Source organism: Oncorhynchus mykiss, chromosome 14 (assembly GCF_057628025.1).
Source record: "Oncorhynchus mykiss isolate SJ-2025 chromosome 14, ASM5762802v1, whole genome shotgun sequence".
Classification (NCBI taxonomy): domain Eukaryota; kingdom Metazoa; phylum Chordata; class Actinopteri; order Salmoniformes; family Salmonidae; genus Oncorhynchus; species Oncorhynchus mykiss.
Window position 1 is genome coordinate 18,550,810 of NC_143035.1, and position 288,358 is coordinate 18,839,167.

Here is a 288,358-nt window from a genome sequence, read left to right on the forward strand (position 1 = left end):
GCCTTGGTTAGGGTGGTCACCAAGAACCCAAGGGTCATTTTGACAGATCTCCAGAGATCCTCTGTGGAGATGGGATAACCTTACAGAAGTACAACCATCTCTGCAGCACTCCACCAATCAGGCACTTTATGGTAGAGTGGCCAAACAGAAGTCACTCCTCAGTAAAAGGCACATGACCACCCCCTTGGAGTTTTCCAAAAGGCACCTAAAAGACTCTCATACCATGAGAAACAAGATTCTCTGGTCTGATGAAACACAGATGGAACTTTTTGGCCTGGATGCCAAGCATTACGTCTGGAGGAAACCTGTCTCCATTCTTACAGCGAAGCTTGGTGGTGGCATCATCACCTTCCAACAGGGCAACAACCCTAAGCACACAGCCAAGACAACGCAGGAGTGGCCTCGGGACAATTCTCTGAATGTCCTTGTGTGGCCCAGTAGAGCCTGGACTCGAACCCAATCGAACATCTCTGGAAAGACTTGAAAATAGTTGAGCAGCGATGCTCCACATCCAAAATGACAGAGCTTGAGAGGATCTGCAAAGCCTGTAGTGTCTTTAATGAGTCGGACGAGAAGGATTTATTCCAGACACCCGAACGGGCCCTCATCCCCGTCATTCGCAGGAGAAAGAGATGGAGATTTTGCGGAAGGAGATCAGGGTGCCTTGTGAGGTTCCGGCGACGAGTGGCTAATATGTCTTTTCCACCGGTACTATTGGCCAAAGTACAATCGCTGGATAATAAAGTGGATGAACTAAAAGCACGTATATCCTACCAACAGGACATTCATACTGTGATATCTTAAGTTTTACCAAGGTGTGGCTGAACGACGACATGAATAACATAGAGCTGGCAGGTTGTACACTGTATCGACAAGATAGAACAGCAGCCTGGTAAGACAAAGGGTAGCGGTCTATGTATATTTGTAAACAACAGCGGGTGCACAACATCTAAGGAATTCTAGAGGTTTTGTTCACTTGAGGTAGAGAATCTCATGATAAACTGTAGACCACACTATCTACCAAGAGAGTTTTCATCTATATTCTTCGTAGCTGTCTATTTACCACCACAAACCGATGCTGGCACTAAGACCGCACTCAATGAACTGTATACGGCCATAAGCAGGAAAACAGGAAACCGCTCATCCAGAAGCGGCGCTCCTAGTGGCCAGGGACTTTAATGTAGGGAATCTTAAATCCTTTTTACTTTATTTCTATCAGCATGTTAAATGTGCAACCAGAGGGAAAAAACTCTAGACCACCTTTACTCCACACAGAGAAGCATACAAAGCTCTCCCTCGCCCTCCATTTGGCAAATCTGACCATAATTCTATCCTTCTGATCGTGCTTACAAGCAAAAATGTAAGCAGGAAGCACCAATGACTTGGTGGTCAGCACCAAAAAAGTGGTCAGATGAAGCAGATGCTAAGCTACAGGACTGTTTTTCTAGCACAGACTGGAATAAGTTCTGGAATTCTTCCGATGGCATTGAGGAGTAGACCACATCAGTCACTGGCTTCATCAATAAGTGCATTGATGACGTCGTCCCCACAGTGACTGTACATACATACCCCAATCAGAAGCCATGGATTACAGGCAACATCCGCACAGAGCTAAAGGGTAGAGCTGCCCCTTTCAAGGAGCGGAACTCTAACCCGGATGTTTATAAGAAATCCTGCTATGTCCTCCGACGAACCATCAAACAGGCAAAGCGTCAATACAGGACTAAGACCGAATCCTACTACGCCGGCTCTGATGCTCGTCGGATGTGGCAGGGCTTGCAAACTATTACAGACTACAAAGGAAAGCACAGCCGAGAGCTTCCCAGTGACACTAGCCTACCAGACGAGCTAAATAACTTCTATGCTCGCTTCGAGGCAAGTCATACTGAAACATGCATGGGAGCATCAGCTGTTCCGGACGGTTGTGTGATCACGCTCTCCGCAGCCGATGTGAGTAAGACCTTTAAACAGGTCAACATTCACAAGGCCGCAGGGCCAGACAGATTACCAGGACGTGTAATCTGAGCATGCTCTGACCAACTGGCAAGTGTCTTCACTGACATATTCAACCTTTCCCTGTCTGAGTCTGTAATACCAACATGTTTCAAGCAGAGCACCATAGTCCCTGAGCCCAAGAACACTAAGGTAACCTGCCTAAATGACTATCAACCTGTAACACTCACGTCTGTAGCCATGAAGTGCTTTGAAAGGCTGGTCATGGCTCATATCAACACCATTATCACAGAAACCCTAGACCACTCCAATTTGCATACCACCCCAACAGATTCACAGATGATGCAATCTCTATTGCACTCCACACTGCCCTTTTACACCTGGACAAAAGGAACACCTATGTAAGATTGCTATTCATTGACTACAGCTCAGTGTTCAACGCCATACTGCCCTCAAAGCTCATCAATAAGCTAAGGACCCTGGGACTAAACACCTCCCTCTGCAACTGGATCCTGGACTTCCTGAAGGGCCGACCACAAGAATAGTAATGGTAGGTAACAACACATCCACCACATCCTCAAAAAAGGTACTACAGCTGCACCATCGAGAGCTGGTTGCATCACTGCCTGGTATGGCAACTGCTCGGCCTCTGACTGCAAGGCACTACAGACTCTGTACCAGGTGGTGTCAGAGGAAGGCCTTAAAATTGTCAAAGACTCCATTTACCCTAGTCATAGACTGTTCTCCCTGCTACCCCCCCTTTTACGCTGCTGCTACTCTCTGTTATTATCTATGCAGTCACTTGGGGGGGGGGGGGGGGGGGGTATTTTTCTTAACTGCATTGTTGCTTAAGGGCTTGTAAGTAAGTATTTCACTGTAACCTGTTGTATTCGGTGTGACAAATTACATTTGATTTGATTTGATACCCAAGAAGACTCGAGGCTGTAATTGCTACCAAAGGTGAATCAACAAAGTACTGAGTAAAGGGTCTGAATACTTATGTAAATGTGATATATATATATATATTTTTATATATATATACATTTGCAAAAATGTTTTTTTTTTAAACTGTTTTTGCTTTGTCATTATTGAGTATTGTGTGTAGATTGATAAGGGGGAAAAACTATTTAATACATTTTAGAATAAGTAACAAAATGTGGAAGAAGTCAAGGGGTCTGTATAGCGTATATCCAGCTATGAAATGTGTCCTACAGTCTTTAGTAAGGGAGGAAATGTCACATTCCTAGAGTTAATGACTTACTGTTGAGAAGAACATATTTGTTGTTGTCTTGGCTGAAATTTTCATACTCGTTGTGCGCCCAAATGATTTTGCTGCGGGCCTCGACAGATTGCTTATCTAGAAAGTGGGGCGGTGAATGCCTGCAAAAGTGGAAGTGGTGAATAATGGTTGGAGAACAATGCACATACATTCACTCAACATGCCTGCTTTGGTGCTATCACTTTCCCATTGGAAATGTGCACAGAGCGCAGGTAAAATGATTCTGACTGACTGGAAATAAAATACATTCAATAAAGTATGGGTTACCACATGTGGGGCCTACCATTGGTTTTGATATCTGTTGGTGACTCTGTCCTCAAGGCCGGAGCGGAATTCAGCTCTCTATAGGAACAACATGGTCCAAGTCACTTCAAAACTTCTATGTTATAACAGTTAAATGGATGGCTGAATAAAAATGTCACAATTGAAGTGGCTTTGTCTTAATACCCATGTAATGCTGTCATCAGAATGAGTGTATGTATATGTAAGAATAGGGTCATGAGCCGTGACAACTTTGGGAATTGTGACTATTGTCTGAGTATTGTCTTCTTACAACACTCTGTGCATTGTGACATGGGACAATTGTCACATCATTTGTTGAGAATCATATGATTGCAGTTTTGCCTTATGACAACATTTTGACTATTGTGACAGGTGAGCATTTTGACATCATGACTACATTATTCTCTTATGACAACATAATGACCATTGTGACAGGTGAGCATTATGACATCATTATTATAGTATTGTTTTATGACAACATTGTAACGGGATTCGTCCTCCTCTGACGAGGAGTATGAGAGATAGGACCAATATACAGCGTGGTAAATGTCCATTTAAATAATAATACTGAACACTACAAAAATACAAAACAACAACGTGAAATGAACAAACGAAAATCTAAACAGTCCCGTGTGGTACAAACACAGACACAGGAAACATTCACCCACCACTCAAAAATGAAACCAGGCTACCTAAATATGGTTCTCAATCAGGGACAACGATAAACAGCTGCCTCTGATTGAGAACCATACCAGGCAAAACACAGAAAACCCAAAACATAGAAAAAGGAACATAGACAACACACCCAACTCATGCCCTGACCATACTAAAACAAAGACATAATAAAATAACTAAGGTCAGAACGTGACAAACATTCTTACCATTGTGGCAGGTCAAATCAATAATGTTACCATGAACCATTTAAACATGCTGAATGACTTTTCATACAATACTGATATAAGTCTAGATAAGACAAGCTTACATTAGCAAATGTTGCATTCGCTTTATGTCATACCACAATAAAATATATGATGCGGCTAATCTACTAAATGTTCATCAAGGTCGCCTAACTCCCTCCTTTATTAATAATCTAATTAACATCCAGCTCACAGGCTTCATTTTGGCTCCACCTTAATTTGCATATTGCTGAGCGGAGTCCTTCTGTTCAGCTGCTGGTGATATTGCATGCCCCATCCCACCCCTCCAATGTAGCACTGTTTGGGGGGTAGGGTGCAGGGAGTAGGCCGACACAGGTCATTCAAATTGCTTGTACCCATAGGTGACAAAGGGCCAACCCCAATCTAGCGGGGAAAGTCGATCAATCTTGCACTGTAGTCTCCAATTCCATCTGGACCTTGTTAGAATCAACATAGTGAAATGTGAGAACCATTCATACATAGTGAACAACACAGAGCCCTAATCTAAAGTAATACCCTTTAGAGGGCATTTGCCAATGAAAGGGCTGTGTCAAGTATCTGTTATCCACTCACCCCCACAGTTCCTTTTCCTGACCCATCTACATGTCATTGAAATCACAAAATACCAATAAGCATATCATGAAACATCCCCAATGTATAATTTAAAAATAAGCCTAATTGTAATTGCACCATGAATAAAATGGAACATACTGTAGGTTACACACCATAGCCTACGTAGCTAATAAGAAGTGATTGTTGTAACCTACTTATATAAAATTCTACATTAAACCCAATAATTACATGACACATACCGATATTAACCAGACTTTGACCATAGGCTTTTGGGGGCCTTCCTTGTACCATTGTGCTTATCTCCATTGGAACTTTTAATTTCATACTAGATAGCCTACTAGCAGCCAAATACACAGTTACCGCAGGACGCCCGCGGTCGATATGTGAGCCCAGTGTGCGCTGGTGATGAGGTCAGTGGGCTGTTGCCATGCGACACATGGTTGTCACCATGCTTTCAGGACAACTGGGAACTCTTCTTTTTACTGTTTATTCATTATACAAAAATATCAACAATTTACATCCCTACATCAAACTGTCTATGTCTAAAATAACAAAACACAGGTATAAACAAGAAAATACTAAATACAGTATATACCAAAAAATGTTAAATAAATATACAGTGCCTTGCGAAAGTATTCGGCCCCCTTGAACTTTGCGACCTTTTGCCACATTTCAGGCTTCAAACATAAAGATATAAAACTGTATTTTTTTGTGAAGAACCAACAACAAGTGGGACACAATCATGAAGTGGAACGACATTTATTGGATATTTCAAACTTTTTTAACAAATCAAAAACTGAAAAATTGGGCGTGCAAAATTATTCAGCCCCTTTACTTTCAGTGCAGCAAACTCTCTCCAGAAGTTCAGTGAGGATCTCTGAATGATCCAATGTTGACCTAAATTACTAATGATGATAAATACAATCCACCTGTGTGTAATCAAGTCTCCGTATAAATGCACCTGCACTGTGATAGTTTTAGAGGTCCGTCAAAAGCGCAGAGAGCATCATGAAGAACAAGGAACACACCAGGCAGGTCCGAGATACTGTTGTGAAGAAGTTTAAAGCCGGATTTGGATACAAAACGATTTCCCAAGCTTTAAACATCCCATGGAGCACTGTGCAAGCGATAATATTGAAATGGAAGGAGTATCATACCACTGCAAATCTACCAAGACCTGGCCGTCCCTCTAAACTTTCAGCTCATACAAGGAGAAGACTGATCAGAGATGCAGCCAAGAGGCCTATGATCACTCTGGATGAACTGCAGATATCTACAGCTGAGGTGGGAGACTCTGTCCATAGGACAACAATCAGTCGTATATTGCACAAATCTGGCCTTTATGGAAGAGTGGCAAGAAGAAAGCCATTTCTTAAAGATATCCATAAAAAGTGTTGTTTAAAGTTTGCCACAAGCCACCTGGGAGACACACCAAACATGTGGAAGAAGGTGCTCTGGTCAGATGAAACCAAAATTGAACTTTTTGGCAACAATGCAAAACGTTATGTTTGGCGTAAAAGCAACACAGCTGAACACACCATCCCCACTGTCAAACATGGTCGTGGCAGCATCATGGTTTGGGCCTGCTTTTCTTCCGCAGGGACAGGAAAGATGGTTAAAATTGATGGGAAGATGGATGGAGCCAAATACAGGACCATTCTGGAAGAAAACCTGATGGAGTCTGCAAAAGACCTGAGACTGGGACGGAGATTTGTCTTCCAACAAGACAATGATCCAAAACATAAAGCAAAATCTACAATGGAATGGTTCAAAAATAAACATATCCAGGTGTTAGAATGGCCAAGTCAAAGTCCAGACCTGAATCCAATCGAGAATCTGTGGAAAGAACTGAAAACTGCTGTTCACAAATGCTCTCCATCCAACCTCACTGAGCTCGAGCTGTTTTGCAAGGAGGAATGGGAAAAATCAGGGTTGAGTTCCGGTGACCGTGCTGGCCACTCCATTATGGACAGAATGCCAGCTGACTGCTTCTTCCCTAAATAGTTATATAGTTTGGAGCTGTGCTTTGGGTCATTGTCCTGTTTTAGGAGGAAATTGGCTCCAAATAAGCACTGTCCACAGAGTATGGCATGGTGTTGCAAAATGGAGTGATAGCCTTCCTTCTTCAAGAACCCTTTTACCCTATTGAAATCTCCCCCTTTACCACCATCAAATTACCCCCAGACCATCACATTGCCTCCAGCATGCTTGACAGATGGCGTCAAGCACTTCTTCAGCATCTTTTTTTTTAAAATCTGCGCCTCACGAATGTTCTTCTTTGTGATCCGAACACCTCAGACTTAGATTAGTCTGTCCATAAAACTTTTTTCCAATCTTCTTCTGTCCAGTGTCTGTGTTCTTTTGCCCATCTTAATCTTTTCATTGGCCAGTCTGAGATATGGATTTTTCTTTAAAACTCTGACTAGAAAGCGAGTATCCCTGAGTCGCCTCTTCACTGTTGACGTTGAGACTGGTGTTTTGCGGGTACTTTAATGAAGCTGCCAGTTGAGGACTTGTGAAGCGTCTGTTTCTCAAACTAGACACTCTAATGTACTTGTCTTCTTGCTCAGTTGTGCGCTGGGGCCTCCCACTCCTCTTTCTATTCTGGTTAGAGCCAGTTTGCGCTGTTCTGTGAAGGAAGTTGTAAGAGATCTTCTTCTTTGCAATTTCTCGCATGGAATAGCCTTCATTTCTCAGAACAAGAATAGATGATGTGTTTCAGAAGAAAGTTCTTTGTTTCTGGCCATTTTGAGCCTGTAATCGAACCCACAAATGCTGATGCTCCAGATACTCAACTTGTCTAAAGAAGGCCAGTTTTATTGTTTCTGTAATCAGAGCAACAGTTTTCAGCTGTGCTAACATAATTGCAAAAGGGTTTTCTAATGACCAATTAGCATTTTAAAATGATAAACCTGGATTAGCTAACACAACGTGCCATTGGACCACAGGAGTGATGGTTGCTGATAATGGGCCTTTGTACTCCTATGTAAATATTCCCTAAAAGAATCTGCCGTTTCCAGTTACAATAGTCATTGACAACATTAACAAATGTCTACACTGTATTTCTGATCAATTTGATGTTATTTTAATAGACAAAAAAATAGCTCTTCTTTCAAAAATCAAGACATTTCTAAGTGACCCCAAACTTTTGAACTGTAGTGTATACAGTAAATAACATAAAACACACATACACATACATATATATATATATATATATATATATATATATATATATATATATATATATATATATATATATAGATATAGATATAGATATAGATATAGATATATAGATATAGATATAAAATGACAATTCTAGTGCAATCGTATTCAAAAAATGGCATTATAATGATTCACTATGGACAATGTCTTTACAAGAGGATTAAATTCAATCAAAAATATTTGTAATTTTAGTGTAGAAATCTGGATTTTTTTTCTGTAAAGTATTTGGCAACAAGAATAAAAATGTTCACAATCATTTCAATTGTCTTATCATTGCAATAGTAACATATATCATTCATGTCAAAAACATGAGTTATGTTAAAAAAAGTAAGTAAGTATTCTGCAAGGTTTTTCCAAAAATATCTCACGGATTTACGTTCATAGAACAACTGAGTCAGATTTTCACCCCCATTTTCACAGAAAATGCAGATATCATCAATATCAACAAATTTGGACAACATGGAATTACATGGATTTATCTTATGTAGAATCTGTGTGCACATCCTTACATTTGTTGGGTATACAATATTTGTAAGGCATTAACTAAGCTTTTTTCGAGACAATGTCAGTAATAAGCATGTTCCAGAAAATGTTTGAACTGGGCGTGAGTTGGTTCCATGAACGGAAAATTTGTCTTATTTGTTATAACAAGATTTTGCAAGTAAGCCCACTCTAACGACACAGGGCAAGACCCAGATGCAGACACAGGAGGCAGATGGTTCGAGTCTTGACCTGTCTTCTTTTTTTAGTGCTAGTGCTAGTAAGTTTGTGCTTTCAAGTGCTATTAAGATATAGGAAACACGGAAATGTACGACTTGCTAACTGGTTGTAGTTCACAGGAGGTTGGTGGCACCTGTATTGAGGAGGACAGACTCGTGGTAATGGCTAGGGCGGAATGAGTGCAATGGTATCAAATACATCATACACATGGTTTCCAGGTGTTAGATGCCGTACCATTAGCTCCGTTCCGGACATTATTATGAGCCTCCCAAACCTCAGCAGCCTCCTGTAGTATTGTAGTTATACACCTGTTGTGTTCAACCAGTTAGCAATTCATACATTTCCGAGTTTCCTAGTTCCGACTAGCACATGATCGCGACATTAAACACACTGAAGTTGGAAAACTGAGATTTCCCAGTTGTTTTGAACTTCTTCAATTTTACAAAATGTAAATGTACCATTGGCCACAGATTTTTCTTGAATAGAAGAGCTTGAACAGCACTGAAGCATACAAATATAACACGTGGTTAGAATAAGGAAATATAATATCATTAAATGGAATTGAATATAACTTTTTCCCCATTTCCTACTTCTACACTTGATATTTTCCTCCATATATCAAAGCAGAATTAAATTCCAGTCAAATAGAGTTTCAAGTTGTCAATAAATAGGGAAAAAAATCAGATATTTTCACATCGTTAAGGTCCATAACAATTCATTGTTCCCAAGTGTGCATAAGTATTTAGTAGTTTTATTCCAGGTTCTGTCATTGGATGGCGACAAAGGATAGCTTTGTAGGCCACAATGCATTGTCCCCCGGCTCTATTTTTGTAAATGGACTCGCCCATGAGCTTTCCCTTGTGTCAGTCACCATGGCGGCATACAGCAGAAAGCTGTGGCCTCATCGTCACTTTTAAACCTATCATAATGTTTTTTTTAAAGGTTGCCCTTCTACATGTATAGGTTTATTATGTAAAACAAATGGACAACCGGTTACTGTCAGGATAGATTTCCACTTTTTTCTTTGAAGGCGGATACATGATATTGTGGCAAACGCAAAAATGCTGAAGATCAGTGGATTGGCTTTTAGTGTCGGTTTAGATAAAGGAACCGTTTTACCATAATACAAATTGTGCAGCAACAGATCTACTGTGTTGGAATCTGGATTCTTCGATCCGCGCCTTGATAGCAAGTTTGTTTGGACCGGTGGCAGCCTTCTGGTATCGGTTTGGGGACATAATAAACCCCGAGGCTCACATTGTGGCCTGGCGGGGGGGACTAATTATCAATTCTTAGCACACTAGAGTTTTCTTAGTGGATAACAAAGTGGGAACAAAGATTGTGGCTTGGTCTGTGCATACCCAGACCGCGAACATTAAATTGTCAACAAGATAAGCAATTTAATTGTTTTTAACGCGTCTTCAAAACAATGGCGTCTTATGTGGATAACAGTTTTCGTCAAGCTGTGATGATGAATCCGGCGGAAAGAACGCAACAGGTCAGTATAATTATTTTATTAGCCTTCAGTGATGCTAATCTGAAAATGTTGTAATTTGTGAAACCTCTGCTACTGTCAGTGTTCTATAATTTCCCACTACCACCCCTTCGCTAAATTGTTACATTCTTTGTTTCTGCGTTACTGTTGCCATGCGGCTACAGTGTTACGTATCCTGACTACATCCCGGTAAAGCTCTATCATTGGGAGATAATCTCCAGCTACTTTACATAACAGGATTTGATAGTAACCCAGCCACTTATGTCATGAACATATTCAGACTTCAGAGCGCATCAGAGTTTACGTTTCCTGTATTTACCAAACGACAATGTAAACCGGCTATATTGTTTCCCAGACAGTGAAATAGGCTACGAATTTGCTCAATTTGTATTTAAACAGCATACAAAACATAAACCTACGCTAATGCTATTGCCCTGAACCAATTCCAAACAAACCTTAAATGTGTGTCATTAGGCATATTGAGCTTGAATGGAAATGTTTTGATTAATAGACACTGTTTCAACTGTACACTTTAGGCCTCTCCTAGAAGTGACTTAAATAATCAGGACTCCTTATCTGTAGCCGCTTGAATTGGCTGCATGGGACAGTTGGCAATAACCAAGTTCAGTGGACTATATCGGTTAAATTTTCACATGCTATTGTTTATTGCAAGGGTAGTCATTTCCAGTACATTTCAACCATCAGGCAATTGGCCCTGGCGCCCTGCGGTTTGTTCACAGCAAGAGATACGCACAACGATGGCCCAGAAAATCGATAGACCACTTAAAATAGTGGGCGAGGCGATAGTGACACTGCCACATGCTGATGTATCTGACATTGAGGAAACAATTACGTCTGTCACGTGTTGTCATTGCTGTCTCGTTAACCGTGTGCTAGTAGGTCTACACATTTCATTATGTTTCATAGTGGAGCGTACCATTCTAGTCATCTGTGCATGTACTAAATTAGTACAACATAATAATAAATGAATATGGCATCATGCCTGTCGCTCTCATCTCCATAGCTCTTCAGGAAACAATGAGCCTTGTAGAGTTAAAAAACAAAACCATTTTATAACCATGTCACACTACACCTACTGGTGTGTCAATGTCTCTGTTTACGTTATCCGTCAACCAAGCCACCATATTCTGTCCACATACTGTTCATAATGTCTTGATCCCATTACATACAGTGAATTCGGGAAGTATTCAGACCCCTTTACTTTTTCCACGTTTTGTTACATTACATCCTTATTCTGAAATTGATTAAATAAAATACATTACTCAGTCTACACACTAACCCATAATTACAAAGCACAAAACAGGGTTTTTGAAATGTTTACAAATTTATTACAAATAAAAAAAACAGATACCTTATTTATAGAATCCCTGACCTGACAAGGTACAAATCTGTCATCCTGCTCCTGAGCAAGGCAGTTAACCAACAGTTCCCTTGCGGAGATACATTTCAGTTTACTGCATTGTTGTACAGCTGTCGAGGTATCCCCCTTTCTCCTTTAAATAAGTATTCAGACTTTTTGCTATGAGACTTGAAATTGGGTGCATCCTGTTTCCATTGATCATCCTTGATGTTTTTACAACTTGATTTTAGTCCGCCTGTGGTAAATTCAATTGATTGCACATAATTTGGAAAGGCACACACCTGTCTATATAAGGTCCCACAGTTGTCAGTGCATGTCAAAACAAAGCCAAGCCATGTGGTTGAAGGAATGATCCGTAGAGCTCCGAGATGGTATTGGGTCTAGTTACAGATCTGGGGAAGGGTACCAAAAAACTGCCTGCAGCATTGAAGGTCCCGAAGAACAGTGGCCTCCATCATTCTTTAATGGAAGAAGTTTGGAACCACTAAGCCTCTTCCAAGAGCTGCCCACCCGGCCAAAACTGAGCAATCGAGGGAGAAGGGCCTTGGTCAGGGAGGTGACCAAGCACCCAATGGTAACTCCGACAGACTGGGAGACTAGTCAGGATCTAGGGAAAAAATGAACGGAGCAAGGTACAGAGATCCTTGATGAAAATCTACTCCAGAGGGCTGAGCACCTCAGACTGGGTTGAAGGTTCACCTTCCAACAGGCACGACCCTAAGCACACAGCCAAGACAATGCAGGAATGTCTTCGGGACAAGTCTCTGAAGGTCCTTGAGTGGCCCAGCCAGAGCCCGGACTTGAAGCCGATCAAACATCTCTGGAGAGACCTGAAAATAGCTGTGCAGCAATGCTCCCCATCCAACTAGATACATTTGAAAAACTGTTTTTGCTTTGTCATTATGGGGTATTGTGTGTGTGTGTGTATATTGAGGGGGGGAAACTATTTAATACATTTCAGAATAAGGCTGTAACGTAACAACATTTGGGAAAAGTCAAGGGGTCTGAAGACTTTCCGAATGCACTATATATACAGTACCAGTCAAGTTGACACACCTACTCATTCAAGGGTTTTTGTTTTATTTTTTAAAGATTGATTTAAATTGTAGAATAATAGTGAAGACATCAAAACTATGAAATATGGAATCATGTTGTAAGCCAAAAAGTGTTAAACAAATATATATATTTTATATTTCAGATTCTTCAAAGTAGCCACCCTTTGCCTTGATGACAGCTTTGCACACTCTTGGCATTTTCTCAACCATCTTCATGAGGTAGTCACTTGGAATGCATTTCAAATAACAGGTGTGCCTTTAGTTAATTTGTGGATCCCCCCTATTTGGTTAAAGACCAAGTCCATATTATGGCAAGAACAGCTCAAATAAGCAAAGAGAAATGACAGTCCATCATTACTTTAGGATATGAAGGTCAGTCAATCAGCAACATTTCATGAACTTTGAAAGTTTCTACAAGTGCAGTTGCAATAACCATCATGCGCTACTATGAAATTGGCTCTCATAAGGATCGCCACAGGTAAGGAAGACCCAGAGTTGCCTCTGCTGCAGAGGAGAAGTTCATTCGAGTTACCAGCCTCGGAAATTGCATCCCAAATAAATGCTTCACAGAGTTCAAGTAACAGACACATCTCAACATCAACTGTTCAGAGGAGACTGTGAATCAGGCCTTCATGGTCGAATTGCTGCATAGAAACCACTACTAAAGGACACCAATAAGAAGAGACTTGCTTGAGCCAATAAACACGATAGCAATGGACATTAGACCAGTGGAAATCTGTCCTTTGGTCTGAGTCCAAATTTGATATTTTTGATTCCAACTGCTGTTTTTGTGAAATGTAGAGTAGGTGAAGGGATGATCTCTGCATGTGTAGTTCTCACCGTGAAGCATTGAGGAGGTGTGCTTTGCTGGTGGCACTGTTGGAGTTATTTAGAAATCAAGGCACACTTAACCAGCGTGGTTACCACAGCATGGGACTATCATTTGTTTTTAAACAGGACAATGACCCACAATCTCCAGGCTGTGGAAGGGCTATTTTATCAAGAAGGAAAGTGATGGAGGGCTGCATCAGATGACGTGGCCTCCACAATCACCCAACCTCAACCCAATTGAGATGGTTTGGGATGAGTTGGACCGCGGAGTGAAGGAAAAGCTGCCAACAAGTGCTCAGCATATGTGGGAACTCCTTCAAGACTGTTGGGAATGCATTCCAGGTGAAGCTGGTTGAGAGAATGCCAAGAGTGTGCAAAGCTGTCAAGGCAAAGGATGGCTACTTTGTAGAATCTCCAATGTAAAATATATTTTGATTTGTTTAACACTTATTTTGGCTACTACATGATTCCATATGTGTTATTTCATAGTTCTGATGTCTTCACTATTCTACAATTTAGAAAATAGTAAAAATAAAGAAACTCTTTAATGAGTGGGTGTTCTTAAACTTTTGACTGGTACTGTATACATTTCTTCATTCCATTATTTTACTGTTAGATTTGTGTGTATTGTTAGATAGGAACACAAGTATTTCGCTACACCCGCAATAACATCTGCTAAATATGTGTATGTGACCGATAAAATTTGATTTGTGCATCTGTCATAGATATGCTTGTTATTTCCTAAGCACTGTGCTGTTTTCTTGACTTCACAATGGAAGCCTCATAATCTAGTAATTCCATAGCATTAACTGTGAACTCTGTTATCCCACTATGCACGTGCAGATCCAAATTTTGCAAGACCGTATTTGTAAGCATTAAAGGCAAGCTGGCTAGAAATAAAAATAGACATTGACGCTGATATGAGGGAACAAGTATTTGAAAAATGTGGACTGACCACCGTCCCCACAAGTTCTCCTTGAAAGATGTCCAGAACTTTTTCACATTTTTAACTAGGCACGTCTTTGCACTTTTGTTTCGGAATTTTAACTTGTCACTCATTTAAATATTCAGCTGGTAGTGGTCCCCCTTACGCAACTGACAGCATTAGTCTTATTGGAGATGGCATTCCCTCTTGGTATTAGCCTAGGTTTCAAAGATGTGTAATCATTAACACCTGGTTCTGACTGGTGGAGAGGAATAATAATAATAATAATGATAATAATAAAAAAATAAAAGTTTAATTGATACACACCTTATTAGGCTTCCCACACAGCCATATTTCCAATGTAACAGCGCTTGTTTATGGAAAACAGAGGACAGAGTGGACTACCTGTGGTAATTCACTTTTTGCGTCTCCTAAAATCTGTGTAAACGGAAGACAGATGCCACAATCGTGTTGTCAGTGAAAAGTACTGTCTGCTGCAACTGTTAAAACAGTGCACAGTGTGTGTTTTAGCATTTATTACATTATTTTGGTGTGATATGAAAGTAGAGGGATTTCTGTTTCTAGAACTGTACTGCAATTTTGCATTTACATTTTAGTCATTTAGCAGATGATCTTTTCCAGAGCAACTTACAGTTGGTGCATCTTAAGATATCGAGGTGGGACAACCACATATCAGTCATAGTAAGTAATAAATGTTCTCAAACTAGCTGTCAGCAAAGTCGGGGCTCGTAAGGGGGGGAGGAGTCAAATGCAAGTGTTAGTTCACGAAATGCAATTGAGAATCGTTTGACGTTTTGATGGATTATTTCACTGTTTTAGCTTCCAGAGCCAATTCACCCTATAAACAGAACATGTAAGGTTCTTGGGCTAAGGAGTAACATTAGGCTTATTTTAGTCCAAGTTTGGGTTAGGTGGTAGCCTACTGATGTCATGTTGACTGATTGTCTCATAGAACAAAACATATATAAGATATCCTAAGTCTGTGTTAACCTCAGACTTTATCCCATAATTCTATTCTTTCCCCATTTTCCTTTCGTCCATAGGACTGGCTGAATGAATCAGAGGTAACTCATCTGTGTTTTTTAGGACTACAAGCTGGCGAGCTCTATAGAAAAGTAGCCTGGTTAATTTAAGTGGAAAAAATTACCTGGCTGAAAATGAGTCTCTAATCGGCTGTACAGCCGGCGCTAGTGTCTAAGACGCAGCAGCCATCCAAGAAGGGACAATGGGTCAGACTTGTCAGCTCCTTGTAATTCTTTAGGCAGGTGCAAAAAGGCTAAGGCCATGAACAGTCACACACAGTCATCAAGACCTCTAGCTGCCAGTGAATCACACAGCTCAAATGTCAGGCCTACCTCAGAGCTCAGACAGTGTCCTTGTGTGCTGAGTTTAGCATGGGATTAGCATAGTAGTCAAACAGGGGCTAGTAATATCTAAGTGAAAAGGCAGTGAGTTGAAGGTGAAGACAGGAGGTCTAGAGAGACAGACATAGCTTGTTTCTCTCTCTAGTCAGGATGCTTTTTGAACCGAGCCAGCAGGACTGAAGGGCTGATGGCAAGACTGACTCAGATGAGAAGACATTTTTGATGTGACTGCTTTCATCCTGCTTGTTTGTCGTTTCTGGTCTGTGACATTTGCCCTATTTTGGTCACCCAGTCAGAACAGAAGCATGCGAAACAGGCTTGATTGAGAAATAAAATGGACTGCGAAGAACTTTGTCTTATGCTTTTGCAAGCAGGAACCTTCTAGTTTGCCCATATAAAATGTGCTAAAAATAGGTGAAATGCTTCAAACTCCCAGTCCATAAGCACAAAAGCAACTTTCTTTGGCCTCTCTTCATGCCGCTAACCCTGTGGAACTTAAGTGATGTCACATGTTATTCTTGTATTGAAAGTGGAGGCCGAGCTCTGGCTTAACTGTTTACACACATGGCGATTACAGTTACGTATTCATCACATTATTAATACAGAAGCTACGTATTTCAAGGGAAAAAGGGAAGAAAAGCACAAAATGAACGATGCCTACACTCGCACACTATTTAGGCAAAGCCCTTGAGTAGCTGGTTTTGGGGTTTTGTTTTCTTATCCAGTATTGGCTGTATTTCAGCTCATAATGACATTTGAGATAATGGGGGGGATGGAACAATTCATTATTATTGACCGGTTGCATTGAGCCACAGTACATTAGAAATATTGATGTAGTGTACCAGAGTTGTAGTTAGTCAATGATTGCTGTTTAAATTGGTGAAATCTGTGACCTAGTGGGCAGTCCTTCGTTTCCTGTAGCAGACTGTAGCAATGGAGGACAGGGAAAAAAATACAGTTGAATTCCTCAGATTGCCTGGTTTGAATTGTGTGCCTGCATTTGAATTCCAGGCCACTGGAGCACCTCATTGGAATACCAGGACCTTGTGTACCACAGTGCTAGTGTTTGTCTGTTTAGTAAGCAAACCTAATAATGAGAAGGCCAATGAGATCTGCCTATCCTCTATATTCAAATCCGCTACAGAGACTGTACAAAAACAAAATGGTCACAAGCCGTTGCACTTTGGCGCACAATTTAACCACACTGGACGGTCTGCTGAAATCGTCACTACCTTGCTCACTAGTGTATGTACCTTTCTGATAACAGGTTTCTGTATATTTCCATCTCTGCATTGCAATCTGTTGGAAGTTAATTGTTTCTACTCTGTTCATAACAAAGGTAAGATCACAATCCATTGGTCTCATTTTAAGGCGGGAAAATCCAATGTGGTGAATTATGAAATATCTAGGCTACCTCCACAGTAGGCTAAATCTAAAGAATACATATCTCTTACTAATACACCTGCTCTCTGTGTTTCATAGATATCTTTCAGATACAGTAGTGTTTTTGGAGAAGGGAAAGTACAAATCAAACAGGAATATTCAACAACCTTCATACAATGGACTAAAAGCTGACCATCCAGTGGTCCCTCTCTGTACATATTTTATCTTGTGTTCTAATGCTATGCTCTGACTACGCTATGGGTAATGCCCCTCCACACAGTAGCTGCTTTGAAGTGTTGCTAGGCTACTTGCTCCCTTCTATCACATTGCAAAACATGTTCCTGTGATCTGCTTCCATAGATTGTACACTTTGATCTTTCGCCATACTCGGTGCAGTACAAAGACGTAGCCCGTTTCTCTGTGTTCTCACGCCGCTTGGAGGGAAAATGGCTTTCCTCGCACTGCATGTTTCCTCAAGGTGCATTGCTCTCTCGCACTATATCTGTCGGAATATAGACGGATCGGGACATTTCTTTGACGGTCATACGTTTTTGTCGGATGAATCGCCCTCATCTCATGGCAAAGGCATGTTTCAGTTCCTTATGTCTCATGACATACAGTGGGGCAAAAAAGTATTTAGTCAGCCACCAATTGTGCAAGTTCTCCCACTTAAAAAGATGAGAGAGGCCTGTCATTTTCATCATAGGTACACTTCAACTATGACAGACAAAATTAGAAAAAAAAATCCAGAAAATCACATTGTAGGATTTTTTAAATGAATTTATTTGCACATTATGGTGGAAAATAAGTATTTGGTCAATAACAAAAGTTTATCTCAATACTTTGTTATATACCCTTTGTTGGCAATGACAGAGGTCAAATGTTTTCTGTAAGTCTTCACAAGGTTTTCCCACACTGTTGCTGGTATTTTGGCCCATTCCTTCATGCAGATCTCCTCTAGAGCAGTGATGTTTTGGGGCTGTTGCTGGGCAACATGGACTTTCAACTCCCTCCAAAGATTTTCTATGGGGTTGAGATCTGGAGACTGGCTAGGCCACTCCAGGACCTTGAAATGCTTCTTCCTTCGTTGCCCGGGCGGTGTGTTTGGGATCATTGTCATGCTGAAAGACCCAGTCACGTTTTATCTTCAATGCCCTTGCTGATGGAAGGAGGTTTTCACTCAAAATCTCACGATACATGGCCCCATTCATTCTTTCCTTTACACGGATCAGTCGTCCTGGTCCCTTTGCAGAAAAACAGCCCCAAAGCATGATGTTTCCACCCCCATGCTTCACAGTAGGTATGGTGTTCTTTGGATGCAACTCAGCATTCTTTTTCCTCCAAACACGACGAGTTTTTACCAAAAAGTTATATTTTGGTTTCATCTGACCATATGACATTCTCCCAATCTTCTTCTCGATCATCCAAATGCTCTCTAGCAAACTTCAGACGGGCCTGGGCATGTACTGGCTTAAGCAGGGGGACAAGTCTGGCACTGCAGGATTTGAGTCCCTAGCGGCATGGTGTGTTACTGATGGTAGGCATTGTTACTTTGGTCCCAGCTCTCTGCAGGTCATTCACTAGGTTCCCCGTGTGGTTCTGGGATTTTTGCTCACTGTTCTTGTGACCCCACGGGGTGAGATCTTGCGTGGAGCCCCAGATCGAGGGAGATTATCAGTGGTCTTGTATGTCTTCCATTTCCTAATAATTTCTCCCACAGTTGATTTCTTCAAACCAAGCTGCTTACCTATTGCAACCTCATGATGGGTTTATTGCATATCTGAGTATCAGTAGCCTAATCCAATTGATGTTACATTGAGCTGGGTGAATGGAATATGAATGACAGTCATTCAATATGATGTAATAGAAATAAGGTGAGCCATGAAACAAATACAATCGCCACTGGTGTGTACCCTTTGTACAACGCCAAGGATTTTTATATTTTTTGACTGTTGCGCTATGCTATTCAGTGGTTGCTTATGACATCTCCCCCGTAGCCGGGAGGGGTAGTTCTAAGAGGTTATTAAATACCAACGTATATTTTCAACTGGTTGGATTACCGAAATATGGTTCTCCTCTCTATGTTTAACAAAGGCTTTTCAAGAGTCCTTCAGTAGAGTCAAGAGAGGAAAGGGAGAAAGGTATTTATGGGGGCTCATAAACCTTACCCACAGGCCAACGTCATGACACAAGTATAAACACCATGGGACCACGCAGCCGTCATACCGCTCAGGAAGGAGACGCGTTATCTCCTAGATATGAACGTACTTTGGTGCGAAAAGTGCAAATCAATCCCAGAACAACAGCAAAGGACCTTGTGAAGATGCTGCAGGAAACAGGTACAAAAGTATCTATATCCACAGTAAAACAAGTCCTATATCGACACAACCTGAAAGGCCGCCCGGCAAGGAAGAAGCCACTGCTCCAAAACGGCCATAACAAAGCCGAACTACGGTTTGCAACTGCACCACATGGGGACAAAGCTCGTACTTTTTAGAGAAATGTCCTCTGGTCTGATGAAACAAAAATAGAACTGTTTGGCCATATTGACCATCGATATGTTTGGAGGAAAAGGGGGGGGGGGGGGGGGCGCTTGCAAGCCGAAAAACACATCCCCAACCGTGAAGCACGGGGGTGGCAGCATCATGCTGTGGTGGTGCATTGTTTCAGGAGGGACTGGTGCAGTTCACAAAATAGATGGCATCACGAGGTAGGGAAATTATGTGGATATAATGAAGCAACATCTCAAGACATCAGTCAGGAAATTAAAGCGTGGTCGTAAATGGGTCTTCCAAATGGACAATGACCCCAAGCATACTTCTAAAGTTGTGGCAAAATGACTTCAGGACGGGAAAGTCAAGGTATTGGAGTTGCCATCACAAAGCCCTGTCCTCAATCCCATAGAAAGTTGGTGGGCAGAACTGAAAAAGAGTGTGCGAGCAAGGAGGCCTTACAAACCTCAGTCACACCAGCTCTGTCAGGAGGAACGGGCCAAAATTCACCCATCGTATTGTGGGAAGCTTCTGGAAGGCTACCCGTAACGTTTCACCCAAGTTAAACAATTTAAAGGCAATGCTACCAAATACTAATTGAGTGTATGTAAACTTCTGACCCACTGGGAATGTGATGAAAGAAATAATAGCTGAAATAAATAATTCTCTCTACTATTATTATGGCATTTCACATTCTTAAAATAAAGTGGTGATCTTAACTGACCTAAGACAGGGAATTTTTACTAGGGTTAAATGTCAGGAGTATTTCACTATCTGGCTACGGTCTATGTAAGCTTCCGACTTCAGCTGTACGTCGGGGTAAAGTGTCTATGCATAATTAATAAACTGAGTTGCAGCAGTGTGAAAAAAGGGGGTCAATGTAGTGTTATGACTTGGGGCTAGAAGCTGTTAAGGAGCCTTTTGTACCTAGACTTGCCTCTCCGGTACCGCTTGCCGTGCGGATGCAGAGAGGTCATTCTTTGTCTTGGGTGGCTGGAAGTCTTTTACAATTTTTTTTGCCTTCCTCTGACACCGCCTAGTATATAGGTACTGGACTGTAGGAAGCGTGTCCCCAGTGATATGGTGGGCCGTATGCACTTCCCTCCCCATACCAATATCTTTTCATTCCCCTGAAGGGAAATAGGTGTTTTCGTGCCATCTTCACAACTGTCTTGGGGTGCCAAATTCAAAACACAAATCCCATAATTTAAAATTCCTCAAACATACAAGTATTATACACCATTTTAAAGATAAACTTCTTGTTAATCCAGCCACAGTGTCTGATTTCAAAAGCGCTTCACGGCGGAAGCACGCCGTGTGATTATGTTAGTCAGTGCCCAGCCACAGAATACCATACAGCCATTTTACAAAGGAGGAGAGGTGTCACAATAGACAGAAATAGCATTAAAATGATCTTCACCGGATGGCACTCCCAGTACTCCATGTTAGACAATAAATGTGTGTTCGATCAAGTTCATCTTTATGTCCAAAAACCTCATTTGAAATTGGTACGTTATGTTCAGAAATGCATTGTCTCAAACAAACATCCGGTGAAAGTGCAGAGCCACATCAAATTACAGAAATACTCATCATAAACATTGATGAAAGATACAAGTGTTAAACACACAATTAAAGAAACTTCTCCTTAATGCAACCGCGGTGTCAGATTTCAAAGAAGTTTTACGGTAAAAGCACACCATGCAATTATGTTAGGTCAGCGCCTAGCCACAACCATACAGCCATTTTCCAACCAAGGAGAGGTGTCACAACTCAGAAATAGCATTATAAATATTCACTTACCTTTGATCTTCATCGGAATGCACTCCCAGGAATCCCAGTTCCACAATAAATGTTTGTTTTTGTTCGATAAAGTCCATAATGTATGTCCAAATACCTCCTTTTTGTTTGCTCGTCAAGTTCACAAATGCAAATTCACAAGGTGCGGGCACTTAGTTCAGACACACAGTCAAAACAGTTCCATTAAAGTTTGTTTAAACATGTTAAACAATGTATATAATCAATCTTTAGAATGCTTTTATCATAAATCTTCAATAATGTTTCAACCGGACAATTCCTTTGTCTTTAGAAATGAAAAGGAATGGAGCTCGCTCTCACGGCCGCACGCCTGACTTAGCTCATGGCATTCTGCCAGACCCCTGATTCAAACAGCTCTTATTCGCCCCCCCTTTCTAGTTGAAGCCTGAAACAACGTTCTGAAGACTGTTGACATCTAGTGGAAGCATTAAAGTGCAATATGACCCCATAGACACTGTATATTGGATAGGCAATCACTTGAAAAACTACAAACCTCAGATTTCCCACTTCCTGGTTGGATTTTTTCTCAGGTTTTTGCCTGCCGTATGAGTTCTGTAATACTCACAGACATCATTCAAACAGTTTTAGAAACTTCAGTGTTTTTGATCCAAATCTACTAATTCTATGCATATTCTAGCTTTTTGGCCTGAGTAGCAGGCAGTTTACTTTGTGCACCTTATTCATCCAAGCTACTCAATACTGCCCCCCCAGTCCCAAAGAAGTTAAATATCTCTTTGCTTCTCAATTTTTTGGGAAAATTTGTTCAAGTCTGTACTATTGTCTTTCGTCAACTACTCACCACATTTTATGCACTGCAGTGCTAGCTAGCTAGCTGTAGCTTATGCTTTCAAAACTAGATTCATTCTCTGATGCTTTGATTAGGTGGAGAACATGTCAGTTCATGCTGGAAGAGCTCTAGGTTGGAGGACGTCATAATGACTAAGTCTATGGAAGGGGGTGAGGGCCACGAGCCTCCTAGGTTTTGTACTGTAATCACCATGGTGCTACCCTACAGAGTGCTGTTGAGGCTACTGTAGGGTTTGGCGACATGGCCTAAAATCCATATTTTATTTTAAACTTCTGGGTTATTCACAATACATATCTTGATTTTAAAAATGTGTGTTTCTCTGATTTAGGCATTCTACAATTTTAACGGTCAATAACACTTTCAAACAATCAGCAAAATCGAATGAATTCAGGGTTTGAAATTATACCTGGGTTAACTATAAGCCTTCCACAACCATAAGACCAACTAATAATTGTATTATTTCATCAAAATATGTTTTTGCAATCACTGATCCGGCTTTAAAGTCTATGAAAATGCCATTTAAAATAAATATATAACCAGAACCATGCATTCCCTAATAATGACTAACTTGTTGTAGCAGGCATTAAGCTATAAAAAATTAACACCGGTCTCATTTAACAATCTCTCAAGCACAAGCCCATGTGCTAGTGAGTAGCCAGCTAATCTTTATTTCAAGTTTAGCCAACTTGGATCTGTTTGCTAGCTAACAAGACAGAACAGTTTAAGACAGTTTCTGTTATGGACAGAAGAGCTAGCTGAACAGCATGCTAGCCAATCCACTTTGTTGAGATGTTTATTTCTCAGCATGAGAACCAGTTTCCAATTCCTTATATAATTGTTTTATGCTTATTGCATGTTTTATAAAATACTTTTTTTTTAAAATAAAAGACTGGACAGCTAGTTTAACAGTCTTTGGCTAAAATGCTGTGCACAACAAACTGAGCATTCATTTTCGTTCGTTGATACTCTCGTTTTAGTAATGTCTGCTGAGTACAATTACAGTAGTTGAGACACAAAATGAGTATCGTTAGAAAGGTTAACTTCTCTATTACAGTAAAATAATGTGTTTCAGTGTCCAAATGACCAATTTTGTTGAACCTACAGAAAGGAAGATATGACCTCAACTTTGTTTGAGTGGCAGGGACTTGGTGTGTTGAGTATAAACCATAAAGTAAGAGGTGAAGCAAGAGGTTTCACCCTCGCTAAAATCTGTACAAAATAAGCCATGTGTGATTCTGTGGGCTTTAAAAAAAAAAACTAAACTTGTCACCTACCTTCCCTCCTTTGGGACGACTCCCCCCATTGTTAGGGCAGAGACATGCGCATCGTCATTATATACAGATCTCTGGTGTAATTGGGAAGGTGCACATTGCACAGGATTGAAGGAGACTAGACCAAAAATACATGAGAACAAGCGGTCATTAACATTCATAAAAACAAAAAACATGATTTTTTGAGAAACAGGCCTTTGGAATATTATGTAAAATGTTTTATTTGAATTACACTGAACAAAAATATAAAAGTAATATGTAACAATTTCTAAGATTTTACTGAGTGACAGTTCATATAAGGAAGTCAATTTAAATAGACTAAGTACGCCCTAATCTATGGATTTCACATGACTGGGAATACAGATACAGGTGAAGTCGAAAGTTTACATACCTTATCCAAATGCATTTTTTCACAATTCCTGACATTTAATCATAGTAAAAATTCCCTGTCTTATGTCAGTTATGATCACCATTTTATTTTAAGAATGTGAAATGTGGAGTAATAGTAGAGTCTTTTATTTCTTTATTCACATTCCCAGTGGGTCAGAAGTTTACATGCACTCAATTAGTATTTGGTAGCATTACCTTTACATTGTTTAACTTGGGTCAAATGGGTAGCCTTCCACATTCTTCCGTTGCTCGCCTCCTTGCTCGCACACGCTTTATCAGTTCTGCCCACACATTTTCTATGGGATTGAGGGCAGGGCACTCCAATACCTTGACTTTCTTGTCCTTAAGCCATTTTGCCACAACTTTAGAAGTATGCTTGGGGTCATTGCCAATTTGGAAGACCCATTTGCGACCAAGCTTTAACTTCCTGACTGATGTCTTGAGATGTTGCTTCAATATATCCACATAATTTTCCTCCCTCATGATGCCATCTATTCTGTGAACTGCACCAGTCCCTTCTGCAGCAAAGCACCCCCACAACATGATGCTGCCGCCCCCGTGCTTCATGGTTGGGATGGTGTTCTTCGGCTTGCAAGCCTCCCCCTTTTTCCTCCAAACAAAACGATGGTCATTATGGCCAAATAGTTCTATTTTTGTTTCATCAGACTAGAGGACATTTCTCCAAAAAGTGCAATCTTTGTCCCCGTGTGCAGTTGCACACCGTAGTCTGGCTTTTTTATGGAGGTTTTGGAGCAGTGGCTTCTTCCTTGCTGTGCGTCCTTTCAGGTTTTCGATTTATAGGACTAGTTTTACTGTGGACATAGATACTTTCGTGCCTGTTTCCTCCAGCATCTCCACAAGGTCCTTTGCTGTTGTTCTGGGATTGATTTGCACTTTTCGCACCAAAGTACTTTCATCTCTAGGAGACAGAACGCATCTCCTTCCTGAGTGGTATGTCGCCTGCGTGGTCCCATGGTGTTTATACTTGCGTACTATTGTTTGTACCTTCAGGCGTTTGGAATTTGCTCCCAAGGATGAACCAGACTTGTGGAGGTCTACAATTTGTTTTCTGATGTCTTGGCTGATGACTTGATTTTCTCATGATTTCAAGCAAGTAGGCACTGAGTTTGAAGGTAGGCCTTGAAATATATCCACAGATATACCTCCAATAGGCTAATTGACATAATTTGAGTCAATCAGAAGCTTCTAAAGCAATGACATAATTTTTGGAATTTTCCAAGCTGTTTAAAGGCACAGACAACTTAGTCTATGTAAACTTCTGACCCACTGGAATTGATACAGTGAGATTATCATCTGTAAACAATTGTTGGAAAAATTACTTGTCATGCACGAAGTAGATGTCCTAACCGATTTGCCAAAACTATAGTTTGTTAACAATACATTTTTTGGTGTGGTTGAAAAATCTGTTTTAATGACTCCAACCTAAGTGTATGTAAACTTCTGACTTCAACTGTACCTTAAGAACAAGGTTTGGGATCAGAAAACCAGTCATTGTCTCGTGTGACCACCATTTGCTTCATGCATCGAGACACATCTCCTTCGCATAGTTGACCAAGCTGTTGATTGTGGCCTGTAGAATGTGGGTCCAACTCCTCTTCAATGGCTGTGCGAAGTTACTGGTTATTGGCGGGTACTGGAACATAATGTTGTACACATCAACCCAGAGCATCCCAAACATGCTCAATGTGTGGCATGTCTGAGTGTATGCAGGCCATGGACATTTTAAGCTTGCAGGAATTGTGTACCAATCTTTGCGTCATTGGGCCATGCATTATCCTGCTGAAACATAAGGTGATGGGGGCAGATGAATGGTACGATATGCCACACTTGTCAGGTGGATGGATTTTTGTGGCAAAGGTGAAATGCTCACTAACAGGGATGTAAATACATTTGTGCCCAAAATTGGAGAAATACGCCTTTTGCGCTTATGTAACATTTCTGGGATCTTATTTCAGATGATGAAACATGGGATCAACACTTTACATGTTGCATTTCTATTTTTGTACAGTGTAATTCAATATATTGTCAAAAAGTGTGTTTTAATCAGTTATTTGGTGATGGGACTATATTTAGTGTAGTTTTATCTAAAAAGATAAAGTCCTCCCCTTCCTCCACTGGTAGAAAGAACAAATCATCCTCTTGCCAGACACACAATATATATGTTTATGCTATTTTATTACACAGCTCACACTGTGCTTGGCATTAAATCTAATGCAGAACGGTATGGCGCCTGAGAAACAAAACCACCAGAATTGCTTATGAGTAAAAATTGCCTTTTGGCCTCGATTCCTACTGCACAGTGTAATCCTTCCTGTTCTTGAACTGGCCAGACATGAAGTGGACAAAATGGTGAACTGATTAGGAGTCTGTTAATCCTACAGTGCTGTAGTCCACTATACAGACTTAATGCTTGTTACAAAGGTCTTAGTGGGCTGTGTGTCTGCCACAACAGGGGTCATCGTCTGGGCACACGTGTAATTGTATTGGCCAGTTTTTGTCTTGACTTCTGCCCTTTGTGGCCAACCAAGGTCACCTTGGCCATTTGCCACTTTCCAGTTGTTGCAATACCAGAAACCTTTGCCAGATGCCCACCCATCACTTATTGGCTCATGATTTAGATAAGTTACTCTAGCGCTGGTGACAGGATACATGCTGACGGTATCTCCTCTCACTCTCAAATGCCTTTTAGTATCTTTGAATGATCAATGTCAAAACAAACACTGGGACAAAATCCTTGCTCATCCTTCATCTCTCTGCCTACTTGCTTAAAGATTTCAATTTGTGTTCTGTTTATGCTAAACTAGGGCATAGATTGGTAGCCCCACTATCTTATAATAGTCTGCTTTCCCTTACTTTATATAATCAATTCTGCTTTCCCACTTTATTATAGAATGTAAGGGAAAGCTCATCAGTTTTTGCATCAAGAGTCACTCTTCCCAGACAATGTAAAGGGCTTTGAGACCTAGTCTAAATGAATTAATCTATCTTGTCTATCCATATGTTAACATGGGCAAAGTGCTGTAGCTGCTGTGCTGGGGATGCTGTTACTGCTTGACATGTGAACAGAGAGAGCTGATTCATAGCCCTTTATGACAAAAGTTATCCCTTTAGAAGAAGATCCAATATGGCGTAGCAGTCGGACGTGTATTTTGTCCCCGTGTATATATAGTTTTCTTCGTATATATTTGAATCTCTCTTTCCATCTACAGACTGAATATACTCTCCTACAACCCGCCTCACCCAATGTGGTACGGATTTGCTATTTTTATACTTTAGAACCGGAACCCCCATCAGCGCTAGCCATCTAACTAGCTACTAGCTAGTAGTCAGTTAGCCACTGCTAGCGGTCCTCCCTACTCTTCTACATTTGCACACACTGTACATAGATTTTTCTATTGTGTTATTGACTGTATGTTTTGTTTATCCCATGTGTAACTCTGTTGTTTTTGTCCCACTGCTTTGCTTTATCTTGGCCAGGTCGCAGTTGTAAATGAGAACTTGTTCTCAACTGGCCAACCTGGTTAAATAAAGGTGAAATAAAAATGACATAAGCAAGAACAGCTGTCTTTATTCATGGAGGCCATTGTCAAACAAAACATCTCAAAGCGTGGCCAACGGGTAATTGTGACTGGCTTGAGTCTCATGCAGGAAAAATCAACAAGGTTTTGACATTTTATTGAATTAAACAACTGGATAATGAAAATATATGCCTACATCGCTTATTGTTGTTGGAGTTATGCTCCTTTGCAAAATGTAAAACTATGAAGTCCACTTCTGAGTAATCTGCCTTTTAACATTTTGTTTTTAAATTGTCTTCAAATTGCCTACCCTTGTTATTTAGACTCCAATTGCAGTAACTAAGCACAACATTGTTATTTTATGAGCAATGACAAATCCTGACTTGTTCCTGCGGTCCTGATGATTTCATGTGCCCTGCACAGTAGATTGGAATTGTGGGTTTCAAATAGGTGCAGTGTGTCCCTCTATCTGTGTAATTGGTCCCTGAGGGATTGTCTGACCTGTGGCTGGTCACGTATCCAAGACCCTGCCCCTCTTCTGCCTATCAAAGAAAAATGTCCGTTGCTCGCCAGCTTGATCCTAATCCAATTCTGCCTTAAATGTCCGAGAGGTTTTTTTCCTCCCCTTTCCCTCTTTTGGGAAAAAGGGTCATTATCTCTGGTAGAGCCTTGCCTCGACTGGACTTCCGGCTAGATCATTTCTAAACGGCTCAAGCCTCGGCTACCAGACTGGCAACCTCAAGATTAGCCTGCCACTCTTTCCTCACACTGTGCACCATTGTCTTTACAAGCCAGCTTCTTACAACATTTACTTCTGAGATTGACTTGCTTGAAGGCTTGGCAGTATGCTATTGCTCATTTCTGACCTGTTGCCTGTATCTGTTAGATAATGTGCCATATTCTTGTAATGACGACATCTCCATGTCAAAATGTTTGATTTTGAGTGCCTCTGACATCACTTAAAGATTCCCTCCCATTGTACTTTTAGTTCAAAGGTGAGGAAGCATATGTGATGCACTGTAAATTGCATGATGTATTACAAGGCATAATTTTTTCCAGTGACATATATTGTGATAGACCTAGTTCTGGCTAATTGACTGGCTTGACCTCAAACTGCCATCCATCGCCAGGTTTCTCCCAAATGGCCTGGAATCTCCTTTGCATTTAAACTGTTCCTGCTGAGAACAAATGCTTTGCATAACTCATCTTGTAATCATTAATATTCATATTGCCTATGTGGTACATACATTGTTGATGCCATTTGGCCTAACAGCTAAGAATGTTGTCTTGCATAATACCATATTAGTGGTGCTTTTTCCTGGAAGATGTTTTGTGCTCTACTTCAGAATAACATTGAATGTTTCTTTTATTTAACGAGACCTGTTGCTGTCTCCCTGCCTTAAGGGCAATGTGTACTACAGAGTTGAACAGCAGCTGCTCTAATATTATGCCCTCTGCTGTAGGGCTGTGCACTATACTGTCTTGTACAATATACTGGTATTGATACACGGACCGGTTTGGGTTTTTACTTTACCTTGTGTAACTGTATTTCCAATGTTTGGTTTGTTAAATGTGATAGGCCACTCCTCTGTGTGTAACATCTGTTTTTATACTTCATAGTTTACTCTGCTACTTGAGTCTCTGCCTCTTTCCGGACACACCAAGCCCTTCCCACAATCACTCAAGAAGTGCAGTTGTTGCTTGACCATGAGACCACTTGCCGTTCATTCTTCAGTCTGCATGGTCAATGCAGCAGATGCAACAAGATGTTGATGACAACGATGCTGCTATCCACTTTGCTTCTTAATATAGGGGGTGTTCACTCACTGCTCTAGAATGTAGAGAAAAACAGGGACATTCTAAAGGGTGCTATGAAATGATCAAAACTTAGGGCAAAAACTGTCATTATAAATTGCATACGATTAATAATGACATTGTTCTCTACAGTAGTATAACCTTAATATACTTGTAATTTATTGTGTTGATGAAATAGGAAAGTGATTTTACTGTGACCATTACTAGTTTAGACTGCCACTCTTGGTTTTCTCTCTTCCATATTTAGTATTGGGAGTTGGTACTGTTTTTCCTCGTCTATTCAGCTCCCTGATGGTCTGGAGGTAGAAGCTATTAGCCTCTGTTAGTTTCAGCCATGATGCTCCTGTATTGGCCTTGTCCGAGTGATGGAAGCAGGGAGAACAGGCCATGGCTCGGGTGGATAAGGTCCCTGCTGATCTTCTTGGCCTTAGTGCGACACCTGGTGTTGAAGGTGTCCTGGAGGCCAGGCACTGTGCACTTAATGGTGCGTTCGACTGTAGAGCCTTGCGGTCTGCGTTGGAGTTGTCGTCCCAGGCTGTGATGCTACCCGATGGTATGCAATCTGGTGCTCGTGTAGAACACTGAGGGCCCTCTGAGACGGGCCAATTTTCTTTTGAGTCTCAAGGTTAGGGTCGTTGTCGTGTCTTTACCACAGTGTCCATGTGTTTTGAAGATTTCAGCTCCTCTGAGAAGTACGCCGAGGAACTTGACATTTTTGATAGTCCCCATGGTGGCCGCATAAAGGATGTGGGCGTGTCCAGCCTGGTTCATCCTGAAGTCCACAATCAGCTCCTTTTTTGTTTTGCTGACATTGGAGAGGGTCCTCACTGTGAGAGGGTCCAATTAAGATCTTTCAGAGCATTTTTGGTGCCTGCGTGTATGCAGCCATGGTGATAATCCCTGAAATCTCTCGAAGGTAAAAAGGGTGACATTTGATGACCAAGTATTCCAAGTCGGTAGAGCAGAAGTTCTCAAGGTCCTGTACATTTCCCCTGTCGCGCCCTCTTTCTATACGCTCAATGAACTGTAAAACCTGCTGGTTGGGTATAATTCATTTGGATGTCTCAAGAAAACCCAGTCTCAGAAAAACAGAGTGTTGCAGAATCTGATGTCCCTCTGGAAGGAGATTCTCGCTCTGATTTTATTTATTCACTGATTTAAGTTTCTACGTTTATTCACTGATTGAACATTGGCGAGTAGTATGCTCTGTAATAGAGGAAAATTATAGAAACACTAGAAAAGTAGAAACCTGCAATCTATTGTAGGAGCTCGAGGCGAGGCGCCATCCGTCGGTGTCATCTTAGCATGTTTATAGGAGCAATTAGGGTTAAGTGCCTTGCTCAAGGGGACATCGGCAGATTTTTTTCCCCTCGCCTAGTTGTCTTGGTGATTTGAACCTGCAATCTTTCGGTTATTGGCCTAATGCTCTTAACCGCTAGGTTACCTGCCCACTATTATATTACTATAGAATTGGAATCATGGATATAGAATGATTATTCTAACAGTTTACCCATGTGTTTTGATCTAAATCGCAAGTCAAATCGCAATTGCAATATTTGGTTAAAAATAAGGCTTCTATTTTATTTATTTTTCCCATATCAGTGTTGCCAAATATTTTTTATGGAAAGTAGCTGTTGGTTGCTCCATTTGTCGCATGCACATTAAATCATTTTTTTGTTATGCTTACATGCTGACAAGACTGGGCGTGTGCCAATGTGAGCATGTTGATTTTCTCCATCCATAGCAGACGTGATCAGGACACGCAGGTTGAGATATCAAAACAAACTCTGAGCCACCTATATAATAATTTGGGAACACGACGAAACTAAATGTATTTATTTATGCATTGCCCATTTTTGTATTTTTTACAAATAAATTCACTTCACTAGCTGCAGCGGGGAGAGGACAGAGGCTAGAGCAGAGATGGTCGGAGAGAGGTAGGTGGGAGAAGGGGCCAAGTGATCGGTGCGCACACGGCAGGTGGCGCAGGCGGAACCTCGAGGGGGCAGAACAACTCTGCACACAAGCAGGGAAGTCGCTGGGGCAACCTTAAAAAGTAGCTGAATTTGTCGCAATACTCTTATACCAATAAAAGTCGCTGCGGCGGTCTGAACTCGCTAAATCTACTTGGCAACACTGAATATCATGCAGCCCTACCTGGCAGTGTGGGAATGATCTCGAATGAGTGCAGCAAATGCACACATTGCTAAAAATAGAAATGTTACTTGAGGTTTGATTGATCAGTGTAAAACAGTTGCCACCATCCTTTTTCTTAGTCAATATCACTTTCTGAGTCAAAGCCGAGATCTACTGCTCAGATTTTTAAACATGACTTAAAATGTAAACCAATGCAACATTAACCAATAGAAACAGCAGCTCTTTGCTGGTCGTTGAGTCTCTCTCTAGTCATGGTTTGGAAATCTCACAGTATCAACTTTGCAGTGCGTTCCAGGCTTCTTTTTGCAGTCTATGGCTCGAGGAAACAGCTCAGACCACCATCTCTGCACATTCTGATTGTCCAGCGGTAGGCCTATAGATGCACTTGATTTGCTCTCTGGGCCGAGTAGGCAGAGTTCTTCTTTCAGACACTTTAAATGGTTCAAAATTGGAACACTTTGACTTCCCAGCACTAGGGCTGCGGAGTCAAGTGCACCTACTGCCAGCGGCACAAAAAAAAATAAATAGGAACACATTTTACAGAAATGTTTGGTGATCAACTAGGAATGCCTTGGAGATCAACCAGTTGGTGACCACTAGTGTAAAACAATAAGAATGGAGAAAGCCCCATTTGAAATCACTTAGAATTTTCCACCCTAGGGTCGTGCACTACTCTTTTGTTTTATTTATTTATATAAAATATGTACCCCTTTTTCTCCATTTTGTGATATCCAATTTGTTGTTAGTCTTGGCCCATCGCTGCAACTCCCGTACGGACTCGGGAGAGGCAATGGTCGAGACCCATGCGACCTCCTAAACACGACCGTGCCAAGCCGCACTGCTTCTTGACACACTGCTCTCTTAACCCGGAATCCAGACGCACCAATGTGTCGGAGGAACCATCATACAACTGGCGACCATGTCAGCATGCATGTGCCAGGCCTGCCACAGAAGTCGCTAGAGCACCATGGGTCAAGGACTTCCCGGCCAGCCAAACCCTCCCCTATCCCGGACACCCCCGTGGCAATTGTGCGTCGCCTCATGGGTATCCTGGTTGTGTCCGACAGCCCGGGATTGGACCCGGATCGGTAGTGACGCCTCAAGCACTGCAGTGCCTTAGACCGCTGTGCCACTCAGGAGTCTCCATGAAGCGAATTTAGAACACGTTGCTAGAAGAGCACTTAAAAGGAAGAGTATTCTAAGCATGTAGTCAAACAAACATTTTTATTCATTAAGGAATAAATTGTAGTTTAATCCCTCATTGGTATGAAAACATTGCTGAAATCTGAAATCATACATTCATCCTCTCCCAGCTCATGTTCCATATTTCTTGTGCACTGCAATTTCCTATTTTATGATCCACATCCAATGTGAATTTGTGGACATTTTTGTAAATGTCCTCTTCAGATGCCTGTATGATTCTCAAATATGACCAAAGAGGGGGTTTAATAATAAAGGAGACTAGAGGTAGGATATACTTATTATGCAATCGCCTTTTTTTGCAAATGTATTAAAAACAAATACTTTATTTACATAAGGATTCAGACCCTTCGCTATAAGACTTGAAATTGAGCTCCGGTGCATCCTGTTTCTATTGATCATCCTTGATGTTTCTACAACTTGATTGGAGTCCACCTGTAGTAAAGTCAATTGATTGGACATGATTTGGAAAGGCACACACCTGTCTATATAAGGTCCCACAGTTGACAGTGCATGTCAGAGCAAAAACCAAGCCGTGAGATCGAAGGAATTGTCCGTAAATCTCAGAGACAGGATTGTGTCGAGGCACAGATCTGGGGAAGGGTACCAAAACATTTCTGCAGCATTGAAGGTCCCCAAGAACACAACTGAGCAATCAGGGGAGAAGGGTTTCGGTCAGTGACCAAGAACCCGATGGGCACTCTGACACAGCTCTATAGTTCCTCAATGGAGATGGTTATACTTCTGGAAGGTTCTCCCATCTCTACAGCACTCCACCAATCAGGCCTTTATGGTAGAGTGGCCAGATGTAAGCCACTCCTCAGTAAAAGGCACATGACAACCCGCTTGGAGTTTTCCAAACGGCACCTAAAGAATCTCAGACCATGAGAAACAAGATTCTCTGGTCTGATAAAACCAAGATTGAACTCTTTGGCCTGAATGCCAAGCATCACGTCTGGAGGAAACCTGGCACCATCCCTACTGTGAAGCATGGTGTTGGCAGCCTCATGCTCTGGGTTTTTTCTTTCAGCGACAGAGACTTGGAGACTAGTCAGGATCGAGGGAAAGATGAATGGAGCAAAGTACAGAGATCCTTGATGAAGAACTGCTCCAGAACGCTCAGGACCTCTGAGCCCTAATGGAAGTTCACCTTCCATTAGGGCAATGACCCTAAGCACATAATCAAGACAATGCTGGAGTGGCTTCGGGACAGGACTCTGAATGTCCTTGAGTGGCCCAGCCAGAGCCCGGACTTGAACTGGATCGAACATCTCTGGAGAGACCTGAAAATAGCTGTGTAGTGACACTCCCCATCCAACCTGACAGAGCATGAGAGGATCAGTAAAGAATGGGAGAAACTCCCCAAATACAAGCATGCCAAGCTTGTAGCGTCATACCCAAGATTTGAGGCCGTAATCACTGCCAAAGGTGCTTCAACAAAGTACTGAGTATAGGATCTGAGTACTTATGTAAATGTGATATTTCCTTTTTTTATATTTAATACATTTGCACAAATTTCAAAAATCAGTATTTGCTTTGTCACTATGGGTTATTGTATGTGCATTGATGGGGGGGGCAAATTAATCAATTTTAGAATAATGCTGTGGAAAAAGTCAAGGGGTTTGAATACTTTTGGAATACACTAATTTGAAAAGGAGGTTGCTGAGCTTTGGTGTTGTGGTATTTAGCTGGCGTTCCCTCAGCTCTTGAACTGTGCTGCAATCTGTTTCCAGATTTGGAGGTTGTTTTTGGTGTGCCTAATCTGGACTGCCAGGCTTCCTCCTGTCACATTAGGTACCATTGTGTAGACCTATTTCTGGCCTAATCCCCTATATGTAATGAACTTAATTAACCTAAGCTTGTTTTCATCAGGTCATTTGCATGTTGCCCAGGTCAGGCACAGACTCGTGGTGGTGAGTCTAGTGAATTAGTAATTACATGGGCGTGACCCAATTTGCAAACAAGGAGAGGGGTGGGGGACTACCCATTTGTGTACTTTGTCATGTTCCTTTAAGTGCGACATGATACAAAGGGACAATTCTGTGGCATCAGTTGGTGGTTAGTGGTAGTTCTGGGGGCTTTACTTAGTATTAGTATGCTGAAGCAGCAGTTGGTGGTTAGTGGTAGTCCTGGGGGATTTACTTAGTATTAGTATGCTGAAGCAGCAGTTGGTGGTTAGTGGTAGTCCTGGGGGCTTTACTTAGTATTAGTATGCTGAAGCAGCAGTTAGTGGTAGTCCTGGGGGCTTTAGTTAGTATTAGTATGCTGAAGCAGCAGTTGGTGGTTAGTGGTAGTTCTGGGGGCTTTACTTAGTATTAGTATGCTGAAGCAGCAGTTAGTGGTAGTCCTGGGGGCTTTACTTAGTATTAGTATGCTGAAGCAGCAGTTGGTGGTTAGTGGTAGTTCTGGGGGCTTTACTTAGTATTAGTATGCTGAAGCAGCAGTTGGTGGTTAGTGGTAGTTCTGGGGGCTTTACTTAGTATTAGTATGCTGAAGCAGCAGTTAGTGGTAGTCCTGGGGGCTTTAGTTAGTATTAGTATGCTGAAGCAGCAGTTGGTGGTTAGTGGTAGTCCTGGGGGCTTTACTTAGTATTAGTATGCTGAAGCAGCAGTTGGTGGTTAGTGGTAGTCCTGGGGGCTTTACTTAGTATTAGTATGCTGAAGCAGCAGATGGTGCGTTAGTGGTAGTCCTGGGGGCTTTACTTAGTATTAGTATGCTGAAGCAGCAGATGGTGCGTTAGTGGTAGTCCTGGGGGCTTTAGTTAGTATTAGTATGCTGAAGCAGCAGTTGGTGGTTAGTGGTAGTCCTGGGGGCTTTAGTTAGTATTAGTATGCTGAAGCAGCAGATGGTACGTTAGTGGTAGTCCGGGGGGCTTTACTTAGTATTAGTATGCTGAAGCAGCAGTTGGTGGTTAGTGGTAGTCCGGGGGGCTTTACTTAGTATTAGTATGCTGAAGCAGCAGATGGTGCGTTAGTGGTAGTCCGGGGGGCTTTACTTAGTATTAGTATGCTGAAGCAGCAGATGGTGCGTTAGTGGTAGTCCGGGGGGCTTTACTTAGTATTAGTATGCTGAAGCAGCAGTTGGTGGTTAGTGGTAGTCCTGGGGGCTTTACTTAGTATTAGTATGCTGAAGCAGCAGTTGGTGGTTAGTGGTAGTCCGGGGGGCTTTACTTAGTATTAGTATGCTGAAGCAGCAGTTAGTGGTAGTCCTGGGGGCTTTACTTAGTATTAGTATGCTGAAGCAGCAGTTGGTGGTTAGTGGTAGTTCTGGGGGCTTTACTTAGTATTAGTATGCTGAAGCAGCAGTTGGTGGTTAGTGGTAGTCCGGGGGGCTTTACTTAGTATTAGTATGCTGAAGCAGCAGTTGGTGGTTAGTGGTAGTCCGGGGGGCTTTACTTAGTATTAGTATGCTGAAGCAGCAGTTGGTGGTTAGTGGTAGTCCTGGGGGCTTTACTTAGTATTAGTATGCTGAAGCAGCAGATGGTGGTTAGTGGTAGTCCGGGGGGCTTTACTTAGTATTAGTATGCTGAAGCAGCAGATGGTGCGTTAGTGGTAGTCCTGGGGGCTTTACTTAGTATTAGTATGCTGAAGCAGCAGATGGTGGTTAGTGGTAGTCCTGGAGGCTTTACTTAGTATTAGTATGCTGAAGCAGCAGTTAGTGGTAGTCCTGGGGGCTTTACTTAGTATTAGTATGCTGAAGCAGCAGATGGTGGTTAGTGGTAGTCCTGGAGGCTTTACTTAGTATTAGTATGCTGAAGCAGCAGTTAGTGGTAGTCCTGGGGGCTTTACTTAGTATTAGTATGCTGAAGCAGCAGATGGTGGTTAGTGGTAGTCCTGGAGGCTTTACTTAGTATTAGTATGCTGAAGCAGCAGATGGTGCGTTAGTGGTAGTCCTGGGGGCTTTACTTAGTATTAGTATGCTGAAGCAGCAGTTGGTGGTTAGTGGTAGTCCGGGGGGCTTTACTTAGTATTAGTATGCTGAAGCAGCAGATGGTGGTTAGTGGTAGTCCTGGAGGCTTTGTCTGTCCCATTGGGTAACTAATGACTTGTTTGAAGTGTGCACTAATCCAGTATTTGTTTGCCTTCACTGAACAGCTCAAGTTATCATGTGATCTGTTAGACATTTGTTTAATTGCTTTATTGTACATTTGTTGGATTTACATCAGTGTCTCACCTTGTATTGTTTTCATGCTGGTGCACATGGGTAGCCTATTACCAAGGCCCTGTTTTGGTAGAGGGTATGTCAGCTGTGTTTTGTCTATACCTTACCGAAGGTTAATTAAAGCGCTATAAGTCACAACTTGCTGACGTGTGGCACAATGTTCACATTCCCTGCTTGTCAAAAGCCATCAAGATCAGTGTAGTAAGTAGCTTGTTGCCACACTGGGAGTAACTGTTTTACCCAACTACAAGTTTTTGTCACATGCACAAGTACAGTGAAATTCCTTTCATCAATAACAATGTAATACTAAAAATAACAAGGTGGAACAGAAACTAAAAGAACATGATAAAGTAATTAAACTTACTTTATACAGGGTCAGTTCCAGTACATATTTACAATGTGCAGGAATACTGGACATGTACAGTACCAGTCAAAAGTTTGGACACCTACTCATTCAAGAGGTTTTTCTTTATTTTTACTGTTTTCTACATTGTAGAATAATAGTGAAGAGATCAAAACTATGAAACAACACATGGAATCATGTAGTAACCAAATAAGTGTTAAATCAAAATATGTTTAATATTTGAGATTCTTGCCTTGATGACAGCTTTGCACACTCTTGGCATTCTCTCAACCAGTTTCATGAGGAATGCTTTTCCAACAGTCTTGAAGGAGTTTCCACATATGCTGAGGACTTGTTGGCTACTTTTCCTTCACTCTGTGGTCCACCTCATCACAAACATCTCAATTGGGTTGAGGTTGGGTGATTGTGGAGGCCAGATCATCTAATGCAGCACTCTCCTTCTTAGTCAAATAGCTTTTGCACAGCCTGGTGACGTGTTTTGGGTCATTGTCCTGTTGAAAAACAAATGATAGTCCCACTAAGCTCAAACCAGATGGGATGGCGTATCGCTGCAGAATGCTGTTGATATCCATGCTGGTTGTGTGCCTTGGATTCTAAATAAATCACTGACCGTGTCACCAGCAAAGCACCATCACACCACAACCTCCATGCTTCACGGTGGGAATCGCACATGCGGAGATCATCCGTTCACCTACTCTGCGTCTCACAAAGACACTGCTGTTGGAACTAAATATTTACTCATCAGACCAAAGGACAAATTTCCACCAGTCTGGTGTCCATTGCTCGTGTTTCTTGGCCCAAGCAAGTCTCTTCTTATTGTTGTCCTTTCGTAGTGGTTTCTTTTCAGCAATTCGACCATGAATGCCTGATTCATGCAGTCTCCTCTGAACAGTTGATATTGAAATGTGTCTGTTAATTGAACTATGTGAAGCATTTATTTGGGATGCAATCTGATATGCAGTTAATTGCCCATTTTTAAGGCTGGTAACTCTAATGAACTTATCCTCTGCAGCAGAGGTAACTCTGGGTCTTCCTTTCCTGTGGCGGTCCTCGTGAGCCATTTTCATCTAAGCCGCTTGATGGTTTTTGTGACTGCACTTGAAGAAACTATAAAAGTTCTTGACATTTTCCAGATTGACTGACCTTTGTCTTAAAGTAATGGGCTGTGTTTGCTTATTTTATCTGTTCTTGCCCAAATATGACCTTGGTCTTTTACCAAATAGGGTTATCTTCTGTATACTACCCCTAACTTGCCACAACACAACTGATTGGCTCAAACGTATTAAGAAGGAAAGAAATTCCACAAATTAACCTCTAACAAGGCACACCTGTTAACTTCTCTAGGGTAGGGGGCACTATTTTCATCTCTGCATGAAAAGTTTGCCCAAAGTAAACTGCCGGCTACTCAGGCCCAGAAGCTAGGATATGCATATAGGATAGAAAACACTCAAGGTTCCAAAACTGTTAAAATAATGCCTGTGAGCATAACAGAACTGTTTTGGCAGGCGAAATCCTGAGAAAGTAGGATTTTGTAAATATTTTTTTTTGTTTTCTATTCAATGCCATTACAGTATCCATTTGACTTAAGACTTAAATTGCAGTTCCTATGCCTTCCACTAGGAAGGATTACTGAAAACTCGTGAACAAAACAGAGATTTCTGGATATAAAGAGTTTATTTTGAACAAAACAAACATTTTATTGAATAAACGAATGTCTTCTGAGTGTAACCATATGAAGATCATCAAAGTTAAGTGATTCATTTTATCTCTATTTCTGACTTTTGTAACTCTTCTACTTGTCTGGTTACTGCTTGTAATGATTTGTCTGCTGGGCGACGTTCTCAAATAATCGCATGGTATGCTTTCGCCGTAAAGCCTTTTTGAAATCTGACACTGTGGTTGGATTCACAAGAAGTTCATCTTTAAACCTATGTATAACACTTGTATGTTTTCAGAATTTTTATAATCAGTATTTCTGTTTTTGAATTTGGCGCTCTGCAATTTCACTGGATGTTGGTCAGGTGGGACGCTACCATCCCACGTACCCTAGAGACGTTAATTGAAATGCATTCTAGGTGACTTCCTCATGAAGATGGTTGAGAGGATGCCAAGAGTGTGCAAATCTGTCATCAAGGCAAAGGGTGGCTACTTTGAAGAATCTGAAATCTCAAATACATCTTTATTTGTTTATTTTTTTGATTACTACATGATTCCAAATGTGTTATTTCATAGTTTTATTTATTTATTGTTTAATTATAGCCTAGGCCTACTCAACTTGTAACGCCTAGCCTCGTTGGAAAAACCTTTGAGTCAAGTCGGCCTACATTTGCAGCAACATCCACTGAAATGGATGCATCTCCATTCCACACCAACAGAATACCCCAATATCCAGGGGTCTTTATTTTCCAAATCCTTTAAGCTTTGAGAACTACCCTCGAATTGAAAAATCCACTTTTTTATTTTTGTAACATGATTAGGTTAGGTGAGTATTGCCCTGAAGAAGCCTACACTTGTGACTTGGGGCCCGCCAGATAACAATAGTGAAATCAGTCCTCTGTTTCTTCTGTTAAACAACATCCTCAGGATATAGCTTGAAATATCACCGTCTGTAGTTGGCAGTTACTTTTAGACTTGGTGAGGCGCTAGGTCCTTGGGTGGGATCCTAAGGCAACTTTGTATACAGGAAGTGCAGGAACATTTGAAAGGCTATCTGATAAACACTGATTTCCTATTTCCAAGAGCAAGGCTTTTTTTCTGACCATTAATACTGTTGATTTGTAGTAATCTACATACTAAGTAATTGCACTAAATAACAGATGCCCTCATGTTATATGTCTTAATTCATTGTGGCACAAGAATGGACCATTACCCTGCCAGGACGTCACACTGACACATAGTCTAGTAGACCTAGTATTAAATGTCTCTTGGTCATGGGAGCTCCTGTATCCATGTCAACCAAATGACACTCACACTTTAACCAAATACACCATTAGCATACAATGAGTAAAAATGTTTTTAACCCCCTAGAGTCAATGTCCATGCCCCCGCATAAATCTAATTAGCATAATAAAAACATCGGCATAACAATCTGTTTAAGCTAGAGATGTTTTTTTTGCTTTGGATGCATCTCAATCCACTGCATCCGCCAATATCACACTTTCGCATCTGCGGTGAAAGAGCTAGAGTGGTGTTTGTCAGACCACGAGACATCCTGAAAATCGGTCTTCTCACGAAACTGTGTGTAGTGTCCGAACGGTTTGGCCTACAAACTATTACGACCACTATGTTCGATGTACTAAATCTGTTATTCAATGCGTTTGTATGGGCTGAATCAGTAATTCCCCAAAACATGTTTTATCAAATGTTTTAGGTACTTAACTTTAAGGGGTCTTTTAAAAATTCAAAATCAAATAGCTAAATGATCCTTGGTATGACCTTACAGCAATTCCATATAGCTTAGTAGAACCCCTCCCCCGACTAAGACGGGGCTTAGAGACTGGGTTAAAGACAGAAGTGCCATTGTCTCTTAATACTGACGGTAAATAGGTGACAATTATACCTTCAGAGGTGAAACAGACTGGAGACTGGTGAGAGATTCATCTCCATTATCACTGGAACGTTGAAGCAATGTTGGTGACTCACAGCTCCATTACTGGTGAAACGTTCAAGGAACGTTGACTCTGTCATCTGGTTACTAACAAAGACGTTTCGCCTCTGGCCTGCTCCCAGATGACTGGGGACATGTTGTCCCTGCACAAATAACCCCCAGATATCAAGGCCCCTCTTGAATCACACTAAACACATGGCTCGTGACGAGGGGAAGTAACCTTGACTCGGAAGATAGACCCATTGAAATGCCCCTATGTACTGCTAGAGAGCTACAAATGCATTTATTCAGTGTTGGTGTTCAGGATTTGCTGTGTGTGTGGCTTGTGGGAGTGGTTTAGGAGAGGTGTGTGTGTGTGGCGTTATTTGCGAGGGTGACTCATGTGTGCATTCCTTCTCTAAAGAATAGAAATGCCCAGTTGTGAGCAGTCGATACTGCATATCATAAAGGATATCTCGATTTACAAGTCCTTCTAAACCCCCCCGTCATTGAAAATCCATCAAGATGAGAGCGGAGCTCACCTCTCATCAATCTAAAGATGTCACCATTTGCCACCTTAGATTTACTACCCCCCATAATTCCATGCTCACCTGGTGAGGGGGGAGAATTTACACCATTGGAGCCCAAAATATTCCCCCCTAATGAAAGCCATGCTCATGGCAAAGCCGTTTTGACTGGTTGTTCCCTAGTAACCGGGGCACGATATCATCATAATCCATGGCTGGAATTACCTTTCAGAGAATGCTGAGGGGAGAAATTGTAAGGAGATTGATTATTGGTTTCCATAAATACCTAAGTGTAGGCCTGAAAATATGCACTGGCGGATATGTTGAGGATTAATGGCCACAGGAGCAGAGAGAAGGGCTGATTTTAAAGCAGCACTGTATCGAAGCCCATTAGAGCCAGACCTGACTTGCTATTATCATCCCAACTACTTATGATTCATGACCGTGCCCCCCAGCCCTGCCATGCTTGTATATTTAATTAGACAGAAAAACAATACAATACATTTTGGCATATTTTTTTCCCATACAGCAAATCATTTGTTTGGTCAAATTCACAGTTAATATAATTCTACCCATTTTGCTTCATTTTGGGGTGGATTGTCATAAATTGCACTTTATAGGATGTTCTGTAACTTTGATTACCCCGCACCTCTTTTGAAGGCTTTGTTTGGGCGGGATGGAGCGTATTTCATTTTGCCCGACAGTTGGCTTTGTTCCTGGCTGGGACCTGCTACAACTTGGTTGAATGACAGTGCTGAATTATCCTTTTGTTGAGTGTTCAGAGTCCACGGTTAAATCCATACGGGGCCATTGTGGTTCGGTTAGAGGGTTGGAGTCGAGGGGCAATGGTGGTTGCATTTATGAAGCATGATAAGAGGTTGTGGACAAAGTCATGGTTGGTTATACGGTTAACAGTATCTGGTCAGAAGTTGTGGCTAGAAGCTGTGAAATTGCTAAGAAGAGTCATGGTGATTGTTTGAATGCGAGTCAGATTGCTGTTAGTCCAGGTGATTGTGGTCAGAATAGTTGAACTTGGAGGGTGTGTGGTGAGGTCATTGGGGTTTGGTCAACACTTATCCTTGTGTAGCACCATTTTTTACCTGTAATGTTTGAATAGCCTGCTGTGGTTAGTTAAGCGGAAACTCTTTTTGTTCTAGTTTCAATGTTTTGATTGGCTAATTCATGGCTAACTTTGATGTATTGCCATGTCTAACCATGCTTGCATTATTGTGATCTATAGTTACTCACAACTCACGCCCTGCTCAAAGCATAAAATGCAGTGCTAATTAGATGACTGTTGAGATCCTGTATCGATGTCGCTTGATTCATGTTGTGTGGATAACGTTAAAATAACACCAGACTGAAGGCCTGCGGGCAAATTAATGCTCATTTAGCGTAGACCGTTTGGTTCTTTTGCACCCAGAGGCATAGCAGGGTTACAATGTCGTGTCCTCACAATGCATAATCTGATATTCAGTGCCGCGTCCACATGTTGCATTACTCAACATGGATACACTTTTCGCTGGTATTATACCAAATTGCTTGCGCCATTTTTCTTATCCCAATGAAAAGCTGTTTCAGAAGTGATTTATTTCCTTCAGGATTTTCAATTTTCCCTCAAACATCCCCGAACATTCTTACCAGCCCCCCCCCCCCCCCATCCCCCACACTCCCTGTCCCCATAATTCCGCTATCTATACATAGTCTTAGGCGTAACATTGCCGTTTCCCCACATTCCCCCAAAATAACATTGTTAAAAGTTTGCTCACAAACGAGATTGTCGCTGCCATCTTGATTACCGCTCTGAGGATTCAACCTGAGGAAAGGTAAACATCCTCATGAATTATGCATACATCTATTTACCACGTCAATTATTCAGAAGATATCAGTTGCTTGGTTTTTGCCAGGGGGTTGTAGTTTGTGGAGAAAAAAACACTACAATAACAGTGGCTGAATTTAGCTCCCTTAACAAGAAAAGAATTGCACATTTTATGAGTTTTGTCAGTACCTTGTGATATTGTACATGGAATTGTCTTGACTGTTTTCAATAAGAATAATTCAGTAATAGTAGTTCTTACAAAAATAACTAGCCTACTTATGCAGAATATTACTCTATGCTGACGACAACCTTTGCAAATATGCAACTAACCCCAATAGAATGTTTATGTAATGTGCCAATTTCCCCACCATGGAGCCAAAGGAGTGATTCTACAGAAAGTTATACCAGCACAGGCAGAAATCCGGCCTCATCCCCTAGTTGCCTACCTGAGGGTCTGACAGGTTAACAGTGAAGCCATCTTATCAGATTCTTACACATTAACAAGTGATTAGCCGTGTTGATAACTGAAGCTCCTCTGGTTACTTTACCTCAGACACGTTTCAAGCCAGCAGCTTATTGCTGTTATCTTGTTATGAGCTCATGTTTAAGATTGTGATAAATGAGTTCAGTCTCATTTAGGTAGTATTGACTACAGCCAGGTATTACTACTGTAGCTGGAATACTGTAGGTTATAAGTTTGCCTTAGAAACGGGCCCCATTTATTGTTCACTCACTTGGGTTTGGAAATAACGATCTGTAACGAAGCACAGTGAGGGTACTATTTCATAGTTTTGACGCCGCACCCCCTCACCCTGCTCATAACCAACAATAATGACTCTAATAAGGACCTCCGCACGTGACGTGGCCTGAAGGCTCCTGCCTCAACAGCCGTGCTCACCGAACCGCCCTACAGTCAATATGCATATTCATAAGGTCAGTGCTTCCAAATGTCTATTTTTTTGGTACTTAATTTTTAAAATATATTTTCAATATATATTTTTAAACTTCTCTGGTTTTCCATGCTCTGATGAATGAATGCAGTGTAATGGTGAAATGTAACAGTCCTGAGCCTTTTTTGAAGCTTACATTGAATGTTAGCAGTGTGTTAGTGACCACTGCACTAGCTATCATGCTAATGTTCATCAATATTAGCAGTGCGTTAGCATTAGCATAATATCTAGTGCGGTTGTCATCAGACTGTACGATTGTTTATCCCATGCGTAACTCTGTTTTTGTTGCACTGCTTTGCTTTCTTGGCCCGGTCGCAGTTGTAGATGAGAACTTGTTCTCAACTGGCCTACCTGGTTAAATAACCTCTCTGGGATCATTCAGGACGCTAGCGTCCCACCTCGTCAACAGCCAGTGAAAGTGCAGGGCGCAAAATTCAAAACAACAAATCTCATAATTAAAATTCCTCAACTATACAAGTATTTTACACTATTTTAAAGATACACTTCCCGATTTCAAAAAGGCTTTTCGGCGAAAAGGTCAGCAACTAGTCACAGAAAGCATTCAGCCATTTTCCAACCAAAGAGAGGTGTCACAAAAAGCAGAAATATAGATAAAATAAATTACTAACCTTTGACGATCTTCATCAGGTGACACTCCCAGGACTTAATGTTACACAATACATGTATGTTTTGTTCGATCAAGTTCATATTTATATCCAATGTTCAGAAATGCCTCCAAAACATCCAGAGAAATTGCAGAGAGCCACATCAAATAACAGAAATACTCATCATAAACTTTGATGAAAGATGCATGTTTTACATAGAATTAAAGAAACTTGTTCTTAATGCAACATTTCAAAAAAGCGTTACGGTAAAAGCACAATATTCATTAATCTGAGATCAGCATTCAGCCACAAAAGGAAGCCATACAGTTACCTGCCAAGTTGTGGAGTCAACAAAAGCCATAAATAGCATTATAAATCTTCACTTACCTTTGCTGATCTTCGTCGGAATGCACTCCCAGGTCTCCCACTTCCACAAGAAATGTTTTTGTTCGATTACATCCATATGTATGTCCAAATGCCAACGTTTTGTTCGCGTTTAGTTCACTATTCCAAAGGCACAATGCGCGAGCGCAAAATCCAGACAAAGTCGAGTTCCATTACAGTTTGTAGAAACATGTCAAACGATGTTTACAATCAATCCTTAGGGTCTTTTTATAATGTTCAATAATATTCCAACCGGACAATAGCGTATTCATTAGAGGAAAAAGAAGGAACGGCGCTCCCGCTTGACCGCGCAGTAAACAACTGATTGGCCTCAGCCTAGTCCACTTGTTGAAACAGCTCTTATTCGACCCCCTTCCACAGAAGCCTCAAACAATGTTCTAAAGACTGACATCTGCTGGAAGCCTTGGGAAGTGCAATTTGGCCCCATAGACACAGCATATTGGATAGGCAATCACTTAAATGAAACTACAAACCTCAGATTTCCCACTTCCTGGTTGGTTTTGTTATATGAGTTCTGTTATACTCACATACAGTGCCTTGCGAAAGTATTTGGCCCCCTTGAACTTTGCGACCTTTTGCCACATTTCAGGCTTCAAACATAAAGATACAGTTTTATATTTATAAATAATTTTGCACGCCCAATTTTTCAGTTTTTGATTTGTTAAAAAAGTTTGAAATATCCAATAAATGTTGTTCCACTTCATGATTGTGTCCCACTTGTTGTTGATTCTTCACAAAAAAATACAGTTTTATATCTTTAAGTTTGAAGCCTGAAATATGGCAAAAGGTCGCAAAGTTCAAGGGGGCCGAATACTTTCGCAAGGCACTGTACATCATTCAAACAGTTTTAGAAACTTCAGAGTGTTTTCTATCCAATACTACTAATAATATGCCTATATTAGCATCTGGGACAGAGTAGCAGGCAGTTTACTCTGGGCACCTTATTCGTCCAAGCTACTCAATACTGCCCCCCTGTCACCAAGAAGTTAAATAAAGGTGATATTAAAAAAATAAAAATAAAAAGTCTAGGCCTGTACACCCTATTGATCCCATGTATTGTCATCTTATAAATTAATACATTGAAGATTCCTACTTGTAAGTTGCAATTTAGAACGCAGGGACAATTCTGATTTTAAGAAATATGGTAGTCCAAAGAGTGCATAACACCAACTGCTCATTTTAGCCTAGCATGCATCCTATTTGCATGCTGAAGGAATCTCACTGTGCTGTTGTTCTTAGTCTTTATCCTGGCAGCTCAAGTGGAGGGCGCTAAGCTCATTCACATGGCTCCTAGATTCCTGCTACTAGCTACTTAGCTTTGTGTAATGTGTGTTGGTGCCAGCCTTAGCTAATAATTTCAAGGTAGCACCAGGGGGAAACAAGTGTTGCCCCACACCAACATTCCTACCATAGTGTAGTGCACATGGAGATTTGAAAACAAGATTGCTGGCCTTCTCTTTGTCAGGAGTCAGGACAGCCACTGATACTGTGTTGCGCCCAGCTTCTCTGTGACCTTGCCCTCCTACAAAGGTTCCACCTGCTGTCTGGTTGCACTGGGCAATTGATAAAAATATCCCTCAGTCCCCACACTCTTTGTCAATAGATATTCAAGGATAGCAGTCAATGTCCTCTCACTCACAGGAATACACACAAGAACATACCACTGCACATATTATTGATGTTACTTCCACAATGATACACACTTTGCACAAGCATTATGCACCCGCCTGCCTGCCTGAGGTGTACGTGTCTCCTACAACATTTTGGATAAACTGTTGTCCTTGCTATTTTGAATGGGCTGGGGGCCTCATGAGTCCTGCTTGGCACACTGACACCGATGGGGGCTGGGACATGTTTGTGCTGAACTGACAGTATAAACCTACTATGTGCCATTTTCACATACTTGACAGTAGACAACACTGATCTGGTGACCTTCACCACTGTCTGTGTCTCTGTCCTCTGCCTCTCTATACACTCATACCCTCCTTCCAGTCAGCTGCCTTACTAAATACTTGAGGTTGACCGATTAATCAGAATGGCCGATTAATTAGGGCCGATTTCAAGTTTTCATAACAATCGGAAATCTGTATTTTTGGACACCAATTTTGACGATTTTTAAAAAATTCATTTTTAAATTTTTTAAAATCTTTATTTAACTAGGCAAGTCAGTTAAGAACACATTCTTATTTTCAATGATGGCCTAGGAACGGTGGGTTAACTGCCTTGTTCAGGGACAGAACGACAGATTTTCAACTTGTCAGCTCGGGGGATACAATCTTGCAACCTTACAGTTAACTAGTCCAACGCAATAACGACCAGCCTCTCTCTCGTTGCACTCCACAAGGAGACTGCCTGTTACGCGAATGCAGTAAGCCAAGGTAAGTTGCTAGCTAGCATTAAACTTATCTTATAAAAATCAATCAATCATAATCACTAGTTAACTACACATGGTTGATGATATTACTAGATATTATCTAGCGTGTCCTGCGTTGCATATAATCTGACTAAGCATACAAGTATCTGACTGAGCGGTGGTAGGCAGAAGCAGACGCGTTAACATTCATTCAAACAGCACTGTGCGTCAAGCCTATCAACTCCCGAGATGAGGCTGGTGTAACCGATGTGAAATGGCTGGTTAGTTAGCGTGCGCTAATAGTGTTTCAAACGTCACTCGCTCTGAGCCTGTTTTTTTTCCCTTGCTCTGCATGGATAACATGGCTTCGAGGGTGGCTGTTGTCGTTGTGTTGCTGGTTCGAGCCCAGGGAGGAGCGAGGAGAGGGATGGAAGCTATACTGTTACACTGGCAGTACTAAAGTGCCTATAAGAACATCCAATAGTCAAAGGTTAATGGAATACAAATGGTATAGAGAGCAATAGTCCTATAATTCCTACAACCTAAAACTTCTTACCTGGGAATATTGAAGACTCATGTTAAAAGGCCCATTCCTCCATGTAGATCTCCTCTGGAGCAGTGATGTTTTGGGGCTGTTGCCTGGCTTATTTAAAAGGTCTTAACCAACAATGTGGTTTTAAGAGAACACTTTAAAAAAAGTAAGAGATAAGAATAACAAATAATTTAAGAATAGCAGTAAATAACAATAGCGGGCCATAGACAGGGTGTGCCGGTACAGAGTCAATGTGCGGGGGCACCGGTGTCGAGGTAATTGAGGTAATATGTACATGTAGGTAGAATTCTTAAAGTGACTATGCATAGATAATAACAGAGTAGCAGCAGTGTAGAAGGGGAGGGGGGGCAATGCAAATAGTCTGGGTAGCCATTTGATTAGGTATTTTGGAGTCTTACCGTAAGACTTAACAGTGAGTGGTCTCTGGCTAGCACCAGAATGTATCCAGGCACAAGACCTTCTCTAACTAATGGACGGCACAGATGCCTCTTCCTCCCGACATGTCATACCCTCCATAGGTTAGGGAGCGGTGGAGGGCAAAGCATAGGCATTGTGTGTTATTTGTCTTGGTACTGTCATCTGAGGCATGCAGTCTTCACCCCTGATTTGACACACAAGATGGCCACCTCTACTGTCATGGTAAGGGGATCTATTGACACTGGGACTTTGCTTGGTGGGATGGATGATCAGATTAGAGGCCTAACCTGGTTAAGGATCAAGGTCGGAAATCAAAATGGCGGCAAACATACTGATAATGGGGTTGTTTTTCTCTCTTTTCCCACCGCGTCACCGATCGCTAGGTTGAGCTATGAACTTGTTGCCACGTCTCATTGCCCTCTGAAGATATGGCGAAATCATCACTCTCAGCCGGTGACAAGTTAGTAATCTGATGCAAATCTAGCACGGCTCTGCTCTGAGTCGCAGGAGATTCATTTATGCTTTTCACAGCTTTTCACCTAAACAGAATCACAATCTCTGTGCGAAGCGTCCCAGATTAAAAAGCCACGTTCTTGACGTGCCTGCCTGCCAGGGATCGGGGACACCGGCATCTTAAGGCGGAGACATGCTAATAGCTCAGGTAACTGGTCGATGACTCATTGTTTTGATGGATTGGAGAACCAGACTAGTTACACAAGGCATGCCAACAGGATGTGGCTCACAGAACTTGATGTTGGCAACAACTTCTCATCAGTGACAGACCCATGCTTTCCCACACGTGGCCTTACTGTTGGTGTATCTCTGTCATGTATGCCCAGTAGTTGAGTGACTGTCTCCTGATATACTTTTGAGGAATACTTTTAAAATACATCCTTTTTTCTTTCCTTCAAGGTGATCACTGATCTGCTAAAGAGATGAATTTGAGAATATTTTGAGAATATTTTACGATGTATTGGAGGCTGCTACTGTTGACTGAATGCTACTATTGACTGAGTGATGGAGATTATGATGGTAACACTGTCTTAACCAATGACAGGAGTGGGTATTATGTAACTTCCCTTTGTAAGGTCAATGCACCCAATGAAGTGCTCATTACACTCATCCCATGGTGAGTTTTATGACATGTTATTGGCCATATCATTTTAATATCCTGTGGAAACCAAAAGCCACATTAACCACAATGGCCTATCCCACATTTAAAATACTCACAGCAATCTCAGATATTGTATCATTATAATATATAGGCTCATATGTTACAACATTGGATGTCTCTTAGGTAAGACAATGAGGTTTAAAATAGTAATAAATCATAATTTGGTGGGTGCTTGTATTATCAGTGGTGATCCTGGAGCGATTAGGGTTAAGTGCCTTGCTTAAGGGCACATTGACAGATTTTTCACCTTGTCTGCTTGGGGATTGGAACTAGAGACCTTTCGGTTACTGGCCCAACATTAACCACTAGACCACCTGCTGTCCTCTTTGTAAGTCCAAGTTTACCTTCCGCACAGGACTTTACCTTCCCCATAGGTCTTTAAGGTTGTGACCCCACCTTTTGATGACTCGCCTACAGTGTCAGTGTGATAAGATGCAGGGTGGTTTGCATTCACGCTGACCCAAATGAATGTACCAAATACTCATTCAGACCATTTGAAAGGAGAGGACAATTAAAGCTCCCTATCTTGTTTGCAGACACATCAGTGGATTTGAGATGAGGTGTGGCTGCCGTTTTAGAATTTAAATGAGGCTTTGTTGTTCGTGTCCTTCCCATTTTATTGAAAGTGAAAGGGAGCGATTTGAGGTCCAGTGGACGATTGCTGACTGGAAGCTCTAAAATGTTTTATGCCAATGTTGTAAATTCTTCACCCTCATGTTATAAGCTTAGTTCCCATCAAAACTTGAATCTAAATGATCATGTTATAGGCCTCCTCTTAACTTGAATCCAGGATCTCAGTGAATGTGCATGGTTTTAGCTAAACATTCATTTCCTCCTGGAACTCTCTCTGCTCAACTGATTGTCATGTCTATCGACACGTTGGCCCATAGCCCTGTTCTGTACCCTACTGCCCATGGAGTTACACAACAAACTATAGATAATGGAGACTGGAGAGGCAGCCTTGGTCATATTGGCCCCCAAAACAAAGAACACAAGGCTATCATTGTTGGCTAATGCCCTAATGTCCTGGGAGGAAATACCTCTGCTAGTTTGCCTACTGTATGGTACACTACACTGCTACTGTCTGACTCCGATCCAGAGGTGTAGTGAAACATTAGATCCCCCTGACCTAAGGAAATAAGCAGGAATTGGATGGTAACAGAGAAAAATGTCCCAGACCCCATAAAGACAAACATCTGGTATTTCAAAAATGTGCTTGAATAGCACTGTTATTAAGGACCCTCATCAAATGCTTGCTTTATTTCTCTTTCGCTGTCTCTCACACACACTTATCAAACTTGACATTGCTTGACTTTTATCCCACTACCCTACCTTGAGTCTATACAGTCATTGCCGTCAATATGCAATACCAGACACCCCCCCCCAGTGTTTTGCGGTTGGCCCCAACATCTCAAACATTATCCAATCCAAAAACACAAAACCGGAAAATGAATGGTAGCATGGTAGCGAGAGGCAGTGGAAAAATGGTGTCCCTCGCATTCTTTCCATGGAGCTAATCTCAAGAGTCAATCTGAAATATTTAAGACCAAAGCCACAATTGATGGGTCTGCATATTTGTCTCTCTCACTGGAGCTCCTGAGTGGCGTAAGAGTGGCGCTCTTTCCCACACTGTGCTATAGTAGGCCTATGGGAAAACACACCAGAAACATGCCACCTAGTGGTCATTCTTGTTAAGGTCTGCTTCCATGTATGGCAATGGGAAATTAGACTTGTGCGCTGGTGTTTGGAATCTTCTTTACAACCCTTCCTTTAGGTTATAGTCTGTTACTGTCGGTGATTGGATAAGTCAAAGCAAGTTTTCCACCTTAGTGTGTTCACCTACCAACCTCTCAAATCTGTGATTAAGCCTACTTTAGGGAAGACTGAAAAATGTCAGCTAAGCTTTCAACAGGGTCTTGTTGTCCCGTGTGAATCCGCATGTTCACGGTTCATTCTATGTAAGCAACATTGAGGCATAACGAGTCCAGATTATCCCTCCCAAAAATGGCAATGGCAGTATTTGTCTTGCTTAAAATCATTGTGTAGCACCTTTTAGTAGTCATATTCTCATATTTTACTAGGCCTACATCTAGTCACAACTATATGTCAATATGTCTTATTTTGGTGTTATCAATTTCTATTCATATCAGCTTGCTGGATAATTTGTTTCAATGTACTGTGCCATTTTATGTTAAAACCCAAATAAATTGTCCTGTCCTTGTACAGTAGATGGTGCCAGAACCTAGCCAGTCTCCAAGCAGAATTATCAGGCCCACACAGTATGCAAATCAGTGAGCGACGTCAGAACCGAACATAAGGCTATAATTTGGCTGGGGATATCACTGCATGATGTAACATGGGTCGAGGTAACCCAGTCTATGGAGCTTTGAAGGCCAACCTAGTTACGTTTTTTTTAGTTCTAATTCAGCCAACGGTCTGAACAGTGTTTTGTATTGCATGAATGTTGTGTATTTTGATGGGACATAGGATATCCAAGATGGGGCCTAACTTTGCATAATAGCCTATAGACCTTGTCTGTTCAATGGGCATACGTTATAAACTCATATGTGTGATTGTTCAAATAATAACTTGCAAGAGATCACATTTCAGCTTTGATCTGCTCAACAGATTTGATCTATGGTCTTGTTTGTAGTAACTCACACTTTGGTACGACCCGCAGGTCATTTTTAACCAAACACCAGCTCCCCTTTCTCAATCTTTGACCTCTAACCTGAGGTGCTTCAAACCGGTTGACCTCTCCATTCATTCCCCTTGGTGTCAGACGGTTTCAGAGCCCAGAGCTGACAAAGTTGAGACAAATGAAAGGAAGCACCACCCGTCCTGTTTCCTTTTTGGTCTCTAAAATGTATCTTTCTTAGATTAGGTGCTTTGCGCAGGCATTTTCTTTGGGCCTCTAAGTATGTTGCCTTGAATGGCAGAGGAGGTGTGTCTGTCTACGTGTCTGTCAGGTTTTTTCTTTATTTTTGACTATTTTCTACATTGTAGAATAATAGTGAAGATGTCAAAACTACAAATTAATACATGGAATTATGTAGTAACCAAAAAATTGTTAAACAAATCTTATATGTATGTATATGAGATTCTTGAAAGTAGCCACCCGTTGCCTTGACAGCTTTGCACACTCTTGGCATTCTCTCAACCAGCTTCATGAGGTCATCACCTTGAATGCACTTAAATGAACATGTGTGCCTTATTAAAGGTTCATTTGTGGAATTTCTTTCCTTAATGTGTTTGAGCCAATCAGTTCTGTTGTAACAAGGCAGGGTTGGTATACAGAAGATAGCCCTATTTGGTAAAAGACCAATTCCATATTTTGGCAAGAACAGCTCAAATAAGTAAAGAGAAACAACAGTCCATTACTTTAAGACATGAAGGTGTCAATCTGGAAAATTTCAAGAACTTTGAACATTTCTTCAAGTGCAGTTGCAAAAACCATCAAGCGCTATGATACAACTGGCTCTCATGAGGACCGCCACAGGTAAGGAAGATCCAGAGTTAACTCTCCTGCAGAGGATAAGTTCATTAGTTACCAGCCTCAGAAATTGCATCCCAAATAAATGCTTCGGAGTTCTAGCAACAGACACATCTCAACATCTACTGTTCAGAGGAGACTGCTTGAGATTTTTGGTTTCAACTGCTGTGTCTTTGTGAGACACAGAGTAGGTGAACGGATGATCTCCGCATGTGTGCTTCCCATGGAGGAGGAGGTGTGATGGTGCTTGCTGGAGACACTGTGATTTATTTAGAATTCAAGAATCACAAACGGCATGGCTACCACAGCATTCTGCAGCGATATGCCATCCGACCTGGTTTGCGCTTAGTGGGACTATCATTTTGTTTTTCAACAGGAAAATGACCCAACACATCTCCAGACTGTAAGGCCTATTTGACCAAGGCGAGTGATGGAGTGCTGCATCAGATGACGTGGCCTCCACAATCACCCAACCTCAACCCAATTGAAATGGTTTGGGTTGAGTTGGATCGCAAAGTGAATTAAAAGCAGCCAACAAGTGCTCAGCATATGTGGGAACTCCTTCAAGACTGTTGGAAAAACATTCCAGGTGAAGCTGGTTGAGAGAATGCCAAGAGCGGGCAAAGCGGTCATCAAGGCAAAGGGTGGCTACTTTGAAGAATCTAAAATACATTTTGATTAGTTTAACACTTTTTTGGTTACTACATGATTCTGTGTTATATCATAGTTTTGGTGTCTTCACTATTATTCTACAATGTAGAAAATGGTAAAAATAAAGAAAAACCCTTGAATGAGTAGGTGTGTCCAAACTTTGACTGGTACTGTATGTATTATGGACAGCACTGGTCATTTTAGAAAGGTTGTTTGGCTCTTAGAACTGCTGACTCTTCATGTCTGTCTGCTGTCAACACGCTGACCTTTTCCCCATGATATTCCAACACCCTGCACCCGGTAAAATCGTAATGTTAAAATGCTAATAAACTGACACATCTCCTCTATTTCACACAGGACCTGGAGATAGTCTACTCCTATCTGCATGGAATGGAGGCCCTGTCTAACCTCCGAGAACACCAGCTGAGGTGAGAGCTCCCACATTGATTCAGATTGATCAAATGAATTACACATGAATTTATACTCGTTAATTACATGGATGGTCTGTGATTAGCAGTTGCACAATACCCTGATGAGACTAAAAGTATTATTAGATGGTAACACCTTAAAGGAATGTTGTTTTCCTCTGTGGTAGCTAGTTTTTAGAAACTTGTTTTTCTCCTGCTTGTTTTGAATCCTTGAGCAACGATAATATGCATGACATGCTCTGGGCTGTTTTTTGGAGTTTGTGTTTTTTGATATCGCTGTTTACTAAGATAAAGTTTCACAAATGCCAAGGCACACAAGTTACTTTTAAAATACTGACATTTCCTTCCTCTTAAAAAGGTAAACTCAGTAGAGAGCTTCTACAAACTCGATAAACTATACTTTAGTGAACTCAACCATCCATCTGTTCTATTGTATTTGTTAACTTTGCTGTCACTGTTGTCTTCTCTCTTCTCTCCTCCCCCCTCTCGCCCCACCCCTCTCCTCCCCCTCTCGCCCCACTCCTCTCCTCTGTCCTTCCTTCCTTTTCTCTCCTACAGGATAATGTGTGAGACAGTGCGCTATGAAAGGCACGAAGCCAATGAAGTGCTCTATTAGTAAGTACCCTTGTGTGTGTATGTAGGTACACATTCTTAATAAATCATGTCTAGATATTCTCTGCTGGAAGCCTTTACACAAGACATGGTCAGTCCAACTTATTGACAAGCTGCGATTATGCCCCGTTAATGACGCGTAGCAAAATTAATGATTTCGAAAACAAATGCCTGTGTGCATCAGCACGGTCACCAGAAACCCTCTGTGCTTCCTAGGCGTGAATCTAAACCACAGAGACCTGCAAGTTCGTCCGGAACAATTCAATTTGGCCTACTTGACAAGTCATTGAGTTGTGGTTGATAACAAAATGCAAGCTTTAATGGCTACCAGAACCTTGTCTTGATGGTTAGTTCCTGGCTAGCTAGGCCATTTGAGGTAAGCCTCTGTGTTGTCTTCCAATTGAGACAGATAAAAAGATAATGGTGTGTCTTGAGAGGGTTGAAACCGCTTGGAGCACGACTGTGTTGTTTTAGTTCTCCCGACTGCGCAGTTTTAGTTCTCCCGACTGCGCAGTTTTAGTTCTCCCGACTGCGTAGTTTTAGTTCTCCCGTTGGCACCGTCCACTCCATTTTTCTACCCCAAGACATCCTGTTATGATTCTAAGAGCCTGAGACCCTCCTGGATATATATACACACACACACACACACACACACACACACACACACTGACTGGAAGACGCACACACTTGACAAGAGGTTTTGCTGTTGTCATCCATATCTGATGAGAAATAATGACCTTTTATAGAAAACCGTGTGCACATGCACGTATAGGTGCAGGAGACGGAAGTTCATCTGATAGACCTTTACGAGATCGGTGTCCCAATATTGGGACGGTTGATGCTAATTTGCGCTAATGTGACTAATAATAATAGTAAATAATATACTTTTATTCAGTAATCTTGCTCTGATTTGTCATCCTGAGGGTCCTAGAGATAAAATGTAGCATAGTTTTGTTTGGTAAAATCTATTTTTATATTCAAATGTAGGAACTGGGTTCTACAGTTTGAACCCCTGCTGTCTCTGGCTCCACACCCACCCCGCCCGGCCATCTAGATGTGTGAAAGTTAGTGTATAAACTAAGGATCCATCATGTATGACGTTCCTGTGAGTGTGTGTGTAAACTTAAATGTTGTATTACCATATCATTTTTGTATGTTACCAATAGTTATGTAGTTGAAAATGTATCAATTGACAAATCAGCACATTTGGGCAGACTTGATACAAAATACTGTGCAGTATTGCAACGCTTGACTGGATCAATCTAAAACTTGGCACACACACTGGTGCCATCTAGTGAGCAAAATCTAAATTGATCTTAAAATGCAATGTTATATTATAGTTTTTCTCTTGCATTTCAAAGATGATGGAACATGTTTGTTATCTTTTACCAGATTTAATGTGTTATATTCTCCTACATTTAATTTCAAATTTCCACAAACTTCAAAGTCAATCAATCAATCAAATTTATTTTATATAGCCCTTCGTACATCAGCTGATATCTCAAAGTGCTGTACAGAAACCCAGCCTAAAACCCCAAACAGCAAGCAATGCAGGTGAAGAAGCACGGTGGCTAGGAAAAACTCCCTAGAAAGGCCAAAACCTAGGAAGAAACCTAGAGAGGAACCAGGCTATGTGGGGTGGCCAGTCCTCTTCTGGCTGTGCCGGGTGGAGATTATAACAAAACATGGTCAAGATGTTCAAATGTTCATAAATGACCAGCATGGTCGAATAATAATAAGGCAGAATAGTTGAAACTGGAGCAGCAGCACAGTCAGGTGGACTGGGGACAGCAAGGAGTCATCATGTCAGGTATTCCTGGGGCATGGTCCTAGGGCTCAGGTCCTCCGAGAGAGAGAAAGAAAGAGAGAATTAGAGAGAGCATATGTGGGATGGCCAGTCCTCTTCTGGCTGTGCCGGGTGGAGATTATAACAGAACATGGCCAAGATGTTCAAATGTTCATAAATGATCAGCATGGTCGAATAATAATAAGGCAGAACAGTTGAAACTGGAGCAGCAGCACAGCCAGGTGGACTGGGGACAGCAAGGAGTCATCATGTCAGGTAGTCCTGGGGCATGGTCCTAGGGCTCAGGTCCTCCGAGAGAGAGAAAGAGAGAAGGAGAGAATTAGAGAACGCACACTTAGATTCACACAGGACACCGAATAGGACAGGAGAAGTACTCCAGATATAACAAACTGACCCTAGCCCCCCGACACATAAACTACTGCAGCATAAATACTGTGTAAAGTGTTTCCTTTCAAATGGTATCAATAATATGCATGTCCTTGCTTCAGGTCCTGAGCTACAGGCAGTTAGATTTGGGTATGTCATTTTTGGTGAAAATTTAAAAAGGTCTGATCCTTAAGAGTTTTTTTAAAGAGGGAACTGATTATAGGACTTGCTTCATTTAGATGAGAGCCAGGATATTCCAGAATGCCCTATAGTCAGATGACACACACACACAGACACACACACACACACACACACACAGAGAGTTTCTCCCATTGGCCAAAAGTAGCGGTGTGGGGATGAGAGGGGGGGGGGGTGGTGTCTGGTACCCTGCTGGTAGCTTAGGGCTAGTGTGACAACACTTTCAGCAGTCTCTTTCTACCCACTGTGTGTGTGTGCACTCGTCTGCCGGTGGTCATGTGTAGTATGTATGCATGCATGAATATTTTGGCCCAGGGTAGGGGATTCCTCTTGTAGACATTCATACTCAGGTTCATACTCTGGTTCTCTTCCTGAATAAGTGCTGGGAGCAGACAGTGGGAAAATAAGATGCAGTCTCTCCCTGTGGAGAATCTGATTTAAGAATCTTTAGCTGTAGTGGTGCCCTTAAGGTAAACACAGTTCCTGAGATGAAAGCATGGACAGCACATTTTGGATGGGGAGGTGAAGGACTCTTAATCATAGACAGCACATTTTGGATAGGGTGATGGACTGTCAATCATAGACAGCACATTTTGGATAGGATGATGGACTGTCAATCATAGACATGCTGTCAATAGTAGACGGCACGTTATGCGTAGGGAGGTGGACAGTCAATTGTTACAAGGCTAAGCAACTCTGATCTTACATCCACTCCAATTCTGTCCAAACCTGAAATCCCAAAGTGAGGTTGATAGTGTGTGTGCTACAGGCGATACACTGCCATCTTAGTACATCAGGTTATAAACCAAGAGTATTACACTTGACAGGAATTGATTATACCCTCCAGCAGTCCTCATCTCCGGGTTTCCCTCTTCCCTGGTGTGTGTGTGTGTGCAGTGCTCAAACCCAGGTCATTGTGTGTGTGTGCCTTGCGTCTCCTGTGTGTGTGCAGAACTCTCACGCAGCTGATGGAAAGTTTTCCCCTCACCAGCTCCAACTCCCAATAGGGTCCTACTGTAATCAGCCGGGAATGTGCCCGCTCGCTTCTGGAAACAAGGTCATCTGATCTGGGAAAAGAACTGGGAGAAATAACATGTCCCATCCAAACAACGCTCAAGGAACATTGCATTTCCATCCTTCTGAATGCGCAGATTTTTGTTTACTATGAGAAACGTCACTCTAATGGAGAAAACACACCGTACTGTTGATTCAATGTGTCAGCTGAGGCTATACTGGCTGATGGCAATGAGTGATGGTCTCTGTTGGAATTGGGGAGTGTCATGTCAGTATTGGGGTTAGCAGTATTCTGTAGTAAAAACCATCATATAAAACACTGCAAACAGTGGAGGCACCTCAGAGGAGGAAGGGGAGGACCATCCTACGCAGTGAATTTGATCAAAATAGTGAATAATACATTTTTATTTATTTTTTAGATATGAATATATTTAGTATAGTTTTATGTCACCAAATAACGGATTTAAACCCTGTTTTGCAATAAAGGTATACAGTAGCCTCAACAGCACTCCGTAGGGTACCACCCTGGTGTAGCCAGAGGACAGCTATTTTCTGTCCTCTGTGTACATTGACTTCAATACAGAACTTAGGAGGCTCATGGTTCTCACCCCCTCCCAAAGACTTACTTTAGTAATTCTAACGACTTCCAGAGGACGTCCTCCAACCCATCAGAGCTCTTGCAGTGTGAACTGACATGTTGTCCATCCAATCAATAGTGACTCAGTGAGATGCTAGTTGAACGGTTTTGAACAACTGAATTTCTTTAAAATTGTATGAACTGTGTGCCGGTGATCAGGGGTGTATTCATTCCGCTAATTCTGTTTTGCGGAACATTTCTTAAATGGAAGCAAACGGAACAGAACGGGGCTGAACCTACCTACATTTGTAAAAAATAACTACCTTGGTTTTGTTGCAAAATGTTAGCAACTGTTTGGACTAATGATTACACCCTAGATCTGCTAGATGCTGGCAAGTGTGCAAGGTGGTATTGAATATGTCACTCACCTTGATTACTCCAATTTGTCTCTGTACATGTGCACCTATGTTATAAACTTTCATTTGTAGGCTAGGTTTTAGCAATCTCATGTGTATAGGGCAAATTTGAGTATCATGTAGTAGATTAAACCTATTGATGTTAGTGAATGGAATCTGAATGACAGTCATCCAATATGCTGTAATAGAAATAAGGCCATCAACTGCCACTAACTTTTGCCTTGCAAAAGTATTCAGACCCCTTGGATTTCTCCACATTTTGTGTTACGAAGTGGGATTCAAATGGACTTGTCATTTTTATCAACAATATACACAAAATACTCTGTCAAAGTGGGCCATTTTAATTGTTTTTTTAAGATTAAGAAAAAATATAACATAGTCGCTGCATTCAAAGTATTCAGCCACCTTTTTCCCGGCAAGATTAAGTTAGTAAATGAGTAAAATTTGGCTTAACAAATCACAAAGTTACATGTACAAAAATAAATGACCCTTCTGTCCCCCAAACAACATCTGTAAGGTCCCTCCATCATGTATTGAATTTCAAGCATCATAAAAGGGGCAGTGATTGGTAGATGTGTAACACTAACAAATCAGACATTCAATATTTCTGTAAGCATGGTCAAGTTACTTATGTTATTAAACCACTAGACAACTCAAAGATAGTTGTCCTTCTGAAGTGAGCTGCAGGGCCGGAATGTAACTGCCCAGGGATGTCACCATGTGGCCATTGGGGATTTTAAAACCGCTACAGAGTTAAATGGCTGTGAAGGGCGAGCTGAGGACGGATCAACATTGTCGTGACTCCCCGATAATATAAATATACAGAATACAAATATTCCAAAACATGTATCTTGTGTGCATCAAGGCACTAACTGCAAACCAACATGGCAAAGGAATACACTTTTTGGCCTACATTTTCAAGCATGGTGGTGGCTGCATCATGATATGAGTATGCTTGACATCAGCAAATACCTTTTCAGGATAAAAAGAAACCGAATGGAGTGCAGCACAGGGAAAATGGTAGAGCAAACCTGCTTCAGTCTGCTTTACACCAAACACTGGGAGAAGAATTCACCTTTCAGCAGGACAATAACCTAAAACACAAAGCCAAATTTCAACTGGAAATGCTTACCAAGATGACCGTGGATGTTCCTGAGTGTCCAAGTTACAGTTTGACTTAATTCTGCTTGAAATACTGTGGCAAGACTTGAAAAATGCTGTTTAGCCATGACCCCTACATCTTGACAGAGCTTGACAAATTTTTTTTACAGAATAATGGGCTAATATTGCACAATCCAGGTGTGCAAAGCTTTTATAGACTTACCCTAGAAGACTCACAGCTGTAATCGATGCAAAAGGTTTTCCTAACATGTATTGACTCAGGAAGCTGAATACTTAAGCAACGACTATTTTATTGATTACAATTTTATTTATATAAAAAATGTATTTTTTTTCCACATTGACAGACTATTTTGTTAGAATTGTTCATAGAAAATTACAAATTCATTTTAATCTCACTTTGTAACACAGAATGTGGTGAAATCCAAGGGGTCTGAATAGTTTTGCAAGGAAAGTATTCAGACCCCTTGACTTTCTCCACATTTTGTTACGTTACAGCCTTATTCTAAAATGGATTAAACATTTTTTTCCCCTCGACAAACTACAGAAGATACCCCTGTTGTGACTTTACTTTCATTAATCTGACTGTTATTTATTTAATCCACTAACTGTTTAAGTTTTACCCGATTTTAAATGAATCCTCTAACAACTAACTCATTAGAAATTTGAGGCACCACGGAAGAGGTTTTTTAAAGAATTACTGTCTCCCAAATTAAATTCTATAAGATATATCTATTACATCGCTAAACAGTCATTTTACTAATCATTACCTCTTATCATAAAATAATTCTGAACAGTCGTAACCTCATGCATCTGCAATAAACCCAGTCTTACTCATGATTCAGTACTACACCAATTGGTTGAATTATTTATTTACTATTATTTAAATAATAACAGGATAACATACACACTTAATACACGAGACAAAGGTCCGTAGCAGACTTTTACAATATGGTGACTTTTTACGCAACGATATGTAGAGGGGAGAGTGAAAAAAAGACACATCGTCGATACATTTCAGAAATATTCTCACATTAATCATATGGTTTGCACACAAACCACCACCCATTTGGAATAATAAATAAATAAACAATCAATTTACGTGTGAGTGCCTTTTTTTGGTCAGAACCAGCCCTCATTAGGAAGATTGTTGACCTTAGAGCGGCAAGCTGGATGGCTCTAATTGTCCAGAAGGGGTCTCCCCTTTCCCATCTTCAACTGTTGTTCACTCTGGAAGATAGCTAGCCAGCCGTGTCAACGGTTCCCGGTGATGAGCGTAGTAGGATCGTCTCACTTATATTCACTTCTCTAGATATTTGACTCACGACAGCTAGTAGCTGTCTAAATGATTGTCTGAGAGGTGCGCTCCTCACCCATACCTCGTGTTGATTATTCAGGATTCGAACCACAATGGTCATGAGCTGCAGCTTGCCGTCTCTCTGGTCTAAAGGAAGGTGAGTTTATTTCTTCACCTCATGTTGAAGTTCCAACCATTTAACCCTAACCCATTTCAAGGGAAGGTGTCTGAATACTTTCTGAATGCACTGTATACTGTAGTTTATCAGACACACCCCTTTGGAAATAGGCTCGTTCTGTCCCCCCACTCCAACATCATTTGATCATCATTTCATAAAGGGTCTCATGAGAACATTGATGTTTATTAAAAAAACTGTTATTCTCCAGCTTCTAACACACCCAGAGACCCTCAGCTTCTCTCCTACCTTACATCCTGTCTGAAGATGAGATGTGGTGTTCGGGCTTGTCATTGCTGAGCGCTTCTCAGACGATTGTTTCTCCCAAAATGCTCATGACCCAGTTCAGTCAAGCTGTCGTGGCGCATAAGACTCTCCTGTCTCCTACTACTTTGTGTTCTGTGCTCCTCTCCTCCTTAGCAATGTGCAAGGGAGCGAGCGCCTCTGCGTGCCAGCGGTTAATAATTGAACATTTTCATTTGGACTGCGAGGGAGGAGATGAGGACGATATAGGGGGGAACAAGTGCATCGGGGGAAAGGAGGGAAAACAGTGAAGGAGAGAAAACGGTGAAGGAGAGAGATGGGGAGAGGGAGGGAAGCAGGATTCACACTGCATCAGTAGTGTGTGCTATACTCAGCCTTATTAGCTCCAGAGTGAAGGTGTGGAGTGGAGGAGGAGGAGGGGGGTGGGGGGGATTGCTTTGTACTTCGTGATGAGAAACTCTCACTCAGTATAATCTCTCACTCTGTCTTTATAAGTGTGTGTGTGTATGAACATACTTGTGCATGTTCACTTGTCTGTTTGTTTGGCCATGCATTCATCCCCATCCGTCCCACCTCTTGATGTGAGTGGGACACAAACCTTTGGCGTGCCATATTTGCCATCGAATGGATTTCCTCCAGACTACCTTTCAGAGCTCTCCGCTGGTGGGACTCGATGAACACACTGACCAATAATTACACACGACTGGCCGATTAGCACTAGATTTAAAGGGAACCCAATGACAAGACAAGCAATTTAATAGCACCTGCAGCATGTACAGGGTGTGCAGCCACGGCAATCTGCTCGGTAGTTAGTGTAAGACAGAATTATGATGATGAAGCAGTTTATTCCTTGTTATAGCATCATTTGGTAGAGACTAGATGAGTAAACTCATAACAAAGTGAAACATGTGGCCATTGAACTTATAGAGAGAGGTATTATATCTTCATTTGTTCACTCTGTTGTCACAGAGAATTTCCCTGCGCCACAGAATTGACATCAATTCACTTCAGTGGTCTTTCTCTTTCGCTCGCTCAAATTCTACAGCACCTGACATAAATGTCCTACTACTGTAGGTCCTATCAAAACTGATTTCCCGTTAGAATGTATTTATTTTTTAATAATCAAATCCTCCTGCTGCAGTATTATTTTACTCCTGCGACAAAAGTTCTCCCATCTCCACAGACTACCTCTGGAGCGCTGTCAGTGACCATCGGCTTTCTCGGCCACCTCCCTGACCAAGACCCTTCTCCCCCGATTGCTCAGTTTGGCCGGGCAGACCGCTCTAGAAAGAGTCTTGGTGGTTCCAAACTTCTTCCATTTAAGAGTGATGGAGGCCACTGTCTTCTTGTGGACATTCAATGCTTCATAAATGTTTTAGTACCCTTTCCGAGATCTGTGCCTCGACACAATCCTGTCTTGGAGCTCTATGGACAATTCCTTCAACCTCGTGGCTTTGTTTTTGTTCTGACATTCACTATCAACTGTGGAACCTTATATAGACAGGTGTGTGCCTTTCCAAATCATGTCCAATCAATTGAATTTACCACAGGTGGACTCAAATCAAGTTGTAGAAACATCTCAAGGATGATCAATGGAAACAGGATGCACATGAGCTCAATTTAGCAAAGGGTCTGAATACTGATGTAAATAAGCTATTTCTGTTTTTTAAACTTGGTTTCGCTTTGCCATTATGGGGCATTGTGTGTTTTAAAATAAGATTGTAACGTAACAAAATGTGGAAAAAGTTTAGTCTGAATTCACCTCATTCCAGGGTTTTTCTTTATTTTCAGTATTTTCTACATTGTAGTTTTGATGTATTCACTATTATTCTATCAAGTAACATATATGGATTTATGTAGTAACCAAAAAACTGTTACACAAATCAAATTATATTTGAGATTTTTAAAAGTAGTCACCCCTTTGCCTTGACGGCTTTGCACAGTTTTGGCATTCTCTCAACCAGCTTCATGAAGTAGTCACCTGGAATGCATTTCAATAAACAGGTGTGCCTTGTTAAGTTAATTTGGAATTTCTTTCCTTAATGCATTTGATCCAATCAGTTCTGACAAGATAGGAGTGGTATACAGAAAACAGCCCTTTTTGGTAAAATACCAAGTCCATATTATGGCAAGAACAGCTCAAATAAGCAAAGAGAAACAATAGTCCATAATTACTTTAAGACATGAAAATCAGTCAGTTGGGAAAATTTCAAGAACTTTGAAAGTTACTTTGAGTGCAATCGCAAAAACCATCAAGCGCTATAATAAAACTGTTTTTCATGAGGACCGCCACGGCAAAGGAAGACCCAGAGTTACCTCTGCTGCAGAGGATAAGTTAATTCGAGTTACCAGCCTCAGAAATTGCAGCCCAAATAAATGCTTCACAGAGTTCAATTAACAGACACATTGCAACCTCAGCCTTTCAGAGGAGACTGCATCAATCAGGCCTTCATTGTCGAATTGCTGCAAAGAAACCACTACCAAAGGACACCATTAATAAGAAGTGACCAGCTTGGGCCAAGAAACATGAGCAATGGACACATTTGTCCTTTCGGTCTGATGAGTCCAAATTGGAGATTTTTGGTTCCAAACGCTGTGTCGTGAGACGTAGAGTAGGTGAACGGATGATCTCCATGTGTCATAATCACCGTGAAGCATGGAGGTGATGGTGTGGGGGTGCTTTGCTGCTAACACTGTCTGTGATTGATTTAGAATTCATGGCACGCTTAACCAGCATGGCTACCACAGCGTTCTGCAGCCATACGCCAGTCCCACTAAGCCCAAACCAGATGGGATATCATTTGTTTTTCAACAGGACAATGACCCAACACACCTCCAGGCTGTGTAAGGGCTATTTGACTAAGAAGGAGAGTGCTGCATTTGATGACCTGGCCTCCACAATCACCCAACCTCAACCCAATTGAGTTGGTTTCGGATGAGTTGGACCGCAGTGAAGTAAAAGCAGCCAACAAGTGCTCAGCATATGTGGGAACTCCTTCAGGACTGTTGGAAATGCATTCCAGGCGAAGCTGGTTGAGAGAATACCAAGTGTGTTCAAAGGGTGGCTACTTTGAAGAATCAAAAATAAAATGTATTTTGATTTGTGTAACGCTTTAATTTGGTTACTACATGATTCCATGTGTTATTTCATTGTTTTGATGTCTTCGCTATTATTCTACAATATAACAATTTTAAATACCTTGGAATGAGTAGGTGTCCAAACTTTTGACTGTTATACTGTTTGTGTGTGTGTGTACATACAGTATATACATAGTGTATATATACTACACACTACCGTTCAAAAGTTTGATGTCGTTTAGACATTTTACTTGTTTTTGAAAGAAAAGCATAACATTTTTGGTCCAAATTGATCAGAAATAGTGTTGACATGTTATTATTGTAAGTGACTATTGTAGCTGGAAACGGCTGATTTTTAATGGAATATCAACGTAGGCGTACAGAGGCCCATTTATCATAAACCATCACTCGTGTTCCAATGGGACCTTGTGTTGGCTAATCCAAGTTCATCATTTTAAGAAGCTAATTGAGCTTTAGAAACCCCTTTTGCAATTAGTTAGCACAGCTGAAAACAGTTTAAAGAAGCAATAAAACAGGCCTTCTTTAGACTAATTGAGTATCTGGAGCATCGGCATTTGGTTTCGATTACAGGCTCAAAATGTCCAAAAACCAAGTACTTTATTCTGAAACTCGTCAGTTTATTCTTGTTCTGAGAAATGAAGGATATTCCTTTCGAGAAATTGCCAAGAAACTGATTATCTCGTTGTTTATAATCAATCCTCAAGGTGTTTTTCAAATATCTATTCGATAATATATCAACCGGGACTGGTGGCTTCTTAGTAGGATAGAGAGAAACAATGGCCGCATTTGTCATTTACGCACCAAACACTATGAGAGACTTCAGCTGACCACTGACGCAATGTTGACGTTCAGGCTCATTTTTCAAAATAAAAGCCTGAAACTATGTATTGTGACACTAGACCCATTAGGGAAGCCATAGAAAAAAGGAATCTGGTTGATAGCCCATTCACTGCTCAATAGGGACGCAACATCAGTTCTGTTATACTCACAGACAATATTTTTACAGTTTTGGAAACTTTAGAGTGTTTTCTATCATAAGCAGTCAATTATATGCATATTTTACCATCTTGTTCTGACGAAATATCCCGTTTACTACGGGAACGTTATTTTTCCAAAAATGAAAATACTGCCCCCTAGTCACAAAAGGTTAATGGACACAAATGTGCTTTTCTTTCAAAAACAAGAACATTTCTAAGTGACCTCATACTTTTTAAAGTGTGTGTAAACTCAACAAAAAATGAAATGTTCTATCACTGTCAACTGCTTTTTATTTTCAGCAAACTTAATATGTAAATATTTGTATGAACATAAGATTTAACAACTGAGACAAACTGAACAAGTTCTACAGACATGTGACTAACAAATTTAATAATGTGTCCCTGAACAAAGGGAGATGCATGAAGTACTGCTGTGCATCTCCTCCTCATGGACTGCACCAGATTTGCCAGTTCTTGCTATGAGATGTTACCCCACTCTTCCACCAAGGCACCTGCAATTTCTCGGGCATTTCTGGGGAGAAATGGCCCTAACCCTCACTCTGATCCAACAGGTCCCAGACGTGCTCAATGGGATTGAGATCCGGGCTCTTCGCTGGCCATGGCAGAACACTGACATTCCTGTCTTGCTGGAAAGCACTCACAGAACAAGCGGTATGGCTGGTGGCATTGTCATGCTGGATGGTCATGTCAGGATGAGCCCGCAGGAAGGGTACCACATGAGGGAGGAGGATGTTTTCCTTGTAATGCACAGCGTTGAAATTGCCTGCAATGACGACAAGCTCAGTCCGATGATGCTGTGACACACTGCCTCAGACCATGATGAACCCTCCACCTCCAAATCAATCCTGCTCCAGAGTACAGGCTTTGGTGTAACGCTCATTCCTTCGACGATAAACGCAAATCCGACCATCACACCCAGTGAGACAAAACCACATCCGTGAAGAGCACTTTTTGCCAGTCCTGTCTGGTCCAGCGACGGTGGGTTTGTGCCCATAGGCGCCATTGTTTCTGGTGATGTCTGGTGAGGACTTACCTTACAAAAGTCCTACAAGACCTCAGTCCAGCCTCTCTCAGCCTATTGCGGACAGTCTGAGCACTGATGGAGGGACTCTGCGTTCCTGGTGTAACTCAGGCGTCAGTTGCCATCCTGTACCTGTCCCGCAGGTGTGATGTTCGGATGTATCGATCCTGTGCATGTCTCGTTACACGTGGTCTGCCACTGCGAGGACAATCAGCTGTCCATCCTGTCTCCCTGTAGCGCTGTGTTAGGCGTCTCACAGTACGGACATTGCAATGTATAAAGTCCAGGTTATTTCCTTGAGACATTTCGGCTGGGGGGAGAATATACACGGCCGTAACAGTTACTTAAGAAAATGATCTCTGAAGGTAATGTAATCGGCATTAGATGGTGAGGTATTCCAGATCGGGAGACCAAAAGTTCCTGTACGTTACCATAATCACACCACAAGAAGTCAATCATGAAACGTACACCTCCAGTTTTCTTTTCCAATGAGAGTTATCGGGGAACCCCACTGGCTGAATGGTCAGAGACTGTAGTTCCTGAGAGAGCCATGATTCCATAAAACAGAATGTTAGTCTGGAAGGAAATATTAGCGAGCAATATACTCGGAAGCGGTGGAGGTTATGCATACCTCCTGAGTCTGACTAGAAGCCCACTCTTTATTCCTATTCTCCTGCGGCGGTGTTTTGGAGCAGCCCCCGGGATGAATGGAACTGCCTCGGGGTGTTCAAACAAAGGGTCCAATTTAGGAAAATCACATTTCTGGTTGAAATGCTGTAGAGTGATTGCCGATCTTATAGCCACCAATTAATTTTGGCTGTTAATAATGCAAGAAACATTCTGAGCAAGTAATGTATGAAATAACACGCACACAAAACATACTGCAAAGTTGACTCTGAGCTATGTGTCGGTACTGGTATTTCCTCCTAGATCTGTACTATCAATGGGCTGTTTTCTGTTAGATCAATTTGAATAGAGAACCATGGCTTGCCAAGAAAACTATCAGAAAACCCTCTCAATGGACTGTTGAATCCTCCCTCATTGTACTGTAGTCCTCTGCTGCTGCTTTCAGCTACTTTAAACAGCAAATCTGACATTATCGTCACTGGAATTGCCACCTAGGGAGTTTTCTATTCGGAAGTTGGAAAACTTTGTGTGTGTCATCCTCTCTGTTGTACTGCTCAGGGTTAGTGTGAGTTCGTCTGTGACGTGTATTACGCTGTCTGTGTTTTCACTTGGGTGTGTGTGCAGGTACGAATTTGAATTTGCGATTCACCAGTTCAATTCTCTCTGTTTTCTCTTTCACAGCCCGGATGACATCGGAAGCTGCTGGTATATCCTACTGTCCGGGTCTGTCTTCATCAAGGAGTCCATGTTCCTGCCAAGAAGCAGGTACGAATAACAGCAAGTTGGGACTGGATTTGATCAAATTGTCGACCATTTTGTAATCACTTTTTTGACCCAAGGGTGTCTTATATCAGAGTAGGACTATATGTGCATTGGACTACAGACACTACAGGTGCAGACAAGTGAATAAAACTATGATTAATGTCACCGACTGAAATGTTAGGCTCACTGACTGAATTATTTGTCTCCCTGTCTAAAATGTTAGTCTCAATAAACGCAGTGATGAAATCCAGTCTTGCATACGGGATTCGCTTTCCCTACTGTGGGTGTCTTGAAACAATGCTCCTTTATGTAAAAAAATGTCAATACGAAGCACTGTGACTTAAGAAGCTTAGCTCTAATTATTCTGTCATATCTCAGGGTCAGTAACACTCATAACTCATATGCATGTCTGGAGCATCGTTGCCACAGGCCCGCGTTCCACTCCACCTGAAAAATGCCAAGAATCGGACAGCCGCTACCCACGCTCAAAATGTACCTTTCCCCTTTCCAAGGTGAAAGTGTGTCTCCTTGAGAGGGATTTGAGGATATTGGCAGATTAGACTTTAATGCTTGAGAGGAACCCACTAGGGAGAATGGGTCTGAAACTGTTTGCTCAGCGTATGATGCAGGCACACAGGGAGGCACTTAGTTGTGCAGGAGGAGCTATATGGGTTTAATATTAGCCCACTTAGTTGTGCCGGAGGAGCTATATGGGTTTAATATTAGCCCACTTAGTTGTGCAGGAGGAGCTAAATGGGTTTAATATTAGCCCACTTAGTTGTGCAGGAGGAGCTATATGGGTTTAATATTAGCCCACTTAGTTGTGCCGGAGGAGCTATATGGGTTTAATATTAGCCCACTTAGTTGTGCAGGAGGAGCTAAATGGGTTTAATATTAGCCCACTTAGTTGTGCAGGAGGAGCTATATGGGTTTAATATTAGCCCACTTAGTTGTGCCGGAGGAGCTAAATGGGTTTAATATTAGCCCACTTAGTTGTGCAGGAGGAGCTATATGGGTTTAATATTAGCCCACTTAGTTGTGCCGGAGGAGCTATATGGGTTTAATATTAGCCCACTTAGTTGTGCAGGAGGAGCTAAATGGGTTTAATATTAGCCCACTTAGTTGTGCAGGAGGAGCTAAATGGGTTTAATATTCACCCATTTGTTTTTGGAATAATGCACAGTACACTGTGACAGATAATCATATCACCTGTGATGTTTCAGCCCAATCTTTACAATACATGAAGGGAAAGATAATGTACAGTTGAAGTCGGAAGTTTACATACACTTGGGTTGGAGTCATTAAAACTCGTTTTTCAGCCACTCCACAAATTTCTGGTTAACAAACTATAGTTTTAGCAAGTGGGTTAAGACATCTACTTTGTGCACGACACAAGTCATTTTTCCAACAATTGTTTACAGTCAGATTATTTGACTTATAATTCACTATCACAGTTCCAGTGGGTCAGAAGTTTACAAACACTAAATTGACTGTGCTTTGAAACAGCTTGGAAAATTCCAGATAATGATGTTATGGCTTTAGAAGCTTCTGATAGGCTAATTGACATAATTTGAGTCAATTGGAGGTGTGCCTGTGAATGTATTTCAAGGCCTACCTTCACTCATTGCCTCTGCATGGGAAAATCAAAAGAAATCAGCCAAGACCTCAGAAAAACAATTGTAGACCTCCACAAGTCTGGTTCATCCTTGGGAGCAATTTCCAAACGCCTGAAGGTACCATGTTCATCTGTACAAACAATAGTACACAAGTATAAACACCATGAGACCACGCAGCCTTCATAGCGTTCAGGAAGGAGACGCGTTCTGTCTCTTAGAGATGAACATACTGTGGTGCGAAAAGTGCAAATCAATCCCAGAACAGCAGCAAAGGACCCTGTGAAGATGCTGGAGGAAACGGGTACGAAAGTATCTATCTACATCCACTGTAAAACAAGCCCCTATATCCGTGTAACCTGAAAGGCCACTCAGCAAGGAATAAGTCACTGCTCCAAAACCGCCATAAAAAGCCAGACTACGGTTTGCAACTACACATGGGGACATCCGTTAGGAAGTTAAAGCTTGGTCGCAAATGGGATCTTCCAAATGGACAATGACACCAAGCATACTTTCAAAGTTGTGGCACAATGGCTTACGGACAAAGAAGTCAAGTTATTGGAGTGGCCATCACAAAGCCCTGACCTCAAACCTATAGGACATTTGTGGGCAGAACTGAAAAAGCTTGTGCGCGAGCAAGGAGGCCTACAAACCTGACTCAGTTACACCAGCTCTGTCAGGAGGAATGGGACAAAATTCACCCAACTTATTGTGGGAAGCTTGTGGAAGGCTACCTAAAACGTTTGACCCAAGTTAAACACTTTGGGGCCAATGCTACCAAATACTAATTGTGTATGTAAACTTCTGACCCACTGGGGATGTGGTGAAATTCATAAAAGCTGAAATAGAATGATTTCTCTACTATTATTCTGACATTTCACATTCTTAAAATAAAGTGGTAATCCTAACTGACCTAAAACAGGGAATTTTTCCTAGGATTAACCTCTCTAGGCTAGGGGGTGGCATTTTCACATCCGGATGAGAAGCGTGCCCAAAGTAAACTACCTGCTACTCAGGCCCAGAAGCTAGGATTATTAGTAGATTTGGATAGAAAACTGTTTGGATAATGTCTGAGTATAACAGAAGTTATTTGGCAGGCGAAACCCAGAGACAAACCATCCAGGAAAACATTGTTTTGAGGTCACTCTCTTTTCAATGGGTTTTGATGGGGATCTAGATTTCTAAGGCACTTGCTTGCAGTTCCTATCACTTCCAGTCTTTAGAAATTGGTTGATGTTTTTCCTTTGAGAAATGAAGAAGTAGGGCTGTTCAGAATGAGGGTTGAGTCTAGTGTACTGTTTGTTAGGGGCGAGCGACCTGAAAGCTCGCTACACTTAGTTTTTGTCCGCTGTTGAACGCAGTTTATCCCTTCTTAAATTTTATTGATTATTTACGTAAAAAAATACCTAAAGTTGTATTAGGTAAGTTGTTTGAAATGTTTGGACAAAGATTACAGGTAACTTATTAGATATTTTGTAGTCATGTTGCGTGAGTTTGAACCAGTGTTTTTCTGGATTATTGATCATATATATATATATATATATATATATATATATACTGCTCAAAAAATAAAGGGAACACTAAAATAACACATCATAGATCTGAATGAATGAAATATTCTTAAATACTTTTTTCTTTACATAGTTGAATGTGCTGACAACAAAATCACACAAATGATCAATGGAAATCTAATTTATCAACCCATGGAGGTCTGGATTTGGAGTCACACTCAAAATTAAAGTGGAAAACCACACTACAGGCTGATCCAACTTTGATGTAATGTCCTGGAAAAACAAGTCAAAATGAGGCTCAGTAGTGTGTGTGGCCTCCACGTGCCTGTATGACCTCCCTACAATGCCTGGGCATGCTCCTGATGAGGTGGCGGATGGTCTCCTGAGGGATCTCCTCCCAGACCTGGACTAAAGCATCCGCCAACTCCTGGACAGTCTGTGGTGCAACGTGGAGTTGGTGGATGGAGCGAGACATGATGTCACAGATGTGCTCAATTGGATTCAGGTCTGGGGAACGGGCGGGCCAGTCCATAGCATCAATGCCTTCCTCTTGCAGGAACTGCTGACACACTCCAGCCACATGAGGTCTAGCATTGTCTTGCATTAGGAGGAACCCAGTGCCAACCACACCAGCATATGGTCTCACAAGGGGTCTGAGGATCTCATCTCGGTACCTAATGGCAGTCAGGCTACCTCTGGCGAGCACATGGAGGGCTGTGCGGCCCCCCAAAGAAATGCCACCCCACACCATGACTGACCCACCGCCAAACCGGTCATGCTGGAGGATGTTGCAGGCAGCAGAATGTTCTCCACAGCGTTTCCAGACTCTGTCACATCTGTCACGTGCTCAGTGTGAACCTGCTTTCATCTGTGAAGAGCACAGGGCGCCAGTGGCGAATTTGCCAGTCTTGGTGTTCTCTGGCAAATTCCAAACGTCCTGCACGGTGTTGGGCTGTAAGCACAACCCCCACCTGTGGACGTCGGGCCCTCATACCACCCTCATGGAGTCTGTTTCTGACTGTTTGAGCAGACACATGCACATTTGTGGCCTGCTGGAGGTCATTTTGCAGGGCTCTGGCAGTGCTCCTTCTGCTCCTCCTTGCACAAAGGCGGAGGTAGCGGTCCTGCTGCTGGGTTGTTGCCCTCCTACGGCCTCCTCCACATCTCCTGATGTACTGGCCTGTCTCCTGGTAGCGCCTCCATGCTCTGGACACTACGCTGAGAGACACAGCAAACCTTCTTGCCTCAGCTCGCATTGATGTGCCATCCTGGATGAGCTGCACTACCTGAGCCACTTGTGTGGGTTGTAGACTTAGTCTCATGCTACCACTGGAGTGAAAGCACCGCCAGCATTCAAAAGTGACCAAAACATCAGCCAGGAAGCATAGGAACTGAGAAGTGGTCTGTGGTCCCCACCTGCAGAACCACTCTTTTATTGGGGGTGTCTTGCTAATTGCCTATAATTTCCACCTGTTGTCTATTCCATTTGCACAACAGCATGTGAAATTTATTGTCAATCAGTGTTGCTTCCTAAGTGGACAGTTTGATTTCACAAAAGTGTGATCGACTTGGAGTTACATTGTGTTGTTTAAGTGTTCCCTTTATTTTTTTGAGATGTATGTATGTATGTATGTATGTATGTATGTATGTATGTGCTCTTAGGCCTACAGCTCGATGGTGGTTATACAAGGATACTATACAAAGCCTACTAATGATAACTACATTACTTATTATTATAATCATAATTGTAGCAACAATAAGGAGATCAAAAAAAGGGAGGGTATAGGAGTGAGAGCTGCGTGCGTATTACTCCCCACTAGTCAAAATTGTAGCCTGTTGCACCAGAGTTCATGTATATGGCCTGCAGAGAAGGACTGGTGGAAGAAAGGGTCACCCTCGCACCACCCCACCCCTGGCCTGTATGCTCCCAGGCCTGCAGGAAGTGAGCTGTGCACTGGAATGTTGGCCAGAGTACGCACGGTGTAGCTAGAGACAGGCACACACACACACACCCTCTCACACACTCACTCACTCACTCAAACACCAGCAGGAGGGTGCAACTATGAGCGGAGTGAAATGCTGCGATTGATCAGAACTTTTCCCAACTGGATGTACTCGTCTAGGTGGTTGTAGACTGAGGAAAGACTTTGAGAGAGAGAGAGAGGATATACATACCAGATGACAGACCTCTGGCAGGTATGAGTTCATTGAGCTTTTCTTAACTTCCAGGCACGAGGCGTGAGTCTGTGAGACATGTTTTCCCTAGGAGGACCAGCACACAGTAGCACAATGGTAGGTTGTAGCTGAAATTATGACTTTTCTCCAGCAAGGGAGCTGGTGGGTTCAATGATTAGAGTATATGAAAGATGTCAGGGATGCAAGGCATGTTTTTAAAAATTATTTGGTTATTGTTAGCCTCCAGATCAGCTCAGCAGAGAGATTTGTTGGGTTGAGGTTATACATCCGTTTGGCAACTGAACTAACACTACATTTAACTTTTGTGCTTTTGAATTTGTGGGGAAAGTTATGAAAGGAGTAGACACTAGGCATGATTTGATATTTTGAGATGCACTCCACTCAATGTGTACCCAAAATGGATGCACTCCACCCTATTTCAGCGTCATTGAAGCATCAAGTTATATTTCGGGAAGTAAAATGTATGAGTCATTAGTCACAAGTCACTTGTGAATTCTTTGCCTGGATGTCGGCTTCTATTTACAGTTCAGGAAAGCCACCATGTGCCCGAACGGCATGTTTTGTGTTTGTGTTGGATGGGCGAGAAGGCATCAGACACTCTGCACTCTTTCGATGCCCTCTAACCATCTTGACTGTCTGTTTAGCCTTTGGTCGGTTGGAGTTGGTTGGAGACCTTAAACTATTAGTTTCCCGGTCATGTTTTCATTGACTTTGATTATAGTGGTCGACAGATTTAGATTTTTCAACGCAGATACCGATTTATTGGAGGACCAAAAAAAGCCGATACCGATTAATCTGCCAATTTATTTTTATTTGTAATAATGACAATTACAACAATACTGAATGAACACTTATTTTAACTTAATATAATACATCAAAATCAATTTAGCCTCAAGGGTATCCTAGTGGTTAGTGTTCTACTAGTAACCGAAACGTTGCAAGTTCAAATCCCTGAGCTGACAAGGTACAAATCTGTCGCTCTGCCCCTGAACAGGCAGTTAACCCACTGTTCCTAGGCCGTCATTGAAAATAAGAATTTGTTCTTAACTGACTTGCCTAGTTAAATAAAGGTAAAAATAAATAAATAATGAAAGATGTTCAATTTGGTTTAAATAATACAAAAACAAAGTGTTGGAGAAGAAAATAAAAGTGCAATATATGCCATATGAAAAAGCTGACGTTTAAGTTCCTTACGCAGAACATGAGAACATACAAAAGCTGGTGGTTCCTTTTAACATGAGTCTTCAATATTCCCAGGTAAGAGGTTTTAGATTGTAGGAATTATAGGACCATTTCTCTCTATACCATTTGTATTTCATTAACCTTTTGACTATTGGATGTTCTTATAGGCACTTTAGTATTGCCAGTGTAACACTATAGCTTCCGTCCCTCTCCTCGCTCCTCCCTGGGCTCGAACCAGCAACACAACGACAACAGCCACCCTCGAAGCAGCATTACCCATGCAGAGCAAGGGGAACAACCACTCCAAGTCTCAGAGCGAGTGACGCACCCCGCTACCTAGCTAGCAATTTCACATCGGTTACATCAGCCTAATCTTGGGAGTTGATAGGCTTGAAGTCATAAACAGCTGCTGGCAAACACACAAAAGTGCTGTTTGAATGAATGCTTACGAGCCTGCTGGTGCCTACCATCGCTCAGTCAGACTGCTCTATCAAATCATAGACTTAGTTATAACATAACACACAGAAATACGAGCCTGAGGTCATTAATATGGTCGAATCCGGAAACTATCATCTCGAAAACAAGACGTTTATTCTTTAAGTGAAATACGGAACTGTTACGTATTTTATCTAACGGGTGGCATCCATAAGTCTAAATATTCCTGTTACATTGCACAACCTTCAATGTTATGTCATAATTACATAAAATTCTGGCAAATTAGGCTGCTCAAACTGTTACATATACACGGACTCTGCGTGCAATGAACGCAAGAGAAGTGACACAATTTCACCTGGTTAATATTGCCTGCTAACCTAGATTTCTTTAAGCTAAATATGCAGGTCTAAAAATATATACTTCTGTGTATTGATTTTAAGGAAGGCATCGATGTTTATGGTTAGGTACACATTGGAGCAACGATGCGCACCACATCGATTATATACAACGCAGGACAAGCTAGATAAACTAGTAATATCATCAACCATGTGTAGTTAACTAGTGATTATGATTGATTGTTTTTTACAAGATAAGTTTAATGCTAGCTAGCAACTTACCTTGGCTTACTGCATTCGCGTAACAGGCAGTCTCCTGTATCCAGTATCCTGAAAATAAGAATGTGTTCTTAACTTCTTGGTGACTGGGCAGTGTTTCCACATCCGGATGAAATGCATGCCCAAATTCAACTGCCTGCTACTCCTCCCCAGAAGATAAGATATGCATATTATTAGTAGCTTTGGATAGAAAACACTGAAGTTTCTAAAACTGTTTGAATCATGTCTGTGAGTATAACAGAACTTATTTAGCAGGCGAAACCCCGAGGACAAACCATTCAGATTTTTTTTTGAGGTCACTCTCTTTTCAATGGGTTTTCATTGGGAATCCAGATTTCTAAGGGACCTTCTTGCAGTTCCTATCGCTTCCACTGGATGTCAACAGTCTTTAGAAATTGGTTGCGGTTTTTCCTTTGTGTAATGAAGAAGTATGGCCATCTTGAACGAGGGTCACTTGAAGTGTACTGTTAAAAAAATACCTAAAGTAGTTTGAAATGTTTTGGCAAAGTTTACAGGTAACTTTTGAGATATTTTGTAGTCACGTTGCGCAAGTTGGAACCGGTGTTTTTCTGGATCAAACGCGCCAAATAAATGCACATTTTGGATATATATCGACGGAATTAATCGAACAAAAGGACATATTGGAGTGCCAACAAAAGAAGCTCGTCAAAGGTAAGGCATGAATTATATTTTTATTTCTGTGTTATGTGTCGCGCCTGCAGGGTTGAAATAGGCTTTCTCTCTTTGTTTACGGAGGTACTATCCTCAGATAATAGCTTCGTTTGCTTTCGCCAAAAATCCTTTTTGAAATGTGACATGTGGGCTGGATTCACAACAAGTGTAGCTTTAATTTGCTATCTTGCATGTGTGTTTTAAGGAAAGTTAGATTTTTATAGTAATTTATTTGAATTTAGCACTCTGCATTGTCCCTGGCTTTTGGCCAGGTGGGACGCTAGCATCCCACATATCCCAGTGAGGTTAACTGACTTGCCTAGTTAAATATAGCTTAAATATATGTAAAAATAAATAAAAATCGACGTCCAAAACTACAAACTTCCCGTTGTTATGAAAACTTGAAATCGGCCCTAATTAATCGGCCATTCCGATTAATCGGTCGACCTCTATTTGATTACCCCTGAGGCACTCTCTCTGCCCACCTTCTTGCGGCTTCACCACCACCAAGCAGCAAAAGTCTTGCATAACCAGGGGATTAATCTTTGTTAAAAATGCAAGTCGAACTTGTAACCTTTACTGTTTCCATCTTCTGATTTACATTCCCAAACCCTAAACATATACCATTGTTATGACTCGTCTGGACAGGTGGGGTGAAGTTGTAGTGAGATTGACGCCTAAAAAAGGCCCACATGTGGAAGTCAACCCCCCTTCCCCCTACACTCTCTCTACGTACATAACCTTATTAGCTCATATATTGTGGCATTTGCAGAAAGGACACTATGAAATGGTGTGTTGGAGTACTTATGGAAAGGAATGTAAATAGAAGGGCATGGTTGAGCACGCTATTTGGTGGTCTCCCAGCTAAGAGGGCATAAGCTGCAGCTGAGGCAGTCTCATCACCAGTCAAGTCAAACAGTCATGATTGGCATTAACCCCACACAGCTTAACACACTCGACATATTGTAGTAGTCCTGCACATCAATCCTTCTTGAAGAACACGCTTAGATGAAATCTTTTTAAAACCATTCTCGTCAGTCATCAAATGTAACCTTGAAATGCTATAATTTAGGACTAATGGGAACAAACAGGATTGTGAAAGAAACATTGATAGGGTCAAACATGTGTAACAGTATTTATTCAGTCCTGCCCCTTGGCCCAACCTGGGCTTAAACCAGGGACCCCCTGAACAGATCAACTGCCTCCCATGAAGCATCGTTACCTATTGCTTCACAAAAGCCACAGGGGTAACAACAACTTAAAGGTCTCAGACCGATTGACATCATAGAGTTGAAACTCTACAAGCGTGCACCACTAACTAGCTAGCCATTTTACTCTGGTTACACTCACCCCTTTTGCACTTATTTTCTGCAGCAACCACAATACAGAGCCCAACCGAGTGATTCTGGTCCAGAGCATCAATGTAACACTGTTGCTTCCATCCCTCTCCTCGCCCCAACTTGGGCTTGAATCAGGGACCCTCTGAACACATCATCAACAGTCACCCTTGAAGCATCGTTACCTATCACTCCACAAAAGCCATGGCCGTACATAGCAAAGAACACAACTACTTTGAGGTCTCAGACAGATTTTGAAACACTTTTAGCACACACCGCTAACTAGCTAGTTATTTCATACAGTTCACAATTGGAAGAAAAAACTTGAGTGGCAACTGCAGCATTTATATAAACAAAAACGTCATGACATTATAAATCCATGTACACGGTGTGTGGTTAAAATTGGTAAAAAACACATTTCTTTCCACAGGCTCATGGGGTGAGACAGGGATGCAGCTTGAGCCCCACCCTCTTCAACATGTATATCATCGAATTGGCACTACAACAGTCTGCAGCACCCAGCTTCACCCTACGGGAATCTGAAGTCAAATGTCTACTGTTTGCTGATGATCTGGTGCTTCTGTCCCCAACTGAGGGCAGCCTACAGCAGCACCTAGATCTTCTGCACAGATTCTGTCAGACCTGGGCCCTAATTGTAAATCTCAGTAAGACAAAAATGGTGTTCAAAAAAAGGTCCAGTTGCTAGGACCACAAATACAAATTCCACCTAGACACTGTTGCCCTAAAGCACATAACTATACCTACCTTGGCCTAAACATCAACGCCACAGGTAACGTTTACAATGCTGTGAAAGATCTGAGAGACACCTTCTACGCCATCAAAAGGAACATGAAATTCAACATACCAATTAGTATCTGGTTAAAATTACTTAAATCGGTTATAGAACCCATTGCCCGTTATGGTTATGAGGTCTGGGGTCCGCTCACCAACCAATAATTCACTAAATGGGACAAACACCAAATTGAGACTCTGCAAAGATATCCTCAGTGTCCCTAGTAAAACACCAAATAATTATTGTTGAAAAGAGCTGTTAAATTCTACAACCACCTAAAAGGAAGCGATTCCCAAACCTTCCATAACAAAGCCATCACCTTCAGAGAGTCCCCTAAGCAAGCTGGTCCTGGGGCTCTGTTCACAAACAGAGCCCCAGGACAGCAACACAATTAGACCCAACCAAATAACAAGAAAATAAAAAGATAATTACTTGACACATTGGGAAAAATTTACAAAAAAAACTGAGCAAACTAGAAAGCTATTTGGCCCTAAACAGAGTACACATGCCTGCCACTGTCTGACCCAAAATGAAAGAAAACGGACTATATACAGACTGAGTGAGTATAGCCTTGTCATTGAGAGACCGACATAGGTAGACCTGACTCAAGAGAAGACAATGTGCACAATGCCCACAATGAGGTGGAAAGTGAGCTGCACTTCCTAACCCCCTGCCAAATGTATGACTATATTAGAGACGCATATTTCCCTCAGATTACGCAGACACATTAACTCCCATATCTACTGGGTGAAATACCACAGTGTGCCATCACAGCAGTAAAAATTGTAACCTGTTGCCACAAGAAAAGGGCAACCAGGGAAGAACAACACCATTGTAAATACAACCCATATTTGTTTATTTGCACATTGCTACAACACTATATATACACTGCTCAAAAAACATAAAGGGAAAACTTAAACAGCACAATGTAACTCCAAGTCAATCACACTTCTGTGAAATCAAACTGTCCATTTAGGAAGCAACACTGACAATACATTTCACATGCTGTTGTGCAAATGGAATAGACAACAGGTGGAAATTATAGGCAATTAGCAAGACACCCCCAATAAAGGAGTGGTTCTGCAGGTGGGGACCACAGACCACTTCTCAGTTCCTATGCTTCCTGGCTGATGTTTTGGTCACTTCTGAATGCTGGAGGTGCTTTCACTCTAGTGGTAGCATGAGACGGAGTCTACAACCCACACAAGTGGCTCAGGTAGTGCAGCTCATCCAGGATGGCACATCAATGCGAGCTGTGGCAAGAAGGTTTGCTGTGTCTGTCAGCGTAGTGCCCAGAGCATGGAGGCGCTACCAGGAGACAGGCCAGTACATCAGGAGATGTGGAGGAGGCCGTAGGAGGGCAACAACCCAGCAGCAGGACCGCTACCTCCGCCTTTGTGCAAGGAGGAGCACTGCCAGAGCCCTGCAAAATGACCTCCAGCAGGCCACAAATGTGCATGTGTCTGCTCAAGCGGTCAGAAACAGACTCCATGAGGGTGATGAGGGCCTGACGTCCACAGGTGGGGGTTGTGCTTACAGCCCAACACCGTGCAGGACGTTTGGCATTTGCCAGAGAACACCAAGATTGGCAAATTCGCCACTGGCGCCCTGCCCTGTGCTCTTCACAGATGAAAGCAGGTTTGCACTGAGCACGTGACCGATGTGACAGAGTCTGGAAACGCCGTGGAGAACGTTCTGCTGCCTGCAACATCCTCTAGCATGACCGGTTTGGCGGTGGGTCAGTCATGGTGTGGGGTGGCATTTCTTTGGGGGGGGCCGCACAGCCCTCCATGCGCTCGCCAGAGGTAGCCTGACTGCCATTAGGTACCGAGATGAGATCCTCAGACCCCTTGTGAGACCATATGCTGGTGCTGTTGGCCCTGGGTTCCTCCTAATGCAAGACAATGCTAGACCTCATGTGGCTGGAGTGTGTCAGCAGTTCCTGCAAGAGGAAGGCATTGATGCTATGGACCGTCCGTTCCCCAGACCTGAATCCAATTGAGCACATTTGGGACATCACGTCTCGCTCCATCCACCAACGTCATGTTGCACCACAGACTGTCCAGGAGTTGGCGGATGCTTTAGTCCAGGTCTGGGAGGAGATCCCTCAGGAGACCATCCGCCACCTCATCAGGAGCATGCCCAGGCATTTGAGTGTGACTCCAAATCCAGACCTCCATGGGTTGATAAATTTGATTTCCATTGATAATTTTTGTGACTTTGTCAGCACATTCAACTATGTAAAGAAAAAAGTATTTAATAAGAATATTTCATTCATTCAGATCTAGGATGTGTTATTTTAGTGTTCACTTTATTTTTTTGAGCAGTCTATCTATATATAATATGACATTTGAAATGACTTTATTCTTTTTGAACTTTTGAGTAATGTTTACTGTTAATTTTGTCCTTTTTCACTTTTGTTTATTATCTATTTCACTTGCTTTGGCAATGGAAACATGTTTCCCTGGGATAGCAGTTTAAGGCCTTCCCCAAACTGTTGCCTCAAACTTGGATACACAGAATCGTCTAGAATGTCTTTGTATGTTGTAGAGTTAAGATGTCCCTTCACTGGAACTAAGGGACTTAGCCCAATCCATGAATAACAGCTCCAGATCATTATTCCTCCTCCACCAAACTTTACAGTTGGCTCTATGCATTAGGGCAGGCTGCGTTCTCCTGGCATCTGCCAAACCCACATTTTTTCGTTCGGACTGCCAGATGGTGAAACGTGATTCAACATTCCAGAGAACGCATTTATGTTGCTCCAGAGTTAAATGGTGGAACGCTTTACACCACTCCAGCCGATGCTTGGCATTGCGCATGGTGATCTTAGGCTTGTGTGCGGCTCCCGAAGAACAGTTCTTGTGCTGATGTTGCTTCCAGAGTGTTGCAACCAAGGACTGACGATTGGGGTCCCATTCTTTGAGCTTGTGTGGCCTACCACTTCACAGCTGTTCCGTTGTTGCTCCTAGATGTTTCTTTTTCACAATAACAGCACTTACACATGACCGCAGCTCTAGCTTGGCAGATATTTGACAAACTTGTTGGAAAAGTGGCATCCTATGATGGGACCAAGTGGAAAGTCACTGTGCTCTTCAGTACGGGCCATTCTACTGCCAATGTTTGTCTATTTTTTATTTTTTTATTTTTTTTAATTTTTTACCTTAACTAGGCAAGTCAGTTAAGAACAAATTCTTATTTTCAATGATGGCCTAGGAACAGTGGGTTAACGGCCTGTTCAGGGGCAGAACAACAGATTTGTCAGCTCGGGGGTTTGAACTTGCAACCTTCCAGTTTCTAGTCCAACGCTCTAACCACTAAGCTTCCCTGCCTATGTTTGTCTATCGTTTGAACAGGAATAACAGAAATTCCAGATTGAATCCCACCGATGCCAAGCAAAATGTATTAAAAGTAGTTTTCCCTAAACTCTTCTTTTTTTTCTCTGTCATTTGTTCTCTCACCAGTTTTGGGAAGCGTTCTGCAGGGAGCCTGAGACGTGGATGTGAGTGCATCGTTCTGGAACCTTCGGAGATGATTGTGGTGAGTCCCGCCAGCGTTGCCAACTTTACCACAGTGACGCCACATCAGGCAACAGCACACCGCTTCATACACTAATGTACTGGGACGGGGGTTTATAAAGGCGACGTAGGGCTTATGGGGACGTGACTTAGCAACGACCTAACATGTTTAATGAGGACTTTTACACCCCATCTAATTTAGATGATGCGCCCACAATGTAAGTTTTATATTTAATTTTTGTTGCGGCGTAATATCAACTACAAGTAATGCTAGTGCTTCTGTTGACATGGCTTCAGCTATAGTATGTGCAGCAGTTTTCTTGTTCACTGCTCACGCACATACTTATATGTGATGAATATATATATGTGTCGCAGTAATTTCCAGTTATTTTTCACTCTTCAGTCGAAGGCTACAGTCTGTGATGTAACGTTTGACCCACTTGACACAGACCTTTTATAAAAAGCGATGTTGAAAACCAATCGATCCAGCTTTACCAGGACATAAAAGTAGAGGCACAATGCAATCTGCGGTCGAACAGTAGGTCTTGGAAGTGTGCTAGATCTTTAAAGATATGAAAGCCCACCCGTTATTTTCTCTCTGACGTGTGCAGGCACACACCACACATAATCATGCGCACACACATAATCGAGCACACACACAGACTACAATTTGACACCAATTGAATCACACACACGTCTCCTATTGCTCCGTTTGAACGGAGCAGTCATACTTAACCTATGTGTTAACCAGCATCTCCCATACAGCATGGTTGCAACTAAGATATATTCTTAGTAATCAGTGTCCTATGGATTTCTATGATAATATTCATATAGGTGGTGCCTTTTTGTTAAATGTATCTCCAACATCTAAGCTCCAGCTCTTCTAATAGCCTTCTCTCTGTCCTGCTGTTGATCATTACCCCTTCCTGGCATGGTCCTCGGCTATTATGGGCGCAACAAGCTCCCTAGAATTACTGGGAGAATGGCGTTGGAGTGCTATGATACCGAGGCACCAGCGGCTCTCACACGCAAACCGAACCGATACTCGTACGCACGCACACACTCAAACCAAATCAATACACACATACACAAACTGATACACATCACATGCACTTACTCTTGCTATTTCTCCTCTGTCATACACAACTGTCATCCACCACAGCTCCCCTGCTGTTGCCATAGCAGCAGTTGGTATGGCAGAGGGAGGCAGAGAGATTTGATGTGTAATCCCAAAGGCTAAGTGCTATGAAATGTGAAACCGCAGTAAAGAAGCTGGCAATGGAGGACAGTGTGCCAACTGTAAAGGCCTTAAATGTGTTATTCTAACACCAGGCATATGTCACCAGGCTGCTGCACACGACTGTTAAGTATCAAGTTGTAAAATGCTTTTTGTGATCAGAGAAAATATGTTTTGCTGCATTATTTTGTACATGTCTTTCTGTCTTCCAATAGCCCATGCCTCATGAAAGTAGCTTTCTTTCTCCTCAAGCACAAGTTGTATTCATCATTTACCAGGCCAGTTTTGCCAGTATCCCTTATGTGCCATTTCACGGGGCTGTGACTCTGGAAGGTGCTAGACAGCCAGAGCAGAGCCAGGGAGACAGTGTGATCGGGAGGGAGGGAGGGCAGCAGCTGACGGACGCCGAGTGGGGGGGGGGGGGGGTGTACTTGGCGGGGGTCCGGCTGACACTGACTGGCTGACACTGACTGACTGGTTGACGCTGGCTGGCTGGTTGCCACTGACACGCTGGCTGATGCTGGCTGGCTGATGCTGGCTGGCTGACGCTGGCTGACGCTGGCTGACTGACTGGCTAGCTGACGCTGGCTGGATGGCTGACGCTAGCTGGATGGCTGACGCTGGCTGGATGGCTGACGCTGGCTGGATGGCTGACACTGGCTGGATGGCTGACACTGGCTGGATGGCTGACACTGGCTGGATGGCTGACACTGGCTGGATGGCTGATATGGACTGGCTGGATGGCTGATATGAACTGGCTGGATGGCTGATATGGACGGACTGGCTGGCTGGCTGATATGGACTGGCTGGCTGATATGGACTGGCTGGCTGGCTGATATGGACTGGCTGGCTGGCTGATATGGACTGGCTGGCTGGCTGATATGGACTGGCTGGCTGGCTGATATGGACTGGCTGGCTGGCTGATACGGACTGACTGGCTGGCTGGCTGGCTGATACGGACTGACTGGCTGATACGGACAGACTGGCTGGCTGGCTGGCCGATACGGACTGACGGGCTGGCTGGCTGGCCGATACGGACTGACGGGCTGGCTGGCTGGCCGATACGGACTGACGGGCTGGCTGGCTGGCCGATACGGACTGACGGGCTGGCTGGCTGGCCGATACGGACTGACGGGCTGGCTGGCTGGCCGATACGGACTGACGGGCTGGCTGATACGCTGGCTGGCTGGCTGGCTGACACGCACTGACTGGCTGGCTGGCTGGCTGACACGCACTGACTGGCTGGCTGGCTGGCTGACACGCACTGACTGGCTGGCTGGCTGGCTGACACGCACTGACTGGCTGGCTGGCTGGCTGACACGCACTGACTGGCTGGCTGGCTGGCTGACACGCACTGACTGGCTGGCTGGCTGGCTGACACGCACTGACTGGCTGGCTGGCTGGCTGGCTGGCTGACACGCACTGACTGGCTGGCTGGCTGGCTGGCTGACACGCACTGACTGACTGGCTGGCTGGCTGGCTGACACGCACTGACTGGCTGGCTGACACGTACTGACTGGCTGGCTGACACGTACTGACTGGCTGGCTGACACGCACTGACTGGCTGGCTGGCTGACACGCACTGACTGGCTGGCTGAGACGCACTGACTGGCTGGCTGAGACGCACTGACTGGCTGGCTGACACGCACTGACTGGCTGGCTGACACGCACTGACTGGCTGGCTGACACGCACTGACTGGCTGGCTGACACGCACTGACTGGCTGGCTGACACGCACTGACTGGCTGGCTGACACGCACTGGCTGGCTGGCTGACTAACACTGGCTGGCTGACCCTGACTGAAACTTACTGACACTTGCTGACACTGACTTGACTGGCTGGCTGACACTGACTGACTGGCTAACGCTGGCTGACACTGGCTGGCTGACACTGGCTGGCTGACACTGGCTGGCTGACGCTGACTGGCTGACGCTGACTGACTGGCTGACTGGCTGGCTGACTGGATGGCTGACTGGCTGACTGACTGGCTGGCTGACACTGACTGGCGGGCTGACACTGACTGGCTGGCTGACTGGATGACACTTACTGATACGCTGGCAATGACTGGCTGGCTGGCGCTGACTGGCTGGCTGGCGCTGACTGGCTGGCTGGCGCTGACTGGCTGGCTGGCGCTGACTGGCTGGCTGACGCTGGCTGACGCTGACTGGCTGACGCTGACTGGCTGACGCTGGCTGGCTGACGCTGGCTGGCTGACTGGCTGGCTGACGCTGGCTGGCTGACTGGCTGGCTGACGCTGGCTGGTTGGCTGACACTGACTGGCTGGCTGACTGGATGACACTTACTGACTGGCTGGCTGACGCTAGCTGGCTGAAGCTGACTGGCTGGCTGACGCTGGCTGGCTGACGCTGACTGGCTGGCTGACGCTGGCTGGCTGACGCTGGCTGGCTGGCTGGCGCTGACTGGCTGGCTGGCGCTGGCTGGCGCTGACTGGCTGGCGCTGACTGGCTGGCTGGCGCTGACTGGCTGGCTGACGCTGGCTGACTTGCTGACTGGCTGATGCTGACTTGCTGACTGGCTGACTTGCTGACTGGCTGACGCTGGCTGACGCTGACTGGCTTACGCTGGCTGGCTTACGCTGGCTGGCTGACGCTGGCTGGCTGACGCTGGCTGGCTGACGCTGGCTGACAATGACTGGCTGGCTGGCTGGCTGGCTGGCTGAGACTGATAGTGGTTGACTGACGCTGGCTGACGTTGAGACTGATAGTGGTTGACTGATGCTGGCTGACGCTGAGACTGATACTGGTTGACTGATACTGGTTGGCTGAGACTGATACTGGTTGACTGATACTGGTTGGCTGAGACTGAGACTGATACTGGTTGGCTGAGACTGAGACTGATACTGGTTGGCTGAGACTGATACTGGTTGGCTGAGACTGATACTGGTTGGCTGAGACTGATACTGGTTGGCTGAGACTGATACTGGTTGGCTGAGACTGATACTGGTTGACTGAGACTGATACTGGTTGGCTGAGACTGAGACTGAGACTGGTTGGCTGAGACTGAGACTGATACTGGTTGGCTGAGACTGAGACTGATACTGGTTGGCTGAGACTGAGACTGAAACTGGTTGGCTGAGACTGAGACTGATACTGGTTGGCTGAGACTGAGACTGGTTGGCTGACTGGCACTGACTGGCACTGACTGGCTGACTGGCACTGACTGGCTGACTGCCACTGAATGAGATTGAGTCAATCTGAATCACATCAGGGCAAGGTATCTCTCTCTGTTTATTTTCTCTCTCCCCCTCCATCCCTCTTGATCTATTCCTCTGTTTGTCTTCTTTCGTTCACACCCTTCCCTTGCTCATTCTTTCTGTACCTCTCTCTCGCTCTCACACATATCCTTCTCTCTTTTTCCCCCTTCTCCTGGAGTTGTGAAAGCTCCCGTTGATGTCGGAGAGGAGTGTTGAGGCGCAGCCCACAAACGTTGCTATTTTTACGCAGTGAGAGGGGAGGGAGGGGGCAAGGAAAAGAAGAGCCAGTCACTCCTTTCCTCCTTCCCTGTTTCCCCAGGTGGACTATATGGAGGAAAATGAGGAGTACTTCCAGAGGCAAGCATCACATCGTCAGTCCCGCCGCAGGTTTCGCAAGATCAACCAGAAAGGCGAGCGGCAGACCATCATCGACACAGTGGACCCGTACCCCACCGGCAAGCCACCCATAGTCAGGGGATATCACACGGTGAGTCACGTTTAGCTACCCGGCTCGTCCTCTGTCTTAGTTAGCAACTAGGGTGTTGTGTGTTGCTGGACACGCATGTGGCGCGAAGATGGCGCGTCCAGTTTGTGTAGTTTGAGTTTCTGTGTTGGCTAAACTTAGTCCTTGCCTTAGCTGGTTAGACGCTAACTTGTGTAACCTACTAGTTTGTACCTTGTAACCTACTAGTTTGTACCTTGTAGCATACTAGTATGTACCTTGTAGCCTACTAGTTAGTACCTTATCGCCTGGTCTCTGTAGCCTACTAGTTAGTACCTTATAGCCTGGTCGCTGTAGCCTACTAATTAGTACCTTATAGCCTGGTCTCTGTAGCCTACTAGTTAGTACCTTATAGCCTGGTCGCTGTAGCCTACTAGTTAGTACCTTATAGCCTGGTCTCTGTAGCCTACTAGTTAGTACCTTATAGCCTGGTCTCTGTAGCCTACTAGTTAGTACCTTATAGCCTGGTCTCTGTAGCCTACTAGTTAGTACCTTATAGCCTGGTCTCTGTAGCCTACTAGTTAGTACCTTATAGCCTGGTCGGTGTAGCCTACTAGTTAGTACCTTATAGCCTGGTCGGTGTAGCCTACTAGTTAGTTCCTTATAGCCTAGTCTCTGTAGCCTACTAGTTAGTACCTTATAGCCTGGTCGGTGTACACCCTTGTTACTGCTTTGCTGAGGTCTGTAGTTAGTTATGTTGTTGTCAATGTATTGTGTTTGCTGTAGGCTTGCTGTGCCTTGTTTCACCCTGGTATTGTAATTCTACCCTCCTGGCTACCTGTTCTCAAAACGCATCTTTCCATGCTGTGCACCTTTTTGCTGTAGGCCACCTTATATACCTTTTATCTGCACCCTCACCGTTAGACCTTATAAAGGCTGTAACCTCCTGGGTCGTCATCTTTAGACCCTTTCTCTCTACAACTTGTGTCCCTTTGCAACACCCCCTTTACCCTATACCCATTCCCTTTACTCAATGTGCATGTCTCCTTCACGCCATAACCCCAAGTGCATATTTACTGTGTCCCTTATTGTTCAAGTCTGTGTCAGTGTTTGTTATTTTACGCTGTCTGTCAGGGTGGTTGTCTGTCAGGGTGGTTGTTATTCTACGCTGTCTGTCAGGGTGGTTGTCTGTCAGGGTGGTTGTCTGTCAGGGTGGTTGTCTGTCAGGGTGGTTGTCTGTCAGGGTGGTTGTTATTCTACGCTGTCGGTCAGGGTGGTTGTCTGTCAGGGTGGTTGTTATTCTACGCTGTCTGTCAGGGTGGTTGTTATTCTGCGCTGTCTGTCAGGGTGGTTGTCTGTCAGGGTGGTTGTCTGTCAGGGTGGTTGTTATTCTACGCTGTCGGTCAGGGTGGTTGTCTGTCAGGGTGGTTGTTATTCTACGCTGTCTGTCAGGGTGGTTGTTATTCTACGCTGTCTGTCAGGGTGGTTGTCTGTCAGGGTGGTTGTTATTCTATGCTGTCGGTCAGGATGGTTGTTATTCTACGCTGTCGGTCAGGGTGGTTGTCTGTCAGGGTGGTTGTTATTCTACGCTGTCTGTCAGGGTGGTTGTTATTCAACGCTGTCTGTCAGGGTGGTTGTCTGTCAGGGTGGTTGTTATTCTACGCTGTCGGTCAGGGTGGTTGTTATTCTATGCTGTCGGTCAGGGTGGTTGTCTGTCAGGGTGGTTGTTATTCTATGCTGTCGGTCAGGGTGGTTGTCTGTCAGGTTGGTTGTTATTCTACGCTGTCTGTCAGGGTGGTTGTCTGTCAGGGTGGTTGTTATTCTACGCTGTCTGTCAGGGTGGTTGTCTGTCAGGGTGGTTGTTATTCTATGCTGTCGGTCAGGGTGGTTGTCTGTCAGGTTGGTTGTTATTCTACGCTGTCTGTCAGGGTGGTTGTCTGTCAGGGTGGTTGTTATTCTACGCTGTCTGTCAGGGTGGCTGTTAGTCTACGCTGTCTGTCAGGGTGGGTGTTATTCTATGCTGTCTGTCAGGGTGTTTGTCTGTCAGGGTGGTTGTTATTCTATGCTGTCTGTCAGGGTGGTTGTTATTCTATGCTGTATGTCAGGGTGGTTGTTATTCTACGCTGTCTGTCAGGGTGGTTGTTATTCTACGCTGTCGGTCAGGGTGGTTGTTATTCTATGCTGTCTGTCAGGGCGGTTGTCTGTCAGGGTTGGTGTTATTCTACGCTGTCTGTCAGGGTGGTTGTCTGTCAGGGTGGTTGTTATTCTACGATGTCTGTCAGGGTGGGTGTTATTCTACGCTGTCGGTCAGGGTGGGTGTTATTCTACGCTGTCTGTCATGGTGGGTGTTATTCTATGCTGTCTGTCAGGGTGGTTGTCTGTCAGGGTGGTTGTCTGTCAGTGTGGTTGTCTGTCAGGGTGGGTGTTATTCTACACTGTCTGTCAGGGTGGGTGTTATTCTACGCCGTCTGTCAGGTTGGCTGTGATTCTACGCAGTATAGCTCAAGGAGTTCCCTGCATGTAGTTGAAGGGACACACTGTATTGAGTCACCCACCAGGAGTTGATGTGGATGGTTATTGTAGAACCAGTTAGTTTCTCCAGGGAAATCAGCAAGAGGAGGACTGGAAAGGAGGGAAGAGAGTGAAGGGAGAAAAGAGCAGTCAATGTGGAAAACGGAACAGGGGCTCTTTTCATCATGTGGTCCCATAGCTGCCCACCCCCCACATTCTAAAAGGGCAGCATGTGTGGAGACGGAGAGTCTCTTATTTTCCAATGGAACAGTCCACTGAGGTGGCCACAGCAGTGCCTGAGAGGGGTCCTAAAGTGTGCCCTTCTCATGGAAACCCATATTAACTACAATGAAGTGTTCACTTAGAAAACATTAGGAACACCTGCTCTTTCCTTGACAGACTGACCAGGTGAAAGCTATGATCCCTTATTGATGTCACTTGTTACAACCACAAGGATTTTTAAGCCTTGAGACATGGATTGTGTGTCATTCAAAGGGTGAATGGGCAAGACTAAATATTTAAAGTGCCTGTTGAACGGGGTATGGTAGTAGTTGCCAGGCTCACCGATTTGTGTCAAGAACTGGAAAGCTGCTGGTCGACAGTTTCCCATCTGTATCAAAAATAATCCAGGACATCCAGCCAACTTGACACAACTGTGGGAAGCATTGGAGTCGACATGAGCCAGCATCCCTGTGGAAAGCTTTGGACACCTTGTAGAGTCCATGCCCCAACGAATTGAGGCTGTTCTGAAAAGGGGGTGCAACTCAATATCAGGTGGTGTGGTGTGGACTCTACAAGGTAAGGTGTTCTTAATGTTTTTTGCACTCTGTATATACATAACAAGTATGTGAACGCACCCCATATTGCTATTCATGGGAACCCATGGAAGTGCACTAAATGTTCACTAATGATGTGAACACATCCCTTGGCCCATGTTGTTATTTTCCCTAAGCCCCAGTTCTGCCCTATTTCAGTCCATTCCTCAATTTCTCATGGCCTGACGTCGCCTGTCACAAAATTCTAGTTCTCCTCAGAGACTTTGGGAAGAATACTTAGGTGCCATGGTAACAAGTAGTCCCAAATGGCCATTGGTGGAGTGCGCTTTAAGCACAGTAGTGCAGAGGGACTAACTTCAGATGAGACTTGATTTTCCTCCCAAACCCTAAGGTGCATTTAGAGGTGGAAAATGCTGCAATGAGTGAGTGAGTGTGAGAATTCACTCACCTTTAAGGCCCTTAAAATCTGACTTGGTAGACAGTGTGTGTATTACGGGGACATTGGTCTTGTCTATTGTAAGGACATTTTATTTTGTCGGGATATCCCCTTTAATACAAGGGGCCTTTCATTTAAGGTATCTGTATTTCCTAATCACTGCTCTATCCCTACTTTCAAATGTTCTTCTTAAGTATATCCTTATTGCCATCTATGGTTGATAGGAATTAGCTTATCATGTGCAATATATAGGATCCTCTTAAGTATGGGCATTCCCTCAGTGTGGTCCATCACAATTGATGGCCCTCCAGGCAAAGAGAGTGCCAAGCCTTTGTTCCCCCAACAGTGGATGTGATGGGATGTGACCAACATCTACTATGTCCTACAAAATTGTAACTGGGATATTGGTAATGGCGTGCTAACCTAGCACTGGTGGTCTCCTTGGGACTTCTGGTTCTGTGTGTAGCCCAATGTCCTGGTCTTCCCTTGAAAAAGACGCTCCCACGGGCAAGTAGCTGAGTAAATAAAGGATTGTTACCACTTGCAGACATTTATTTTACCTCCGAAATCCCAGAAAGCAAAAATGTTCCAAATGAAAAGCCTAGAATCCTGGCAGTGACATGAGGCAAAGGCTAGTAGCTACTGAAACACTAGCCATGATAAAGGACAAGTTCCAAATGAAGATGCAGTAAAACATCCTTAGAAATGGTTGTCCATTGTGGGTTAGGCAAACTGTGATATCTTAGAATGCATCACACGCTGCACGCACGCGCTCAGACGAGGTCGGCTACAGACGGACCCCTTTGTTCTGTCCTCAGAAATGTCAATTCCTATTCAATCTGGCTCTCTTTATCCTATTTCTCTGTCATGATATGATGTAATTCATGTCCATTTTAATGAGTTTGTCAACAGTATGGTTAGATGGTTTTTTGTTGTTACTTTTACCCTTTTTTTTCTCCCAAATTCTGTGGTATCTATTTGGTAGTTAGTGTTGTCTCATCGACTCAACTCCCGTACCGACTCGTGACAGGCTAAGGTTGAGAGCCGTGCGTCCTCCGAAACACAACCCAACCAAGCAGCACTGTGTCTTGACACAATGCCCACTTAACCTTGAATCCAGCTGCACCAATGTGTAGGAGGAAACACCGTGCACCTGGCAATCGTTTCAGAGTGCACTGCTCCCGGCCCGCCACAGGAGTCACTAGTGCGCAATGGGACAAGGACAAACTCTCCCCTAACCCGGACGACGCTGGGCTAATTGTGCGCTGCTCTATTGGTCTCCCGGTCGCGGGCGGCTGCGACAGAGCCTGGACTCAAACCCAGAATCTCTAGTGGCACAGTGGTCTAAGGCACTGCATCACAGTGCTAGCTGTGCCACTAGAGATTCTGGGTTGAGTCCAGGATTCTGGGTTGAGTCTCAACCTTGTTATATCATATCATATGACAGAGAAATAGCATAAAGAGAGCCAGATTGAATAGGAATTGACCATTCTGAGGACAGAACAAAGGGGTCTGTCTCACGGGAGGCATTTGGATGGAAGTTTTATCTGTGATGGTGTTTCTCTCTTTCTCTAAATGTTTCTTCGTCACTCTCTATCTTTCCAATGCCACTAGAACGGATGAGTAATCTCTTTCTTCGGGGTCTGCCCAGTGGCCGCCAGGTTCTTGCCGAGGCCCCGAGCAGCTGTTCCCTAATTACCATGGTGCAACGCACGTGGCCGGCGGCAGCCTCATCGAATCAATGCCCCTCAGTTCAACCTCCCCTCCCACCTCCATCTTAGTATCCAACCAACCATGTGCTAATTTGCGTCCGTGATTGGTGTTAATTGTTTCTATATAAAATGTAAACTCCCCAGTGTTGACCAAAGTTATTGCTTTTAATGATGATTCCCGAAACCATTTTGTCTCACAATATGGGCACTCGCTGAACGCAATAAGGGCTTTTTTGCTTCTATTTTTTGTGTGTGTGTGTGTGTGTGTGTGTGTGTGTGTTTTGAGGCTGAGTTAGTCTTGGTGTATACGGTCTCTATTATGCCCAACCAGTGAAAGAGTTACTTCAGCTAGCTCCTCAGTTGTCATGTGAAACAGGAAAAGGAGGATGGGAGTGTTTGGCTCAATGAATAATGTACATGTTTGTGTATTTCTAACCCTGCCCTGCCCAACTGGTGCAGAGTAAGGCTTTTTAACAGCCGCTCATTGCAGCTGCTGAAGCTTCAGGTCTAATTCTCTCTCTTCATCCCTGAGTGACATGTGGCATGTTTGATAACACTCATCTTCCTCTGCTTCTTCTTTTCATGCTTTTCATTTCATCCTGAATGCTCCCAGGAATGCAGTAAAGCTCAGGTACTGTATCTGTTAACACAGTGTGGGTGAGGGTGGGTGTCTGTCTCACTCATGACTGTAGGTAGTTTTACCTTTTATTATAGACAGACAGACCTTTCATTTGATGGTGTCTGAAATGATAAAGGTGTTTTTACCCTTTACCCCTAACAGTCAAATGCATTGTGCTAAAAACTACGTTTACCTTTGGCTATATTATTGGGGCATGAATTGAAAAGCTATTGTGGTTGTATAGAGATTCACAATGTCACATCTGAAAATGACTCAACTATCCTGATATGGACAGCAAATGTAAATATGTTCAGTTAGAGCAGTGGTTCCCAAACTGTGTGGTCCTTTACAAAGTCTGGCTGTCAACTGACTCTTGAAAGTTGTAATAGTAGAATGCACAAGGTGCAATTTTGAAATTGGGTCGTGCATCATCAGTTTTCCTCTTGTCATTGCATACATTAGAGAGCTATTTATAACTTGTCAGAAATGTCCAGATCAACAAGCCCATGTCAGCTAATGTTATTTTAGCCCATAGATGTTGTAGTAACGTTCAAGTCACTCGAAAATCACATGAATACACGTTAGACATGGCAACATGAATAGAGATGTTCCCCAATGCTGGAAGGAGGGCCTAAGTGAACGTTTGGGAACCCTGAGTTAGAGATGTAAAGCATACATGGAATTTGGTCACGTAGGCTACAGGTAATCGGCGTAGGCTACAGGTAATCGGCGTAGGCTACAGGTAATCGGCGTAGGCTACAGGTAATCGGCGTAGGCTACAGGTAATCGCGTAGGCTACAGGTAATCGCGTAGCCTACAGTGCAGTGAGCATGATAACCATGATTGCCGTACCTCTTAAGGATTCTGAATTGATATAATGAGTGTAATTTAGCTGTTGGAGGAACATCTAATCACATCCGCTGAACAACGTCATTAGTGGGTTTGGAGAACAACAAGAACACCCCCCCCCCCCCCCCCCCCCCCCCCCCCCAAGATGTTTTATTGTCACATACAAGCTCCTGAGTCAATCCAAACTAATAATTGGGTCTGTGAACTTTGACAAAATCTATATTTTCTAGTGCACTGTCTGAACCGTTCTAATTGTTGTGTGAACGTGTGGCGAAATCTGCTCGGAGCCTTCACCGTGCGCTGCCACGTTAAGAGCGCATGAGCAGTAAGGAAGGAGGAAATAAAGAGAGCTCGTTCAGCTCTTTGGGGAGGAGCTCTTTGGTGGCGCGACAGTTTGATTGTGTGTGCTGTGCTGCAGAAGTTTTTGTTTGTTTTCAGCGTGTGTAGTTTATAGAGTATTTAACTCAATCGTCGGTGTAATCGCTCTAGGTCGTGGTTGTTTTCATTTGGGACCGCGCCCGTTATGGATCGCATGGATTAGTAGCAACATTGTTGCGAAGCTTTAACATACAAACCAACAAACCATCGGAGAGTCAGACAGTACACCTGCACGCCTGAAGACCACAGCTAAGATCTCTCGTCTTCTCTTTCTCTTTTTCTCTTTCCTCTATCGTTCCAGTGCTTTACCCTGCAACAGACTCTCTATTTTTCCAATGCACTTCCCATTGAAGTTCATTAGAGCTGGACTATTATTGCCGTGCCAGAAGTATTTGGACATTTTAGTTAAAAGGGAGGTTGCTTGCAAGTTGTGAATTGTATTGAGGTGTACTAATGACATGTGGCTGAGAAGATTGTGGACATTTTTAAGGCCTTTGTTGTGTCTATGAACCCCCCCCCCCTCCCACATTCATACCCTCTGCACTCCTCCACTGGACGATAATACATATTATTGCAAATCCTCTGTTGATGACTGGGTTCTTTCTTGTATGAAGTTGCTGTTAAATTGCTCTGCCATTATTAGTATTATTGTATGAGGTATTCTTGTTGGCGTTACCCCTGTGCTGTGATGTGGGTTTTATATGGTGTGTATTCTTTTTTCTCTCCACTGGCTATCTGGTAAACAGGCTACACTCTAGGCAGTCTCTTCTGCTGATGTGTGTGGGTCTGGTAGTTGTACTCTCTCTATTCTACTCTTTTCCTTTCGGCATGGTTAATACCTGCCTGGCGCCCGAACAAAATCATTCTTTACCCCTCTCTGATAAATACCGCTACAAACGTTGCTGTGTTGATTACGTACATGAACCCAAGTCATGTGTTGAATAGCCTAGAAGACTATCCATTCTTGCAGAACAATGCTTTTGTGAAGAACAGTGTTTTTGTGTTAGCCCTATAAGTTGACTATTGCTTTAGATTGAGTATCACTCCTTAAATATAGTATCCGCAGATATTTTATCTATCACATATTCCGATACTCCAATATCCCCATATTCCGATTTGGAAAAGCAGGGGTCCTATTTTTAGAGGTGTCTTTTTTGAAGTTCTGTTCTGCACCTAGGTTCAGCTGCTGCACAGACACAAGAGCCTCAGGTTTAAAGGATTTACACTATCACAGAGACGGATCCATGGACTACTGTAATGACCAACCAGGGACTGACAAGTGATACAGACAGATCCAAGGACTACTAATGACTGACCAGGGACTAACCAGAGGAAAACCTTTTTCTTTTTTCCTTCTCTCATTTCATCTTCCTTTTCTTTACTATACTTAGACTTCTGAAGATCAGTAGAAAGAAACGTAGGACTGTGGAGGGAAATGGGCTCTAGGTGGGGGTGATATCAGGCCATCTAATCTCTCTCACTGTCCCTGTCTCTGTCAACATTGGACAATGACATCATGGCTGTCCTGTTGTCACAAGCAGGGTATGCCTGGCTGGGACAGTGTGTATGCTTTCCCTCTTCTCTTTTTCATATTCCTGTTTCCTCTCAGGGAGACTGGGGGAAGGTGTGGGAGACATGGTGCCTGGCTTACTTTAAGATAGTCGGTGAAAGAGTGTTATCAAGTCATAGTTGGTGACCTTCCATAGTAATCCTTTAACCCGATTTGGAACTGTCTCGATACTCTTCATCTCCTTGCTCAATCTCATGTAGTCCCTCGGTAGGTCACACACAGTCACACACCGCAAAGATGAAATGTTTTGTTGCTGATCTAATGGTGGAGTATAGTATTTGGGGGTCTTTACCAAGCCCTGTTCATTTGTAGGGTTAAACACAAGTCACTGTTGGTCTGATTCAGAGGGGTTGGGTTAAATGCGGAAGACACATTTCAGTTGAAGGCATTCAGTTGTACAACTCACTAGGTATCCCCCTTTCCTAATATTTGGTGGTCTTCACCAAGCACTGTTCATTTGTAGGGTTAAACACAAGTCACCGTTGGTCTTATTTGCACAATTCTCAGAGCCACTCATCAATTTTGCGGACTGAGTGAACAGATGTTCAATGTCCGAACACGTTAGTGTGTTCCTAACACACATCTTAGTAAAGACAGGGGTGTCTACTCCTATCCTTCTGAATGGTTTTTTCTCCTGCTAACTTGCCCTACATCTTGGGAAGAGTCTTGGACTATTGTTTCAAAAGCCTCTTCCTCCCCTCCCCTCATATCCTAGTGGGCCACTCCTTTCCGTGTTCGGCTAGGAAATCCTCTCCACTTCCTGCCCAGAAAAGGAAACGGAGCCCCTGCCAACGCGTGCCAACAGCAGTACAATACCCTGACACCTCTTTAAACTGGCACTGGTGGCGTGGGAACAGTAGTCAGGAAAGTGGCATGAGCCTCTTGTGTTCTCTGACAGGAAGTCAACCCTAGAGGAGCAGACGGTAGCAGTGTATTATTTTTTCTCTGTTAGTCACAGGCCTGGCCCCTTATTGATATGCACAGTCTGCTATTTAACAAGGCTCAAGCCTGTTTCTCATGCATGCTAATTAGCTAAGGTAGCATGCATAATGTACTGTAGAAATTGCAACGTCAAGATCGATACTGGCAGTGTGGTAGCATCCGTTCTAGCCGCTTTTGTTAGTTTTGACGGATGCTAACCGGTTATTAGCAAGGTTTTATATTAGTTGGAATAATCAACCATTTGCAAAACTACAGTCAAGTGAAGCCTTTAGATTTAAAGCCAGCCGTAACAGATCTAGTCTTTTATATGCTATTTCTCTATTTCTTAAGTAGCCAATGTTATTCAGTGATACGAGCATTTGCATTGGTTAACCTTTTGGAACATGTATTTTTAGTGTTTATCTGGCAGTGTCTGTACTGGCTTTGACTGGTACTTGACTTGCAGAAAATATGTTGACTGGATAGAAAGGAGGGTTTTTAGCTGAGGAGACTCGTCTTTGTACTGGTAGTATGACCAGCTAATGTACTGTCTGAATGGGGAAGTTAAAGTCTGAAACACTTTTACTCGTCATGAAGAGAAAAAAAATAAAGGCTACTTTTCCCAAAATGTTTGTCAGTGTGCACATTGTTAATGATACAACTGACTGTAAATGCTTCAACTGGAAAAAGTCACATTAAGGGGGGGAAAAAAAAAGCTTATGTGCCTTGTTTGTCCCCCTACAGCATGTCTCTGTACATACTGTATGAGAGTGTCTGTGTGCTTTTGTCTTCCTTACCGTGGTAATGAGCTTTTTACGACCCAAATGCTATGCATCAGCAGGCAAACAGCATCACGTGATCCAAGCCCATAATGCATGGAACATACTTATAGCCATAGTGGTTAGCAGGGAACATTAGAAATGGCTGACGTCGAAAGGCTCACCGCCCCCCTCAACTGAATCTGTGACTGCATTAATGTTACGCTCCATTAGCACTGTCACATCAGTGTCACAATCAACTACAAGCAATGCGCCCCTGCCTTTCCTTTGTATTTAGATTGCGATTGTTCAGCAGAATGTCAACCCCATAGTCTACATCCCAAATGGCACCCTGTTCCCTACATAGTGCACTAAAAGTAGTAGTGGTCAAAAGTAGCTTGTGCACTATGTATGGAATAGGATGCAATTAAAAGGGATCCATGAAAGGGTGACCGAGAGTGTCTGGCTCTTGTCCCCAGACTCGATCCCCACCGCAGTGATGTAATGATATAATGACGCCCCAGTGCCCCCTGTGATTGTTGCCAACAACGCTAATGATCGAGCCATCAGCACCAGAAGAAAGCACCTGAGCTTGGCGATGCATGACGTCATCGCGTGGGGGCTGGAGAGGGTGAAGAGATTCATGTCCTATTGGTTGGCCAGAGGCCGGCCATTAATACATACCACCCCTGCTTTCAACGTATTCTCTTAATGTAATAACTATACAGTGTGTGCGTGAACAAATAGCCCTTTCCAGAACGACTCAATACACTCAACATGCACATGTAGCGTTTACTATTCTGTTGACCCTAGATTGATCTGCATCAGAGCCATATATGGACATACTGTATATGTGTCTGTTTGCTATATATAGTTTTGATCCGAATTTGTTTTCCTATCCAACCCTGCAATAACAAGAACCACCATAGATCACTTGCTAATGGAAGGAAATCTGATGTTGAAGAAAGGCAGCACGGTGGCAACACATATTTTGTAAGAAAGCGCTTTTGTTTTGACTGTCATTGTAGGAACACCGCTGGGTTTTCCTATTTGCCCAGATTGGCAGTTTCTTATTGTGCAATTTGAAAATATCAGCTCAGCTCCAACCCTATTCCCTATATAGTGTTCTACATTTGACCAGGGACTATACAGACTATGTAGGGAATACACACATTGGGACGTGGCCTTGAAATACCCTTTAAGCCATTGTTCCCTGTGCCTTATCATTTAAAGCACTGTTCTTCTCACATCTCAGTCTCCGTCAGCAAGCCTGGCCCACTGGCCTCATATTTGACTGGGGCTTTTGTGTTTCCAATAACCAGAAGCCTTCCTAGTAGAATGGGTGTATCCTGGACACACAGTTATACACTCCATGCACATACTGTACGTGCATGCATACAGTATATACACACACACCAGGCATACCACACATGTGTGGTCATTTGATGGCTCTATCAGTCCTGTCTGCAATGTGATACCACAGCCCTGCCTGCAATGTGATACCACAGCCCTGCCTGCAATGTGATACCACAGCCCTGCCTGCAATGTGATACCACAGCCCTGCCTGCAATGTGATACCACAGCCCTGCCTGCAATGTGATACCACAGCCCTGCCTGCAATGTGATACCACAGCCCTGCCTGCAATGTGATACCACAGCCCTGCCTGTAATGTAATGTAATGGGGGGGGGGGGTCTGTGACCAGACTGCTACTCTCTGACACAAATGTGTGCCCCCTTCTCACTCTCACACACTCCCTAAATGTTGTCGTCCCTGTGCTTCTGTCACCACAGCAACCAACAAACGCCCCGCGGGGGCAGGTCATGCTCAGTTGCCGTGGTTACTATACTCCGGGTGACATTGTCATACTGATTCAAATTGTCATACTGATTCAAAGCAACACCATTTGTCTCCAAATCCATATTCCTCTTGTTTTATTACCTGCTGTCTGAATAGGGCCCTCCTTTCCTCTCCTCTCTATCTGCCCAGGAAATGGCTTTCCCTGGTTCCGTTGCCATGCCAACTGGCTGCAGCCTTGGTTGACTGCTGAAGTGAGAGTGATAATGGCATTACTCTCTCTGGGCTCCTCTCTCTCTCTCCCTCTCTCCATTGACCCCTTTTGATTTCTGTGTGTTGCTCTCCTTTGCATCTATCTTCCCTGCCTATTTTCTCTGTTTATTATCTGTTTCTCGTTAGCCTATTCATCCTCATTCCTCTCCCTACATCCACCCCTCCCTCAGTCTCTCCTCTTCTGTTTCTCTATCCCTCTCCTCCTTTTAAGCTGTGTAGACTGTGGGTGTAGAACAGCAGGCACCAGCGGCTGCTCTCTCAGCCTCAGTGAGGGAGGTTCCTATTCAATCGCCCGGTCACCCCTCCCTAATACACACACTGACACATACACGTCCCCCTGCTTTGGTCGACAAATGAACCAGGAGTAGTGTTAACAAAGCATCACAGAGGCGGTGGCTCCTAGATTTCAGACTAATCTAATGGTGCGTAAAGCCTAGTGAGCGAGTCGGTGCGTGGGTGTGTGTGTACAGCCAGTGGACGTGTGTGTGTACAGCCAGCCTACCATCGACAGAGAGCAGAGCGGGGAGGGAGAAAATGAGAGGTAGGATGAGGGAGCGAACGTGAGTGAAAGTGCTGTCAGCCATTTTAGCCAGTTTTTTTTTTTTTTTTTTTTCCGGCTTTATGATCCACACACCAGAGCTCATTGGAGGAGGAATCTACCTATTTGGCATCGGTATCAAAAGAAAGAAGGCACGACCAGCATCCTCTTGGGTAGTCAGATCTTTCACTCTCTTTCCTTTTTTTTGCATCCTTGCGTTGGCAGACCATAGCGGGGGGCTGTGCAGGCTGGAGTTAACCCCCGATACAGGGCTGCTGGTGTGTCTGAAACCGTGGCCAGCTTCGGTGGATACTCCCTGAGCGTCACCCCCTCTCTTCCCAGAGAGCGAGAAGCCCGGTGGATAGCCGAGAGGGGAGGAAGATGGGGGAGACGTGCGCTGCGGTATAGATGGCTGGATAAAGAATGTTACATTTTAGCCCAGCATATATTGTGTCATTATGAAACCATTAGCAGCATCCGCCAGCCATGGAGTCCCGAGCCAGCAAGATAAAAACCTGGTAAGTATCGACGTGCGCATTTATTTTGCTCTATGACCCACTCTCTGGATATGATTACGTACCCTATAATGGCTGCGCATCAGGTTTCTTTTGAGCCGTGCCAAGATTAATGAATATGCAGGGCCCAGCCCACTTTAACCCAGCACAAGACCGGAGCCTGGACACATTGAATCACAACCTTTATTTAGAGGCAGTATTGGTGTAGGCTAGGCACCATGGCCATGTGCTCGCTGTCAGTCTCTCGTTGCAAGGCAGGGTGGAATGTTTACGACCGTGACTCCAGAGTGTCTGTGTTCCTCATGCATTTTGATGATGCACTTAGGATCAAATACTTTGATTGCATCTTTCTGCATGATGTGCCCCTAGGAAAAAAAGATTAGCCAATGTTTTGTGCAAATGCAGTAGCCTACAGGTATCGTAGATTCGTTTTTGCAAGGTTGAGTGTGTTGTGATGTGCGGGTTGATGGGGCAGCCTTCGTGTGGGCTGCTGTCCATGGTGCTAGTAGTGACAGCCAAACTCGAGACAGCGATCAGGGAGACATTTGTAGGCTACTGAGCGATCTGCACTTGAGCTGTAGGTGAATTGATCAGCTGTCAGCAACCGCTGGCATCAATCAACCCTCTGAGGCCTCCTGCCTAGCTGTACATCACAGAGATGGACGGATTGGGGAGGGTAAGTTACATCAATCAGGCAAGCAGATTTAACCTTCTCTCTCTCTACCCTCTTTCTTCCTCGCTACCCTCTTTCTTTCTCTCACCTCCCTCCATCTCCTCAGCAAGCAAGAAGTAGGCTAGTTTGTAATATTAATATAATGCACATATTAATTAGTGAAACAGTGGGAGACTACAAACATAAGAGTATCATCTTTCTGGAGCAGTGACATCATGTCCATGACTAATATGTGGAAATTGCATGTCTATTTAGTGAGAGTAGGTGGTTGTCATAGTAGCATGGCTATTATGAGTTAGTGCATCTATTTGCTTCTCTCTTTCTGTTTCTCTGTCTCTCTACTGCTGTCTCTCTCGCTCTCTACCGGTCTCTCTCTACCCCTCTCTCACTGTCCCTCCTCTTTCTCTCTCACTCTCTCTCTCCTCTTTCTCTCTCTCTCTCCTCTCTCCCCCTCCCCTTATCTCCTCCTCAGCAGCAAGAAGTAGGCTAGTTTGTAATATTAATATAATGCACATATTAATTAGCGAAACAGTGGGAGACTACAAACATAAGAGTATCATCTTTCTGGAGCAGTGACATCATGTCCATGACTAATATGTGGAAATTGCATGTCTATTTAGTGAGAGTAGGTGGTTGTCATAGTAGCATGGCTATTATGAGTTAGTGCATCTATTTGCTTCTCTCTTTCTGTCTCTCTCTCTCTCCCTCTGTCACGGTCTCTCTCGCTACCGGTCTCTCTCGCTACCGGTCTCTCTCGCTACCGGTCTCTCTGTAATATACAATGAACAATTAGATAAACACATGTGAAGTGTTGGTCCCATGTTTTATGAGCTGAAATAAAATATCCCAAAAATGTTCCATATGCACGAAAAGCTTATTTCTCTCACATTTTGTGCACAAATTTGTTTACGTCCCTGTTAGTGAGCATTTCTCCTTTGCCAAAATAATCCATTCACCTGACAGGTGTGGCATATCAAGAACCTGATTAAACAGCATGATCATTACAGTTGCCCCTTGTACTGGGAACATTTTTGTCACACAACACAATGCCACCGATGTCTCAAGTTTTGAGGGAGCGTGGAATTGGCATGCTGACTGCAGGAATGTCCACCACAGCTGTTGCCAGAGAATAACATAAACCGCCTCAACATCATTTTAGAGAATTTGGCAGTACATGGCTTCATGTGGGTGTGCGGTTTGCTGATGTCAACGTTGTGAACAGAGTGCCCCATGTTGGTGGTGGGGTTATGGTATGGGCAGGCATAAGCTATAGACAATGAACACAATTGCATTTTATCGATGGAAATTTGAATGCACAGAAATACAGTAACAAGATCCTTAGACACATTGTGAGGCCCTTTTCGTTTAAGGTAACTGTGACCAACAGATGCATATCTGTATTCCCAGTCGTGAAATCCATAGATTAGGGCCTCATGAATTTATTTAAATCAACTGATTTTATCATATGAGCTGTAACTCAGTAAAATCTTTGGAAATCTTGAGTGGTGCTATTTATATTTTTGTTTATAATTCCTATCCATTTAAAAGCCCCAGGTTTTATAGATTTTGGATTGCAATATGAGTAGTAGGTGATTGTCAGCAAGTTACATTATAATAGGTGTCTTGTGTGTTGGTTGGTAAGACTGTTTCTATCTCTCTCTCATATCTCCGTGCCATGCCAGCCATGTTGTGTGTCAGTCAATGGGCTCCGGCTGTGTGGAGTAGAGTAGTATCACAAGGTAGGGTGAGGTAAGCCTCGGCAGAGAGAATATCCGTCCTGTTTTAATCGGACACCTAGCGCAAACGGCTTTCGTCTCTTGACCCGCCCAGCTCATGAAAGCGAGAAGCCCCCCACCGCCAAGGTCTTTGGCCAGGGGGAACTCTGGGAATAGCGCCCGCCGTATGTGGTCCTCCAACATCACAATCTTTCTACCTTATCTACCTTGGTTCAGCCTCTATACAGTCTCCAGGTTGAAGGAATAGCCTCCCCAGCTAGTTCACCCAAGTCCGACAGTCCCAGACCTCGTTTCACGGTCCACCCTGTACTGTATAATTGGGTTGAGTCGCGGCCAGCCCAGCACTTCCGTCCACATCCACGGGGCAGCCGCCAGTGCGGCTATCTAGGTCATTAGGTCTACAGTATCATTTGAGGAGCGAGCTCCACATCTGCTCACCGTGGAAGGCACAAATGATTGCAGTGTTGTGGCTCTAGTGTTAGGTGATGCTCCTGCTTTAATCCCCTCATGACCATCTGATTGTAAATATTTCGGGCTCTGCCCCGGAAAGCTGATTTCATTATTTAGATTTGTTCCCAGAATATCTAGATCAGAAGGGAGGGTCACACGGGGCCTACATATAGGTGAATTGTGTGTTTTTGGATGCTTTTTTTTGTTGTTGTTTGCGGATGTTTTTTTTTTGTTAGCATCCATTTTCTCCGAACTGGCCAATGAACAGAAGGCCATTTAACCCCCATGCTCCTGGAATGAGTTGTGTGCTGCCTTGAATGACTGACTGCTGGATGGATAGACCATGACCTCAATTAGGAGAGAAGGAGAGCGAGTGGGGTTGAGAAGGCATAGAAGGGACAGCAGTGGGGGGTTGGAGGAGAGGAGGAGGACCACCCAGGATATTGCTATTGACACGTGGCTATTGACCATGTGTGTACTACTCCCAACGTCTGGTAACACACACTCCAATATTGATGAAGCTCCCATCGCTGCTTGGGCCGTGATACCAGTATCGCCGTATATATTCCATGGCTAAAATGAAAGCACGAAGCAGCTCACTCTTTGGTACTTAATAAAAACCTGCTGTATGTACAGTATTGTGGATGACAACATAATGATGTTTGTTTCCAACATTTGGGCAGTTTTCCTAAAGAAGTTAAATCCACTTTAGTTTGTGGTTTGTGCCCTTGCCACGATACTAACGGGTTTCGCGGTACTGTGATCATCCCGGCCCTAATCGCTTCTTTCTTCTGTCTATCCACCATGCAAGTTCCACATCAGGGTGGAATCGGCAATCTGCTCCACCACACATTCAAATGCAGTCCATCTCAGGCTAGTCTGTAGGTAGCGTTGATTTCAAATAGGACAATAACGTTGTGCCCCGGTTTATCGGCAGCATTGATTTTTGTCTTCATGAAATGAAAATACAATAACACTGCCCCATGTTCTATAGTGCCATTAAATATCAGTGATGTCCAATACAGACTGCAGTTGTAGTTAATGTGTATCAATTCAGTGTCCTGTCATGTAAAACGATATTTCCACTAAATACACAGTGCCAGGGAATGTCATTCAGTTTGTTCATTGCAGACTGCAATTGTATAAGATCTTCATCATTGTAACACCATTCAGGGTCCACTAATGGTGCGTCTCTACTCTGCTGAAGGGGGTTCAGAGGGGTTGTAACCAGATGAGGGGCTTGTGGCCTGGCTCTGGCTCTAGCCCACCTGGTGAATCATTTGGTTCTGTGCACTGAGCCAGTTAATGAAATGAGACGGCCATCTTTGATACACTGTAATGACATCCCATTCACAATGGTATTTTGGGTGTGAATGTATTGGGGGTGTGGGCCACACACACACACACACACACACTTGCGTGTATGCACACATGCACACCACAGCCTCTGCTTTGATTGACAAGACCAATTTAGGCTGTTGGTTTGGCTTTCAGTCTGTTGAATAACGTCACTGTTTCGAAGTGCTACACTAACTAGCCTCTCTCTACCCCTCCTCCTCAGCCTCTCTCTACCCCTCCTCTCTCTACCCCTCCTCTCTCTACCCCTCCTCTCTCTACCCCTCCTCTCTCTACCCCTCCTCTCTCTACCCCTCCTCTCTCTACCCCTCCTCTCTCTACCCCTCCTCTCTCTACCCCTCCTCTCTCTACCCCTCCTCTCTCTATCCCTCCTCTCTCTACCCCTCCTCCTCTCTCTACCCCTCCTCCTCTCTACCCTCTCCTCCTCAGCCTCTCTCTACCCTCTCCTCCTCAGCCTCTCTCTACCCTCTCCTCCTCAGCCTCTCTCTACCCTCTCCTCCTCATCCTCTCTACCCTCTCCTCCTCAGCCTCTCTCTACCCCTCCTCCTCAGCCTCTCTCTACCCTTCCTCCTCCTCCTCTCTCTACCCATCTTCCTCCTCCTCTCTCTACCCCTCCTCAGCCTCTCTCTACTCCTCCTCCTCAGCCTCTCTCTACTCCTCCTCCTCAGCCTCTCTCTACTCCTCCTCCTCCTCAGCCTCTCTACTCCTCCTCCTCCTCAGCCTCTCTACTCCTCCTCCTCAGCCTCTCTACCCCTCCTCCTCAGCCTCTCTACCCCTCCTCCTCCTCCTCTCTCTACCCCTACTCCTCCTCCTCTCTCTACCCCTCCTCCTCCTCCTCTCTCTACCCCTCCTCCTCCTCCTCTCTCTACCCCTCCTCCTCCTCTCTCTACCCCCCCTCTTCTCTCTACCCCTCCTCCTCCTCTCTCTACCCTTCCTCAGCCTCTCTCTACCCCTCCTCCTCAGCCTCTCTACCCCTCCTCCTCAGCCTCTCTCTACCCCTCCTCCTCAGCCTCTATCTATCCTTCCTCCTCAGCCTCTCTCTACCCCTCCTCCTCAGCCTCTCTCTACCCCTCCTCCTCAGACTCTCTCTACCCCTCCTCCTCAGCCTCTCTCTACCCCTCCTCCTCAGCCTCTCTCTACCCCTCCTCCTCAGCCTCTCTCTACCCCTCCTCCTCAGCCTCTCTCTACCCCCCTCCTCAGCCTCTCTCTACCCCCCTCCTCAGCCTCTCTCTACCCCCCCTCCTCAGCCTCTCTCTACCCCCCCTCCTCAGCCTCTCTCTACCCCCCCTCAGCCTCTCTCTACCCCCCCTCCTCAGCCTCTCTCTACCCCCCCCAGCCTCTCTCTACCCCCCCTCCTCAGCCTCTCTCTACCCCCCCTCCTCAGCCTCTCTCTACCCCCCCTCCTCAGCCTCTCTCTACCCCCCCTCCTCAGCCTCTCTCTACCCCCCTCCTCTCTCTACCCCCCCTCCTCTCTCTACCCCCCCCTCCTCTCTCTACCCCTCCTCCTCTCTCTACCCCTCCTCCTCCGCCTCTCTACCCCTCCTCCTCAGCCTCTCTCTACCCCTCCTCCTCAGCCTCTCTCTACCCCTCCTCCTCAGCCTCTCTCTACCCCTCCTCCTCAGCCTCTCTCTACCCCTCCTCCTCAGCCTCTCTCTACCCCCCCTCCTCAGCCTCTCTCTACCCCCCCTCCTCAGCCTCTCTCTACCCCCCCTCCTCAGCCTCTCTACCCCTCCTCCTCAGCCTCTCTCTACCCCTCCTCCTCAGCCTCTCTCTACCCCTCCTCCTCAGCCTCTCTCTACCCCTCCTCAGCCTCTCTACCCCTCCTCCTCAGCCTCTCTCTACCCCTCCTCCTCAGCCTCTCTCTACCCCTCCTCCTCAGCCTCTCTCTACCCCTCCTCCTCAGCCTCTCTCTACCCCTCCTCCTCAGCCTCTCTCTACCCCTCCTCCTCAGCCTCTCTCTACCCCTCCTCCTCAGCCTCTCTCTACCCCTCCTCCTCAGCCTCTCTCTACCCCTCCTCCTCAGCCTCTCTCTACCCCTCCTCCTCAGCCTCTCTCTACCCCTCCTCCTCAGCCTCTCTCTACCCCTCCTCCTCAGCCTCTCTCTACCCCTCCTCCTCAGCCTCTCTCTACCCCTCCTCCTCAGCCTCTCTCTACCCCTCCTCCTCAGCCTCTCTCTACCCCTCCTCCTCAGCCTCTCTCTACCCCTCCTCCTCAGCCTCTCTCTACCCCTCCTCCTCAGCCTCTCTCTACCCCTCCTCCTCAGCCTCTCTCTACCCCTCCTCCTCAGCCTCTCTCTACCCCTCCTCCTCAGCCTCTCTCTACCCCTCCTCCTCAGCCTCTCTCTACCCCTCCTCCTCAGCCTCTCTCTACCCCTCCTCCTCAGCCTCTCTCTACCCCTCCTCCTCAGCCTCTCTCTACCCCTCCTCCTCAGCCTCTCTCTACCCCTCCTCCTCAGCCTCTCTACCCCTCCTCCTCAGCCTCTCTACCCCTCCTCCTCAGCCTCTCTCTACCCCTCCTCCTCAGCCTCTCTCTACCCCTCCTCCTCAGCCTCTCTCTACCCCTCCTCCTCTCTCTACTCCTCCTCCTCCTCCTCTCTCTACCCCTCCTCCTCAGCCTCTCTCTACCCCTCCTCCTCAGCCTCTCTCTACCCCTCCTCCTCTCTCTACCCCTCCTCCTCTCTCTACCCCTCCTCCTCTCTACCCCTCCTCCTCAGCCTCTCTCTACCCTCTCCTCCTCAGCCTCTCTACCCTCTCCTCCTCAGCCTCTCTCTACCCCTCCTCCTCAGCCTCTCTCTACCCCTCCTCCTCAGCCTCTCTCTACCCTTCCTCCTCCTCCTCTCTCTACCCATCTTCCTCCTCCTCTCTCTACCCCTCCTCAGCCTCTCTATACTCCTCCTCAGCCTCTCTCTACTCCTCCTCCTCCTCAGCCTCTCTCTACTCCTCCTCCTCCTCAGCCTCTCTACTCCTCCTCCTCCTCAGCCTCTCTACTCCTCCTCCTCCTCTCTCTACCCCTCCTCCTCCTCCTCTCTCTACCCCTCCTCCTCCTCCTCTCTCTACCCCTCCTCCTCCTCTCTCTACCCCTCCTCCTCTCTCTACCCCTCCTCAGCCTCTCTCTACCCCTCCTCCTCAGCCTCTCTACCCCTCCTCCTCAGCCTCTCTACCCCTCCTCCTCAGCCTCTCTCTACCCCTCCTCCTCAGCCTCTCTCTACCCCTCCTCCTCAGCCTCTCTCTACCCCTCCTCCTCAGCCTCTCTCTACCCCTCCTCCTCAGCCTCTCTCTACCCCTCCTCCTCAGCCTCTCTACCCCTCCTCCTCAGCCTCTCTCTACCCCTCCTCCTCAGCCTCTCTCTACCCCTCCTCCTCAGCCTCTCTCTACCCCTCCTCCTCAGCCTCTCTCTACCCCTCCTCCTCAGCCTCTCTCTACCCCTCCTCCTCAGCCTCTCTCTACCCCTCCTCCTCAGCCTCTCTCTACCCCCCCTCCTCAGCCTCTCTCTACCCCCCCTCCTCAGCCTCTCTCTACCCCCCCTCCTCAGCCTCTCTCTACCCCCCCTCCTCAGCCTCTCTCTACCCCCCCTCCTCAGCCTCTCTCTACCCCCCCTCAGCCTCTCTCTACCCCTCATCAGTCTCTCTCTACCCCTCCACATGGAGTCTGAGTTTTACTATAAACTCGAATCAAGGGACATGTCGAGCCAAACTGATTTAGTATCAAATTAACCTCCAAATGTATTCTACATCCAATCTATTCCATTTGTGAACCATGTGAGACCCCAAGAATATTTCTTATCGAAGGTGTTTCCTCATCATCCATCAGCAACATAGTGCTTATTTAAATTCAAACATTCATTTGGGGGGAAACTTAATGTTGGATGATACTTTTAATGTTTCATGACTGTTTACCTGCTCACATGTACTTGGTGGTGATGCAATACTATTCTCCAGTTCGTTTCTGCTTCTCACATTTTCTTTCTGGCTGCGACGCCCTGATCTAGTGGCCAAAATCGAAATTGCGCCTGAGCCAGAATAATACATTGTGGCTTTTCTCTGGCATTTCAAAGATGATGGTACAAACAAATACATAAATGCATGTTTATTTCCTTTGTATTATCTTTTACCAGATCTAATGTGTTATATTCTCCTACATTCCTTTCACATTTCCACAAACTTCAAAGTGCTTCCTTTCGAGTTGTATCAGGAATATGCGTATCCTTCAGGTCCTGAGCTACAGACAGTTAGATTTGGGTTTGTCATTTTAGGCGGAAATTGAAAAAAAGGATCTGATCCTTAAGAGGTTTAAGAGGTTTTAACAAGGACAACACACAGGTCTTTCCATCACTGAATGATATTTTTTTTGGTGTGCAAATGAACTCAAGCTTACGGACGATGTCAAATGTGATATAGCGAAGCACCTAAGTGAGTTGGGTGCACAATTACGCAGGTACTTTCCCGAAACGGACGACACAAACAACCCTATTTATTATCCCTTTCCTGCCCTGCCTCCAGTCCACTTACCGATATCTGAACAAGAGAGACTCATTGAAATTGCTCTTGTTCTATGAAAGTTTGATTTAATCAGAAGCCTGTGCAAGATTTCTGGTTTGGGCTGCGCTCAGAGTTTCATGCCTTGGAAAATCTCAATGTTAAGACACTGATACCCTTTGCAAACTTGTACCTATGTGAGAGTGAATTCTCGGCCCTCACTAGCATGAAAACTAAACACAGGCACAGACTGTGTGGGGGAAGACTGAGACTCTCTCCAATACAACCCAACAATGCAGAGTTATGTGCATCATTTCAAGCACATCCTTCTTATTAACTTGTGTTGAGTTATTCACCATTTGTGATGAGCAAATAAGGTTTTGTATGTAAGATGGCTAAATAAAGAGCAACATTATTTGTATCACATGCGCTGGGCTTTTAGGTGTGAAGATTAAAATATGAATGCATGACCCCATGTCAAAAAAAAGGTGTGTCACGGCCAGGGGGTCGGCTTTAAGGAGCAACCGTCTCCTTTAAATAGATACATTAAAACACTCAAATATTCATATTCAACTATGCCTCTTGGAGTAGCCTATGTCTTCCTTTGTTACATTTAACCTAATGGTCTTTCCACTCCTAACATAGGCTTGGGTGAGTTTGGATAGATGTGCTTGTGGATTCATGCTCCAGATTGCGAATAGCACTTGCCATTGTTCTTCTTTTGCTAGACTAGTTGGACATCTTGAGATTTCACACCATTTTGCACCATTAGCTTTAAAGCTAGATCCGCACTTGAAACAAAGTGTCCACCCCAGCTCTGTTCTGGTAAAAAGCTGAGAGATGGGCCTTGAGAAACGTAACCACTCAAATGTATAGACAGAGCTATGGATGCAAGGTTGGCATTCCATAAAATCTAAATTATAGTTTTAACCAGGTTGAGGCAATACAATGTTTGTTTGTTTTACTCCAATGTAGATATAAACTTCTATTTTGGGGTTCTCATGGAGTGTGACAGTTGAACTAAGTTCAAGGCATTTATACATTATATTCTTTAAAAAATCAATGGGCGCAAATCATTAATTTATACGTCCAAAAGTGGATGTAGCAACTGCAGATTCTACCTTTTTAATGCTAATTCTGCCCTGGGACTTGTGGTGGTTGTATGTGGCGCAGTCATCTTCATATATCTAGGAATGAGTCTGTGTGACTTAACACCACAGTGTATCTTGGAGTCTGGTAATTATACGTGCTTGTTGCCATTGGTACTGAAGTCTTAACAAGGTTTTTAGCTCAACGGGATAACACAATCTTGTGAAATACTCGATACCCGGGTTTGAACCCGAGTCAGTTACATCAGCACGCAAGACCCAGCACCCGACTACCCCTGCTGCTTGGCGTAGGGCAACCCAACTGCCCCGGCTGTTTGGCCTAGGGCTACCCAACTGCCCCGGCTGTTTGGCCTAGGGCTACCCAACTGCCCCGGCTGTTTGGCCTAGGGCTACCCAACTGCCCTGGCTGCTTGGCCTAGGGCTAACCAACTGCCCCGGCTGCTTGGCCTAGGGCTACCCAACCCTCCCGGCTGCTTGGCCTAGGGCTAACCAACTGCCCCGGCTGCTTGGCCTAGGGCTACCCAACCCTCCCGGCTGCTTGGCCTAGGGCTACCCAACCCTCCCGGCTGCTTGGCCTAGGGCTACTTTCCATACACATGAGGAGCTCAGTAAATATGAACAGGAAACAGAACGGCAAGGTTTGCCAACCAACTGCCCGCGCTTTCAAATTGAATTGATCTTGGTTGTATGCACTTACAAGCGTTGGGTAATTGGTGCTATTACGGAGGGGCTTAAAATGTTGAGCTACGTTTTTAAAATAAATTATTATTTTCATGTTAAATAAATACCTCTTGTTTTCGGACTAAAACCTAGACTGTGTTAAACTCTCTAAATGTTATCCATGGATGCCATGAAAGTGGGAAATGTAATTAACAGCTGCTAGTTTGATTATTCATTATTTGGAAGTAGTTCAGCGTTCAAAGCGCCTGGCTTCATTAAAATGTGTTCACGTATGTTCTATTCAGACGGCTATGTAAGTAAACCACAGGAGAATGAGATGTGTTAAGGCCTTTTTAATTGAAATGAAATGAATGTAGAGGGACATCAAATGAACTGCAGAAGATTTGAAATAAATGACATCTAGAATCCCTCAGGGAACTCAACTCACCCACTGTCACATCATTTGTACATTTTCACTTGGAACTGGTTCCCCTTACTCCACCTGTGCCCTACACAGAGGCGAAAGGCCTTCACATGCCATGCAAACATCTACGTAACGCTAATATCTAATATAGACAATGTTTTGGTCTGGGCTCGACAAGTGTTTCACCCACCGTGTAGCCAAGTGCCTTTTTAAATGCCTGACAGCCATGCGTGGGTGGTGTGAGTGGGTTGAGACAGGTGAAACTGACCATCTGTCTGTGTGTGTGTGTGGCGTGTGTGTGCAGCTCCCCGCAGACTTCAGCCGACTCCACCTGGCCGACGGCTTGCACCCACAGGTGACCCACGTGTCTTCCAGCCACTCAGGATGTAGTGTCACCAGCGACTCTGGAAGCAGCAGCCTGTCAGACATATATCAGGTAAGCACAGTCCCCTTTCCCCACAACGTAACTTACTCCCAACTACCCCCCCCCCCCCCCCCCCCCCCAAACACACTCTGTGTGCCCATGGAGAAACCCATAACCTTATAGGCCCATAACCTCCCAACAACGTCCCACCAACATCCCCCCTCAACCCCCTTTGAATACCAATATAACAGAACAGTCCCCCCGCCCATCTCGTGACTGAAGTCAGGCCCCATAGCCAATCACACCTAATCCTCTTACCACACGCAGGCACCCCATTGGCCCCCGACGTCGTAACCTGCTGTCTGTGTATCTGCGAGTGCATTTGTGTGTGTGTGTGCATTAGTCGATGTCAGTCTGTTGCTGTTTGTGTGTGCACACGCACAATCTGTGTAGAGTAAATATTGTGTGCGCGCAGGCGTATGTACATGTGGAGGGGTGGGGACAGGTTGTGAACATGCTCTACTGTGCCCAGGCCCTGATCCAGTCTTAGGGCCATCTGCTAGGTCCTCATTAACAGGTCTGCTGTAGCGGCTCCATTAAATCACTCATCTACTCTCTCTCTCTCTCTCTCTCTGTGTCTCTCTCTCTGTGTCTCTCTCTCTCTCTCTGTCTCTCTGTCTCTCTCTCTGTGTGTCTCTTGCTCTGTCTCTCGCTCTGTCGCTCTCTCAATTCAATGGTCTTTATTGGCAAGTGAGGTAGATAATATACAAAAGTGAAATAAACAATAAAAATTAACAGTAAACATTACACATACAGAAGTTTCAAAACAATAAAGACATTACAAATGTCAGAGTATTTATATACATTGCCTTGCGAAAGTATTCGGCCCCCTTGAACTTTGCGACCTTTTGCCACATTTCAGGCTTCAAACATAAAGATATAAAACTGTATTTTTTTTGTGAAGAATCAACAACAAGTGGGACACAATCATGAAGTGGAACGACATTTATTGGATATTTCAAACTTTTTTAACAAATCAAAAACTGAAAAATTGGGCGTGCAAAATTATTCAGCCCCTTTACTTTCAGTGCAGCAAACTCTCTCCAGAAGTTCAGTGAGGATCTCTGAATGATCCAATGTTGACCTAAATGACTAATGATGATAAATACAATCCACCTGTGTGTAATCAAGTCTCCGTATAAATGCACCTGCACTGTGATAGTCTCAGAGGTCCGTTAAAAGCGCAGAGAGCATCATGAAGAACAAGGAACACACCAGGCAGGTCCGAGATACTTTTGTGAAGAAGTTTAAAGCCGGATTTGGATACAAAAAGATTTCCCAAGCTTTAAACATCCCAAGGAGCACTGTGCAAGCGATAATATTGAAATGGAAGGAGTATCAGACCACTGCAAATCTACCAAGACCTGGCCGTCCCTCTAAACTTTCAGCTCATACAAGGAGAAGACTGATCAGAGATGCAGCCAAGAGGCCCATGATCACTCTGGATGAACTGCAGAGATCTACAGCTGAGGTGGGAGACTCTGTCCATTGGACAACAATCAGTCGTATATTGCACAAATCTGGCCTTTATGGAAGAGTGGCAAGAAGAAAGCCATTTCTTAAAGATATCCATAAAAAGTGTTGTTTAAAGTTTGCCACAAGCCACCTGGGAGACACACCAAACATGTGGAAGAAGGTGCTCTGGTCAGATGAAACCAAAATTGAACTTTTTGGCAACAATGCAAAACGTTATGTTTGGCGTAAAAGCAACACAGCTGAACACACCATCCCCACTGTCAAACATGGTGGTGGCAGCATCATGGTTTGGGCCTGCTTTTCCTCAGCAGGGACATGGAAGATGGTTAAAATTGATGGGAAGATGGATGGAGCCAAATACAGGACCATTCTGGAAAAAAAACAGATGGAGTCTGCAAAAGACCTGAGACTGGGACGGAGATTTGTCTTCCAACAAGACAATGATCCAAAACATAAAGCAAAATCTACAATGGAATGGTTCAAAAATAAACATATCCAGGTGTTAGAATGGCCAAGTCAAAGTCCAGACCTGAATCCAATCGAGAATCTGTGGAAAGAACTGAAAACTGCTGTTCACAAATGCTCTCCATCCAAACCTCACTGAGCTCGAGCTGTTTTGCAAGGAGGAATGGGAAAAAATGTCAGTCTCGCGATGTGCAAAACTGATAGAGACATACCCCAAGCGACTTACAGCTGTAATCGCAGCAAAAGGTGGCGCTACAAAGTATTAACTTAAGGGGGCTGAATAATTTTGCACGCCCAATTTTTCAGTTTTTGAAAAGTTTGAAATATCCAATAAATGTCGTTCCACTTCATGATTGTGTCCCACTTGTTGTTGATTCTTCACAAAAAAATACAGTTTTATATCTTTATGTTTGAAGCCTGAAATGTGGCAAAAGGTCGCAAAGTTCAAGGGGGCCGAATACTTTCGCAAGGCACTGTGTGTGTGTGTGTATATATATATATATATATATATATACACACACACACACACACACACACACAATGGTGTTTGTTCTTCACTGTGGAATTTCACCCAGTAGATATGGGAGTTTATCAAAATTGGATTTGTTTTCGAATTCTTTGTGGATCTGTGTAATGAGGGAAATATGTCTCTCTAATATGGTCATACATTGGGCAGGAGGTTAGGAAGTGCAGCTCAATTTCCACCTCCTTTTGTGGGCAGTGAGCACACTGCCTGTCTTCTCTTGAGAACCAGGTCTGCCTACGGCCTTTCTCAATAGCAAGGCTATGCTCACCGAGTCTGTACATAGTCAAAGCTTTCCTTAAGTTTGGGTCAGTCACAGTGGTCAGGTATTCTGCCACTGTGTACTCTCTGTTTAGGGCCAAATAGCATTCTAGTTTGCTCTATTTTTTTGTTAATTCTTTCCAATGTGTCAAGTAACCATCCTTTTGTTTTCTCATACTTTGGATGGGTCTAATTGTGTTGCTGTCCTGGGGCTCTGTGGGGTCTGTTTGTGAAAAGAGCCACAGGACCAGCTTGCTTAGGGGACTCTTCTCCAGGTTCATCTCTCTGTAGCTGATGGCTTTGTTCTGGAAGGTTTGGGAATCACTTCCTTTTAGGTGGTTATAGAATGTAATGGCTCTTTTCTGGATTTTGATCATTAGTGGGTATCGGCCTAATTCTGCTCTGCATGCATTATTTGGTGTTCTACTTTGTACACGGAGGATATTTTTGCAGAATTCTGCGTGCAGTCTCAATTTGGTGTTTGTCCCATTTTGTGAAGTCTTGGTTGGTGAGCGGACCCCAGGCCTCACAATCATAAAGGGCAATGGGCTCTATGAATGATTCAAGTATTTTTAGCCAAATCCTAATTAGTATGTTGAAATTTATGTTCCTTTTGATGGCATAGAATGCCCTTCTTGCCTTGTCTCTCAGATCGTTCACAGTTTTGTGGAAGTTACCTGTGGCGCTGATGTTTAGGCCAAGGTATGTATAGTTTTTTTGTGTGCTCTAGGTCAACAGTGTCTAGATGGAATTTGTATTTGTGGTCCTGGTGACTGGACCTTTTTTGGAACACCATTATTTTGGTCTTACTGAGATTTAGTGTCAGGGCCCAGGTCTGACAGAATCTGTGCAGAGGATCTAGGTGCTGCTGTAGGCCCTCCTTGGTTGGTGGCAGAAGCACCAGATCATCAGCAAACAGCGGATTCTAGTAGGGTGAGGCCGGGTGCTGCATGTTTGAGTTATCTGTTATAAGGGCTTGAGCATAGAGTGACACGGCAGAGTCCACTCATTCAGACTGGTCTTACTCCCTCATTTATCAGAAGACAAGCCAGAAACAATTTATAAAGACTGTTGACATCTAGTGGAAGGCATAGGAATTGCAATTTGAGTCCTAAGTCAATGGATATGGTAATGGCAATGAATAGGAAACTACAAAACCAAAAGAAACTACTTCCTGAATGGATTTTTCTCAGGTTTTCACCTGAGTTCTGTTATACTCAGACACTATTTTAACAGTTTTGGAAACTTTAGAGTGTTTTCTATCCAAATCTACCAAATCTATATGCATCTCATATCTTCTGGGCCCGAGTAGCAGGCCGTTTAATTTGGGCATGCTTTTCATCCAAAATTCCGAATGCTGCCCCCTCTGTCAGACTGTATGTGTAAGATCTATTCAAAGATGGATGTCTACCAGGGTAACGCTCTTGGTGATGATGCCCCTTGTTCGTCGGAGTCCTCTCATCCACGAGCCATGTCAGCTGGAGTGCCCCATCAACTCTCCTCCCAGAGAGAAGAATAGAGCTGCATCCTCTGTCACTGCCTGGCAAACATGGCAGACTGTTTTGCCTCTGAATTAATCATGAAATCGGTTCTTCAGAAGGAGCCTTGAAAGCATTGATCCAAGAATAGCCCTGTTGAAATATTAACCACCCACACCCCTTTCTTTTTTTGCTCACCCCACATTTATGGATGACACACACAGAGGGGTTCTGACTTGTGCTCTGTATTTCGAGAACATTTGACGTTTTTAATGGTTCAGCGTTCCCACTGGACTGTCGAACATTGTGTAACTCAGTGGAAAGGATGTCCGACTCAAATCCGAAGGTGTTGCAACCTCCCGAGGCACACACTTCTAAATGATGATCGACGCACTATTTACGAGTATTTAATTTATTATAAGGCTGGTTCATAAATCTAGGTGGGTGGTAATATGGAATTGACATACAGCGATATTAGTAAATGAATGCTACTGTGAGAGGACTAGCTCCCACTGTAGATAAGTAATAGGGTCTGCTATTTTAGGACATTTTACTCTTCTTTTGTCTCCTGAGATTTGCCAACAATGTTTGTTCATGTGGAATATAGCTGTGTGTTCTACCGGGTTTCGGCATCAGTAGACATTGACTTTCATATCAAGCTGAAGACTGATGGCTGTTTTCTAGGATTTTCCATCTCACCACCTCAGTTATTCCCTGTCACATTGGGAACCGACATACCCCAATCTTCAGATTGTCCTCTTTCACTCCAAGTCCACACCTTACCAACCCCTTCCCCAGCGGAATAACCCCGCCCCTTTGCTCTCTCGCCCCATCAGGCCCCTCCCCTGCCCCTCCTACTTTTCTTACCTCCTGACGCCTGAGTGGCTAGTCAGACAGCACCCTGAATCATTAATGAGGCATTTGCACATGATGGTTAAGGATAAATGACATAGGGCTACGTTCGGTGAGAGACAGGGACTCTTTGAATCTCTGAAAAACACGACTGGCAGCCCGGGCGGTAAAGATGCGTCTTGGACTAGGCTGCTGCAGGCAGTTTGCGAAGGCAACATTGTTTTCGTCTCTCTCAGTGAAAAGGCTGGAGTTTCGGCACCTTATTCAGGTAAGAGGAGTCGGTTAGCACTCAACAGGAGGGGAGGGTTTTTAGTTTATCTCCCTGTTTCGTACCTGGATTTCGTTCCGAGGAGGGGCTCGTGTTGAGAGCATGAAACGCACAATATGGCCTCTCAGCGATATTTATAGTATGTGAGAAGCCTTGATGGATGCACAGTGCCAAGATCTCTATTAATATCAGTGTGACATTGTCAATTGTGTTACTTTTGCTCTCTCTCTTTTGTTAGTTTTTCTCTCTATTTGCTACGTACATGTTTTATCACTCTTTCAGAGGTTGTCAGTCTAAGTGGAAATGGGGAGCCCGGAGAGGAAGAGATGTGAAATAATTAGCTGGGTGTTTTTTGCATAGCGGGGTGCTTTGGTATGCAGTGCTGTGTGTCTCTCAGACCTATCATTCTCACCAAACAGGCTAGATGTTCAGACATTGTTGTCGCTTTTGAAGCATTGAATTGAAATGGTCTGCTTCTTGCCGTTGTTTTGTTTACCAGCCCTTACGTGAAGTTTTTGCACCGAAACCTTGATTTAGATTTACCAACCTCATCTCAGCCCACCAGTGTGCAGCTGTTACTACTTGGAGTAGATGGATGGAGCTGACATGCTTAGTATGGACCAGTGACCATTTCACAGCACTCTGTGTTATTAAAACTAAGATTGATGGTGGTTCTTATGATGGAGAAAGCCGTTGTGTTTTTGTTGATCCTGGATGACTTGATCCATGATGACTTGATCCTGGGTGACTGACTGACATCCATCCTCTCCTCTGACCCTCAGGCCACGGAAAACGAGCCAGGCGACATGGACCTCAGCGGCCTGCCCGAGACCGCCGTCGACTCAGAGGACGACGATGACGAGGAGGACATTGAGCGAGCGTCGGACCCCCTCATGAGCCGCGACATTGTGCGGGACTGCCTGGAGAAGGACCCAATGGACCGCACCGATGACGACATAGGTGAGTCCCTGCTAGCACACAAAATGTTCCCCTAACATTCCCTCAAGGGTTCCCCTTTGATTGATTAAAAAGTAACCTACTCTCAATGTTCTGGGAACCAAAATGGATTTAGCTGTGGCGTGCCAGTGTTTCCCCTACCATTGTGTAGGCGCTAGGCAGGGTGCCTCCCCTTCTTTGCTATGTTGCTTCCTGGCTCCAATTACAGAAGGGGATGACTATTCCACACCACCGTTAAACTCTTCAAATCTAGAAACAACGGTTATAATGCCTATTACTACTGCTAAAGAATACCTTGTATGTGAGTGCTTGCTGTTTTCTGGCAAGACATTTGGAAAAGCAATGGGAGCCAATTAGATTTGGCTTTGTTCACTAAGGGGAAATCCCCTTTGTAGGCTCATCAGAGTTTAATCAAGCATTCACGATTTTAATCAAACAATGCACAGTGACGCCCCCTCTCCCAGTGCCCCGCCCTTGGTGTATCTCAACCCCGCCCCTCTGTATTAGCTAGTTACCGTGGATTATGTGTCCATCTGCAGGCCTTCGTGCTTCAATGCTTTCGTTTGGTAAATTTATTTTAGCACTGAGTTGTAATTCCTTCTGTGCCACATGAAGACTGTGATATCATGGGCCTGTTAGCAGCAGCACAGCTACAATGATAGGGAGCCAAAAGATGAGATTAGTTCACATTTACTCACATGAAGCTTAGCTGTAGATGTGATGTGTGGCTGATCTAGTGGATGCAAATGGAGAAAGAGAGTGAGAGAGTACCCTGGTCCCCCTCGACGAACCCCACAAACTCCCCGCCGCCCCTCCCCTCCCGCTCTCTCTGCCGACAGGCTTTTCTAGGTCAACGTCGCACGTCCTCGCCTCTCCTCTCCCGGCGCATTAAAGTTTCAGTGCTTCCGCAGGATTCCCACACGACACTGTTGCCATGCCAAGCACAGGTCAGCCCGCACCCCAGACTTACTTTCTGCGCCTAGCACAGGGATGGAGTCCTTCCCTGGCTCCCGCAATAAGCTATTTCAAGGAGCCAAAAAAAAGGACAGGCAATGCCCTATACAGCCAAGCTGAAGCCCCAGATGAGATTTGATTCATGTTGACACACTTCGAAGTGAATGCAAAAGGTCGCTTTTCCTTTTATGCTCATGCAGTTTTTTTCTGTCTATCAAAATTAAATTGATACTTTGCCTTAGTGGATAATCATCCCATTGTTGGGTACTCATCACTTGTGGGGTTGAATTTAATGCACCTTCTCTCCCACTAGCTTGTGCCATTTTTTTTTTGACCAAAGCCACACAGAGGGTGAAGGACGAGTGAAGGACTGCCAAGTCCTCCTACGCTCGTCTTCTCTCTCCACTAAGTCAAGCCTCTCCCTCTCTACTCTCCCTCTCCAACCTTTCCACAGAGCAATTACTGGAGTTCATGCATCAGCTGCCAGCGTTTGCCAACATGACCATGTCTGTGAGGAGGGAGCTGTGTGCCGTCATGGTGTTTGCCGTGGTCGAGCGGGCCGGCACCATCGTACTCAATGACGGGGAAGAGGTATGTTTGTATGTGGAGGTGTGTGCCGTGAATGAGTCGGTCTTAAAGGAAAATTCGAATCCAAAATGATCTTTTTTTTTTTTTTTCATCCGTTGTTGATATTGTCCCATATATAGTTTTGCCTGTCAGCAATCAAGATATATCACTTTTAAAATACAGCCGGTATGATGCATTTTGGCGCAGTGGTTAAGGGCGCTGTCCTGCAGCGCCAGCTGTGCCATCAGAGACTCTGAGTTTGCGCCCAGGCTCTGTCATAACTGGCCGCGACCGGGAGGTCCGTGGGGCGACGCACAATTGCCCTAGCGTCGTCCGGGTGAGGGAGGGCTTGGCCGGTAGGGATGTCCTTGTCTCATCGCGCACCAGCAACTCCTGTGGCGGGTTAACCAAGGTTGCCAGGTGCACGGTGTTTCCTCCGACACATTGGTGCGGCTGGCTTCCGGGTTGGAGGCGCGCTGTGTTAAGAAGCAGTGCGGCTGGTTGGGTTGTATATCGGAGGACGCATGACTTTCAACCTTCGTCTCTCCCGAGCCCGTACGGGAGTTGTAGCGATGAGACATAGTAGCTACTAAAACAATTGGATACCACGAAATTGGGGAGAAAAAGGGATCAAATAAAATTTAAAATAAAAAAATGCAACATACTGGCTGTATTTCTGTATTTTGAAAGTTTAAATATCTTGATAACTTGATTGCTGAAAGGCGAAACATTTTGGGACTATATCAACAATGGACTAAAGAAACAAATAACAAAAGAGTTTGGGGTGGAATTTCCGTTGTCTCTTATATTGGTCTTGTGTGTGTCTTGAATGTGTCTGGGTTTGCACATCTATGGCCTGGGACATGGAGTTTGCCCTTGCCATTACCAATGCAGGTTTCTCTTTTTCCATTTAGTTTTTTCCCCTGCTCTATTAAGCACGAATGACTGCCACCTCCCAGCATCATACGATTCCCCAAGGGGACCAGAAGAGAGATCACTTGTACTGTCTCAACAGTCTGGACAGGCTCTGGCTTTTCAATTTAAGCCACTTTGGTCATTTATTCGCTGTGATGCACCCAAACAATAGAGTGCAGAGCCGTACCCTTAAGTCCAGTTCACTTCAAGGGCAGTCCAGTCAAAGTTGAAGAACATCCTATTGAGCTGGTGTGTGTTAGTAGTATGTCCACTACTGCCTCAGTGCATTGTAAAATGTGTTGTTGATGATGCTATAAGGGAGATAGTGATACCTTGCTGTAAAATATGATTTGCTCTCTTTTTATATCCATAATAAAAGGGTCAAATTATAGTTATTATTAGTGTAGAAACAGGGGGTATTATATACTATTGAACCATTTGTGTCTAATGATTAATTATATATATTTTTTTATTTATTTTATTTATATATATATATTTATAAATGTGTATGTATATAAATATATACACACTGCTCAAAAAAATAAAGAGAACACTCAAATAACACATCCTAGATCTGAATGAATGAAATATTCTTATGAAATACTTTTTTCTTTACATAGTTGAATGTGCTGACAACAAAATCACACACAAATTATCAATGGAAATGAAATGTATCAACCCATGGAGGTCTGGATTTGGAGTCGCACTCAAAATTTAAAGTGGAAAACCACACTACAGGCTGATCCAACTTTGATGTAATGTCCTTAAAACAAGTCAAAATGAGGCTTTGTAGTGTGTGTGGCCTCCACGTGCCTGTATGACCTCCCTACAACGCATGGGCATGCTCCTGATGAGGTGGTGGATGGTCTCCTGAGGGATCTCCTCCCAGACCTGGACTAAAGCATCCGCCAACTCCTGGACAGTCTGTGGTGCATGGCTGGTGGATGGAGCGAGACATGATGTCCCAGATGTGCTCAATTGGATTCAGGTCTGGGGAACGGGCGGGCCAGTCCATAGCATCAATGCCTTCCTCTTGCAGGAACTGCTGACACACTCCAGCCACATGAGGCCTAGCATTGTCTTGCATTAGGAGGAACCCAGGGCCAACCGCACCAGCATATGGTCTCACAAGGGGTCTGAGGATCTCATCTCGGTACCTAATGGCAGTCAGGCTACCTCTGGCGAGCACATGGAGGGCTGTGCGGCCTCCCAAAGAAATGCCACCCCACACCATGACTGACCCACCGCCAAACCGGTCATGCTGGAGGATGTTGCAGGCAGCAGAACGTTCTCCACGTCGTCTCCAGACTCTGTCACATCTGTCACGTGCTCAGTGTGAACCTGCTTTCATCTGTGAAGAGCACAGGGCAGGGCGCCAGTGGCGAATTTGCCAATCTTGGTGTTCTCTGGCAAATGCCAAACGTCCTGCACGGTGTTGGGCTGTAAGCACAACCCCCACCTGTGGACGTTGGGCCCTCATACCACCCTCATGGAGTCTGTTTCTGACTGTTTGAGCAGGCACATGCACATTTGTGGCCTGCTGGGGGTCATTTTGCAGGGCTCTAGCAGTGCTCCTGCTTGCACAAAGGCGGAGTTAGCGGTCCTGCTGCTGCGTTGTTGCCCTCCTACGGCGGCCTCCACGTCTCCTGATGTACTGGCCAGTCTCCTGGTAGCGCCTTCATGCTATGGACACTACGCTGACAGACACAGCAAACCTTCTTGCCACAGCTCGCATTGATGAGCTGCACTATCTGAGCCACTTGTGTGGGTTGTATATATATATATTGTTTAACCTTTATTTAAATTCTTATTTACAATGACGGCCTAAGAACAGTGGGTTAACTGCCTTGTTCAGGGGCAGAACGACATATTTTGACCTTGTCAGCTTTGGGTATTCGATCTGTCAACCTTTCGGTTACTGGCCCAACTCTCTAATCACTAGGCAACCTGCCGCCCCACCTTTACATACACCTTATCCAAATACTGACATTTAATCCTAGTAAAATTCCCTGTTTTAGGTCAGTTAGGATCACCACTTTTATTTTAAGAATGTAAAATGTCAGAATAATAGTGGAGTGATTTCTTTTCAGCTTTTATTTCTTTCATCACATTCCCAGTGAGTCAAAGTTTACATACTCAATTAGTATTTGGTAGCATTGCCTTTAAATTGTTTAACTTGGGTCAAATGTTTCGGGTAACCTTCCACAAGGTTCCCACAATACGTTGGGTGAATTTTGGCCCATTCCTCCTGACAGAGCTGGTGTAACTGAGTCAGGTTTGTAGGCCTCCTTGCTCGCACACGCTTTTTCAGTTCTGCCCACAAATTTTCTATAGGATTGAGGTCAGGGCTTTATGGCCACTCCAATACCTTGACTTTGTTGTCCTTAAGCCATTTTGCCACAACTTTGGAAGTATGCTTGGGGTATATGTCCATTTGGAAGACCCAAATGCGACCAAGCTTTAATTTCCTGACTGATGTCTTGAGATTTTGCTTCAATATATCCTCATAATTTTCCTACCTCATGAAGCCATCTATTTTGTGAAGTGCACCAGTCCCTCCTGCAGCAAAGCACCCTCACAACATGATGCCGCAACCACTGTGCTTCACGGTTGGAATGGTGTTCTTCGGCTTGCAAGCCTCCCCCTTTTTCCTCCAAACAAAACGATGGTCATTATGGCTAAACATTTCTATTTTTGTTTCATCAGACCAGAGGACATTTCTCTAGAAAGTATGATTTCTGTATAGTCTGGCTTTTTTATGGTGCTTTTGGAGCAGTGGGTTCTTCCTTGCTGAGCGGCCTTTATGTCGATTTTGGACTCGTTTTACTGTGGATATAGATACTTTTGTACCTGTTTCCTCCAGCATCTTCACAAGGTCCTTTACTGTTGTTCTGGGATTGATTTGCACCTTTCGCGCCAAAGTATGTTCATCTCTAGGAGACAGAACGCGTCTCCTTCCTATACTTGCGTACTATTGTCTGTACAGATGACCGTGGTACCTTCAGGTGTTTGGAAATTGCTCCCAAGGATGAACCAGACGTGGAGGTCTACAATCTTTTGATTTTCCCTTGATTTCAAGCAAAGAGGCACTGAGTTTAAATGTAAGCCTTGAAATACATCCACATGTACACCTCCAATTGACTCAAATGATGTCAATTAGCCTATCAGAAGCTTCTAAAGCCATGTCTTCATTTTCTGGAATTTTCCAAGATGTTTAAAGGCTCAGTCAACTTAGTTTATGTAAACTTCTGACCCACTGGAATTGTGATGCAGTGAATTATAAGTGAAATAATCTGTCTGTAAACAATTGTTGGAAAAATGACTTGTGTCATGCACAAAGTAGATGTCCTAACCGACTTGCCAAAACTATAGTTTGTTAACAAGAAACAAGTTTCAATGACTCCAACCTAAGTAGATGTAAATTTCCGACTTCAACTGTACATATTAATAACCCAACCTACCATGTACGTTTTACCTCAATTACCTCGACTAAACGGTGCCCCTGTATATCGTCTCGCTTTTGTTATTTTACTGCTGCTCTTTAATTTCCTGTTAATTTTATTTCTTATCTGTGCTGCGTTGTTGGTTAGGGACTCATAAGTAAGCATTTCACTGTTGTATTCGGCACATGTGACTCATAAAATTTGATTTAACTAACCGATAACTAATAGCTAATGGCCAACTAATTGCTTATGGCTAATTGTGATTAAACAATGTATTTAAAGCATCATAGCTGTCTTCATCTTCCTTTAACATGTGATCCCAGCCTGATATTAAACCAGGGATGGGTAACTCGAGTCCTCGAGGGGCCTGGTTAGTGTCACACTTTTGCCCCCGTCCCAACTAACACACCTGACTCCATAATCAACTAATCAGGATCTTCACTTTAGAATGCATCAGCTGTTTTGCAGTGACACCACTCCAGTCCCCGAGGACTCCAGTGTCCTGTCCCTGTGTTAAACCATTGTCCACTGAATGATCACTGAGTATTTCTGACTGTTAACTGTTTGTGGTTGTGTTCTTTCCACACTCAGCTGGACTCGTGGTCAGTGATCCTGAATGGCTCGGTGGAGGTGACGTACCCTGAGGCCAGGCCTGAGATCCTGTGTATGGGCAACAGCTTCGGGGTCTCCCCTACCATAGAGAAGGAGTACATGAAGGGAGTGATGAAGACTAAGGTGGACGACTGTCAGGTAAGGCTCAGCACTGAGACAGTCCATCATAATAGCCAATCGGTTGATTGGCCTGTCATACGGGCCTTCTCTCCCATATATTGAATAGTGTTATATACTCCACCCCTGTTACTTACTCAATTAGTCTGTTGCATTTTAAAGCAGGCTTGACATTTTATTTTAAATGTTTTTATTTTTATTTTTTTTAACCTTTATTTAAGTAGGGAAGTCGGGAAGTTTACAATGACTGCCTACACCGGCCAATCCCAGTCGACACTGGGTCAATTGTGGTCCTGTCCTGTGCTGGCGTGGTTACCCATGGTCTGTGGTTGTGAGGCCGGTTGGATGTGCTGCCAAATTCTATAAAACGACATTGGTAGAGAAATTAACATTAAATTCTCTGGCAACAGCTCTGGTGGACATTCCTGCAGTCAGCATTCCAATTGTGCTCTGCCTCCAAAGCTTGAGGCATCTGTGGCGTTGTGTGACAAAACTACACATTTTACGAGTGACCTTTTTATTGTCCCCAGCACAAGGTTTACCTGTGTAATGATCACGCTGTTTAATCATGTTCTTGATATGCTACAAAGGAGAAATGCTCACTAACAAGGATGTAAACACATTTGTGCACAACATTTGAGAGAAATCAGCTTTTATTTCAGCTCATGAAACATGGGACCAACATTTTTACATGTTGCGTTTATATTTTTGTTCACCATACATTGTCCAGTAGGTACCAACCAATTAAATGAAGACGCTGGGTTAATTCACTAAGAGAGAGTGTTTATTTAATTGGTGTCTTAAAATAGATTCGCTCAAACTGTCTCTCAGGCATGTTGATCTAAAAAGCGTTATGTCACCAAGCTAACTACTACGCTCTTTCACTTTCTATTCTCTCTTTCACTTTCTCTCTTTCACTTTCTCTCTCCCTCCACCTATGTTCCAGTTTGTGTGCATAGCGCAGCAGGATTACTGCTGCATCCTCAACCAGGTGGAGAAGAACATGCAGAAGGTGGAGGAGGAGGGCGAGATAGTCATGGTCAAGGAGCACCGTGAGCTGGACCGCACCGGCACCAGGAAGGGACACATCGTCATCAAGGTGAGTTCATTCATTATTGAGTAAGCCTTTAGACTCCAAACAACTTCTTCCAAATAAAGGTGTCATGACATACAGGTGTTATGACAGGTGTTATGAATGACTATGTATATGACGTTTAGTGTTACCTAAAGGATTATTCACCATCTCCTATAGGGCACGAAGGAGCGTCTGACTATGCACTTGGTAGAGGAGCACTCTGTGGTGGACCCCACCTACATCGAGGACTTCCTGTTGACCTACAGGACTTTCCTCTCCAGCCCCATGGTCGTGGGCAACAAGCTGCTCGAGTGGTTCCACGACCCAAGCCTCAGGGACAAGGTCAGATCCCACTTCAAACACTTTACTGTCCCTTTTCAGATAAGTATTATTTTTGTCGTTTTATTGTAATGGAAGCTAGACGGTACTTAACATCAGTAATAGATAAAGCATAGATAATATCACAGATGCATGCATGCTTACATACTCTATCTTTCAAAATGTTTTAGAACACCTACTCATTGAAGTTTTTATTTTAGTTTTGTATTACTATGTTCTACATTGTAGAATAATAGTGAAGACATCAAAACTATTAAATAACACATAGGGTATCATGTAGTAACCAAAAAAAGTATTAAACAAATCAAATACAATTTGAGATTCTTCAGATAGCCACCATTTTCCTTGATATCGCTTTGCACACACTTGGCATTCTCTCAACCAGCTTCACCTGGAATGCTTTTCCAACAGTCTTGAAGGAATTCCCACATATGCTGAGCACCGGTTGGCTGCTTTTCCTTCACTCTGCGGTCCGACTCATCCCAAACCATCTCAATTTGGTTGAGGTCAGGATGTGGTGGAGGCCAGGTCATCTGATGCAGCACTCCAGCACTCTCCTTGTTCAAATAGCCCTTACACAGTCTGGAGGTGTGTTGGGTCATTGTCCTGTTGAAAAACAAATTATTGACCCGTTAAGCACAAACCAGATGGGATGGCGTATCGCTGTAAAATGCTGTGGAAGCCATTCTGGTTAAGTGTGCCTTGAATTCTAAATATACCACAGACGGTGTCACCAGCAAAGCATCCCCACACCGTAACACCTCCTCCATGCTTTACGGTTGGAAATACACTTGCAGAGATCATCCGTTCACCTACACCACGTCTCACAAAGACACGACGGTTGGACCCGATTAATCTCCCATTTGGACTCCAGACCAAAGGGCAGAGTTCCACCGGTCTAATGTCCGTTGCGCGTATTTCCTTGCCCAAGCAAGTCTCTTCTTATTATTGGTGTCCTTTAGTAGTGGTTTCTTTGTGGCAATTCGACCATCAAGGCCTGATTCACGCAGTCTCCTCTGAACAGTTGATGTTGAGATGTGTCTGTTACTTGAATTCTGTGAAGCATTTATTTGGGCTGCAATTTCTGAGGCTGGTAACTAATGAACTTATCCTGAAATAAAATAAAGAATGACATTTTAAAAATCCTCTTCAACAGAGGCAACTCTGAGTCTTCCATTTCTGTGGCTGTCCTCGTGAGAGCCAGTTTCATCATAGCGCTTGATGGTTTTTGCGACTGCACTTGAAGAAACTTTCAAAGTTCCTGAAATGTTCTGTATTGATTGACCTTCATGTCTTAAAGTAATGATGGACTGTTGTTTCTATTTGCTTATTTGAGCTGTTCTTGCCATAATATGGACTATCTGTTAAAAGATCATCTTCTGTATACCCCCCACCTTGTCACAACACAATTGATTGGCTGAAACACATTAATTAAGAAGGAAAGAAAATCCACAAATTAACTTTTAAGAAGGTACACCTGTTAATTGAAATGCATTCCAGGTGACTACATAATGAAGCTGGTTGAGAGAATACCAAGTGTGTGCAAACCTGTCATCAAGGCAAAGGGTGGCTGTTTGAAAAATATAAAATATTTTTTGATTTTAAGTTTTTTGGTTACCACATTGTTCATGTTATTTCATAGTTTGGATGTCTTCACTACTATTTTACAATGTAGAAAATATTAAAAATAAAAAGTAAACCTTGAATGAGGTAGGTGTCCTAAAACTTTTGACCGGTAGTGTACATACAGATTAACACACACACACACAGAACTACATGTGAATAAATGTATATAACAAGCTAACATTCAATCCAAGCCCATGCCCATCCACTTATTATTTACTTTGAATGAATCTGACTTTCTTCTTGCATCCCCAGGTTACACGGGTAGTCTTGCTGTGGGTGAACAATCACTTCAATGACTTTGAAGGCGACCCTGCAATGACTCACTTTCTTGAAGAGTTTGAGAACAATCTGGAGAGAGAGGTCCGTGTCTCAGTTAAGCATAGCATGTTTCATATCTAGTTTCCACATTACAGCATGTTTCATATCTAGTTTCAACATTACAGCATGTTTCATATCTAGTTTCAACATTACAGCGTGTTTCATATCTAGTTCCAACATTACAGCGTGTTTCATATCCAGTTTCAACATTACAGCGTGTTTCATATCCAGTTTCAACATTACAGCATGTTTCATATCTAGTTTCAACATTACAGCGGGTTTCATATCTAGTTTCAACATTACAGCAGGTTTCATATCTAGTTTCAACATTACAGCGGGTTTCATATCTAGTTTCAACATTACAGCGGGTTTCATATCTAGTTTCAACATTACAGCGGGTTTCATATCAAGTTTCAACATTACAGCGGGTTTCATATCCAGTTTCAACATTACAGCGGGTTTCATATCTAGTTTCAACATTACAGCGGGTTTCATATCCAGTTTCAACATTACAGCGGGTTTCATATCCAGTTTCAACATTACAGCGGGTTTCATATCCAGTTTCAACATTATAGCGGGTTTCATATCCAGTTTCAACATTACAGCGGGTTTCATATCCAGTTTCAACATTACAGCGGGTTTCATATCCAGTTTCAACATTACAGCGGGTTTCATATCCAGTTTCAACATTACAGCGGGTTTCATATCCAGTTTCAACATTACAGCGGGTTTCATATCCAGTTTCAACATTACAGCGGGTTTCATATCCAGTTTCAACATTACAGCGGGTGTCATGTCCAGTTTCAACATTACAGCGGGTTTCATGTCCAGTTTCAACATTACAGCGGGTTTCATGTCCAGTTTCAACATTACAACGGGTTTCATGTCCAGTTTCAACATTACAACGGGTTTCATGTCCAGTTTCAACATTACATCGGGTTTCATGTCCAGTTTCAACATTACAGCGGGTTTCATATCTAGTTTCAACATTACAGCGGGTTTCATATCTAGTTTCAACATTACAGCGGGTTTCATATCTAGTTTCAACATTACAGCGGGTTTCATATCCAGTTTCAACATTACAGCGGGTTTCATATCTAGTTTCAACATTACAGCGAGTTTCATATCCAGTTTCAACATTACAGCGGGTTTCATATCCAGTTTCAACATTACAGCGGGTTTCATATCCAGTTTCAACATTACAGCGGGTTTCATATCCAGTTTCAACATTACAGCGGGTTTCATATCCAGTTTCAACATTACAGCGGGTTTCATATCCAGTTTCAACATTACAGCGGGTTTCATATCCAGTTTCAACATTACAGCGGGTGTCATGTCCAGTTTCAACATTACAGTGGGTTTCATGTCCAGTTTCAACATTACAGCGGGTTTCATGTCCAGTTTCAACATTACAACGGGTTTCATGTCCAGTTTCAACATTACAACGGGTTTCATGTCCAGTTTCAACATTACAGCGGGTTTCATGTCCAGTTTCAACATTACAGCGGGTTTCATGTCATCGGGTTTCATGTCCAGTTTCAACATTACTCCTAATTTGCCCTCATTATATATTATCAAAGCATTCAAATTGTCCAAATTTTTGCCTTACGCTAGCCTCTTATTTCACTATTTAAAATGCTAAAGATTATTTCATTTATAATTTTCATTTCACTGTAGAGCCTCTAGTCCTGCTCATTATACCTTATCCAACCTATTAGTTCCACCACCCACACATGCAATGACATCTCCTGGTTTCAATGATGTTTCTAGAGACTATCTCTCTCTTCATAACTCAATACCTAGGTTTACGTCCACTGTATTCACATCCTACCTTACCTTTGTCTGTACATTATACCTTGATGCTATTTTATCGCCCCCAGAAACCTCCTTTTACTCTCTGTTCCAGACGTTCTAAACAACCAATTCTTATTGCTTTTAGCCACACCCTTATTCTACTCCTACTCTGTTCCTCTGGCGATGTAGAGGTGAATCCAGGCCCTGCAGTGTTTAGCTCCACTCCTATTCCCCAGGCGCTCTCTTTTGACGACTTCTGTAACCGTAATAGCCTTGGTTTCATGCATGTTAACATTAGAAGCCTCCTCCCTAAGTTTGTTCTATTCACTGCTTTAGCACACTCTGCCAACCCGGATGTTCTAGCTGTGTCTGAATCCTGGCTTAGGAAGACCACCAAAAATTCAGACATTTTAATTCCAAACTACAACATTTTCAGACAAGATAGAACTGCCAAAGGGGGTGGTGTTGCAATCTACTGCAAAGATAGCCTGCAGAGTTCTGTCCTACTATCCAGGTCTATACCCAAACAATTTGAACTTCTACTTTTAAAAATCCACCTCTCTAAAACAAGTCTCTCACCGTTGCCGCCTGCTATAGACCACCCTCTGCCCCCAGCTGTGCTCTGGACACCATATGTGAACTGATTGCCCCCCATCTATCTTCAGAGCTTGTGCTGCTAGGCGACCTAAACTGGAACATGCTTAACACCCCAGCCATCCTACAATCTAAACTTGATGCCCTCAACCCCACACAAATTATCAATGAACCTACCAGGTACCTCCCCAAAGCCTTAAACACGGGCACCCTCATAGATATCATCCTAACCAACTTGCCCTCTAAATACACCTCTGCTGTTTTCAACCAAGATCACTGCCTCATTGCCTGCATCCGTAATGGGTCAGCGGTCAAAAGACCTCCACTCATCACTGTAAAACGCTCCCTGAAACACTTCAGCGAGCAGGCCTTTCTAATCGACCTGGCCGGGGTATCCTGGAAGGATATTGATCTCATCCCGTCAGTAGAGGATGCCTGGATATTTTTTTTAAATGCCTTCCTAACCATCTTAAATAAACATGCCCCATTCAAGAAATTTAGAACCAGGAACAGATATAGCCCTTGGTTCTCCCCAGACCTGACTGCCCTTAACCAACACAAAAACATCCTATGGCGTTCTGCATTAGCATCGAACAGCCCCCGTGATATGCAGCTGTTCAGGGAAGCTAGAAACCATTATACACAGGCAGTTAGAAAAGCCAAGGCTAGCTTTTTCAAGCAGACATTTGCTTCCTGCAACACTAACTCAAAAAAGTTCTGGGACACTGTAAAGTCCATGGAGAATAAGAACACCTCCTCCCAGCTGCCCACTGCACTGAAGATAGGAAACACTGTCACCACTGATAAATCCACCATAATTGAGAATTTCAATAAGCATTTTTCTACGGCTGGCCATGCTTTCCACCTGGCTACTCCTACCCCGGTCAACAGCACTGCACCCCCCACAACAACTCGCCCAAGCCTTCCCCATTTCTCCTTCTCCCAAATCTGCTCAGCTGATGTTCTGAATGAGCTGCAAAATCTGGACCCCTACAAATCAGCCGGGCTAGACAATCTGGACCCTTTCTTTCTAAAATTATCTGCCAAAATTGTTGCCACCCCTATTACTAGCCTGTTCAACCTCTCTTTCGTGTCGTCTGAGATTCCCAAAGATTGGAAAGCAGCTGCGGTCATCCCCCTCTTCAAAGGGGGTGACACTCTTGACCCAAACTGCTACAGACCTATATCTATCCTACCATGCCTTTCTAAGGTCTTCGAAAGCCAAGTCAACAAACAGATTACCGACCATTTCGAATCTCACCATACCTTCTCTGCTATGCAATCTGGTTTCAGAGCTGGTCATGGGTGCACCTCAGCCACGCTCAAGGTCCTAAATGATATCTTAACCGCCATCGATAAGAAACATTACTGTGCAGCTGTATTCATTGATCTGGCCAAGGCTTTCGACTCTGTCAATCACCACATCCTCATCGGCAGACTCGACAGCCTTGGTTTCTCAAATGATTGCCTCGCCTGGTTCACCAACTACTTCTCTGATAGAGTTCAGTGTGTCAAATCGGAGGGTCTGCTGTCCGGACCTCTGGCAGTCTCTATGGGGGTGCCACAGGGTTCAATTCTTGGACCGACTCTCTTCTCTGTATACATCAATGAGGTCGCTCTTGCTGCTGGTGAGTCTCTGATCCACCTCTACGCAGACGACACCATTCTGTATACTTCTGGCCCTTCTTTGGACACTGTTAACAACCCTCCAGGCAAGCTTCAATGCCATACAACTCTCCTTCCGTGGCCTCCAATTGCTCTTAAATACAAGTAAAACTAAATGCATGCTCTTCAACCGATCGCTACCTGTACCTACCCGCCTGTCCAACATTACTACTCTGGACGGCTCTGACTTAGAATACGTGGACAACTACAAATACTTAGGTGTCTGGTTAGACTGTAAACTCTCCTTCCAGACCCATATCAAACATCTTCAATCCAAAGTTAAATCTAGAATTTGCTTCCTATTTCGCAAAAAAGCATCCCTCACTCATGCTGCCAAACATACCCTTGTAAAACTGACCATCCTACCAATCCTCGACTTTGGCGATGTCATTTACAAAATAGCCTCCAATACCCTACTCAACAAATTGGATGCAGTCTATCACAGTGCAATCCGTTTTGTCACTAAAGCCCCATATACTACCCACCATTGCGACCTGTACACTCTCGTTGGCTGGCCCTCGCTTCATACTCGTCGCCAAACCCACTGGCTCCATGTCATCTACAAGACCCTGCTAGGTAAAGTCCCCCCTTATCTCAGCTCGCTGGTCACCATTGCATCTCCCACCTGTAGCACACGCTCCAGCAGGTATATCTCTCTAGTCACCCCCAAAACCAATTCTTTCTTTGGCCGCCTCTCCTTCCAGTTCTCTGCTGCCAATGACTGGAACGAACTACAAAAATCTCTGAAACTGGAAACACTTATCTCCCTCACTAGCTTTAAGCACCAACTGTCAGAGCAGCTCACAGATTACTGCACCTGTACATAGCCCACCTATAATTTAGCCCAAACAACTACCTCTTTCCCTACTGTATTTTATTTATTTATTTATTTTGCTCCTTTGCACCCCCATTATTTTTATTTCTACTTTGCACATTCTCCCATTGCAAATCTACCATTCCAGTGTTTTACTTGCTATATTGTATTTACTTTGCCACCATGGCCTTTTTGCCTTTACCTCCCTTATCTCACCTCATTTGCTCACATCGTATATAGACTTGTTTATACTGTATTATTGACTGTATGTTTGTTTTACTCCATGTGTAACTCTGTGTCGTTGTATGTGTCGAACTGCTTTGCTTTATCTTGGCCAGGTCGCAATTGTAAATGAGAACTTGTTCTCAACTTGCCTACCTGGTTAAATAAAGGTGAAATAAAAATAAACAAAACATTTCATTCCACATAGTAACAAAGTTGAGATACAAAAAATGAACACAAACTCTGAATTGAGCAATATACCTGTACTAAACATAGTTTTCCTTTACAGAAAATGTACGGCCACCTTAGACTGTTAAACATTGCCTGCGCTGCTAAAGCCAAACTGCGACTAGTGACACTGACCAAGCCATCCAGGGAGGCCCCACTAGCCTTCACCCTGCTGGGAGGCTCCGAGAAGGGCTTCCGCATCTTCATCGACAGCGTGGAGCCTGGAAGCAAGGCCGCGGAAGCCGGCCTTAAACGAGGAGACCAGGTGAAGTAACGAGAATGATATTCTTTACATAGCGTTTTTTCATATGTTCAAAATGCATTACATAGAAAGGATGGGAAACTTCCCTCATCCCCTAGCAGTGTAGCACCCACCTGATTGATGCCAGGGCACTGTTTCGCATCAGACAGCTACCACGATGTGCTGATTCACTAGACTAGTTTGCTCACTGCTGATTTTTCATACTTTGCATACTTTGTGGCAAAGATCCTACGTTAAATCCAGGATGCCAGCTTGAAAACCCTGCTTGGCTATGCTTTGTTTTGGCATAAACTTAAACTCTTTCTTGCAGCTGCTTCCCAAAGGAAATGTGAACCATAACATCTTGCAAAGTATGTTTACTCTTGCAATACTCCTGTCTAACCTTCTCAATGAGTGGCTCTAACACGAGAGTTAAAATACTCTTATCAATCTCACTCCCCTTTTCATCTTAACGAGACCTTTTTTGCCAAACCTATGACCAGTGTTTCTTTAAGTACTGACCCAGAAACGGCCATTAGACCTGATTTGCGCCATCAGCACTTTGGGTTAGGGAGATGGAGACCAGTAATGTAGAGGTTAGGGAGATGGAGACCAGTAATGTCGAGGTTAGGGAGAGGAAGAGAAGGGGCAGGTGGAGACCAGTAATGTAGTGGTTAGTGAGATGGGAACAGAAGAGCAGGGGGGTGGAGACCAGTAATGTCGAGGTTAGGGAGATGGGAACAGAAGAGCAGGGGGGTGGATACCAGTAATGTAGTGGTTAGTGAGATGGGAACAGAAGAGCAGGGGGGTGGAGACCAGTAATGTAGTGGTTAGTGAGATGGGAACAGAAGAGCAGGGGGGTGGAGACCAGTAATGTCGAGGTTAGGGAGATGGAGACCAGTAATGTCGAGGTTAGGGAGATGGAGACCAGTAATGTCGAGGTTAGGGAGATGGAGACCAGTTATGTCGAGGTTAGGGAGAGAGGAAGAGAAGGGGCAGGTGGAGACCAGTAATGTAGTGGTTAGGGAGATGGGAACAGAAGAGAAGGGGGGTGGAGACCAGTAATGTAGAGCGTTAGGGATATGGGAACAGAAGAGAAGGGGGGTGGAGACCAGTAATGTAGAGCGTTAGGGAGATGGAGACCAGTAATGTAGAGGTTAGGGAGATGGGAACAGAAGAGAAGGGGGGTGGAGACCAGTAATGTAGAGGTTGGGGAGATGAGAATAAAAGAGAAGGGGGGATGGAGACCAGTAATGTTGAGCGTTAGGGAGATGGAGACCAGTAATGTAGAGGTTAGGGAGATGGGAACAGAATAGAAGGGGGGTGGAGACCAGTAATGTAGAGCATTAGGGAGATGGAGACCAGTAATTTAGAGGTTAGGGAGATGGGAACAGAAGAGAAGGGGGGTGGAGACCAGTAATGTAGAGGTTGGGGAGGTAAAAACAAAAGAGAAGGGGGGATTGAGACCAGTAAGGTAGAGGTTAGGGAGATGAGAACAAAAGAGAAGGGGGGGGGGTAAGACTAGTAATTTAGAGGTTAGGAGGATGGAGACCAGAAATGTAGAGGTTAGGGAGATCAGAAGAGAAGAGAAGGGGGGGATGGTATGACTCAGTTGGTTGGCGTTTTGGTGCTTACATCATCAGAGTTGTGGATTTGACACCTGCATGAATTAACAGGATTGAGGAAGTGGCTGATAGTGTATGTAATGTTAATGTATATGTAATGGTATCTTTGTTTGTCTTTGAACAGATTCTGGAGGTGAACGGGCAGAACTTTGAGAATGTCCAGCTCACGAAAGCCAATGAGATCCTGAGGAACAACACCCACTTGTCAATTTCTGTGAAAACTAATCTTTTAGGTAAGAGTTATTAGGGCTAACTATGAATTGAACACTAATAGAAGAATATAAGTAACAGTAACGCTTTTATGTTCCACACAGTATTTGTAATTATTAAGGATCCCCATTAGTTCTTGACAAGGTAGCAGATACTCTTCCTGGGGTCCAAACACATTAAGATGCTTACATTACACACAAAAAAAGAATAATAAAATACTGTACATCATATAACATTATTACACCACTACATATCTACAATACAAAATATATAATACCACCATAAAGCAATATTGCAATGTGTGTGTAGAGTTTGTGTGCTCGCGTTTGTGGGCGTATGCGTGTCTGTACCTGTGTGAGTCTCTTTAGTCCCCACTGTTCCATAAGGTGTATTTTATGTGTTTTACATCTTATTCTACTGCTTGCGTTGGTTTCTTGATGTGGAATAGAGTTCCATGTAGCCATGGCTCTATGTAGTACTGTGCGCCTCCCATAGTCTGTTCTTGACTTGGGGATTGTGGCGAGACCTCTGGTGGCATGTCTTGTGGGGTATGCATGGGTGTCCAAGCTGTGTGCTAGGAGTTTAGACAGACCGCTCGGTGCATTCAGCTTGTCAACACTTCTTACAAAACAAGTAGTGACGAAGTCAATCTCTCCTTTGAGCCCTGAGAGATTGACATGCATATCATTGTTAGCTCTCCGTGTACTTTTAAGGGCCAGCCGTGCTGCCCTGTTCTGAGCCAATTGTAATTTCACAAAGTCCCTCTTTGTGACACCTGACCACACGACTGAACAATAGACCAGGTACGACAAAACTAGTGGCCTGTAGGACCTGCCTTGTTGATAGCGTTTCCCCCCTTCCATCCACCTAGTATTCAAGGAGCTCCTTGCCCGACCAGAGCACGACCACGAGGCAGAGGGTGAGGAGCCGCCAGAGGTGGACCGCAAGAATGGCGCCCCGGCACACCTGCCCAAGATCGGGGATATCAAGAAGGGCTCGCGCTACTCCATTCCTGACCTGGCGGTGGATGTTGAGCAGGTGATGTAATGGACTACAGTACCCATAATGCTTTGTGTATGTTATCAAGGACGTATTCATTAGGCACCAAACGGACTGAAACAGAAAGGTACTACCTGACATTGTCCAATCAGAAATGCTTGTTTTTATTTTTTTGTTGCAAAACATTTAGCTGTGGTGTGGCCTAATGAATATGTCCCTGGTTTTATCTTAGTAAAGACGTGCCTAATGTAATGGTGTCCCGTCTTCTCAATGCAGGTGATGGGCCTGGAGAAGGCCAGCAAGAAGGCCAAAGCCAACACGGTGGGGGGAAGGAACAAGCTCAAGAAGATCTTTGACAAGACGCTCACCAGCATCCTTCCCCCAAAACCATACAAGTAAGAGACGTCCGACACCAATGGAAAAGGTTGCTTCAAAGTTAGAGGACCGGAGTGTGGAATAAAACAGGCTCGACTTATTCATGTTTTTTGTGTTGTGTTGATGATGTGTTGAGCAGTGTCACCTCTTATGAAGATTTATTTATAACAAATGTATTAAACTAGGCAAGTCAGTTAAGAACAAATTCTTATTTACAATGCCGGTTATTTAAAAAAAAAAACCAATGTTAATATTTTCTTAACTGTTTTGTTGGTTAAGGGCTTGTAAGTAAGCATTTGACGGTAAGGTCTACTACACCAGTTGTATTTGGCGCATGTGAAAAATAAATTGTCATTTGATGTATTGAGCAGTGTAACCTCTCTTACTGATATACTTTACTGTAAAAACATTGCCCTCTATCCTCTGACAGTGGAACTTTCCAACCCCTCCCTCCCTCTGTTTCCGTAGCGACGTGGGTGTGGGCCAGTCGCAGGACGACAGCATCGTGGGCCTGAAGCAGTCCAAACAGATTCCGGCCGCGCTGCCAGTCAGCGGCAGCCTGTCGTCCAGCAACCCTGACCTGCTGCAGTCCCACCACCGCATCCTGGACTTCAACAACCAGCCTGGTGAGGACCAACAGACACACTCTTTGAACCTTTTCATATACAACTGTATGTTATAGATGTGTAATGTATGCTTTATAAGCTACACTTGGCTGTCAACTCTCTTGAGGCAGTCTATTTTCATACATTCCTAACCGGGGAAGTTCTTCGCCAGATGTTTGACCCACGTTTTAATGTTCTCCCACACATACTCTTTGTGTTCCTTCAGCCCCAGTCGTGACGAGTGAGTATCAGTCTGCTTTTGTTCTGCCCACGCAACGCTTGTCCTCTTTGCAAGCCAACTGCTGTTTCTTTCACAAGCTTCCTATGGTGTTTCAAAATCTGGGGTCTTAAGGGTTAATGTTTTCTAATTGTGGTTATGGTCTGGGCTTGTTGGTCTTGATAACAGCAGCCTGCAAATCAGTGTGTTTTAATGGGTTACGTAGGCCTGAATCTAACGGCTGTAGAAAGCACAATCATGTCCTTGTCAATGCTGTCAGTCTCTGTCTTTCAGAGTTCTAGTCGGCTAACTGAGTTACACAAACTCACCGTAGATCATTGAGCATGTCAGCGTGGCTTATAGCAGACATCAGTTGTTGACATTTTTGTTGAAATGTTTGGAGTACAGTTTGAAACTAATTGATCCTGTAAACTTTTTCGAGGTTAAGTGGCTAGCAGTGACCCATTCATTCTAATTTTGGTGTGTTTTGGGGTGGTATGGTGAATTATGGTGTAACCTTAGGTAAAAAAAAAAGCAATGGTACTTGAATGATGTGACTGTCCACAACGAAATTGCTGAATTCTGACATGAGAATTGTGTGGGTAATTCCTATTTAATCCCCCCCCCCCATCCAGACATGTCAGACCAGGTGCTGCGGGTGTTCAAGGCAGACCAGCAAAGTCGATACATTATGATCGGTAAGGACACCACGGCCAAAGAGGTGGTGGCCCAGGCCATCCGGGAGTTTGCCCTGACTGCTGTGCCCGAAGCCTATTCCCTGTGTGAGGTGTCCATCACGCCGGAAGGCGTCATTAAGCAGCGCCGGCTCCCGGAGCAGCTGTCCAAGCTGGCAGACAGGATACAGCTCAGTGGCAGGTAAGTACTGGTTTTATTGATCACATTTGTTATACAGGTTAGTCCCATCTCTTTTACAAGAGATAGCAAAGTCCCCTTCTCTTGTGCTGACTTTCTCCTGACCATTGCTATCTTAATCACCCCCTCTTATGAAAGACCTTGTCTTTTTCTACTTTTACTTAAGTCACAGTACATCAGGTGTTTGTTAATAGTTACTCAACTTGATGAATAAGTCCAACAACAAAAACACCTATTTTAAATATGTGCTTTGTGTTGAGATGATTCTATTGGAGGAGCAAAATGGAGATGGACCATTTATTTATGTACAATATAATACCTGTGTGTATGTGAGAGAATAGTAAAGGAACTCCCTGCTCTTCTCTAGATACTACCTGAAGAGCAACATGGAGACAGAGACCCTCTGTTCGGACGAGGACGCCCAGGACCTCCTTCGTGAAGGCCAGATCTCCCTCCTCCAGCTGTCCACCATGGAAGTAGCCACGCAGCTGTCCATGCGCGCCTTCGAACTCTTCTGCGCCATCGAGCCCACCGAGTACATCGACGACCTGTTCAAGCTCAAGTCCAAGACGGGCTCGTTTTGCCTCAAGCGCTTCGAGGAGATCATCAACCAGGAGACCTTCTGGGTGGCGTCGGAGGTGACCCGGGAGCCCAACCAGCTCAAGCGCATGAAGACGGTCAAGCATTTCATCAAGATAGCTCTCCATTGTAGAGAGTGCAAGAACTTCAACTCCATGTTCTCCATCATTAGGTGAGGTCGGAGAGGAGGAGTACGAAAGGAGACCCGGCGGCCATGTTGTATTGTTGTGATGTAGATGGAGAGTTTTACACCAAATTCAGCAGTTAGGCATGCAGGCTTTCACTCCAAACATAATCTTGCATACCTGATTCTACTGAACAGCTGCCCACTGAATTGTAATTAGCTGAATCAGGTATGTTTGTATGGGGTTGGAACAAAAGCCTGGAACCAGAGATAGCCCCCTTCTCTACTGTATCAGTATTCTAACTCTGCTGTCTTTCTGTGGTCCTCCCCCCCAACAGTGGTCTGAACCTGGCCCCAGTATCTAGACTCCGGGGCACGTGGGAGAAGCTGCCCAGTAAGTACGAGAAGCTGTTCGGGGACCTGCAAGACCTGTTTGATCCATCCAGGAACATGGCCAAGTATCGCAATGTGCTCAACAACCAGAACCTCCAGCCTCCCATCATCCCCCTGTTCCCTGTCATCAAGAAGGACCTCACCTTCCTGCACGAAGGTAGACAGCCACACACCTAGTCATTTTGGATCACAAAATGTGTTCCAAACAATCTTGGAACCCAGATCCAAAGCTGTCTCACTCCAGCTATATTTTAACTGTTCCTGTTGAAAAACAATATACCACAAATAAATACAGTAGTATACACACACTTAAGGGTAAAAAAAATTAATGTTTTGAGCAAAACTTAATGTAGTAGGCCATTCAAGGAGTTGGGCTGATGGTGCCCTCTGATGTCATTGGCCTCCCCCTTACTTGAAGAACAATAGTGGCACAAAAGAGGATAGGCCCAACCTCCTACTTGTGCCATGTCATGATACCTGGATCACCTATTGAGATTTGCCTTTTGATATGTAAAGCAAGTGTTAAATGAGGTGAAAAGGAGAGTGGAGTAAAATTTTAAGAAAAACCATTGCCCTTCTCAAAGCTTCTGCCAAAGCTCATCCCCAGCCTCTCTCCCCTTCCCTTTTCACTATGTCAGATTCAGCAAGTGTTGCCTATTCCCCCTCAGGAGAAAAGGGGTGTGTGTACGGCCCAGAACATCACTGGGGCCAAGCTTCCTGCCGTCCAGGACCTCTATACCAGGCGGTGTCAGAGGAAGGCCCTAAAAATTGTTAGACTCCAGCCATCTGGAGGTGAAAGAAAGATGCACCTGTTTAGGCGAGGTGCTGGCTAGCCAAGTGGAAAAGAAAAGGAGACGCACACTTTAGGAGCTCAGATGCAATAATTTAATAACCTAATAACCAACCATTCAACAGACAAGCTGTCTTCATCAGGGTATGATGACAAACACTAGTCACTAGTTTTATATAGTTTCAAAGGGGACACACAGGTGTCTGTAATCATCAGCTAGGTATGGCTTGATGTCATTGGTTAATTTGCAGATATAAATAGAACACATAAAAACATGAATGGATAGCATACGATCATAGATAGAATTTGGCTACATAGGCCCACAAACATTTACAATGAGTAGCAAAATCACAAGAATGGCTTTAGATCAAAGTCTACGTTGAGACCGAAGGTAGCAATGGTCTTTAAATTAAATATCCAGACAGCTTCTAGTTTTAACAATAAATTGTCAAGGTCACCCCCTCTCCTAGGGAGGGTGACATGTTCAATGTCGATATAATGTAGGAACGTAATAATGGTTAGTTTCCAAAAAGACTCCAGCCACCCTAGTCATAAACTGTTCTCTCTGCGACTGCACTGCAAGCGGTACCGGAGTGCTAAGTCTAGGTCCAAAAGGCTCCTTAACAGGTTCTACCCCCAAGCCATATGACTAGTGAACAGTTAATCAAATGGCTAGCCGGATTATTTACATTGGACCTACCACCTACACGTACAGTACCAGACAAAAGTTTGGGCACTCCTACTCATTCAAGGGTTTTCTTTATTTGTACTACTTTCTACATTGTAGAATAATAGTGAAGACATCAAAATTATGAAATAACACGCATGGAATAATGTTGTAACCAAAAAAGTGTTATTATTTTATATTTGAGATTCTTAAAAGTAGCCACCTGTTGCCTTGATGACAGCTTTCCACACTCTTGGCATTCTCTCAACCAGCTTCACCTGGAATGCTTTTCCAACAGTCTTGAAGGAGTTCCTCAACATATGTTGAGCACTTGTTGGCTGCTTTTCCTTCACTCTGCGATCCAAACCATCAATTGGGTTGAGGTAGGGTGATTGTGGAGGCCACGTCATCTGATGCAGGACTCCATCACTCTCCTCCTTGGTCAAATATCCCTTACACACCCTAGAGGTGTGTTGGATCATTGTCCTGTTGAAAATCAAATGCTAGTCCCACTAAGCACAAACCAGATAGGATGGCGTATCGCTGCAGAATGCTGTGGTAACCATGCTGGCTAAGTGTGCCTAAATAAATCACAGACATTGTCATCAGCAAAGCACCATCACACCACCTCCTCTATGCTTCACGGTGGGAACCATCACATGCGAAGATCATCCGTTCACCTACTCTGCGTCTCACAAAGACACGGCGGTTGGAACCAAAAATCTCACATTTGGACTCCTCATTTCCGATTTCCACCGGTCTAGTGTCCATTGCTCGTGTTTCTTTGCCCAAGCAATTCTCTTCTTCTTATTGGTGTTCTTTAGTAGTGGTTTCTTTGCAGAATTCTGACCATGAAGGCCTGATTTTACCCAGTCTCCTCTGAACAGTTGATGTTGATGTCTGTTACTTGAACTCTGAAGCATTTATTTTGGCTGCAATTTGAGGCTGGTAACTGAGATGAGATGACGCTGACAGAGATAGTCGCCTCGCTTCAGGTACTTAGAAAACTAGGCAGTTATTTTTTTTTATGTACTATTTCTTACATTATTAGCCCAGGAAATAACAAGTGTTATTACATACAGCCGGGACAGCCGGGAAGAACTATTGGATATAAAAGCAATGTCAACTTACCATCATTACGACCAGGAATACGTCTTTCCTGAAGCGGATCCTTTGTTTGAACCTCCACCCTGGACATGCGATCTTATCCCCGAGGCCGACCCAAAACAACGAGGTCGCCGCAGGAGGCCTGTGTTTTGTGACCGTAGCGTACGTGTAGGTATGTACGGCAGGACCAAATCGGAAAGATGGGTAGGAGCAAGCCCATGTAATGCTTTGTAGGTTAGCAGTAAAACCTTCAAATCAGCCCTTTCCTTAATAGGAAGCCGGTGTAGGAAGGCTAGCACTGGAGTAATATGATAAAAAAAATTGGTTCTAGTCAGGGTTCTAGCAGCCGTATTTAGCACTAACTGAAGTTTTAGTGCTTTATCCGGGTAGCAGGAAAGTAGAGCATTGCAGTAGTCTAACCTAGAAGTGACAAAAGCATGGATGAATTCTTCAGCATCATTTTTGGATAGAAAATATCAGATTTTTGCGATGTTACGTAGATGGAAAAAAGCTGTCCTTGAAACAGTCTTGATATGTTCGTCAAAAGAGAGTTCAGGGTCCAGAGTAACGCCGAGGTCCTTGACAGTTTTATTTGAGACGACTGTACAACCATTGAGATTCTCAACACTGGGGTCCCACAAGGGTGCGTTCTCAGCCCTCTCCTGTACTCCCTGTTCACCCATGACTGTGTGGCCATGCACGCTTCCAATTCAATCATCAAGTTTTCAGACGACACTACAGTGGTATGCCTGATTACCAACAGCGATGAGACGGCCTACGGGGAGATGGTGAGGGCCCTCGGAGTGTGGTGTCAGGAAAATAACCTCACTCAATGTCAACAAAACAAAGGAGATGATCGTGGACTTCAGGAAAAAGCAGAGGGAGCACCCCCCCATCCACATTGACGGGACAGTAGTAGAGAAGGTAAAAACGTTTTAAGTTCCTCGACGTACAAATCACGGACAAACTGAAATGGTCCACCCACACAGACAGCGTGGTGAAGAAGGCGCAACAGCACCTCTTCAACCTCAGGAGGCTGAAGAAATGTGTCTTGTCATCTAAAACACTCAAACTTTTACAGATGCACAATCGAGAGCATCCTCACCGCCTGGTACGGCAATTGCACCGCCCTCAACCATATGGCTCTCCAGATGGTAGTGCGGTCTGCACAATGCATCACCGGGGGCAAACTATCTGCCCTCCAGGACACCTACAGCACCCGATGTCACAGGAATGTCAACGAGATCATCAAGGACAAAACCACCTGATCCACTGCCTGTCCACACCGCTATCATCCAGAAGGCGAGGTCAGTTCAGGTGCATCAAAACTGGGACCGAGAGACTGGAAAAACAGCTTCTATCTCAAGGCCATCAGGCTGTTAAACAGCCATCACTAACACAGAGTGGCTGCTGCCAACATACAGACACACATCTCTGGCCACTTAAAAAAATGGACTTAATAAAGGTATCACTAGTCACTTTAAATAACGGCGCTTTAATGTTTACATATCCTACATTACTGATCTCATATGTATATACTATATTCTATGCCATCTACTGCATCTTTCCTATGCCGCACGCCATCGGTCATCCATATATTTGTATGTACATATTCTATTCATCCCTTTACATTTGTGTGTATAAGGTAGTTGTTGTGAATTAGTTAGATTACTTGTTAGATATGAATGCATTGTCGGAACTAGAAGCATAAGCATTTCGCTACACTAGCATTAACATCTGCTAACCATGTGTATGTGACCATTAAGATTTAATTTTATCCTCTGCAGCTGAGGTAACCCTGGGTCTTCCATACCTGTGGCGGTCCTCACGAGAGCCATTTTCATCATAGTGCTTGGTGGTTTTTGCGACTGCACTTGAAGAAACCTTAAAAGTTCTTGACATTTTCCAGATTGACTGACCTTCATGTCTTAAAGTAATGATGGACTGTCGTTTCTCTTTGCTTATTTGAGCTGTTCTTGCTATAATATGGACTTGGTCTTTTACCAAATAAGGCTATCTTCTGTGTTCCACCCCTACCTTGTCACAACAACTGATTGGCTCAAACGCATTAAGAAGGGAAGAATTTCCACAAATTAACTTTTAACAGGCCACACCTATTAATTGAAGTGCATTCCAGGTGACTACCTCATGAAGCTGGTTGAGAGAATGCCAGGAATGTGTAAAGCTGTCAAGGCAAAGGGTGGATTTGATTAACACATTTTTCGGTTACTACATGATTCCATGTGTTATTTCATAGTTTTGATGTCTTCACTATTATTCTACAATGTAGAAAATTGTTTTAAAAAATTAAGAAAAACTCTTGAATGAGTAGGTGTCCAAGCTTTTGACTGGTACTGTACATATTATCTTGACTAACCTGTACCCCCTTACATTGACTCGGTACCAGTACCCCCTGTATATAGCCTCATTATTGTTATCTTGTTACTTTTTCAAACTTTAGTTGATTTAGTAAATATTTTCTTAAACAACAATGTAGTTAAGAAAAATATGAGTTAATGCCTTGTAAGTAAGCATTTCATGTTGTATTCTGCGCACGTGACAAATGCAATTTAATTTGACAAGAGACCAGCAAAATTTTGTCTGGGTCTACCATTTTTGTATACGTTGTTGCACTAAGTTAAATTGTATGCCAATATTGCCCAGAGTGGCGTAGTGGTGTAAAGCACTGCATCTCAGTGCTAGAGACATCTTTACAAACCCTGGTTCGATCCCGGGCTTTATAACAACCGGCTGTGATCGGGAGTCCCGTAGGTTCGGCACACAATTGGCCCAGTGTTGTCCGGGGAAGGTTTGGCCGGTGTCGTTTGTCATTGTAAAACAAGAATTTGTTCTCGACTGACTTACCTAGTTAAATAAAGGTAAACATTTATTTTAAAGGCATCTTAATCAATCTGTTACTAATAGTCACTTGTCCTTCCCCAGGGAACGACTCTAAAGTGGACGGCCTGGTGAACTTTGAGAAGCTGCGGATGATCGCCAAAGAGATCCGCCACGTGGGTCGCATGGCCTCCGTCAACATGGACCCAGCGCTCATGTTCAGAACCAGGTAACTAACAGCGCTTCACCATCCCCTTCAGGTCCAATCAAATCCCCGCGGGTTGTCGATGATTGATTGTTCAGATGTAGATTGTCAATATTACCCGCTTCAAGGCTTTTTTTCTTGAGCAGCCATTTCTCCGGGCCAACCCAGCTGTTTCCTGTACGGTCTACTTATTGTTGGTGTAGAATCCACACAGTGCTCATGTGAAACCACACAGTGCTCATGTGAAACCACACAGTGCTCATGTGAAACCACACAGTGCTCATGTGAAACCACACAGTGCTCATGTGAAACCACACAGTGCTCATGTGAAACCACACAGTGCTCATGTGAAACCACACAGTGCTCCTGTGAAACCACACAGTGCTCATGTGAAACCACACAGTGCTCATGTGAAAGTGTGTGTGACTTTGCATGTCCACCATGCTGCCATGTCACTATTGAGTGTCTGTTTGTTATCAATGTTTGTCTCTCTTTCTCTCTTTTGTGGGCCTCTGGTAACCTTGCTCATCTTGGTGGCTCTTAGTGGTCTATCCTGTCTAAGCTTGTCTCCCTCCTTTCTCTCTCTCCATCCACTCTTTGCCCTCCACGCTTCACTGTTCATGGCTATCCCTTCTAGGAAGAAGAAATGGAGGAGTTTAGGGTAAGTTTTGGTGACCGATCTTTCCATGCTATTTTATTCTGCCCAATTTATGCGCCTTCCCTCATTTCTGATGCCTCGTTTGTTTGGTTTAGTGCTTATTTTACTAACCTGTTAAATAGTGCTGGTTTTACTTACCTGTTATTTAATGCTGGTTTTACTTACCTGTTAAATAGTGCTGGTTTTACCTACCTGTTAAATAGTGCTGGTTTTACTTACCTGTTATTTAGTGCTGGTTTTACTTACCTGTTAAATAGTGCTGGTTTTACTTACCTGTTAAATAGTGCTGGTTTTACTCACCTGTTATTTAGTGCTGGTTTTACTTACCTGTTAAATAGTGCTGGTTTTACTTACCTGTTAAATAGTGCTGGTTTTACTCACCTGTTAAATAGTGCTGGTTTTACTTACCTGTTAAATAGTGCTGGTTTTACTTACCTGTTAAATAGTGCTGGTTTTACTTACCTGTTAAATAGTGCTGGTTTTACTCACCTGTTAAATAGTGCTGGTTTTACTCACCTGTTAAATAGTGCTGGTTTTACTTACCTGTTATTTAATGCTGGTTTTACTCACCTGTTAAATAGTGCTGGTTTTACTCACCTGTTATTTAGTGCTGGTTTTACTTACCTGTTAAATAGTGCTGGTTTTACTCACCTGTTATTTAGTGCTGGTTTTACTTACCTGTTAAATAGTGCTGGTTTTACTCACCTGTTATTTAGTGCTGGTTTTACTTACCTGTTAAATAGTGCTGGTTTTACTCACCTGTTATTTAGTGCTGGTTTTACTTACCTGTTAAATAGTGCTGGTTTTACTTACCTGTTAAATAGTGCTGGTTTTACTCACCTGTTATTTAGTGCTGGTTTTACTTACCTGTTAAATAGTGCTGGTTTTACTCACCTGTTATTTAGTGCTGGTTTTACTTACCTGTTAAATAGTGCTGGTTTTACTCACCTGTTATTTAGTGCTGGTTTTACTTACCTGTTAAATAGTGCTGGTTTTACTCACCTGTTAAATAGTGCTGGTTTTACTCACCTGTTAAATAGTGCTGGTTTTACTTACCTGTTAAATAGTGCTGGTTTTACTCACCTGTTAAATAGTGCTGGTTTTACTCACCTGTTAAATAGTGCTGGTTTTACTTACCTGTTAAATAGTGCTGGTTTTACTTACCTGTTAAATAGTGCTGGTTTTACTCACCTGTTAAATAGTGCTGGTTTTACTTACCTGTTATTTAATGCTGGTTTTACTTACCTGTTAAATAGTGCTGGTTTTACTTACCTGTTATTTAATGCTGGTTTTACTTACCTGTTAAATAGTGCTGGTTTTACTTACCTGTTAAATAGTGCTGGTTTTACTTACCTGTTAAATAGTGCTGGTTTTACTCACCTGTTATTTAGTGCTGATTTAACTAACCCGTTTTGTTTCATACCCTTCTAACACTGCTTGGCTCTGGTAAAATGTTCTTTAGAAATGTAAAAGATCATGACTTTTGCTAGTTTCAAGTCACATTTTTTTATTCTTCCAAAATATTTCACAATGACTCATTAAAACTGATATAGCGATGTTGCATCCCATGCAATTCACAATCCATGAACTAGCAAAAGTGATTACTTTGTCTTCCCACCTACTTAAGAAAAACAGCATGCCAGCATCCCATCTTGTTTTCAGTTCTATTAGTTTGTCATAGTGTGGATTTATTCTGTATATCTGTCTCCAGACGAAACATATTTTCTTCAACATGAAAGTCTATAGTGTGCTACAAGGACAGCCAAACTGCTTTACGTCAGTGTTTCCCAAACTCGGTCCTGTTCGGTCCCCCCCCCCCCCCCAGGTGCATGTTTAGTTTTTCCCCCTAGCACTACACCGATGAATCAAATAACCAGCTCACCATCAAGCTTTGGTTATTTGAAAGCTGTGTAGTTCTAGGGTAAAACCTAAAACATGCACCCAGGGGGGGGCTCCAGGGCTGAGTTTGGGAACCCCTGGTGTACATCAGTGGCCAAGGAGAAGTAGTTTACAATACAATCATTGTGTTCAATTCCACCACACTATACATGTACTCTGGATGTACCATAGGTTCTGATGAAAAGGCATTTCACTACAGCTACTTTGGTTTTAGACCACAGAAATGTTAACTGACTATCATCACAATTTGAACCCCCAACACACACATACACGCACACACCTCCCCTGTTTCTTGACTGATTGACCCCCTGGCCCCTATTCCCTCCTCTTCCTTGGAATGCATGGAATGTTCTGGAGCTGAGAGGAATGCCCCCAAAGCCTCAGTCTCTGCATGTCTGCCTCTCAAACGGCCCTCCTCTGAGCTACATTCCAGGAATAGTACCCCCACACACAGTTACCTAAATAGTAGTACACACACATGGTCATAGTCTGATGGTGGTCACGATCTTCCCTCTCTGTCTCTCTCTCTGTATGCGTGTGCGTGTGTGCGCGCGCACGTGCGTGTGTGCGTGTGTGCGTGTGTGTGTGTGTGTGTGTGTGCGCGTGTGTGTGTGTGCGCGCGTGTGACCAGTTCTCTTAGCCAGGGCAGTGCCAACGCGGCGGTGCTAGACGTCACCCAGACGGGCGGGCACAAGAAGCGGGTGAGGCGCAGCTCCTTCCTGAACGCCAAGAAGCTGTACGAGGATGCCCAGATGGCCCGCAGGGTCAAGCAGTTCCTGTCCAACCTCAGCCTGGAGACCAACGAGGAGGCGCTGCAGACCCTCTCGCTGCAGTGTGAGCCCTCCATCAACACACGTAAGTGGTGGAGAGAGTACATGCTGTGGACAACACACACACACAATTGCGTTCTATTTCGCACTTAGTGTGGGAGTACATAAGCTTGGGATATCTAACTGCAATATGAGCCCTCCATCAGCATGTGATTGATGCACACATGAGTGGTCCAGGTGGCCATTTTGGCTCAGCAGCAACACTCGGTTTCTCATTGGTAGTATTGATTGTTCAAGTACCACATTCTCCTCAACCATTTCTCAGTGCCCAAGAATGCTGGTGGCAGTAAGAGGCCAGACACGTCTCCGGTGGTGTCCAGGGCTGCCAGCCAGCAGAGGGGCCAGCTGCAGAAGGGCAACCAGGCCCTCCAGGTGCCTGCTGTGGCTCTCTATCCCTCACGCAAGAAAGTACCCGTCAAGGACCTGCCTCCATTCGGTAAGAACTTGTACAAGTTAATGGGGAAATATATTTGAAAATATACGTTACAGTACATTGTTTCTTTCCCCACAGCATACAAATCTGTGTGTTTCCTTTCAGGAAAACAGATTTATTTCAATTTCAGGTAAACCGTACCTGATCACAATGTTGCTTCTAGTGTGGCATTACGCTAGTTTAGCCGCTATGAGAAGGTTTCCCAAAGACCCAGATTAAGTTTATTCCTGAACTAAAAAACACTGTCAATGGAGATTCTAAAGATTAATCTGCATCTTTGAAACTGGCCTTTGCTGAAGTTTTTATCCTACTCTAAACATGGGTTAGGTTCAGGGTTAAAGCTGGAATCCTTAATGGGGAATCAGCCACATCCGATATGATATCACAACAACAAAAAAGTTACTGTAAGCAACGAACACAGTTTTTCCCCCTCAGACATTATTGTACGCACGGAAGAAGAGCAGCAATTATTTTTTACCATGCTGCACGACGCTCCTAAACTCAACAAAAAAAACTATAACAATTGTGGTGGGGCGACCAGCGGTGGTGGGGGGGTGGTGGTGGGGGCGACCAGCGGTGGTGGGGGCGACCAGCGGTGGTGGGGGGGTGGTGGGGGCGACCAGCGGTGGTGGGGGCGACCAGCAGCAGTGGTGGGGTGGTGGTGGGGGCGACCGGCAGTGGTGGGGGCGACCGGCGGTGGTGGGGGCGACCGGCGGTGGTGGGGGCGACCGGCGGTGGTGGGGGCGACCGGCGGTGGTTGGTTGGCTACTGAGGATTCCATCTTTACGTGTAATTCAGGATTCAAGAAAACTGTTCGAAGTGGGAATTATTTCATGAAGAACCTCCAGTGGAGGGAGACTCATGTAGCTGTGCTCCAGTGTGTTGCTACAGTAGTATCCACTCTGCCAAGTTTGCTTTTCTCCATCCATTTAAATTCTTAGACAATAGATAAAACCTCTGTAGTTCTACCTCTTCTTTCACTGTGACTTGAGCACCACCTAGAGGCCATCTGGCCAAGTGAGGATTAAAAACTCACCAGACAATGAAGGCTATGGCTATGTTTAAAACCCCACCATTGATGTTGACTCCACAACGCTAATTTTGGTTATCATTTGTTTTGAAGGCACGAGTTCCCCTCAGTCGTTGAAGAAGATCCTGTCACTGTCAGAGGAGGCCAGCAAGCGTCAGACTGAGGACACTGTAACATCCAACAACACCTCGCAGCTCTCCTCCCCGCCCACCTCACCACAGAGCTCGCCCAAGAAGGGTAAGCTAATAATCCCATCAATCCAACCTCAGCCCAGTGCCCCTCTCCCTCACACAGAGATTTAGAAGATTACTGCTGACACCTGGTGGTCATAGTGAAACTACCAGTTCAGCCTTCTGTGATGTCATAATAATACTGATGTAGCAACGGTTAATCAAGGTTTTTAGGGCCATGGAATACTGAAAGTGTTTTCTTGTGACCCATGTAAAAGGAAAGTTGAGCTGACGGAGCTTGCAATGGTTTTAGTCATCAATCTAGCAGGAGGGCAATATTTTATAAATGTAGTAGTGTATGTGTCCCCTCCTAGAAAGCTATGACCTTTGGCTTTCACCTGGAATTGTTTATTTATGTCTGAGAAAAAAACACTTTTCAACCGATATGATCTAGTACACACTACAAGTATAATAAAACATGTGCAAACATGATGTTATGATTTAAAAAATTAAAATGATTAAGCCTTTTATACTTTATAATATGTCCATATATAGTTATAATCTGTTTTAGGAACATCTACCCAAGATATTTCACCTTCTTTATTACTTTACAAACATATCATAACATTAGTGATAGTCAAAATCTGTTACATTTGTGAACATCTAATCAAATTTAAACATCGTGAGTCTCTCCTATAGTCGAGGGGAGAAAGGATATGTAAAGGGTTCCATTTTGTCGTTCTGAGCATATGCAATGTGTCTGCCTAGACTGCCTAGTCTACACTGTTCCATATTGGAATTAGCTATCAATCACTCCTACCTACCTCCTATCCCAACTACCTCACTCCTTACATACTGTGATTCTGTCCTGTGTCCTATCTGTGTGTGATGTCTCTTTGCCTTGCTGCACGCAGGGCTCGGGACACTGAAGGGTCAAAGTGTCCGGAAGGTTACCTTTACCAGTAAACAGACAGCCACAGGTAAACTGGGACTGGCCCAGACCGGCCCTAGACCTAAACAGACGCTGCTGGCCTAGACCTTTTATTTCAATATTTGCACTGTCTCTATGTACACTCACAGGGCCCTACACACTCACACATGCTGTCATTCAAACACACACGCACAAAAACACTCACTCCACCACCCGCTCACTCACACATAATATGGAGATACATTTATATGGACTGAATGCACACCCGTACACCACTCACATACAACCTGCTGCTACTATTATTTATCTTATATCCTGTTGGCTAGTCCCCTTATCCCTATAAATATCTACCTCCATCACTCCAGTATCCCTGCACATATAAATATAGTATTGGAATTTACTTTTGAAGTATTTCCTGTATATAGTATGCTTACTTACTCTCTATATTATTATTCCTTGTGCTTTTTTTCTAGTAATACATTGTTATTGATTTTTGCATTGTTGGGTTTTGAGTTTGCAAGAAGGCATTTCACTGTACTTGTGCATGTGACATTAAAACTTGAAACTGGAAACTAAGAAATAAAATGTTTTACGTTGCATGCCCTAATGAACACGACCCAGTTGGATCTTACAAATACGAAGTGGTTGGGACCTGTATATTAACTGAATAAAAATAAAAACGCAACATTATTTCATTGATTTTACTTAGTTACAGTTCAAGTGAGGAAATGCGTCAATTGAAATAAATGAATTAGGCCCTAATCTATGGATTTTACATGACTGGGAATAAAGATGTGGGCCAAAATGGGCCTCAGGATCTCATCACGGTATTTTAGTGCATTCAAATTACCATCGATAAAAAAAAAATTGTGTTCGTTGTTCGTAGCTAATGCCTGCCCATACCATAACCCCACCCTCACCATGGGACACTCTCTTCACAACGCTGACATCAGCAAACCACTCGCCCACACAACGCCATACACGTGGTCTGCAGTTCTGAGTTCGGTTGAACGTACAGCCAAATTCTCTAAAACAACGTTGGAGGTGGCTTATGGTAGAGGAATTAACATACAATTCTCTGGCAACAGCTCTGGTGGACATCCCTGCAGCCCCCTCAACTTGTGGTGTTGTGTGACAACTGCACATTTGAGTGGCCTTTTATTGTCCCCAGCACAAGGTGCAGCTGTGTAATGATCATGCTGTTTAATCAGCTTCTTGATATGCCACACCTGTCAGATTATGGATTATCTTTCCAAGGAGGAATGCTCACTAACAGGGATGTAAGCAAATGTGTGCACAACATCTTAGAGAGAAAAGCTTTTTGTACATATGGAACATTTCTTGATCTTTCAGCTCATGAAACATGGGACCAACGCTTAACATGTTGCATTTATATATTTTTTCAGTGTATATAGGGGGTCCTGCGGGCTTGTCTGTCGCCCCGCTTGTCTTAGTAGCGGAGTTGCTGCTGGGATGTCTAGTAGTATGACCGTTGCTTCAGAAGATATATGGGCTCAGATGCTGCTGCTTCACCGACATCCACAACTCCGCTTGATTCATGTCTGTGTGTTTAGAAGCCGGTAGAAGCCCTTCGGTCCACTGGTGAAAACCAATTCATTTATTATTGGATGGGTTTCAGGAACTGACTTGACGCTAGGCCATCTGACTTAGAAGATCAGTCCTCCATTTTCTGAATGGTAGCTTGCGGTTGGTTTGCCAATGATTTAATGTCACAGAACACTCCATTTCCAATTACTTGTGCCCAGAATGTTAGAGAGCAGAGTAATTTGATGAGATTTCTGGCTTTGAGATGAGGTTCTTGGTGTGTGTGAATGGAGATTGCTTTGAAATGTCAGTCATTCTGTGACTCCAAGCTAAAGGTGTGAGGATCTTCATTTTTTTTTCTCTCGATTGAATCACTGCCCTAAGCACGTTCTGAGTTTGTTGTAAAGTTAGGACTTGCTGTGTATTTCCCCAATCCTTTTATTAGGCTGATTTGGGTGATTTTAGGTGATTGTGGGCTTGTGGAATGGCTTCCTTGAATCTTAATTTCTCCTTTCATATTAGGTCACAGAGTATGACCGGCCGTGTTCAAGCTGTAAGTTATCTGGCGCACAGTGTGATGGTAGTGATTTGAGAGGTTAGAGGTTTTGTTTTCGACGTGCAGTTAGAAAGAGAAGTTTCTTGCAGCGTATGAACCTATGTGTTCTCCCATCCAGCCTGCTGTAAATCCATGTTAGGAGGTTCTAAACGATTCAACCCTCTGAACACAACCCCTGGACTAGTAGATTGGAATCATTTAGCACTTTGTGTGACATCTGATGATCTGAAAAGGGTTTAATAATGATTGATCAGTCAGTTAATGGACCACCCCCCTACTCTCTCCAGGCTACCCCAGAACAGGAGATGCCTACTCAGACTCGGGTCACAGCGAGATCTCATCGCGCTCCAGCCTGGTCAGCAACTCCTCCTTTGACATGGCCCAGGAGGAGAGGAGGGGGCTCAGGCACTCCGGCGGGGTGGGAGACCCTCACGCTGGAGGGGTGCGTCTGGAGAGGAGGGCTACGACAGACCCGGACCAGTACAGCCTCGGGTATGAACCAACACTGCCCATTTCTATTGATCATCATCCCAAAAACTTTGTTTAAAGGGGTAATGTACCCTAGTTATAACATTTTTGAGTGGTTAACTTGAAAATGTACTATTTGGTACACATCCACATTTTAACATCTAAGTACAGTGATGAGTGTTAATTTCAAAAATGGAAAAAGGAAGAGATTCAATCCCAACCCTTTATTTTAACAACCCGGTTGTTAAGGTATAGCTTGTCTCTAATCCCTAACCCCCACTGTAAAGGTATAGCTTGTCTCTAATCTCTAACCCCCACTGTAAAGGTATAGATTGTCTCTGATCTCTAACCCCCACTGTAAAGGTATAGCTTGTCTCTAATCTATAACCAACACTGTAAAGGTTTAGCTTGTCTCTAATCGCTAACCCCCATTGTAAAGGTATAGCTTGTCTCTAATCGCTAACCCTCATTGTAAATGTATAGCCTGCCTCTAACCACTAACCCCAATTGTAAAGTTATAGCTTGTGTCTAACTCTCTGCCCCCCCCCCCCCCGACCCCACAAACAGTTCCTACTCGTCCATGCAGGACTGCCGGGGTCTGTATACCAGTGCCACGGTGCTATCTCCCAGCTCTGAAGAGCTGACCCAGGACCAAGGGGACCGTGTCTCCCTGGATGCTGCAGACAGTGGCCGCGGCTCCTGGACCTCGTGCTCCTCGGGCTCCCACGACAACATCCAGACCATGCAACAGGGACGCAGCTGGGAGACCCTGGCCTTTGGGCCGGGTGGTGTGGTCAGCGTGGGTGTCCATCCTCCCGGGGGGCCTGAAGCGTTTATAGGGGTCCCCCCTGGACTGTGGGCGTCTCAGGCTAGAGGGAGCTGGGCATCGGCCTCTTCTTCATCTTCCTCTGCGGCGTACTGGGGCGAGGACTCGGAGGGTGACACAGGCACGATTAAACGCAGAGGCGGGAAAGACGTGAACGCTGACCCGGAGACGAGTAGTATCACGTCCATGGGGTCTGACGAGGCCAAGCAGCACGGGAGGCCATCGCCCATCACCGCCGGCAACAAGGGTCTTATCAGTGAGTTGACCTCTGAAATGTTTGTTTGTCTGTTGTGTTGATGGAAGGGTTAAGCTGTCCTCATAGGCTAATGTTAGGGTGACCATACCTGATCCTAATGTTAGGGTGACCATACCTATTCCTAATGTTAGGGTGACCATACCTGTTCCTAATGTTAGGGTGGCCATACCTGTTCCTAATTTTAGGGTGGCCATACCTGTTCCTAATTTTAGGGTGGCCATACCTGTTCCTAATGTTAGGGTGACCATACCTGATCCTAATGTTAGGGTGACCATACCTGTTCCTAATGTTAGGGTGACCATACCTGTTCCTAATTTTAGGGTGGCCATACCTGTTCCTAATTTTAGGGTGGCCATACCTGTTCCTAATGTCAGGGTGGCCATATCTGTTCCTAATGTTAGGGTGACCATACCTGTTCCTAATGTTAGGGTGACCATACCTGTTCCTAATGTTAGGGTGACCATACCTGTTCCTAATGTTAGGGTGACCATACCTGTTCCTAATGTTAGGGTGACCATACCTGTTCCTAATGTTAGGGTGACCATACCTGTTCTTAATGTTAGGGTGACCATACCTGTTCCTAATGTTAGGGTGACCATACCTGTTCCTAATGTTAGGGTGACCATACCTGTTCCTAATGTTAGGGTGACCATACCTGTTCCTAATGTTAGGGTGACCATACCTGTTCCTAATGTCAGGGTGGCCATACCTGTTCCTAATGTTAGGGTGGCCATACCTGTTCCTAATGTTAGGGTGGCCATACCTGTTCCTAATGTTAGGGTGACCATACCTGTTCTTAATGTTAGGGTGGCCATACCTGTTCCTAATGTTAGGGTGACCATACCTGTTCCTAATGTTAGGGTGACCATACCTGTTCTTAATGTTAGGGTGACCATACCTGTTCCTAATGTTAGGGTGACCATACCTGTTCCTAATGTTAGGGTGACCATACCTGTTCTTAATGTTAGGGTGACCATACCTGTTCCTAATGTTAGGGTGACCATACCTGTTCCTAATGTTAGGGTGACCATACCTGTTCTTAATGTTAGGGTGGCCATACCTATTCCTAATGTTAGGGTGACCATACCTGTTCCTAATGTTAGGGTGACCATACCTGTTCTTAATGTTAGGGTGGCCATACCTGTTCCTAATGTTAGGGTGACCATACCTGTTCCTAATGTTAGGGTGACCATACCTGTTCCTAATGTTAGGGTGACCATACCTGTTCCTAATGTTAGGGTGACCATACCTGTTCCTAATGTTAGGGTGACCATACCTGTTCCTAATTTTAGGGTGACCATACCTGTTCCTAATGTTAGGGTGACCATACCTGTTCCTAATGTTAGGGTGACCATACCTGTTCCTAATGTTAGGGTGACCATACCTGTTCCTAATGTTAGGGTGACCATACCTGTTCCTAATGTTAGGGTGACCATACCTGTTCCTAATGTTAGGGTGACCATACCTGTTCCTAATGTTAGGGTGACCATACCTGTTCCTAATGTTAGGGTGACCATACCTGTTCCTAATGTTAGGGTGACCATACCTGTTCCTAATGTTAGGGTGACCATACCTGTTCCTAATGTTAGGGTGACCATACCTGTTCCTAATGTTAGGGTGACCATACCTGTTCCTAATGTTAGGGTGACCATACCTGTTCTTAATGTTAGGGTGGCCATACCTGTTCCTCAACAAATTAACAGGTTCCTGATGAAAGGTCGGATTTTTAGAATGTTCTGAAAATGATAAACACTGCTCACATGTGTATGCATTTTTGGATTGTGTTCATCCATGGAGAGAAGTGCATGTCAGCTGAAAGATGTCCGCATGTAGATCTCTATGCCAACACTTTTTCTGGATGGAGTGTGGTGCAGACTAGAGGTCGACCGATTAATCAGAATGGCCGATCAATTAGGCACGATTTCAAGTTTTCACAACAATCGGAAATTGGTATTTTGGGGCGCCGAATTTGCTGATTTTTTATTTAAATTTTTTATATATATACCTTTTATTTAACTAGGCAAGTCAGTTAAGAACACATTCTTATTTTCAATGACGGCCTAGGAACGGTGGGTTAACTGCCTTGTTCAGGGAAAGAACGACAGATTTTCAACTTGTCAGCTCGGGGGATACAATCTTGCAACCTTACAGTTAACTAGTCCAACGCAATAACGACCTGCCTCTCTCTCGTTGCACTCCACAAGGAGACTGCCTGTTACGCGAATGCAGTAAGCCAAGGTAAGTTGCTAGCTAGCATTAAACTTATCTTATAAAAGTCTATCAATCATAAGCACTAGTTAACTACACATGGTTGATGATATTACTAGATATTATCTAGCGTGTCCTGCGTTGCATATAATCTGACTAAGCATACAAGTATCTAAGTATCTGACTGAGCGGTGGTAGGCAGAAGCAGGCGCGTAAACATTCATTCAAACAGCACTTTCATGCGTTTTTCCAGCAGCTCTTCGTTGTGCGTCAAGCATTGCGCTGTTTATGACTTCAAGCCTATCAACTCCCGAGATGAGGCTGGTGTAACCGAAGTGAAATGGCTAGCTAGTTAGCGCACGCTAATAGCGTTTCAAACGTCACTCGATCTGAGCCTTCTAGTAGTTGTTCCCCTTGCTCTGCATGGGTAACGCTGCTTCGAGGGTGGCTGTTGTCATTGTGTTGCTGGTTTGAGCCCAGGGATGAGAGAGGAGAGGGACGGAAGCTATACTGTTACACTGGCAGTACTAAAGTGCCTATAAGAAGATCCAATAGTCAAAGGTTAATGAAATACAAATGGAATATTGAAGACTCACGTTAAAAGGAACCACCAGCTTTCATATGTTCTCATGTTCTGAGCAAGGAACTTAAACATTAGCTTTCTTACGTAGCACATATTGCACTTTTACTTTCTTCTCCAACACTTTGTTTTTGCATTTATTTAAACTAAATTGAACATGTTTCATTATTTACTTGAGGCTAAATTGATTTTATTGATGTATTATATTAAGTTAAAATAAGTGTTCATTCAGTATTGTTGTAATTGTCATTATTACAAATAAATAAATAAATAATTGGCCGATTTAATCTGTATCGGCGTTGAAAAATCATAATCGGTCGACCTCTAGTGCAGACGCGTAAAATGTTAATTGCGTTTTACCCCACCATCTTTCACCCCCCTTAGTACGAAAGGAGAGCCGGTACCGCGAGCCCCCTCCCACCCCGCCAGGCTACACCGCACTGACAATCTCTGACTTCAGTGAGGGCCAGACGCAGTCGCCACCCCCGCCCACGGCCCCATCCCACTCTGGCCGCCGCCCACCCGACTACTCCACTGCCCTGCAGCGCTCGCGCATGGTCACCCAGTCGCCCGACTCCCAGCATCACCACCAGGCCCAACAACACCCAGGTTCCGGAACCACAAAGCGCCATGGGCTCCACCGCACCCGCTCGCCAGACGAGGATGAAGAGCCGGAGGAGGAAGAGGGTGAGTCCTTGTCTCCCAAACTAGTCGCTCTGAGGAAGACAGTGGCACACACAACACCAGAGACAACCAGGCCCTGAGATGAGTGTACGGGTTAAAGGGCAGCCCCCCCCAGGCTGAGGTAAATTACTGATTTATACCAACGATAACATGCATGCCCACCAGGAACAACACAGACTACCCTCATATCCACTGCAAACCTAGCCTGGTCCCAGATCTGTTTGTACTGTCTTGCGAACTCCTATGGGGAATGGGCATTGAGGAGATGTCAAGACCGCACAAACAGATCTGGGACCAGGCTAGCAAAAACCCACCACGGCATCTCATGTGCATGATGTCATCATGCTTGGACCAAAGCTCATCAGGCGTTAGCTCCTCACTCGCTGTGTTGAATGGCATTCATCTGGGGGCACAAGTTGTTAGGTTTGCTCACCAATTTTTATTTGTGTCAATGCTTGCACACACGCTCTTCCATCCCCAGCAGTGTTTTTCTCACTTTTAATGTTCATGTTTGTCGTTTTTTGCAAATTGTTCAGTTTTGATAGTAGACCATGGTACAGTAAGTTCACATAAAGGCCAGTTAGTGATGTTGTGGGGGCTTTCTGCCTCTAATTCTTTCACAGGGTTTTAACATCTTTGTAACCAACATGGCAATTTTTTTTCTTTCTCTCTTCAGAGGATGAACAGGTATCAGCAGTCTGAGAGAGAACTGTCTTCTGCTGGATGACTTGAAGTCGCTTCCATGGAGCCGGAAAAAAAGACACTGATGGCCGGACAAAGCAATCCAGTACGTACGTGCCTGCCTCCTGCATCGTACGCTCCCTCCTGATTGGTAGACTCCTCTGCTCATCTCCCTCCCCTGCCTTAAAGCATTATCAGGGGTTGAATAACCCTGCTTGAAAAAATACTGTGAAGAAGGAGAGACAGAAAAGAAAGATACAATGCCTGGCACTTTGGAAAAAAGAAAAACAAGTCAAACTGTTTTGCTGGAAAAACATACGGCGACGCATGACAACCACGCTCACACACACACAGGTGTCCTGGAACAGCTTTCCAAGACTATTATCCCAACCCCACCTCACTTTACACACAGCATCATGACGTGTTGAGCTTTGTCTGCACTTTTTCTTTTTCTACTTTATAAAACGTGAACAAAACGGACAATGATGATTTAATAAAAGAACATTGATCGATTTTGAACTCTTAAGGATTTTCAAATTCCTGCTAGGTTTTTGGGGGTCTTCTTTCCAGAACTATTGCACTCTGGGGGTAAAAGAGACTATACCCAAGTCTCATATCTATGGACTCGGAATGACAAATCTGTCAAAAGGCTGTTTTATTCCTTAATTACAGTATTATATCTGGTTATTCACATAATAGACATGACCTAGTGGTGGCTCCACCCCACTGTTAACTGGACAGTCACAATGAGAGAAATAATTGTTGGTTACCCCAAATTATTTCTCTCATTGTGACTGTCCAGTTAGCAGTTGCAGTTTGGCTCCAGCACTTTTCAGTAAAACCTTAAGTTTTAGTACAACCCTCCATTCCCAACCCTGGCCTGGATATCGGTCTCTTTTTCCAATACGACCAGCCACATCTTAAGTTCTAGGTCATATACAGTAACGTACAGGTTTAACGGTAGCCCATCTGGCAGGACCTAGCTGGTTGGCCAGTCCCATCTCCGATTGTAAAACCTCTTCTATTTTTAGTGATAGATATGGCTGCCTATAGTTGTTCAGCTAGGCTGGCTAGCTAGCTAGCTACCTAGCTACATAAGTTGGCAAACATAAAATAAATATCCCCCCCCCCCCCCCCACTGTAACACAGGTATGTTAGTCGGCAACACGTGTTTCAGATGATTAACTCAAGTTAGCTAGGTAGCTTGCAGGAAATATAACATACTTAGCTAGCCACCGTGTTTGTCATCTGCCCTCTTGGTGCTGGCATCAGCTGTAGCTGAGCTTCTAGCTAAATCAAACTCTTCGCTATATTCCGGTTGAAACATATGGGTGAATGTCATCATGTAGGTAACAAAAATGCTCCATCTTTGAATTTGTGTTGATGAGTTATCACTGGAAGCCATTGTGGTCTGGTCAGTTTTTTTCAATTTTGCCTAAAGAATTGTGTTGTTAGTGTCCGCCTCTCTTTCAAAAAAGCCTGCCTTGGGGGAGGGACGGGGCCAGAGCAGGAAGCATTGCCCACACACATTTTAGTCTTTCAGAGATTGGAAAAAATGTCAGCTTGTATATTTAGCAATGAATCCTCTGATAGGAACATCCAGGTTTTAAACTGGAAGGTCACCTGGTGACTTATATTCATTCTATATTTAGACAGTATTGTTTTGGACAACTATGTGAGATTTATATTGGCTTAGTCTTGTCCCTAATGGTGATGTTGAAAGATAAGTACAGAGGTGATTTATACCTGTTTTTAAAATGAACCAACTTGGGGACGTGTTTGAGTTATGCACCCCAAAGGCTTGAATCCTATAGAGGTGAATGGAGTCTCGGATCTTTCAGTGGTGCTGCAATCTGCTGTTGCTACGTCCATTTTTGGACTTATAAATTAATGATATATATCCATTGATTCTTGAAGAATATAACTTATAAATGCCTCATGAGCTTAGTTTAACTTTCAAACCCCATCATACCCCAAAATAGAATCTTGTTTTACTTCAATGTTTGGAAATGTAAACAGACATTGTATAGCCTAAAAAACATGCTTAAAACTCATTTTGATATCTTGATTGGTCAGTCCTTGCATACATATCTCTGTCTATTCATTTGAGTGGTTACATTTCTCCAGGCCCACCCCTAAGCTTTTTAGAAAAACAGAGGCGGTGTGAATGCTTTATTGTTTCAACTAAGGATTGCCCTTTTTAAGACTGAACTAGAATACACGAGAATGAACTAAAATAAACCTTCTCTCCAACCTTGCTGTTGGAGACATCCCTTCCTCGTCATTGCAAAGCCACTTGGAGAAGTCCTCCACTGTTACAGGCAGCAAGATCAGTGGATGTACATATGAGTAGGCAATGCTAGCGTAGAACAAACCTGTTATCCACTGTTTCGCAACATCATTGGAATTGACTGAAGGTTATTGAATATGTTTGTTTTTTGACTCCAGTGGGGAAGATACCTAGATTAAATAATTAACTTTGACGGCTGCTAATCAGAATCATTAGTAATCAAATTGTGAAAGTGTCACTTATTTTATCACTGAGTTGTGCTGATCACATTGATCAGTAGTAAAACTATAGACTGAGAAGTAGAAATAAACGAGTGCAGTGTTTTTCACTGTGGTTTGTCATTACACTATAATCATTTGTCATGTTTTTTTGTTCATGATACATTTTTTCTATGGCTGCCAATAGATTGTCGAATGTGTTTGTAATTCAGTGGTAACATGCATCATCATCATTCACTTTCCTTCAACTCTTTAGCAGGCCATGTTCTATTTCGAAAAACAAAACATTGCACAACAATGTACAAGCATAAAGATAATTGTAGTAGGTAAGAACTGCTACTCGGTTTGATGTGATGTCAAGTGAGAAGTGTATATTTAACTGGTGATGATTTCTCATACTTTCTTGTACTACTTTGACCTGTATGTCTTTTAAAAAGACAATTGGTGGAGTATGTATCGGTAGTTTTTTTTGTATTTTTAATACAATAATTGTAAATATTGGTTATATTTTTGTTGAAATGTACTATGTTTATGCCTCAACATCCAGTTTGTATGAAGCTGGGAAATCAATAAATACTACAAAAGTGATCAATTCATAGGTTTAAATGCACTTATTTTTTTCCTACATTTGGAGGTTTTGTCTCTTGAATATTGTTCCTTTCCAAGACCTCTCCTACGCACCATCTAGTGTTTGCACAAGATAAGACATGGAAGTAACTTGAACTGTGTAACCCTCATACTTTTCTAACTGACAACGGTGTACATCACAATTAAAAAAAATATGTCTCCACTTGTTTTTTTTTGTTTTATTTTACTTTTGTCATTTTTGTTTGGAGTAATAATTACTCAAATGTGATACATACAGCAATGTAAGGTATAGTTAGCCATGTTTTCTGAGGAGATAAAACGTTATCTTCACTGATCATGTTTATTTCACATGTTTTCTACAACGCCTTAAACTTTTCAGAACTAAAAGTGTTCATGGACATTGACTGAAGCCTGTCCTTTAGCAATGTAATGTTCAAGGCTTCTGGAAAACCCTGTGTTTCTTTGAATTAGAGTACATTCAGACCCTTTATTAGACATTGGTTAAATGCTGTTCACTGTGAATGAGCAAACTTTACAATTGTACAATTTTATTAAAATCAGTATACATAAATAGCTGGTTTTCATTTATTTCAGTCATACATCAATGATGTGTTTTTAGGCTGTGGTTAGAGCCAAGTAGACAGCTTTCCAAGTCTGGTGTACAAGGTGATCCAGGGCTGGTTTATGTAAATCACACATGGTGATTTGTCCACACTGTCTCTTGTAGGCCCATGCTCAATCCCTCTTTAAAACTCTTTACCTTGGGGACTGGAAAAGAAACAGGTAGGTTGAAATTCAACCATACATGTTTCTACCGGAATATATATATATTCCGGTAGAAACGTGTATGGTTGAATTTCACCATGTACAGTATTCAGACTCCTTGATTTACATTACAGCCTTATTCTAAAATGGATTAAATAAAAAATGATCCTCATCAATCTACACACTACCCCATAATGACACATTGAAAACAGGTTTTTAGAAATGAACACTTATGTAAATAAGGTATGTTTCTTATTTTAAATAAGTATTTAAACCGTTTGCTATGAGATTTGAAATTGAGCTCAGCTGCATCCTGTTTCTATTGATCATCCTTGAGATGTTTCCACAAGTTGTTTGGGGTCCACCTGTGGTAAATTCAAATGAGTGGACATGATTTGGAAAGCAAAAACCTGTCTATATAAGGTCCCACGGTTGACAGTGTATGTCAGAGGGAAAAAAACAAGCCATGAGGTTGAAGGAATTGTCCGTAAAGCACTGAGACAGGATTGTGTTGAGGCACAGATCTGGGGAAGGCTACCAATACAATGTTTGCAGCATTGAAGCCATTCTTAAATAGAAGTTTGGAACCACCAAGACTCTTCCTAGAGCTGGCCGCCCAACCAAACTGAGCAATCGGGGGGGATAAGGGCCTTGGTCAGGGAGGTGAACGAGAAACCAATGGTCACTCTGACAGAGCACTAGAGTTCTTCTGGGGAGATGGGAGAACCTTCCAGAAGGACAACCATTTCTGCAGCACTCCACCAAGCAGGCCTTTATGGTAGAGTGGCCAGACAGAAGCCACTCTTCAGTAAAAGGCACATGACATCCCACTTGAAGTTTTCCAGAAGGCACCTAAAGGACTCTGACCTTGAGAAACAAGATTCTCTGGTCTGATGAAATCAAGATTGAACTCAGGCCTGAATGCCAAGCGTCACGTCTGGTGAAGCATGGTGGTGGCAGCATCATGCTGTGGGGATGTTTTTCAGGGATTGGGAGACTAGTCGGGATCAAGGGAAAAATTAACAGAGCAATGTACAGAGATATCCTTGATGAAAACCTTTTCCAGAGCACTAAGGTCCTCAGAGTGGGGCGACGGTTCACCTTCCAACAGGACAACGAACCAATGTCCTTGAGTGGCCCAGACAGAGCCCAGACTTGAATCCGATCAAACATATCAAATGGCGCCGGGAACAGATGGCTGCTGTTTTACAATCCCCTGACTAATTGTGCTACTGTGGGTATTTTTTTGCGTTATTTGTAACTTATTTTGTACATAATGTTTCTGCCACCGTGTCTTATGACTGGAAAAGGCTTCTGTATATCAGGACAGCGATTACTCCCCCTGTACTGGAGGAATACTTTTTCTCGAACGTGTCGGACGGGAAGGGTTTTCTTCAGATGCCCGACAAGGCCCTCATCCTCGTCATTCACTGGAGAAAGAGACGGGGATATCGGGGACGAAGGTCCAGATGCCTTGTAAGGATCCGGCGGCGAGCGGGTAATCTCCCTTTACCATCGGTCCTATTAGCCAACGTACAATCAATGGAAAATAAAATAGACGAGCTACGATCACGCACACTACCGTTCAAAAGTTTGGGGTCACTTAGAAATGTCCTTGTTTTTCCATGAAAACATACATGAAATGAGGAAATATAGTCAAGACGTTGACAAGGTTATAAATAAGGATTTTTAATTGAAATAATAATTGTCCTTCAAACTCTGCTTTTGTCAAAGAATCCTCCATTTGCAGCAATTACAGCCTTGCAGACCTTTGGCATTCTAGTTGTGAATTTGTTGATGTATTCTCAAGAGATTTCACCCCATGCTTTCTGAAGCACCTCCCACAAGTTGAATTGGCTTGATGGGCTCTTACGGTCAAGCTGCTCCCACAATAGCTCAATAGGGTTGAGATCCGGTGACTGTGCTGGCCACTCCATTATAGACAGGATACTAGCTGACTGCTTCTTTTCTAAATAGTTATTGCATAGTTTGGAGCTGTGCTTTGGGTCATTGTCCTGTTGTAGGAGGAAATTGGCTCCAATTAATCTCCCTGTACAAATCTCCCACTTTACCACCACCAGAGCACCCCCAAACCATCACATTGCCTTCACCATGCTTGACAGTTGGTGTCAAGCACTCAACCAGCATCTTTTCATTTTTTCTGCATCTCACGAATGTCATTCTTTGTGATCCGAACACCTCAAACTTAGATTAGTCTGTCCATAACACATTTTTCCAAACTTCCTCTGTCCAGTGTGTGCTCTTTGACCCATCTTAATAATGTATTTTCATTGTTCAGTCTGAGATATGGATTTGCAACTCTGCCTAGAAGGCCAGCATCCCGGAGTTGCCTCTTCACTGTTGACGTTGAGACTGTTTTTTTGCGGGAACTATTTAATTAAGCTGCCAGTTGAGGACTTGTGAGGTGTCTGTTTCTCAAACTAGACACTATTGTACTTGTCCTCTTGCTCAGATGTGCACCGGGGCCTCCAAGTCTTCTTTCTATTCTGGTTAGAGACAGTTTGCGCTCTTCTGTGAAGGGAGTAGTACACAGCGTTGTACGAGATCTTCAGTTTCTTGTCAATTTCTCCCATGGAATAGCCTTCATTTCTCAGAACAAGAATAGACTGAAGAATGTTATTTGTTTCTGGCCATTTTGAGCCTGTAATCAAACCCACAAATGCTGATGCTCCAGATACTCAACTAGTCTAAGAAGGCCAGTTCTATTGCTTCTTTAATCAGGACAACATTTTTCAGCTGTGCTAACATAATTGCAATTTAACATAATTTTAAAATTATAAACTTGGATTAGCTAACACAACACAAATTAGCTAACACAACGTGCCATTGGAACACAGGAGTGATGGTTGCTGATAATGGGCCTCTGTACGTCTATGTAGATATTCCAAAAGAAATCAGCCGTTTTCCAGCTACCATAGTAATTTACAACATTAACAAAGTCTACACTGTATTTCTGATGAATTTGATGCTATTTTAATGGACAAAAAACATGTTTTTCTTTAAAAAAACAAGGAACTTTCTAAGTGACCCCAAACTTTTGAATGGTAGTGTATATCTAACAAACAGGACAATGTTTCACCAAGTCGTGGCTGGACGACAACATGAAGAACATACCGCTGGCGGGTTTTAAGTTCTTTTGGCAGGATCGATCAGCGGCCTCTGGTAAGACGAGGGGTGTATGTATATTTGTCTATGTATATTTGTAAACAACAGCTGGTGCACGAAGTCCAAGGAAGTCTCAAGGTTTTGCTCGCCTGAGGTAGAGTATGTCATGATAAGCTATAGACCACACTATTTACCAAGAGAGTTTTTGTCTATACTTTTCGTAGCTGTCTATTTACCACCACAAACCAATGCTGGCACTAAGACCGCACTCAATGAGTTGTATACGGCCATAAGCAAACAGGAAAATGCTCATCCAGAGGTGGTGCTCCTAGTGGCCGAGGACTTTAGCCTCTCTGGGATAGGGTCTAGTTTCCTGAATTTCCGCCTGACTGACGTGCCCAAAGTAAACTGCCTGTTACTCAGGCCCAGAAGCCTGGTAGCATTAGATAGAAAACACTTTGAAGTTTCTAAAACGGTTAAAATAAAGTCTGAGACTATAACATAATTGATATGGCCCGACGAAAAGCCGAAGAAAATTCAACCGGGAAAATAAAAAAATGTAGGTCCCAGATATGGAAACATATTGCTTCTATGTAAATCCGTCTCCCAGATTGCAATTCCTATGGCTTCCACTAGATGTCAACAGTCTTTGTTCAAGGTTTCAGGCTTGTTTTTTGAAAACATGCAAGAATTTGGAGTTTTGGTGAGTAGAGCACCGTAACAATATCATTCTTTCGGCGCTATAGGGAGATGGCGCGAGCGTACTAATTTCCTTTCCTATTGAACATACTACTACTTTTTTTAAAGGGGTGGATCAGCTTCATATTGCCGAAAGATTGTTGCTTCCATCAATGTAATTGTCTGCATCCATCCAATCCCCCATATATTTTTGGGGTAAATATATGTATATATATACATACACGTATGCATACATATACACATACCTATATAGACATACAGTGGGGCAAAAAAGTATTTAGTCAGCCACCAATTGTGCAAGTTCTCCCACTTAAAAAGATGAGAGAGGCCTATAATTTTCATCATAGGTACACTTCAACTATGACAGACAAAATTAGAGAAAAAAATCCAGAAAATCACATTGTAGGATTTTTTATGAATTTATTTGCAAATTATGGTGGAAAATAAGTATTTGGTCAATAACAAAAGTTTCTCAATACTTTGTTATATACCCTTTGTTGGCAATGACAGAGGTCAAACATTTTCGGTTTTCACACACTGTTGATGCTATTTTGGCCCATTCCTCCATGCAGATCTCCTCTAGAGCATTGATGTTTTGGGGTTGTTGCTGTCCAACACGGACTTTCAACTCCCTCCAAAGATTTTCTATGGGGTTGAGATCTGGAGACTGGCTAGGCAACTTCAGGACCTTGCAATGCTTCTTACGAAGCCACTCCTTCGTTGCCCGGGCGGTGTGTTAGGGATCATTGTCATGCTGAAAGACCCAGCCACGTTTCATCTTCAATGCCCTTGCTGATGGAAGGAGGTTTTCACTCAAAATCTCACGATACATGGCCCCATTCATTCTTTCCTTTACACAGATCAGTCGTCCTGGTCCCTTTGCAGAAAAACAGCCCCAAAGCATGATGTTTCCACCCCCATGCTTCACAGTAGGTGAAGTAGGTGAAGTTTTTACCAAAAAGTTATATTTTGGTTTCATCTGACCATATGACATTCTCCCAATCTTCTTCTGGATCATCCAAATGCTCTCTAGCAAACTTCAGACGGGCCTGGACATGTACTGGCTTAAGCAGGGGGACACGTCTGGCACTGCAGGATTTGAGTCCCTGGCGGCGTAGTGTGTTACTGATGGTAGGCTTTGTTACTTTGGTCCCAGCTCTCTGCAGATCATTCACTAGGTCCCCCCGTGTGGTTCTGGGATTTCTGTTCTTTTGATCATTTTGACACCACGGGGTGAGATCTTGCGTGGAGCCCCAGATCGAGGGAGATCATCAGTGGTCTTGTATGTCTTCCATTTCCTAATAATTGCTCCCACAGTTGATTTATTCAAACCAAGCTGCTTACCTATTGCAGATTCAGTCTTCCCAGCCTGGTGCAGGTCTACAATTTTGTTTCTGGTGTCCTTTGACAGCTCTTTGGTCTTGGCCATAGTGGAGTTTGGAGTGTGACTGTTTGAGGTTGTGGACAGGTGTCTTTTATACTGATAACAAGTTCAAACAGGTGCCATTAATACAGGTAACGAGTGGAGGACAGAGGAGCAGGTCTGTGAGAGCCAGAAATCTTGCTTGTTTGTAGGTGACCAAATACTTATTTTCCACCATAATTTGCAAATAAATTCATTAAAAATCATCCGCTAGGGACGTTTTCTTTTATGACATAATTAGTAATCAATGTATCATCCATCCTGTGTATATGTAATTCTGAGTGATTATTTAGTAAATAAATAATTTAACCACATTTTGTATTGCTGATTCAACTTGTTAGCCAGGGTTTGTGAAGATAACCAAGAATTTTACGACGTTCAGATGAGACGGAATAACGTGACGATTAATAATTGACTGCTATTGATATGAGATCTTTAAGAGTTTATTCGGAAGACAACCGCTCCATTAACATTCTTCTGTGGTGCCCCGACGTCCTAGTTAATTACATTTACATTATTAGTTTAATTTGATTTTCCCATGATGTCAATTAAAGAGGCACTGAATTTGAAGGTAGGCGGCCTTGAAATACATCCACAGTACACGTCCAATTGACTCAAATTATGTCAATTAGCCTATCAGAAGCTTTAAAACCATGACATCATTTTCTGGAATTTTACAAGCTGTTTAAAGGCACAGTCAACTTGTGTATGTAAACTTCAGACCCACCCAAATTGTGATACAGTGAGTTATAAGTGAAATAATCTGTCTGACTCCAACCTAAGTGTATGTAAACTTCCAACTTCAACTGTATATGAACTGAATATGCTTGTCAACAACATCCAGTTTATATTTATTGATTTAGCTGTAGGATAATCTGACTGATACCATCAATCTAATGCATTCTAACAACTGATCGGCAATTGCAATAATTTTGATAACTTCCCATTTAATTAAGTAAACATGGTCATGAATAATTGCATAGAACAAACGACAACAAAAACTGAAGTTATAGGCTATTTATTAAATTGGTTTGCTAGCTCAAGGTAGGCTACACAAGTGGCACAAATTGATTTGCAAATACTCCAGTGATGTCAACATACAATAAATGGTAGCCAACAATGGCACATGAATAGGATAGGGGGCAGCATTTTCACTTTTGGATAAATTGCGTGCCCAATTTCAACTTCCTGCTACTCATGCCAATAATATAAGATATGCATATTATTAGTAGATTTGGATAGAAAACACTCTGAAGTTTCGAAATCTGTTTGATTCATGTCTGTGAGTATAACAGAACTTATGTAGCAGGCAAAACCCCGAGGACTAACAATTCAGATTTTTTTTTTTAGGTCACTGTCTATTCAATGAGGTTCCATTGGGGAACTGGATTTCTCAGGCACTTGTTTGCAGTTCCTACCGCTTCCACTGGATGTCACCAGTCTTTGGAAAATGGTTGAGGTTATTCCTTTGTGAAATGAAGAAGTACGGCCATCTTGAAACAGTGTAACACTGAGAGTTGGGCAAGACTAGAAAAGTAGCGTCAGTTTGTTGTTGTCCTATATTGAAAACAGACCCGTCTTTAATTTGATCGATTATTAACGTTTAAAAATACCTAAAGTTGTATTATAAAAGTAGTTTGAAATGTGTTGGCAAAGTTTACAGGTAATTTTTGAGATATTTTATAGTGACGTTGCGCAAATTGGAAGCTGTTTTTTTCTGGATCAAACGCGCCAAATAACATGACATTTTGGATATATATGGACGGAATTAATTGAACAAAAGGACCATTTGTGATGTTTACGGGACATATTGGAGTGCCAACAAAAGAAGCTTGTCAAAGGTAAGGCATGATTTATATTTTATTTCTGCGTTTTGTGTAGCGCCTGCAGGGTTGAAGTATTATTTATCTCTTTGTTTACTGTTGTGCTATCATCAGATAATATCATTTGAAATCTGACATGTTGGCTGTATTCACAATGAGTGTAGCTTTAATTGAGTATCTTACATGTGTGATTTAATGAAAGTTAGAATTTTATAGTATTTTATTTGAATCTGGCGCTCTGCATTTTCCCTGGCAATTGGCCAAGTGGGACATTTGCATTCCCCCTATCCCAGAGAGGTTAATTAATGGCTAACAGACTCAAATGTATCATTCTTCACATTAAATGTCAGTTCGCATAAAACACTTCCTTGATATCATTTTCTTAACGCAAAGTCAACATTAGAATGCAGTTTAAACCACCTCTGAGAGTGACTTTAAGTAAGGCGCTCTAGTGCGTATTTTAATCTCAATGAGCCCTTCCTGGTTAAATAAAGTTTAAATAAAATAAGACCACCAAAGCCAGCAACTCCTTTGGCCGCCTTTCCTTCCAGTTCTCTGCTGCCAAAAATCACTGAAGCTGGAGATTTATCTCCCTCTCTAACTTTGAGCATCAGCTGTCAGAGCGGCTTACTGTACTTGTACACAGCCCATCTGAAAATAGCACACCCAACTACCTCATCCCCATATTGTTATTTTACATTTTTTGCTCTTTTGTATCTCTACTTGCACATCATCATCTACACATCTATCACTCCAGTGTTAATGCTGAATTGTAATTATTTCACCTCTATGGCCTATTTATTGCCTTACCTCCATAATCTTGCTGCATTTGCACACACTGTACATAGACTTTTTCTATTGTGTTATTGACTGTACGTTTGTTTTGTCCCATGTGTAACTCTATGTTGTTGTTTTTGTTGCATTGCTTTGCTTTGCTTTGTCTTGGCCAGGTCGCAGTTGTAAATGAAAACTTGTTCAGAACTTGTTCTCAACTGGCCTACCTGGTTAAATAAAGGTGAAATAAATTAAATAACTATTTGCAAAACCACAGACATGGCAACCCTGCAAAGGATTGTGTAGTTAGTGTCCACCTCCCTGCCTTGGGGGAGAGACTGGCCAGAGCACGAAGGACCGCTTCCCACACGAGTTGTCTTTCAGAGATTAGAAAACATTTGTCAGCTTGTTTAATTATCAATGAATCCGCTGATCGCTGGAAGATGTCCAATGGCTCTATCGAACAAGGACTACCATCTATACCCCCCCCCCCCCTTAATACACATGGTTTGAGTACCTACAATCACAAAATGCTCCTGAAAGCTATTCCAAGTGAATTGTCCCATTTAGCCTAAAACGTCATCTCACACACATCTCACTGACCTAGATGTGCCTCGGCCGTTATGAAAAAAATCCCAGATTCCCCCAGGGTGAAATTCTCCTTTAATGCCACTCCAGTTATCATTCGTTTCAACGTTGCCTTGCTCTGGAGAGGAAAGCAAGTCACAGTTCCCCAGTTGTGTGGTGCAGAGCGTACGCTCCGGACGGCAGAAACAAAACAAGTCTATACGATTCCACTTCGAGTCACTTTCACCTCAAGGACCCATTCTCTCCAAAAATCTTACTCCCACTGGGGAAAAAACATCTATCCCCATCAGGAGGAGGTTCAAACTCAACGTTCTTCACCGCACCTGCCACCGCAGTAAATTCATCCTCACTCTCGTCATGTTCAATTTCCTTCTGCAGCACTCCATATTTCCTATTAATATGTTTTCCTTTTTCTCCTGCCCGCCTTCTTACCGAGCTCTATGGGTTACCCTGACTCCATCTCCAAGTCCGGCAACCATTCGGGCATACCTGCCATCTTGTGACTCATCCCAATTTGGAATTGGTCAATACCTCATTGTTTTTTCTTTGCTCTGTCTCAAGTCAGCTGAAGACTGCCCACGGTGATTACGTGTATTGAGACTAATTGTAAATCTTATGAGGACAATAGTTGGGTATGATTGGAGGGCTGATAGGCAATATATATTGTACTTTGAGTTCGTTCATAGATTGAGTACTTTGTATATAGTTCTACGGCTTTTACATCGCTGTTGTGCCTTGACAGGATGCAAATGAGGGCACTTAGGATGTGCAATGGTGCATTTAAAACTACACCGGTTGAGGCTCACAAGTAGATACTGGAGAAATGCCACTATCCCTTAGAAGAGTTAAGCTAGCCCTGGCATACTGGGTCAGACAGAAGGGTTGTACGGTAGATCATCCTACACTGACAATATTGGAAGACTGCTGGGAATGTGAACAGTATCAGAAGAAGGGCTTTGGCTGAGAGATTGGAAAAAATGGTTGATGAATATGGATTTAGAGATATTGTTATAGGGCCATCTGTGTCAATAGGAAACGTGCCACTGCGGTTTTATACAAGACCACATGTTGTTCTTAGCCTGATCGAAGAAAATAAACAGTGGTGTGAAGAAGATAATGTAGGAACAATAATGGATCATTATATTAGTAACCAGTTATATTCTTGTCTTGCAGCGTATACAGTTGTGGCCAAAAGTTTTGAGAATGACACAAATATTAATTTTCACAAAGTCTGCTGCCTCAGTTTGTATGATGGCAATTTGCATATACAGTGCCTTGCGAAAGTATTCGGCCCCCTTGAACTTTGTGACCTTTTGCCACATTTCAGGCTTCAAACATAAAGATATAAAACTGTATTTTTTTGTGAAGAATCAACAACAAGTGGGACACAATCATGAAGTGGAATATTGGATATTTCAAACTTTTTTAACAAATCAAAAACTGAAAAATTTGGCGTGCAAAATTATTCAGCCCCCTTAAGTTAATACTTTGTAGCGCCACCTTTTGCTGCGATTACAGCTGTAAGTCGCTTGGGGTATGTCTCTATCAGTTTTGCACATCGAGAGACTGACATTTTTTCCCATTCCTCCTTGCAAAACAGCTCGAGCTCAGTGAGGTTGGATGGAGAGCATTTGTGAACAGCAGTTTTCAGTTCTTTCCACAGATTCTCGATTGGATTCAGGTCTGGACTTTGACTTGGCCATTCTAACACCTGGATATGTTTATTTTTGAACCATTCCATTGTAGATTTTGCTTTATGTTTTGGATCATTGTCTTGTTGGAAGACAAATTTCCATCCCAGTCTCAGGTCTTTTGCAGACTCCATCAGGTTTTCTTCCAGAATGGTCCTGTATTTGGCTCCATCCATCTTCCCATCAATTTTAACCATCTTCCCTGTCCCTGCTGAAGAAAAGCAGGCCCAAACCATGATGCTGCCACCATCATGTTTGACAGTGGGGATGGTGTGTTCAGCTGTGTTGCTTTTACGCCAAACATTACGTTTTGCATTGTTGCCAAAAAGTTCAATTTTGGTTTCATCTGACCAGAGCACCTTCTTCCATATGTTTGGTGTGTCTCCCAGGTGGCTTGTGGCAAACTTTAAACGACACTTTTTATGGATATCTTTAAGAAATGACTTTCTTGCCACTCTTCCATAAAGGCCAGATTTGTGCAATATACGACTGATTGTTGTCCTATGGACAGAGTCTCCCACCTCAGCTGTAGATCTCTGCAGTTCATCCAGAGTGATCATGGGCCTCTTGGCTGCATCTCTGATCAGTCTTCTCCTTGTATGAGCTGAAAGTTTAGAGGGACGGCCAGGTCTTGGTAGATTTGCAGTGGTCTGATACTCCTTCCATTTCAATATTAGCGCTTGCACAGTGCTCCTTGGGATGTTTAAAGCTTGGGAAATCTTTTTGTATCAAAATCCGGCTTTAAACTTCTTCACAACAGTATCTCGGACCTGCCTGGTGTGTTCCTTGTTCTTCATGATGCTCTCTGCGCTTTTGATGGACCTCTGAGACTATCACAGTGCAGGTGCATTTATACGGAGACTTGATTACACACAGGTGGATTGTATTTATCATCATTAGTCATTTAGGTCAACATTGGATCATTCAGAGATCCTCACTGAACTTCTGGAGAGAGTTTGCTGCACTGAATGTAAAGGGGCTGAATAATTTTGCACGCCCAATTTTTCAGTTTTTGATTTGTTAAAAATGTTTGAAATATCCAATAAATGTCGTTCCACTTCATGATTGTGTTCCACTTGTTGTTGATTCTTCACAAAAAAATACAGTTTTATATCTTTATGTTTGAAGCTTGAAATGTGGCAAAAGGTCGCAAAGTTCAAGGGGGCCGAATACTTTCGCAAGGCACTGTACTCCAGAAAGTTATGAAGAGTGATCAGATGAATTGCAATTAATTGCAACATCCCTCTTTGCCATGCAAATGAACTGAATCCCCCCCAAAAACATTTCCACTGAATTTCAGCCCTGCCACAATAGGACCACCTGACATAATGTCAGTGATTCTCTCATTAACACAGGTGTGAGTGTTGACGAGGAAAAGGCTGGAGATCACTCTGTCATGCTGATTGAGTTTGAATAACAGACTGGAAGCTTCAAAAGGAGGGTGGTGCTTGGAATCATTGTTCTTCCTCTGTCAACCATGGTTACCTGCAAGGAAACACATGCCGTCATCATTGCTTTGCACAAAAAGGGGCTTCACAGGCAAGGATATTGCTGCCAGTAAGATTGCACCTAAATCAACCATTTATCGGATCATCAAGAACTTCAAGGAGAGGGGTTCAATTGTTGTGAAGACGGGTTCACGATGCTCAAGAAAGTCCAGCAAGTGCCAGGACCATCTCCTAAAGTTGATTCAGCTGCGGGATCCGGTACCACCAGTACAGAGCTTGCTCAGGAATGGCAGCAGGCAGGTGTGAGTGCATCTGCACGCACAGTGAGGCGAAGACTTTTGGAGGATGGTTTGGTGTCAAGAAGGGCAGCAAAGAAGCCACTTCTCTCCAGGAAAAACATCAGGGACAGACTGATATTCTGCAAAAGGTACAGGGATTGGACTGCTGGGGACTGGGGTAAAGTCATTTTCTCTGATGAATCCCCTTTCCGATTGTTTGCGGCATTCGGAAAAAAGCTTGTCCGGAGAAGACGAGGTGAGTGCAACCATCAATCCTGTGTCATGCCAACAGTAAAGCATCCTGAGACCATTCATGTGTGGGGGGTTGCTTCTCAGCCAAGGGAGTGGGTTTACTCACAACTTTGCCTAAGAACACAGCCATGAATAAAGAATGGTACCAACACATCCTCCGAGAGCAACCTCCCAACCGTCCAGGAACAGTTTGGTGACGAACAATGCCTTTTCCAGCATGATGGAGCACCTTGCCATAAGGCAAAAGTGATAAGTAAGTGGCTCGGGAAACAAAACATCGATATTTTGGGTCCATGGCCAGGAAACTCCCCAGACCTTAATCCCATTGAGAACTGGTGGTCAATCCTCAAGAGGCGGGTGGACAAACAAAAACCCACAAATTCTGACTAACTCCAAGCATTGATTATGCAAGAATGGGCTGCCATCAGTCAGGATGTGGCCCAGAAGTTAATTGACATCATCCCAGGGCGGATTGCAGAGGTCTTGAAAAAGAAGGGTCAACACTGCAAATATTGACTCTTTGCATCAACTTCATGTAATTGTCAATAAAAGCCTTTGACACTTATGTAATGCTTGTAATTATACTTCAGTATTCCATAGTAACATCTGACAAAAATATCTAAAGACACTGAAGCCGCAAACTTTGTGGAAATTTATATTTTTGTCATTCTCAAAACTTTTGGCCACGACTGTACAGCTGGTTCAAAAGATCCCGTAAATGGGAAGACAGGAGCAGGTATATGTATTCCTGAGTTCGATGTTAATCTATGCAAGGGACTAACAAATGATTTATCTGTATGGTCAACAGAAATGGTTGCGGTAATTGTTGGATTGCAATGGATAGAGGATGTGCAACCAAGTAGGGTAGTAATATGTTCTGACTCTGAATCTCTTTTGTGTAGTTTAAGATCTGGAAAGTCAGAACGTGAGGATTTAGGAGTAGAAATAATGATGCTGTTTTTGGGGTTACAAAGAAATGGTATTGAAATTCAGTTCTGCGCTCCCGGCTCATACAGGTGTTTATGGAAATGATTTAGTAGATATAATATCTTAAAGAGCAGTGAAAAATAATATTGTGGATATACAGGTGCGGTTGGGTAGAGGGGAAATTAAAACATTGATTCTGAAAATAGGTTAGATTGCTGGCAGAGACAATTTGATGAAAATAGTAAGGGCAGACATTTTTATAGTAGAAGGAAATCTGTACTTGAGTGTCGTTTAATGGGAACAGAAGGGAGGACGTTATGTTGTGTAGGATGAGATTAGGGCATATGGGATTTAATTAATCTTTGAAATTGATAGGGAAACATGGTACTGGAATGTGTAATGGCTGTATGGTAGAGGAAACGATTGAACGTGTATTATTATTTTGTGAAATGTATGATGTAGAAAGAGAGAGGTTGTTTGGACGGGAATGGGGAGTGAGTGGTATTTTGGGTGGGAGTGATGGGAATAATTCACAGTTAAGAGAATATAGTAGTATAAATAGGTTGTGACCGGCCTCACACTCCAATACGGTGTATGCACCTGTCAGTTGGTTGCGATTCACCAATAAAACTTAAAGAAGAAGAAGTGGCTCATGGTGACAAGAGGTCAAAAAGTTACCTGGAGTGCAGTATGAGTGGCAAATGTTTATGGTTCCATTTCTCCCTTTTTTCTCCCTCTCTTGTTTGGGTTCCAGTTAGAACCCAAACAAGATTTCTGATAGATTTCTAATAGGTTTCTAATAGATTTCTAATGGATGTTTGTATTACAAAAATAAAACAAATCAGACTTTTTGGTATATGTGTATTCTGGTTCTTTCTCCTGTGTTGGTCAGACATTGCCCACACACACACACACTCACTCACTCTCTCTCTCCTCTCTCTCTCTCTCTCTCTCTCTCTCTCTCTCTCTCTCTCTCTCTCTCTCTCTCTCTCTCTCTCTCTCTCTCTCTCTCACTCTCACTCTCACTCTCACTCTCTCACTCTCTCACTCTCTCACTCTCTCACTCTCACTCAAACTCCCAAATGATCATCAATTAAAAAATCTGTCTTACCTCTTATGCAAGCTCCCACTACTTTTACAATAAGTATCCATGTTGTCAAAACACTCAAGAGGTGTTTAATTGTACAATTTGGGGAAAGTTACCAGACTTTTGCAACCCTAAATACAATATTTATTTTAACTTATTGATTGGACAATTTAAATATTACATTATTATTCCATATGTACACAGCCTACGCACAATATATATTGTATATCTGCTTGTGCACACTACTAAAATGACAAAATAATTGAGGGAAGAAGCAAATTCCAATATAGCCTATACTCATTTTATGACTTGGTCAACATATCCATGACATAGACTACTTACATGAATGACTACAAAACAATGCATAGCCTCTTGTGATTTTTTTTCAAAGACACAAGTAGGCATATTACATTTCAAAGAACTAGTTACGCCAGCAAAATTGGGAAGAAGTGGAAAAATAATAGGAGGAATAACAGTACTGTTCTTGCTGACAGGCACACTAATTATCCTATAATATGATAGTCCATCATAAGGAATAGGAATTGTTCCACTGACTTACATCAGCTAATGTGAAATAAATATATTAAACAGAAAATCTGAAGACAACATGGCATAGCCTAAATCTACCCAGGGCTACACCTGACCCAAACAGTCAATTTATTTATCATCTCTCTCCTCTTCTTTTCTGTCATAGGAAACGATGGCGGAAACATTATATACCAAAAAAGTTCAAATCAGCACAATAAAACACAAAATGGAACATAAAACGGTGGCTATCCCTTCAAACACCATCCAGTGTTAATATTGTTAACATACAGTATTTCCTCCTCTCTCTCTCTCTCCCTCAGGCTCCCTGCCGGTCGGTGTCTCTCTCTCTCTCTTCCTCTCTCAAAGCTCAGGGGACACAGAGAGCTTAGTGACCTGGTAAGCAGCATGTTGAGAACCAGCTGAGCTTCAGTCTCAAGCCTTCAGAGGACACTGGGTAAAAAAACTATGTTTATACTGTTTATACTGGCAGGCCTTGGTCAGATACTTAAGGGAATGTGCCACCACTTACAGGCAAGACTGCCATGATGCTCCAACTTAACCGAAACTGTGCGAACACTTCTAATGCATTTCAGCTATGTAGTAAGATTTCAGAAATTGAGTAGGTATCACATCATCGACCCTCCTCTCCACCACTCCACTGTCTAAACCTCTCTCTCCCTCATTCTACCCTTTACCTTTACTCCACGTTCATCCCTTCTCTTTCTCCTTTCCCCCACCCTACTCTCTACCTCACTGCCACTCCCCTACTCCACCATCAACCTATCACGAGTCTGGACTATGATCAATTAAGTCATATCAATGTAGTTAAACAGGTTAATGTAAAATAATGAATTATGTTGGCTTACACTCTAAGGCCATTTCATGATGATTATTACGGGTTTGTCAATCATGTTATATACTTAGGCTATTGTAACAAGGCATATGCCAGCATTGTAGGCCAACTGTCTCTGCCCGAGAGGCCTACTCGGCTTTCATGCCAACGTCCGTTAGAGCTTACCTTGACACGTATGAGCCCTGGTTAGAGTCCTTGTTGCGGCTTTCACTGTCTTCCGCTATGTTGGTGGCAGTGTTGGGATTACGTCCAGCTCACGTCTAGTTATGTGATCTAGCGGTGGGAAGCGTTCTGTTTTTCAACTTTGTGTTGGGTGTAATTACATTGATATATCTAGTGGACAATGGATAACAACAATGGGTGTGACAGATAGAAGTAGTCACTACAGGTGTGATCAAGCCTTACATCAAAGTTGCCTGAAGCTGAATGGAAAGTGCTGTGCCCTGACAAGTTATTCAGAAGAAAATCCTCTGTGACTGTCTAATTTACATAAATTCACTTTCGAGTGTGGACCCAAAACATTCTATACATTTACAAACGACCTGTTTAAAATGTTATTACAACCATGGTGTTCGTTACTGAAGCTTATATGTCTAATAACCTGACAATAATCCACATCACATGGGTAGAGAAATAAACACTACTATCCTTTTTTTAGGATGTAAACCAGAACTATGAATCACTGTTGATCGATCCTGTTCTGATCTAATGAGATGTAGGATTTTCCACGGCCTAGAATCGAGGCCTTTCCCAGTCATGAAGGATGAAGCTAGGCCCTTCTTGGTTCTCATTGGCGAAGACTCAAGTCAAGTCAGGGGTTATACATTAGACTCTACTATACCACTTTGCCCAACATGTTGTACCCCAGATGTTGTTAATAAACACTTTTTAAGGTGATATAACTTGTCGTTATTATAGGGCTGTGAAACCCATAGCCGAATGGCTTTGACTGAACATTTCTCACCATTTATTTACGGAGAGAAATTTCCGTTTTACAACAGGTCGTGCCCGTTTATTTACAGTAGTGTGTTGATTAATTATTGCTTTCTTCATTAGAAATACAGAATATGTATAAAAATGTCAAATACACCAAAAGATAAATCAAGCAGAGATTTATGACTATTTAACCATGTTAGTCATTACTGAAACATGCAAACTACAAACGTTTAACCAGTTAAAGATAATGAATACATTTCAAATATTTTGTTAAAAGTAATTCATACAAAAGTCAAGAGTTGGCTACAACATGAGTACAAACAAAGTGTGTGTGTGTGAATGTGTGTGTGTGTGTATTCAAATCCAATCCAAAATGTATTTCTCACATGCATCGAATACAACAAGTGTATTGCCGTGAAATGCTTACTTACAAGCCCTTAATTAACCAACAATGCAGTTTTAAGAAAATAGAGTTAAGAATATATGTACTATATTAACTCAAGTAAAACATTTGATATAAAAAATATATTTTAAAAAGTAACACAATAAAACAACAATAATGAGGCTACATACAGCGGGTACGGTTACCAAGTCAATGTGCGGGGGTACAGTCAATGTGCGGGGGTACAGGTTAGTTGATGTAATTTGACATGTGCCTAGTATACAGGTCCTGGATGGCAGGAAGCTTGGCCCCAGTGATGTACTGGGCTAAAAGGCATTACCCTGTGTAGTGCCTTAGTCAGATGCAGAGCAGTTGCCATACCAGGCGGTGATGCAACCGATCAGGATGCTCTCGATGGTGCAGCTGTAGAACTTTTTGAGGATCTGGGAACCCATGCCAAATCTTTTCAGTACCTGAGGGGGGAAAGGCATTGTTGTGCCCTCTTTATGACTTTCTTGGTGTGTTTTGACCATGATAGTTTGTTGGTGATGTGGACAGCCCCGTCGATGTGAATGGGGGTGTGTTCGGCCCTCCTTTTCCTGTAGTCCACGATCATTCCTTTTGTCTTGCTCACGTTGAGGGAGAGGTTGTTGTCCTGGCTGTCTTATCGCTGTTGGTGATCAGGCCAATCACTGTTGTGTCAGCATAATGATGGTGTTGGAGTTGTGCTTGGAGGAGTACAGGAGAGGACTAAGCTCGAACCCCTGAGGGGCCTCCATGTTGAGGATCAGCGTGGCAGATGTGTTGTTGCCTACCCTTACCACCTGGGGGCGGCCCTTCAGGAAGTCCAGGATCCAGTTGCAGAGGGAGGTGTTTAGTCCCAGGGTCCTTAGCTTAGTGATGAGCTTTGTGGGCACTATGGTGTTGAACAGTGATCTCTAGTCAATGAACAGCATTCTTACATAGGTGTTCCTTTTGTCCAGGTGGGAAAGGGCAGTGTGGAGTGGGATTGAGATTGCATCATCTGTGGATATGTTGAGGCGGTATTCGAATTGGACTGGGTCTGGGATGATGGTGTTGATGTGAGCAATGACCACCCTTTCAAAGTACTTCATGGCCACCGACACGAGTGCTACGGGGTGGTCATTTAGGCAGGTTACCTTCGCTGTCTTGGGCACAGGTACTATGGTGGTCTGCTTGAAACATGTAGATATTACAGACTCGGTCAGGGAGAGGTTGAAAATGTCAGTGAGGACACCTGCCAGTTGGTCCACGCATGCTCTGAGTACACGTCCTGGCCCCGCGACCTTGTGAATGTTGATCTGTTTAAAGGTCTTGCTCACATCGGCTATGGAGAGTGTAATCACACAGTCGTCCAGAACAGCTGGTGCTCTCATGCATGCTTTAGTGTTGCTTGTGTAACCAGTGTGAAATGGCTAGCTAGTTAGCGGGGTGCACGCTAATAGCGTTTCAATCGGTGATGTGACTCGCTCTGAGACATTGAAGTAGTTGTCCCCCTTGCTCTGCAAGGGCGGCAGCTTTTGTGGAGCGATCGGTAAGGATGCTTCGTGGGAGGCAGTTGTTGATGTGTGCAGAGGGTCCCTGGTTCGAGCCCTGGTAGGGGCGAGGAGAGGGACGGAAGCAAAACTGTTACACTTGCCTCAAAGCGAGCATAAAAGGCATATAGCTCGTCTGCTAGGCTCGCATCACTGGACATTTCCCGGGTAGGTTTCCTTTGCAGTCTGTAATAGTTTGCAAGCCCTGCCACATCCGACGAGCGTCAGCGCTGGTGTAGTCGGATTCAATCTTAGTCCTGTATTGATGCTTTGCCTGTTTGATGGTTCGTCTGAGGGCATAGCGGATTAGTGTCCCGCTCCTTGAAAACGCCTTTAGCTCGGTGCCGATGTTGACTGTAATCCATGGCTTCTGGTTGGGATATGTACGTACGGGCACTGTGGGGACGACGTCATTGCACTTTTTGTTGAAGCTGGTGATTGAGGTGATATACTCCTCAATGCCATTGGATGAATCCCGGAACATAATCCAGTCTGTGTCAGCAAAACAGTCCTGTAGTGGAGCATCTGCGTCATCTGACCACTTCTGTATTGAGCGAGTCACTGGTACTTCCTGCTTTAGCTGTTGCTTGTAAGCAGGAATCAGGAGAATAGAATTATGGTCAGATTTTCCAAATGGAGGGCAAGGGAGAGCTTGGTATGCGTCTCTGTGTGTGGAGTAATGGTGGTCGATAAAATGGATTTAAGTTTGCCTACATTAATGTCTCCGGGCACTAGGAGCACTGCTTCTGGATGAGCATTTTCTTGTTTGCTTATGGTCTTTTTCAGCTCGTTGAGTGTGGTCTTAGTTCCAGTGTCTGTTTGTGGTGGTAAATTGATGGCTGAGAAAAATATAGATAAACTCTCTTAGTAGATAGTATGGTCTTCAGCTTATCATGAGGTACTTTACCTCAGGCGAGCAATACCTCGAGACTAACTTAAAATTAGACATCGCGCACCAGCTGTCTTGCTATTTCACTGGCAGGATCAACCTCACTTGCCGTCCTACCTATCTGGTCGGAGCTATCTGGCAAGCCGGCCGGCCATACCAAGCTATCTGGTCTGCCGAACCTACTTGGCCGGTCAAACCTATCTTACCAGACCAAGCTATCCGGGCCAAGCTACTATTACTACTACTAGACCTACTACTACTACTATTGTAACTACTACTACTACTGCTTCTAATACTACTACTACTAATGCTTCTACTACTACACAAATGATTTGTTTGTAAATTGTGTGTTGGATTCTTCCCCTGGCTATCCTTAACTAAAAAACTAAGATATTGTGCCGTCTGGTTTGCTTAATATAAGGAATTTGAAATTATTTGTACTTTGACTATAAGTATATTTTAGCAATTACATTTACTTTTGATACTTAAGTATATTTAAAACCAAATACTTTTACTTGAATCATTTTCTATTTAAGGTATCTTTATTTTTACTCAAGTATGACATTTCAGTACTTTTTCCACCACTGCTACTACTAATACTACTAATACTGCTACTATTTCTACTACTACTATTACTGTGACTACTACTACTGATAATATTGCTATTACTACTACTACTACTAGGCCTATAACAACACATATTACTACTACAACTATTACTTCTACTTTTACCACTACTGTGACTATTACTACAACTACTAGGTCTACTGATACTACTACTACTACTAATTATAATAATGCTATTACTACTAACTCAGGAAAAAAACAAAGTTTATTTTTCAGGACCCTGTCTTTCAATGATAATGCGTAAAAATTCAAATAACTTCACAGATTCACCTTGTAAAGGGTTTAAACACTGTTTCACTGTTACTATTACTGTGACTACTTGTATAACTATGACTACTATTGCTATTACTACTAGTACTACTACTACTACTTAAAAACTGCTACTAGGCTAACACATATTAACTCTAACTATTACTACAACTACTACTTCTACCACTGCTGTGACTACTATGGCTAGTTCTACTGATACTACTACTACTACTACTACTAGGACTACTACTATTACCATCATTATTAGGACTACTACTACTGCCACTCCTATTAGGCCTTGTGCTACTACTATTACTGATGCTACTGAGTCTACTACTACTAAAGCTACTATTACTACTATAAATACTTTTACTACTGTTAGCACTACTGCTACTATTCCTACTGCTACTACCACTAAGCCTACTACTACTAATTATTACTATGACTATTACTATACTAGTGTGACTACAATTAATACTACTGACTACTACTACTACTACTATTACTGTGACTACTGCGACAACTACTATTCCTACTGCTGTTATTACTACTTCTACCACTACTGTGGCTACTACAACTAATACTACTACTACTACTACTACTGTGACTACAATTAATACTAATAGGCCTACTGCCACTGGTACTACTAGTACTACTATTGCCATTACTACTACTTAAAAATTACCGCTAGGCCTACTTATTACTACTCATAGGCCTACAACTAATATTACTACGACTACTGCTACTACCACTACTACTACTACAACTACAGCTAATAATAATACTGCTATTACTACTGCTACTATTACAATTACTATGACTACTACTACTGCTACCACTACTACAGCAACAACTGCTACCATTAGTACTGCTACTTCTACTAACACTAGGCCTACAACTACTACTACTACCATTACTACAACTACTACTAATACTACTACTATTAATGTTACTGCTACTAGTACTACTACTAATAACAATACTGCTGCTACTACTACTACGACTATTACTACCTGGTGGTCGGCAGGATCTACCTGGCTGGTCGGCCAGACCTAGGTATCTGGCCAGCCAGCCGCCCATCCTTACTTCCTGGCCGGGATGACCCACCTGCTACTACTACTACTGCTGCTACTGCTATTAGTACTACTACTACTGCTAAGACTACTACTAGGCCTACCCGTACTCCTATTACTACAACTATTAGGCCTACTACTACTACAACTAGTACTAATAATAATAATGCTAATACTACTGCTACTATTACTGTTGCTTGTATTTCCAATAATGCCACTACCACTGCTACTACTAATATTACTACTACTACTACTACTGTTACTACTGTTACTACCGCTTATCCTACTTCTACTACTATGTTTACTGTTGTTACTACTGCTTCTAGGGCTACTGCTGCTATGACTACTATTACTACTGCTACTGCTGCTGCTACTACTGTTACTACTACTGCAGCTGCTGTTACCGCTGCTAATACTACTACTATCACTAGGCCTACTGCTGCTTTGACTACTACTCCTGCTACTTCTATCACTACTACTACTTCTGCTACTACTTCTGCAGCTGCTGCTACTACTACTACTGCTGCTGTTACCACTACTGCTACTACTGCTACTGTTACCACTACTACTACTACTGCTGCTGTTACCACTACTGCTACTACTGCTACTACTACAACTGCTACTACTACTTACGCTACTACATCTGCCTACTGTTGCTACGAGTACAACAACTTCTACTACTACTGCTGCTGATTCTGCTTCTGCTACTACACCTACTACTGCTTCTGCTGCTGTTGCTGCTATTACTGCTGCTTTTACTACTGCTACTACTACTAGGCTTACTGCTGCAACAACTTCTACTACTACTTCTACTGCAGCTGCTGCTATTACTGCTACTGCTGCTGCTACTACTACTACTACTATTACCACTTCTGCAGCAGCTGCTACTACTACTGCTGCTGTTGCTATTACTGCTGCTACGACTACTACTGCTAATGCTACTACTACTACTGCTGCTTTTACTGCTGCTACCACTACTAATATTACTAGGCCTACTGCTGCTACAACGACTACTACAACTGCTGCTACGACGACTACTACTACTGCTGCTACGACGACTACTACTACTGCTGCTACTATTATTACTTCTGCTACTACTACTACTTCTGCTGCTTCTGCTTTTGCTGCTGCTACTGCTGCTACTACTACTTATACTACTTATACTACTGCTGCTGCTGTTACCACTGCTACTACTTCTAATACCACTACTACAACTAGGCCTACTGCTGCTACGACTACTACTGCTACTTATACTGCTCCTACTACTGTAGCTGCTGCTACTACTACCACTACTGCAGTTGCTACTACTACTGCTGTTACTACTCCTACTAAAACTACTACTACCACTAGGCTTACTGCTGCTACGACTTCTACTACTACTATTTCTACTGCAGCTGCTGCTACTACTGCTACTGCTGCTGCTTTTAGTGCTGCTACTACTGCAACTACTACTACTACTGCTGCTGATGCTACTACTATTACTACTACTGCTTCTGCTACTACTACTACTACTACCACTACTTCTGCTACTACTACTGCTCCTACTACAGCAGCTGCTGCTTCTACGACTACTGCTGCTGCATTTACTACTGCTACTACTACTAGTTCTTCTGCTGCTACAACTGCTGCTACTACTACAGCTACTGCTGCTGTTACTATGTTACTATTACTACTACTACTGCTGCTACTGTTACTACTGCTACTACTGCTCCTACTACTGCTCCTACTACTGCAGCTGCTGGTGCTACTATTACTACTGCTGCTTTTGCTACTACTACTACTCCTACTACTGCTCTTACTACTGCAGCTGCTGCTACTGCTACTACTACTACTACTACTGTTCCTGCTGCTGTTACTATTACTACTGCTGCTTTTTCTACTACTACTACTACTACTACTGCTCCTACTACTGCAGCTGCTGCTGCTACTATTACTACTGCTGCTTCTGCTACTACTACTACTACTTCTGCTACTACGACTACTACTACTACTACTTCTGCTACTACTACTGCTCCTACTGCTGCTTCTGCTACTACTACTACTACTTCTGCTACTACTACTGTTCCTACTACTGCAGCTGCTGCTTCTACTACGACTACTATTATTATTACAATAGCTGCTGCTACTACTACTACTACTATTACTACTGCTGCTGCTACCAGTACTGCTATATAATGGGTTTGATTCATACACTGCTGTAAATTACTATAACTATTAACTTGTTATTCTGACTAATTTGAGTCAAAGTTTCTGTCATTCTGTGAGTTAAGAAATAACGACATACTCTATGTAGGAAGTGTCAGTATGGAGAGTACTAGCTTGGCTATAGGGCTTAGTCATTCTGACTGGTCTCCTTCGTTTCAGTCACCCTGTAGCTCTGAACTAGACATTCCTATTCTACATTAAGAAAACATGCTAGCCTTGGTTCCCCATCTGACGCACGCACGCACGCAAGCACACACACACACATACACCTGCCATTTGAAATGAATTGCTGTTATGCCACTAACGAGAGCCTGTTTTTGCCTTCTGTACCCTTAGAACTGGTGGAGGTGTCAGTCCAGGAAATGTGGAAAGTCTATGTGGGAGTTTAGTATGAGCGGAAAACATCACCTCTTTGACCTGGATGAATATGAGAGCACATATCAGCAGCAACATATCAGTACAGCAGAAACTTATTTTGAAGTGACATAACAAGAGAACATTATTTAGAGTTTGCTCTCATTATCCTTGTTTTGATATTGTGGAAAACCATAATTGTTCAGTTACTTTAAACCAGGGCTGTTCAATGTCGGTCATAGAGGGCCAAAACATTTACGATTCTTCTCTCCTAATAAGGGACTAATTCAGATCTGGGACTTACATTTTAAAAATATATATTTAACGTTTAACTAGGCAAGTCAGTTAAGAACAAATTCTTATTCACAATGGCGGCTAAACCCGGGCGACGCCCTATGGCACTCCCAATCACGGCTGGATGTGATACAGCCTGCATTCGAACCAGGGACTATAGTGCCTTAGACCACTGCACCATTCATGAGTCCAAACATCAGGTCAGTGCAATTAACTATCAGGTAGAAACAAAAAACTGAACTGTTTCGGCCTTCCATTAACGGAATTAAACAGCCCTGCTTTAAACGTGAATGTGTAAGCCTCTTGTTTCTAGAGAAACTTTTTCAGGATACAGTAAATGCAAACTTCATCAACATTGAATAGCTGCCTTGACATACAATGTACAAAATAATACTTGAGCTACATTTAGGTTAGATCCTGGCAGTAACTATGAAGTACATACAGTGCCTTGCGAAAGTATTCGGCCCCCTTGAACTTTGCGACCTTTTGCCACATTTCAGGCTTCAAACATAAAGATATAAAACTGTATTTTTGTGGAAGAAGGTGCTCTGGTCAGATGAAACCAAAATTGAACTTTTTGGCAACAATGCAAAACGTTATGTTTGGCGTAAAAGCAACACCCTGAACACACCATCCCCACTGTCAAACATGGTGGTGGCAGCATCATGGTTTGGGCCTGCTTTTCTTCAGCAGGGACAGGGAAGATGGTTAAAATTGATGAAAAGATGGATGGAGCCAAATACAGGACCATTCTGGAAAAAAACCCTGATGGAGTCTGCAAAAGACCTGAGACTGGGACGGAGATTTGTCTTCCAACAAGACAATGATCCAAAACATAAAGCAAAATCTACAATGGAATGGTTCAAAAATAAACATATCCAGGTGTTAGAATGGCTAAGTCAAAGTCCAGACCTGAATCCAATCGAGAATCTGTGGAAAGAACTGAAAACTGCTGTTCACAAATGCTCTCCATCCAACCTCACTGAGCTCGAGCTGTTTTGCATTGAGGAATGGGAAAAAATTTCAGTCTCTCGATGTGCAAAACTGATAGAGACATACCCCAAGCGACTTACAGCTGTAATCGCAGCAAAAGGTGGCGCTACAAAGTATTAACTTAAGGGGGCTGAATAATTTTGCACGCCCATTTTTTCAGTTTTTGATTTGTTAAAAAAGTTTGAAATATCCAATAAATGTCGTTCCACTTCATGATTGTGTCCCACTTGTTGTTGATTCTTCACAAAAAAATACAGTTTTATATCTTTATGTTTGAAGCCTGAAATGTGGCAAAAGGTCGCAAAGTTCAAGGGGGCCGAATACTTTCGCAAGGCACTGTATATTTTATGGAAAAGAGATGTTGTATGTTTCTGAACAATGCAACATCCTGCCTTGTTGTGCCAACATGACAGAGCCGCACATATTACTGTTCAATTTGAAAGGGTGCTCCTCCCTCACCGCTTTATCCCGTTCACATCAAGGGCCATAGACCGGTGCACTCAGGTTAGTAGAACTCGCTCACTGAAGGTAAACAAGACTTGTGGGGGTGTGATTTGATGGGGGTGATTCTTGGGGGTGTCTTTGCCATTCCCTCATAAAAATGTTTTATGGCTGGCCATGCTTTCCACCTGGCTACCCCACCCCAGTCAACATCTCTGCACCCCCCACAGTAACTTGCCCAAGCATCTGTTATGTCTTGTAAATCTGTTCTGTATTGTAATGCTGTTCTGTATTGTCATTCTGCTTTGTATTAAACATCTGTCCTGTATTATAAATTGGTTCTGTATTGTAATTCTGTTCTGTATTGTAATTCTGTTCTGTATTGCAATGCTGTTCTCTGCTGTAATGCTGTTCTCTATTGCAATGCTGTTCTGTATTGTAATGTTGTTCTGTATTGTAATGCTGTTCTGTATTGTAATTCTGTTCTGTATTGTAATGCTGTTCTGTATTGTAATTCTGTTATGTATTGTAATGTTGTTCTGTATTGTAATTCTGTTCTGTATTGTAATGTTGTTCTGTATTGTAATGTTGTTCTGTATTGTAATGCTGTTCTGTATTGTAATTATGTTCTGTATTGTAATGTTGTTCTGTATTGTAATGCTGTTCTGTATTGTAATGTTGTTCTGTATTGTAATGCTGTTCTGTATTGTGATGTTAAACCCAGTGTAAAATAGTACCTTCATTCCTCAATTGTCAATAGGCCACATCTTGAACACAAAAAATGGTGTTCTCAAATGAACATGTGTAGTTCCCTTGTTTTACTTCTAAAGCCTTCCACAAAACCTCATTGTTACTCTTAGTTGTGGTGTTGAAGGATAGTCTTTTAGTACCATCTCCATAATAACACTAGCTGTAGCAGCTAATTTCTAGTTATTGTGTGCCCAACTGACTATTTGGCTCTGTCACATCGATGAAGGGGATGTGATTTCATGACACTAATAAACATGATATCCTCCCTAAGGTCTTGCTTCAAACCCAGCCTTTGACGTTCGTGACACACAGGTTGCCAAACAACTTGTTTTTGTCCTCAGGCCTCTCTCTTTGTTGTCGCACGGCTGTCTCATTTCATTTCAACCATGGTTGTGCCAGGAGACTATGGCATTGAGTGAGTTGATTGTGGGCCTTTGTGTGCAGGGGTGCGTGCGTGGGTGTGTAATTTTGAATGTGGGTAGCTGTTGTAATTGTGTCGGATAGTGGGGCGTGTTGGAGGAGAGTGTGTTGGAGTGGGTACATAATGGGAGCTAATCAGGATGGGGGTGTGTTGGGAGTAGACAGTGAATAACAGGAGCCAGATGAAGAGAGGGAGTTGGAGGAGAAATTGTGGGAGAGGGAACTGTGTGTGTGTTTGTGTCTGCTTGTGTGTGTGTGCGAGAGTGAGACAGAACCATCTGGCAAAGTCTATTTAGTCAGTAATTAAAAACGTTATCCACTTCTCCAACCTCTGTGTAGTTAAATGAAACATTATGAATATACTGTAGATATAGATCTTTTGTTTCAGACTGTTGAAAGTAAATAAGGGAAGATGTGGGGAAATAGGTGTCTGGTCTCTGGGGCTATAGATTTCTATTCAACTCTATATCCAAGGACAAAGTGTGTGATATTTGATGAACATGTAAGTTGTTGGTTTGTCATTCTGGCTCTCTTCTTGTATCAATTGGAGACAGCCTTGTAAAACGGACCGAATAAATGGAATAAATGTAAAACTGACAGAATATATACAGTACCAGTCAAATGTTGGGACACACCTACTCATTCAAAGGATTTTCTTTATTTTGACTATTTTCTACATTGTGGAATAATAGTGAAGACATCAAAACTATTAAATAGCACATATGGAATCATGTAGTAACCAAAAAAAGTGTTAAATAAATAAAAATATATTTTATATTTGAGATTCTTCAATTAGCCAACCTTTGCCTTGATGACAGCGTTGCACATTCTTGGCATTCTCTCAACCAGCTTCATGAGGTAGTCACTTGGAATGCATTTCAACTAACAGGTGTGTTTGTTAAAAGTTAATTTGTGGAATTTCTTTCCTTCTTAATGTGTTTGAGTAAATAATTTGTGTTGTGACTAGATAGGGTTGGTATACAGAAGATTGCCCTATATGGTAAAAGACCAAATCCATTTTATTGCAAGAACAGCTCAAATAAGCAAAAAGAAACTACAGTCCATCATTACTTTAAGACATGAAGGTCAGTTAATCCCCAAAAACCATCAAGAGCTATGATGAAACTGTCTCTAATGAGGACCACCACAGGAAAGGACAACCCAGAGTTGCAGAGGATAAGTTGCAGAGGACAAGTTCATTACCAGCCTCAAAAATTGCAGCCCAAATAAATGGTTCACAGAGTTCAAGTAACAGACACATCTCAACATCAACTGTTCAGAAGAGACTGCGTGAATCAGGCCTTCATGGTTGAACAGCTGCAAAGAAACCACTACTAAAGGACACTAATGGACATTAGACCAGTGGAAATATATCCTTTGGTCTGATGAGTCCAAATGTCAGATTTTTGGTTCCATCTGCCGTGTCTTTTTTTGAGACGCAGAGCAGTTGAACAGATGATCTCCGCATATGTGGTTCCCACAATGAAGCATGGAGGAGGAGGTGTGATAGTGTGGGGGTGCTTTGCTGGTGACACTGTCAGTGATTTATTTAGAATTCAAGGCACACTTAACCAGCATGGCTACCACAGCATTCTGCCGCAATAAGCCATCCCATCTAGTTTGCTTTTTGTGGGACTATCACAGGCTGTGTAAGGGCTATTTGACCAAGAAGGAGAGTGATGGAGTGCTGCATCAGATGACGTGGCCTCCACAATCCCCTGACCTCAACCCAATTGAGATGGTTTGGGATGAGTTGGACTGCAGAGTGAAGGAAAAGCAGCCAGGAAGTGCTCAGCATATGTGGGAACTCCTTCAAGACTGTTGGAAAAGCTTTCCATTGAAGGTGGTTGAAATAATGCCAAGAGTGTGTTAAGCTGTCATTAAGGCAAAGTGTGGCTACTTTGAAGAATCTCAAATATAAAATATATTTTGATTTGTTTAACACTTATTATTTCATAGTCTTCACTGTTATTCTACAATGTAGAAAATAGTAAAAATAAAGAAAAACCCTTGAATGAGTTTGTGTGTCCAAACTTTTGGCTGGTACTGTATATGAAGAGCTTACTCATTTTGTCAGCTTCTATGTCCTAACGTGATATGAGTCCCACATGTATTTTGACAGAATATTTTGCAACCCCAACCGTTGTTTCCTAGGCAACATGTAGACCTTTGAATACCAGTGCCAACTACTGCACACGAACCATGCATGTGGACACGTTTTAATAGGGTCATTCAATATGAATCCAATGCAATTCAGTTTTGCTCTTATTTGGGTACAAGGTCTGATGTATACAGAAAGACACTGCATAGATCTACTACCTATTTTCCAAATTTAGTGTGTTCTCCCCACCACATGGAGTCACTGTTTCCCAGTAAATATTGTCTGGATGAGTGATCTCTCCCTCTCCCAGCAGGCCTTATCATGAAGCACCAGACATCCACATTACTCTGCAGAGCAATGGCCAGTTATGTGTGTAAAGCCTGGGCTCTAGCATTGTCGACTGTGTTCAATAGGCATACTGTGGGCAATATAATGGGATGTCTGGGAGCCGTTCATGCTAAATTTGATTAAGATGGCAGCACTGGCACTGAGAGCTGAGGAGAGTGGAGATGTCACGTCCTTTCACCAGGCTCTGTCTGAAGGCCTAATAGAGAAGGAATGTAGTCATGGAATGTAAAAATAGGCTACAAAGAAAAGGCATACTGGCTACAAGGCTACATTTCAGTTGCTTCTATGTTCAGGTTTATGTGGCGAAATAAACGACAAAGGCAATACGTCTATTATACACAGAGCTTTACTTGATGTGTAGTCTCTTATGAGACTGATGTTAAAATGTTTAAATCGAGTAGCTGGTTTGGGTCTGGGTGCAGAGATGACTTGATATATTTGAATGTATAATATTTAATTGTAAAGGCAAAGCTAAAATACTGCTCCCACAATGGTATTACAACAACAAAATCATAATTTCCACCATCACTCGCACCTTTACCCTCCTCATCATTGATAATATCCTCAAAGCTAGTATATTCTGGTCCATTTGTCTGAAGGTACTGACAACAAGACAGCAGGCTGATTAATTCCCATTCTCCCCACCCCGCTCTCTGACTGAAGTGCACTGTGGTCCCTCTGTGACAAAGCACCTTAAAATGTGCTGAGATAAGACAGGAAGCCAGGGGGCGGGGCAAAAGCAGATGAAAAAACCCATCCTCATATAGCATCCATATTACTTACAGCCAGGAACTGTGGACTCCCTTCTCTCTCCCTCCATCTCTTTCTCTATCACCCTTCCCTCTCAGATGTACTGTCTGGGTGACCACAGCTCATATCCTTGCCAGTGTCTCAAAATACAAAATATATAAATAGATAATATCAAATGCATGCCATTTGCTGCCTTCTTTCCTGGCGATGGAGTGCTGACTTTGTGGAACCTGTCATCTGTCGGAGTGGCCTCATAATGTGTCTTGTCTTCCCTGAGACTTGCAGAATAAATTAGAAAGAAAGATTTTGACGTCCATCTTCGGATCGTTGACTTTTTCACGCGAGGATTTTTCACAGAGAGAATGAGAGACTGAGGCAGAAATTATTTTATTATCGACATGCACTGGTGGTGTACTGTGAATGTTATACTTAATAAATACTTAATATCAGTGTATTTTCCCTGACCATGTCAGTAAAACCTGCACATTTTTGACATTGGGACAAGGGAGGATCCTCTTTGAGCAACAGCTAAGCAGAGAACGTACCTCAACCTGCCCTGCAACAATGATTTGAATGGTTCTGTTCTTTTAATGGCATAGCTGTTTACTTTTTCATGTGAGAAGTATTACAACAGCCTTCCGATTCCAATTCAGTTCATCTTCTATGTGCAAAGTATTGGCAAACATAGTGATGATAAAGGTCAATGACTAGCCTATATTTTAAATTTGTCACTTTTACAGTCAACCTCCCCCTTGCTCCTCATGTATTCTGATGCAGTTGCCTCAGCTAGCAGATGGACAGGCCTGAATACAATGACTAGATGCAGTTGCCTCAGCTAGCAGATGGACAGGCCTAAATACAATGACGAGATGCATCTGCCTCAGATAGCAGATGGACAGGCCTGAATACAATGACTCGATGCAGGTAGTCTTCATTGCCTATTAAGGCTTGACTGTGTTCCAGGAGTTACTGTGTCCCCCACCTCTGTTCTCTATTTGGTCACTTCACAAGAGGGATGACAGCCCCCACATGACCCTGCCAAGCACTGGCTAACATATTAAAGTGCCAGTTTCCCGGACTGGAGATTCTCCATTGAGCATGCTTTGCATTCCATGTGTAGATTTAGGACAGGGAAACTGGCCCTATATGTTTAACTTGTTTGGAACACTTGACTCACAAAGTCTATGCTGAATGTTCTGTTACTTCTTTAGGGGCAAATATAAACCCAATCATACTCTGAGAAAAGGACATACTTTATAATATGCTCAGTGTTGAAGTCAATATTTTTGGTCAATAATTCTTGCATTTACAGTTCAAATGAGGAGAGCACCAACTCTTACGGACAACTGTGTGATCACGCTCTCCGTAGCCGATGTGAGCGAGACCTTTGAACAGGTCAACATTAACAAGGCCGCAGGACCAGACGGATTACCAGGATGTGTACTCGGAGCATGCGCGGACCAACTGGCAAGTGTCTTCACTGACATTTTCAACCTCTCCCTCACCTGGTCTACCTGGTCTGCTTGAAACATGTAGGTATTAAATAGTCCCTGGGCCCAAGCGAAGGTAACCTGCCAATATTACTTCCGCCCATAGCACTCACGTCAGTAGCCATGAAGTGCTTGAAAGGCTGGTCATGGCTCACATCAACACCATCATTCGGGAAACCCTAGACCAACCTAATTTCGCATACTTCCCCAACAGCTCCACAGATGACTCAATCGCACTACACACTCTCCTTTCCCACCTGGACAAAAGGAACACCTACAGTGCCCTCCACTAATATTGGCATCCTTGATAAATATGAGAAAAACGGTCTGTGAAAAAAATCTTTGCTGTTTATCCTCTTGGTCTTTCATTCAAAATATTCACAAAAATCAAACCTTTAATTGTAAAATGATTGAAACATGTGCCACAATTATTGGCACCCCTAGAAATTCTTATAAGTAAAATTTAACTGAAGTATATTCCCATTCATATTTTACATGTTTAAGTTCACCTGAGCAATTAGGAACACTTAAGTGGTAAACTATGACTGTCTGTTTCACTGGAGTATGACTATGTGACACACAGGCCAAGTTCCCATCGTCATCCATCACTATGGAAAAGACCCGAGAATACAGTAATGATGTGCAATAAAAGGTTGTTAAGCTGCACAAATCAGAAAATGGCTATAAGAAAATAGCTCAATTGTTGACAATGCCCATTTCCACTATCAGGGCAATAATTAAGAAGTTTAAAGCAACTGGAGATGTTAACAATCGGCCTGGAAGAGGACGTGTGTCTATATTGACCCCACGCACAGAGAGGAGGATGGTTTGAGTAGCCAAAAAATCTCCAAGGATCGCAGGTGGAGAATTGCAAACGTTAGTTGGGTTTTGGGGTCAGAAAGTCTCCAAAACTATGATTAGACGCCACCTACATAACCACAAGTTGTTTGGGGGGGTTGCCATAAAAAGACTGTCATCAAACAACAAAATCAAGCACCTACAGTTTGCCAAACATTACTGGAACTTTCAATGGGACCAGTTCTATGGTTAGATGAAACCAAAATAGATATTTTTGAAAATAAACACCAGAGGTGGGTTTGGCGTAAACAGAAAGATAGCCATGCAGAAAAGTACATCATCCCCGCTGTGTATGGTGGGGGGATCTTTAATGTTGTGGGGCTGTTTTTCTTCCAAGGGCCCTGGTCAACTTGTAAGGATACATGGTATCATGGACTCTATCAAGTACCAGCAGATATTAAATCAAAACCTGACGGCCTCTGCTAAGAAATAAACAACATTTCAGACAAAATTAACATTTCTTGAAAGCATTGTTTACTATTGGGGAATGCAGTCAGAGGCCATAAAGGTGCTGCAGATGACAGTCCCCCCAGTTCTCTATTTACTGAAGCCACGAGTGTACGTTTCAGTGCCCAACAGGTTGTAGATCAGACTTATTTCCAGATGTCCAGGAGGAACAAGAGAACAATGATTTAGAAGAGGAGGAGGCATCTGAAAAAGAAGATGGGGAAGAATACAACCCAGAGCACGATGCATCAACTTCAGATGAAGAAGAAATCCCCCAAGAGAGACATGTTTGTCAAACATCAAAATAACATGGTCCTTGTCACCATGACAACCAGGGATGGCAGCACAAAATGTCATAAGAATGACCACAGGGCCCAAAAGACATGCAGTTGCCCATGCCCAGGATGTCGCCTCAACATTCTACATGTTCATCACACCAGCCATCGCAAAATCATCCTGGAGATAACACATTTGAAGGGTTTCCGTAAATATGGAGACAAATGGAAAAAGATGGATGAGATTGACCTGCCGTACATATTGGTCCTGCCATACATATCTACACGTACGATATGGTCACAAGACGCAGGCCTCCTTATTGTCTCTAGAATTTCTAAGCAAACAGCTGGAGGCAGGGCTTTCTCCTATAGAGCTCAATTTTTATGGAATGGTCGACCTATCCATGTGAGAGACATGGACTCGGTCTCAACTTTTAAGTCTTTATTGAAGACTCGTCTCCTCAGTATGTCCTAAGATTGAGTGCAGTCTGGCCCAGGGGTGTGAAGGTGAAGGGAAAGGCACTGGAGCGACGAACTGCCATTGCTGTCTCTGTCTGATTCTCTGCCTCTAACCCTATTACGGGGGCTGAGTCACTGGCTTATTGGTGCTCTTCCATGCCATCCCTAGGAGGGGTGCGTCACTTGAGTGGGTTGAGTCACTGACGTGTTCTTCCTGTCCGGGTTGGCGCCCCCCTCGGGTTCGTGCCGTGGGGGAGATCTTTGTGAGCTATACTCGGCTTTGTCTCAGGTTAGTAAGTTGGTGGTTGAAGTGACCCTCTAGTAGGGGCTGTGCTTTGGCAAAGTGTGTGGGGTTATATCCTGCTTGGTTGGCCCTGTCCGGGGGTATTGTCGCATGGGGCCACAGTGTCTCCCAAACCCTCCTGTCTCAGCCTCCAGTAATTATGCTGCAACAGTTTATGTGTCAGGGGGCTACGGTCAATCTGTTATATCTGGAGTTTTTCTCCTGTCTTATCTGGTGTCCCGTGTGAATTTAAGTATGCTCCCTCTAATTCTCTCGCTTTCTCTTTCTCTTCTCTCGGAGGACCTGAGCCCTAGGACCATGCCTCAGGACTACCTGGCCTGATGACTCCTTGCTGTCCCCAGTCCACCTGGTCATGCTGCTGCTCCAGTTTCAACTGTTCTGCCTGCGGCTATGGAACACTGACCTGTTCACCGGACGTGCTACCTTGTCTCGGGCCTGCTGTTTTCGACTCTCTCTATCTACCGCACCTGCTGTCTCTAATTCTGAATGATCGGCTATGAAAAGCCAACTAACATTTCCTCCCGAGGTGCTGACGTGTTGCACACTCTACAACCATTGTGATTATTATTATTTGACCCTGTCATCTATGAACGTTTGAACATTTTGGCCTTGTACTGTCATAATCTCCACCCGGCACAGCCAGAAGAGGACTGGCCACCCCTCCGAGCCTGGTTCCTCTCTAGGTTTCTTCCTTTCTAGGGAGTTTTTCCTAGCCACCGTGTTTCTACATCTGCATTGCTTGCTGTTTGTGGTTTTAGGCTGGGTTTCTGTATAGTACTTTGTGACATCTGTTGATGTAAAAAGGGCTTTATAAATACATTTGATTGATTGATTGATTGATTGATTGCCCTGCAAGCCTACATAGGGCTGCTAATCTTAGCGGGTGTGTATAGGTCCTGAGGCGAGGCCACATGTAGTCTCTGAAATGCAGAGAGTGGAAGGGCGATTTTCCGTGCCACGATGCCACTGAAAGTCTTTCACACTTTCTCAAGAATGCTACGATTTGATAACCGTGAGTCAAGACCTGCAGGACGTGTGAGAGACAAACTGGCGGCCATAAGAGAGATCTGGGAAAAGTGGGTGGAGCGTCTGCCATACCTCTACAAACCTGGTTCTGAAGTAACAGAGGATGAGCAATTGGTTCCATTCAGAGGTACATTTTTACCTTCATATCTGTAATGTAAGTGATTTTCACTGTTAATTTGATTATGTATTGCTGTAATATCATTGATTTATGTGATAGTTTTCTGTGACAATGATACTAATTACTGCTAGTAATTTATTTTGTCAAAAGGTTGCTGTCCATTCCGACAGTATATGCCCAGCAAGCCAGCAAAGTATGGCATCAAGATATGGGTGGCCTGTGACGCCTAATCCAGCTATGCTTGGAAGATGCAAGTCTACACAGGAAAGCCGACCAGTGGAGAACCAGATAGGAAGAACCAGGGGATACGGGTTGTGCTTGATGTAACAGATGAACTGAGGGGGCACAATGTCACGTGTGACAATTTCTTCTCCTCTTATAAACTCAGCCAGCAGCTTGTGAAGAGGAAGATCACCATGGTTCGCACAGTTAGAAAGATCAAGCCTGAGCTCCCCCTGCACTCCTAACAACAAGGGGAAGAGAGGCCTTCTCATCAAAATTTGCCTTCACCCCCACCACAACTCTTGTTTCTTACCTCCCAAAGAAGAACAAAAATTCGGTCCTCCTGAGCACACTGCACAAAATGGCTGAGATCAGTGATCGTGAGGACAGGAAGCCAGCCAGCATCCTGGACTACAACCACAACAAAGGAGGTGTGGACAACCTGGACAAAGTGATTGGAACTTACAGCTGCAGGAGGATGACTGCCCGCTGGCCCCTGGTCATCTTCCATAACATCATTGATGTGTCCTTATACAATGCCTTCGTGATATGGAACAAGATCAACCCTACCTGGATGCCTGATAAGCAGAATAAGAGGAGAGTGTTTGTGGAGCAGCTGGGAAAGGCACTTGTGACCCTAAAGAAGGGAGCACCTCCCCCACACAGCAGCCTCTGCAGCACTTGTGAAAGCTGTTCAGGAGCTACATCTTGTCCTGATCCACCTGAGGCTGCAGCTGGGGCAAGCAAGAGGAGGAGATGCCAATTCTGCCACTAAAGGAAGGACTGTAAAAATGATCACAAGAACGGTGAGCAAAAATCCCAGAACCACACCTAGTGAATGACCTGCAGAGAGCTGGGACCAAAGTAACAAAGCCTACCATCAGTAACATACTACGCCGCCAGGTACTCAAATCCTGCAGTGCCAGACGTGTCCCCGTGCTTAAGCCAGTACATGTCCAGGCCCGTCTGAAATTTGCTAGAGAGCATTTGGATGATCCAGAAGAAGATTGGGAGAATGTCATATGGTCAGATGAAACCAAAATATAACTTTTTGGTAAAAACTCAACTCGTCATGTTTGGAGGACAAAGAATGCTGAGTTGCATCCAAAGAACACCATACCTACTGTGAAGCATGGGGGTGGAAACATCATGCGTTGGGGCTGTTTTTCTGCAAAGGGACTAGGACGACTGATCCGTGTAAAGGAAAGAATGAATGGGGCCATGTATCGTGAGATTTTGAGTGAAAACCTCCTTCCATCAGCAAGGGCATTGAAGATGAAACGTTGCTGGGTCTTTCAGCATGACAATGATCCCAAACACACCGCCCGGGCAACAAAGGGGTGGCTTCGTAAGAAGCATTTCAAGGTCCTGGACTGGCCTAGCCAGTCTCCAGATCTCAACCCCATAGAAAATCTTTGGAGGGAGTTGAAAGTCCGTGTTGGCCAGCAACAGCCCCAAAACATCACTGCTCTAGAGGAGATCTGCATGGAGGAATGGGCCAAAATAACAGCAACGTTGTGGGAAAACCTTGTGAAGACTTACAGAAAACGTTTGACCTCTGTCATTGCCAACAAAGGGTATATAACAAAATATTGAGATAAACTTTTGTTATTGACCAAATACTTATTTTCCACCATAATTTGCAAATAAATGAATGAAAAATCATACAATGTGTTTTTCTGGATTTTTTTCTCTCATTTTGTCTGTCATAGTTGAAGTGTACCTATGATGAAAATGACAGGCCTCTCTCATCTTTTTAAGTGGGAGAACTTGCACAATTGGTGGCTGACTAAAAACTTTTTTGCCCCACTGTACTTTGGTGCGAAAAGTGCAAATCAATCCCAGAACAACAGCAAAGGACCTTGTGAAGATGCTGGAGGAAACAGGTACAGAAGTATCTATATCCTCAGTAAAACGAGTCCTATATTGACATAACCTGAAAGGCCACTCAGCAAGGAAAAAGCCACTACTACAAAACCGTAATTAAAAAGCCAGACTACGGTTTGCAACTGCACATGGGGACAAAGATCATACTTTTTGGAGAAAAGTACTCTGGTTTGATGAAACAAAAATATTACTTTTTGGCCATAATAACCATTGTTATGTTTGGAGGAAAAAGGGGGAGGCTTGCAAGCCGAAGAACATCATCCCATCCGTGAAGCATGGGGGTGGCAGCATCATGTTGTGGGGGTGCTTTGCTGCAGGAGGGACTGGTGCACTTCACAAAATAGATGGCATCATGAGGTAGGAAAATGATGTGGATATATTGAAGTAAAACGGGTCTTCCTAGTTGACATTTACCTCAAGCATACTTCTACAGTTGTGGCAAAATGGCTTAAGAACAACAAAGGCAAGGTATTGGAGTGGCCATCACAAAGCCTGACCTTAATCCTATAGAACATTTGTGGGCAGATCTGAAAAAATGTGTGCGAGCAAGGAGGCCTACAAACCTGATTCAGTTACACCAGCTCTGTCAGGAGGAATGGGCCAAAATTCACTCTTAATGTGGGAAGCTTCTGGAAGGCTACCCGAAACGTTTCACCCAAGTTAAACAATTTAAAGGCAATGCTACCAAATACTAATTGAGTGTATGTAAACTTCTGACCCACTGGGAATGTGATGGAAAAGAAAAAAGCTGAAATAAATCATTCTCTCTACTATTATTCTGACATTTCACATTCTCAAAATGAAGTGGTGATTCTAACTGACCTAAGACAGGGAATTTTTACTAGCATTAAATGTCAGGAATTGTGAAAAACTGAGTTTAAATGTATTTGGCTAAGGTGTATGTACATTTCCGACTTCTTCACATTTTTGTTTTGTATCGATTATCTTATTTTATTTTTATTTAATGGTGTTGTTTATACACCTTGTGGGTGGGGGCAATGGTTAAAAAAATGGGATAAGACTATTATTTTGTAGTTGCATTCCTCATATTTTTAGTGTATAAATAAGAACACATCACTGTGTTTCCCAAAAAAGTTAGACTGTTGTTTCCCTTCAATAAAATGCATTCAAAACTAGTTTCTGCACATTTCTGCTACTTTCTTAGGCTATACAAGTGCTATCTCTTGCTAAAAAATATATGTTCACACCCACACAGTACAGTTAGCAGAAATAATACTAAAGTAGAGGTTTATTATTATTAAAGAAAATCATTATGACAGGTGTGTTGTAATAAAAACGAGTGGTGTCCACTGATTAAATGCAGTCTTTCTGCATTGTGAAGAGGGAAAACCCAGATATTCACAAAGTTTGTAATTAATGTCGGGTTGTTTCTTCATGCAAAATAGATTTGGGGATTAAAATTCAATTAAGCTGCTTTATTTTAGGGGTTTAATGAAGGCGGGTCCTTATTTACCCTTGGGACCCTTAGATGGCGACGACAGAGATGGTCACCTCAATTCGCGTTCTTAGGAAACTATGCAGTATTTAGTTTTTTTATGTATTATTTCTTACGTTGTTACCCCAGGAAATCTTAAGTCTTATTACATACAGCCGGAAAGAACTGTTGGATATAAGAGCAACGTCAACTTACCAACATTACTACCAGGAATATGACTTTCCCGAAGCAGATCCTCTCTTGTCCTGACCACCACCCAGGACAATGGATCTAATCCCAGCAGCTGACCGAAAACAACGGCGACGCAGAAGGGGTCTGCTGTCTTCTGGTCATGCTTCAAAAACGGCACATCGCTATCCGCTCCCGAGTGTACTACTTTCCAATGTCCAGTCTCTTGACAACAAGGTAGACAAAATTCAAGTGAGTGTTGCCTTCCAGAGAGACATCAGAGATGTTAAATTCTCTGTTTCACGGAAACATGGCTCTCTCGGGATATGTTGTCGGAATCGATTCAGCCACCCGGCTTCTCTATGCATCACGTCGACAGAGATAAACACCTCTTTGGGAAGAGGAAGGGTGGGGATGTATGCTTTATGATTAACAACTCTTGGTGTAATCATAACAACAAACAGGAACTCAAGTCCTTCTGCTCACCTGACCTAGAATTCCTTACAATCAAATGTCGGCCATTCTACCTACCAAGAGAATTCTCGTCAGTTATAGTCACAGCTGTGTACATCCCCCTTCAAGCGAACACCAAGACGGCCCTCAAGGAACTTCACACGATTATGGAAACTGGAAACTGTATATCCGGAGGCTGCATTTATTGTAGCTGGGGATTTAAACAAAGCAAGGGAACAATGCTACCTAAATTGTTTCAGCATATTGATTGCATGACACGTAGGACTAATACTCTCGACCACTGCTAATCTAACTTTGCGATGCATACAAAGCCCTCCCCCGCCCCCCCCCCCCTTCGGCAAATCCGACCACAATGCCATCTTGCTCGTCCCGGCTTATAGGCAGAAACTCAAACAGGATGTACCAGTGACGAGAACCATTCAAAGCTGACTAGACCAATCAAAAACCACGCTCCAAGATTGTTTTGATCACGCGGAATGGAAGATGTTTCCGATCAGCCTCAGAGGACAACATTGACCTATGCGCTGACTTGGTGAGTGCGTTTATAAATAAGTGCATTTAAGATGTCGTACCCACTGTGACCATTTAAAACCTAGCCTAACCAGAAACAGTGGATGGATTGCGTCATTCGGTTAAACTGAAAGTGCGAACCACAGCATTTAAGCATGTTGCAATTCAACGGCTCAGACACGAGACGTATACAGGAAATCACGGACCTCAAAAACAGCCACGTCACGGATATCGACATCACGCTTCCAAACAAATTAAACACCTTCCTGGGCCGCTTTGAGGATAATTCAGTGAAGTTGTAGCGGATCGCAAAAACAAAGACTGCATCCCCCCCCCCCCCCCCCTCTCCATCTCAGTGGCTGACGTGAGAAAAATATGTAAACGTGTTAACCCTCGCAAGGCTGCTGGCCCCGATGGCATCCCTTGCCGCGTCCTCCGAGTATGTACAGACCAGCTGGCTGGTGTGTTTACAGACATATTTAATCTCTCCCTATCCCAGTCTGTTGTCCCACATGCTTCAAGATGGCTACCATTGTTCCTGTACTCAAGAAGGCAAAGATAACTGAACTAAATGACTACCGCCACGTAGCACTCACTTCTGTCATCATGAAGTGCTTTGAGAGGCTAGTCAAGGATCATATCACCGCCACCCTACCGGCCACCCTAGACCCACTTCAGTTTGAATACCGCCCCAACAGGTTCAGAGATGAGGCAATCGCCATCTCTCCGCACGCTGCCCTATCCCATCTTGACAAAAAGAATACCTATGTACAAATGCTGTTCATTGACTATAGCTCATATTCAACACCAACACCCTGGGTCTCAACCCCTCCCTGTGTAATTGGGTCCTGGACTTTCTGACGGGCTTCCTCCAGGTGGTGAAGGTAGGAAACAACATCTCCACTACACTGACCAATCCACAAGGGTGTGTGCTCAGCCCTCTCCTGTACTCCCTGTTCACCCATGACTGTTTGGCCATGCACGCCTCTAACTCAATCATCAAGTTTTCAGATGACACAACAGTAGTGGGCTTGATTTCCAACAAGACAGCCTAGAGGGAGGAGGTGAGGGCACTCGGAGTGTGGTGTCAGAAAAACAATCTCTCACTCAACGCCAACTAAACAAAGGAGATGAACGTGGACTTCAGGAAACAGCAGAGGGAGCACCCCCCTATCCACATCAAAGGGGCAGCAGTGGAGAAGGTGGAAGGTTTTAAGTTCCTGGGCATACACATCACAGACAAACTGAAATGATCCACCCACACAGACAGTGTGGTGAAGAAGGCGCAACAGCACCTCTTCTACCTCAGGAGGCTGAAGAAATTCAGCCTTCACAACGCATCACTGTTGCATTGTGATGCGTTGTGAGGTCTGCACAACGCATCACCGGGGACAAACATCCAGCCCTCCATGACAGCTACAGCACCCAATGTCACAGGAAGGCCAAAAAGATCATCAAGGACAACAACCACCCAAGCCACTGCCTGTTCACACAGCTATCATCCAGAAGGCGAGGTCAGAACAGGTGCATCAAAGCTGGGACAGAGAGATAGAAGCTGTTTTTCAATCTCTAGACCATCAGACTGTTAAATAGCCATCACTAACTCAGAGAGGCTGCTGCCTACACTGAAAACCAATCCCTGGACACTGTAACAAATGGATCGCTAGTCGCTTTAAACAATGCCACTTTAAATAATGCCACTTTATTAATGTTTACATATCTTACATTACTCATATCACATGTTTTTACTGTATTTTATACTCTACTGCATCTTGCCTATGCCGCTCGGCCATCGCTCATCCATATACTTATATGTACATATTCTCATTCACCCCTTTAGATTTGTGTGTATTAGGTAGTTGTCGGGGAATTGTTAGATTACTTGTTAGATATTACTGCACTGTTGGAACTAGAAGCACAAGCATTTCGCTACTCTCATTAACATCTGCTAACCATGTGTATGTGACCAATACAATTTGATTTGATGTGAGTATACAGAATGTTAAGACTACACAAGGGTTAAACTGGGCTGTGGTTGGATCTTCCAGCAGGACAATGATCCAAAATCAACATAAAAATGGTTCACCGATGACAGAATCAAGGTTTTGCCTTGGCCATCCCAGTACCCTGACCTAAACCTCATAAAAAACATGTGGAGTGAGCTGAAGAGGAGAGTCCACAAGCGTGGACCTCTGAATCTTTAGGATCTGGAGAGATGCTGTATGGAGGAACGGTCTCAGATCCTTGGCCATGTGTTCTCCAACCTCATTAGACATTGTAGGAGAAGACTCAGAGCTGTTATCTTGGCAAAGGGATTTGTACAAAGTATTGAATAGAAGGGGTGCCAATAATTGTGGCACACATATACAGTGCCTTGCAAAAGTATTCATCCCCCTTGGTGTTTTTTTCCTATTTTGTTGCATTACAACCACCACAGAGCTCGTTACAAAGCTAAGGACCCTGGGACTAAACAACTCCCTCTGCAGCTGAATCCTGGACTTCCTGACGTGCCACCCCCAGGTGGTAAGGGTGGGTAACAACACATCTGCCACGCTGATCCTCAACATGGGGGCCCCTCAGTGTTGCGTGCTTAGACCCCTCCTGTACTCCCTGTTCACCCACGACTGCATGGCCAAGCACGACTCCTACGCCATCATTAAGTTTGATGACGACACAACGGTGGTAGGCCTGATCACCGACAACAATGAGACAGCCTATAGGGAGGAGGTCAGAGACCTGGCAGTGTGGTGCAATGACAACAACCTCTCCCTCAACGTGAGCAAGACAAAGGAGATGATTGTGGACTACAGGAAAAGGAGGGCTGAACACGCCCCCATTCACATCGACGTGGCTGTAGTGGAGCGGGTCGAGAGTTTCAAGTTCCTTGGTGTCCACATCACCAATAAACTATCATGGTCCAAACACAGGAAGGCATATGCATAGTCACTTTACCCCTACCTACATTTACAATTTACCTCGACTAACCTGACTTGATACCGGTACCCCCTCTGTATAGCCTCATTATTGTTATTTAATTGTGTTATTATTTATTTATTTATTTAATTTTATTTATAAAATGTTTTATTTAGTAAATATTTTCTTAACTCTATTTTCTTAAAACGGTATTGTTTGTTAAGGGCTTATAAGTAAGCATTTCAAGGTAAGGTCTACACCTATTGACAAATAAAATTAGGTTTGATAAATATACACTTGAATCTTAAGTTGAGTCTTTAGAATTGTTCTATAAACATTAACTACACTTGTCCTAACTGATTATCATGCACTATGTTATGTTTCAATATGATAATCTCTCATGGGGCAACAAACACAGTTCTAAGGATACAGTACTGTGTCAGAGACTTTAAGTTTGGGAAATATTCTGTGGAAAAAGTCCACTGATTGTCACGGTAACGATGTGCGCTGCGAGTCGGGAAGCAAGTTCAGGGAGTGAAAACATTTAATAAATAAATGAAACAAACACGTTACACAACCAGCACACCGACATGATACAGATACAATGACGACTGGGGAAGGAACCAAATAGAGTGACAATTATAGGGCAGCTAATCAAGGAGGTGATCGAGTCCAGGTAAGTGTCATATATGATGGTGACAGGTGTGCGGCATGACGAGCAGACTGTTGACCTAGAGGCCGGAGTGGGAGCACACGTGACAGTACCCACTCCCCGATGCCCGGCTCCAGTCACAGGAAGCGACCAAAATGACGATCCTGGGGATCAGGAGCGGACAGGTCACCTCTGCCGAGGCGCAGGACACCTGATGATCCAGCTGAGGCGCAGGAGCATGGCGACCTAGAGCGCCGGAGAGAGAGCATACTGTACTGACAGTTCCCCCTCCCAGGAGCATTCAACTCCAGCCACAGGATGCCAACCACAGGGAAGATCCCGGGATGAGGAGCGGACCGGTCGCCTCCACTGAGGCGCAGAAATCTGATGAACCGGCTGAGGCATGAAAGCCTGATGAGCCATCTGAGACCTCCCCAGTTGCCTCGGTCGAGGCACGAGAACCCCTCGAACCCACCGAGGCATGGAAATCTGACAAACCGGCTGAGGCCTCCCTCTCAGGTAGCTCTGGCCCAGACACCCGGACCCGACATCGCCTCCAAAACAAAAACAAACAACAACAAAAACTGAAACTTCCCTTTGGTGAGTCGTCATTCTACCCAATTACGCGTTACTATGGTATGTGCTATGACAAGCAGACTGGCAACCTAGAGGCCGGAGAGGGTGCACACATGACACTCACCTTTAAAAATAGGCCTACACCAGAAGGCAAGCACAATACAATTATTATGTTTTTAAGCATATTTGTTGAAATGTTCATTAAATGAAAGTCTTAAACTGAGTCTCTGGGTTAGGAATAGAAAGCAATTGATAAGACTTCAAAAGCTGCACATTATGAATATTCAACATGTCATTTTATGCAAGGATGAGCTTAAAACAGAGTGTACTTGTGAAACTGGGCTACACTACAATGACATAGCATCAGTGCCATGGTTTCATACTTCAAAAGGCCCACTTCCAAATGGTCAATCATTTGTGACGGTATTAACTGTGGCTTACAGTATGTAAACTAAATGATATCCACATTTGACACGAGGGGAAAATAGGTATAAAGTCATTTAGGGGGTGGTACTGTGTATACGTGTTGACTAGCTAGGTACACTTGTTTCAAAACTGAATAATGTTTAGGTGCACGAGGCTTGCCAATTTCCCATGCTCTTTGAAATGTTTAAATGTCTAAACTCAAGTTTAGGATGTGAATATCATCCTCCTGTCCCTCATTACCTAACATGCAGGAACAGTTTAATCTTCACAATGCTCCCCTTCTAGTTGAACTTCTGCTATTACTCAGTACATGAAAACAGTTCTGAAGAAAATAATTGATCAGTTGTCATCAAGCAGACTGAACCTCTCTTTCAGCCATCAATTTTCGGTGTGTGCTTTTTATCTAGCCCTGCACTTCAGTCAGGCTTCTGCCTGGGATCCCGCTTTTCTTCAGCAGGGACAGGGAAGATGGTTCAAATTGACCTGAGACTGGGACGGAGATTTGTCTTCCAACAAGACAATGATCCAAAACATAAAGCAAAATCTACAATGGAATGGTTCAAAAATAAACATATCCAGGTGTTAGAATGGCCAAGTCAAAGTCCAGACCTGAATCCAATCGAGAATCTGTGGAAAGAACTGAAAACTGCTGTTCACAAATGCTCTCCATCCAACCTCACTGAGCTCGAGCTGTTTTGCAAGGAGGAATGGGAAAAAATGTCAGTCTCTCGATGTGCAAAACTGATAGAGACATACCCCAAGCGACTTACAGCTGTAATCGCAGTAAAAGGTGGCGCTACAAAATATTAACTTAAGGGGGCTGAATAATTTTGCACGCCCAATTTTTCAGTTTTTGATTTGTTAAAAAAGTTTGAAATATCCAATAAATGTCGTTCCACTTCATGATTGTGTCCCACTTGTTGTTGATTCTTCACAAAAAAATACAGTTTTATATCTTTGTTTGAAGCCTGAAATGTGGCAAAAGGTCGCAAAGTTCAAGGGGGCCGAACACTTTCGCAAGGCACTGTACCTGCTGGAGCGCATGCTATGGTTGGGTGTTGCTATGGTGACCAGTGAGCTGAGATAAGGCGGTGCTTTACCTAGCAAAGACTTATAGATGACTTGGAGCCAGTGAGTTTGGCGACAAATATGAAGCGAGGGCCAGCCAACGAGAGCATACAGCTCGCAGTGGTGGGTAGTATATGGGGCTTTGGTGACAAAACTGATGGCATTATGATAGACTACATCCAATTGTCTGAGTAGAGTATTTTGTAAATGACATCACCGATGTCAAGGATCGGTAGGATAGTCAGTTTTACGAGGGTATGTTTGGCAGCATGAGTGAAGGATGCTTTTTTGCAAAATAGGAAGCCGATTATAGATTTAATTTTGGAGTGGAGATGCTTAATGTGAGTCTGGAAGGAGAGTTTACAGTCTAACCAGACACCTAGGTATTTGTAGTTGTCCACATATTCTAAGTCAGAACCGTCCAGAGTAGTGATGCTAGACGGGCGGGCAGGTGCGGGCAGCGATCGGTTGTAGAGCATGCATTAAGTTTTGCTCCCATTTAAGAGCAGTTGGAGGCCACGGAAGGAGTGTTGTATGGCATTGAAGCTCGTCTGGAAGTTTGCTAACAAAGTGTCCAAAGATGGGCCAGAAATATACAGAATGGTGTCGTCTGCGTAGAGGTGGATCAGAGAATCACCAGCAGCAAGAGCGACATCATTGATGTATGCAGAGAAAGGAGTCGGCCCGAGAATTGTACCCTGTGGCACCCCCATAGAGACTGGCAGAGGTCCGGACAACAGGCCGTTCGATTTGACGCACTGTACTATATCTGAGAAGTAGTTGGTGAACCAGGCGAGGCAGTCATTTGAGAAACCAAGGCTGTTGAGTCTGCCAATAAGAATGTGGTGATTGACAGAGTCAAAAGCCTTGAACAGGTTGATGAATACGGCTGCACAGTATTGTCTTTTATCGATGGCGGTTATGATATTGTTTAGGACCTATAGTGTGGCTGAGTTGCAACCATGACCAGCTCGAAAACCAGATTGCATAGCGGAGAACGTACGGTGAGATTCAAAATGGTCGGTGATCTGTTTGTTATCTTGGCTTTTGAAGACTTTAGAAAGGCAGGGTAGGATAGATATAGGTCTGTAACAGTTTGGGTCTAGAGTGTCACCCCCTTTGAAGAGGGGGATGACCACAGCAGCTTTCCAATCTTTAGGGATCTCAGACAATACGAAAGAGAGGTTGAACAGGCTAGTAATAGGGGTTGCAACAATTGCGGTTGATAATTTTAGAAAGAGAGGGTCCAGATTGTCTAGCTCAGCTGATTTGTAGGGGTCCAGAGTTTGCAGCTCTTTCAGAACATCAGCTATCTGGATTCGGGTGAAGGAGAAATGGGGGAGGCTTGGGCAAGTTACTGTGGGGGGTGCAGAGATGTTGACTGGGGTGGGGTAGCCAGGTGGAAAGCATGGCCAGCCATAAAACATTTTTATGAGGGAATGGCAAAGACACCCCCAAGAATCACCCCCATCAAACCACACCCCCACAAGTCTTGTTTACCTTCAGTGAGCGAGTTCTACTAACCTGAGTGCACCGGTCTATGGCCCTTGATGTGAACGGGATAAAGCGGTGAGGGAGGAGCACCCTTTCAAATTGAACAGTAATCTGTGCGGCTCTGTCATGTTGGCACAAAATTGTTCAGAAACATACAACATCTCTTTTCCGTAAAATATATGTTTCATTTTTTGAACTAGTTTTCTTGGCAAGGCAGATTAGTGTTTTTATGAAAAGCAATCACTTTTACATGTGAAAACAGAATCCAACTCATTCATCCACATGCTTAATCCAGCTTTGGCTACGTCACTTTTGTTTTGAGATGAGTTCGCCGTGGGCTTTGCATGGGGAGGCAGCCCGGTTCCTAAATAAGTCCAATCACTTTTCACCCCGTCAAACTCCTCCTACTGGGGTAAACCGGGCTAGAAAATCAAATCCACTCAGTCATGGCCGCTAGCATTTCTTATTGAGCATTGATGTGTGGAGCAGGTTGAGCGCTTCAAGCTTCAAGTTTCTTGGCGTCCACATCACCAACTGCTCAGCCTCCGACCGCAAGGCACTACAGAGGGTAGTGCGTATGGCCCAGTACATCACTGGAGCAAAGCTTCCTGCCATCCAGGACCTCTATACCAGGCGGTGTCAGAGGAAGGCCCTAAAACTTGTCAAAGACTCCAGCCACCCTAGTCATAGACTGTTATCTCTGCTACCGCATGGCAAGCGGTACCGGATAGCCAAGTCCAGGTCCAAGAGGCTTCTGAACAGCTTCTATCCCCAAAGCCAGAAGACTCCTGAACATCTAATCAAATGGCTACCCAGAGTATTTGCATTGCCCCCACCCTTTTACGTTGCTGCTACTCTCTGTTATTATCTATACATAGTCACTTTAATTACTCTACCTACATGTACATATTACCTCAATTACATCGACACCGGTGCCCCCGCACATTGACTGTGTACCGGTACCTCCTGTATATAGCCCCACTATTGTTATTTACTGCTGCTCTTTAATTATTTGTTATTCTTATCGCTTACTTTTTGGGGGGTATTTTCTTAAAACTGCATTGTTGGTTAATGGCTTGTAAGTAGGCATTTTACTGTAAGGTCTGTTGTATTCGGAGCATGTGATAAATAACATGTGATTTGATTTGACAAACAAGGCCAACTCAGTAAGTGCTGTCACCCTTTAATGTATGGAACTGTTTTTAGACTATTGTTAATTGTTTTCGAATGTGCCCTTGTGCGGAGATTGGGAAATGGCTGCAGAAATCACAGAATGGGCCTTTAAGTCTAGCTGGGTTTTACAATGTGTGACATGGTAGGAGGTCATGATTGTACTGACATCCAAAATGACCTGGAACTGAATATTTTGGTCTGCCAATAGGTTTGCTTGTACTGAGCAATAGTTACCAGTATAAACTCTTAAATCAATGCCATGTACTTGATTGTGTAGCCTACAGTATGTGCACTCGATGCAAACACTGTTCCCATAACTTGCCAACAGGCTGGTATTGCTTGATACATTGAATGATAACATTTTGCTGCAGCGCAGTTGGCAGTGTGAAGAAAAAGCCTTCTTTCCCATTTCCAACTACAAAACAGAGAGGGGGAATAGGAAGAGAGTGGGAGGGAATTGCTTAGCTTGAAACAAGAGTACTAGCCTCAAAGAAAAAGCGCCTTTTTGAGCCAACTGCACTGTTTGCGGCCATCACTCCCAATAACAGATCTACCCCTCCCACTCTCGCTCTCCCTTTGTCTCTCTCTCTGTCGCTCTCTGTGTCTCTCACTCTCTCTCTCTTTCACACAGCAGTCCTTCTTTGACTGATGGTAAGAGCTGAAACAGTTTGGAGATCACAAAACAGTAAAGTTGCTTTTATCAGTGTCCAAGCAGCACATAGCTCAACAGCAGCAGACTGCAACAGATGGAGAACATGTCAAAACTACCCAGGGATTAAACAATAACAACGATGACAATATGTTTTTTTTTTAGTATTTTGGTCAGCACCATACAGTATATTGTGATAGGAGTTCAATAAATTATTCAAGGCTTTGACAGCCATTTGGCTCTAGCACTGGGGAGATAATTTAAGTGTGAGTGATAACTTAGATTTGTAAACAAACAAATTGTCTCATTATGGTTTCGTATGAACAGAGAGGACTGTCATTCCCCAATGTTTTGGTGCTTTGACTTATAATAACAATTCAATTATTTCCAAAGTTTGAAGAGCCTATTCTTCCGGATAGTAATAAAGAGTAGAATAAACTATGAATGTACCCTTTGACAATGTAATAACTAAATCATTTTAGTAATAGTCAGTTCACCAAACAACTTTTAACACTTATCTTTAAACTACTGTGTATTGATGCTTTCAAATTCATTATCAAATATAATGCCATATGCTGTCCACATTTGGCAAAGCATCAGATGTAAGGACATTTTGTACCACCCTCTGTGTTTGCTTATAAAATATAACAATGTACCCCTTACTCTGGACCATAATCTCACTTTTGACGAACGTATCAAGAATATTTCAAGGACAGCTTTTTTCCATCTTCGTAACATTGAAAAAATATTGAACTTTTTGTCAAAAAGTTATGCAGAAAAGCTAATCCATGCTTTGTCACTTATAGATCAGACTACTGCAATGCTGTACTTTCCATCTAGCCAGATAAATCACTAAATCAACTTCAGTTAGTGCTAAACACGGCTGCTAGAATCTTGACTAGAACCAAAAAAATGTATCATATTTCTCCAGTGCTAGCCTTTCTATGCTGGCTTCTTGTTAAGGATAGGACTGATTACAAGGTTTTACTGCTAACCTACAAAGCATTACATGGGATTACTCCTACCTATCTCTCCTATTTGGTCCTGCCATACATACCTACATGTACAAGTCACAAGACGAAGTCCTCCCTTTTGTCCCTAGAATATCTAAGCAAACAGCTGGAGGCAGGGCTTTCTCCTACAGAGCTCCATTTGCGAGAGATGCAGACTCGGTCTCGACCTTTAAGTCTTTACTGAAGACTCATCTCTTCAGTAGGTCCTATGATTGAGTGCAGTCTGGCCCAGGGTGTGAAGGTGAACGGAAAGGCACTGGAGCGACGAACTGCCCTTGCTGTCTCTGCCTGGTCGGTTCCCCTCTCTACGCTGGGATTCTCTGCTTCTGAGTGGGTTGAGTCACTGATGTGATCTTCCTGTCTGGGTTGGCACCCCCTCGGGTTCGTGCTGTGGGGGAGATCTTCGTGGGCTATACTCAGCCTTACTCAGGGTAGTAAGTTGGTGGTTTGAAGATATCCCTTTAGTGGTGTGGGGGGTGGAGTTATATCTTGCCTGGTTGGCCCTGTCTGGGGCTATCTTTGGAAGGGGCCACAGTTTCTACCGACCCCTCCTGTCTCAGCCTCCAGTATTTATGATGCAATTGTTTGTGTCAGGGGGCTAGAGTCAGTCTGTTATATCTGGAGTATTTCTCCTGTCTTATCTGGTGTCCTGTGTGAATTGAAGTATGCTCACTTTAATTCTCTCCCTCTCCCTCCTCTCCCGGAGGACTTGAGCCCTGGGTCCATGCCTCAGGACTACTTGGCCTGATGACTCCTTGCTGTACACAGTCCACCTGGTCGTGCTGCTGTTCCAGTTTCAAGTGTTCTGCCTGCGGCTTTGGAACGCTGACCTGTTCATCGGACGTGCTACCTTGTCCCAGACCTGTTGTTTTCGACTCTCTCTCGCTACTGCACCTGCTGTCTTTAACTCTGAATGATCGGCTATGAAAAGCCAACTGACATTTATTCCTGAGGTGCTGACCTGTTGCACCCTCTACAACCACTGGGATTATTATTATTTGTCCCTGCTTGTCATCTATGAACGTTTGAACATCTTGGCCATGTACTGTTATAATCTCCACCCAGACACACCCAGAAAAGGACTGGCCACCTCTCAGAGTCTGGTTCCTCTCTCGGTTTCTTCCTAGGTTCCTGCCTTTTTAGGGAGTTTTTCCTAGCCACCGTGCTTCTACATCTGCATTGCTTGCTGTTTTGGGGTTTAGGCTGGGTTTCTGTATAGCACTTTGTGACATCGGCTGATGTAAAAAGAGCTTTATAAATAAATGCATTTGATTGATTAAAGTTAATTTATTAAATTATTCAGTCATTGACAGGTTAATTTCCCTAAATCATGATTTGATTGGCCGAGTCAGTGCGAGGACTTATCTTCAACTCACTGAGGGTCACAAAACAACTTCTCAACAAATTGATCACTTAAAAGTATACCTGAAGAATGAAATGTTCTTCTCCATTATTCAAGGTCAATTCATGATTAAGAAAATATTAAATCCAATCAGTGGTTGTACTTCCTGACAAGTTACTTCATCACCTAAATCACTAGCATATAATTAATCCTTGAAGTTGGTAGTCGAGTGTGAAGCTGGGATACTTGGATGCCTGGAAGATTAGTTGCTATGTTCTAATGAGTTACACCTGAGTAGGTTTTCCGTTAAGGTAGTCTGCATTGGTTTGGTGTGTATTAAATCTCTGTCACAGGAGGCTGCTGAGAGGAGAACGGCTCATTATATTGGCTGGAATGGAGTGAAAGGAATGCTATCAAACACATGGAAATCATGTAATGAGTTTGATTGCCATTCCATTAATTCCGTTCCAGCCATTATAATGAGCCCGTCCTCCCCAAATAAGTTGCCACCAACCTCCTGTGATCTCTGTCTATCCATTGGTGTCTAGTGTGGCCAGAAAGAACAGGAAGGAACCTCTGAAATGAGAACATTATTCTTATCAAGGGTTATTTTCATTTAGTTTGCCGTTTCCAACTGACCCCTTGTGGGAACAGTTTGAGTTTATCCCGTTGATTATTTTTGTGGTTATAGTAAAATTGAAGATGATGCTGATTCTCCACATTTGGCTCACAATCCCCTTGTAAGGTCATTCTCTATTCAACACGTTGAAATTGTAATCAGTGGCCGCCATACAATTGGCTCGAAACCCTCTAAAATAATTCACAATATCTCAATAGAAATATTCAGGTGTGACAGGCCTTAGTTTCTTGCAATTTCAGAGTGGTATACAACAGTATACGTACGACCACATAAGAAATGATTGCTCAGTCCGCCAGCAACTCCGACCTCAACTCCAATATTTTTTGCAATCCTCTGAAGTAAGCTCTCTATTTCTTGCTGCAGTAAACATAAATCAACACTATGTACTGTAAGTAATTCAGATGCTAAATTCATTGTCGATTTAATCAGATTCTTCCAGATTTTGGCAATGAGGCCTTTTATCTACTTCCCCAGAGTCAGATGAACTCATGGATGCCATTTTTCTGTCCATGTGTGACAAACCCTTTCTTGTATGGAGGTTATTTGATCGAATAAGTTTCGTATTGTTTAGGTTGTTACAAATATACTGATATAAGTGGATCCACTTGGCATTCTGGCAGCTTTGGGAAAATTACTTAGTTAAGCATTTTTTTCATACACGTATCTGCCCTCTCATTGGCTCGAATGGTCCCGCCTGATTTCAATCATTGACGACGTCTTCCCATTGTTAGAGACGTCACTCGGCTATCTTGACAATATAATAGATAATCTCTGTCTGCGTTCAGTTTGAACGAAGCTGTTAACTTGCGTTACCGTAATTGCCAACTAGTGTTAGCGCAGTGACTGGAAGTCTATAGGAACAACTGTTACTGTAGACTTTCAGTCATTGCGCTAACACTAGTTTGAGATAGCTTCACGAGCCAATGCTAACTTCCTTCATACTAGACACAGAAATAAAAATGGTATCCACAACTTCATCTGACTCTGGGGAAGTAGATAAAGGGCTTCATTGACAAAATCCCACACCTTTAAAGAGGGACTGCGCCCACTGATTTGGACAAATTTTTTGGCTTGCTCCTCAAGAAACGCTGGCAGCCATGACAGAAGCCAAAAGTGAGTTGGCTTGGGGGTGTGGTTTGTTGTGGGTGTTTCTTGGGTGTGTCCTTGCCACTACCAAGACACATCCATCTGCCAGAACCTTGCCTGCAGTGGTTTCCCCCCACTCAATCACAACAAGCAAACTTCCTGCAGGTTGAGTTCAATAAGTACAGGCAGATGTTTGGTGAGATGCCAGAGGAAGCTTTGAATAGGTCAGTAGCCTACAGAGTAATATAAGAATGCAATTGCTGAATTTATGTAGGTATTCTAAACTTTTGATAACTTTAAAATCTAGTAACAGGTCCATGTAGAATAAACACTCTACATAATACCATAGAAGCAGTGTTCTGCTAATATAACAATGTGCAAATATTACACTTGTCTTTCACCTTCCATTGTCATTCCCAGCCGATACAGATACTGTGCCTATCTGCATTTTGTCTACTGGTAATGGGGCTACATTGGCAAACATGTCAGAGTTGTCATCCCTACCTGTATGGTGTCCCGTATACAACAGGAGTTCCCTGATTCTGCAGCAGAATAGACAGGGTTTCTCCCTTCACATATTGACTGATACCATTCAATTCAATAATTAAAAATTACAATAGAAGTAAACACGTAGTGCACAGTGCCAGGTCTCCCTCCATTTAGAGATATGAGTATCAAGCCCGTCTGTCAGTCTGGACTTCATCTTGCAAGTATCTATGTGCTTGTGCCATACATGTTTCTGTGAACACATACAGTGTACACACAGTGAGTGTCTGTGTTCGAATACCCATACTAGCGTACTACATACTTAAACTGCATACTACAATGCCTTCAGAAAGTAGTCACACACACCCCTTGACTTTTTCCACATTTTGTTGTGTTACAGCCTGAATTTAAAATGGATTCCATTTCAATGTTTTTGTCACTGGCCTACACAATACCCCATAATGTCAAACTAATTAAAAATAAAAATCTGAAATAACAAAATTCAACCCCTTTGTTATGGCAAGACTAAATAAGTTTGGGAGTAAAAATGAGAGATATTTCACCAGGAGGCCAATGTTGACTTTAATAAAACAGTTACAGTTTTAAATGGCTGTGATAGGAGAAAACTGAGGATGGATCAACAACATTGTAGTTATTTCATAATACTAACCTAAATGACAGAGTGAAAATAAGCAAGCTTGTACAGAATAAACATTCTTAAACATGCAAATCCAATACAACACATTATTGAGTGCAACTTTCCATAATTGTAAGCATAGTGGTGGATGCATCATGTCATGGGTATGCTTATAATTGTTAAGGACTGGGGAGTTTTTCAGGATAAAAATTAAAACTGAATGGAGCTAAGCACAGGCAAACCTGGTTCAGTCTGCTTTCCACCAGACACTGGTAGATAAATTCCCATTTCAGCAGGATAATAACCTAAAACACAAGGCCAAATTTACACTGGAGTTGCTAATCAAGGAGACAGTGAATGTTCCTGAGTGGCCGAGTTACAGTTTTGATGTAAATCTTCTTGAAAATCTATGACAAGACCTGAAAATGCTTGTTTAACAATGACCAACAACCAGTGACAGAGCTTGAATATTTTTAAAATAATAATGGGCAAATATTGAACAATCCAGGTGTGGAAACCTCAGATACTTACCCAGAAAGATTCAAAGCTATAGTCGCCGCCAAAGGTGATGTTACACCCTGACCATAGAGAGGTTTTTATTCTCTATGTTGATTAGGTCGGGGTGTGACTAGGGTGGGTTATCTAGGTGATTTATACATCTATGTTGGCCTGGTATGGTTCCCAATCAGAGGCAGCTGTTTATCATTGTCTTTGATTGGGGATCATATTTAGGCAGCCATTTCCCCATTCTGCTTTGTGGGATCTCGTCTACGTATAGTTGCCTGTTAGCACTATTGTTAGCTTCACGGTTCGTTTTGAGATTTATTGTTTTTGTTTTGCTGTGAGTTTCACCTAGAAATAAAAAGATGTGGAACCCAGATCACGCTGTGCTTTGGTCCAGTTATTCTAACGAATGTGACAGGTGATTTTAAGATGTATTGTTTAGATAGATGAGTGTTTTAATTTATGATTTTTTTTTCATGTTAGAGTTGTGTAAATCATTGACAAACAAAATGAAATCAATATTAATCCCACTTTGAAACACAACAGAATGTGGAAAAATGAACTCATTGTTGCATACTATTTAGCGCATACCGTTAAGTATGCCGTATGAAATGGCCGCAACACAGTAGTGGCTCCTGACTGGTTGAGTAGGTGTTGCGGGGCTGAGTGAGGGTGGATTTTTACAAACGCATACATTAATTGCATTAACCAGCCTGATAATAGCTCATTTCCAATTCGATGAATTTCTCTAAACTCTGAATAGAATAGGAATGGAATTATAAATCAACTCAGGCTGATTATATGCAGACTATCACATTCAACCTATATCGTAGCCCATCTATCCCATTTAAAAAGAACTGAAGACAGAAACAGACCATTTGGTTACATTTCAACAAACTTATTCGTGAAAGCAAAGTGCTGTAAATACTGTATATAAATTAAATAGCTTAGTACATACAACTTTTCAAATGTTCAGATCAAAAGGCTATTGCACAAAAAAAACGTGGACAGTCAGGTGAGTCGCAAATTCAGAACCACTGGACAGCAACAAACTAAAGCACTGATCATTGGGAATGAGGTCAGAATGCCTGCTAATGGGGATCCATAAAAAATACAAATGACTGCTAAGGCTTGATCCATAAATTAAATACGTAGCCCAGCCTACAAAACTAAAACAAACCATATGTTCAAGTCAAAAGGCCTGATTAACAAGACATCAATAACACAGCCAAATCCTGAATCACCGGTGCCGACACATTCAGAAATTAAAAGATTAATTATTTAGTTTAAAAGCTCTGATGAAGGCCAAGAGAACAAGAAACACTTTTCAAGGAGAAACAGAAATCCACTCTGGGTATAAATTTAAAAAGAAATCTGTATTCAAAGATGTAGCCAACAATGCAATACTCGTGATCATTTTACAGATAACAAAAACTACTAAGCCTACATTTGAACACCACTGCAGAAGCTTTGGGATTCGGCATCGTCCCAATTAAGTAGCCTAATTGTAACGATGACACTGGGAGTCAGGAAGCAGGTGCTGAGTTTAATAATCATAACGTACATCGAGCAAGAGAAGCGCCTGTACATGAACACAGAACAAATACTGCCTGAAGAGTGATGCTAGGGAGTGCTAGATAAAGGTAGGAGTAATCAGGGTAGTGATGGAGTCCAGGTGTGCCTCATGATGGGGCGCAGGTGTGTGTGTAATGAGGGTTGCCAGGTGTGCATAATGATAGGAGTCGAGCGCCGGAGTGGGAGTAGACATGACACTAGTTCTGTTTTTTGTCGACTTGAAGAGAATTAGGGCCTATCACTCACACCCCACCTCTTCCAATGCATTGTGGGAAAGTGTGCATCTAATTCTCCTAGATGTGTCATGTCAGATTGCGTTGTTTCCCGCTATTTGTTGATTTCGGTAGCGCATCCCCATATCTAATTGATAAGCTGTTGTCAAAACAGAAATGAGTATGCCATCCACGCATTTAAAGTATGCTCGATTTTCGTAGCATACTATTAAACTTTATTTTTTCGCATACTTGAATGGCCTAGTATTTAGGACGTGGGTATGGGTATTCGGGCACGGACACTGTTCTATTACCAATGGCAGTTAGGTTAGGTGATACCTGACACACAAACACATACTATGTTGAAGTTTGAACAGGAATAAACCTACATAATTCTGTTCTCCCCATAAACGACCGTTGGTGAGCAGGCAAGAGGTGAGGCTGGAGGTAATGTCTTTGCCAGTGCCCCACTGAGGGGCAATGCAGCAAAGATCAGCTCCTGCCCCCTAGTCAGAGATACTGGTCAGTCACACACAAAAACACACAGGCACACTGATGAGGGCCCCCTTGCTGGTCTTCTCTATGCTGCACATTCAACTGCAAACTGGACATCTCTCGAACAACTGCAGCAGGCTATCTTATTAGGTGGTGTTGAATGGGATGGCCTGTGACAGGGTGATATAATAGACCATGCTTTTTGAGAATGTACTTCACAACAAAGCTACCAAGGCACACACATTTGACCCTCTTCACAAGCTCTCATGGCACACTTCTTATATCTCATGCAATGAAAAGTATTGCGTTTATTTTTCTAGTTAGTCCACTGTATAGTTAGCGCGTTAACTTTTCAACTGTGCTCCAAATCCGTGTCTGCAATTTAACATCACAAGCTGAACCTCGATCATTGTCCTGTCTTGCCACAGCACTGTGAACTGCGGCACATTGAAGCATATGATTGGTCTAGTTATGTAAGTATTCAAGGGGATTGGATGTATATTTTAAAGAAACGCCTCTCAAGATTAGAGTGGAGCTGAATGGAGAGAAAGAGAACATTCTCCGCTGAGTGTATAACGGCCTGTGTACACATTTTCAATGGAAGTAAAGCTGTGAGGAGTGGAGTGGGCAGGGACCATTGGGCGCTGTGAATGTGGAGTGGGAGGAGGTGAAAAAATGTATAATTTCCCAACTTTAATCAAATCACAAGCTGCGAATGCTGGGAGATGACCAATCATATCGATGCTCTGCGACACAACGCTCGAGACTTCCTTCAGCAAAGATGGCTGACAAATACTAGGACTGGAGCAAATGTAAGTAATTCATTATTACGTCATAACGAATCATCCCCAAAAATTACAGGAATTTGTTAGTTAATGTAGAGACAAACGACTCTATGCATATTTCTTTGTCATTTCTTTGACTCCTGAGAAAACCATCAAAACCAGGCTGTCATCTTATGAAACAGTGCTTTTAAATTGTAAGCTTGCCTAGCTGATATTTGCCATGAAATACAGCTGACATAACGTAGCTAGCTAACTATTTTCTTGCTTATTGTGTAGTGGAGGATAAAAATCATTGCATGCCTATGATAGCTAGCTATGTAGCTGATCTCTATATGGACCGTTTAAAACATTTGTTATAAATATTAGTTCACAAGTTTCCACCATTTAATCCCCAAGATATTGCAGAAAACAACTGTTACACACATGCCTGTTAATGTAAACTCACTCACTTTTGTACATCGCCTTGGTCCGTACAATTGACCTTATTTTAGCGCCCCAAAAACGTAATACTTCCAGATCAACTGTAATGTTAATACCATTGTAAAGCACAATTTCTCCCCTTTCCAACTAAATAAATGACATGACCTCCAAGCTGCCCGTTTCTGCATAATTCAAGCAGGCAATGAGCCCCGTCGGGTCTTTTTGAAAATTGCAGGTGGGGAAGTGAAACTAATGCGTGATAGTGAGAAGGAGAGATCACATGTGGGAAAATTGCCTTTTTTTTACTCGATCTGTCCAACTTATCACCTTATCGCCTCTAAAATGTAAATTAAACAGTATAAAGAGTTTATATAATGTGTCTTTACATACCTATTTGAAGGTTTGTGTCGAATTTGAATCGGGTTTTTAGGGCGGTGCTAAAGTGATCTTAGAAGTAAATAGCAGCTTTGAGAATGATGATCGCATGCAATGATGACTTAAAAAATGACTAGGTATCCCCCCCTTACCCCCGTCACTGTCCATTTCTTGTTTTTAAATGATGAGAGAAGTGCTACACCTGGTGGAGAGAGATTGTAAGACAGAAATACAATGTAACGTGTAACGGAGGGTCCGTTTTTTTCAACTTTTCTCCAATACTATAGAGCCATTACCATTTCGATCAATGCTTGAATAGAAACCTAGTTCACAACCCCGATTTTGAAGTCAACACAGTCGCTACAGTCCCATTAGTATTCTTTGTAGCCTCGTTTGAATGTTGCGGTTGTGCAAATCTGTACGGAATGGGGTGAGTTTACGTTACATGTCAATATTAGCTAGCTAGGAACCTCTGCTATCATCATGGTGGTATTGACTTCAAGACACTGAATTGCATCAATGATGGATTGAGTAGAATATAACTTTATTGTGCCAATGATGCAAGTCGTATGTAGTTATTACCAAGCATGATTTTCCCAATTGTAGCCTGTATATTAAATATATTCACTGATCATGTATTCTACCTTGGCAAATATAGTTATGGTTCAGGTGAATGTCTGTGAGATTATACATTTCAACAGTGTTTACCAATCCTGGTCCTGGGACATCAATGGTTACACATTGTAACCATGCTGTAGATTACAACACATGATTTAACTAGTTAAAGGCTAATTAGTCATTCACATATACAGGACCAGAATAAAAAAACAGTATACTACACTTCCTTTGCATCATGGAAATACTCTAAAACAGTTTCATCTCACCATCTCATTCTTCATCTGCACTGATCTAGGCACACAGGATAGGTGTAGTATTTAATCAAATGAAAGACTTACTTTCGGGCCAGTAGAGAATATGAAAAGCTTTATTGAAAGTTAATTATCCAAATGTAATAAATACATAATATATGCACTTTAAATATTATAATTGTATTATTATATTATAAATACAAGTTCAATCTGTACTTCAATGCACATCTGGTGTGCATTATAAAAACAGAGAAAGAAAGAGGAGGTGGGGAGAGAGGTGAGAGAGAGTGTCAAAGACAGAACGAGTAAGACATATGAACAGAAGAGCAGGGAATACATCATTTGATTTATTGAGTTACAGTGCTACTAAACTTCATATTCTCTCAGGTCATCACAATTACATAATAGCGTATCTAGCGGTGTTTCCTAACCAGTCCTGGGCCCCCAGTTGGCCCAAGTGTTATCTTCGAGTGGTTGAGGTGGCGGGGGGCATTGGCATCCCCTCTCACATCAAAACATGGGGAGAGCGAGAGAGAGATGGCATGATTATCTCTGTGATACCTGGCTACCTGCCAAAGTTTTTGTTTTTTACTTTTAATAACCGTTTAATCCAAATCTGCATTCAACACATTTACCAACGTCTTAGTTTTTTTCCTCGCTTTCCTACTTTATTCATTCAACTTTTTTACCCAGATGCTTTATCTGGACATGGTTCTACCGAACCAGCCCAAAAAAGCTAAGTAGTAACATTAACACTATGCCATCTAATTGCAGCCTCTGTACTCAATATACAGGAGAACTATCGCCTTATGGTGAGGTTAGCCGTGTTGCAAGCCCAGCTTCAGATGCAATCGCTAGGCAAGGGCAATTTAAGTGTAGGAAAGGATGAAAAAGCATCTGTACCACCAGTAAGTACAGATAGAAGTATCAATCCCCACTGCACAGTCCCCGCAGCCAGACAATTTTCTCAAGGCTTCTGGAAAGAAATGCTGTCGGCATGCTCAACCAGTGTCACTCATTCAGCCGACAGATACTTTCAACGGGTTGCCCACATTAAGCACTGATTCTGTCACGTCTGCTCAAGCTTTTCCTTACTCTTGAGGGCGCCAGGATGCCCTGCATCACCCACTCCTGCCGTCCATCACGCACACCTGCCTTCCCTCGTCACGCGCATCAGTGTTATTGGACTCACCTGGACTCACTTATCACCTGTTAATTTCCTCCCCTATATTTGTTAGTTCCCTTCCTGTCTGGTTCCATATCTGTTCTTTATTAAATGTTTTACTCCCCGTACCTGCTTCATCTCTCCAGCGTCATCCCTTGTGATAGACTGCAGAAGCCAACACACAAAGCATCGGGGAGTACTGGCGTTCTGGTCGGTATGGTGGCATTGGCTCTGGGTCGCCACCGATGGAACCGGGGATGCCTGGCCAGCTCGTTGGGCTTCCACGCCCTAACTGGCTCGAGAGGTTTCCTTGCCCCGGTTGGCTCAGATGGCGCCCATCCCATGTCGGGACTCAGCCGGATCCGTCAGTTCTTGTTCGCCCTACCGGTCTAGGTGTCTTTTTTGTGTTTTTTTTGTGACGTCGAGGTGGATTCCGCCGCCGATTGAACCGGGGTAGCCTAAGCCAGCCTGTCGGGCTTTCACGCCCTGGCTGGCTTGAGAGGTTTCCTTGCCTCGGTTGACTCGGCGGCTTCCCATCCCACATCACTCTCCACCAGATCATCGGGCTCCCTCTTAGCAGCGAGAACGAGAGGCGTCTTGCCTCAGCCGGATGTTAGGCTCCCATGCCTCAGCCGGCTCGCCAGGCTCTCACGCTCCTGCCAGGTCGTTGAGCTCCCACGCCCCAACCGGCTTGCCCAGCGCCCATGTCTTAGCCAGTTCGCCGAGGTGGGACACCAGATGGCGCCCCAAGAGGGTGGGGGGGGAGTACTGTCACGGCTGCTCTCGCTCTTCCCTCCTTCCCTGCATCACACACTCTTGTCATCAATTACGCACACCTGCCTTCCCTCGTCACGCGCATCAGCGATATTGGACTCACCTGGACTCACTCACTCATCTGTTTATTTCCTCCCCTATATTTGTCAGTTCCTTGCTCTGTTCCCTGCTGATGCAATAATAGTTTTTTGTCTGTATTATTAGTTTGCTGACGCTGTCCTGCTTCGTCTCGTCCTAGCTTCATCCTATGTGACACATTTGGACTCAAGCCTTCTCAGGTCTCTCCTCCACCCGTTACGGAGTCTGAGCTGCCGAAGCCTTCCACCATTAGCTCTGACTAATTGAAAACCCTAGTCATTGGAGACTCCATTACCCGGAATATTAGACATAAAAATAATCATCCAGCGATCATGCACTGTTTACCAGGGGGCAGGGCTACCGACGTAAAAGCTAATCTGAAGAGGGTTCTGGCTAAGGCTAAAACTGGCGAGCGTAGAGAGTATAGGGATATTGTTATCCACGTCGGCACCAACGATGTTAGGATGAAACAGTCAGAGGTCACCAAGCGCAACATAGCTTCAGCGTGTAAATTATCTAGAAAGATGTGTTGGCATCGAGTAATTGTCTCTGGTCCCCTCCTGAACTCCCTGTTCACTCATGACTGCACGGCCAGGCATGACTCCAACACCATCATTAAGTTTGCCAATGACACAACAGTGGTAGGCCTGATAACTGACAGTCCCGAGACCACAGGGAGGAGGTCAGAGACCTGACCGTGTGGTGCAAGGACAACAACCTCTCCCTCAACATGATCAAGACAAAGGAGATGACTGTGGACTACAGGATAAGGAGGACCAAGCACTCCCCCATTCTCATCAACGGGGCTGTAGTGGAGCAGGTTGAGATCTTCAAGTTTCTTGGCGTCCACATAACCAACAAATGAACATGGTCCAAGCATACCAAGACAGTTGTGAAGTGGGCACGACAAAACCTATTCCCCTTCTGGAGACTGAAAAGATTTGGCATGGGTCCTGAGATCCTCAAAAGGTTCTACAGCTGCACCATAGAGAACATCATGACGCGTTGCATCACTGCCTGGTATGGCAACTGCTCGGCCTCTGACCGCAAAAGGGTAGTGCGTATGGCCCAGTACATCACTGGGGCCAAGCTTCCTGCCATCCAGGACCTCTATACCAGGCGGTGTCAGAGGAAGGCCCTAAAAACGGTCAAAGACTCCAGCCCCTCTAGTCATAGACCGGAGCGCCAAGTCTAGGTCCAAGAGGCTTCTCAACAGCTTCTACCCCCAAGCCATAAGACTCCTGAACATCTAATCAAATGGCTACCCAGATTATTTGCATTGTCCCCCTGCTTTTACGCTGCTGCTACTCTCTGTTATTATCTATGCATAGTCACTTTAGTAACTCTACCTACATGTACACATTACCTCAATTACCTCGACTAACCGGTGCCCCCGCACATTGACTCTGTACCGGTACCCCTGGCTCCCCTCTCTCCGCTAGGATTCTCTTGCCTCTGACCCTATTACGGGGGCTGAGTCACTGGCTTACTAAGTGCTCTTCCATACCATCTCTAGGAGGGGTGCGTCACTTGAGTGTGTTGAGTCACTGACGTGATCTTCCTGTCCGTTTTTTGCGTCCCTCTAATTCTCTCTCTCTCCCTCCCCTCCCAGGGGACCTGAGCTCTAGGACCATGCCTCAGGACTATCTGGCCTAAAGGCACCTGGGTGTCCCCAGTCCACCTGGTTGTGCTGCTTCTCCAGTTTCAACTGTTCTGCCTGCTGCTATGGAACACTGACCTGTTCACCGGATGTGGTAACTCTCTACCGTACTGTGTCGACCTAGGAGGCGTTCACCAACACAGCTGATATAAGATTATTTAGGGAGAAGGGGGAGAGGGATGAAGTGAGGTAGGGAGACTGTTATTGAGAAAATACACTAGTTTAAGTGACATTGTTCAAAAGGTGTGCGTGTGCGCTCATCCGTGCGTGGCCTTACCTAGTGTACACACCGACTGGCTGCAGAGTACTTTGTCATGATGTTGGCCTGTGGGTAAGGTTTATGAACCCCCCATAAATACCTTTCTCCCCTGTCTCTCTTGACTCTACTGAAGGACTCTTGAATAGCCTTTGTTAAACATAGAGAGTCTGGGAACATCAAACGGTGGGGGGAAAGGAACCATATTTCGGTAATAGAACCAGTGGAAAATATGTGTTGGTACTTAGAGCTCTCTTGAATTTTTTCAACATTTTGTTAAAAATCGCGCAACATTTCAACGTCCTGCTACTCATGCCAGGAATATAGTATATGCATATGATTAGTATGTGTGGATAGACACTCTGAAGTTTCTAAAACTGGTTAAATCATGTCTGTGACTATAACAGAACGTGAACAGCAGGCAAAATCCCAAGAAAAACCTGGTCACAAAAAAAAAAGGTATTCATCCGCCAGTCTCTGAATTGTCTATGGCAAGAGAAAATAGATAGCGGCCAGTTTACAGTTCCTCCAGCTTCCACACGATGTCGCCAGTACTGGCAATTGAATTGGAATGAATCCTTGGTGAAATGAGAAATAGGCACTTCCTGTCATCCAGTACACAGGAGGAGGCTTATGGGAGAGAGACAATGGACCATGATTTCAAGAGTAGCTGCTATTGAATACAGATCGCCCCGTGATCAATTTGATCGATTATTAACGTTTACAAATACCTAAAGTTGGGTTACAAAAGTAGTTTGAAGTGTTTGGTCAAAGTTTATAGGCAACTTTTTTAATTAAAAAAAATGACGTCGCGTTTTGGAAAGCATTTTTTTCCTGGATCAGACGGGCTATATAAATGGACATTTTGGGTATACGTGGATGGATTTAATCGAAAAAAAAGACCCAATTGTGATGTTTATGGGACATATAGGAGTGCCAACAAAGAAGCTCGTCAAAGGTAATGAATGTTTTATATTTTATTTCTGCGTTTTGTGTAGCGCCGGCTACGCTAATTATTTTTGTTTACGTCCCCTTCAGGTATTTCGGGGGGTTGCATGCTATCAGATAATAGCTTCTCATGCGTTCGCCGAAAAGCATTTTAAAAATCTGACATGTTGGCTAGATTCACAACGAGTGTAGCTTTAATTCAGTACCCTGCATGTGTGTTTTAATGAAAATTTGAGTTTTAGCGAGTACTATTAGCATTTGGCGTTACGCATTTCCATTTCCTGTTGGCTAGGTGAGACGCTGGCGTCTCGGTGGCTGTAAGAGGTTAATGAATATGATGTCAGTTCGGTTGTCATCTGAGACATTATGACTGATGACAGGACGACATAGACTGTATCTGGGAATGTCTACACATTCTAGTTATCAGTTTCACTGGGAATTGTTGTGCAATTTAAATGTTTAAATATGAAACTATTTGTGAAAAGATTAAATGTAATTTTAGCTTCCAAATGAGAGAATTGGGTTTTCATAAGGTTAGAGCTCTGCTCAATCGGTGGCCCTCCCCTGTGAAGAGACATGAGTTATAAACTATGAAACACACCCTTCTCTCCCTCCACTATATAAACCCTTGACGAAAATGTAACCTCCTGTCCCAGGTACATTAGGAAGACGGTCTGATGTCAGAAGGATTCAGATAATAACTACAGATGAAGCTAACCTCAGCATGAGCTTTGGTTGTGAATGGTATGAACTTTGAACTCTTATTCACTAAAGAAGTGAGAAATCCTAGCCGTTGAGTTAGCAACCGCAGCTGTAAACTTGGGCTAGGAAAGGATGGACGACGTAGCCAGTCTAACACACAACGAAGATACTACAATGTATCCAATTTACCACCAGAGACATTCTTCCGAGGACAGGAAGATCTCTGTTGGCCAACACGGCCAGCATCTACGATCAACTTACCGAAGCGCAGCTCAGAGTAAATATTTATTGCATTTTCCTTTTCCAAATGGGCGGTAATTTAGAATGCATAAGATACTGTATTTACGAAAGCTTAGCTTCTCCCTTTGTTCCTCAGTATTCCCGCTCTTTCATTCAAGCCCAACCCCCTCTCTTTGTGTAACCAGCTGTCATACAGGTTCCGTCAACCAGGGACGTTTTCTGTATGACATAATTAGCATCCTGTGTATATGTAATTCTGTGTGATTAGTTAGGTATTTAGTAAATAATTAAACCCAATTTTGTATTGCTGATTCAACTTGTTAGCCAGGGTCAGTGAAGAATTTACAAGAATTTACAACTTTCAGATGAGACTGAAATAAGGTGACGATAAATATTGACTGCTATTGACGTAAAATATTACTAGGTCTTTAAGAGTTTATTCGGAAGATAACAGCTCTATAAACACTCTTTCGTGGTGCCCCGCATTTCTAGTTAATTACATTTACATGATTAGCTCAATCATGTAATATTAATTACAGATAAAGGATTTTATAGAATAGCATGTCATATCACTTAATCCGGCATAGCCAAAAACACGACAACTTTATACTGAAAAACATGAACAGACACACCAGGACAAACAATATAGCGTAGTTATATAAATAATGAAGTGTCTAACTATTCTCCATGCTTGGTCCTCTTGCCATATTCTTTGAAGGTGGAAGGAGCCACAGTTATATACCTGAGCCTGCTTACTGCACAACACAATCCATCAATCAGATTTATACACGAGTGTGTGGGTGATACTGTAGGGTGTCTAATTGTTATTATTTTTTTCCGATATGTGTGACTCTTAAAAGAGCCTGTTGACATGACGTTGCCCTCTTTGGGTACAGCGAGCACCCCTCCCTCTGCACCGGCCTTTTCTATGCACAATCCTGCTACCCCCCTGTCTCCTACACCCAAGCTGCTGTGGTCAGAGAGAGGTCGTAAATTCCTGGAGGAGATATTCTCCTCATGGCCACAGTATAGAGACAGAGTAAATTTTCATAGAGAACAAAGGAATTTCTTCCACCTCACAGAACTTGAGGTCCGAACAACATTTATGTTCTGGAGAAGGTATAAAAGATTGGTGAAGAATCCAGCTACGAACTGGTCCGTTTGTTACAATGTGGGGAAGCTCATGGGAGACGGTGTGGCCACATTACCATAACGCTGTTTATATAATAGCCTCAGATATGAGGTTTACATCTAATTGTTGTAAAAGATAAATGAATGAGTATGATACTGTTTACACAATTTTACAATGTGATTTTGGACTGTTTAATGAAGGAAACTCCAATTCCCTGTTTAACTAAATCAGAGGACCGCCCCTGAGCCCAGTTAGGGTTAGGCATCCTGGGACAGCCCCTTTTCTGCAATTCCAAATAAAACCCAACTTTGAGAAATTATCACCAGACCATGTTTCTCTCAATCACGGGAGTACAAAGGTTGTAGACCATTGCTGAATCTTTTAACCATACCACGTGGTTAAACTCTTAGACTATCGATACCGACAGAATAAGAACAAGTCTTTGATATTAATTAGTTGTCTGCAGCTAGGAATGCGGTATCATTGAACGCGAAGAACGACAACCGCCGAAAAATCCATTCTATAACAAATGAACTAATGTCACTCTGAACAATCCACTCTAACCACAACAGAGAGAGAGAGAGGGCAGCAGACAAACAATTCTACAAAAGAAACAAACTTTTCACCAGCGATCAAGACGACACACTGAGCGTAAATATATATATTGATTGCAATTGTTCCCGAATGAGTGAGTAAAGGATTAGCATTTCAATTGTTATAATTATTAACTCTGTAGTGACTTCTCAGCTGACACCCACTCCCCGTTTTGTCCAACAAGCCGCGATGCCAGTTTAGCCCACTAGGGCACATTCCCTTATCATTTCTTGTAACCATATTGACTTTGTTTGTTTATGCATTTCTGTGAATTACTTAGTTAGTAATAAATAAATGATCTAAGACAATTGATGTATGGATGACTCATAGTGAAGACTGGGTTCGTGCAGATAACCAACTGTTTACAACGGTTGGAATGAGACTAACTAAAATAAAGAATTAATTAATCAGAAGACTGTTTGATCAGATATAAAATATCTGAAAAGTTATTTTAGGAAATGATAACTTTGCATTCTAAATATTTTCCTTGGTGCCCCGACTTCCTAGTTAATTACAGTTACATGATTAATCAGTTTAATTGCATAATACTAATTACAGAGAATCTTTTATATTTCAATTTAAATATAGTAAAGACACGACACTACCTACTAATGCATTTGGAGTTTGTGTTTTTAATTTACAATGATAAATACATCAAGATAGTTAGCTTATATGAAGTTAGGTAGCTGGTGATATTTTATTCACTTAGTTAGCTATCTATATAGTGTGTAAAGTTGTCTAGGTAGCTAATAATAGTGGGTTTTTTTACATTTTCAAAATGTATATACATACTTACCTGAATAGGTTCTCCCAGCCATGTGGATGATTGGAGACAGAGCAACAAAGTTTGTCACCAGAGCAGTTTAGAATTACTATTACCTGTGAATAAATTAATTAAACAGAGAATGATTCAAACTATCTACACAATTAATAACCAGACCTTCATAAACACTTAATATGCTGAATTCTTTGCACACAATCGAAGGTGCTGCTATATGCTGCCAGCACACCCACATGCTAGGCACTCTGGGCGGACGGAGCGGCACGCAGCAATGTACCACTTACTAATGTACATGAGCCGTAAAACTGTAAAAAGAGCAGCACAGTAGTGCTGTTTTATGTACAATATTGCCAACAAAATAAGATTGCTGCTACTCCTGTCCCTATTGCAGAATGCAGCCTTTTGACAGCATGTCGTAGTGTCGATTTAATCCACACTTGCATTAGCCCCCTCTTTTTGCTGATTGGCATTTAGGCCGTGACAACGAAAAGACAGCAGACAGACCTACAATATGTTTTAGCAGGGAAGTTTAGTAGTGTGACCTGATTTGTAACTATGAAAATAATTTTGTCAAACAGATTGTGAACCCAAACCCAAAGGTTTCTAGAGGGGGGACATCAAATGGAACAATAATTTGGTTAGGGTGTAAGGGCAGATTTATGTAATCTTGTCTTCAGGAGATTTAATCTATTTACTTTATTCGGTCTGATCAGTGGAACAATTCTCATTCTTAAAAATGGGCTAAAGTAAAGGGTAATTACTGTGCTTATTTTATTGTTCAACTTTTTCCTAATTGTACCAGTGCATATTTGAAATCTGATATACCTGATTGTGTCTTTGAAAAGGAATCATATAATGACCATGTAGGCTGTTTTAGTTGCTTTTTAGGGGCAGCCACATTTTAAGTCTGGGACCTTTATCTGCTTGTAGCCCATATTAAACATTGAACAAAATCAATACCATATCCAAATGTCAAATCTGCGGTAAGAGTGTGTGGTCAAACAACGATCAAATGTCCTTTATGGTGTTGATTCTATCTTTTAATGCAAAAGTAGTTGAAATGTTTCATTATATCGCACCAAGAATTTAACTGGCATAACCTCCTGTTGCTTTTGGCAGGAGGTAAGCCATATGGTTTGTTTATCAAAGTAAGTGCCTGCATTGAATAACCAGTGATGAAAAACCCAAGCACCGGAACTATTACTGCTCATAAAGACAGTTCTACGATACCATTTATGTTTACGTAGTTTGTCCATGAGAGATTAACCTCTTCTTAGCCAGTGATGGAACATAATCGCTCTTCCCCCAAAATAGTTGATTTACCAAGATGGCTGCCTTTTTTAACACATGAACACATAGCTGCTTTTTGGGAAGGAAATGGGTCTGGTGGGGTAATTAGCCAGCGATCAGAGAGCAAGAGTGGCAGGGAAAGTCATGGTCTCCCTCAAAGCCGGCGCCTGTCGCATGCTGATAACATTGACATGCCCCCTTTGCCATTGCTGTCTCTCAAAGCCGCCACTGCATTGCAGTTAACTGTTAAGGAAAGGAGAGGAGGAGGTGAATTAGAGGAGAGGGGGGTGAAAAAGACGACAGTGACAGATGAAGCGATGGATGACCTTCGCTCATTAGAGAGGTGACCTGCCATAATCGGATTTAAGGCACAGCAAACACCACTTGCTGTGCTTTAGCCCCGTTTTAGAAGGAGCGGTGTATAGCTTCACACTGCAGACCTTAATGCTCAAATCCATTTTGTTTTTTAAATCCATTTTGGAACACTGACTGTCCAAACAGCAAGTTACAAGTGACCATATCAGATACGTGTGTGTTCAGACAGCAGTCCTTTGACATGGCTACGCTAGTTGTCTTAGTAAGGACGGGTGTGTGCTCAGTGGTGTAGGCTGATTGGTGGTGGTGCTTCTTATCACTCATACGTTATGTAGCAAGCTAACGTGACAACATGGCCTGCCATGGATGTTTACCAGTTATTTTGAACGTTCAAAATAATAGTGCACTTTTAAAGTCTCAAAGGATTAGATGATCCAACTTTAAAAACAAGTCATTTTTGGCTAGCCACAGGAGTCAACTAGCTAGTTACGTAGCTGTTTAGCTTTCTAGCACATTCATTAATTTGTTTGTAAACAGTGAACAAGCTAGTTAGTTACCACATGTTCCAATCAAAACTGTAGACATAGTAGCTAGCGAGCAACAAGATATGCTTGAGGGAAAATAATTCAGATTTGACTGTTCAGACAATGTCGTATTGCCAGGAATCAGATTTGTATCTGATTCCAAAGATACAAATCTGGTTTGAAATATCTGATTCCATGTGCTTTTTGGCTGTTCAGACTGCAGGAAAAAGAATAGGTTAGAATCAGATATTCAAAACAATTGTATTTGAGTCACTTCAAACTGCCATTTTGATACATTAGGATGTAATCTTGGTTTAGCTGTGAAGCCAATTCGAGAAGTCATTACATGACTGAAATATGTCATTTTGCAAAGCAACGCAGCTGTTTGACGTCAGGGATATATGCTTCCGTAAACTAAACTCTGAGATCTACAGAAAACAAAACACACTCATCCATTTGACCAGTGACAATAGTTTGCTGGAGGAAGTATGAGAGAAATAGCAACATAAGTCTAACAAAATAATTCTGACCTTCATACCCTTTATTCTTAGCTGTTATGTTAGTCATGGACTCTGCCCTTGACTTGTTAAGCTGTGGAGAGAAATGTTGGAGAGCAGGCACGTGATCTATTGACCTCACCCTGTCAAAGCCTGATCCCAGAGCTATGAGGACAAGGGCTGGCAACATGCTTCGTTTACAACACTCACTAATAAATATATGGGGATATTCTGGTATTTTTGTAGAGGACACACGCACGATCGCACACACTCAAACTGGCTCACATAAACATGCAAGCAGGCGAGCACACAGGCACATGAGCACACACAAACACTTTATCACAGTACAGCCCATGCCAAATGTCCTTGGCCGACACATTCATTTTCCCAGGCTAGCGGTACACAAGAGGCAGGCGGGTGGCGGATGACACTCGGCTGAAGTATCCCATGATGCCCTGAGAGAGAGGACCGAGGCGGCCGAGGCCAGGCATGGGATGGCGAGGGCCAGCTGGGCAGCTGGAAGATTGGGACAATGGGCAGCCGTGACAGGACCTGCCAGCTGTTGCCCACCACCTGCCACCACGCCACAGAGGTGACACCGCAATCAAGCTTGTCTTTCTCCCTTCTCGTGCCCTAACAAATATATGGTAATAATTCAATTACAGACCTAATTGGGGAATTGGTTCTCATTAAACATGTCAGAATCTCAATGTTTGCTCGATAAAAGCGAAAATTACCAACATTTGTATTGTCGACAAATAAGGCAATATGCTAGGCTGCTCATTAGTGACTCGAGAGAGGATCAGCTTTATTTGTTGCTGGGTTCATAAACCATAATTTCCTCCCAGTTGGATGACAATTAAACAGCCAACTGTGCAACACGTATAACCTCCACAGAAGCACTGGACCACCAATGAGGTCAGGGCTCTCCATTACCCTGTTCCTGGAGAGCTACTGTCTTGTAGGTTTTCGCTCCAACCCTATCTAACACACCTCATTCTAATAATTAGCTAGTTGATAAGCTGAATCAGGATCGTTACAACTGGGGTTGGAGTGAAAACCTACAGGAGGTTTGCTTTCCAGGAACAGGGTTGGAGAGCCCTGGGTTAGGTTATCTATTAGCCTAATGCAGGGGTGTCAAACTCATTCCATGGAGGGCCTAGTGTCTGCTGGTTTCTGTTTTTTTCCTTTCAATTAAGCCCTAGAGAACCAGGTGAAAAACCTGCAGACACTCGACCCCCTGTGGAATGAGTTTGACACGTTGCCTAATGCTAACACTGCCCAAGCCTGCCAGGGATATTGATCTAGGCTTTGACTATTTACTTGTTGAGTAATTCAGGAACACTTTGTGGACACTGTAGAACAGTCACTTAATGAGAGAATGAAGGAAACATTGTTTGTTTATACTTACCTTTTTTTTATTTTTTTTACCTTTGTATCAACTCAAAGATCAGGAAAGTGTACATCATTCCTTTTGTGCATTTTGTTTACATTCATTAACTTTTGATTTGCCACAGTCTGCATTCAATTTGCATACATTCTTGATAGAGAAGCTGGTTTTCTTTCAGTTTAAGATTTATTTTGTACTATTATAACACTGTTTGTGGGTGTGTGTTTGGGTGTGTGTCTTTCTGCATGAGTGTGTGCATTTACATGTGTTCACACAAGTGTGCGTGTGTGTGTGTGTGTGAGTGCACACAATTGTGTAGGTGCGTGCGTGCGTGCGAGCACCTAAACAATTATTTATGTGTGTAACCCCTTTAGGTTAGACAGCTTAGCGGTGGATTAGTGGTGAGCTGCAGGTGGTGAGGGCTGAAGGTAATTAGGCTTGAGAGTGTGATTGAGTTGAGTTACACAGGAGGGTGGTGGTGCACAATCAGTAATGCACGCGCCACTGCAGCTGATGGGATCAAATGGTTCTCATCATTAGCTGTGATAACAGCAGAGGTGAAAATAGTACTGGAATATCCTATTCAAGTAGAAGTAAAACTACTGGTGTAAAATACTACTCAAGTAAAAAGTATCTAATTTCATTTCTCTAAAATTACCTGAACATTGTTGATCGTTTCCATACATTGAAAAAGGTAGGGATAAAGTACATGTACAGTATGAACTGAGTTAATTTATTGTTTGAGTTGCAACAAGGCAGATCTATATATAAAAAAACACATTTATTGGTTCAATTATAAGCAATACAAAATAAAGTGCATAAACAAAAAATTGCGCATTCATGCTTTCCCTCACTCACTCCTTTTCCTCACTCACTCCCACTATCCCTCACTCACTCCCTCTTTGCCTCACTCACTCCTTTCCCTTACTCACTCTCTCTTTCCCTCCCTCCCAAACTACTTCTTTGCCTCATTCACTCACTCACTAACTCAACCACGTATAGAAGGCCAAATGGCACAAAGGATTTGATGTCAAAATTAGCTCTGGAGGCAATCAACAGAATATCATGGAAACACTAAATTAATAAGCAAACCCCCCTGAAATAGAGAAGGGCTATATATTTTGCAATAGATTGATCAACTATAAATTGGCTACAATGTACAGACAACATTAGGTTCTAAAGCCTTCACTTCTCTCAGAACTTGCTGTTCAGTTCAGCAGGCTCGCTTTGCAGTTGTCACATCCTGACCTTAGTTACTTTTTTATGTCTCTGTTTTAGTTTGGTCAGGGCGTGAGTTGGGGTGGGCATTCTATGTTGTGTATTCTAGGTTATGTATTTCTGTGTTTGGCCTGGTATGGTTCCCAATCAGAGGCAGCTGTCGATCGTCGTCTCTAATTGAGAACCATACTTAGGCAGCCTGTATGTTTTCATTTATTTCTCTTGTATTTTGTATTCTGTGTTCAGTTTAATAAATATATTGTGGACACTTACCACGCTGCGCATTGGTCCGATATTTCATACTCCTCGTCAGAGGAAGAAGAAAATCGTTACAGCAGTGAAGAGCAGGCAGTCTTGAGGTGTGGTGAACTACATAGTTCAACTAGTCATTTAATTCCATTTTGCTGTGGCTTGGTGGTAGTTGAACAAAACTCAAATCTAGGTAGTGTTTTCAGTAGGTAATAACTTTTTTTTGCCATGTAGCGGTGTAGCTAACTACTGGAACTACGCACTACTTTTTTTGCAAAAATAAAATATGGGTAAAGTAGGAAGGAAATGTCTTTCTCTTTTGTCATCAGACCTGCCTGATTATCGCTTGACACATAATTTTGTTTAGACCAGTGGCCTTTTTCAACCTTCAACCAAGCTATGGCATCAATGGTTGACCTTAATTTGCTGTTAAAGTTATCAACTAAATCATCACAAGAGGAAGGCAGAATTGTTCATACACTCAAAATCTGTAGCAACTTCAGAGGTGTGTTTCCTTAATAAGTAATTCAGTATTACCCTGTACTACAGGCAACAAGGTAATAAAAAATACAGTGGTGATCAGATAAAGCATCATCAACAATAGAGGATATGTCAATTGAAAGCCCTTTGTTATTTACCATGTCCAGAATATGGCCGCGGTTATGTGTAGGCCCAGTAACAAGTTGGATAAAGTGCATAGAGCTCAAAAGATGAATCAATGTAATAGTCTTGGAGTCAGTCTCTTTTTCAACATGAATATTAAAATCGCCCAACACAATGATGTTATCATAGTTCTCAAGGACAATAGACAATAGTTCAGAGAAATCAGTAAAGAAAGTGGGGCAGTGCTTTGGTGGCCTACAGGGATATGGCTAGCACTGGTGGCTGACACATAAACAGTATAGCATGATGCTCAAAAGACCCAAAATCGCCAAATGAAATGTACTTACAGCTCAGAGCATTAGTAAAAAAGAGGCTATCCTCCCACCCTTTTTTGATATGAAAAGCTGTAGTCCGGGTGGAAGCTTCAATAAGAGCGGCACTACAGTCTGAAGACAGCCATGTTTCAGTGAGAAACATGCAATCAACTTTGCACTCAGTAATGAGGTCATTCGTGAGAAAGTTTTTATGACAGTCTCCAATCTATCAGAATGGTAGGAGATTACAGTTTTTATGAACTCACTTGAAGGCAGAGTTAAAGGAACATAAATTAAGTTACCCACAAAAACTATAGTGCCATTTCTATAGAAGTTGATATACCTTCCAAGTCCTCTGTTGCATATTCTTAATGGGAAGACTGGAGCACTACCAGACCCTGTCTGCCAGTCTCTAAAACAGTTTGTAATGTTGCTGGAAATAATCCTGGATCCTCTGTGGTTAGGTGTCAAAATGGTCAAAAAAGAGACTCCTGTTGTTACTAAGCTTCTTCAAGTACTCGTTCAGGGCAACAAGGTGGCTGAAACGTTCCAAAATCCTTCGGAAGCACGGGAAGGGGCCAGAGATAATTATTTTCTTCTCTGTGCTAGCGATGGTGTTTACATTTTTTTGTAGTCCTTCCTAAGATCACCTAAAGCGAAGACCATTAAAACCTAAGAGTGACAATGGTGTCAATATTAGAGTAGTTGGCCAGAACTGTGGGCAGGAGGGAGTTGATGTCATGGACACGGCTGCTGGGTGACAGTGGACCTTAGCCATTCCACAGACCGTAGGCAGGCCAAAATCTCTCACCATCGAGCTGCCCACAATGATGGCGATCGTGATGGAATCCGATGGGGAAGAAAGAGTGGGAGCAGGTTGGGACTACCTCGGGCAGGGTGGATGGAGCCAAGCTAGCCTGACTCTTCACACCAGCAACAATCTTTGGCGTCCGAAACCCCAGGAAGGTGGAGGCCGTGGGGGAGGGTGTCACTGGGTGGACACTGGCAGTTGGTATACACTCAGAATCTGTGCTGACTGCCAGGGCTGTTAGGTTTGTCTCAAGTGGGGCAAAGCTGTTTGATAGCTGGATCAGATTCTCTGATAGATTAAGGGTGACTAGACTGCCTCCCTGATCTACTACGCCTTGCAAGTGTCCAGTCTCCCGTGGGCCGCGGAGTTGAGCTTAACATTGGTCCATTGGATTGGGACAGTTCAATACCACCTGACTCATCGACAGCTTTGCTATAGGAGGCATTTAAAACCGAGATTTGTGTTGCCTGGGTTACAGCAAGGCCGTGTACTTAGAAAGCAGGTTATCTTTTTCTCGCAGCCAAGCTAACAGCCAGATGATCTCTTCTTTAAGTTGCTTGATGGTGGTGCATTTAGGTCAGACACATCCCTGTCCATTTTCCAGTTCCACCTTGTCTTCATCTTTTGTTTATTTTTTATTTAACTTGGCAAGTCAATTAAGAACCAATTCTTATTTACAATGACGGCCTACCCCGGCCAAACTCGGACAATGCTGAGCCAATTGTGCGCCACCCTATGGTACTCCCAATCACGGCGGGATATGATTTAGCCTGGATTCGAACCAAGGATTGTAGTGATGCCTCTTGCACCAAGATGCCTTAGACCTCTGCGCCACTCAGGAGCCCTTGTGATTGGGTGGAAATCATCTCATCTCACAAATGATTTCATGAAAACTATTTAATAAATATAACAACAAAAGACTTTGGTCAATTGACTTTTGCTTGACTGCCATTAGAGTTTGTATTATTCGACAATGCTATAGCCTACTTGAGGTGCACTCAGTGAGTCCTGAGAGCACACACTTGATAGCTTAGGCCTACTGCTGAAATGCGCTGAATTAATTGAGGAACATTATAATGTTTAGAATTCATGAACCACCTGTTTCACAATTCACAACAATGTCATTGGCAATCAAAGTTACTCTGTCATTACTAAATATCAGTTACACTTGCTGTGAAATCTTTACATTGTGGCCCAGCCAAGCCGGCAATGTGGTACAGTGACAGTCTTATTTCGGGATAACCCTGGCATAGTGACCAATATGATATGATTTTTTTTGTAATCAAAGTTACTTAAGTCAAGTAAACTATACATTGAGCGTACAAAACATTAGGAACACCAGCTCTTTCCATGACATTGGCAGGCCAGGTGAATCCAGGTGAAAGCTAGCCAATGTCACATGTTAATCCACTTCAATCAGTGTCGATGAAGGTAAACTATATTTTCAGAGTAGCTTCCCCAACACCGAGAGCCAGGGATTGTAGTCTGTACTCCTGTCTCAGCCTCCAGTATTTATGCTCCAATAGTTTGTGTCAAGGGCTACGATCTGTCTGTTATATCCGGAGCATTTCTCCTGTCTTATCCGGTTTCCTGTGTGAATTTAAGTATGCTACCTCTAATTCCCTCTCTCTCTTTCTCCCTTTCTCTCTTTCTCTCTTCTCTCTTCTCTCTGAGGACCTGAGCCCTAGGATCATGCCTCAGGACTATCTGGCCTGATGACTCCTTGCTGTCCCCAGTCAACCTGGTCGTGCTGCTGCTCCAGTTTCAACTGTTCCTTCTGCGGCTATGGAACCTTGACCTGTTCACTGGACGTGCTACCTTGTCCCGCACCTGCTGTCGCTAACTCTGAATGATCGGCTATGACAAGCCAACAGACAATTACTCCTGAGGTGCTGACCTGTTGCACCCTCTACAACCACTGTGATTATTATTATTTAACCTTGCTGGTCATCTATGAACACTTGAACATCTTGGCCATGTACTGTTATAATCTCCTCCCGGCACAGCCAGAAGAGAACTGGCCACCCCTCAGAGCCTGGTTCCTCTAGGTTTCTTCCTAGGTTCCTGCCTTTCTAGGGAGTTTTTCCTAGCCACTGTGCTTCTAAGTCTGCATTGCCTGCTGTTTGGGGTTTTAGGCTGGGTTTCTGTACAGCACTTTGTGACATCGGCTGATGTAAGAAGAGCTTTATAAATACATTTGATTGATTGATCATCAATAGGTGGTGGTTAGCAATGTAGCTACCTAAGTAAATAAAACATAATAAAAACAACTGTATTGTCCAGAACCGGAGTCTAAGCAGACCGGTGTGCATTAGCCAATCAGAGCTACAGTAGGCCTAGAGTTGAAGTCGCAAGTTTACATACACCTTAGCCAAATACATTTAAACTCAGTTTTTCACAATTCCTGACATTTAATCCTAGTAAAAATTCCCTGTCTTAGGTCAGTTTGGATCACCACTTTATTTTAAGAATGTGAAATGTCAGAATAATAGTAGATAGAATGATTTATTTCAGCTTTTATTTATTTCATCACATTCCCAGTGGGTCAGAAGTTGACATACATTCAATTAGTATTTGGTAGCATTGCCGTCCAATTGTTTAACTTGGGTCAAACATTTTGGGTAGCCTTCTACAAGCTTTCCACAAGAAATTGGGTGAATTTTGGCCCATTCCTCCAGACAGAGCTGGTGTAACTGAGCCAGATATGTAGGCCTCCTTGTTCGCACGTTTTCTATAGGGTTGAGGTCAGGGCTGTGTGATGGCCACTCCAATACCTTGACGTTGTTGTCCTTAAGCCATTTTTCCACAACTTTGGAATTATGCTTGGGGTGAATGTTCAATTGGAAGACCCATTTGCAACCAAGCTTTAACTTCCTGACTGATGTCTTGAGATGTTGCTTCAATATATCCACATAATTTTCCTGCCTCGTGATGCCATCTATTTTGTGAAGCACCCCCACAACATGATGCTGCTACCCCCGTGCTTTACGGTTGGGATGGTGTTCTTCGGCTTGCAAGCCTCCCCCTTTTTCCTCCAAACATAACGATGGTTATTATGGCCAAACAGTTCTATTTTTGTTTCATCAGACCAGAGGATATTTCTCCAAAAAGTATGATCATTGTCCCCATGTGCAGTTTCAAATCGTAGTCTGGATTCTTAATGGTGGTTTTGGTGCAGTGGCTTCTTTCTTGCTGAGCGGCCTTTCAGGTTATCTCAATGTAGGACTTGTTTAACTGTGGATATAGATACTTTTAGGTGTACAATTTCTTTCTGAGGTCTTGGCTGATTTCTTTTGATTTTCCGATGATGTCAAGCAAAGAGGCACTGAGTTTGAAGGTATACCTTGAAATGCATCCACATGTACACCAATTGACACAAATGATGTCAATTAGCCTATCAGAAGCTTCTACAGCCATGACATCATTTTCTTTAATTTTCCAAGCTGTTTAAAGGCACAGTCAACTTAGTGTATGTAAACTTCTGACCCACTGGAATTGTGATACAGTGAATGATAAGTGAAATAATCTGTCTGTAAACAATTGCTGGAAAAATTACTAGTGTCATGCACAAAGTAGATGTCCTAACCAACTTGCCAAAACTAGTTTGTTAACAAGACATTTGTGGTTGAAATTTATGGTTGAAAAACGAGTTTTAATGACTCCAACTGTATATGTAAAATAGCCATTTGCCACACAGGCCTTCCGTCATTCACTTTGAACTGGGCTGTGTGTTTACAATCAGTACCAACAGCGGGACTTTAGATCATTAGAACAGTTTCGGCAAAAGTCACAAAATACACCTGAAAGGATTTATGCAAATACATTTTGGAACTTCACATTACTATTGATCAAACAACCATGGAAAGGTAGACTTTTTTCCTCAGTTGCCTATGCACATGAACAACAACAAGATTAACAACTAATGCTAGCCAGAGCGAGATGAGCTAAAATCTAACAAGGAAACATTAGATCGACTCTCTAAAACTTTTTCAGCTAGTTGGCCATCAAAACTTGCGCTGATAAACGATGGGGAATAGTAGCCTGCTCGTCCTTCTGCAGCTTGCCTCCCAATCCATGCTTGTCCCAACCCATGTTTTGACAACTGGATGGGAACTTGCCTGACCTACCATTTGATCGATGCCAAATACATTTGATTGGCAACTAAGATATATGCTAACTGTGGATAACAGTCGTTCAAGTTCTGCATAGCTAGCTAGCTAGCAAAGTGATTCACATGTCATGCTAGCTAACCAAATGACACCTGCATATCTAGCTGTCGCCACCAAAACACTATATGAGGGGGGAAAAGGGTCACTCACCCAGTCTTCCAATGACATGAAATCCTCCCAGCAGCTAGCTAACATTAGGCTCTATGTTTTTAGCTTGCTAAATAAATAGCTAGCGCCATAAATAGATAGTCTAGCCCATGGGTATCAAACTTCTGTTTTTACAAAACAAACTTGCAACTGCGACCCAAATTGGCTATTGTTTTATCAGAAAAAACATGTCCCTTTACAATGTCCGCTTATGTAAATAGGATGCTGTATATAGCATTTTAACATATTAAAACAAAAGAAGAGATAAATAATTTGTCCATCCTTTGCTGCTATGCTTGCATATGTGCATAATATGCTGCAAGCCTAATCGAAAATGATTTAATAACTCCAAATAACAAATGTTGCTATAGGTTGTTATAACATTGAAATTAAAAACAGTTTTTTTTGCTGCACTGCATTGATCACCGCTGAGGTTGAATGCAGTATTGCTATATGGTGCACGCAAAATGTATTGTAGTTGAGTAGCCAGCCTAGCCTAATGCTCAAATGATGCTGTAATAGGCCTACATCTTTCTCCTTTGCATTAGTTTTTTGGTTATTCATTGTCAAGCTTTAAAAACCAAAGCCAGACTACAACATTTTAGTAGCCTAGCTAGGACTGTATCATGTGTCTGCACACTTGCCCTCCTCTGCGCTCTGTAAATGAGACACACATAAGCAGCGCAGTTGAAGTTGAGCATCTGGCTGTAATTTCATAAAGTAGAGGACTTGTTGACTAATTTATACTCGCTTGTGTATCCAATTCGACCCGCGGGCTTGTGTTAGACACATGTACGCTAGCCTATTAGCCTCGTTATGACTGACTTATGTATTTACTTTCCCAACCTTAGTTATCCTGTCTGGGAATCTCGCCAACAGCCAATGAAATTGCAGAGCACCAAATACAAATCAACAGAAATCTCATAAATCAAATGACGGTTATGTTAGGTCACCACCAAGTCACAGAAAGCCCCGGCCATTTTTTCCAGCCAAAGAGAGGAGTCAGAAAAAGCACAAATAGATATAAAATGAATCACTAACCTTTGATGATCTTCATCAGATGACACTCATAGGACATCATGTTACACAGTACATGTATGTTTTGTTCGGTAAAGTTCATATTTATATCCAAAAATTACATTTTACATTGGCATGTTACGTTCAGTAGTTTCAAAACATGCAGTGATTTTGCAGAGCCACATCAATTTACAGAAATACTCATTATAAATGTTGATAAAAATACATGTGTTATACATGGAAATATAGATACATTTCTCCTTAATGCAACCGCTGTGTCAGATTTCAAAAAAACTTTACGGAAAAAGTATAATCTGAGTACGGCGCTCAGAGCCCAAACCAGCCAAAATAAATATCCGCCATGTTGCGCAGTCAACATTAGTCAGAAATAGCATTATAAATATTCACTTACCTTTGATGATCTTCATCCGAATGCACTCCCAAGAATCCCAGTTCGACAATAAATTATTTGTTGAAGGAATGATGGATGGCGCTAAATACTGTGAAATTGTTGATGGAAACCTGTTTCAGTCTTCCAGAGATTTGAGACTGGGATGGAGGTTCACCTTCCAGCAGGAAAATGACCCTAAGCATACTGCTAAAGCAGTACTCGAGTGATCTAAGAAGAAACATTTACATGTCTTGGAATGGCCTAGTCAAAGCCCAGACCTCAATCCAATTGAGAATCTGTGGTATGACTTAAAGATTGCTGTACACCAGGGGAACCCATCCAACTTGAAGGAGCTGGAGCAGTTTTGCCTTGAAGAATGGGCAAAAATCCCAGTTGCCAGATGTGCCAAGGTTATAGAGACATACTCCAAGAGACTTGCAGCTGTTATTGCTGCAAAAGGTGGCTGTACAAAGTATTGACTTTGGGGAGGTGAGTAGTTATGCACGCTCAAGTTCTGTTTTTTGTGTTATTTCTTGTTTGTTTCACAATGGTATGCATGTTGTGTAAATCAAATTATATAACCCCCCCCCCCCCCCCCCCCAAATCCTTTTTAATTCCAGGTTGTAAGGCAACAAAATAGGAAAAATGCCAAGGGGGTGAATACCTTCGCAAGCCACTGTATGAATAAGGATAGTACACATCTATCTCCTATAACTCTGACAGAAGGCTCCTTAGTGACTGAATGGATGGTAAGACTCAGTGGTTATGAATAAGGATAGTACAAGGCCTTCTCGAGAGGTGAGGAGAGTCAATGCTCTCAAGTCCTACAAAAACATCATTACACCAGACCATAAAGTTCTATGAGGATTTTCACAAAATGTCACGTGAAATCATGTTAAAAAGTGTTTTTTGAACACTTCACATGTAGTTTCATGTAATCACATGTTGCTTTATGTGTTGTCACATGTTTTCACATTAACTTCACATAAGATCACATGGTCACGTGAAAACATGTGTTTTTGAAACTTGAAAATCATGTGGTTTCCCGTAAGGGCATACGCAAACACTGTACATGCAAGGACACTTGAAGAAGCAAACAAGTTCCATACACCTGTTTAAAAGGATCATGCATCATTACTTGTGCAACGCGTCATTTCGGAATAATTTTCTCTTCACTCTGAACGAATTAAAGCCCCTTGTCATTTTGGAGCAATGCTGTGAAGGAACCGTGTTATTCATCACACCAGCCATTTAGAAATGTGAGAGACAAGCCTATTTGTCAATTTCCTGCTCCCAGCGTACTGATATTGGCAGAATGGCTACCACTTTCAAGAGAGACTACACACAAGGAAGTACAAAAGCAGACTACTTCTCAGTTGATGTGGCTAAATAAGACTTACAGTACTGCAGATTTCCCCGTGACATATTATTGTAGTATGGACTTGGAGAATTCCTTAGACCCTGGTGCTAACACATTTTAGTACCCACTGCCTATGTGGATAACTCAAACAGGCTACCTGTTAGGACTTTAAGAATCTAAGGCACTGTCAGTCAACGAGATCCTATAATTCACAAAGACTGCCTAGCCATTTGGGCAAAGTCCAGGAAGATAAACATGTTCAAGAGTTTCAACCAACACTGTTGACCTATTCCACACTGACTCAATAGCCTGAGGGCTGTTTTTTGAGTAGAAGAGGGAGCTTCAAAAGAAGATGGTCCATGCCTCAGTTGCAAATTCAGCACTGATTTCTCCTTTCTCCCCACCCCTTCTGGTCACACTGTCCGGTCCAGCTACCTTTGAAGTCTTCTCTATCTCTGAGTTCCGTGACTCAGGTAGACTAAGCATGGTGTAGTGTACAAGGACTGGCGCTGGCAAGGAGAATAAGGGTACAGAGGGATTTGTATGCAAATGCAGCCACCCCAATTACCATCTGCTAGGCTACAGATTAAGGGTTTGTGGTCTTGTTTGTTTTGCTGTGTTTTCCAATAAAATAGAATATTGTGCATGAACACATTCTCTCCTGTTCTGTTTGTCCCCCACCGCAACCCTTCTGACACGTGTTACTTTGGTTCTTTGTGTTTACTTTTGCATCATTATCTCTATTTCACTCACAAATACACGCTCGCATGCATGCACACAATTTATTCACACTCATTTATGTAGTGTGCCTACATACAGTGTTTACATACAATGTCAGCTGTTGCAATTGCACAGGAGATTGAGTGTAAACTATGGTCAGATTGTTTTGATTTAGCACATTGATGAATGGATTACAACCCCTTGTCATTGTACACAAATTGGGCAAAAGGTGGCATTTACGTTCCGTGTCACAAAGCTTAACATCTGTTACACACACGGTTGACATTTTAGACAGACAGTCATTGTATTTGTTTAGGCTTGAAAATTGGTCTTAAACAAGTCTTAAAAGTCGACAATGCTCTTTGTCAATATTTTGTATTATTCCGTTTGTTGGAATGTGAAGTTAATGGTGATAATTGGCTATTGACTATGTTTTGAAATATAACATGGACACTTAACTATTATAATTATTAGCACCATTATATTTTTGCTTTGAGCAAGTCATCCAATAACTTTGTCTTGTAATACCATTTTACAAAATCACCACCATAAACAAAAATCACCATTCAACTGCTGATTGAGGCTCTATCTTGGGAATCAATGGAAATCAATGGAGAGACACCACCGGTTTTAGGGCCTTTGATTCACAGAAGGCTCTATTAAAGGCAAATCTAATTGATCTATGAAAGGAAAACGATCCCCCTTTGATAGGTTTAAAACCGCTTCAGTTGGCACGCATCTCTCCCAACGACAGGCATTTTTTTAATGTCCTTGATGGTGCTCTCCACACATTGAGCCTGGGGACTGTCAGAGGGACACGGCGGGAGGGGGAAAGAGGGGGGGACCAGGTGGGAGAGGAGCACCATTTGGGAGTTGGTTACCCACACACAGGATGGTGGCTCAAGTACAGTGGGAAATGGCAAGTGTGTGTGTGTGTGTGCAGACACACATACACACTGCACACAGTGTACGTGAGGATAGCTAAGTGCATGGGCTCAGTGGGTTTCTCTTTGCTAATCTCTCTCTGCTATTTGGGCACAGAGCCACTGCTGCCAAGTCCCCAGATATGGCCCTAATAAGACATGTCAAGCTGGTGCCAACCACTCACAGCCTCAATGAATGGACACACCATCCCCTAATGAAAACATTCACATCAAGTTTGCACATGTGCAACCACTGTCAGCATTGTCAGCACCATGGACAACTAAAACCAGACACATCAAGAGGTTTTTGGAGCCAAGAATAACATTGAACTATGCAAAAGTCAGAAATAATGTTGACGACATAACACTACTTTTTGGGATGTCAAGACAAAATGTTCACTTATTATAGTAAGATTCATAGCCTTTCAATGCCTAGGTTAGCTTTGAACATAACACTTGACAACATAACAGTGCCTTTTGGGAATGTCAGAATATAGATGCATTTTTGTTTATTAATGTTTAACAAACTTCCAGAGCCTAAAAAAAACGTATTTTCCCTGGCATCCTAGTGCAACACATGTCTGGCGATGGCTAACAGGGCTTCCCAGAGAGGATGGAAAGCATCTCTTCAGACGGTCATCTCATTAAGTGCAACTAATTGCAAGTATGTTCGTTTTGTCTCGGCGGGGTGTTTGGCTAAATTATGCTTCAAAAGAAATGGAAGATGGAAGAAAATGTTAGCTTTTCATCCTGAGTAGAAGCTCACTCTTGAAATCACTCTTGATTGAATGGCTCACATCTGTAGCATTTTCATAACAATTCCTCCAAAATTGAAGTGTTGGTTTATCCCCACTGTGAATCTATTTACAAAGTACTATACAATTTGTTGATAGCACTTTAGCCTGCAGGTATAAAGCTTTATGTTGTACAGTGCATTCGGAAAGAATTCAGACTTTTTCCACATTTTGTTACGTTACAGCCTTATCTAAAATTGATTAATCGTTTTCCTCATCAATCTACACACAATACCCCATAATGACTAAGCGAAAACAGGTTGTTAGAAATGTTTGTAAAATTCTAATTAAAAAAATACAGAAGTACCTTATTTATAAAAGTATTCAGACACTTTGCTATGAGACTTGAAATTGAGCTCAGGTGCATCCTGTTTCCATTGATCTTCCTTGATATGTTTGTACAACTTGATTGGAGTCCACCTGTGGTGAATTCAATTGATTGGACATGATTTGGAAAGGCACACACATGTCTATATAATGTCCTACAGTTGTCAGTACATGTCAGAGCAAAAACCAAGCCATGAGGTCGAAGGAATTGTCCGTAGAGCTCCGAGTCAGGATTGTGTTGAGGCACAGATTTGGGGAAGGGTACCAAAACATTTCTGCAGCATTGAATGTCAACAATAACACAGTGGCCTCCATCATTCTTCAATGGAAGAAGTTTGGAACCACCAAGACTCTCCCTAGAGCTGGCTGCCTGGCCAAACTGAGCAATCAGGGGAGAAGGGCTTGGTTTAGGGAGTTGACCAAGAATCCTATGTTCACTCTGACAGAGCTCCAGAGTTCCTCCGTGGATATGGGAGAACCTTCCAGGAGGACAACCATATCTGCAGCACTCCACCAATCAGGCCTTTATGGTAGAGCAGCACAGAAGCCACTCCTCTGTAAAAGGAAAATGACTGCCCGCTTGGAATTTGCCAAAAGCCAACTAAAGGACTCTCAAATCATGAGAAACAATATTCTCTGGTCTGATTAAACCAAGATTGAAGTCAAGTGTCACGTCTGGAGAAAACTTGGCACCATCCCTATGGTGAAGCATGGTGGTGGCAGCATCATGCTGTGGGGATGTTTTTCAGCAGCAGGGACTGGGAAAATAAGTCAGGATCGAAGGAAAGATGAACAGAGGAAAGTACAGAGAGATCCTTGATGAAAACCTGCTCCAGAGCGCACAGGACCTCAGACTGGGGCGAAGGTTCACCTTCCAACAGGACAACGACCCTAAGCACACAGCCAAGACAATGCAGGACAAGTCAGGGACAAGTCAGGGACAAGTCTATGAATGCCCTTGATTGACCCAGCCAGTGCCCGGACTTGAACCCGATCGAACATCTCTGGAAAGACTTGAAAATAGCTGTGCAGTGACGCTCCCCATCCAACTTGACAGGGCTTGAGATGATTTGCAGAGAAGAATGAGAGAAACTCCCCAAATACAGGTGTGCCAAGCTTGCAGCGTCATACCCAAGGTTCTTCAACAAAGTACTGAGTAAAAGGTCTGAATGCTTATGTAAATGTGATAATTCTGTTTTTTATTTTTAACACATATGCAGAAATCTAAAAAAAGAAAAAAAAATGTTTTGCTTTGTCATTATGGGGTATTGTGTGTAGATTTATGAGATGAAAAAAACAATTTAAATCATTTTGTAATAAGGCTGTAACATAACAAAATGTGGAAAAGCTCAAGGGGTCTGAATACTTTCCGACTAGACTGTAATGCATTGTAAGACTTGTAATGTGCTTGTGACCCCTTCCAATGTATACTTGCAGGCTTTTAGTGAAGTGGAACCCCATTATTTGACCCTTAATTTGATCATTAACATTATTTCATGTGATTGTGATGTCCAACAAAACAGTTCTTTCAGTAGTCAACCACAACAAGTGACGAAGCAAAGAACTAATGGCAGAAAACCACACAGTGTGTTATTTGCAATGGCCTAATCATCCACATTTTCTACCTCAAGTTTTCTCTTTGAAATTCAACTTTTTCCATACTCTCGCTCATTCTATTTAATTATTTTCCACACCACCAAATCTTCAATGCAAGATAAGCTGTTGCTAATTGGCTGACTTGCGTTGCCACGGTGAGCGCCACAGATCAGCGACCACTGCCCAGACGGAATTTAATGAGCTAATAAAAGATAAGCATCATGGGAAGCAATTGCAGAAGGGACCACTGATATTTTGACTAATTCCTTTGACTGTGGTTCAGTGTGGAAACCTTAGAGCCAGCATTGGATGCCAAAAGGTTAGGGCTGCTGCTTCAGAAATAAGCTGTAAATTAGGACTTTTATGCTTTTTATTACGTGTTCATTGTCAGATAGGTGCAAGAACTCTTTGAGGTGCAAGAACTCGCATGAAATAAATAAGGGTGAAACAATGGGGTTCCACTGTACTAAAAGTCTGCAGGTAAACATTGTAAGGGGTTATACAAACACATCACGAGTCGTACAATGCATCGCATCATAAAGCTTTATACCTGCAGGCTGAAACTGTTATTAACAAACTTTATGGTACTTTGTAAATAGCTTCACAGTGTGGATAAACCAACATCTCCATTTTGGAGGGATTGTTATGAAGATGCCACAGATGTGAGCCATTCAATTGAGAGTGATTTCAAGAGTGAGCTTCTACTCAGGATGAAAAGCTAACATTTTCTTCCATCTTCCATTTCTTTTGAAGCATAATTTGGGGAGTTTATGCTTTTTATTGCATGTGTTGGAATAGGATGCATAAGTCTATGCAACAAATTGCCAAAACGAGTTGAGTTTATATTTGGATATGATAAGAAGTTTGAAACGTTGTCACGTTGGATTTTGTTATTCACAGGACAGTGATCCGCATGTGTGCATATCTGCCATATAACATAGTTATAGCAGGTGTGTGTGGTTTGTAGATAAGGATATACACTTAATCTTCTATTTTCTTACAACATCCTCTAATGTATATTTTCTTAGTATTTAGGGATTTGAAAACAACAATGTTTCTTTTCTTACTATTTAGGGCTTTTAAAACAACAAGATATTGGTATTCATGAAAAGTAATTGTAGACCATATCCCTCCCAGTCCACCAGGTACTGAAGCTGACCCCCACAACGTCGGGAGTCCAGTAGGGAGCTGACGGCATAGTTGGGGGTTCCATCGAGGTGGAGGGGTGTTGCGGGGGTACGGCATCAGCCAGGGGACCAGGAACCACCGGGCCTGAGGAGGGAAACATGAAAAGAGGGTGAGATTTGGTAGTTGATGGGGAGGCAAGGGCCTGGTCGATAAAATTCCCTGTGGCACTGTAGTCCAGTAGAGCTGTAGAGACAACACCTGAGGGACAGCCAGCCAGTGAAATGGGAACCAGAAAGGGTTTAACAGAAAACGATGATGATAGAATACTTCCGCCTACCCTGGGAGATGGAAGATCCCGGTGCCACACCTCTGACCTAGTGGACTACGGGTTGAGACGCACCAGACACCACGGAAGATGGTGCCCCTCCTGGCAGAAATAGGGACAGAGCCTCAGCACTCTCCAGCGATACCAGAAGTGCGTGGACCCTATCTCCATGGGTTCAGGCTCTGCTTTAGGACAGCCAAAGGAGGGAGGTGAGGGCGTACTCCGCAGTGTTATGGGCACCCTGCTGGAGTTGGAGAAGTCACTCGCCTCCCTCTCTGCCCTCTGGAGGACGGTCGAAGACAGCCCTGAACAGAGCCATGAACCTCTCATAGGAACCCAGCTCTCCTCTGTCCCAGACGGCAGTAGGTTATCAAGTCCAGGTGTGCATAATGATGGGGAGCAGGTGTGTGTAATAATAGTTGACAGGGCAGGAGGTCAGTAGACCAGCGACATCAATCGCTGGAGAGAGGGAGAGGGACATGCTTTGCAATCATTAATGGTACACTACAAAGAAAAGTATTCCAATGTTTTTCACATCCTCCACAGGTCAATGTCTTCTGTATCCGTACACAGTCCATAAATTCCAACTTTCATGAGACATTTGTGCTGAGCAGGTCAATGTAAATATTCTGTAGTAACTTCTTGCTTTATAGTCCTCCAGAGCCGACCGGTTACACGGAAGGGTTGGACCTCTGCTAGTCTTTGTCAGTCTGTTTTTTAGGATGCCTTTACACTCTGCTTGTTCCTATATTCAGGTAATTAACATTCACCATAGACCTGAAGGCTTGGGGTGTAAAAATCAATCAGAAGCCGACCAAGACATAACTCCCAAATTCCCATATGTTGGAGCAAGACCAGCTAAGGATATTGATTTAGCTGATACACTCAACTCGCCTTTTGCCTCCTTCATCCCCATCGAAACTGTGTTCAGACAGATTTTCTTTCGCTCTTATTACGAATGTACAGAGTATTGGCATTGTTCGAGAGAACAGCCTTGGGGGGGAAAACACGAGGTGGAGACCATTATAAGTATAATCACTTTGTTCAAATGGGTCCATCTATTTGTCATTGATATAGTTATTCTCAAGGGTTGTAATCAAAACAGTGAACACTTTTTTTTATAAAGAGAGAGTTGCTATGAATTAGAGCATTTACTAGAAAGCCCACAGTGAGGCATACGCTCAAGCTAAAAGGCCTATGTTTTTTAGAGTGACAAAACATTTGGAATTCTATATTGGAACCAAATACAAGTTTGTTTGGGTTACAAAACATGTTGGGAAATGTTTTTCTTGGAACTGGAAACCAATTAGAGAAGGATTACCATGGAAACGTCTGTCATAATTTCAATGAGAACGCACTGTTGTGTGTTAATAAAATGTGTTTTTTGGCTATTGTTTTGAATTAGAGATGAAACTTCACGCTAACATATCCAAGGCAACAGTAGGTCGTCCCCCACAAATGATGCAACGTCCTCCTTGGGTCAATTGAGATATTGCGTAACTAACACATTTCAGCTATTTGCTATAGCTCCCGCCTTGGGCCAATCAGTGGAGTTTTGTAAATGCCGGATCTCTATGGCAAGACGCATCCTTCACCCAAGTTTTGTCAAAATCATCCCAGTGCTGTCTGAGATATTGTGTGTGACTAACGTACGAATTAACGGACGGAGACAAATCCACCATCCACCATTTTCATTTTGGGAGTCAACTATAATTTTGTTTTTATGGAAGGTCAGTCCTTGCATCCATAGCGTAGTCTATGGATTTGAGAGTGGGTACATTTCTCCAGCCCCATCCCTCAGCTTTCGACTGAAACTGGTGGGGAGTAATAATGTAATAGTGTTGTTATAGTGTGATCCTCTAGTGAGTGAGTTACTTTTGTGCATTTAATATTTAAAAGAAATCTGAAGTCAAGAACAAAATTATTAGTTTTGCAAATAAAGATAATGATATTGATGGTGGTGAGCAGAGAAGTGTAGCCAACCTGACATACTGTACATGTCTTTAGGTCAGTGTAATGGAACACATTTTTCTTTAATCAAAGAGGTATGGTCGTAAAGCATTTAATAGCAGACAGTTTAGCAGAGTCGACGGAATGGCTGAGATTCACAAAATAATGAAAAAACCTTAAGCCTCGATTCAATCAGATCGAGCGTTGGAAGTGGTTTTTGTAATGTTGGAGGTGTAACTGCGATGTGAGCTGAAAAATTGGTAATAAATAGGTGAGAAGCTGCCTAAGTCACAAACCACTCCTTACACTCTTTGAATTAAAGGTGCTACGTAGAACCATAAAGGGGTCTTTCGATTTGTCCCCATAGGGGAACCCTTTTTGGTAAAAGACCAAGTCCATTTTATGGCAAAAACAGCTCAAATAAGCAAAGAGAAACGGCAGCCCATCATTACTTTAAGACATGAAGGTCATTCAATCTGGAACATTTCAATAACTTTAAAGAAAGTTTCTTCTAGTGCAATAGCTGTTGTAAGGCAGGTCCTCACCAGACATCACCAGCAACAACGTCGCCTATGGGCACAAACCCACCGTTGCTGGACCAGACAGGACTGGCAAAAAGTGCTCTTCACTGACGAGTCGCGGTTTTGTCTCACCAGGGGTTATGGTCGGATTTGCGTTTATCGCCGAAGGAATGAGCGTTACGCCGAGGTCTGTACTCTGGAGCGGGATCGATTTGATGGCGGAGGGTCCGTCATGGTCTGGGGCAGTGTCTCACAGCATCATCGCACTGAGCTTGTTGTCATTGCAGGCAATCTCAACGCTGTGCGTTACAGGGAAGACATCCTCCTCCCTCATGTGGTATCCTTCCTGCAGGGTCATCCTGACATGACCCTCCAGCATGACAATGCCACCAGCCATACTGTTTGTTCTGTGCGTGATTTCCTGCAAGACAGGAAGGTCAGTGTTATGTCATGGCCAGCGAAGAGCCCGGACCTCAATCCCATTGAACACCTCTGGGACCTGCTGGATCGGAGGGTGAGGGCTATTTCCCCCAGAAATATCTGGGAATTTGCAAGTGCCTTGGTGTAAGAGTGGGGTAACATCTCACAGCAAGAACTGGTAAATCTGGTGCAGTCCATGAGGAGGAGATGCACTGCATAATTTAATGCAGCTGGTGGCCACACCAGATACTGACTGTTACTTTTGATTTTGATCCCCCCTTTGTTCAGGGACATGTTATTCCACTTCTCTTAGTCACATGTCTGTGGAACTTGTTCAGTGTATGTCTCAGTTGTTGAATCTTGTTATTTTCATACAAATATTTACACATGTTAAGTTTGCTGAAAATAAACGCAGTTGACAGTGAGAGGACGTTTCTTTATTTACTGAGTTTACTATGCACATTTTGCAGACACAATCTATTTTACAATAGTTATATTATGTTTGTTTTTAGTCCTGGCCTTCCTCCCTTTCTGATTTTCTGATTTCTATTTGCCATATATTTGTAACTGTATTATTTCACAAAAATGCTGAACCTATGTACATTTTACAGACCCCGTATGTTTTACATTTTTGCTAAAATGATTATTATATTGTTGATCGATTGACTTTTCAAATCACCCAGTATTGCTATCTGCAGCATTAGCTATAGGTAAATGTTGCAATTCTTCAGTCACTCCTGAACCTGTGACCAAAAACGAGCTCCATATTGGATAGTATCAAACTAAATGATCTAATGACTCTGCCTCCTCGCAGCTAAATCTGTAGAGCTGGGAAGATATATATAATATTCGATTGGTTGAAAGAATTATATGATATGACTAAAGAGTTAATCAGGGTGATTTTATCGATTTTTGCTCTCTTTCTATAAAAATCTATTGGAATGAGGTCATTTGGAAACGCTATGGAAACGCTATCCCGGAGTGGTCACCTGGGATTGCGGTTAGCTAGTTGCGAAGATCCAGATGAAAATGTTCAGAGTTTGCGGTAGGAATCTGGGGATATGGAGAGAAATAGGTCCGTTATGCTCTGGTTTGAGTCACGTTGTTCGAACTGGCGAGAGCATTCCGAGCTAAAGGTTAGCTGATGACCGCTAGCAATGGTTTGCTAACTGATAGCTGGTAGGTAGTTATCTGGCTAGCTTCAGTTGAGGGATTCCAGATCCGAAGTAAATAGAAATACTTTAGAAAAAAGCAGATCCACGCCACATTTTTTTATTTTTTTATTTCACCTTTATTTAACCAGGTAGGCTAGTTGAGAACAAGTTCTCATTTGCAACTGCGACCTGGCCAAGATAAGGCATAGCAGTGTGAACAGACAACACAGAGTTACACATGGAGTAAACAATTAACAAGTCAATAACACAATAGAAAAAAGGGGAGTCTATATACATTGTGTGCAAAAGACATGAGAAGGTAGGCGAATAATTACAATTATGCAGATTAACACTGGAGTGATAAATGATCAGATGGTTATGTACAGGTAGAGATATTGGTGTGCAAAAGAGCAGAAAAATAAATAAATAAAAACAGTATGGGGATGAGGTAGGTGAAAATGGGTGGGCTATTTACCAATAGACTATGTACAGCTGCAGCGATCGGTTAGCTGCTCAGATAGCAGATGTTTGAAGTTGGTGAGGGAGATAAAAGTCTCCAACTTCAGCGATTTTTGCAATTCGTTCCAGTCACAGGCAGCAGAGAACTGGAACGAAAGGCGGCCAAATGAGGTGTTGGCTTTAGGGATGATCAGTGAGATACACCTGCTGGAGCGCGTGCTACGGATGGGTGTTGCCATCGTAACCACTGAACTGAGATAAGGCGGAGCTTTACCTAGCATGGACTTGTAGATGACCTGGAGCCAGTGGGTCTGGCGACGAATATGTAGCGAGGGCCAGCCGACTAGAGCATACAAGTCGCAGTGGTGGGTGGTATAAGGTGCTTTAGTGACAAAACGGATGGCACTGTGATAAACTGCATCCAGTTTGCTGAGTAGAGTGTTGGAAGCAATTTTGTAGATGACATCGTCGAGGATCGGTAGGATAGTCAGTTTTACTAGGGTAAGTTTGGCGGCGTGAGTGAAGGAGGCTTTGTCAGGCGTGCGGGTGCAGGCAGCGAACGGTTGAAAAGCATGCATTTGGTTTTACTAGCGTTTAAGAGCAGTTGGAGGCCACGGAAGGAGTGCTGTATGGCATTGAAGCTCGTTTGGAGGTTAGATAGCACAGTGTCCAAGGACGGGCCGGAAGTATATAGAATGGTGTCGTCTGCGTAGAGGTGGATCAGGGAATCGCCCGCAGCATGAGAAACATCATTGATATATACAGAGAAAAGGAGTCGGCCCGAGAATTGAACCCTGTGGCACCCCCATAGAGACTGCCAGAGGACCGGACAGCATGCCCTCCGATTTGACACACTGAACTCTGTCTGCAATGTAATTGATGAACCAGGCAAGGCAGTCATCCGAAAAACCGAGGCTACTGAGTCTGCCGATAAGAATACAGTGATTGACAGAGTCGAAAGCCTTGGCAAGGTCTATGAAGACGGCTGCACAGTACTGTCTTTTATCGATGGCGGTTATGATATCGTTTAGTACCTTGAGCGTGGCTGAGGTACACCCGTGACCGGCTCGGAAACCAGATTGCACAGCGGAGAAGGTACGGTGGGATTCGAGATGGTCAGTGACCTGTTTGTTGACTTGGCTTTCGAAGACCTTAGATAGGCAGGGCAGGATGGATATAGGTCTGTAACAGTTTGGGTCCAGGGTGTCGCCCCCTTTGAAGAGGGGGATGACTGCGGCAGCTTTCCAATCCTTGGGGATCTCAGATGATATGAAAGAGAGGTTGAACAGGCTGGTAATAGGGGTTGCGACAATGGCGGCGGATAGTTTCAGGAATAGAGGGTCCAGATTGTCAAGCCCAGCTGATTTGTACGGGTCCAAAAAAAAAAAAAAAAAAAATGCTCATCAAACCATTCAGTGGCCACACGTGCCCTTTGGATGGGGGCATTATCATCCTATGGGGGCATAGCCATGATAGCCAAAATACTGGCAGTTACCAGTGTGTATCAAGGAGACCTCTAGATGGTTATCAATATTAGTTATTTACTGTGTAGGCTGCTATCCTACTTCAAATAAAATCATGGGAGGCCACGTTAGCTATCGTCGGCAACACAACCGTGATACAGCTACCCAGTAGGAAGCACCTCAGGTTATCAGGCACGTCGATACAACACCGGTGCACTGGTCGTCGGCTTATCGACTCGTCGTGCAGCCCAATCAGCTATGCAAAGCAGTCTTGAGTCGCAACAAATCTGCCCCATTAGCTGATTCACTTTCCATACACCCACTCCTTTCCATACACCCACTCGCCCATACCACTGTCCCCATATTGGGCTGCAGCTTCCTGGAACTGCTTATTTTTGGTATTCCTTTCAAAGTGGACTCTTCAAACTGTGACTAATGGAGGGTATTCTTAGATGAAGTTGCCAAGAATGTGAACACCTTTTAGTTGAATAGTGGCCAAGGCAATAATAACTATAACTTCAAATGCAATCCATACATGGCACAGATTTGAAATTCCATTTCAGGTTTATCAAATTCGATTTGGCTGCCATGGCGGTAATGGTGAGATTTCGTATTATCTGTCTAGTAAATAAATGGCATTGCTTTTTCTGTCCCTGTCTTTCCCTGTGATTGCAAGAGTGACAGCCAAAGGCCAACACAATGTTGGCCTTTGGCTGTCACTCTTGCCATAATAATCCGCCCATGTATGTAGTGTAACCGTTTTTAATTGAGTCAGAGCATCTGCAGATGGTACAAAAGACATGGCCACAATTAATTCATATTCTAAAATCATAATGATGAGCAACAATGTGGACAACAGGTTTGTGTAATGGTTGAACCAGATGTTTAATCGCAAGGCCAAACATGAGCTATTTAGCATGTACTGTATGTAGCCTTTGACCAGATACATTTGTCATTTTTAGTATGTAGAAATGAGCTGTTATATGAATATTCCAAAATGTATATTGGAATCATTCAAAGACATTTTATTAGACCACTGAGTATTGCAACTTGATCTTTTTGGACATAGTTCATATTCATGACTGGTTGGACAGATAGAGATCCTACTACATTCTAGACTATTCCTTATTAGGGCAGCAGGTAGCCTAGTGGTTAGAGTGTTGGGCCAGTAACCAAAAGGTTGCTACATTGAATCCCCGAGCTGACAAGATAAAAATGTGTCATTCTGCCCATGAACATGGCAGTTAACCCACTGTTCCTAGGCCGTCATTGTAAATAAGTATTTGTTCTTAACTGACTTGCCTAGTTAAATATAAAATATTACTCACCACAGATTGTCTGTTTGTTTGTTTTCTCATGTTGCTGTCTCTCTGGTTAACACAGTATACTGATGTTAATGGTTTGAGTTCCAACTTACAAGCTGATTGTTATACAGTACCCATTCCCTAGACACAAGAGAACCAATGTACAGCTTGTTAAAAAGAATGGTTGTTTTCTGTGGAACATTGTCTGCTGTTGCAGGGCCAAAGACATCTACAACTGGAGGCATCCAGCTCATGATTGAGTGAGTTATTAGAAGACTCCCAACAAACCACAAGTGTACTACAACAAGAAGTCCCAAGATGGCAACATGTCGCTTAGAGGTCAACAATTTCAAGGATAACTTGAAATTTTTTAGGCATTTGGGGAGGGGATTCATTAAAGAGAACCATCTTGACCTTATTGTGTCTGTTACATTAATTCCTTGCCTTAGAGAAGAACGGAAATTAAACCTCATATTTGTGGAGGAAGTGAACATATAAACGGTAACTCTGCCCTCACACAAGGCTGTAGTTCGGTTCGTTTATTAACACAGTTCCAAAATGAGGCATTTTGTGGCATTCCACCAACTGTGTCTTCAGAAAGAAATACATTTATGGGGAGCTGTGTGGAAATAGGCTTGCTATGGCATCCTGTACTAGCTGTAACAATAATATTTATTAGGAGCTCTGATTACATTGAGAATGTTACATTGAGAATGAAAGATTACATTGAGAATGTTACATTGAGAATGAAAGATTTCATTGAGAATGTTACATTGAGAATGAAAGATTACATTGAGAAGGTTACATTGAGAATGAAAGATTACATTGAGAATGTAAATCGTGAACACTGCATTTATGCACAGCGTTGCAGATCTGATTCCCTGGGTGAGACCTGTATACACATACTTAATAGGGCATGAACACGAGTGAGGCAAAAAAACGAGGGCGTATTTGTTTTTAAATAGCAAAAATAAATTAATATCCCTAGGTTTTCAATTGATTTTGTAGCCTAAAGAAACTGGAGCATTTCGGCACTAATATTGATTGTCTCTTCCTTCAGTTCCTGAAGTGTCCATTGTGCCTTAGTGGCGTGCAATTGGTTGTAGTGAAGAGTTAACAACTGGGGCTTGTGTTTAATAACACGGACATGTACTATAGTGAATGTATTAGTAGTTACTTATTCAGGAAGGATGTAGCCTGTATGTACATCCCAAAACATTATTTGTATTATATGGTAACCAATTTGAGGATGCAGTCTGGAGACATACTACAATATGATTGGTCCAACATGCAATTCAATACATCATTTAATGTTTTTACAGTTAAATACAGTAAAATTACTGAACATCATGCGCCATCTTAATAATATATTCTTTTAACGGGCTAATTCGCCATAATGATCAAAGAATGATCAAGATATTTGTCGAGACCCCACTGCAACCCTGGCCCCACTGCAACCCTGGCAACACACCCATCTATAACTATAAACTATCATAATCTAGCCTGGCTATTTATTAAAAATGAGGACAGAAAGCCGGAGCAGGGGTTTGGCTGTGAACAATGAACGGGTGGTTTCTGAAGCAGGGCGATTCACTCACTGCTCGCACTCACTCAATTTAATGGGGAATTACATTCAACTAACAGACTATGGGGGTTAGGAATGAGTTCGTCACCCCCCCAAAAATTGAAAATTATACTGCGTTATAACACATTTTCTTTGCTTCATGGGACCTGCACGGATTTTTAGAAAGGTGCGAGGGTGCCGTAATTATATTTCAATATAAAACCAGGGGTTCAGAGAGGATCCCTTTCATTAAATGTTAATTAGTTGTCATACATCAGTCTTGACGAGTCATCGTGAGAAAATGAAATTAAGCTCAGTGATCGTGATTGGACGATTGGAGTCACTTAATTATCTTTATCGCAAATCTTAAAGGCATTATTTTAATTCGTTCACAAACGATTTTCTGATTATTGCTTGCTTGCTTCTTAAAAGTCAGAGTTGAAGAAAGAATGTTGAAGGTGTGACGAGTCAAGTTCCATTATCCTGGGCTTCTGAGCATCTCATTTCGTTCCACAATTACGGATTAATGTCCATGTGCAGTTAGTGTTGCGGATTCATTTGTACAGTGCCTGCAGAAAGTATTCATACGCCTCGACTTATTCCACATTTTGTTGTGTTACATTCAAAAAGGATTAAATAAATACAAAATTCTCACCTTGCAAATTTATTGAATAAGAACTACATAAATATCTCATTTTCATAAGTATTCACACCCCTGAGTCAATACTTTGTAAAATCCCCTTCAGTATTTCTGGGTAAGTCTCTAAGAGCTTTCCACACCTGTATTGTACAATGTCTGCCCATTATTCTTTAAACAATTATTCAAGCTCTGTTAAATTGGTTGTGGATCATTGCTAGACAACCATTTTCAGGTCTTGCCATAGATTTTCAAGTAGATCTAAGTAAAAACTGTAACTAGGCCACTCAGGAACATTCACTGTCTTCTTGGTATGCAACTGCAGTGTAGATTTGGGCCTTTTAGGTTATTGTTCTGCTGAAAGGTAAATTCATTTTCCAGTGTCTGGTGGAAAGCACAATGAACCAGGTGTTCCTCTAGAATTTTGCCTTTCTTTTTCATCCTGAAAAACTTGCTAGTCCTTAATGATTACAAACATGCACATAACATAATTTTTTTTAAATGATGCAGCCACCACTATGATTGAAAATATGGAGTGGTACTCAATAATGTGTTGTATTGAATTTGCCACAAACATAACACTTTGTTTTCAAGACAAAAAGTTAATTGCTTTGCCACATTCATTTGAATAATTACTTTCGTGCCTCGTTGCAAACAGAATGCATGTTTTGTAATATTTTTTATTCTGTACAGGCTTCCAACTTTTCCCTCTGTCAATTAGGTTAGTATTGTGGCGTAACTACAACGTTGTTTTCTCCTATCACAGCCATTAAACTCTGTAACTGTCCCCATTGGTCTGCTGGTGAAATCACAGTGTTTTCCTTCCTCTCTGGCAACTGATTTAGGAAGGACACCTGTATCTTTATAATGACTGGATGTATTGATACACCATCCGAAGTGTAATTAATAATCGGTTAAGCTTGGAATTGTTTTAAAATGGTCATACCAAGGACCATTTAACGGATTAATGTCTATGAAATGTAGGTCCCTTTGAGGTATCCCCCCAAAACAGTACCAGTCAAAAGTTTGGACACACCTACTCATTCAAGGGTTTTTCTTAATTTTAATATTTTCTACATTGTAGAATAATAGTAAAGACAGCCCACCTGGATGTTGCAGGGCAAATTGTGCACTGCCCTTTGGGACTCCCCTTCACGGCTGGTTGTGACACATTCTGGGCTCTAACCAGGTCTGTAGTGATGCCTCAAGCACTGCAATGCAGTGTCTTAGACTGTACCATTCGGGAGGGCGGCTAAAGACAGACAAAAGTTGGCAGATGGGTGGAATCGACATCAAACGAGTCCCGTGACTCTTGTGGGGGTCATATAGAGTGGTCTTGTTAGTTTTTAGGCCAAACTGTTCAGACGCTACAGACATTTTCGTGAGAAGACCGATTTTTGGGATGTCTCAAGGTCTGACAAACACCGCTGTAGCTCGGCCACCTTCCACTGCTGATGCGGAATGCGGTGGATTGAGATGCAGCCCATGCAATAAAGCATATCTTTAGCTAGAAATGTTTTATTATTCAAATCTGATTTATGTGGGAGCGCGGACATCGACTCTAGGGATTTAAACATTATTATTGCACACAGAGTGAGCCTTGCAACTTATTAAGTGACTTGTTAAGCAAATGTTTACTCCTGAACTTATTTAGGCTTGCTATAATGAAGGGGTTAAATATTTATTGAGTCAAGAAATGTAACTTCTCATTTTTAATTAATGTGTAAAAAAACAATTCTACTTTGACATTATGGGGTATTGTCAAGGTGTGTGAATACTTTCTGAAAGCACTGTGCTGTGGCAGGACATTGGGTATTTCTGGTAGTCATTAGTTGCTTGCTGTTCAAATGCTTTCCCATCAAACTGCATCTTGAAATGAAATTAAGTGGACACCAGAACGGCTCATAGGTGGGGGAGAAATGGTGGGATGAAGGGGGAGGTAGAGAGAGATGGATCTCTTAGGCAATTAGAGATGACATTCTCTGGAGACAGTGCTCGGCATCAAAGACATTCTCTCCAGGGGGCCCCAGCTTCTCTACTAAAAGGTTAAGCGTCACCCAACACTACCTGCACACTGCACAGTGTACTGGTCCTCGTTGTGAAGAGAATTCAGTTTGCCACTGACAGCTTGATTGCTGCCTCACAAAGTCTGCCATCGCTTCACAATACAGAACTGGTTTAGTGATCATAGTGGTGTAGTGTAGTGGACTGAAGGGGATGAAGTTGAAGGAAGGAAGGATTTACATTTCCTCCCTCAGATGTTAGTAAAGTTAGGTAAAGAAAGAGAGAGATACTACTCTATGCTTGGATGAGTTGACTATATGATTGTATAGTTGTAACTTGCAATGTGCATTGGTTTCTTTTGCTCATTTCTAAGGGTCAGTTCCGTGCTCTGGTAGACTGCATGGTACTACGTACACACTCAAAAGCAACCCGAGCCATCCCCCCCACCCACTATCACACCAACGACACGACGGTGGTAGGCCTGATCATCAACAACGATGAGGTCAGGGACCTGGCAGTGTAGTGACAAGACAACCACCACACCAATGTCAGAAAGACAAAGGAGCGGATTGTGGACTACATCGATGGGGCTGTTGGAGTGGGTCCTCTGTGTCCACATCACTAACGAATTAACATGGTCCACACACCCACACAGTTGTGAAGAGGGCATGACATCACCTCTTCTCCCTCAGGAGGCTGAAAAGATTTGGCATGGGTCCTTGGGTCCTCAAAAAGTTATACATTTGCACCAGTGAGAGCATCTTGATTGGCTGCATCACAGCTTGGTAAAGCAACTGCAAGGCACCGGACCGCAAGGCGCTACAGATGGTGGTGAGTACAGCCTAGTACATCACTGGGGCTGAGCTCCCTGCCATCTTTTTAATTGAACCTTTCTTCATTTTTTTCACCTTTATTTAACCAGGTAGGCTAGTTGAGAACAAGTTGTCATTTACAACTGCAACCTGGCCAAGATAAAGCAAAGCAGTTTGACACATACAACAACACAGTTACACATGGAATAAACAAACATACAGTCAATAACACAGTAGGAAAAAAAAACTAGGCATGACAGTTAAGAACACATTCATATTTACAATGACGACCTACCAAAAGGCAAAAAGCCTCCTGCGGGGACGAAGGCAGTGATTAAATTTATAAAAATAAATGTAATAAAAATATAGGACAAAATACACATCACGACATAAAAAGAGACCTAAGACAACAACATAGCATGGCAGCAACAAATAACAACACAGCATGGTCGCAACACAAAATGACAAGAACATGGTAGCAACACAACATGGTAGCAGCACAACAGGGTACAAACGTTATTGGGCATTGAGACAACAATACATCACACAAAGCAGCCACAACTGTCAGTAAGAGTGTCCATGATCCAGGAGGTGTCAGAGGAAGACCCCCCAACAATTGTCAAAGACTCCAGTCACCCAAGTTCTCTCTGCTATGGCAAGCGCTACCAATAGAACCCTGAACAGCTTCTACCCCCAAGCCGTAAGACTTCTAAACAAGACCGCTAAATAGCTAATCAAATGGCTACCCAGACTACCTGCATTGCCCCTTTTTTGTTACCAACTGTCTTGTGCTGACTATGCCTACACACTCACACTGACACCCCAACACACACATGCACACTACATACGCCCACGCACACCTACCATGCGCACACATGCATACTGGTAATAACACACACACTCACCACATACGCTGCTGTTACTGCTCCACATACGCTGCTGCTACAGCTCTGTCTACTATCTATCATGTTGCCTAGTAACTTTACCCCTACCTATATGTACATAGCTACCTCAATTACATCGTACCCCTGCCCATCGACTCAGTACTGGTACTCCTTGTACATAGCCATGTTATTTATTACCTCATACCTCTGCACTTCGACTCAGTACTGGTACTCCTTGTACATAGCCATGTTATTTATTACCTCATACCTCTGCACTTCGACTCAGTACTGGTACTCCCTGTATATAGCCATGTTATTACCTCGTACCCGTGCACATCCACTCAGTATTGGTACTTCCTGTACATAGCCATGTTATTACCTCATACCTCTGCACTTCGACTCAGTACTGGTACTCCATGTATATAGCCATGTTATTACCTCGTACCACTGCTCATCCACTCATGTCTGGGACTCGCATGCTATTTTTTTACTCGTTATTTGGTATTCGTTATTCACTGTGTATTTATTATTTGTGTTACTATTTATATTAAATATGTTTTATCTTTAACTCTGCATTGTTGGAAAATGACCCGTAAGTAAGCATTTCACTCTTATACCCTGACTACACCGCCCACGTCGCGTGCACGAGCGTTGCAAAATAAATTTAGAAATCTATATTATTCAATTATTGCACCCACACTGCTCGCGCGCGCCAACGAGCATCTGCGTTGCCAAGGGCTAAAATAGAAGTCCGTTCAATTTGTGACGCAGATTGAGCAGCAAGTCCTGCCTCTCCCATCTCCTCATTGGTTTATAGAAGCAGGTACCCACAGGCCATCTCCTCATTGGTTATACCCACGTGGGTGACTGAAAGACGAACGAGGTCGGTGGCGATAATGCACCTAATTTATGAATGTTACCAATCGCAATATAAAGTCAAGAGAAGAAAAAGCCGGTTGACCGTTTTATGTGTAGATTAATTGTCTGAGTATAGGACCTTGTGCATTTCAGGTAAAATAACAACTCAATGTTTATATAACAACTCAAAATGGCGCCGGAAGAAATGGTAGCAGTTTTATGGGTTTTACGGTTTATATCCCAGGACAAATGAGCTAGCAAGTGCAAGCTAGCTAGCTAAATTGCCATAAATGTTTAATGCTTTTTGACCTGTCCCCAAATTAATGTAATTAAATTTGTTTTGATATTTTAACCTGCGTGTTTTGATCGCGTGTGATGTGGGGGGGCAAAATAAATGTATGCATGATGGCACACGAGCGCAGCCGGTTTGGCTTCCGTGTTAGTCTACACCTTGTTAGGTGCCTCCTAAGAAGAGGTAGGTGCAGGAGTCAGGAGCAAGAGAGCAAGGAATTCCAGTTTGCACAGTCCTTTATTATAAGTCCCAACCCACCAACAACAGGCGGGGAAAATCATGAAACACATGGAGGAGAAACCTCTACTCCTAAATATAGTACCCACAGTACAACGACTGAGAGGGAAAAACCCTGTGGCACGCAAACAAGCTCCATAACAGAGCTAACAAGCTAAATTAATCCCGCACAAAGACTAGCAGGCAGCGGCGGTTAATAAACCCACCAAAATAAACTAATCAGACACAGGTGATAACAATAACAGACAGACACAAAAGAAAAAGAAAAATTGATCGGTGGCAGCTAGTAGGCCGGCAACGACGACCGCCAAGCACTGCCCAAACAGGGAGGGGAGCCACCTTCAGTGGAAGTCGTGACACACCTGTTCTTTACGAAGCAATCTGACAAACAACATTGCATTTGACTTATTTCCTAACCCATCTCTCCATGAGCTCAAGCCAGCCCCCAAATATAATGGAATGTTCTGCACCGTTTGAAGAAAAATGATCCAATCAATGGAAACAATCTGTCGCAGTCATCAGTGAGATGGAGAGAAACATGCTCCAGGAAGACTGACTGTGAAATGATGTGCTTAGCAACCGTTTGGCCCACACTACCTACCACACATGATAAAGCCCGGTCATCGTCACCTATAACCACCATTCCAAATGAATGACTTATTTAGCATGTGCTGTGTAGCATGTATGGATGTACTACAGCAACAGCTGAGGTGCTGCTACTTGTTAATTAACCAGTGTCTTTATTCCATCATTTTACATTAACATTGTGAAAGCAACACACACACACACACACACACAGCGAGAAGGTGGTCTCTCGAGAGAATTACAATATTAGAAAGGTCCAATCAATGCACAGGATTTTTTGGGGTAGAAATAGAATTGCACGCCCAAACTTTGCTGGGCTGAAATTGCTCACGAAGCTGAAAAATGGAGAGAAATGGCGATTGAATGTTCTCTACATATTAATGTGACAGATAAAAGACATAGCCATGAAAATGGATTTCATGCACACAAGGAGTTTGAAGCCCTGAGAGTTTTGCCATGATACTTTGGCTCTGTGAACATCATAATTGTCGGAGGTCACTGGTTCATTACCAAGTGGAGAAACTATTGGCTCTTTACTGACAGGATGTCAACGGTCCAGGATAAGTGAGTGTCTTGTAAATGCACTGCCAAAGCCAAACAGATTGAAAGCATATTTTTATGCTTATAAGACCGGTGATTTGTGAAATGTGGAGAAGGGAGCATGCCTGTATGGTTTACAACACATCTCTCTGTGACGTTTCGTTGCATAATCGTGGGATGGTTTCATGGAATCTGGGACTCTCTGATTACTGTACCATTTTGAGACAATTTGGATATTTTTTACCCAGCTCTGACACATGGCACAGTTACCCTTCTGGCTGTGTTTTACAGTGAGTCTTAAATATGTTCCTTCAATATTTTGATCTATGTTTGGATCATACGGTACAGTTTAAACTTGTAATAGTCCAGGTGATATGTGAAAATAATGTAAACTTATTTTAGAGCATGAAACTTTGTACACTTGTACTGTTTGGGGCCCTGAACATTTTCAATTAACCTACACTACATTGTATATATACAGTGGGGTCTGAAATTATTGACACCCTTGATATGGTTGAGCAATTATTCAAATACAGAACTATATTTTATGCTAAATTATATTTTATACTAATACAATTGCTCAGAGATTCAGAGAAAAAAATGTAGTGGTCAAAATTATTAACGCCTTTAAAGATTCTTATAAATGAAGTAGTCAAAAGTTTAGTATTTGGTCCCATATTTCTAGCACGCAATATGTTATATATGCTGCTGGTGGTACGATGTAGTCATATATATATTCTCATACACCAACCAGCAGCATATCACCCTGTATACCAATGCTGGCTTGCTTCTGAAGCTAAGCAGGGTTGGTCCTGGTCAGTCCCTGGATGAGAGACCAGATGCTGCTGGAAGTGGTGTTGGAGGGCCAGTAGGAGGCACTCTTTTCTCTGGTCCAAAAAATATCGCAATGCCCCAGGGCAGTGATTGGGGGTGCTGTCTTTCGGATGGGATGTTAAACGGGTGTCCTGACACACTGAGGTCATTAAAGATCCCATGGCACTTATTGTAAGAGTAGGGGTGTTAACCCTGGTGTCCTGGCTAAATTCTCAAACCATCCCAGTCACCTAATAATCCCCAGTTTACGATTGGCTCATTCATCCCCCTCGTCTCCCCTGTAACTATTCCCCAGGTTGTTGCTGTAAATGAGAATGTGTTCTCAGTCAACTTATCGGGTAAAATAACAGATAAATAAAAGAAACATCAAGCTTGTGACTGGATGCATTTGCAGTTTGTTTTGATAGTGTTTCAGATTATTTGGTGCCCAATAGAAATTAATGGTAAATCATGTATTTTCATTTTTATGGTATATAAGAACAGAATATTTCTAAACACGTCTATATTAATGTGGATACTACCATGATTACGGATAATTCTGAATGAATCATGAATAATGATGAGTGGGAAAGTTACAGAGGGTCAAAGATCATACCCCCAAGACATGCTAACCTCTCACCATTACCAATAAGAGTGGAGGTTAGCATGTCTTGGGGTGTGACCTTTGACCGACCTCTATAACTTTCTCACTCATCATTATTCATTCAGGATTATCCGTAATCATGGTAGCATCCACGTCAATGTAGAAGTGTTTAGAAACATATTCTTATTTACAATAAAACAGACACTTGTATTAGTATAAAATAATTTAATTTCCCCCACCAAAATGCAAGCAATATATATACACAGTCATTAATGTTCATCTTTATCAAGGGTGTTAATCATTTCAAAAATAATATCACTCTTTCCCAGGAAACATACCGTTTCAAAGTTCAATGTCAGCACTTGTGTAAATTTCAGAGCAGAGCTGCAGGAGTAGACAATGTTTGCAACTTCAGTAACCCTTTACAGTCGTGGAAGTTGGCCTACACTATATGGATAGAGACGAATTGAAACAGAAGAACTATATATAAAAAAAACATATACATGACCATGGTAGCAATTGAAAGGACACTTTGGAGATCGTGGGGAATTTATTAGACCAAAGGTGAGGACAACAGTTCACCTGACACAAGGTGGAATCCAAACATTACATGGTTGATTTTATGTGCATTTTACATTACTGTACTTTTCACAGCATTTGTTGATAACAAAATCTATAAAAACTCTGGATACATTCAGTAACATAATAAGAATAGTCATTGACATGTTGGAGTAGGTGCAAGATAAGAATAAATTATTAAGAGAGTTTGAGTGAGAGGTCTAACTGGAGTCTGTCTACAAGTGGCCACACACCTCTTCCTAAGTAACTTCAAGGCACCGTTATGACTCAAGGAAAGAGCCTTCAGCTATAAGGTGCTTTTTTTAGGCTCTCCTGGTGTAAAAACTGTTTGACGCTAAATCTGGCAAAATGAAGGACCATGTAAAAACTGTTGGCTGCTAAATCCACTGAAATGAAGGACTATGTAAAAACGGTTATCTGGAGCTGGTCTGAGCAGTTGGCTGTGAATGCCATCGGCAGCTAGTACTTAGTGCTGATTGGTTTTGGTTCTGACTCACTACATACAGGCTGTCCGGCAAGAACAAGGGAAATGAGTCCATATCCAGAGCTGTATTATCTCTTGGTCACCACCACACAGTTTCACACACACCACAGAAGTATCATTGAGCATAGGATGGACTTGTGGTTCTGAGGAAGGAAAGAACAAATATACAACGTCGTAAGCTATTCAATAGAAATATCTACACAGGAATGAATGGCATAGCATCTATATAGGGATATTCACATAGCAGCATAGACATCAACAGCAGTATATGTATAAACATCTCGCTGGAGACCGAGAGAACTAATTACTTAGACAGGCGAGATTTATGGCCCTCTTTCTCAGGACTGGTGGAGATCTTAGCTGATCTGTGTCTGGTGCCACAGAGTCATAAATCTTACTGCACATGCGGTAGCGCCGAGGACAGTCTATGAAACTTCTAGAATCTCTAGCCAAACTATAAAAACACAGAGGTAAAGTACTGCATACAGGCTATAGGAATGAACCATCTCTAAACAATAACATCAACTGCAAAACACTCATGCGTTCAATGCAATACAGGCACTTATAAACAACATACACATGGAGTATCTGAAATATACATAAGCTGCAGCAGTACTATACAGCTACAGATGTAACAAGGTAATTAGGCCTAAGGTAATTGCTTAGAGTCAATCACCATAACTTAGCATTGACACTTCCGACAATAAACCCAACAACTTACTTCTTGGATGCATGCACAATCTTCCAAAAATAAACATACTGATAACTTGGTTGCCAGCCAAACTTGCATTTTCATCTGCAGACAATGATAGCCCATCTGACCTGGAGTGGGAAGGGTAAGAGTCCAAATGTGAAGAGGCTGTGACAGACAGCTGAGAAGGGGAGAAATCAAGAATTGGGGAAAGTCACGTGCACAGGCCTTGTTTACGCCTATTTTTGCCATTCAGGAACTGAAGCCAGCGCACTTGTGTGGAGCCCTGCATCTCCACCATCAAACAATTACTGTTGTTGTTTACACAATCCCACAACTTTCCATTATAAATTGTCAACTAGGTCAGGCTGGCATAATTTTTTTAAGCTTATTCTATTGCCAACATGGCTATCAACATTAAGATCTTACAGTGTTAGGATTTCAAAAGGCACTTCAGACAAACCAATTGTAATTTTGGTGTACAGAATGGAGTCATGAGTGCATTCAAGTGTGTATTCCGTGGCAAATTTTCTTCACAATACGACAACCATAAGCTCTCTCTGTTCAGGTCAACCCAGTGTATAATCAAACATAGTGATCATAAACGTTGATAAGAGTTTTCAAATATGGAAATGTGAAATGCACATTTAGACTCATGGGTGTGTGGTTGGCTTGTATGACACCAAGGCAGTATTTATTGTAATCCTCAAGGTCTCATCTTTGAGAACACATCGCTCCTCTCGATTTACAGCAGGGATGGGGGCCTCTTCTTGTCGCACACGGTGCTCAAGTTTATAAAGGCTGACAGTCAAAACCCATACAGCGCTGTGAAGCGGAGAACCTGAGCTCAGACAAAATGTACAGCATGTTACTGTATAGCGACTGCGTTCCAGTTTAGGAGCTTATCAATGACAAAATCTGCCATTTTCAACCCGTATTCTGGATGACCGGGGCTGTGAGTGGGAAGTGATATAAAAACTCTAATGGTTGCTACCATGGCTCAGACTTCAATTCAATAGGTCTGATCATCCTATCCTGTCAGGTCAGGTGTCAGATTGTTGAAGAGTACTGTTTCAAGTTACAAAGTGAATTGCTTAGATGCTACCTGGTTCTGATACAGTATCTCTCCTATGGTGTCCATATTAGGACAGCCTCACATGGAACCCAAACCGGCAGCGCGCATGCGCTATCGTGTGCCATCATGCATACATTTATTTTGTCCCCCCCACACCAAAAGCGATCACGACACGCAGGTTAAAATAGCAAAACAAACTCTGAACCAATTACATTAATTTGCGGACAAGTCAAAAAGCATTAAACATTTATGGCAATTTCGCTAGCTAGCTTGCACTTGCTAGCTAATTTGTCCTATTTAGCTAGCTTGATGTTGCAAGCTAATTTGTCCTGGGATATAAATCAAATCAAAGTTTATTTGTCATGGTCGCTGAATACAACAAGTGTAGACCTTACAGTAAAATACTTACTTACAGGCTCTAACCAATAGAGCAAAAAAGTTATTAGGTGAACAATAGGTAAGTAAAGAAATAAAACAACAGTAAAAAGACAGGCTATATACAGTAGTGAGGCTATAAAAGTAGCGAGGCTACATACAGACACCGGTTAGTCAGGCTGATTGAGGTAGTATGTACATGTAGATATGGTTAAAGTGACTATGCAAATATGATGAACAGAGAGTAGCAGTAGCGTAAAAGACAGGTTGGCGGGTGGTGGGTACGACACCCAATTGAGGTAGTATGTACATGAATGTATCGTTAAAGTGACTATGCATATATGATAAACAGAGAGTAGCAGCACCATAAAAGAGGGGTTGGGGTGGGAGGGCACACAATACAAATAGTCCGGGTAGCCATTTGATTACCTGTTCAGGACTCTTATGGCTTGTGGGTAAAAACTGTTGAGAAGGATTTTTGTCCTAGACTTGGCACTCCGGTACCGCTTGCCATGCGGTAGTAGAGAGAACAGTCTATGACTGGGGTGGCTGGAGTCGTTGACAATTTTTTGGGCCTTCCTCTGACACTGCCTGGTGTAGAGGTCCTGGATGGCAGGCAGCTTAGCCCCATGTACTGGTGTACTGGGCCATACGCACTACCCTCTGTTGTGCCTTGCGGTCAGAGGCCGAGCAGTTGCCATACCAGGCAATGAAGCAACCAGTCAGGAAACTCTCGATGTTGCAGCTGTAGAACCTTTTGAGGATCTCAGGACCCATGCCAAATCTTTTTAGTTTCCTGAGGAGGAATAGGCTTTGTCGTGCCCTCTTCACGACTGTCGGTGTGTTTGGACCATTCTAGTTTGTTGTTGATGTGGACACCAAGGAACTTGAAGCTCTCAACCTGCTCCACTACAGCCCCGTCGATGAGAATGGGTCCCCCTTTTCCCGTAGTCCACAATTATCTCCTTTGTCTTGGTTACGTTGAGGGATAGGTTGTTATTCTGGCACCACCCGGCCAGGTCTCTGACCTCCTCCCTATAGGCTGTCTCGTCGTTGTCAGTGATCAGGTGGGAAAGGGCAGTGTGGAGTGCAATAGAGATTGCATCATCTGTGGATCTCTTTGGGCGGTATGCAAATTGGAGTGGGTCTAGGGTTTCTGGGATAATGGTGTTGATGTGAGCCATTACCAGCCTTTCAAAGCACTTCATGGCTACAGATGTGAGTACTACGGGTCTGGAGTCATTTAGGTAGGTTGCCTTTGCATTCTTAGGCACAGCGACTATGGTGGTCTGCTTGAAACATGTTGGTATTACAGACTCAATCAGGGACATGATGAAAATGTCATTGAAGACACCTGCCAGTAGGTCAGCACATGCCCGGAGCACACGTCCTGGTAATCCGTCTGGCCCCGCAGCCTTGTGTATGTTGACCTGTTTAAAGGTCTTACTCATGTCGGCTATGGAGAGCATGATCACACAGTCGCCTGGAACAGCTGATGCTCTCGTGCATGCCTCAGTGTTGCTAGATTCGAAGCGAGCATAGAAGTGATTTAGCTCGTCTGGTAGGCTCGTGTCACTGGGCAGCTCGTGGCTGTGCTTCCCTTTGTAGTCTGTAATAGTTTGCAAATCCTGCCACACAAGACGAGCGTCAGAGCCAGTGTAGTATAATTCAATCTTAGGCCTGTATTGACGCTTTGACTGTTTGATGGTTCGTCGCAGGGCATAGCAGGATTTCTTGTAAGCTTCTTGGTTAGAGTCCCGCACCTTCAACGCGGCAGCTCTATCCTTTAGCTCAGTGCAAATGTTGCCTGTAATCCATGGCTTCTGGATGGGGTATGTACGTACAGTCAATGTGGGGACGACGTCCTCGATGCACTTATTGATAAAGCCAGTGACTGATGTGGTGTAGTCCTCAATGCAATCGGAAGAATCCCGAAACATGTTCCAGTCTGTGATAGAAAAACAGTCCTGTAGTTTAGCATCTGCTTTGTCTGACCACTTTTTTATAGACCGAGTCACTGGTGCTTCCTGCTTTATTTTTGCTTGTAAGCAGGAATCAGGAGGATAGAGTTGTGGTCGGATTTATCAAATGGAGGGCGAGGGAGAGCTTTTTCTGCATCTGTGTGTGGAGTACAGGTGATCTAGAATTTTTTTCCCTCTGGTTGCACATTTATGGAAATTTGGTGATGGAAATTTGGTAGAATTGATTTAAGTTTCCCTGCATTAAAGTCTCCAGCCACTAGGAGCTCCGGCTCTGGGTGAGTGGTTTCCTGTTTGCTTATTTCCTTATACAGCTGTCTGAGTGCGGTCTTAGTGCCAGCATCTGTCTGTGGTGGTAAATAAACAGCCACGAAAAGTATAGCTGAAAACTCTCTAGGCAAGTAGTGTGGCCTGCAATTTATCACAATTTATCACAATATACTCTACTTCAGGGGAGCAAAATCTTCCTTATGCACAGACCTCCCCCCCTCGTCTTACCGGAGTGTGCTGTTCTATCTTGCCGGTGCAGTGTGTATCCCGCTAGCTGAATATCTATGTTGTCATTCAGCCACGATTCCGTGAAACATAGGATATTACTGTTGTAATATCGTACCTCGTCTAGTTTATTGTCCAATGATTGCATGTTGGCGAGTATTATTGGCGGTAACGGCAGCTTTCTCACTCGCCTTCTCCGGGTCCTTACGAGGCATCCAGCTCCTTGTACTCTGTACCTGCGTCGCTTCATCTTGCAAATAACGTGGATGTCGGCCCTGCCGGGTGTTTGGAGGATGTCTTGTGCACCTTGTATGTTGAAGAAAAAAATCTTTGTCTGATCCGAGGTGAGTGATCACTGTCCTGATATCCAGAAGCTCTTTCTGGCGTAAGATACGGTTACAGAAACATTATGTACAAAATAAATTACAAATAACACAAAAAAAACCCCACATAATAGCACAATTGGTTGGGCGCCCGTAAAACTGCTGCCATTTCTTCCGGCGCCATTTTGAGTTGTTATATAAACATTGAGTTGTTATTTTACCTCAAATGCACAAGGTCCTCTACTCCGACAATTAATCAACACATAAAATGGTCAACCGAATCGTTTCTAGTCATCTCTACTCCTAGGCTTTTTTCTCTCTTGACTTCATATTGAGATTGGCAACATTCATAAATTAGGTGGATTACCGCCACTGACCTCTTTCGTCTTTCAGTCACGCACGTGGGTACCGGCTTCTATAAACCAATGAACAGATGGGAAAGGCAGGACTTGCAGCGCGATCTGCATCACAAATAGAACTGACTTCTATTTTAGCCCTTGGCAACGCAGACGCTCGTTGGCGTGCGCGAGCAGTGTGGGTGCAATAATTGAATAATATAGATTTCTACATTTATTTTGCAGCGCTCTTGCACGCAACGTGAGCGGTGTAGTCAGCCTGTCAGAGTCACAAGGAGTGGGTATGGTCAAATATACAGCCAATGGAAATGGAACCTTTCAAAGTCCTATATATATTACTGTAAATATTGATCACATCCCTTGAGTATGGACATATATTTTGATACATTGAATGTTGATATTGTGAACCTATGTTCTATATTTTTACCTCCTGTTTCAGGAAGTGATGCCTTTCATACATATAGGACCTGCCACCTGGATTTTTCATGAATTCAAATACAACTCTAGTACCTGCAAAAAGTACCTGGATGTGCGTATGTTCTTCAGCTCCCGTTAATCTGTCAAAGTGACCTTGAAGTGATAACTCCCTCATTTCTTTCAGGTATAAATAACTACTTTAGTTAAAATAACTACTTTAGTTAAAAGCAATTCAAATGATCTTTGGTCAAGTTTCTGAGGCAAATGTATCATAAGTAGAGAAGACTCCAGGGGCACTACAGTGAACATGTAAAGGTCAGGTTTTCAGATAGCTAGTTACAGGGGAGAGTAGTTATTAACTGTCTGAGACCTCTTTGTATGGGGCATCATACTTGTTGGCTGTGTGTTACAGAGCTTACAGCAGACTGGAGAGACAATTCTATAGCTACACAGCACAGGATGCACCACCTTAGTATACCGATAGAACATGGATGAGCTGTTAGCCAATTTACAGTTTTGTGTATGGGTGTGTGTGTGTGTGTGTGTGTTTGAGTGCATTTTTCTATAGTAAACTCTAATAAAGTATGAGTGTGTGTGCACATATTAATGTGTGTGTCTGCAGGAAACTCTATTAAGTTCATATCAAGGATATGCTGATTAGTAACAGAGAATTGTGTTTTCTTAATCACACTGTCCATCACTGTGACTTGCATAATTTCGCCGCTGTCACAAGTTGGCTCTCCATACATTTTTCTACAGCCCGGACCAGAGGTCATTTAAAAATAAGATATATGATAATTATCCACTGAACGTACAAAGTAGCAAACAAACTTACCAGACCATTACATTTGCCCCTTTGGCTTGAATATATTGTTTACTGCAGGTTGGGAAATGTACATGAAAATAAATACATTTCTAATAATTGTGTGGTTCCTACACTTGGTTGCCTGCCTAATCTAATTTTAACGATATTTCCCATGCAAATCCTTATATAATGAAATTAGTCCTTTGTGGTGTGTCATTAAATGATTTATGTCTTATCTCCAAATGATGCACATCTCAGGGAAACCACTCTAGCATTATGGGCTACATTAAAAATGGCAAAAAAATATATCCACTATGATTCCGTTAGTATACTCTGTCAGTCTCTGCTGTTTGTCAGCCATGTGGCTCAGTTTGGTAGAGCATGGTGCCTACATCACCAGGATTGTGTGTTCAATTCCCATGGGTCCAATATGAAAAAGTTACCAAAAATATATGCACTCACTACTGTAAGTCGCTCTGGATAAGAGAGTCTGCTAAATGACTTACAGTGTATTCAGACTTCTTTACATTTTCTGAATTTTGTTACGTTACAGCCTTATTCTAAAATGTATTAAATAATTACTTTCAGAATGCACTGTAAATGTAATTCAGGCCACTGATTGAATGATCCAATGGCTGTAACCCCATTTGTTTTTCATGTTTGTCATATTTGATTTATAAAGCCATTGCCATCTTTAGGGAAAATAAAATAGTCCTTGCTGTGGTCTACATTCTCATCAATATCACTTCATTTTCTGGGTCTGTTCCACTCAAATAATAGGCCCATCATAAACCACACCTGTTTTCTAAACACTCATCCTCAGGCACAGACTCCACTTTTCGCTGCTGTGTGCTTTTGAAGGGCTTTTTTGCTCTTACTGGATGTTTCTCGGCGGCAGCTCTGTGAAGCACAAAGCCGAGGCACACCATTCACAGCGCAGTGCCTTTGAAGCTTCTGCTCTTAGCACTCCTGTATGAGACAGACTTCGGCTAATGCACCATGCTGAGCTTCCTGCTGGAGACCAAAAGCCTTTCATTTACATCCGTCTTAATACTCCATTTTTTAGCTATCACCCACATCACCCACACCCCCCTTATCTGTCCCTTTTTACCGTCTGAAAAGCTTCTAGTCGCTAGTTTGGCTCACAAAGAGATTTACGGTCAAACTCTTCTGTTCCATCCCTAGTCTTGGGTTATTTAAGTAAGGACACTTAACTATGAAATAAGCCAGGTGTGTTCATGGGTGAGCCGATAGTTTTTCTTAGGGAAAGTAGCAAAACATTTATTCGGTCCAGCTAATGTTAGACAAGCAGGTTGGAACATAAGAAGTCTGGTTTCACAGACAATGGCCTCTACGGGAACAAACCTGTTGTCCAACTTTCTTTCTTTTTTTTAACTATCCAACCGACAGTTTAGATGTTTATACTATAACATGCCTCTACTGTATCATACTACAAATATTTTCAGGTAACATAAATGAAGTAAATATTTAAAGCGTGCACTCCATTTTAGTGAGGTGCTTACGTAAAATAAACTATAGTGAGTAGGTACCAAAAAAGTGTTAAACAAATCAAAATATATTTTATATTTGAGATTGTGTTATTTCATAGTTTTGATTTCTTCATTATTCTACAATGTAGAAAATAGTCAAAATAAAGAAAAACCCTTGAATGAGCAGGTGTCCAAACTTTTGACTGGTACTGTATACAAATGAAAAGACCACCACACACTCATCTCGCCATGATGTGGATTTATGTGGAAGCATAAATGTAACTTTATTGTTTGGAATACAGCAAATCCATTGTAATTCAGTTCTAGATAAATGTTACAGCGGGAGATGAATGTGTGTTATCTGTAATATAATTTCTAACAAACCAAAACATTGCCTCTTCTTGCAGTGAAAGACACAGTTCCTTGTCCCAGAGCAGGCTTGTGCATGTTTTTGTGTCAAGTCGCAGAGATGAAATGTTTCCTATTCATCTCTGTGTCTGGAGCTTTCAAAAGAATTTGGCAGATTTGTTAGCAGCAACAACAAAGTAATGTTCATGACAGTCTGTTCCTTTGAAATATATGGGTTAAAAAATTCTGGGCCCTGATACTCTTTCCCTTCTTGAAAGATATTTGTTTTATTCACTGATCAACAAATCAACCCACAAGGGGCAGAACAGACACAACCAGCACCAGTGGACAACAAACTCAAAACTACAGCGGATGACTTCCAATTTTCCAACCTGCGATGTAATTAGTAAATGTCAAGCATACCCCCCCTTCTCTATGCTAATTTCTGTACTCCATGATTATCTCATTGGCATTGTGCCTTTTCTGTAGAATTAAAGCTTGTGTTAGCCTTAAAGGGCCAAGTCTGTATCATTGTGCATCAGCGATACAACTTCATTTAAAATAAGTGGTAATCAACCTGCTGATAATTTGAAATGCACACGTGTATGGTCGTCTCATTACAGATACACTTCAAGTTATGTTATTGACATTCTGATTTTCCAATTAACCAGTAACTTAACGGTTCTATACAATACTGGCTCATATATAGGCCTGGAAAAATATAGCCTATGGTTTATGGTTTATCACAAGGAGCCTGTACAGATGACATATTGTGATTTGTGTATGCAGGTAGACATTTATTGCCATGAATCTTGCCCTGGAGGCAGAACTATATGAAAACTTCATAAATATTAATGAAAACAAATATATGATATTTGATCTTAAATTAAGGTTAGGGTTAGGCATTAGGGTTAGCAATGTGGTTTGGGTTAGGTAGGCGGCAGCCTAGTGGTTAGAGCGTTATACTAATAACTGGAAGGTTGCAAGTTCAAATCCCTGTAGCTGACAAGATACAAATCTGTCATTCTGAACAGGCAGTTAACCCACTGTTCCTAGGCTGTCATTGAAAATAAGAATTTGTTCTTAACTGACTTGCCTAGTCAAATAGGTCAATAAAAAAAATATGATTTGAAAAGCAGAGCTGCCTCCAGGTCAAAATCATGACAATAAATGCCAACCTGCTTTGTGTATACCCTAGAAAAATAATACAATTAACTTTTAAAATTACATACAACTGGGCACAGACATCATTTCAACGTCTAGTTTTGATTTCATTTTGGTCAGTGGCGTGTATTCATGGATGCCAAGGGAAGCCAGGCTTCCCCAAATATTTAATGAATAAAAAAATGTAAACGATAAAATCATTTCTCTTTCTGTCTTTTCAAAATTTTCCATCAATTCGAAAGTGGCGGAGTAGCCTAGCGTTGGACTAGTAACCGGAAGGTTGCAAGTTCAAATCCCCGAGCTGACAAGGAGGTACAAATCTGTTGTTCTGCCCCTGAACAGGCAGTTACCACTGTTCCTAGGCTGTCATAAAAAAATAAGAATTTGTTCTTAAGTGACTTTCCTAGGTAAATAAAGGTTTTTTAAAAAAAAGAGTGGCTGAATCTGACTGGAGAAATCATCCGAGCGAGGGAAACAGCGTCTCTCTGTCTCAGTATGTGTAGCCCATGTATCTGATGCTGTCTGGACCAAAAGAGTAAGACATGTTGCGGCCGTAGCGTTTGATTGATGCCAGCAAGCATTTGGACTACCTTGATAAAAAATATATATAAAATAATTAGCTGAGCTCAACTGTGTGTTGTCCTGGTGCATCAAAACACCCCCCCAAGGGAAGCCAGATTGGTGTGAAGCCAAATACAATCAAATCAAATCCTTAGCATTTTTGTTTCTGATCTGATTATGTTGATGTCCTGCAGCAGCTAGTTTGCTAAAGCCATGGATGTTGATGGGGATTTGGACGTGTGGTTTTAACTTAATTCTCTGCACAGGCCAATGATTATGATGGCGATTCTGACCTAACCATAAATTAGTATGTTGTGCCACTGGCCTGAGACGATTGAAATTCATATGTAGCCTAGCCCTTTTAGGCTCACGTTAATTAGCTAGCTAACTTAGCTGGTTCATTGTTGCCCATGTGAAAAAGTAAGCTATCAAGCATTTTAACTAGGTAGCCATGACAACAAAAACTAAAAGTGTACTGAAAGACAGAGCCATATTAAAGAGAGGAGGATGGCATTGGTGTTCACCTAGTCTACAAGTAGGGTGAGTTACAAAATAATAATACTTGCACACACACACACACAAGTCCCATGGACAGCCACATGATATTTAGCTATATTGATTGGGCTAAATAGTTTTTGGTATCTTTAAGTTTGTTTTCAGAGTATTAAACTAAGCATATATAGCCGTGTTGATTTGATGATTGTGCTGGAATAGCAGAGGCAGTGCTCCTGTTGTCTTTGTGCTGACTTGCGGTAACTCTGTGGTTCTAAATTAGCAGTGGTTTAGTAAACTGTCGAAATCAACTTGCTTGACCATGCTGCAGGTCATAAAACTGTTGGTTACATGCAATATTTGCTTTGTGGTCTTCACCGGACAGCTGTTGCTCTCCGGAAATTGTGATGAAACAAACGCATGTGTAGTTGAATTTATTCTGCCACTGTGTGACTGTTGTCAATGTCATGACTGTAGTCTTTTTGTCGTCAGGGTCTTATTGTATGTCACACTGGCGTATGAATGAATGGGTTATAGATCAAACAATGCTATTATCACAACATAGGTTGTAATATGGATTTTTTTACTGGCTTGACTTGGCTTCCTCTGTGATTTTACCAACACACCAATAGTGATTTGGATTAAGTTGTCAACTAACATAAACTCAATGTGAAATCAACAAAAAAATGAATTTAGGTTAAATGTTGGGTAAAAAAATAAAAAATGAATTTAGGTTAAATGTTGGGTAAAAAAATAAATAATGAATTTAGGTTAAATGTTGGGTAAAAAAATAAAAAATGAATTTAGGTTAAATGTTGGGTAAAAAAATAAAAAATGAATTTAGGTTAAATGTTGGGTAAAAAAAATAAAAAATAAAATCGCCTTACGTTGATGACTTTTTGCAAATCTAATCAGTTTCCCACGTTGATTCAATATCTTCACGTTTTTGTTGAAATGATGTGGAAACAAAGTTGGCTCAATCAGTTTTTGCTCAGTGGGAATTTTGACATGGATACATAGGAGAAAGTTGTGCCATTACTTTGGCTGGCGATGCCACGGCTTCATAAACATGACAGGCATCACTTTATCAAAAGCTAACAGAGATGAACAAGAGATAAAAAGGCCATTTTGCTCAATGGCCTTTTTTCACATTGTAAAATGCTAGGAATTCAGATTTTCCTCCCTCTCATACATCACAGTAGAGACAGGGTTGTATCATCAGGCATAATAAATGTGTAAATATGACAAATGAGACGTGAAACACAATCATTTTGAAGAGTACCAAACATCTCAGAGGGACCCAAGCTTGAGAGGCTCGCGTGCCCCATTTATATTGGCTCGTAATGGCATCATAAACCATTCTTTAAAAAAAAGATTTTGACAGTCATATTCATGACATGTGGAATAGATGGAGCATTCTTTCATCCAAAATGAACTCTGCAAAAGCAGCCTAAATATCCTTCAGAAGCCGGGCCATATACCTTACATTTTTTAGGCACTTCCTTTTCATTCAGAGTTCGTAACCTTATGCGCCGCAATGCCATTACCATCCTCATTCTAATCTCTTTATGATGCACCAACCTCATTTGCATGGGCATCTCTGGGAGTGGAATTCCAAATTGAAATATTGCATTCCAAAACTAAATGGGTTTTTGAGCGACTATGCGCACATTAGCCTACAGAGTCTTACTGACACAGATATTGTGGGTTGGGAATGAATCTCTTGGTCTGTGAGTTATCTACAGACACGTCCATCGGTTTACTGGTAATGAAGTCGGCAGTGATTGCTGAGCTTTCAGGTTTTTCGGGTGAACTTTTGACACAGCAACTTTCCTCGCATCGGGCTTTGGGTTTATTTAATTTCTGGTCAATCGCTTTCAGTATCATACCAAATCCATATTAGCATGGTGGTGGCTAGCATGGTTCGTTAAAACAATAGACAACAACAACAGACAATCACTAACTGGTTGTGTTGTTACGTTCCCCAGTTTCTGTGTTGTGGTTTATGTATTTGCATGCATGTATTTCAGGAAATGGCTTCCTGAAATTCTCCCCAAGCAGCTGATTGGTCGGCCCCCATTGATGATTGGAGAGCTCGTCAGGATGCAGCTGTCTCCAATTACCAATTCCCTCTGAAGATATATAAGCCAGTGTTCTGTTACTCAGAGGAGAGGATTGCTGAGAGAGGAGGCTGATACACTGTGTTGGTGGCGAGATACACTGTGTTGGTGGCGAGATACACTGTGTTGGTGGCGAGATACACTGTGTTGGTGGCGAGATACACTGTGTTGGTGGCGAGATACACTGTGTTGGTGGCGAGATACTGTGTTGGTGGTTCTCAGAGGCAGATGATTAGTATGTCCTGTGTTTTCGTTGTTGAGCAGAGGTATATTTTGTAGCCGGTCCTACTAAGGTATGTCTATGACAAAATTACTGTTTCTGATTGTGAAGTTGTTTGTTAAATTCTGTTTTGTTTGTTCCCAGGGGGAAGGGGAAGGCACCTAGAGAGTTTAGGCAATAGGCCCGTGGGCATACATATACCCGTAGCATATTCACACTAGGTAAGAACTGGGTGGACCACCCCCTGTATTTTGGTTAGGGCACCAGGTGGTGCAAAATTAGGTAAGTAGTGGGTAGGCAGGTACGGTAGGAGAGGGGGCTTTGAGATTTACTTTCTTTGCTTAGGTTCTGTTCAGCCCCATATTACCGTGTGATGGAATAAATTCTGTGTAAACGGTACCACTCTCTTCCTTTTGTCATCCTTACTCGCACCTACAGTCCCATACCTCTTTCACACCACGGGGAGTTGAGTTGTAGCAGGGTGTTGCATTCCCTATTCCTAGAGGCGTGCGTAATTGTTCATTATTCCAATAACATCGGTAAATCAATGTTCATTTTTCTGATAACATTTGTATATCAATGTTCATTGTCCCGATAACATCCATATGAATTATTCCGGTAATGAATATTATAGGATAATGAAAATTGATATACGGATGTTATCCCGATAACACCTGTATATCAATGTTCAGTATTTGTATCTACACAAACAGTAGGACTAACTAAATGTAAATACATTACCATGAATCTTTTGTAAACAATGCCCTCAAACGAGTTCCCTCCCTGCATTGCTGGTCATTAAATCATGCCACTGGCGATACAGAGCTCATTTGCTTTAATGAATAATTAATTATCCTGATAACATTCATATATCAATATACATTATCCCGATAACATTCATATATCAATGTTTATTACCCTGACAGCATCTGTGTATCAATGTTAATAATTTGTATCTACACAAACAGGAGGACAAACTAAATAACTTAATAGAAATACATTACCCCTCTGAATCTTTTGTAACAATGCCCTCAAACTAGTTTTCTCCCTGCTTTGTTGGTCATTAAATGTCACAGGCAATACAGAGCTCATTAGTACATTGAATACATTGATGAATGAGAGGTTTTCAGCCCACTGATGAGGTGTGGGAACAGGTCAGGGTTTCTCAAACCTGTTCTCGGGGACCCCAGACGTTTCAAGTTGTTGTAGCCCTGAACTAACTCACCTGATTCACCTAGTCAAGGGCTTGATAATTAGTTGACAATTTGAATTGAGTGTGCTAGCTGTGGAATAGTTAAATTACATGGGCGTCCCCGAGGAGAGGTTTGAGAACCCCTGCAGTAAATTATGGTATAAAATTAAAGAACCTGGTTATTCATAATAAAAATGCTATCTAAAAATCGATTGTATTAGATATAGGAATGGTGATACGAATCACAATTACCCACAATTCTCTTCCATGTAATATCAAAAGGTCCACTTTACAGTATTCATTTATTCCTATAATTTAGTTAACTTTTTAATTTAAAGATGTTGGAGATGATAGGCAGTTCCTAGATCTGTGCCAACTTCCCAAACCAGTATACAATGTCACTGCTTTGCAGGGATCTTCACACATTACTATATTTGATTTGACAGTTTGGCTAACGTGATAAGCCTTAAATGAGATGCATGGAGTAAGTGGACTTAAAAGTTTGTTTGGTTTAAAATTCTGGACCATTGGGTAAATACGTTTGTCTTTACAATACAATCTGAGGCTAATACTCCACTCTCTCAAAACCAACTAGAAAAGTATATTTCTTGAAAGTGTGATGTGCTTGTTTGAAATAATTTATGGTTGTGAAATAAGTAATAGTAGTGTCTGCAGTAGTAATGTAAGTGACTGATAGATCAGGAAAATTATATGTCTGGTGAAAACCCAATACATCTTTCCACCCAAAGAACACCATGCATACAGTAAAGCACGGCGGTTGCAGCATCCTGTTGTGGGGGTGTTTCTCTTCAGCAAGGACTGGAGCACTTGTCAGGATAGAATGCAAAATACCGACATATTCTTGAGGAGAACCTGCAGCCTTCTGCCAGGAAGTTGAAAATGGGAAGATTGTTCATGTTTCAACATGACAATGACCCAAAGCAACCCGCCAAAGCAACCGTACAGTGGCTGAAGGACAAGAAGGTGAATATAGCACAGTTAGTAGAGATGTATTCAGAGACTCGTGGCTGTAATTCAAGCAAAAGGTGGTTCCACCAAGTATTAACTCAGGAGGGTGTTCACTTATCCAAGTAGGGTATTTTACTGTTTTAATTTGAGTGTTTTTCAGAGTTTTTTCATTAAAAAAAGTTTTACTTGGATATTGAAGCAACATCTCAAGACATCAGTCAGGCTTAAGTTAAAGCTTAGTCGCAAATGGGTCTTCCAAATGGACAATGACCCCAAACATACTTCCAAAGTTGTGGCAAAATGGCTTAAGGACAACAAAGTCAAGGTATTGGAGTGGCCATCACAAAGCCCTGACCTCAATCCCATAGAAAATTTGTTGCCAGAACTGAAAAAGTGTGTGCGAGCAAGGAGGCCTACAAACCTGACTCAGTTAGACCAGCTCTGTCAGGAGGAATGGGCCAAAATTCACCCAACTTATTGTGGGAAGCTTGTGGAAGGCTACCCGAAACATTTGACCCAAGTTAAACAATGTAAAGGCAATGCTACCAAATACTAATTGTGTGTATGTAAACTTCTGACCCACTGGGAATGTGATGAAAGAAATAAAAGCTAAAATAAATAATTCTCTCCACTATTATTTTGACATTTCATATTCTTAAAATAAAGTGGTGATCCTAACTGACCTAAGACAGGGAATTTTTAAGAGGATTAAATGTTAGGAATTGTGAAAAACTGAGTTTAAATGTATTTGGCTAAGGTGTATGTAAACTAGAGGTCGACCGATTAATCGGAATGGCCGATTAATTAGGGCCGATTTAAAGTTTTCATAACAATCGGTAATCGGCATTTTTGGACACCGATCATGGCCGATTACATTGCCCTCCACGAGGAGACTGCGTGGCAGGCTGACTACCTGTTATGCGAGTGCAGCAAGGAGCCAAGGTAAGGTGCTAGCTAGCATTAAACATATCTTATAAAAAACAATCAATCTTAACATAATCACAAGTTAACTACACATGCTTGATGATATTACTAGTTTATCTAGCTTGTCCAGCGTTGCATATAATCGATGCAGTGCCTGTTAATTTATCATTGAATCATAGCCAACTTCGCCAAACGGGTGATTTAACAAGCGCAGTCGCGAAAAAAGCACTGTTGTTGCACCAATGTGTACCTAACCATAAACATAAACTCCTTTCTTAAAATCAATATTTTTAAACCTGCATATTTAGTTAATATTGCCTGCTAACATGAATTTCTTTTTACTAGGGAAATTGTGTCACTTCTCTTGAGTTCTGTGCAACAGAGTCAGGGTATATGCAGCAGTTTGGGCCGCCTGGCTCATTGCGAACTGTGAAGACTATTTCTTCCTAACAAAAACAGCCAACTTCGCCAAAGGGGGGATGATTTAACAAAAGCTCATTTGCGAAAAAAGCACAAACTCCTAGAGGAAAACCCAGTTCAGTCTACTTTCCAACAGACACTAGGAAATGAATTTACCTTTCACTAGGTCAAGAATCTAAAACACAAGGCCAAATCTACATAGTAGTTGCTTACCAAGACAACATTGAATGATCCTGAGTGGCCTAGGTGCAATTTTGACTTAAATCGGCAAAACTTGAAAGTTGCTGTCTAGCAATGATCAACAAATAACTTGACAGAGCTGTTGTACAATACATAAAAAGACAGAAAGCTGTAATCGCTGCTAAAGATGTTTCTAACATGTATTGTATTGTCTCAGGGGGCTGAATATGTACAGTATCTATCAAGATATACCAGTGTTTTATTTTTCATACATTTTTTATGAATGTTAGAATTTTTCTTCCACTTTGACATTAGATTATTTTGTGTAGATTGTTGACCAAAAATGACAATTAAATCCATTTGAATCCCACTTTGTAAAACAACAAAATGTGCAAAAAGTCAAGAGGTGTGAATACTTTCTGAAGGCACTGTAGGACAGCCTGAACATGTGAAAAGCAGTTTGGTGTCTAGCTGGAACAGTTCAAGGGTTACTGCTGCTGAGTTATGTTACGCTAATTTATGCTAATATATATGGCAAAAGATGATAAATGTTGTTTAGAATTTGAAGTTAGGATAGCCTAAACATGTGAAAGTTGGTTTGGTATCTGTTGCTTAAACTGTTCAAGAGTTACTGTTGGTTTTAAATAATTTGATATTAGCTAACATATGGAATTTTTTTAAGATGGTTATTTAGCTATCATACTTATTTTTATTTTAACACCCCTAAATGTATGATCACATTTTTATTTTTTATTATTTGATGAAACACTGAATTGGGCCTTAGTGCTATTATCCCATAGAAACATGCTGAATAACAGATTCACCACATGTAACAACAGATAATTCAGAAAAGTATCTAAAGGGAGTTTGTTGTGAAGTGACTTTCCTATAGCTTAGAGATGTAAGAAATATCAGGAAACTATTAAAAACCACGTTGACACCTATTTAACCCCTTATTTTAGGCACAAAACTTGTTCCACATTTACTTCCATCATTTTTTAAAAACTTGTACTTGGGTACCCTCAGACGAGTCTTTTAGCCCAAACTGTTTGGACGCAACAAACAGAAGTTGGCAGATCTGCAGTACCAACTTCAGATAAGTCCTGTGACGCATGTGGGGCGTCGTAGAGCAAAACAGAGAACACCATCGTGTTCGTGAGAGTCTCATCTTTCCATAAAGGTGTATTTCCGTTTGGGCGCTACATACTTTTTCGTGACAAGACCGATTTTCGGGATGTCTCATGGTCTAACAAATACTGCTGTTTCTCTGCTACCTTTCACCGCAGATGCAGAAAGGGGGACATTGGCGGATGCGGTGGATTGAGATGCATCCAATGGAAAAAGACATCTCTAGCTTAAATAGACAGATTTTGATGGGACATCTTTCATAATTATTAGAATTCTGCAGGCCCAGAAATCGACTCTAGGTTAAATGGTTATAGTTAAAGTATACATAGATTTTTTTTTAAACACTTGATCAAGCAATCTAAATTGGGTAAGTCTGAACATCTCAATGTTGGTTTTGTGTTGATGTAACAGCTGTCCAGCGAAGAGAAGAAGACTGGTCTCGCCACTAGTGTAACAGATGTGATCGTATTTCGTTAACTCTCGTATTGTTTTTAAAGAAAGGACTGTCCAGCCAGCGATCCCAGCTTATTGGTGTTTATTCTGATGATAGACACAAGGAAGCACATTAGATGTGAAGGACAGTGGAGGTTTCTCAGAGGAGGAATGGGGGGACCATCCTTCTCAGTGAATTTCATTCAAAATAAATATATTGAAACATTCAAAAACTTTGCCTTTTTAGATAATACTATACTATAACAAATGTATTCCCGTCCCCAAATAATTGATTAAAACATTGTTTTGCAATGAAGGTCTACAGTAGCACCAACAGCACTCTGTAAGGTAGCACCATGGTGAAGCCTGAGGACAACTAGTTTCCTTCCTCCTCAATACACAACCATGGTTCTCATCCCCTTCCATAGCCTTACACAGTAATTATGACAGCTTCGGAAGGGAACCAACCTATCCAACCTATCAGAGCTCTTTCAGCATGAACTGACATGTTGTTCACCCAATCAAAGGATCATATTATGAATCTAGTACTGAAAGCATAAGCTACAGCTAGCTAGCACTGCAGTGCATGAAATGTGGTTAGTAGTTAACTCAGAGAGAGAAACAAAGTTTTGAACAAATTAATTTCTTCAAAAATGAGAGAGTGCTATATTTTGTAGTATTTTTTGTTTCTCACTTTAGCAAATGCAGCTAGCTAGTTTAGCCTATTCAAACAGAGAGGGATGTTATGTTAGCTAGCTGGCTATGGATATCCAACACTGGCACTATTCCAAGTCAAGGTAAGCTTTTGGTTTTGTTAATTTATTTCACCGGGGCCCGCCGGTGTAACTCCTAAACTGCTTGCTGACACGGCACTGTACTGCATGATTGTAGCGGGTGTAGAAACGCATTAGTTCAAGTAGCTATGTTGACTATGACATTAGCTAATATGGTTGTGATAACGATATTGACTGTGTGTAGCAGTTAGCAGTTATGATTTGAATGTTTGGCTTAGAAAGTTTTTTTCCGCCTGGTCACAGACAGCTGATGTGTTGTGCACTGAAGTCCACAAGCGAAGGGAAAAGGTAAGAGGAGAAATGTATGTGGCTGCTATGAAAGTGAACTGTGTTCGCGTGTGATCAAGGGTGTATTCATTCTGCCAATGCTGTTGAGAAATGTT

The 288,358-nt window shown here is 42.8% G+C and overlaps 1 protein-coding gene and 1 pseudogene across 50 annotated transcripts; one reads left to right on the plus strand and one right to left on the minus strand.

Moving 5' to 3' along the window:
• Positions 1 to 3,084: 3,084 nt before the first annotated feature.
• LOC110487745 (protein SPMIP2-like) lies at positions 3,085 to 5,310 on the minus strand (annotated as a pseudogene).
• Positions 5,311 to 9,724: 4,414 nt separating this feature from the next.
• rapgef2b (Rap guanine nucleotide exchange factor 2b) lies at positions 9,725 to 163,280 on the plus strand. Of its 50 annotated transcripts, XM_090198512.1 has the most exons (33): positions 9,765 to 10,444; positions 54,304 to 54,374; positions 54,933 to 54,989; positions 68,646 to 68,729; positions 82,544 to 82,619; positions 87,367 to 87,534; positions 93,538 to 93,555; positions 112,328 to 112,459; positions 118,553 to 118,730; positions 120,136 to 120,272; positions 125,198 to 125,356; positions 126,282 to 126,434; positions 126,588 to 126,752; positions 128,628 to 128,747; positions 134,072 to 134,275; positions 136,001 to 136,109; positions 136,958 to 137,124; positions 137,362 to 137,480; positions 137,929 to 138,086; positions 138,292 to 138,306; positions 138,918 to 139,158; positions 139,523 to 139,906; positions 140,197 to 140,408; positions 145,759 to 145,882; positions 146,496 to 146,519; positions 149,047 to 149,270; positions 149,511 to 149,681; positions 150,802 to 150,945; positions 151,793 to 151,858; positions 154,198 to 154,402; positions 154,946 to 155,460; positions 158,633 to 159,053; positions 159,609 to 159,901. In XM_090198512.1, the coding sequence occupies exons 1-32, from the start codon at positions 10,376 to 10,378 to the stop codon at positions 159,010 to 159,012; spliced, it is 5,049 nt and encodes a 1,682-aa protein (XP_090054638.1). In that variant the 5' UTR covers positions 9,765 to 10,375; the 3' UTR covers positions 159,013 to 159,053; positions 159,609 to 159,901. The 50 variants fall into 50 exon arrangements, with proteins under 50 accessions (XP_036798964.1, XP_090054615.1, XP_090054617.1 ...); XM_036943060.2 differs by lacking the exon at positions 151,793 to 151,858 and having other exon boundaries at positions 159,609 to 163,280; XM_036943070.2 differs by lacking the exon at positions 151,793 to 151,858 and having other exon boundaries at positions 158,633 to 158,935; positions 159,609 to 163,280.
• Positions 163,281 to 288,358: the final 125,078 nt, after the last annotated feature.

Excerpts from the sequence above, each read along its gene's own strand:
- rapgef2b (XM_090198512.1), top strand. The coding sequence starts at position 10,376 with ATGGCGTCTTATGTGGATAACAGTTTTCGTCAAGCTGTGATGATGAAT. Across the intron at positions 126,753-128,627 it reads ACCCAAGCCTCAGGGACAAG|GTTACACGGGTAGTCTTGCT; the intron begins GTCAGATCCCAC and ends TTGCATCCCCAG. Across the intron at positions 154,403-154,945 it reads CCGGACCAGTACAGCCTCGG|TTCCTACTCGTCCATGCAGG; the intron begins GTATGAACCAAC and ends CCCCACAAACAG.